The 243,415-nt window shown below is 55.6% G+C and overlaps 11 protein-coding genes across 20 annotated transcripts; 5 read left to right on the top strand and 6 right to left on the bottom strand.

The window, feature by feature from the left end:
* Positions 1-1,215: 1,215 nt before the first annotated feature.
* Positions 1,216-5,845, bottom strand: CDT1 (chromatin licensing and DNA replication factor 1). Its single transcript, XM_042779643.1, has 10 exons — positions 5,486-5,845; positions 5,037-5,192; positions 4,733-4,950; positions 4,344-4,610; positions 4,079-4,224; positions 3,737-3,840; positions 3,361-3,549; positions 2,805-2,939; positions 2,509-2,710; positions 1,216-1,972 (listed from the first exon to the last, which is right to left on the bottom strand). The coding sequence occupies exons 1-10, from the start codon at positions 5,843-5,845 to the stop codon at positions 1,809-1,811; spliced, it is 1,941 nt and encodes a 646-aa protein (XP_042635577.1). The 3' UTR covers positions 1,216-1,808.
* A 7,504-nt stretch (positions 5,846-13,349) lies between these two features.
* PIEZO1 (piezo type mechanosensitive ion channel component 1) lies at positions 13,350-32,385 on the top strand. Its single transcript, XM_033069980.2, has 51 exons — positions 13,350-13,434; positions 15,229-15,324; positions 16,158-16,280; positions 16,528-16,570; positions 16,659-16,809; positions 17,547-17,685; positions 18,173-18,386; positions 18,539-18,707; positions 18,874-18,966; positions 19,045-19,117; positions 19,565-19,692; positions 19,780-20,031; positions 20,697-20,808; positions 20,912-21,090; positions 21,165-21,313; positions 21,445-21,624; positions 21,699-21,787; positions 22,298-22,455; positions 22,524-22,700; positions 22,801-22,926; positions 23,000-23,200; positions 23,283-23,487; positions 23,574-23,678; positions 24,127-24,280; positions 24,906-25,149; positions 25,238-25,334; positions 25,412-25,580; positions 25,656-25,745; positions 25,862-25,950; positions 26,127-26,198; positions 26,578-26,675; positions 26,757-26,853; positions 27,094-27,168; positions 27,255-27,427; positions 27,497-27,574; positions 27,711-27,835; positions 27,921-28,179; positions 28,257-28,445; positions 28,615-28,906; positions 29,034-29,139; positions 29,232-29,379; positions 29,468-29,682; positions 29,766-29,924; positions 30,002-30,149; positions 30,253-30,441; positions 30,528-30,620; positions 30,715-30,887; positions 30,964-31,086; positions 31,167-31,246; positions 31,481-31,667; positions 31,753-32,385. Exons 1-51 carry the CDS (start codon positions 13,350-13,352, stop codon positions 32,000-32,002), a joined length of 7,419 nt encoding a protein of 2,472 aa, XP_032925871.1. The 3' UTR covers positions 32,003-32,385.
* Positions 32,386-32,515: 130 nt separating this feature from the next.
* On the bottom strand, positions 32,516-37,485 carry CTU2 (cytosolic thiouridylase subunit 2). The gene is made up of 15 exons (XM_033070100.2): positions 37,235-37,485; positions 37,030-37,104; positions 36,333-36,411; positions 36,202-36,261; positions 36,036-36,096; positions 34,492-34,601; positions 34,131-34,414; positions 33,915-34,050; positions 33,682-33,813; positions 33,493-33,584; positions 33,325-33,416; positions 33,192-33,243; positions 33,042-33,108; positions 32,909-32,967; positions 32,516-32,828 (listed from the first exon to the last, which is right to left on the bottom strand). Exons 1-15 carry the CDS (start codon positions 37,312-37,314, stop codon positions 32,780-32,782), a joined length of 1,428 nt encoding a protein of 475 aa, XP_032925991.1. The 5' UTR covers positions 37,315-37,485; the 3' UTR covers positions 32,516-32,779.
* An 84-nt stretch (positions 37,486-37,569) lies between these two features.
* On the top strand, positions 37,570-43,544 carry RNF166 (ring finger protein 166). 3 transcript variants are annotated; one of them, XR_004419090.1, is made up of 7 exons: positions 37,570-37,747; positions 38,893-39,049; positions 39,478-39,590; positions 39,873-39,987; positions 40,692-40,799; positions 41,507-41,678; positions 41,970-43,544. XR_004419090.1 is itself a non-coding variant. In XM_033070123.1 (6 exons), exons 1-6 carry the CDS (start codon positions 37,575-37,577, stop codon positions 41,570-41,572), a joined length of 732 nt encoding a protein of 243 aa, XP_032926014.1. In that variant the 5' UTR covers positions 37,570-37,574; the 3' UTR covers positions 41,573-43,544. The 3 variants fall into 3 exon arrangements, 1 of the variants encoding a protein (XP_032926014.1); XR_004419089.1 differs by having other exon boundaries at positions 41,840-43,544; XM_033070123.1 differs by having other exon boundaries at positions 41,507-43,544.
* A 581-nt stretch (positions 43,545-44,125) lies between these two features.
* MVD (mevalonate diphosphate decarboxylase) lies at positions 44,126-47,512 on the top strand. Its single transcript, XM_033070106.1, has 10 exons — positions 44,126-44,232; positions 44,637-44,707; positions 44,789-44,903; positions 44,972-45,115; positions 45,412-45,611; positions 45,696-45,770; positions 46,352-46,570; positions 46,651-46,766; positions 46,844-46,952; positions 47,264-47,512. Exons 1-10 carry the CDS (start codon positions 44,163-44,165, stop codon positions 47,342-47,344), a joined length of 1,200 nt encoding a protein of 399 aa, XP_032925997.1. The 5' UTR covers positions 44,126-44,162; the 3' UTR covers positions 47,345-47,512.
* A 95-nt stretch (positions 47,513-47,607) lies between these two features.
* Positions 47,608-51,726, top strand: LOC117001653 (cytochrome b-245 light chain). Of its 2 annotated transcripts, XM_033070119.1 has the most exons (6): positions 47,608-48,239; positions 49,903-49,972; positions 50,152-50,226; positions 50,391-50,474; positions 50,549-50,630; positions 50,856-51,726. In XM_033070119.1, the coding sequence occupies exons 1-6, from the start codon at positions 47,873-47,875 to the stop codon at positions 51,033-51,035; spliced, it is 858 nt and encodes a 285-aa protein (XP_032926010.1). In that variant the 5' UTR covers positions 47,608-47,872; the 3' UTR covers positions 51,036-51,726. The 2 variants fall into 2 exon arrangements, with proteins under 2 accessions (XP_032926010.1, XP_032926009.1); XM_033070118.2 differs by lacking the exon at positions 47,608-48,239 and having other exon boundaries at positions 49,122-49,972.
* Positions 51,727-52,447: 721 nt separating this feature from the next.
* Positions 52,448-58,209, bottom strand: IL17C (interleukin 17C). The gene is made up of 3 exons (XM_033069979.1): positions 58,150-58,209; positions 53,135-53,454; positions 52,448-53,025 (listed from the first exon to the last, which is right to left on the bottom strand). Exons 1-3 carry the CDS (start codon positions 58,207-58,209, stop codon positions 52,776-52,778), a joined length of 630 nt encoding a protein of 209 aa, XP_032925870.1. The 3' UTR covers positions 52,448-52,775.
* A 2,102-nt stretch (positions 58,210-60,311) lies between these two features.
* Positions 60,312-102,808, bottom strand: ZC3H18 (zinc finger CCCH-type containing 18). Of its 4 annotated transcripts, none has more exons than XM_033070060.2 (19): positions 102,560-102,808; positions 96,396-96,985; positions 93,841-93,925; positions 92,948-93,096; positions 92,515-92,607; positions 91,844-92,001; positions 90,401-90,433; positions 88,956-89,073; positions 87,047-87,345; positions 75,588-75,788; positions 73,869-73,994; positions 72,424-72,525; positions 70,348-70,491; positions 69,043-69,195; positions 66,920-67,074; positions 66,267-66,463; positions 64,272-64,368; positions 62,139-62,235; positions 60,312-60,937 (listed from the first exon to the last, which is right to left on the bottom strand). In XM_033070060.2, exons 1-19 carry the CDS (start codon positions 102,681-102,683, stop codon positions 60,739-60,741), a joined length of 3,120 nt encoding a protein of 1,039 aa, XP_032925951.1. In that variant the 5' UTR covers positions 102,684-102,808; the 3' UTR covers positions 60,312-60,738. The 4 variants fall into 4 exon arrangements, with proteins under 4 accessions (XP_032925951.1, XP_032925953.1, XP_032925954.1 ...); XM_033070062.1 differs by lacking the exon at positions 102,560-102,808 and adding an exon at positions 101,989-102,009; XM_033070063.1 differs by lacking the exon at positions 102,560-102,808 and having other exon boundaries at positions 96,396-96,642; positions 96,897-96,982.
* Positions 102,809-103,269: 461 nt separating this feature from the next.
* On the top strand, positions 103,270-106,361 carry CIDEC (cell death inducing DFFA like effector c). 3 transcript variants are annotated; one of them, XM_033069753.2, is made up of 7 exons: positions 103,309-103,329; positions 103,518-103,814; positions 104,480-104,551; positions 104,660-104,801; positions 104,900-105,049; positions 105,143-105,327; positions 105,961-106,361. In XM_033069753.2, exons 2-7 carry the CDS (start codon positions 103,696-103,698, stop codon positions 106,151-106,153), a joined length of 861 nt encoding a protein of 286 aa, XP_032925644.1. In that variant the 5' UTR covers positions 103,309-103,329; positions 103,518-103,695; the 3' UTR covers positions 106,154-106,361. The 3 variants fall into 3 exon arrangements, with proteins under 3 accessions (XP_032925645.1, XP_032925644.1, XP_032925646.1); XM_033069754.1 differs by lacking the exon at positions 103,518-103,814 and having other exon boundaries at positions 103,270-103,329; XM_033069755.1 differs by lacking the exons at positions 103,309-103,329; positions 103,518-103,814 and adding an exon at positions 103,408-103,492.
* Positions 106,362-107,328: 967 nt separating this feature from the next.
* Positions 107,329-141,824, bottom strand: ZFPM1 (zinc finger protein, FOG family member 1). 2 transcript variants are annotated; one of them, XM_033070154.1, is made up of 10 exons: positions 141,728-141,824; positions 126,839-126,970; positions 124,278-124,367; positions 115,115-115,248; positions 112,520-112,622; positions 111,568-111,777; positions 111,156-111,386; positions 110,724-110,819; positions 110,492-110,641; positions 107,329-110,023 (listed from the first exon to the last, which is right to left on the bottom strand). In XM_033070154.1, the coding sequence occupies exons 1-10, from the start codon at positions 141,765-141,767 to the stop codon at positions 107,793-107,795; spliced, it is 3,417 nt and encodes a 1,138-aa protein (XP_032926045.1). In that variant the 5' UTR covers positions 141,768-141,824; the 3' UTR covers positions 107,329-107,792. The 2 variants fall into 2 exon arrangements, with proteins under 2 accessions (XP_032926045.1, XP_032926046.1); XM_033070155.1 differs by lacking the exon at positions 141,728-141,824 and adding an exon at positions 140,067-140,436.
* A 7,734-nt stretch (positions 141,825-149,558) lies between these two features.
* Positions 149,559-163,078, bottom strand: ZNF469 (zinc finger protein 469). Its single transcript, XM_033069918.1, has one exon. It carries the CDS (start codon positions 163,015-163,017, stop codon positions 150,589-150,591), a length of 12,429 nt encoding a protein of 4,142 aa, XP_032925809.1. The 5' UTR covers positions 163,018-163,078; the 3' UTR covers positions 149,559-150,588.
* Between the last annotated feature and the right edge of the window lie 80,337 nt (positions 163,079-243,415).

Here is a 243,415-nt window from a genome sequence, read left to right as displayed (position 1 = left end):
GCAGCTCACAGGCTTGGCACCAGGAGAGGGTCCCTGCTGTGGGGGAGAAGGGAAAATCAATTCCACCCCAAAGAGCCATGGAAAGCAGCTGCGAGCTGGGGAAGCAGCGTCAGCCCTGCCAGTGCCAGCAGGTGACATCAGGGAACGTGGGGACGGTGCCTGGGCCTGGCTGGGCTGCCAGCAGCCCCTGATGTCATTTGCTTGGAGAGAGCAGGCTGGGCAGGGGCAGCTTCCAGGTGGGAGAAGGGTTTTATCCTGAGGAGCAGAACGGGAGCTCGCTGGGAGCTCTCCTGGGATGTGAGCGTGGCTGCCAGGCTGCTGATTCCAATCCTGCTCCACTCCAGCCACTCAAATCCAGCTCCTTTCCAATCCTGCTCCACTCCAGCCACTCAAATCCAGCTCCTTTCCAATCCTGCTCCACTCCAGCCACTCAAATCCAGCTCCTTTCCAATCCTGCTCCACTCCAGCCACTCAAATCCAGCTCCTTTCCAATCCTGCTCCACTCCAGCCACTCAAATCCAGCTCCTTTCCACCCCTGTGAGATCCCTGAGCCTGGTGAGAGCCCAGCCTGCCCCAGGAGCCCCCAGCCTCACACCAGGAATCCCCCCAGCCTCACACCCACCCCCTGGCTTGGGTTTAATCCCTTCTCCTCCTCCCTGGAAACTGGGGCACACTCCTGCCAGCAGTGCTGGGCTGCACAGGCAAGCACAGGCCTGGAGGAGGAGGAAGAGGAGGATGAGGAAGGTCTGTTGCTCCCTCAGGAAGTGCTGTGAGATCTCAGATGCTGCCAGACTCCAGCCCAGCACTTAAATGGGGGAACCAGCATGGGATGAAAGGATGAGGGAGGCACCTGTCCCTGCAGGTCCCTGCTGTCCTCCCCAGCCCAGCCAGCCCAGGGGAGCAGTGGGAGGTGTGGGAGGTGAGTGTGACGTGGCCCTGGGCAGCTCCCACCCCTCCCCTAACCCGGGCATGGTGCCAGCCCAGCACCTCTGCAGCCATCCTCACCCTCTCCGTCCCTCTTCCCACACCACTTCAGCTGAGTGGCCTGGGATTTCCCCTGGGGAAAAAATAAAAAAAAAAACCCAAAACAACCCTCGACCCCTGTTCCCTGCAGGAGCTGCTCCCCTGGCCCCATTTACAAAAGCTGCATTCAGCTCCCTGCAAACCCAGGCTCACTTTTTCCAGTGAGTCCTTCTCCAGGAGCTGGATGAGGAGCCAGCCCTTCCCAGCGCCAATTGCCATGGAGAACCACGAGACAGGCAGCGAGGAAGAGCACTGGGTTAACACAAGTCAGCTATATTTAAAACATTTAATACAAATGTGTTTTGACAAGTCCTGCAGTTGTTTCCAGCGAGGACTGGAAGATGCATTTTCCCTCCCTTAAAAACAGAACGAGGCCCAAAGCTCCAGGAACATCAAACTGTGACTTTTTCTCTCACTCCTTCCTGTTTGTCACCCTCAGCCTGCCCTGTTCTGCCTTCACCCCACCAGGACCCAGTTAATGGAAGAAACCTCTGAAATTGGACCTTGAGGAGACCCCTCATGCACTGAACCTTCAAAACACAGGAGGGAAAGGTTCCTCAGGCTAGGGCTGCGTTCACCATCACCCACAGGATTGCTCAGGGACTAGGGGAGCTACAATCCTCAGGGACCCCACTACAGGAATTAATTAAATTAAGGCATTTTGCCCTTCCCCAGCCACTGCTGAGGACGAGCCTCCCTCCAGCCCACCCCAGAACTCAGAGAGCTGTTGGGATCTGCTACATTTCCAGGAGATTGCACAGAAAAAAACTCAACCCTTGAGGGGTTTAGAGAGCTCCAGCCTCCTTGGCCAGCTTGTTGAGCCTCTCAGTGACGAGGCCCAGGTCCTTCTCCTTGTCCAGCTTCACGTAGGTGTCCGTCCTGAGGGTGTGAACACCCACCCAGTCGGGCAGCACCTCCGCCAGGAGCCGCACGTGTTTCTCCATCTCACCTGCAGCGAGGAGCACGGGGTCAGATCTCACCTCCTCACCTCCATCCCCACATCCTCCTGCAGGGATTCCCCTCTGGAATTCCTACTGGGCACCATCCATGGTCAGATCTCACCTCCATCCCCACATCCTCCTGCAGGGATTCCCTCCTGAATTCCTACTGGGCACTATCCAGAGTCCTATCTCACCTCCATCCCCACATCCTCCTGCAGGGATTCCCCCATGGAATTCCTACTGGGCACCATCCAGAGTCCAATCTCACCACCATCCCCACATTCTCCCACAAGGATTCCCCTCTTGGAATTCCTACTGGACACTATGCAGGATCCAATCTCACCTCCATCCCCACATCCTCCTCCCACAAGGATTCCCCTCTGGAATTCCTACTGGGCATCATCCATGGTCAGATCTCACCTCCATCCCCACATCTTCCTTAAGGGATTCCCCCCTGGAATTCCTACTGGGCACCATCCAGGATCCAATCTCACCTCCATCCCCACATCCTCCTCCCACAAGGATTCCCCCCTGGAATTCCTACCAGGTGCCACCAGCTCGGGGCAGCTGTCAGCCAGGCGGGCACAGAGCAGCTCCATGCTGAGTGCAGGTTTCTTCTCAGCCACGAAGAGGCCGCGCAGGACCCGCGCCATGGCCGGCAGCCGCGCCAGCCGCGCCGCCCGCTCCTCCTGCCGCGCGTCCCGGGTCAGCAGCGCCTGCAGCCGCCGCGCCTCCTTCGCCCGCACCTGCGTGACACCAGCGCTGGGTGAGCCCCCCAGGGGTGCCTGGGCACAGGGAGCGCCCCCAGCCCCGAGGTTTGGCCAGGACAGGGTGACTCACGCGGTCCAGCAGCTCCTGGGACACCCCTTTGAGCGCGCTGGAGGTGCTGGCAGGGGTTGGGGTTTTGGGAAGCGTCGGTTCCCCCGCATCGGCTCCGGCCGTTCGTAGGGCCAGGTTGGCAAGAGCTTTTTCCATCTGCTCATGAGGATGGAAGAAGGAGGAGGAGTTGGGTTACAGTTCAGGCTGGAGGAAGGAGAAGTTTCCCCTCTGCCGCCCCCGCTGTCACCCGGCAGCGCAGTGATCCCAGCACAGTGATCCTGATCCATCCTGCCTGCACCAAGGAGCTTCATGGAATCATGGAATGATCTGGCTGGGAAGGGACCTGAAAGCTCTTCTCATTCCCACCCCTGCTACGGGCAGGGACACCTCCCACTAGCTCAGGCTGTTCCCAGCCCTGTCCAATCTGCTCTCGGACACTTCCAGTGATCCAGGGGCAGCCACAGCTGCTCTGGCACCCTGTGCCAGGGCCTGCCCACTCTCCCAGGAAGGAATTCCTTCCCAATATCCCTCAGGTAGTGGGAAGCCACTCACACCTTCCTAGAGACAGAAGCCTCACCTTGGGGCTCAGCATCCCCCTGGCTGTGTTCAGCACCTCCTGGGCTGTGCTCAGCCTGTCCTCCTGCGGCGGCCGCGGCAGCTCCGCGGGGCTCACGTCCGGCACCTCATCCACGTTGAAGCGGGGATGCCACCGGGTCAGCTTCTCCTCTGGCACCACCATGGGAGGGCTGAGGGCAGCCAGGAATGCCTGGGAGGGGTGAGAGCTGTGTCATGGCGCCGGGAATGGAGAGGCAGCCGCTGCCCTGCGCTCCCAGCACAGCTTGGTGACAGTGAGCTCAGAGCCCATCTCCAAGAGGAACCTCCATGTCCTTCAGCCTGGATGGCACCAGTGACAAGCCCAGAGCCCAGGGCAGGGGGTGCCAGGTGCCCCTCACCTTGTGGTGCTCCCTGACGATGTTCACCAGGTTGCGGTGGAATTCCCTCCGGCGCTCCAGCAGCCGTGACGCCGACAGGTGCGGGCGCCCATCCACCTTCTCCTCTGCAAGGAGGGACATGAGGGTCACCCACAGCACCCCGAGGGGCACAAACCACGGGAAGGACAGGATCAGTGCCCTGCCATGGAGCTGGGTCCCTGCCTGGGCATTCTCCCTCTTGTCCCCACTTCCAACGCTCAGGAGCTCCATTTAACAAACCAAGCAGAGAGCACCCCAATGGATTCAGGGATGAGCCAGGACTGAGCATCCCCCAGCTCTTGGGCACCCCAAAACTGTCCATACCTTCCCCCAGCACTGGCTCCAGCGTGAGCTGATACTCAGACTTCTTCCCACTGCTGCCGAAGGTGGGGACGTTCTTCTCCTGGCGCAGCCGGTACGAGCTGGGATACACGGCCTTGATCTGCCCCAGGTGCCGCTCCTCGAACTGCCTGTGACAGCACCACGGAGGTTGGGGACATCCAGAGCCACCAGCCCTGAGAGCTTCGGCTGGGAGCCCAAAATGGGCCGCTGGGAGCCCAAAAGGGGCCACCCACCGCTGCCAACTGACCTGCGCATCATGTCCTGCACGCCCTGCTTGACCTTGGCGAAGGTGACAGTCTCGGAGCGGTTGAAGAGCATCCCGGTGATGGTGTCCACGCTGCGGAACATCTCTGCCAGCACCCGGAACTTGTAGGGCAGCGTCAGCCCCGGGGGCAGCTCCTGGGCTAGAGTGTGGAACCGCTGGTAGGCCGGGGGCTTCTTGCTGCAGGGAAGGACAGGACAGGGGTCAGGGTCCTGCTGCTGACACAGTGCCACCTCCCACCCTGTCCCATCCCTCAGTAGGGGTCACGTCACCTGGGAACATTGGTGACACAATGCTCAGACCCCCAGAAAACCACTCCAGGGCTGTGGCAGCTCCTGGGACTCCCTCAAATCCCTCCTGGAGCTGCTCCTCACCTGCTGTCTCCCTCAGAAGCTGCTGTCCCGGTGTCCTTGGTGTCCCTGGTATCCCTGGTGTCCCCAGTCCCCGCTCTCCTCTGCCGGACGCGCAGCTCCAGCTGCCGCACCCGCTCCAGGCGGCTCCGCAGGTCACTGCTGGTCCCGCTGGGGACAGAGGGCACCTGGCCCATCACCTTCATCCTCTGCAGGCGGCCCTGCAGCTCGGCCACGTCCTCCTGGGCACGGAGGGGACACAGGGTCAGAGCGGGACACCCAGCACCAAACCCACCCACAGCGGAGCAGAACCGGGACCGTCCCGTACCCGCTGCAGGCGCCGGGCTGGCCCCGGGGGGGCTGGGCCGGGCTCTGTCCCCGTGTCCTGCCCATGGCCGGTGGTGGTGGCCGAGGGGGACACGGCCAGGTCCGGTGAGAGGGGTGTGGGGGGTCGAGGAGTGGCCAGAGGCGAGGAGCTGGTGGCCTGCAAGAGAGAGGAGAGTTAGGGAATGGCCGGGGAATCCACCCGCCCGGATCCCTTCCCCTGTGCCCCACAAAAGTCTTCACTGGGAGGGGGAGCCCGTCTGAAGGAGGGGCAGGGGGCAAGCCCGGGGGGCTCAAGGGGGCGAGTTTTGGGGGTCGTGCACTGGGAAAAGGGCTCGAACACTGGCGGGGCTGTTGTTCGATGGCTCCACACGCACCCACCCACTGCCCCACGCCCCCCATCCCATTTCAGCGCCGCATCCCAGGGCATCCCCGGCCCCACCATCTCCCTACCGCTCCCGGAGACCCCGGCTCCGCATCCCGGGGCAGCTCCAGCCTCTTCCGCGCTGACTTCCCGCTGGGCTCCCCGAGACGGGCCCCGATCGGTGACCCCGCTTCCATCTCCCGGCGGCTCCGCTTCCTGCCCGCCAGGCCCCGCAGGGCCGGGGAGCCCCCGCGGGCCGGGGTGCGCGGAGAGCCGGGCAGCGGCAGCGAGCGGGCGCTGAGCCCCGCCGGGGCACCATCCTCATCGTCCCGGTGCGCCGGGGAACCGCCGAGGGCGGCCTTGAGCCGGGGGCCGCCGCTGCGCTTGGCCGGGGCTCCGGTGGGCGCTTTTGTCTGCCCGAAGAAGTCGGTGAGGCGGAGCTGGGCCATGGCCGCGGTCTCGATGCCGGTTCCGATCCCAGTCCTGGTCCCGATCCCGGTCCCGGTTCCGACCCCGATCCCGGTCCCAGGAACACGTGGGGTCGGTCCCGCGCGCTTCTCTCTTGGCGGGAGCCCGCGCGCCGAGGCCCCGCCCACCGGAGGGCGGGGAAAAGTCACGTGAGAGTGGTTTGGCGCCACTGGGCTCTTAAAGGGGCCGCGTCCCCCGGGGCGCTGCTGCACGTGGGGGTCCGGGGGGGCCGGGACAGCTCCGGGGGGCAGGGACAGATCCGGGGGAGGGGGGGCTCCGGCACTGCTGGGTCACGGACCGACTGATGCCCCATGGGCAGGGGTGGAGGTTGCCCACTCCAGCTGGGGCTAGAGGGGCAGAAAGCCGGGAATTTCCATCTGGAGTGGCACTGGTGGTCACCCCCTCATCTGCTCTTCCCAGTGGGGCCAAGCCCTGAGCGGTGACACAGAGACCCTCCAGGGTGGGCACGAGGGGCTGGGGGGCACCTGCAGCACCCCCTGCCCACGCCTTGGCCCGGTGCTGGGGGCAGTGCCCGCAGCTGGGAGAAGCCTCTGCCCCATCACTGCAGGCCGGGCACTCAGGCCGTGCCCGCAGCGCTTCCCGGAGCCTCACGGATCTCCCACATCCCTCGTAAAACCTGAGCGAGGCCAGCAAAGTGCAGCGGGGCCGGATTCAGCCGCGCAGGGCAGGGCTCTGGGGTGCCATTCCCGGTGCCCATTTGTTTCCACAGCCTCCAATCCTGCGGTGCTGGGGGCTGGGATGGCACTGAGAGGCTGGTGTGGGTGCCTGCACCACCCTTTCCTGGATCCCTGCTGGCCAGGGGTGCAGTGGGGTGTTGGCAGAGCTGATTCCCATATCGTGGTGTTGATGCTGAACTCCACATCTTTGTGATGATGAGTGTTTAATTTACTGGATCCCCGTGATGAGGGTGGGTGCAGCTCAGTCCCCGTGATACGGATGCTCCCACGAGGGGCTGTGCTTGCCAAACCCGTGGATTCACACATTTGGGAGCCATCAGGCCCAGCCTGGTTTGGGGGTTATGGTGTGGGCAGGGGTGCCTGGCTGCCTGGGCTTGGACATATTTGGAGTGGGGAGAAAAGGCCCTGGAATTGTGGAGGGAGCCCAGAAGAGAGTGGGGAGCAGTGTGCCTGCTGGATGCCAGTTTATTAACCGTGTTGGGAAAACAAGCCCAGGGGAGCCAAGGAATGTGGAGAATTTCATGGGCCGATGGTTCCTGTTAGAGGCTGGTGGTTACAGCTCTGCCAGGTGTCACCAGCCAGGCTGCCCGTGCCACCAGCTGTGCCTGCTGCCCTCCCACCGGGATTTGGGACTGAGCATAGCCCAGCTCCAGATGTGACCCCAGCTCCCCACACCTGGGCTCCAGTTCCATGGGAGGGTGGGTCTGCAGCTGGCTCTGCAGTGGGCACCCAGCTCTGGGAATGGGGGACTGTGGATCCAGCTCCAAGAGATCATGGACCCAGCTCCAGGAACTCGGGATGAATCCCCAGTGCCAGGGACACAGCCCCCAGCTCCAGGAACTCGGCATGATTCCCCAGTGCCAGGGACACAGCACCGAGCTCCAGGAACTCGGGATAATTCCCCAGTTCCCCAGTGCCAGGGACACAGCCCCCAGCTGCAGGAACACGGGATGAATCCCTGGTGTCAGGGACACAGCACCCAGCTCCAGGAACATGGGATAATTCCTCGGTGCCAGGGACACAGCACCCAGCTCCAGGAACATGGGATAATTCCCTGGTGCCAGGGACACAGCCCCCAGCTCCAGAAACTCGGGATAATTCCCTAATTCTCCAGTGCCAGGGACACAGCACCCAGCTCCAGGAACTCGGGATGATTCCCCAGTTCCCCAGTGCCAGGGACACAGTCCCCAGCTCCAGGAACTCGGGATGATTCCCCAATTCCCCAGTGCCAGGGACACAGCACCCAGCTCCAGGAACACGGGATGAATCCCTGGTGTCAGGGACACAGCACCCAGCTCCAGGAACATGGGATAATTCCTCGGTGCCAGGGACACAGCACCCAGCTCCAGGAACATGGGATAATTCCCTGGTGCCAGGGACACAGCCCCCAGCTCCAGAAACTCGGGATGATTCCCCAATACCCCAGTGCCAGGGACACAGCACCAAGCTCCAGGAATTCGGGATGATTCCCCAATTCCCAGTGCCAGGGACACAGCACCCAGCTCCAGGAACATGGGATAATTCCCTAATTCCCCAGTGCCAGGGACACAGCGCCCAGCTCCAGGAATTCGGGATGATTCCCCAATTCCCAGTGCCAGGGACACAGCACCCAGCTCCAGGAACATGGGATAATTCCCTAATTCCCCAGTGCCAGGGACACAGCCCCCAGCTCCAGGAACTCGGGATGATTCCCCAATTCCCCAGTGCCAGGGACACAGCCCCAGCTCCAGGAACTCGGGATGATTCCCCAATTCCCCAGTGCCAGGGACACAGCACCCAGCTCCAGGAACTCGGGATGATTCCCCAATTCCCCAGTGCCAGAGACACAGCCCCCAGCTCCAGGAACTCGGGATGATTCCCCAATTCCCCAGTGCCAGGGACACAGCACTCAGCTCCAGGAACTCAGGATAATTCCCTAATTCCTCAGTGCCAGGGGCACAGCATCCAGTTCCGGGGCAGCACTCCCGAGCTCCCCACTCCATGCACCAGCCGTCAGCCCTGCTATCAACAACAAACATTCACCAAACATCCCACCTCTTTATTCCATTTTCAAACGAAATAAACACGAAACACTCCTTATGTTTCTTTCATTTTCAATACGTATTTTACCCCGGACCGCAGAAAGCGGAACCCGGGGATCTGGGGGGGTAGGGCCCGTGCTGAGCCCGGACAACTCGTGTCAGAGTCAGCAGGAGCAGCAGGAACGGGCGCGGTGCCGGCGGGAGGCGCTGGGGCCGCGCCGGCCCCGCCGGGGGGGGCGGGCGGTGCCGCTTTATAAAGCGGCGGGCGCGGGGCGGGGGCAGCGCCTCGGAGCGCCGCGGGACCGGGCAGCGGCACCGGCACCGGGCCCAGCCCAGCCCCGGCGGGGTGGAACGGCTCGGAACGGCTCGGGCCGGGCCCCCCCCCGCCGCGGCGGCCGGGCGGGATGAACCGGAGGGGGCTCTGCGCGGGGCTCTACTGGCTGCTGCTGCCGCTCGCCCTGCTCGCCGGTGAGTGCGGGGCGCGGGTGGGGCGGGGATCGCCTAAATGTCACCCGGGGATCCCCTAAATGTCACCCGAGTGTGTCCCCCAGCCGTGGCCGGGTGGCTCGGGGCACCCCCGGGGCTGTCCCGGCTCGGGGCGCGGGGGCTCCCCCAGCACGTGGAGCGAGGGGCGCGGGAAGAGCGGATCCCTGCGGATCCCTGCGCCCAGGAACCGGGGCTGGCATCTCCGGGAGGGGTCGGTACCGGCTCGGTACCGCTGCTGCGGTTCCCCCCGTGGGGATCACCCTAAATCGCGCTGTGTCCGCCCGTGGCCGAGCCCACTGTCCGGGACAGGAGGGTCTGTGTGTGTGTCCCTCTGTCCCCCACTGTTTGGGCTGCAGGTGACCCAGTTCGGTGGCAGCCGTGTCACCCCCTGGCTCTGCTGCGGTGGCCAGGCGGGGGTCCGAGGTTGCCCAGGGTGGGCGATGCCCGGGGAGGGGCTGGTACCCCTCCTGTCCCCATGCCCGGCTGGATCCCGGCAGGCACAGTGCCCACCCCAGCCCCCGTGGCTCTGCGGTCCCCAAGCTGCCACCAGCACTGTCGGCCTTTGATGGCAGATGTGCCACCCACCGAGGCAACCGGCTGGCCACCGGCCTGGAAAATCCCCGTGTCCCGGGACGCGCAGGACAAGAATCGGCTCTTTGAAGCCCGGCTGCTCCGGAGCCTCTTCGGGGCTGCGTTTGCGTAGACGCAAAGGAAAAAACCTCTTTATAAACAGGATTGTTCAAGGGGCTCCTTGTGCCGGGCACGGGCTGCGTCTGTGCTGGGGGGCCTGAACCCCGGAAACTCCGGCACGGCTTTTGGGGTGGCCCTAGAATGGCTTTTGGGATAATGTCACCTGGAGAGAGACACAGAGAGGGGGAGAGAGGGACATGGGAGGCGCATCCAGCCCCATTCCCGGCTGTGTTTTTTGGGGCCGGCTTTTCGGGGTGCTGTCTCCAGGCAGAGCCTCGCTGGGGGAGGAAATGGGTGACTCCGGATAGAGCTGCTTTCGCTCGGTTCGCCGGGGCAGTGAGTCAGAGCATCGCGCAGGATGTGAGGAGGGTGATGGTGATTCCAGCCCAGCCCTGGAGCAGAGGGGGCTGCGCTGCCGGGTGCCTCCCATGGGTGCCCGGGGCGACACGTGGCCTCCGGGCCATCCTCCCGCGGGGCCCGCAGCCCCAAACCCGGCTGATTTCACCCCAAATCCTGCCAGGCGTGCCTGGCTCCTCACCCTGCTGTCTTTGGTGGCTTTGCTGTCCCCGCTGTCGGTGGTTTGGGTTAAATTTGGGGCCCTGCTTGGGCGGGGACTCGGTCCTGCTCCGGCTGTTTGGCCAAGGGGGGGTGACTCAGCACCAGGGGTCCCGGGGGAAACTGAGGCACGGCTGGGGTTGTGGCTCCGTGTCCCACCGCACCTGGCTGGGAGGGTTTGCCCCGGAGCACGGCCCGCCTGCAGCCCTTCCTTCCCGGGCAGTTTGGCTCTCCCCGACGTCCGCAGGATGTTTGCTGCAGGCTCCCGGCCAGCCCGGGGCGAGTGCAGGCACAGGGCTCGTGGCCCCACGGCTTGGCTGTCCTGGCTTCCCCCGGCACTGCCCCTCTGTGGGGTCCCACCGTGCTCATCCTTCCCTTGGCTCCGTCCTTCTCTGCCATTCTAGGGGGGCACAGCACATCCCACACCCCTGGGCACCCCCAGTGCCGGCCGTGCTGATCCGTGGGGCAGCAGTGGTGGGTGAGGGTGGCACCCTGTCACCCTGTGTGTGCCCCCCAAACCCCCCGGTGTGGGGACACAGCCCCCCTGCCCTGCTGGGGGTGTCTGGGGGTCCCGGGTGCTGCAGGGCTGGAGCCCAGCTGGGTGCCAGCGTGGGCTGCAGCAGCTGCCTGCTGCGGTCAGGTGCTTTTTATAAAACCGAGGGAAATAAAATAGAGGAGGGAAAAAAAAAACTATATTGCAAAAAAATAAAAAAAAGCCAAGCCACCGCTGTCTCCAAGAGCAATAACTGCTGCTTCCTCCCGGGCTCAGGGGGAGGGGATGGGATGAGAGGATTGCAGGGTGCCCTGGACTGAGCCCCCACAGCCCCACTGAGGTGGGGGACACCATGGGGGGCTCCCCAGGGGTGCAGTGTGTCCCCTTTGGGTGAGGACAGCAGGGCTTGGACACTGCCATGTGGCAGCCACGGTCACAGCCCCACTGGGAATGTTGGTGGATCTGGGAATGTGCGTCCTCGTGTGTCCCAGCGCTGAGCCTGCAGCTCTGGCAGCCCTGTGGCAGGGCTGTGCCATCCTGGCCTGTGCCAGGCAAGGGGGTGTCCCCTGGCACCTGTCCCCTGAGCTGCTGCATTCCCTGTCCCATGGCACGGGCTCCTGGCTGCTGCTGGGGTTTGTCAGGCTGGCACCCGGCCCCAGCACTCCTGGGGCATCTCCTGCGGCATTCCCTGCAGCAGGGTCGGGAGCTGGCGGCGCTGCAATGAACTTTCCACAAAAACAGGATATGGTGGGTGAACCGGTGGGGCTGTTCTTTCCTGGAAAGAGGGATGAGCCTGGGGCTGGGAATGTGCTGGTGACCAGCTCTGCTTGCCCGAGGGCTCATTGCTTTGGGGCTGGTGGCATTTTGGGATAGGGAGAGCCACACTGCTGGGATTTTGGGACAGGGAGAGCCCCACTGCTGGGATTTTGGGATAGGGAGAGCCCCACTGCTGGGATTTTGGGATAGGGAGAGCCACACTGATGGGATTTTGGGATAGGGAGAGCCACACTGCTGGGATTTTGGGATGAGGCCTCTGGATTCCTCACCCTGCCTGTGGTTTGCAGCCAGCGGGTGCAGAGTCGAGTCCTGGGAGCACAGTGACACCTTGGGGACCCTGTCAGTGTCCCCAGCTGAGGCTGGTGAGCTGGGAGGCAGCTTGGCAGAGCTACCTGGCTGCAGCAGCAGCAGGTAACGGGCCCGTGTGAGTGAGCAGGGAATTAAAGAGCTCTGTTAATTAATCCTGAGCGGCCGCAGGTCCCCGCGGAGCAGCGCTGCGCCGGTGCCAACGCGGTGAGGATGCAGAGCGATGGTGCAGGAATGCTCGGGGGTCTGGGGAGCCCCCTTAGCCCTTCCAGCTGGGAATGGATCCGTCCTGGAAGCTGCCTGGGTGTGGGATGGTTTGTGCCAGACCCCAACCCTCTCCCAAATCCCCTGTTCCCAGCCCAGTGCCCTGGGGACGGCGCTGATGCCATCTCCTCCTGGCTGTCCCCACTGTGCCACTGGTGCCCCCAATCCCCTCCCACGGGGAAATTCAATCAAGGCTGGCATGAGGGAACCCCGGCACAGCTCCCCAGTGCTGCAGTTTATCCTCCTGGCTCATTAATGTTAATATTTCACATGCTGGCCGTGGTGGTGATGAACTCCCAGCAGCCTGGGGGCTGATCCTGGGGCTGGGTGAGCAGGAATTGGGGTTCCAGTGCAGGATACCTGACTTGGGGGCCAAGGTGAGAGCTCAGAGAGGGACACCCCGGGGTGTCGTGGGCGTTGTGGGTGCTGCCCCCACCCAGCTGGCTGCTCGGAGGGCGGGTTTGCTCTCCCCACACGCCAAACTGGTTTTTCTCCCTGTGCCTGCGCTTTCCCCGCTGTCAGCACTGCGGGGAACCGGTTGTGTGGTGCAGGATGTGTGCAGCACCCACGCAGCGGGCACGGCACGCCCCGCTGTCACCAGGTGCCAGGATGGGTCCCCAGAACCGGGCTGTGTCCCCAGAACCGGGCTGTGTCCCCAGAACCAGGCTGTCACCCCAAAACTAGGCTGGGTCCCCAGAACCGGGCTGGGTCCCCAAAACCAGGCTGGGTCCCCAGAACCAGGCTGTCACCCCAAAACTAGGCTGGGTCCCCAGAACCGGGCTGGGTCCCCAAAACCAGGCTGTCACCTCCTGCCCTCCCATCCTGGGATCACTTTGGGAGATTCCCTGGTGATGCCCGAGGGGTGCAGGGTCAGCTGCCAGCCCGAGGAGCCCAGGGGTGCTGGTGGCACCAAAGGATGGGGTCACAGCATGTGGGTGCCCCCCAATCCGTGCTCTCACCGGGACTCCCAGCCATGCCACCGTGTCCCCTCGGTGCCACCAGCGCCCAGGACGTGTCCGTGGCAGGGCTGGGGGCTCAGGGTGGAGCTGGGTCACCCCAGGGTGGGCACTGGGGTGGGTGGCCACTGCCAGGGCGATGCCAAGGGGCCCTGCCTGGCTCCCACGGAAGCCGCAGCAGCGTCTCGCCCCCGTGCCGGGAAGGCTCCTCTCGGCTGGAATATTTGCTCCATGAGATCATGGTTTGCCGAAACAGCCAGGAGCCCTCGGCAGCGGCTGCGGGAGGTGACGCGTCCCGGGGTCACCGCGGGGAGGTGGCTGCTGGTGACGGTGGTGCCGGTGTCCCCCAGCCCTGCTCGGGGCCAGGCTGTGCTCTGCGGGTCTGGGGACACCTGGGGACCCCGCTGTGGGGCTGCAGTTGGTGTTAGCCCCAGCATGGGACGTGTCCTGGGCTGTCTGTCCTTCGGAGGATGCCCTGCTGTCCCCAGGGGTTGTGCTGTGTCCCCTCCTGGCTGTGCTGTCCCTCTCCCCAGGATGTGCTGTCCCATTGGAACCATAAACACAGGAAGGGCCGTGCCGGGCTGTGGTGCTGAGCATGTCCCTGGCACCCAGCCGGGTCCCCTGCGCCCCCAGTCCCACCCTGAAACCCCCCTGCTCACCCCCTTCCCCTGGGGTGCAAGGGGAGCAGCTCCTGCCCTGGGTGTGCCCAGCTCCCTGTCCTGGCTGTGCCCAGCTCCCTGCCCTGGTTGTGCCCGTTTCCCTGCCCTGGCTGTGCCCAGCATCAGCTCCCTGCCCTGCCTGTGCCCAGCTCCTGCCCTGCCTGTGCCCAGCTCCAGCTCCCTACCCTGGCTGTGCCCAGCTCCATTTCCCTGCCCTGGCTGTGCCCATTTCCCTGCCCTGGCTGTGCCCAGCTCCAGCTCCCTGTCCTGGCTGTGCCCAGCTCCAGCTCCCTGTCCTGGCTGTGCCCAGCTCCAGCTCCCTGTCCTGGCTGTGCCCAGCTCCAGCTCCCTGCCCTGGCTGTGCCCAGCTCCAGCTCCCTGCCCTGGCTGTGCCCAGCTCCAGCTCCCTGTCCTGGCTGTGCCCAGCTCCAGCTCCCTGTCCTGGCTGTGCCCAGCACCAGCTCCCTGCCCTGACTGTGCCCAGCTCCATTTCCCTGCCCTGGCTGTGCCCAGCACCAGCTCCAGCTCCCTGTCCTGGCTGTGCCCAGCTCCAGCTCCTGCCCTGGCTGTGCCCAGCTCCATTTCCCTGCCCTGGCTGTGCCCAGCTCCCTGCCCTGGCTGTGCCCAGCTCCAGCTCCCTGCCCTGGCTGTGCCCAGCTCCAGCTCCCTGCCCTGGCTGTGCCCAGCTCCCTATCCTGCCCAGCTCCAGCTCCTGGGGCTGTCCCAGAGGGATCCCCATGGCTGGGGACTGTCCTGGAGCAGGGCAGGGTGACAAAGCTCACTGCCCACTGCTGCTGGGGGTGTCCTGGTGCTGCTACCCATCCTTGGGGCTGCCCTGTGGGTGCTCCCAGCTCCTGCCAGTGCATCTGCTGCTGTCTGTCACTCTCAGTGTGGTGACAGGAACGTGACAACAGCACTGCATCCCCAGCTGCCCTGTCCCCATCCCTGTCCCCATTCCTGTCCCCTGTCTGTCACAGCAGGGTGCTGGCTCAGCCCAGCTCCTCCGGTAGTTTCGTGCCTCCAAACAAGCTGTAATTTAGATCTAAAAATAAGTGAGGGGGAAGGTGCTGAGCTGGTGGCACGCCCAGAGCAGGGCTGTGCTGGGGACAGGTGCTGTGCCAGCCCTGCTGGGCTCCCAGCCTGGCCCTGGGGGTCCCTGCAGTGCTCAGCCTGGTTTTGTGGGAATGATGTGGGAATGCAGCAGATTTTTGTCCTGGCTCTTCTTCCCCTGGTGTCCCCTTGTCCCCTTGTGGGTCACCAGGAGTGGCACAGCCTGAGGTCCTGCCTGTGTCCCTCTTTCTGACAGCACTTTTTTGGGGGCTTGACCCTCTTGTCCTACCTGGCATCGCCCCAGGACCACCTGGCATTTTGGGGTGCCTCTTTTGGGGATCCCCGTGGTGCAGGGGGTACAGCTCCTTGTGCCACAGCCCTGTCACTAACCCTGTCCCTCTGTCCCCAGCCTGCCTTTTCCGCTACAATGTCCTGTCCCTGGTGTACCTGCTCTTCCTGCTGCTCCTGCCCTGGTTCCCAGGGCCCTCCCCACGCTTCACCACAGGTAAGGGGCTCACCTGGGGCTGCAGGGGTGGGACAGGTGGGGACAGGGCAGCTGCCACCCCCCTCCTGCAGGCACCTTGCCTGTGGTTTCACCCTGGCTGGGCAGTGTGGCTCCTGTGGAGCCTCTCTCTGTTAATTATAACCCAGCAGGGCTATGAATAGCCCTCCTGCTCCACTTTGGAGCCTTATTAACCAAAAACCTCAGGGCTGGGCTGTGTGGGCACACCACGAGCAGCCCCTCCACCCTGCCCAGGGCAGGTGCTTGTACCCCCCTGTGCCAGGCTTGGATCCCACCCCCACAGCTAAAAGCTAAAAGCTTTACCCTCTGAATATTTCATGGGCTCGCATGGCCCCAGCACTGCCCAGCTTGGTGTGGATTTACAGGAAAAAACAAGAGGAGGGAAAGCTGCTGGCCCGGGGCCGCCCCCAGGCCGGCTCACAGCTGTGGTGGGCTCGCTGCCCACCCCACCCCCTGGCCAGAAAAACGGGCACAGGGCCCAGGAACCGGGTGGGATGGGGGCACAGCTGCAGCTGCTGGAAGGGCTGGGGGGGTTTGGGCTGGGGGGGATCCCTGGAGCTCTCCATGGGGTGTTCCAGCAGGGATTGGGGTGCTGGCTGCACCCCAGTGTGGTCCAGGAGGTGCTGCAGGGTTTGGCTCTCAGGTGCCCTGGGGCTGTGCTGGGTGAGCAGGGAGAGCAAAGCCCTGCTGGGATGCTGGCCCTGGGATCTCTGGGCACAGTGCCCCCTTCCCAGCTCCTCCTGAGGGCGCAGGGTCCCTGCTGGGGTTGCTGGTGTGCCTGGGGGGTGGGTGACAGCTTTGCCTGTGTCACACAGGTCACACCACCCGCATCCTCAAGGCTCTGCTGGGGACCAGCATCATCTTCCTCCTCGCCCACCTGGTTTTCCAGATATGCCTGTACACCCTGCCCGTCCTGGACCAGCTGCTGGGGCCCAGCTGTGAGTAGGGGGTGCCTGTGCCCACCCCCACCCACCCACCCACCCACAGCCCTGCCTGGGGCTGCACCCTCAGGCTGGTGACATGTGGGACCCATCCTGCTGCTGCTGCTGAGGCTCTGCAGGGTGCCAGCCACGTGCCAGCTCTGGGGACATGCTGTGCCATCTCAGGGTGTGTGCTGGGTGCCCAGGCTGGGAACCTTCTCCCCACCTGGGTCTGCCCCACTCAGTGCCCCCCTCCTTCCCACAGGCAGCACCTGGGAGGTCCTTGCTCGGCACATTGGGGTCACCAGGTAAGGGCACCCTGATTTGTGGGGCTGGGGGCTGGCAGTGGCTGGGGGGTCACCCCTGAACCCTCCCCTGCCCCACTGTCCCCCCCAGGCTGGATTTGAGTGACATTCCCAACTCGGTGCGGCTGGTGGCACCCGATGTTGGCATCCTGCTGGTCTCATCTCTGTCCCTGTGCGTGTGTGGCCGCCTCAGCCCTGCCACCTCCAGAAGGAATCTCGAGTCCCTGGAGTCCTCTGAGTGGGTGAGAGCCACCCCCACTGCCATGGGGACATCCCACCATGGGGACACCCCACCAGGGTGTCCCTGTCCCTTCCCTGGGCACAGCCTGGGGCTTGGCATGGGGACACCCCCAGTGTCAGGGACCCAGTTTGGGGCGGTTTTGGCCAGCTTGGAGGGCTTGGCCATTGTCACACAGCTTAGGGTGACTCAGCCATGGAGGAGTGCCTGTGTTTGCTCTGGCATTGCCGCAGGGATGGTGGCAAACAGGCGGGTCAGTGGGGTGGGCAGTTATGGGGTGCTGGATCCCAGCTCGAGCTCTGTGGGTGCTGTGCCATGCTGTGCCGTGCTGTGCCGTGCTGTGCCGTGCCAGTCCCACCTGGCAGTGCCAGCAGCTCACGGGGACACTGTGCTTGTGGCAGACACCCCCAGCCCCTCTCTGGGGGCTGCCCCCCAGCCCAGGCTGCCGTGCTGGGCTGTAACCGGAGCAGTGGCCAGCCTGGATGCCTTTGCCGTGAGCCCGGGGCTGGAGGCAGCCTGGAAAAAAGCTCAGTGCTGGGAACCCGGGTCCCTGAGCCAAGGAAAACAGCCGCCCTTCGGAGGCGCTTCCCGGTGCTGAGGAGATAAACACGGCCAGGTGCCGGGCACTGCGCCCACCTGGCCGGCCACCCCTGCCCTCCCCAGAGCAGGGAAACTGAGGCACGGCCGGGAGCTGCCCAGGATCAGCTCGTGGAGCTCACAGCAGCCTGGTTTTCCCGGCAGAGGGAAGGGAAGGATGCAGGGCGGCAGCGGCGTGCGGCCGGCAGGGACTCGCGGCTCAGGAAGCGGCTGAGGGACAAGGCTCACTCGCTGCTCTGGGAGGCTGGCAAGGCCCTGGCCATCCTGCTGCTGGCCTTGGCAGGTGGGCTCGGGATGTGGGGGGCACGGGAGGGTGCTTGGTCTGAAGTGGGGGTGCTCAATCTGGGGTGGTTTGGTTTGAGGGGATGCTTGGTCCATGGGGGAGAATTTTCCATCCAAGGGGGAAAGGTCAGTGCATGGAGGGAGGGGTGCTTGGTCCAGAGGGGAAAACAGGCTGAGGAGAAGGTTTAAGGTGGGAGAGTGTTCAATCCAAGGGAGAAATCTCACTCCAAGGGTCAAATGCTTGATGTATGGAGGAAGGGATGCTTGGTCTGGGAGGAAGGGGATGCTCATTCCAAGCAGGAGCAGTGCGTGGTCTGAGGATGCATTTAGAGTCCAGGAGGAAGGAGATGCTTGGTCCAAGATGGAAAACTCAGTCCAAGGGGAAGGGATGCTTGCTCTGAGGAGGGATGCTGGCTGCAGTGTGATGCTGCTCAGTCCAGGGGGCTGCTGGGCTGTGCACTGACCTCTCCCGGGGCTCTGCTCCCCAGGGATCACCCTGCCCTCCGCCTCCTCCTCCGTCTACTTCCTGCTCTTCGTGGGGCTGTGCACGTGGTGGGCCTGTCACCTCCCTGGTGGCCACCGGGCCTTCAATGTCCTCTGCGTGCTCGTGGGCATCTACAGCGCCTGCCACCTGCTGTGCCTCTATGCCTACCAGACCCCCTTCGTCCAGGGGCTCTTCCCACCCCCCACCCTCTGGGCACGGTGAGTCTGGAGGGTGGGAGCTGTGCTTGGTGCCCCTGGGGTGTGGGGTGAGCTGTCCTGTTGGGAAGGGCAGCCTGAGCATCCCTGTGGTGCCAGCACAGGGCTGCTGCTCCTGGCTGGGGGGGTTAATGCCACCCCGTCTGTCCCCACAGGATGTTTGGCTTCAATGACATCATCCTGTACTACAACTGCTCGCAGCCCAACACCCTGGTCCTCAACACCAGCATCTACTGGCCTGTGTATGCCAACCCTGGCATCCTGCTGCTGCTCTACTACGCCATGGCCACGCTGGTGAAGCTGCGGCTGCGGATGGATGTCAAGGTGAGGGCTGCAGGACAGAGCCACACCCATGGTGACAGTGGTGACAACCGTGTGTGCTGGCCCAGCCCTGCTGCAGGGGGAGGTGGGGAGGTGTGGTGCCCACCTTGGCAGGGTCTAGGGCACAGTCCTGCAGTGGGTGCCCTGAGCTGACTCCTGCCCCTCGCAGAGACCCGTGACACCGGCACAGCCGTCCCCAACGGACCTGGTGGAGCTGGAGAGTTGGCCCAGGGACACTGAGCAGGTGACTGAGGACACCAAGGTGGGTTTGGGGGGCTGTGCAGGGAATGGGTGTGGGATGGGGGTGCCAGGGTGGGCTCTGAGCCCTCTCTGCCCTCAGCCCATGCTGTCCTCCAACGCCGGGATGTCGAGCAGCAGTGGCGAGAACTGCACCGTGCACATCCTGAACCCATGTGAGCCTGACCCCAGCCCCTGCCCAAACCCTGCCTGCATCCCTGGGGTGTCTCACCTCCCTCTCCCCAAACCCTGCCTGCATCCCTGGGGTGTCTCAGCTCCTACTCCCCAAACCCTGCCTGCATCCCCGGGGTGTCTCACTTCCCTCTCCCCAAACCCTGCCTGCATCCTGGGGGTGTCTCACCTCCCTCTCCCCAAACTGCATCCCTGGGGGTGTCTCACCTCCCTCTCCCCAAACCCTGCCTGCATCCCCGGGGTGTCTCACCTCCCTCTCCCCAAACCCTGCCTGCATCCTTGGGGTGTCTCACCTCCCTCTCCCCAAACTCTGCACCCTGGGGTGTCTCACCTCCCTCTCCCCAAACCCTGCATCCCTGGGTGTCTCACCTCCCTCTCCCCAAACCCTCCATCCCTGGGGTGTCTCACCTCCCTCTCCCCACACCCTGCAGCCCGGAGCCGCCTGACAGTGCCCCTGCCCATGCCAGGCAGGAGGCACCCGGCAGCCTGGCTGCCCCTGCACACCCTGGGCCACGTCCTCATGAAGCAGAGCTACGTGGTCGCCCTCGTTGCCATGATGGTGAGGAGCTGGGAGGGGACACAGACACTGGTGGGGGGACACAGACATGTTGGGGACACCTCCTGGGCTCACCCTCTGTGCCCCCAGGTGTGGAGCATCATCTACCACAGCTGGCTGACCTTCGTGCTGCTGGTGTGGGCGTGCCTGATCTGGACGGTGCGGAGCCGGCGGCACTGTGCCATGCTCTGCTCGCCCCTGCTGGTGCTCTATGGCATCAGCCTGTGCGTCCTGCAGTACGTGTGGGCCATGGAGGTGTCTGCAGAGCTGCCCAGCCCTCCAGGCCTGCAGCCCCTGGGGCTGGTGCACCCCATGTACCCCTGCATAACCCTGGGCTCCAAGGTAAGCGTGGCACTGTGATGTGTTTCATTTATTTTTTTTTTTCAGAGTTGGGATAAAAAGCTAGAGAACCTTTTTTTCTTGTTTGGATTCAGATGTTTATTAATTTTTATTTATGTTATGTTTTTACAGACAGTGAGTTTTACAGTATTTTTAGCTAATAAGTTAAAAATGGAGATGTGTTTTGGGGTTTTTTTAAAGGCCTTTCAATGGCTAACTTTAATTAAGAAAAGCTACTTAAATTATTTTTACTTTAAACCTAATAACTAACTACTAGTTATGTAGGTTAACTGTCTGCAATACAGGTTTTTTATTTAATTACAAAAGATCACTTAGACTCATGAAGAAGAAGGTGAAGAAGGACTAAACTTCTGCTCTAAAACTTTCATTTTGTTATAGATATATTACTCCATCTTAAATCTTTAAATTCTGAGTTTTTTGCTGTGTGGTACTACACACTTCTATTCAAACTACACATCACAATCTTAATTACACACTTCTAGTCAAACTACACATCACAATCTCAGTTCTATAATTTAATTTTGGAAGCCTTCTCCGTGGCCTCAGTGTTTTCCTAGGGGGTCAGTGCCTGTCTGCACAGAAATTCTCATTTTCCAGGGTTTGTCCCAGCCCTGTCCCCTGTCCCTGCTCACTGCCTGTCCCCACAGCTGCTGTTCACCCTCACCTTCTGGATGCTGCTGCGCCAGTTCGTTAGCGAGAAGGTGCTGACCAGGAGCTCCCCGGCCACGCCGCTCACCGAGGTGTCCGTGGTGGACACAGGTGAGCTGCTGCCACCCCAGTGCCCCACACCCAGCACCCCACAGCTGTGGGGGCACACCCCAGTGCCCCTGCCCGGCTCCTGCAGCCCCTCCGTGCCCCACAGACACCGGGCAGATGCGGGATGTGCTGCAGAGCCTGGGGGAGGTGGTGAAGAATTTCTTCGCCAAGTTCTGGATCCTGGTGTGCGCCGCCAAGTTCATCGTGGTGACCTTCACCGGCCGCCTCGTCGTCTTCAAGATTGTCTACATGCTCCTGTTCCTGCTCTGCCTCATCCTGTTCCAGGTGGGGAGACTGGGGGGCTCCTGGGGGCCTGTGCCACCCCCAGGGTGGCCCTGCTGATGTCCCTGTCCCCGCAGGTGTACTACAGCCTGTGGCGCAAGGTGCTCAAGGGCTTCTGGTGGCTGGTGGTGGCCTACACCATGCTGGTGCTCATCATGAACTACACCTACCAGTTTGATGACTTCCCCATGTACTGGAAGAACCTGACGGGGCTCAATGATAGCCAGTGAGTGTCCCCTGCCTGCCATGGGGTCCCTGCTGGCACCAGGGCATGGCCAGGGCTGGGGGATTGAGCCTCGGTGCCTGGATGGGGTGGGATGGATGAGACCCTGTGCTGACCCTCCTCTCTCCATGCAGGCTGAGTGACTTGGGCCTGGAGCAGTTCACCATGTCCAGGCTCCTCACCAGCATCCTCACGACGGGTTTCTTCCTCCTGGCCTGCACCCTGCAGCTCCACTGCTTCCACGAGCCCTTCATGCACATCACTGACCTGGCGCAAGTCCACACCCCCCCTCCGGCCCCCTGCCACATCCCCAGGTGGGAGCCAGTGCTGGGTGACCCCCCCTGCACCCCGAGCCTGCCATCCCTGCTCTGAGCCCCCCTTCCCACAGGTCTGAGGAGCTGCAGGGGAGCCGCCTGCTGCGGGATGCGGCCGCTGCCGAGACCGCCCAGTCCAGAGACTCTGACACCGAGTCCCTGGGTACGGGACAGGGGTGGGGACAGGCTGGGACAGGGTGTCCTCCAAGCCAGGAGGGACTGGGAGGGTAGGGAGTGGGATTTGGGTTGGTATCCAAGAGTGGGAGGGTATGGAGAGATGGATTGGGGCATCCTCAGAGCCTGAAAGAGACTTTCAGGGTGTGAGTGGAGTGTCCTTCAAATCTGGGAGGGAATGGGGATGGACTGGGGTGGCCTCTGAGCCCTCTGAGAGGGAATGGGGATGGACTGGGGTGGCCTCTGAGAGGGAATGGGGATGGATTGGGGTGTCCTGAAAGCCAGGATGGGACCATGGTGGTGCAGGGATTTGTTGGGATGGATCAGGATGCCCTGTGATCCAGGAGAGGCTGGAGGTTGTGGGAAGGATTGGGATGTTCTCCAGGTATGGGGGGTTGTGAAAAAGGATTTTCTGAGCAAGGAAGGACACTGGGGATGAGGTGGGGTGTCCTCAGAGCCAGCCAAGCTGCAGGGTGTCCATGAGGTCCATGTCCCACAGAGTCCAACAAGTGGGGGCTGGTGCTGGAGCGCCTGGTCGTGCTGGGCCAGTCCTTCTCGGCCATGGTGACCCGCTGGGAGGTGTTCATGAGGCGCGTGCTGGAGCTCCACGTCGTCAAGATGGTGGCTCTCTACACGGTCTGGGTGGCCCTGGAGGAGGTACCTGGGGTGCAGGATTGGGGGGCTCAGCTGGGCCCCCCCAGGTGCTGACACAACCCCCACCTCAGGTCTCGGTGATGAACTTCTTGCTGGTGCTGCTGTGGGCCTTGGCCATGCCCTACTGCCGCTTCCGCCACATGGCCTCGTGCCTCTCCACCATCTGGACCTGCATCATCATCGTCTGCAAGATGCTCTACCAGCTCAAGGTCGTGGACCCCGAGGAGTACTCCAGCAACTGCACCCAGGTGTGCCCAGCAGCACCGGTTCTTGGGGGGCTCCCTGGCTGGAGGGGGGGTCTGGGGGGCCCAGGGGCACTGAGCCATCCCCTGGTGCTCCCCTTGGCAGCCCCTAGCCAACAGCACCAACCTGACCCCAGAGGAGCTGGCCAACTCCACGCTGTACCGTGACCTGGTGGACCCTGCCAACTGGTTCGGCGTCCGGAAGCACTACCCCACCTGGGACTACGTCAAGGTGGGCACGGGGCTGCTGTGGGCACTGCCTGGGGGGGGATCCTGAATCCTGACATGCCCTGTTGTCCCTGCAGAACCACCTGCAGGTGCTGCTGCTGCTGGTGTTCGAGGCCGTGGTGTACCGGCGCCAGCAGTACTACCGCAAGCAGCAGCAGCTGGTGGCCCCCGCCACCGAGACCATCTTCGAGGACATCTCCCGCGAGCACCTGGACCTGGGCCTCGTCAGCTGCGCCAAATACTTCATCAACTACTTCTACTACAAGTTTGGCTTGGAGGTGGGGGCGTGGATGCTGTGGGGAGGGGCTGTGTGCTCACAGCATGCCGGTGGCTGAGCCCCGCGCCCCGCTGCTCCCCCAGATCTGCTTCCTGATGATCGTGAACGTGATCGGGCAGAGGATGAACTTCCTGGTGATCCTGCACGGCTGCTGGCTCGTGGTGATGCTGACGCGGCGGCGGCGCGCGGCCATCGCCCGCCTCTGGCCCAAGTACTGCCTCTTCCTCGTCATCTTCTTCCTCTACCAGTACCTGCTGTGCCTGGGCATGCCCCCTGCTCTCTGCCTGGGTAAGGGGCACTCTCAGCCTTTCTGTGGGGCCTGGGAAGGGGCAGGGGGAGAGGCCTGGCGCTGATTGTGCCCCCTGCCCACCCAGACTATCCGTGGCGCTGGAGCAGCGCCATCCCCGTCAACTCAGCACTCGTCAAGTGGCTCTACCTGCCCGACTTCTTCCAGGTTCCCAAATCCACCAACCTCATCAGTGAGTAGCCCTGTCCCCCTGCTCCAGCCCATGGCAGCCCCCTGCTCCCCCTGCTCCTCCTCTGTGCCCATGGGGTCACCCTGTTCCTGCCCCTGTCCCCCCAAAACCTCTGATCCTTCCTGGCCATCCTGTCTCCAGGAGGGGGAAGGAAGGGCGGGTAGGAGGGTTGGAGAGGAGGTAGAGCTTAAATCACACACACCCCACTGGAGAGGGAATCCTGGCAAACCCCACCCCTTTTTGGGGGCACTGAATTATTTTCCCAACCCCTTTTGGGGGCCTGGAGAGATGCACACTTGGTTAAAGAGGAAAGCCACACCTGGAGGAGGGAATTCATGAGCTCCCCATGCTGGACAGGAGTGACCTGGGCTGCCCCACACCCTGGGGAAGGGTTTGGGGGTGCCAGGGCTTTGGGGCAGGCTGTGGCCCGGGCTGAGCCGTGTTCCCTCAGATGATTTCATGCTGCTGCTGTGCGCGGCCCAGCAGTGGCGCGTGTTCGAGGCCGAGCGCTCCGAGCCGTGGCTGCAGGCGGCCGGGGACAACTCCGAGCGGCTGGACCGGGAGCAGGACCACCACAACCCCACCCCAAACTTCGTGTACTGCAAGTGGGTGCCCCCAGAATAGCACCTCAGTTTGGGATGGGGTTGTGGGGTGGGATTCCCTGTGGGCAGTGAGTGGGGTGCTCCTCTGGGGTGGGGGAATGGACAGGGTGGGGTGAGACCCCTTGGGGTATGGACACAAAGGAATCCCACCCTTGGAATTCTAACCTTGGCATGCCAAAATTTGGGGTGTGGACAAGATGGGTTCCCCCCCTGGGATGGGAGCCTTTGGGATAGGGACAAGAGGAGATCCCACCCTTGGAATTCTAACCTTGGCATGCCAAACTTTGGGGTGTGGACAAGATGGGTTCCCCCCTGGGATGGGAGTATTTGGGATAGGGACAAGAGGAGATCCCACCCTTGGATGGGTGTGGGTAGGATGGGACCTGCTGGGCTGGGATCCCTAGAGTGGGCTTGGAACCCCTTTGGACATGACCCCGCTGATGGCTGGAGCAGGAGCACCCTGAGACCCTTCTGGAAGGAGATGAGGTGGTCCAGGACACCCCTGGTGATGGTGCAGGACCCTCAGGCTTTGTGCCATAAACTGGGACAGAGCCCTTTGAGAGAACTGGTGGGGGAGCTGGCACCGTGCTGGGAAGGGACAAGACAAGACTCCTGCTCTGATCTGCAGGTCCTACCTGGACATGGCGAAGGTGGTGGTGTTCTACTACTTCTTCTGGGTGGTCCTCGTGGTGGTTTTCATCACTGGTGCCAACCGCATCAGCCTCTTTGGCCTGGGCTACGTGCTGGCCTGCTTCTACCTGCTGCTCTCGGGCACTGCCATCCTGCGCAAGCCCACCCGCGCCCGCCTGGCGCTCTGGGACTGCCTCATCCTCTACAACATCACCATCATCATCTCCAAAAACATGCTGTCGGTGTGTGGTGATTCGTGTGCCTCTGCTCAGGTCGCTCTGGGCGTGCCTGGGCTGGTGACAAAGCCGTGTGTGCCCTCTCTGCCCGCAGCTCCTGTCCTGCGTCTTCGTGCAGCAGATGCAGAACAATTTCTGCTGGGTGATCCAGCTCTTCAGCCTCGTCTGCACCGTCAAGGGCTACTACAACCGTGAGTTGCTGCTCTGGGGGGGCTCAGGGCTGCAGGTTTGGGCTGCTGCCTGACCTGTCTGCTCCTCTGCCTGCCAGCCAAGACGACGCACAAGGACCACGACTGCACGCTGCCCGTGGAGGAGGCTGGCATCATATGGGACAGCATCTGCTTCTTCTTCCTGCTGCTCCAGCGCCGCATCTTCCTCAGCTCCTACTACTTGCACGTCATGTGGAACCTCCAGGCCTCTTCCCTGCAGGCTTCCAGGTGGGATTGGGGTCCTGGGGGATCCCCATGGGTGCAGGGGGTGCCCCTGACCCTCCCCTGTCCCCTGTCCCCTAGGGGTGTGGCACTGTTCAAGGCCAGCATCATGAAGAGCCTGAACTCGCACCGGCGAGCTGAGAAGAAGTCTCTGGACCAGCTGAAGCGGCAGTGAGTGGGTTTTGGGGGGCACTGGGACCTCTCTCCCTGAATTTTGGGGCACCCCTGTGTTTGGGGTACCCCTGGGAGTGTGGGGGAGCGGGCTCTGCAGCACCCTGTGCCTCCAGGATGGAGCGGATCCGAGCCAAGCAGCAGAAGTACCGCCAGGAGCGGCAGCCCCGCAGCACCGGCCCGGGGCAGGAAGGGGCCAGATCAGGTGAGAGCAGGGGGGTCCCTGCCCTGTCCCCAACCCTTTTCTGGACACATGGGTGGCACTGTGACCCATCACTGCCACCCACTGTGGTGGCTCCTCCTGCCCTGAGTGCCCCCAGTAGGGTGGGTGCCCTGAGTGTGGCCATCCTCAGCCCTGTTTGCCATTTTGCCATCCCACAGAGCCCGGTGACCCCACGGACCCGTCCCGGCAGAGGGAGCGCTGGTGGCAGCCATGGTCAGACCATGCTGCAGGTACAGCCCTGGCACGGGGCCGTGATGGGGCACAGCCCCTCAGAGGGGTCCCCCCCACCGGGGTGCTGGTGGCACTGCTTGGCCAAGGTGACACCCTGCATGTCCCCTGTCCCACAGAGCACTAACCATGGCTTCTCTGCTCCCCAGCACTAATGGGGTGTTGGACTGGGGGTGCCAGGCTGGGTTTGGGGTCACTGATGTTGGTCACCTCTGAGTGACGCCGCTTTGGGGACGTGGCAGTTTAGTCGTTGGTTTTGATGTCCCCACGGGTGTCCTTGGTGCTGGGCAGAGCTCTGGGAGGTGGCAGCGGGGCCAGCCTGGGGTGTGACACCTCTGCCATGGCCCTGGTTGTGCTGTGACACCCTGTGCCCCCTGGCAGTGCTGCGTTCTGGGGAATATTTCCTCTTCGAGTCGGACAGTGAGGAGGAGGAGGAGGTGCAGGAGGAGCCAAAGCCAAAGAGGCCGAGCGCCTTCCAGGTGAGCAGGGCTGGGGGTCTGCACAGCAGCCACAGGGCTGGCAGTGTCCCCAGGGTGCTGATGGCCCCTGTCCCCCTCCAGCTCGCCTACCAGGCCTGGGTGACCAACACCAGGACGGTGCTGCGGCAGCAGGGGCAGCCTGAGCTGTCACGGCCATCCAGCATTGAGAGCGCTGCAGGTGAGTGTGACACCCCAAAATTGGGCTGGGGGGACAGGAGGGGACACAGCCCTGCCTGGTGCTCACTGTGTGCCCTGGCAGGGCACTCCCAGTGTGTGGGGGACTCTCTGGTGGGGCTGGGGACAAGCTGTGCAGCTGCTTTGGTGCCCACCCTGGTTTTTAAGGTGGATGTGGGGGGACAGGTGGATGGGAGAGCCCCAGACATGATGTCCATCCTTTTCTGGGGTCTGACCCTTGCAGAGGATGGCGCAAGGAGAGAGGTGGAGGCTGCTCAGGAGGCTGAACGCCGGGAGGTGGAGAGCATGGAAACTGCTGGTAGGTGGGCAGGACTGCAGCTCGGGGGGTGCTGGGGAGGTCTGAGTGGGCACAGTCACCCTCCACCCCTCTTTCTGCCCTGGCAGAGCGGAGCAACGTCCTGCATCGGGCACTGAACACGCTGAGGTTCCTGTGGCTGCTGTGCCAGGCCCTGGTGGACGGGCTGACCAAGTGGCTGGACACCTGCACCAAGGAGCACACGGACATGTCCCGAGTGCTGCGCCTCGAGAGATTCGTCATGGCGCAGCGCCTGGCCAACGTGAGCTGGGGGACACCGGGGCGTGGGGGGTGGCACCCCACGGTGGCACTGACATCCTGCCTGCCACAGGGAGAGCAGATCAACGAGGGGTTCCTGCATGAGCTCTACCTGCTGCCTGAAGAGCTCCCAGAGGAGCTGAGCCCGTCCGCCTCCTTGATTGCAGATTCCCAAAGCAGCGCTTCCAGGCAGGTGCATAGAAACCCCTGAGGGGGACGTTGGCAGTGCCACAGGTGGGGCAGGGGGCTCAGCCCCATCCCTGTGTCATCCCCAGCCAGTGCCTAAGAACTGCCCCCCTTCTTCCAGCAGCCAGGAGCAGGTGGCAAGCCCGGAGGACATGGCTGATGGTCACCATTTCCTGGCCCTGCCCCAGCAGCGCAGGCGGACTGCCAGTGAGCTCCTCAAGAGCAGGTGGACGTGGGGACAGTGGGTTTGGGGACAGCAGGATGGGGATGGGGGCAGCCAGGGGGGCTCACCCCAGCCCTGCACCCCACAGGAAGTTGTGTGTCTCTGATCTGGACGAGGCAGAGCGGTTCTACGAATCCCACAACCGGTTCCTGAAGCTGCTGCTGGCCGGGTACCGCTGTGTGACCGCCCACTCCGAGCTGCTCTGTTACTTTGTCATCATCCTCAACAACATGGTCACTGCCTCCATCATCTCCGTCTTCCTGCCCATGCTCGTCTTCCTCTGGGCCATGCTTTCCATCCCCCGGCCCACCAAGCGCTTCTGGATGACGGCCATCATCTTCACCGAGGTGGGCAGGGGGTGGCCAGTGAAGGGACGATGTCACCCGGCCCTCGCTGCCACCCACTGACCCCAGTGTCCCCACAGGTGACGGTGGTGGTGAAATACCTCTTCCAGTTTGGGTTCTTCCCCTGGAACGGCTACATCACCGTGCTGCGCCACGAGGGCAAGCCCTTCTTCCCACCGCGCATCGTGGGCTTGGAGAAGTCCACCCACTACATCAAGTATGACCTCGTGCAGCTCCTGGCCCTCTTCTTCCATCGCTCCCTGCTGCTGGTGAGCTCTGGGTGGGAATTTGGGGGGAGCTGGAGCTGCTCTGGGGGCTCCAGGCTGGACCCAGTGGGTGCTGGGTGGCTCTGCTGTGGTGGGAGTTGATGCTGCAGGATGGGGAGTGAAGTGTGTGGGGCTGGGGGGCAGCAGGACCCCTGACCATGTCCCTCCGCAGTCCTTTGGGCTGTGGGACCAGGAGAAGACGGCGGAGGAGAAGCGGGAGGACAAGGAAGGGGAGAAGGCGGAGGAAGCCGTGTCCGCTCCGCTGCGGTGGCTGAGGAAGGGCTGGAGACGGGAGGCTCCAGCACAGCCAGGAGCCCAGGCAGCAGCCACAGGGCCAGAGCTGGAGCTGGGGCCAGAGGGGGAGTCCATGGAGCAGGAAGAGGGTGACAGGGCCACAGAGCTCCGCTTCAGGAGGAGGAGGAGGCAGCAGGAGAGGAAGACCTTGGAGATGGTTCCAGCAGAAGGTGAGCGCCAGTTCCCAACCCTCATGCCACGGTGAGGAGCAAGGCTGGCACACCCAGGGTGCTGGGGTCGGGCAGGATGTGGCCCTGCAGGACCCTGGCAGTCACCCACACTGTGCCTCACTTCAAGGGGGCGAGGAGGAGGATGAGGAGGAGGAGGAAGTGTCAGAAGAGAGCCACGCTCACAGGAAGCTGAGGGAGTTTGGCCTGCGCGTCAAGGGCTTCTTCCTCACCATGTGAGTCGTGGTGGAGCTGGTTGGGGTGGGGGCTGTGGGGTGCAGTCCCAGTCACCTGTCCCCTGTGTCCCCTGTGTCCCCTGTCCCTGCAGGGCACGGAACATGTACCAGCCAGTGCGCAGGTTCTTCCAGGACATCCTGGACACGCAGAACCACGCGGCCACCGACGTCTACGCCTACATGTTCCTGGCTGACGTGGTCGACTTCATCATCATCGTCTTCGGCTTCTGGGCCTTTGGGGTGAGCAGGGAGTCCCACAGGGCCCTGGCTGTGCTGCCTCCACCACGGGGTGAGGCTGGGCCACATCCTGACCTCTCCTGCACCCCAGAGATACTCGGCGGCCGCCGACATCACCTCCTCGCTGTCGCAAAACCAAGTGCCGGAGGCGTTCCTGTTCATGCTGCTCTTCCAGTTCACCACCATGGTCATCGACCGCGCGCTCTACCTCCGCAAGACCGTGCTGGGCAAGCTCATCTTCCAGGTCACCCTGGTCTTTGGCATCCACTTCTGGATGTTCTTCATCCTGCCTGCTGTCACCGAAAGGTACATCCCAAAGGATGGCACGGCACGCTCCTTGTGTGGGACCGTGGTGGCCCAGGTTGAAGAGTGGCACGTCCTTCCTGCAGGTTGTTCCGCCAAAACACGGTGGCCCAGCTGTGGTACTTTGTGAAGTGCATCTACTTTGGACTGTCGGCCTACCAGATCCGCTGTGGCTACCCCACCCGCATCCTGGGCAACTTCCTCACCAAGAAATACAACCACCTCAACCTCTTCCTCTTCCAGGGGTAGGGCACGGGGCCACGGGAGCCCTGGGCACACTGAGGGTGCTGCTGTACCACTGCCCTGTCCCGTGTGCCCCCAGGTTCCGCCTCGTGCCCTTCCTGGTGGAGCTGCGCGCCGTCATGGACTGGGTGTGGACGGACACCACGCTGTCCCTCTCCAACTGGATGTGTGTGGAGGACATCTACTCCAACATCTTCATCATCAAGTGCAGCCGGGAGACTGAGAAGGTACAGCCCCTGTGCAGGAAGGGTTCCTCACTAAACCCCTTTTGGGGGTTTGTTGGGGTTTTTTGAGCACACTCTACACACTGTGCTGTCTTCCCCCATCCAGAAATACCCCCAGCCCAAGGGGCAGAAGAAGAAGAAGGTGGTGAAGTACGGCATGGGCGGCCTCATCATCCTCTTCCTCGTGGGCATCATCTGGTTCCCGCTGCTCTTCATGTCCCTGGTGCGCTCCGTGGTGGGCGTCATCAACCACCCCATCGATGTCACCGTCACCCTCAAGGTGGGGGGGTACGAGGTGAGTGTCTGGGGGTGGCTGTTGGGGTGCCCAGGTGGGGGACACCAGCGTGCCCTGCCTGGCTGATGTCCCCCTGTCCTCCCCAGCCTCTGTTCAGCACCAGCTCCCAACAACAATACATCCAGCCCTTCACCTCCGAGGACTACGAGGAGCTGACCGCAGAGTTTGAGAGCGAGCCGGTAAATCCTCCCTCCCCACCTCAAAAAATCCCTGGGGTAGGGGTTGGCAGAGCCCCCAGGGCAGGGGCTGACCATGTCCCTCCCCTGGTGGCAGCTGGCCATGCAGTTCATCACCCTCTACGGCCACGAGGACATCGTGACGGCGCGCGTCGAGGGCAGCTCGGGCTCGGTGTGGGGCATCAGCCCCCCCAGCCGCGAGCAGATGCGGCTGGAGCTGCAGAACGGCTCCTCTGCCATCACCGTGCACATCTCCTGGAGCTTCCAGAGGTACCTCGGGCACGGCCAGGGAGGAGCCAGCCCTGCCTGTGCCCCCCTGCCCGCACTGAGCCTCTCCTGCCCGCAGGGACCTGGGCAAAGGGGGCACGGTGGAGAACGCCTACGGCAAGCACGATACAGAGCTGGAGGCCGGCTCACCCAGCCGCCTGCAGCTGGCCCAGATGCTAGAAGGCACCAGGCATGACCCAGTGTGAGTGTCCTCTGAGGGGTGACTGGACCCCTGTGCTCAGTGGGGTGGTGTAACCCCCCCATCACTCCACTTTCTTGCAGGTTATTGCCCAAACTCTTCCCTAAATACATCCGGGCACCCACCGGTCTCGAAGCTGAACCTGTCAAGCAGCTGCTGCCAGGTAGGTCCCACCATGTCTCCCACAAGGAAACCAGCACTGGGTGCCACCTCTCTGACAACAGGGAGGAGGGCATCAATCCCAGTGTGTCCCTCCCTAAAAAATCAGCACTGGGAGCACACCACCAGCCCTTGGGGACAGTGAGGACGTGAGTCCCACCTTGTCTCCTCCCAAAACAATCATCCTGAAGAGCACAGCACCCACTGTGCTGTGCCCTGACGGTGTCACCCTCTCCAGATGATGTGGAGAGCTACCTGGACGTGGAGGTGCAGCTGAAACAGGAGCGCAGGGGCTCTGGCCACTTTGTGGAGTGGTGGGTGCTGAGGCTGAAGGACGCTCCATCCCACGAGGGCAACGTCCTCCCCATGATCATCTTCAACGACAAAGTCAGCCCCCCCAGCCTGGGCTTCCTGGCTGGCTACGGGTACGTGGAGGGTGCCAGGGTGAGGGGGGATCCAGAGGGAATTGCTGGGATCTCCAGGCATTTAGGATGTGCCCCCACCTTGCAGGATCATGGGGCTCTACGTGTCCATCGTGCTGGTGATCGGCAAGTTCGTGCGGGGCTTCTTCAGCGAGATCTCCCACTCCATCATGTTCGAGGAGCTGCCCTGCGTGGATGGCATCCTGAAGCTGTGCCAGGACATCTTCCTGGTGCGGGAGACGGGCGAGCTGGAGCTGGAGGAGGAGCTCTACGCCAAGCTCATCTTCCTCTACCGCTCGCCCGAGACCATGATCAAGTGGACACGGGAGAAGGATTAAGGGGAAGGGGCTCCAGCCCCCCCTGACAGGGACATCACCGCCAGTGCCTTAAGCAGCATCCCCAGCTGGGGCCGCATCCCGGCCCGGGAGCAGGGGGATGTGGGGTTCTGGGCGCTCCCTTGGAGGGAGGATGTTTTTCTGGATGTTTTTCTCTGCGTTGCTTTGAAGCCGTCTGACCTGCACAGACCATGTTGTGCCTTCCCGGGGAGGGGGACAGGAGGTGGCCCCTCCACCCACTGGGCACCCCTGGCTGCCAGGTGGGGATGGGGGGCCAAGAGCCAGCCTGTGCCCCCCGTCCCTGCCGGCCCCATCCCTGCTCCAGAACCAGGTTGAATTCAAGCAATAGTCCCCCCACCCCAGCTCCAGGATGGGGGTCCTGGGTTGTGGCCCCCCCATGTTTGAGGGGGTCTGGCAGCCCCCAGTTGGACTTTAGACAACTTGTGACTTCGGGTTTGTTTTTTTGTTTTTTGGTTTTTTTTTTTAATTAATTCAAATGGTTTATTTATACAGATACCGAATAAAACAAACTTGAGGCCTCCCTGGCTGACAGGCAGCTGGGGCAGGGAGGTGGGGGAGAGCAGGGACCTGCACCCCAGCACCCAATAAACAGGGCCTGGGGGTGCTCCCTGCCCTTTGCTGGGACAGAAATGGGGTATAAAAGCAGCTGCCTGGGTGTCAGGAATCCTCAGCAACCTCTGGGCTATCCCTGAGGAGTGGCACCTGCCCCAGCAGTGCCACAGTGGGATGGGAGTGTGTCCCCAGCTGTCCCCAACCCCTTCAGCCCTTGTTGGACTCCTGGTTCTCCTGGTCCTTCTCCATCTCAGCTCTGCAAGGGATGGACCCTGGATGGACACGGCCTCGGGGCTGAGCAGGTGGGAGGTGCCCCCCTCTCCCCACCCCCGGTACCTGCGGATCCTGCGCTGGCCCTCGGCGCGCACGTAGGGTGGCAGCGTGTCGAGGGGACCCTGCATGAGAGGGGCTGTGAGTCTGGGGACCCCCATCACCCCCAGAACCACCCCCCTGCTCCCCAAAACCTCACCAGCTCCTTGAAGGTGAGGCGGCAGCTGTAGCACAGCAGGGGGATGTAGGCAGCTTTGCTCTCAACCCTGTGGGACAGGGACACTCAGGGACAGGGACACTCAGCAGTGCCACTGTGGAATCCTGGAATGCCCCCAGCCCATGTGCTCACCCTGCTGCTGGCTCCTCCAAGATCAGCGTGGGCTCCAGAGCCAGCTCCTCCTCTGTAAGAGCCAGGGGGTCACTGAGGGGTGCACAGCTGCTCCCCAAATCCCCCTGAGCCCCCCAGTGCCCTCCCCACTCACCCCCAATGGTGTCCAGGCCGCAGAGGCAGAGGAGGCAGCGCTGGGACTCACTGCTGGCCTTGGCTGGCTCTGGGCTCAGCTTCTCCCCGGTCCTGCAGCCAACACAGGGTGAGGGGGTGCACCCCAATCCCTCCACACCCCCAGTTCCCCCAGGAGGACCCCCCATACCTGTACACGGTGCTGATGGTGGAGGGGAACTCCTCCTGCAGCCCCAGCAGGAAGCGCTCGACCAGCTGGTGGATGCTGGGCTTCTCCCGGCGCTGTGGGAGCCAACAGGGAGGGCAGGGCAGGACTGGGGGGTCCTGTCCCCACTGTGAGGACACAGAGTGTGGGCTCCCCACCACGGGACCCCCCTACCTTGGTGAAGAGGGGTGGCACAATGACAGTGGGGACGCTGAAGAAGCGGTTGTAGAAGGCGATCTCCTTGGCCGTGTAGTCCCGCATGGGTCTCACCACCATCACATCACCATGGCGCTGGTCTGTAAAGCCCTGTGGGTGCAGGGCTGCCAGGGGACTGTGCCACCACCCATTCACGCCCCCGTGGTGGCATCATGTCCCCCCTTGGGTGTGGGTGCCTGTCCCCAGCTCACCGTGTCCACGGCGAGGAAGGCGCCGCGCCCCAGGGAGAGGTTGGTCAGGAGCTTGATGGCCACGCGTGTGAGGCTCTCGCCCGTCATCACCTTGGTGTAGCCCCTGTCCCGGGCTGTCTGCATGATCAGGTGGGTCCTGGGGACGAGGTGACAGCAGATCAGAGCCACCCTGCCTGCCTGGCATGGAGCTGGCACCAGGCAGGGTCATTCCCTCACCGCAGCATCTCCAGCAGCTCCTCCCGCGCCGTCGCCGTCCCCGCGGCCTCGAAGCTGCGGAGCAGCTCCTGGGTTTGGGCAGCGTCCGGCAGCCGGGGGGTGGCCGAGGGTCCTGCTGCCGTGTCCTGGCTGCTGTGACCAGGCAGAGAGGTGCCAGTGTCCCCATCCTGCCGCTGCTGCTGGATGAAGCTGTCCACAGCCTCCTTGTAGGAAGGGCCGGATGGGCCGGGCGTGCTGGTGCGCTCCGGTCCCGGCTGTAGGATGGATGGGGGCAGCTCCAGCGCCTGCAGGGCAGAGAGAGATACAGGAGAAGTTGTCCAGGTGTGTCCCCTCAGCTCAGCACCCCATGTCACCCCAGTACCTCCTCCAGGTGGATCAGGTAGTAGGGGAAGCCAGTGGCCTTCAGCAGGGTCTCCATCTGAGCCAGGCTCTGCTCCCGCTGCTCCGGGCTCTGCCTGCGCACGGCTCCCTCTGCAAGGCACAGGGACAGTGCCAGGGCTGCTGCCACATCCCCAGCCCCGTCCCTGGGCTGGCACAGAGCAGGGGACACTGTGCTGGGGGTCGGTGATGGGGCAGGGAGCAGGGAGTGGGGCTGGGAATGGGGCAGGGAACAGGTATGGGGGCCAGGAATGGGACAGGCAACAAGGCTAGAAAGGGGAGTGAGGCAGGGAACAGGGAATGGATTGGGATGGGCAGTTGGACAGAGAGTAGGGAATGGATTGGGAATGGGCAGCTGGACACAGAGCAGGGAATGGATTGGGAATGGCAGTTGGACACAGAGTAGGGAATGGATTGGGAATGGGCAGTTGGAGCAGGGAATGGATTGGGAATGGCAGTTGGACACAGAGAAGGGAATGGATTGGGAATGGGCAGCTGGACACAGCAGGGAATGGATTGGGAATGGGCAGTTGGAGCAGGGAATGGATTGGGAATGGCAGTTGGACACAGAGAAGGGAATGGATTGGGAATGGGCAGTTGGACAGAGAGTAGGGAATGGATTGGGAATGGGCAGTCAGAGCAGGGAATGGATTGGGAATGGGCAGCTGGACACAGAGCAGGGAATGGATTGGGAATGGGCAGTTGGACACAGCACGGAATGGGCTGGGAATGGGCAGTTGGAGCAGGGAATGGATTGGGAATGGCAGTTGGACACAGCAGGAAATGGGCAGTTGGACACAGAGCAGGGAATGGATTGGGAATGGCAGTTGGACACAGAGAAGGGAATGGATTGGGAATGGGCAGTTGGACACAGCAGGAAATGGATTGGGAAGGGGTAGTTGGAGCAGGGAATGGGCTGGGAATGGGCAGCTGGACACAGAGCAGGGAAGGGATTGGGAATGGGCAGCTGGACATGGAGCAGGGAATGGATTGGGAATGGCAGTTGGACACAGGAGGGAATGGATTGGGAATGGGCAGTTGGACACAGCAGGGAATGGATTGGGCATGGGCAGTTGGACACAGCACGGAATGGGCTGGGAATGGGCAGTTGGAGCAGGGAATGGATTGGGAATGGCAGTTGGACACAGCAGGAAATGGGCAGTTAGACACAGAGAAGGGAATGGATTGGGAATGGGCATTGGAGCAGGGAATGGATTGGGAATGGCAGTTGAGTCACAGAGAAGGGAATGGATTGGGAATGGGCATTGGAGCAGGGAATGGATTGGGAATGGCAGTTGGGTCACAGAGAAGGGAATGGATTGGGAATGGGCATTGGAGCAGGGAATGGATTGGGAATGGGCATTGGAGCAGGGAATGGATTGGGAATGGGCAGTTGGACAGAGAGTAGGGAATGGATTGGGAATGGGCAGTTGGAGCAGGGAATGGATTGGGAATGGGCAGTTGGACACAGCAGGGAATGGATTGGGAATGGGCAGCTGGACACGGAGCAGCAGCAGGATCCCTCACCCTCCACGTAGACCAGTCCAGGGACGAAGCGGAGCCTCTTGGCCGCCTCCCGGCTGAGCCCCTGCCAGAGGAGGGGGGTGAGGTGAGGGGTGAGGTGAGGGGTGAGGTGTGGGGTGAGGGGGAACGAGCCGTGCGCCCCCCGAGCCCCCCCAAACCCCACTCTCACCTCCTGCACCTGCCGCACCATGGCACTGGAGGCCGGGCCCCCCGACACTGCCAGCAGCACCTGTGGGGACAGCGGGGACAGTCACAGCCCTGGGGCCACCCCCGGTCCCTCCCCGGGTCCCCTCCCGGTACCTTCTCTCCCGGGAAGATGACGCGGTTCTTGCCCAGCATGGCACGGAACTTGTGCACAAAGTACTCGCGGAAGCAGCTCCTGGGGACACGGGGACTCCCGAGCTGCCACCCCCAGACCCCACAGCCCAAAGTCCCCTCCATGTCCCCGAGACCAACATCCCAGAGATCCAACGATCCCCACGAACCACGTCCCCAAACCTTACTGTCCCCCGTTCCCTGCTCTCAAAACTCGATGTCCCCAAGCCCTGATGTCCCAAACCTTGAAGTCCCCAATGTCCCCAGCCCCAACATCCCAATGCTCCAGACACAACATCCCTGAGAACAACTATTCCAGACCCTGATGTCCCCAAGCCCCAGAGCTCCCAAGCCTCCATCTTCTGGAGACTCAGAGACCCCAAATTCTGATGTCCCCGATTCCTGATGTCCCCAATTCCTGGTGTCCCCAGTTTCTGCTATCCCCAAATTCTGATGTCCCCAATTCCTGCTGTCCCCAATTCCTGATGTCCCCAAATTCTGATACCCCCAAATTCCTGCTGTCCCCAACTTCTGATGTCCCCAATTCCTGCTGTCCCCAATTCCTGCTGTCCCCAAATTCTGATGTCCCCAAATTCTGCTGTCCCAAATTCCTGCTGTCCCCAAATTCTGCTGTCCCCAATTCCTGCTGTCCCCACCCCCTGTCCCCATCCCCGTCCCTTACCGGCAGAACGGGTCCCCGACGCGGATGACGAGCGCGGCCGTGCCCTGCCCGCACTTCATGCACGTTCGGGGGTGGCTGTGGGGACACGGCCGGTCACCGGCGACACCGGGACCCGCCCCTCCGGTCCCCGGACAGCACCAGGAGGTACCCGGGATGTCACCGGGGGGTACCGGGGGTGCATGCCGAGGCCGGACCGGACTCACACCTGTCTGCCGGTGCGCGGCGGCGCCGCGGCGGTTCCGTGTCCGCCCCGCAGCCACCACCGTCACCCGCCGCGTCGCACATGGCGGGGCCACTCGGCTCCGGTGGGTCCCGGTGGGTTCCGTTTGGTCCCGGTGAGTCCCGGTGGGTCCCGGTGAGTCCCCGGGGGTCCTGCTCGGCTCGGGCCCCGCTCGGCTCGCACTCGGCTCTGCTCGGCCTCGTTCGGTTCCGCTCGGCTCCGCTCGGTGCCGGCGTGTCCCGGTGCGCTCCCGTCGCGCGGTGATGACGTCGCGGCGCAGCTCGATGACGTCGCACCCAGCCCGCCGGTGGCCGCCGCCGCCGCCATGTTCCGGAGCCTGCTGGTGGCGGCGGCGCAGCGACCGCAGGGCCCGGCCGGGCCCCCCCGCGCCGCCCCCGGGCCCGGGGCCGCGGCCGAGGCGCTGGAGGCGCAGTTCAGCTGCCCCATCTGCCTCGAGGTTTTCCACCGCGCCGTCGGCATCGCGGGCTGCGGGCACACGTGAGACGGGGCCCGGGCGGGGGCGGCGGGGACCCCCGGGCTGAGCCGGCCCCGGGGACGGGCGCGACGCGGGGCTGGCCGCTGTCTCTGCGGGCTCTCTGCCCGGTGACCCCAGCCCACACCGGGATCCCCAGCCCACACCGGCGATGGTTCAGTACCGGGACCCCCCTCCCACCCACAGTCAAATACCGGGACCCTGATCCCGCCTCACCGGGATCCCCATCCCTTCCACTGCTCTGCTCCCAGACCTGGCTCCTGTCCCCAGGATCCCCAAACCCTTGTTCGGGGACACCTCGATCCCTTTTCTCATCTGATTTTAGGGACGTTTCCAAGGGGCTGTGGTTTTGTTTGGGGCTCCAGCAGCGCCTCACTCCTTGTTCGGGGCTGGGGGCGATCCCTGACCCCTCCTGATCCCCCCTGCTCATCCCTGCTGGGATTCCTCAGCCCTTGGATCCCTTTGTTCCTGGGGATGTAAGGACGTTGGAATGAGGTGATCCAGGCTCCTGCTTGGCCTGGATACTCAGCACTGGCTTTGGCTGCTTTCAGATGCAGCCTTGGAGCAGTGGAATAGTCTGTGCCTGCAGGGAGCTCCCTGGGGGCTCACCTGCTCCCAGTGCTCCCAGTTCTCCCAGCAGAGCCCTGTGATGCCTTGAGAAGCTGACCTGGAATAGAGGCTAGACAGTGTTAAAGGAATAAATAGAGATTTAATGAAATCCTTCAAAGGATGCACCTTGGGCAGTACAAGAGCTCTGCCCTAGATGGACCCCAAGCCAGCAATTTTCACACTTTTATCAGTTTGGGTCCATTTCCATCTTGGGGTTCATTGTCCAATTCCAGGTCTCGGTTCTGCAGTCCCACCCTCCCAGATTCTCTCCTCAATTCCCTGTTTGCACTTTTTGGGGCTGAAGCTGCAGCTTGTCCTTGCTTCTGGGGCTGGAAAAGGATTATTCTGTGTGACTGAGCTGTGAGGAGAACTTGGAATACCTTGTACATTCAGAGTCACACGCCAAGGCAGTGCAGAATCTGAGAAACATAAAAGCTAAAACTTCAGGCATCACCTGGTTCTTGGGGCACTGGGAGTCCTGGGGAGCAGGGTGCTGAGCTCCTGCTGTCCCCGGGGTGCTCAGGGCTGCTGTGTCCCCCAGGTTTTGTGGGGAATGCCTGCAGCCCTGCCTGCAGGTGCCCTCCCCGCTGTGCCCGCTCTGCCGCGTGCCCTTCGATCCCAAAAAGGTGGAGAAGGCTTCCAGCGTGGAGAAGCAGCTCTCATCCTACAAGGCTCCCTGCAGGGGCTGCAGCAAGAAGGTAAAGCTGCCTGTCCACCTTGTCCATATTGTCCACATTGTCCATATTGTTCACATTGTCCACATTGTTCACATTGTCCCCATTGTTCCCATCCTACTCTGAAATGTGTCCAGAGCTGGGAAAGGCTTAGCCTGGAGAAAAGGAGGCTCAGGGGGACCTTATGGCTCTGCACAACTCCCTGACAGGAGGGGACAGCCAGGGGGTCAGGCTCTGCTCCAGGGAACAGGGACAGAACTTCTGGAGATCCCTGCAGCCCCAAATCTCCATCCTGCAAGGAGGGATGGGTGGGTGCAGCATTCCTGCTGCTCTGGGTCATCCCCCATGGGCCAGAAGTCACTCCCACCTCAGCTGAGCAAAGCCAGCTCCTGTCTTGGCTCCTGGCAGGTGTTCCTGCCCCTCCAGGAATGTTTCTTGTCCTCCTTCTGCAGGTGACCCTGGCCAAAATGCGCTCTCACGTCTCGTCCTGTGCCAAGGTGCAGGAGCAGATGGCCAACTGCCCCAAGTTTGTTCCAGTTGTCCCCACATCCCAGCCTATTCCCAGGTATTCCTGTGCCTTGGGTAGGGAAACGTGTCCCTCCTTGCATGCCCTAAAATCCAGGTGTGTGTTGTGCCTTTCCCTGGGAGGAAGAGCAGCACCTTTTCCTTCCTGGCGCTGCTGCTCCGGGTTTCGGAGCGTGGGGTGGGATGAAGGATCCACCAAAGCAAGGAGGTGGGATGGGAAGGGGCTGGGCTGGCTTCTGCTGTCACAGGCCTGTGCTGTGTTAGTTTGGAAGGAGTCAATCCAGCCTCCCCTCAGATCTGAGCTCATCCTTGCTCTCTTCAGCAACATTCCCAACCGCTCCACGTTTGTATGTCCGTACTGTGGGGCCCGGAACCTGGACCAGCAGGAGCTGGTGAAGCACTGCATGGAAAACCACAGGAATGACCCCAACAAAGTGGTGAGTGGTGCTGGGATGTGTGACAGCTCTGGAAATCCAGCCATCCCCCAGCTGGTGCAGCATCCCAGGCCAGCAGCACAGATGTTTGTGGAAGCACAGCTGGTTTAAATCCCTTTGGGAGGTGGGGATCTGTCACTGCTTTGTTAGAGGCTCCCTGGAATGAGCTGCCTCCATCCTTCTGTTCCTGCAAACCAGCTGGTGCTGGATTTCCTCTCCTTGTTCCCTCTGGGTTGACCAAGGTGGGGAACTTGAGATCTTCAGCACAGGAAGGACCTGGAGCTGTTGGAGTGACTCCAGAGGAGATCACCAAGTTGATGAGAGGGATGGAGCAGCTCTGCCATGAGGAAATGCTGAGAAAATTGGGATTGTTCAGGCTTGGGGGAAAAAAAAAAAGGCTTCAGGGAGACCTAATTGTGGCCTTCCAGGACCTTCAGGAAAGGTGTAGAGAGGCTATTGATAAGGGCCTGGAGTGACAGGACAAGGGGGAGTGGATCCAAACTGCAGAGAGTTGGTTTGGGTTGGATACTGGGAGCAGTCCTGCTCTGTGAAGGTAGGGAGGCCCTGGCACAGGTTCCCAGAGAAGCTGTGGCTGTCCCTGCATCCCTGGAAGTGTCCAAGGCCAGGCTGGATGCAGCTTGGAGGGGGGACACCCCTCACCTCTCTGGGAGCCTCTGTGCAGGTGCCACCATTCCATGTCCCCACAGGTGTGCCCAGTGTGCTCTGCCATGCCCTGGGGGGACCCCAGCTACAAAAGTGCCAACTTCCTGCAGCACCTGCTCCACAGGCACAAGTTTTCCTACGACACCTTCGTGGTGAGTGTGACCCTGAGCCAAAAAAGGGGACCCCCTTCCCCATGTTCTGTGGCAGGAGGTGAAACCAGCCCTTCCCATCCTGCTGGACACACGTGTCCCACCCTTGACACCCCCACACTCACACACCACACACACCAGCAGGAGAGAGAATTGTTCCTGTGCTCCACAAAATGGGTTTTTCCATTAAGCTCTGCCCCTGAGGAATTCTAACACAAAACCCCTTTTCTTGGTGGTTTTGGGAGGAGGGGGTGGGACCAGCCCTGCCCCAGGGTTTGGGGGGGTCTGGTTGTTGCACGTGGGGGGTCCCTGACCCCTCTTGTGTGGGGGGCAGTTGTGAGGCTCAGCCTTGGCCTCAGGGGAGGCTCTGTTCCCATCCTGCTTTTATTGGATAGATGTCAGGGAAAAGAATCTCCAGGCATTTACAGAGGAATATCCCAACCTGGAGCTCTGCAAAAACCCCTGGCCTTGCTAGAAAGCTTCACCCTTTGGCCTCAGCTTGTGTGAGCATGTTCCATCCCTCCTGCCAGGTGGGAGATTCCAGGCAGGAGAGGGATGTGGGCACAAAGGACACCCCAGAAAGCACGGCTGCCATTCCTGGGATCTGTGTGCCAGAGGAATGGAGGCACAACCAGGAGCAGGCAGGGCTCCATGGGCACAGCATGCCCTGGCTGTGCCAGCTCTCCTGAGCTCCCCTGTTTGATTTTCAGGATTACAACATCGACGAGGAGGCGGCGTTGCAGGCAGCCCTGGCTCTGTCCCTCTCTGAGAACTGAGGCTGATCCCTCTCCCTGCCCCACTCTGGGATCCCTCCCACTGCTGCTCTGTTCCCGCTGCAAATCCCACCTCGTTGGAGAAGGTGGAGCCTCTTCAGTTGTCACAGTGAGTGAGCAGAGACCTCTGGAGAGAGAGCTGGCGCCGCAGGGCTGGGATCAATCCTTGGATAGGCGTTTAATATCCGTGTTGAGAGCATATCCCTGTGTCCAGATCTATGTGTTATTAGCTGCTTTTGGCACACTCATCCCTGCTCTCTGTTCCAACAGAATAGGTACCTGAAACTGATAGATTGGATGCCAAAAACACCCTAATTTGGGACTGGAATCAGCCACATCCTTTTAAAAAGGAGGAAGGTGGCACGGAGCATCTTTTTTTAAACAAGGATTTTTTTTCTAGAGATGTCAGGCTGTCCTGACCCCCATGCTGGAGGCTGGAGCTGCCTCCATCACCTGAATCCCAGGATGAGACTGAACAGTGGTTCAGAGGAGCCCTCGAGGATGGCATCCAGCATCCAGGGAAACCCTCCCCTTCCTCGTTTTGTACCGGCTCTTGGGATACCAAATCCTTGCCTTTTTCTACACGAAGCGGCGCGAGGCCTTTTCCACGTTTTCTAGAGCGGGGTCAGAAGCTGTTCCCCTTCACACTGCAATATCTGCCACCATGGACAGGAGTATTTTTATGGAACATTGTTAAGAAAGTTTTATTTTTTACACAAATAACCCAAGCAAACTTACACGTGGATTGGGAGTAGGGCAGGAGGCAGGAGCTGGATCCCGGAGCGGCGCGTCGGACTCTGAGGTGAGAGGAAGTGCTGGGATCTTTCTGGGACATCCCTGGATATTTCTGGGCCTTTCCTGGATATTTCTGGACCTTTCCCTTCCCTCACCAGAATTCCTCTGCCTGTGAGGGAGCAGGCAGGATGGTTGTGCCACGCTGGCACTGGGCAGGAGCAGCTGGGTTGGATCTGTCCATGGAATGAGTGTCCATGCAGAATCCCAGCCCCAGCACCGAGCTCCTTATCTCCCCAGAAATAAGGGATTGCTTCTCCCTGGCCTAATCCCTCCCTGGGAATGGGGCACTGTTGATCCAAGGTGCTCCACAGCATCTGATGACCCATTCCCCCTGCCTGTTCCCCTCAGCCCTGCCTGCTGCTGCTGGAGTTGGCTCTGGAGCACTGGGAGAGGCTGGGAGGGAGATGGGAGATGAGGCCAAGGCGATTCCTGAGAGCCTTCCTGCAGGATGTGCAGGGAAAGAGGGGTGGGAGAGGCTCCCTCTGCATCTCCCTGCTTGGGTAATTTCCCAGCTTTATCCAAAACCTGGCTCCAGCTGTGCTCTAGCAATACTGGCTTGGGTTTTATTTTGATTTTCGTAGTACTGGATGATTTTGGGATCTGCAGCCCTGCGAGGAGCATGCAGGGAGCCCTCAGCTCCCCAGGCAGGGCAGGGAAAGGGCTGGAGCTGCTCTGCTCCCCTTTCTGGGGCCAGGCCAGTGAGGAGGGATGGGATCTTCTCATACCTGCCCAGCATTGCTGGCACCTGGAGGGTGTTCCTGGTGGGATGGAGAGCCCCTGGCATCTTCCAGGAGGGACCCAGGAGCGTTTCCCTGTGCTGTGCTCAGCTGGGACCCTCAGCTCCTGGAGCAGCCTCTGAGAGCTCCCTGCTGTGAGGCCAGCACTGTTAACCTCGGGCTCCTTCCCTCTCCTCCTTCTCCTTCTTTTTGCCCCACAGAGACAGAGCAGGGGCAGCAAGAGCTGCTTTTGTAAAGCACTTTAAGGCCCTGGGTGTGAGGGGCCATGCCAGGCCGTGCCAGGGATTTCTCCGTGATCCCGCCGGCCATGCCTGCCAGTGCGTCACCCACCACTTTTTTGCATAATTAGAACTTTTAACGAGCCGTCCTGTTTTTTGAAGAAGAATTAATTCAATGACGTATTTGTAGCAAACCATTTTTCTCAATAAAGGCAGTTTCATCCACGCCTGGCCTGCTCTGGGGGAAGCACTGAAGGGGTGCTGGGAGCACTGGGATCATTTGGAGCACTGGGATCAGGAGCGCTGGGGGCACTGGGAGCACTGGGATCAGGAGCACTGGGATCATTTGGAGCACTGGGATCATTTGGAGCACTGGGAGCACTGGGATCAGGAGTACTGGGGTCATTTGGAGCACTGGGGTGTGGAGATTACAGCAAGTTTGGGAGGTGTCCTGGGGATACTGGGGTGGTGCTGGGGGGACTGGGGACACCTAAGAACACTGGGGCAATGGGGTGCTGGGGACTGAGCGGTGCGGGGAGAACGGGGAGCGACACCGGGAGTTGTACCGGGAACACCGGGAGCGGTACCGGGAGCACAGGGAAGGGACAGGGAGCACCGGCACAATCTCGCATGCGCAAGGATTGCCCAATTTAAAAATGGCGCCCCACAGGCCCTGCCCACAGCGCTCAGGGGCGGGGCCTCCCGTGGTCCGATCGCTGCCATTGGCTGTTGGGAGCCGGCTGCTGCCCTCTCGACCAATGGCGAGGCGGGACCCGGCGCGCGCCACAGTCACGTGCGTGGCGCGGGGGCGGGCCCTGAGGGCGGCCAGCGGCGGCGGCAGCGATGGCGGCGGAGCGCGGACTGGCCGTGGCCACCTGTACGGCCCCCGTGAACATCGCCGTCATCAAATACTGTGAGTGCCGGGCCACACGGGCTGGGGCGGGCTTGGCACCTGCGCGGGGGGCACGGATCCCGAGCTGTGCCGGGTGTGCCTCGTCCGCCTGTGCCGTGCCAGGTGACACTGTGCCGGGCCAGGTGACACAGGCCGTGCTGCGCTGTGTCCCTGCTTGCCGTGCAATTCCTGGCTGTGCCGTGCCATTCCAAGCTGTGCCATGCCGTGCCATGCCATGCTCTGTCATGCTATGCTTTGCTGTGTCCATCCATGCCATCAAACTCTTTCATGCCATTCCAAGCTGTGCCACACCATTCCATGCCACACTACACCACTCGCTATCGTGCTGTGCTTTGCTGCGTCCTTCCGTACCATCAAGCCATTCCATGCCATTCCAAGCCGTGCCATGCCGTGCTCTCTTGCAGGGGGCAAGCGTGACACCGACCTCATCCTGCCCATCAACTCCTCCCTGAGCGTGACGCTGCACCAGGACCAGGTGGGTCAGCACCAGGGTCAGGTTTAGGATCAGCCCCTCAGCCATTTGGGGGTGCTGAGCCCCCTCCCTGTGTCCCCACAGCTCAAGACCACCACGACGGCGGCGGCCAGCCGGGATTTCACCGAGGACCGGCTGTGGCTCAACGGGAAGGAGGCGGATGTGGGGCACCCGCGGGTCCAGGCGTGTCTGCGCGAGGGTGAGCATCCCTTTCCCGCAGGTGTCCCTGGTGTCCCCAGTGTCCCCTGACCCTGCTGTCCCCCCCAGTGCGGCGCCTGGCCCGGAAGCGCCGCGGGGGCGGGGAGGACACGGCCGCGCTCAGCCTTTCCTACAAAATCCACATCGCCTCCGAGAACAACTTCCCCACGGCCGCCGGGCTCGCCTCGTCTGCTGCTGGCTACGCCTGCCTGGGTGCGTGCTGTGGGACTGGGCATGGGGCTGGGGGTGTCCTCTCCTGGGTGGGGAGGGGTAAGAGGGCTGTCCCCTTGGTGTCACATGTCCTCTGCCTGTGACAGTGTGGCATGGAGGGCGCTGGGAGGGACTGATGGGTTCTGCTGCTTGTGCTCTGGCTGGCCCAGCTCTGTGGTGGCAGCAGGAGGGGTGACAGGGGTGTCCCCTCTGCGTGTCCCCACAGTGTCAGTGCTGGCCCAGCTCTGTGGTGGCACTGAGAAGGGTGACAGGGGTGTCCCCTCTGCCTTCCCCCGCAGTGTCAGCGCTGGCCCGGCTCTATGGGCTGGAGGAGGAGCTGTCCGAGGTGGCCCGGCGGGGCTCGGGCAGTGCCTGTCGCAGCATGTTCGGGGGCTTTGTGCAGTGGCAGCGCGGGGAGCGCCCCGATGGCACCGACAGCCTGGCTCTCCAGGTGGCCCCCGAGACGCACTGGCCTGAGCTCCGTGTCCTCGTCCTGGTGGTGAGGGGCTGGCAGGGGATTTGAGTGGGATTTGGGATTTGGGGGGCTCAGGAGGAGCTGTGTCCCACTGTCTGTGTCCCCTAGGTCAGTGGGGAGAAGAAGCCGGTGGGCAGCACGGTGGGGATGCAGACCAGTGTGGAGACCAGTCCCCTGCTGAAGGTAGGGGGACATGGGACTCGTCCTGTCTGGGCAGGGACAGGATCCCCTTGCCCTTGGAATGGGCTGGAGAGGTGTGCAGTGACACCCAAAGGGTCATGGTGCTGTGGGTGTCACCAAACTGGGGGGACAGTGACCTTCCTGCTGTGGGTATCACCAAATTCAGGGTGACATGTTGTGGATGTCACTGAACTGGGGTAATTGGAGTGACCCTCCTGCCATAGATGTCACTAAACTGGGGTGGCCACAACCTGCCTGCTGTGGGTGTCACTGAGCTGGGGTGACCAGGACTGCCCTGCTGTGGGTGTCACTGAGCTGGGGTGACCAGGACCCCCCTGCTGTGGGTGTCACTGAGCTGGGGTGACCAGGACCGCCCTGCTGTGGGTGTCACTGAGCTAGGGTGACCAGGACCCCTCTGCTGTGGGTGTCACTGAGCTGGGCTGATGTCACCCCCCTGCTGTGGGTGTCACTGAGCTGGGGTGACCAGGACCGCCCTGCTGTGGGTGTCACTGAGCTGGGCTGATGTCACCCCCCCGCTGTGGGTGTCACTGAGCTGGGCTGATGTCACCCCCCTGCTGTGGCAGCACCGGGCAGAGGCGGTGGTCCCCGAGCGCCTGGCCCAGATGATGAGGCACATCCAGGAGAGGGACTTTGAGGGCTTTGGCCAGCTGGCCATGAGGGACAGCAACCAGTTCCACGCCACCTGCCTCGACACCTTCCCGCCCATCTTCTACCTCACGGACCTGTCGCGCCAAATCATCGCGCTGGCGCATCGCTACAACACCCACCACGGCCACACCAAGGTACCAGCGGGGCCCTGGGGGTGTCACAGCCCCGTGGTGGCCCTTCCCCAGGTCCCCACGTCCCCACAATGCCACCACAGGTCGCCTACACCTTCGATGCTGGCCCCAACGCCGTCATCTTCGCGCTGGCCGACACCGTGGCCGAGTTTGTGGAGGTGGTGAGGCGCAGCTTCCCCCCTGCCACCAACGGGGACCAGTAAGGGACCCTCACTTCTTACTGGGGAGGATGGGGGTGGTGGGGACACGGGGAGTGACACATTTGCTGTGCCACAGGTTTGTCCGGGGGCTGCCCGTGGGCTCGGCTGTGCTGTCACAGGAGCTGGTGGCCGCCGTGGTCACCGAGCCGGTGCCAGGGGCTGTCCAGTACATCCTGCACACCAAGGTGAGGGGCTGGGGGGACACGGCCTCTGTGAGGGGGGTCTGACCCCATTCCTGTCCCCAGGGGAGTGGTGGGACCCTGCTGCTGTCCCCAGGGGTGTCCAGAACCCTGTCCCAGTTCCTAGGGGAGTTTGTAGGGCTCTGTCCCCATCCCTGTCCCTGTCCTCATGGGGGTGTGCAGGGCCCCATTTCTGGATTTATTCCCTCTGGCACCACCCATGGGGTGACCTTTTGGGGTCTGTGGGGCCCAGAGCAGGGGCAGCCCTGCAGGCAGTGGGGTTCCCTGGTGTCCCTGACCTGTGTCCTGCCCCACAGCCTGGCCCTGGTCCCCAGCTCGTGGATGACCCCAGCCAGCATCTCTTGGGAGCGGATGGGCTGCCCCGGAGCCGTGCCTGACCCCGGTGACACTTTGGGACACGCTGAAAGGACTCTGCTGGTGCCACCAGCAGGCCTCAGGACCCTGAGCCAGGCCTGCTGCAAAGCTGTCCCCAGCCCTGGGGCAGGATGTGACCCTGGGGCTGGCTTTTTAATCTTTTGTAAAGAAATAGAGGGTTCCTGGTTCCAGTGCTGTTTTAGGGTTCTGTGTGTGGTGCTGGGTGGGACAGGAGGTGGGGACAGTCCCTGGGGCTGGTCCTGCTCCTCCATGCAGCCCTGTCACCCCACATGACCCCATAAGGGACATCTCCTGTCCCGTATGCCCCCAAATTGTCACTGGTCCTTCAACATGCCCCATCTCTTGCCCATCCAGTGTCCCTGTCCCTTGCTGGGAGTGATGTCCCTGGTGCTGGATGGATCCTGTCCCTTGCCCATCCCGTGTCCGTGTCCCTGTCCCTTGCTGGGACTGATGTCCCTGCTGCTGGGACAGATCCTGTCCCTTGCTCATCCCACGTCCCCTGTCCTCTCCCTGTCCCCTGTCAGGGACGGATGCTGTCCCCCCGCATGGCCCTGATGTCCCTGGGGCTCATCCCATCCCCCCGAACCGGGCTGACCCAGTCCCTCCGCGCCATCCCTGTCCCCCCATGTCCCCGGCGTGGCCCGGGCTCGGTGTCGTGTCCCCGCGGGGGCGTGGCCAGCGGAGAAAGGGGCGTGGTTAACGCGAAGGGGGCGTGGCCTTCGGTGGTACCGCCGCAGCCGCCTTCCGGGTCGGGACCGCCGAGCGGAGCCGAACCCGCTCGGGCCGAGCCGAGCGGAGCCGGGAGCAGCCGAAGGCGCTCGGGCCGGTTCGGCTGCGCCATGGGGCAGATCGAGTGGGCCATGTGGGCGAACGAGCAGGCGCTCGCCGCCGGGCTCAGTGAGTGCGGGGGGCTCGGGGGGCCGGGCTGGGCGAGTGGAGGGGACTCGGGCACATCAGAGAGTCCCCGGACGCTGCAGGGACTGAGGGGGATTTGGGGAGGGGGGTCCCGCTCCCACCGGGCTGGGGGATGCGGGGGAAGCGCCGGGGACGGCCGGGAAGTCCCGGCCCAGCGGGGCAGGAGCCTTCGCTTCCTCCTTTTCTCTTCCTCCTCTGTCCTCTCTTCCTCGGTTCCGTCTTCTCTTCTTCCTCTGGCCACGAGGCTAAAACTTCCCCGCAAGGCACTGGAGTTCCCGGAATCCGGAGGGTCCCGCAGCAGCATCTCCCCGGCTTCCCGAATTTCGGAATCCTTGGGGCCGTGGAGCCCCCAGTTCTGTTCCCTGAAATCCGGGGGGTCCCGTGTGTCACAATTCCCGGGGCCACAATCCCCGCTTGGGGCTTTGGGGGGCTGTATCCTGAGTTCGGGAAGTATCCGAGGTTTTGGGAGCTGCATCCCAGGCCGAGCGGTTGTGTCCCGGTTTGGGGGTTTTGTCCCGGTTTGGGAGTTTTATCCCGGTTTAGGGGTTGTGTCCCGGTTTAGGGGTTGTGTCCCGGTTTGGGGATTGTGTCCCGGTTTAGGGGTTGTGTCCCGGTTTGGGGATTGTGTCCCAGTTTGGGGGTTGTGTCCGGGTTTAGGGGTTGTATCCCGGTTTAGGGGTTGTGTCCCGGTTTGGGGGCTGTGTCCCGGTTTGGGGGTTGTGTCCCGGTTTGGGGGTTGTGTCCCGGTTTGGGGGTTGTGTCCCGGTTTGGGGGTTCTCTCTCGGTTTGGGGGTTGTGTCCCGGTTCGGGGGTTGTGTCCCGGTTCGGGGGTTGTGTCCCGGTTTGGGGGTTGTGTCCCGGTTTGGGGTTGTGTCCCGGTTTGGGGGTTGTGTCCCTGTTTGGGGGTTGTGTCCCGGTTTGGGGGTTGTGTCCCGGTTCGGGGGTTGTGTCCCAGTTTAGGGGTTTTATCCCGCTTTGGGGGTTATGTCCCGGTTTGGGGCTGTGTCCCAGTTTGGGGGCTGTGTCCCGGTTTGGGGGTTGTGTCCCGGTTTAGGGTTTGTATCCCTGTTGGGGATTGTGTCCCGCTTTGGGGGTTCTGTCCCGGTTTGGGGATTGTGTCCCGGTTTAGGGGTTGTGTCCCGGTTTGGGGGTTGTGTCCCGGTTCGGGGGTTCTGTCCCGGTTTGGGGGTTGTGTCCCGGTTCGGGGGTTCTGTCCCGGTTTGGGGATTGTGTCCCGGTTCGGGGGTTGTGTCCCGGTTCGGGGGCTGTGTCCCGGTTCGGGGGTTGTGTCCCGGTTTGGGGTTTTATCCCGCTTTGGGGGTTATGTCCCGGTTTGGGGGCTGTGTCCCTGTTTGGGGGTTGTGTCCCGGTTTGGAAGTTATGTCCCGGTTTAGGGGTTATGTCCCGGTTTGGGGGTTATGTCCCGGTTTGGGGGTTATGTCCCGGTTCGGGGTTGTGTCCCGGTTCAGGGGCTGTGTCCCGGTTTGGGGGCTGTGTCCCGGTTCAGGGGCTGTGTCCTGCCCCGGGCTGTGTCCCAGTTCGGGGGTTATGTCCCGGTTTGGGGTTGTGTCCTGCCCCGGGCCGTGTCCCGGTGTGACCCCTCCCTCCCGGTGTGACCCCTCCCTCCCTCCCGCTGTCCCCGCAGTCCTGCTGACGGGCGGGATCGTGGCCGTGGCGGGGCAGTTCAAGGGCTGGTACTTCGCGGCGTACTCCATGTATCCTTCCCGACAGCATTCCCGGGGCTGGGCTGCGGGAAAACCCCATCGGGGTGGGAGGCGTGAACCGTGGTGGGGTCACATCCTTGTCCCCCCACCCCGATCCCAGCTGTGCATTCCCTTCTTGGGATGTTCCTTGGGGCTGTTCCCGTCCCGTCCTTTCCTTGACACCCCGGCAGCGCCGCAGGTGTCCTGGTCTGCCTGCTCGAGTATCCCAGGAGCAAGCGGAAAAAGGGCTCCACCATGGAGAGGTGGTGAGTGCTGTGTGCCCTGCGATCCCGGGAATTGGGGTCCTGGGACCCCCCAAACAGGGAGTGGGAGCAGAGCTGGATCCCACAGGGTGATCCTTGTGGAGATGGGGGTCCCTGGAGGCTGGGTGTCCCCTCACCCCCTGTGACACCCTGCTGTCACCCTGCAGTGGTCAGAAGTACCTGACGGCCGTGGTGAAGCTGTTTGGGCCCCTCACCAGGAATTATTACATCCGAGCCATCCTCCACGCTGCGTGAGTGGGGTGCAGGGTGGGCACTGCGGGCTGGGCTCCCCCAGCTCCCCCTGAACCCCAAATCTCTGTCACAGCCTGGCTGTCCCTGCTGGTTTCCTGCTCTCCACCATCCTGGGCACCGTCTGCCTGGGCATCGCCAGCGGCATCTACCTGCTGGTGAGTGCACAGGGGGTTTGGGGGGCTGGGAGGAGATGGACACCCCTAAACCCACGGACAGTGTTAATTCCAGGAGCATTCCCAAACTGGGCTGCAGGAAAACCCTGTCCCGACTGGGGTGGGCAGGGAGGTCACATCCCTTTCCCTGTGCTCTGGTCCCAGCTGCCCCTCACAGCCCCTTTTTGGGGTGGAGGTTGTTCCTTGGCGCTTTTCCCCATCCCACAGGCTGCAGTTCGAGGGGAGGAGTGGAGACCCATCGAGCAGAAGCCCCGGGAGCGGCCACAAGTGGGGGGCACCATCAAGCAGCCCCCCAGCAACCCCCCGCCCCGGCCCCCGCCCGACGCCCGCAAGAAGCAGCCGGAGGTGGGGGGGCAGGTGAACCCCATCCCTGTGGAGGTGGAATAACGGGGGCTCCTCCTGCCCTGCTGCCTGCTGCTGCTTCCCAGCTGCTCCTGGATCCACTGCAGGGATCCCCAAAACCCTGGGGATCCTCAGAACTCAGCACTGGGGGGTGCTGAGCTCCTCGGTGTGGGTCCCTAGCTCCTGGTGCTGCTCAGATCTCTGGGATCATCATTTCCCCCTGCTCCCCTAGAGGATCCCCAAATTCCTGAGCAGTGCTCAGCTCCTTGTAGCATCTCCATCTCCCTGTAGGCTCTCTATCTCCTAGGGATCCCTAAATCCCCTAGGATGCTCAGTTCCCAAATTTCTAGCAATGTGATGTTCCCTGTGGTGTTTCCAGTCCCCAGGGGCTTCCCAGCTTCTGGAGATTCCCAAATCCCTGGGGCTGCTCAGCTCCCTATGGGGATCCAGCTCCTGGATCTCTCCAAATCCCCAGGGATGTTCAGCTTCTTGTGGGGTCTGCAGCCCCCAGGGCTTCCCAGCTTCTGAGGATCCTCCAAATCTTAGGAATTCTCAACTCCCTGAGCCCTCAGGGGCTCCTCAGCTCCCTGAGGGTCCCAACTCTGCAAAAATCCCTGTGGAACTCCAGCTCAAATGGAATCCCCAGCAGCTGGGGGGATCAGGCAGCTCTGCTCTGGCTCTCCCTGGATTTTTGTCATTTCTGCAGTTGCTGTTGCAATAAAAAGTGGGAAAGGCACTGGCTGCCCCTGCCTCCTGCTCCAGGGGGAATCCTCCCATTCCTGCCCTGCTCTGGGGCAGCTGGGACAGGACTGGGGAGGTGTTTTGAGGAAAAACAGCACAATTTTGGGCAAATCCAGGATGTGGATGAGCAGAGTACGGCCATGGCAGGGTCCCCTCCCAAAATCCTTATGGAGTGGGGTGGAACTGGGAGGGCCCAGCCCTGGAGCTGCACGGTGAGACCCAAAGGAGCTCCCAAACCTGGGATGACCCCCAGCAGGGAATGGGGAGAGCATTTCCCTTCCCAGTCCCACCCGTGGGTGCTGTGGGTGCCAAATCCCTGATCCCACTGGGATCAGCAGCTGCTCCAGGCCCCCTGTGCCCCCTCCCCACACCGACCCTGGCCCCTCAGGGGGTGCAGGTGGCCCAGGGCCCCCCAGGAGCTGCCAGCACAGGTGGAGTGGCCCTGGCAGTGGCAGCAGCTCCGTGGGATGTGGTGCCCAGGGGCAGAGCCATGGGAAAGGTGTGGGTGTTGGGGTGCCAGGGCTGGGTCCCCCCGAGGCTGGGGGTGTGGGGCACCCCCCTGCCCTCCCCATCACCTCCCAGTTCAGCTCTCCCTGCTGCACTGGGAACTCTGGTGCTCTGCCCAGCGTGCCCCACAGCTGGGCACTGCCCATGGATGTGCCTCTGCCCCAATTCCCAACATCCCGATGGCCTGGCTGGGAACAGAGCAAGGACTGTTAAAGGCTTGTTAGCTTTTATTTGCAGCATTAGATGGCACCAGGGAGGAGACAATAAATAGCATTTTGAGGGAATAAATAACCAGTGAGAGCCCGGGCAGCACTCACAGGGTCTGGCCGTGGGGCGATGCTGGCCCTGGAGTCACAGCCTGGGGGGGCCAGCAATAAATAGGGGCTACAAAAGCCCCCCCGGCAGCAAGGCTTATAAATAACTCATAAATAACCAGGGCCGGGGACACCCTGGCGGGGTCGGGTGCTCTAAAACAAGCACGGGCGGGGGCCGGGCGGTGACACGGTCACGCATGGGGGCGGTGCGGGCGCGGGGCGCTCAGCGCACGGTGCGGGGCAGGACACAGGTGCAGCCCACGGGCACCTGGATATATTCCATCTCCAGCCTGAAGCGGCCCTGCCCCGCCGACCGCGGGCACGGCTTGCGCCGCAGCACCAGCATCTCCTGCTGGATCGCCACCGAGTTGAGCGACGTGGTCTCCCGGCCGGTTTTGACATCCACGCAGCCGCTGCACAGGCACTCTGCGAACGCCAGCCGCCGCGGGTAGCGGTTCTCGTCCTCGTCGATGCTGCGGGGACACGGCGACACCTTCAGCTGTGCGCCAGCAGCTCCTTCCCAGCCGGGATCAGCCGGCGGGAGGGGCAGCGAGGGCACGGCCGGGGGGTCGGGGCACTCACCGGTATCGCCACGGGGAGATGGAGCGCTCCTGGAGCTGGCTGTGGAGCTCGGAGCGCAGCGCCAGAGCGGGGCAGGAGCGCGGGCGGTGCCGCCGCAGCCGCCGGGCCGCGCTGGCCTCCAGCTGTTCCAGATGTGGCACCAGCTGCACGGCCACGTGGCGATCCCAGCGCAGGCTGCGCCCCAGGAGCTGCGCTGGAGCCCCGGACTCCAGCTCGGCCGCGCTGAAGCACTGCAGGGACAGCGCAGAGACAGCGCCGGGACGGCGCGACCCCCGACACTGCCCCGGCACCGCCAGCAGCGCCGCGACACAGAGCCAGCACTGCGGGGACACGGGAGTGAGGGACACAGGGACACACAGACAGCACTGCGGGGACACGGGACACACAGAGCCAGCACTGCGGGACAGGGACACACAGACAGCACTGCGGGGACACGGGAGTGAGGGACACAGGGACACACAGGGACACAGAGCCAGCACTGCGGAGACACGGGAGTGAGGGACACAGGGACACACAGACAGCACTGCGGGGACACGGGACACACAGACAGCACTGCGGGGACACGGGACACACAGACAGCACTGCGGGCACACGGGAGTGAGGGACAGCGGGGACAGGGACACACAGACAGCACTGCGGGGACACGGGGGTGAGGGACAGCAGGGACAGGGACACACAGGGACACACAGCACAGTCAGGGACACCCCACTGTAACACACACACAGATATACACCTGTATACACGCAGAATATATACAGTATATGTATATGTATATATATATATGTATTTAAACACACACCAAAAAAAATATATAGACACAGAAAAAATATATAGAGACAGAGGGATGTGTGTACACAGGGACTGCCTGCACACACAGGATGTGGATAGATAGACAGCTATAGATAGATATATGTAGGTATCTATATATCTATCTATATATAGCTAGATATAGATAACTAGATATAGATCGATGGATATAGATAAATACAGAAAAAAAATATATACAGAGAGCTGTACGTAGTGACTGCCCACACACAAACAGTACACACACAATATATATATACATATATAAATAGATAGATATAGCGATCTATATAGATATATATCTATCTCTATATCTGTGTAATATAATATATAATATATAATATATAATATATAATATATAATATATAATATATAATATATAATATATAATATATAATATATAATATATAATATATAATATATAATATATAATATATATGCAAACACAGAGAAAAAACACATATCCAGAGAGCTGTACAGACACAGGGACTGCCCGCACACACACAGAATATTGAATATACATTTATATATTTATACATTGGGTATATACAGGCCATGGGCTGGCACACACCTATAGACCCCCACCCTAGTGTATACTATATAGTATATAGTATATACTATCTTATATATATTGTATAATATATAATATAAAATATAGAAATATATTATATACAAATATATAATATAAAATATATTACAATTATATATTGTAATATATAGCATAATATATCAAATAATACATTACAACATATAAATATATAATGTATATAGTGTACTGTCTACATTATATATATAGCATAATGATATATTAAGTATAAAATACACAACGTATCTCATTAAATCTACATAGTGTATGGATAATACATAACACACACAATGTTATATATATAATTTAATATATGTGATTATATGATACATATTATATGTATTTTATATATTTATATATTTAATTTTATAGTTATATATTTATATACTTATATAATTTAAGTATATAATATATAATTGTAAATATTAAATATATCTATTTAATATATAACATAGTATAGTCTAGCATATGCATGTATCCATATATAAATATACTTAATATATACTATATACTATATAATACATAGTATATTTTACATCTTACATTTTATATATATATGACTGTAAAGCACAGCATACATATATACATATTATGTGTGTGTACAGTTTATTTATTTATTTTAAAATAGATATATTTTTATATGTACATATTGCACAATATACATATAAAAATAAAATATTTTAAAAAATAAATATTTATATATTTTTATATAAATATATTTCTAGATGTATATATTTATATTCACATCTTCAGCACAGTGTGCAGTCCCTACCCTGCAGGAGTGGGAAATATCTGTGCACTCACAGCTGCAGCTGCTCCTGTGCAGAAACCCCCTCTGTGTGTGTGAATGAAATATTAAATAAAGGATAAACAACTCCTGGAATGAAAATAAATAATGGAAAGAAAGAATAGAAGGAAATAATGCCAATAAAGAAAATAGAAAGATGTATAATACAAGTAAATAATAAATAAATTAAAAGGAAGTTAAAGAAATAAAATTAATTAGAAACAAATACAAATATATAAATTTATATACTTAAATATTTTTTTAAAATTCAGTATATAAAGTAAGCATAACTATAAATAAATAAATAAATAAATAAGGAATAGATAATGTAAAGAAAAGGATAATGAATTGAAAATAAATAAAATAAAAAAGGAATCGATAATGTAATGAAAAGGATAATGAATGATAAAGAATTAGGGAGTATAAATATACATAGAAAATGAAAATAAAATAGAAAACGAAAATAAAATAGAAAACGAAAATAACAAATAAAAACACCATAAAATGGAATAAAAATAACTATTAAATGTCCCTGCAGTTGTAAATAAAATTGGTGTGTGCAGGGCTGCACAGGATGGGGGCTCTGCTCCCACACATCCCAGCCATGGACAGAAATACACAGAAATCATAAAAATGGACAGAAATAGAAAGAAATAGAAATACATAGAAATCCATAGAAATAATAAAAATCCATAGAAATCCATATAGACACATGTAAATAAATGCAGATAAACACAGACAGACTCAGCACAGACCAGCAGTGCACACACACTGCACTGCCATGGATATAAATCTATATAAACACATAAAAATACTTATAGACACATATAAATACATATCAACATATACAAATATGTATTTATATGAGAGACACAGAGCCCTGCATGGTGTGTAACTAAAATAAACACAGAAAATAAAAATACAGAGCTCTGCACGTGGTGTGTGACATAAACACAGAAAATAAAAACACAGAGCTCTGGACATGGTGTGCAACACAAAAACACACAAAATAAAAACATACAGAGCCCTGCACACGGTGTGTAATATAAAATAAACACACAAAATAAAAATATACAGAACTCTGCATGGTGTGTAACATAAACACACAAAAAATAAAAACACACAGAGCTTTGCACATGGCGTGCAACATAAAATAAACACACAATATAAAAATATACAGAGCTCTGCATGGTGTGTAACATAAAATAAACACACAAAATAAAAATATACAGAACTCTGCATGGTGTGTAACATAAAATAAACACACAAAAAATAAAAACACACAGAGTTCTGGACATGGTGTGTAACACACACACTCATAATAAAATGAAAATACACACAGAGCTGTGCACATGTAACACACATAAATCACTCAGAGAACCCCACACATGACAAATAACACACACAGAGATCTGTGCACAGTGTGTGTAACTCTGTGCAATTTTTATGTGTGCCACACACACAAAAAACATGCACAGAGAACCCTGAACATGACAGGTAACACACACATAAAACACTCAGAGAACTCTACACATGGCATGTAACACAGAGACAGATTTTACATGTAACACACATAAATGACATAACACACATAAATGACATAACACACATAAATGACATAACACACAGTGCACATGGTGTTTAACACACAGAAAACATGCACAGAGAACCTTACACATAATATATAACATACACAGAGCTGTGCATGTGCTGTGTAAAGCATATATAAACATATATATATACATATAAAAAATATATATGTATATAAATCCGTCAGAGAACCCTACACATGATATACAACACACACACAGAGATGTGAACATGCAACACACACACAAATTACACAGAGAACCCTACATGTAATATATAACACACACAGAGCTGTGCACATGGTGTGTAAAACATATAAACATATATATATACATATACATGTATAAAAATATCTAAATTCCTCAGAGAACCCTACACATGACATACAACACACAGGGCTGTGCACATGTAACTCACACATAAAACACTCAGAGAACCCTACAGGTAATATATAACACACACACACACAGACAGAGCTGTGCACATGTAACTCACACATAAATTACTCAGAGTACCCTGCACATGTAACTCACACATAAATTACTCAGAGTACCCTGCACATATAACTGACACATAAATTACTCAGAGTACCCTGCACATGTAACACACATAACTTACTCAGAGTACCTTACACATGTAACTCACATGAATTACTCAGAGTACCTTACACATATAACTCACACATAAATCACTCAGAGTACCCTGCACATAACACACATAAATTACTCAGAGTACCCTGTACATGACATGTAACACACACATAAGTTACTCAGAGTACCCTGCACATGTAACACACATAAATTACTCAGAGTACCCTGCACATAACACACATAAGTTACTCAGAGTACCCTGCACATGTAGCACACATAAATTACTCAGAGTACCCTGCACATGACATGTAGCACACATAAGTTACTCAGAGTACCCTGCACATGTAGCACACATAAATTACTCAGAGTGCCCTGCACATGTAACACACATGAGTTACTCAGAGTACCCTGCACATTACATGTAACTCACACATAAATTACTCAGAGTACCCTACACATGTAACACACATAAATTACTCAGAGTACCCTGCACATAACACACATAAGTTACTCAGAGTACCCTGCACATATAACACACATAAGTTACTCAGAGTACCCTGCACATAACACACATAAATTACTCAGAGTACCCTACACACCGCACACCGCCCCTCCCTCCCCAGCCCGAATTTCTCCCCCAGCCCAATCCCCACGTTACCATCAGCCAGGTGTTGGAGGCACCACGCCAAGCTGCGGGGGTGGGGCTGGCGGGGAACATGCCCGGCTTTGGGGGGAAGGGAGGGAACACCCAAAATGTTTGTTTATTTTTGGGGGGGATCCCTTGGGAAGCGCAGCCCCAGGGATGCAGCGGCCGAGTGGCAGCGCCGCAGCCGCCGCCTCCTTTTTATAGGGCCGGGCAGGTGATGTGCACACACCTGGAAACTCCAGCTCCCGGCTCCTTCCTCCTCCCGCGGGGCCGGCACTTCCTTCTCGCTACCTGCACGTGTGCCAGCCGGGAGCGGAGCTCACACCTCCGGGACTGGGTGGGAAGGGGTGTCCGGGCTGTCCTGCCGACACCTGGGCATCCCCCAGGCCGTGCCCTGTTGCGCCACCCGCGCCTGAGATCACCATCGCATTCCCGGGCACAAATCCCCGGTTGGGCAACTCTGGGAAGGGCTCAAGGGCTGCCACCATCCCTCCAGGATGGCCCAGTGAACTCCAGCGCTGGGATGATGGTTTCGTACTGGGAGCAGGGAGCAGGAGGATGGGGAATTCCAGGGGATGGAAAATCCCAGGGACCCCAGAAATCATTCTCTGGATGAGGAGTCTGGCAGCAGTATCCTCCCAATAACACCAGCAGGATACTGGTTTCAAACTAGGAATATGGAGCAGGAGGATGGGAAATCCCAGGGGATGGAAAATCCCAGGGACCCCAGAAATCATTCTCTGAATGAGAGGAGTCTGGTAGAGGTATCCCCCAGTAATACCAGTAGGATACTGGTTTCATACTGGGAATAAGGAGCAGGGCTGGAAGATGGAGAATCCCAGGGGATGGGACCCCAAAAATCATTCTCTGAATGAGAGGAGTCTGGCAGCAGTATTCTCCCAGTAATACCAGTAGGATACTGGTTTCATACTGGGAATAAGAAGCAGGGCTGGAAGATGGGGAATCCCAGGGACCCCAAAAATCATTCTCTGAATGAGAGGGGTCTGGCAGAGGTATCCCCCAGTAACACCAGTAGGATACTGGTTCCATACTGGGAATAAGGAGTAGGGCTGGAAGATGGGGAATCCCAGGGCATGGAAAATCCCATGGACCCCAAAAAATCATTCTCTAAATGAGAGGGGTCTGGCAGAGGGACCCCAGATGATGCCCTCCCAGTAACACCTCACACCAGTAGGATACCGGTTCCATACTGGGAATAAAGAGCAGAACTGGAAGATGGAGAATCCCAGGGACCCCAAAAATCATTCTCTGAATGAGAGGGGTCTGGCAGAGGCACCTCAGATGATGTCCCCCAGTAACACCTCACACCAGTAGGATACTGGTTTCATACTGGGAATAAGGAGCAAGGCTGGAAGATGGAGAATCCCAGGGACTCCAAAAAATCGTTCTCTAAATGAGAGGGGTCTGGCAGAGGTACCCCAGATGATGTCCCCCAATAACACCAGTAGCATACTGGTTTCATACTGGGAATAAAGAGCAGAACTGGAAGATGGGGAATCCCAGAGATCCCAAAAATCATTCTCTGAATGAGAGGGGTCTGGCAGAGGTATCCCAGATGATGCCCTCCCAGTAACACCTCACACCAGTAAGATTCTGGTTCCATACCGGGAACAAAGAGCCTGGGAAATCCCCCAAATATTGCTCCCTAAATTGGGGGGATTTATCAGAGGAACCCCCCCAATGATGCCAGAGGCTGCAGAGCCCCCCAGTCACACACCAGTGGGATACTGGTTTCACACTGGGTGCTCTCCCAGCAGACAGAGCAGCTTTTCCAGCTCCATGGAGCTGCTCATGCCCCAAAAAACCCCAAAAACCCCCAAAGTGAGTGGTACAGACCCCCCACCCCAAGGCAAGGGAGATGCAGAGAACAGCAGGAAAAGGTAAAATTGGTTATCAAAATATTTTATTTCAGGGAGATCCCTCCAAAAAAAAAAAAAAAAAAAAAAAAAAAAGAAAAAAAAAGAAACAAAACAAGAAAAAAAAAAAAAAAAGGAAAAACCAAAGGAAGAAGGACCCTCCTGGCAGACAGACATGCCCACAACACCTGCAGGGCTCCTGGGAAATCAAGTGAACCAATCCCCTGCTCCAAAGAAACGCCAGGGCATTCCTGAGGGGGACTGAGGCAGGAATATATATAGAATTTGTGTTTTCCTGGGGAGGAGGAGAGGTGCTGCCAGCAGTTCACAGCAGTTTCGGCTCTCTCGGCACACGGGACTAGAACTGCATTGCTGAAGACACTCAACACACAGCAGGGCTAACTAGGAGAATACAACTCGAGGCTAGCAAAGAGGAGAGGGGACACAGGAGGATGGGGCTGGAGTCCTCTGTGCACAATTTACACGGCCCTGGGGCCCTCCCCGGAGCCATTTTGTCGCGGGGTTGGACAAAAAATTTCCTTAATTTTTTTCCGTGGGTTTTTTAAAAAGAACCGCGGCCACCAAAAAAAAAAAAAAAAAAAAAAAAAAAGAGAAGACGAGGAACTGCAAAATCCCAAAGCAGCCGCTTCTGTTGGTTTGTTGGTTTGTTTTCCTTTCTCCACTATTTATAAAAACATCAACAGTCACTCTAGGGCACGGCCCACTATACTTTTCCCGGGATTTTGGCCCTTTTGCGGGCGATGGCGTCTTCCACCGCCTTGAGCTGCTTGAGGAGCTCCTCCCGCCGGGACAGGGTGCTGGACTTGCTGCCCTTGGCAGCTGCAGGGCCCTGCTCAGAGCCCTTGCCCGGCACGCTGGTGACCTTGCTGGAGCTCTTGGACTGAGGGGACAGCTGGCGTTTCCTGCAGGGACAGACAGGGGTGGGCAGTGAGAGGAGCTGGGGACACCCCAAAGGCTCTGCAGGAATCCACACTGAGCCACACTGGGATTGTGGAATTTGGGTGGGAAGGAGGTTAAAAATCATCTCTTTCCATCCTTTCCATCTCTCACCAGCCCATGCTGTTCCAACCTGGTATTTGCAGGGATCCAGCTTCTCTGGGTACCCTGTGTCAGGGCTCCCCATCCTCACAGAGAAGGATCTTTCCCAAATTTCTGAGCTGAACTAAAATATCAGGAAGTGCCACATCTAACCCATGGCTCCAGGAGCAGGTGGGAGAAAAGAGGTTGGAGACAGGAGGAGGCCTTGGGATGAAAACTGGTTCAAACAGTAAAAATCAGCTATTCCATGGGGATTCCCAGCAATAAACTCAGCTCATGGCTGTAGAGAGCAGCTCCCTGTGACACCCAGAGGGGAGAGCAGCCCCTCAATCCCAAATCAGCCCCTCAATCCCAAATCAGCCCCTCAATCCCAAATCAGCCCCTCAATCCCAAATCAGCCCCTCAATCCCAAACCAGGCCCTCAATCCCAAATCAGCCCCTCAATCCCAAACCAGCCCCTCAATCCCAAACCAGCCCCTTCCCTGTGATGTTTGCTCCCAGAGATCCTTGGAGAGGATCCACATCCTGCACTGGGCTGTTGCCAGGGCTGCAGCAGACAGCAGGAATTTGGCTGAGCTGGTCACCTGGCACCTGCATGGGAAGGTGCCAAGCCAGGGCAGGCACTGCTCTGTCCCATGCAGGGAACACATCAGAGTTTGTCACAGCTGCAAGGGCAGCAGCTGAGGGGTGCCAGGCTGGGAAAAGGGGGATCAGGCACTTTGCAGCCAGGAGGAGCTGAGGGGAGAAGGGGCTGCACTCTGTTGCTCATTAACTCCATGCTAACGAGCTGCAGAGCCTCTGGCTGAGCTCACTGCTGACCCCCTTGGCTCCTGCTCCTCTCCCAGCTGCCATGGCCCAGCCAGAGGCTCTGCACCAAGCCCTGGCACCCCTGGCAGCTCCGCGTCCTTCCTCGTGCTGTGCTCCATGGCACCTGCAGCTGCTGCCTGGGAGAGCCTGGAGAGCCTGGAGAGCCTGGGAGAGCCTGGGAGAGCCTGGGAGAGCCTGGAGGAGCAGGGCTGGAGGCCCTGGACAGGTGGGAGGCCCAGCAGAAGCAGCAGCACTCACCTGTCTGCCTGTGCAGGGGAAGGTTTTGGGTTCTGGCCCCGCTGCCGCTCCTGTTTGGGGGACGAGAGTCTCCCGGTCGCCTTCCTATCACGAGAGCCTGGTGGGAGAGAGCAGAAGCACATTCCCTCATTTTCCTGCTTGTCACCAAGGCACAGGTCATCCCCTGCCTGCAGTGATTGTGCCAAAAAAATAAAAAAAGCCAAGTCCAGCAGCAGCTGGAAAAAACTCAGAGTGTGCACCTCAGGGGGAGCAGAGAAGCCAGGCAGGGCTGTGCCCCACAATCAGCTGCACACAGCACCTTCCACTGCTTCCTCACCCTCCAGCTGCTGGAATAAGGCTCCTCCATGGCACTGTGTGCCTGCAGAGCTGCTGGCTCTGCCCTGGCAGGTCACAGGGTGTATTGGCTCCAGCAGTGACAGGTGAGGGCAGCTCTGCTGCTTTCGGAGCCAGCGGGGCCTCCCCCGAGGCAGCAGCACCCCCGTGTTTGTGCAGCACCCCCGTGTTTGTGCAGCACCCCCGTGTTTGTGCAGCACTCAGCTGCCAGGCCCTGCCCCAGCACAGCTGCCCTGGGCACCCAGGGATGCTGGGGAGCAGCTGGGTTATCCCAGGAACTGAGAGGGAATTCCACCTGGAAAGCAGCCTGTGGAGCTGCCACCCTGCACTGACCCCAGCTGGAGCAGCAAAGGTGCCCAGTCCCTCGTGGCAGCAGCCCCTGGGTGTGCCAGGGCATCCCTCTGCTCCTGAGCATGGACACTGGCACAGCCCCAGCCCACAGGGCAGGTTACACAGCAGGTGACACCCCTGGGCCACCAGCAGTGAGCAGTCTGGTGCTGGGATGCTGAGGGGCTCAGTCCCAGGGCACCTCTGCCATTGGATTTGGGGCTCCACAGCCTGGACTCCCCATCCCTGCAAGTGTTCAAGGCCAGGCTGGATGGGGCTTGGAGCCAGCTGGGGTAGTGCAAGGTGTCCCTGGTGTTTGTCCCTTCCAGCCCAAACCAATCAGCGTTTCTGTGATTTGTTTTGAGCCAGAAGCAGAGGTGACATCGATGTCCCTGCAGAAACCGCGCTGGCCTGGCCCTGCCACCTGTGTGTGAACCAGCCCCCAGTGAACTTCAACCTGGGACAGTCCCTTGCAGGCTGCCCTTGCAGGAGGTGAACATTGCAGGTTATTAGCACAGACCTTCTGCTGGCTGACACCCAGAATCAACAAGATCCACCTACAGCTGAGCCACCAGGGAAAACAACATCACGTGGCAGCTCCAACGTCACCAGCAGCCACCTCTGGCTGCCAACTGCCCCCACACCCCCTGTGCCCCTTGGCAGCCACAGCAAGGGCTGCAGGGTGGCACTGAGGTCCCTGGCTGGGGCTGCCAGCTCGGTTTTCTGAGCTGTTCCTGCTGCTGGGGGAGGATTGAGGCCCAGGAGAGCACTTGGAAAGCCCAGCTCTTTCTAAACATGCAGGGCAGAGCGGGTTGTGTCACCAGGGGTGGGGCAATGGGCTCATCTCCCAGGCTGGCTGATGCAGGCAGGGGTTGATTGCATCCCTCCAGCCCAGCCTTTCGAAGCAGGGACAGCTGCCCCGGGACACGGGGCTGGGAAAACTCCGGGATGCACCAAAGGAAACTCCTGTGACTCGGAATCCTGGAATTCTCAGGTTGGAGGAGATCTTCAGGATCATCCAATCCAACCTTTAGCCCAGCACCACCACAGTCACCACCAACCACAGTCATCCCCAGGTGTCACATCCATGGTTTTTGAACACTTCCAGGGATGGGGACTCCCCCCTTGACAGAATTTGTTCCAATTCTTTCTGGGAAAAAAAAATATTCCCTAAACCTGAACTGCACAGCCACATCCAAGGCCAGCAGCAGTGAGCAGAATGTTGTGGGGTGGATGTGGAGGTGAGAACTCCATGTCTTCAAAGCCAAGGGATTATTTTTTTGGAGAAGACTCCCAGGGACACAGTGGAGTGACACAATGTGGGCCAGTGTGGCAAGGCTGGCGCTGGGCCTCTGCTGTGGTTTGGTAGCAGGATGGAAAATCCCCCCCTAAATCTGGTGGGAATCCCACTCTGAGGTTTTGGGGTGACTGCAGAGGGTCTGTGGGATCAGGAGCCTGGGCTGGATGCCTCACCTCTGTCAGGGGACAGGTTGGCCCGTTTGGCTGGAGGGGAGGTTGGCCTCTCCTTGTCTGCTGGCTCGTATCTCTTCCTGCTTCCTTTGTCAGCTGCCTGCAATGGAATTAAAACAAGGAGCTGAGCAGCCACTTCACTTCCCTCTGCACAGGGAAACAGGCACAGCTGGGATTCCTGGCATTCCCTGGGATGTGCTGCCTGGCTCCTGCAAAGTTCCCAACAAACTCTGCACACACCAGTCCCAACCATCCCCAAATCCACCTAATTCCCAACCACCAGAAGCCAACAGCAACACCCCTTGTGCTGGGGTTAATCTCAGAACAGGAACAGGAAATCAGCAGCTTTTTGGGATTTTTTTTTTTACTTTTCCAGCAGCACCAAGGATAGCAGATGTGAAGGAGGCATGTGGAGCCGTGCCTTTTCCAGGCTGTCATGTGTCACTGCACACTCCTCCCTCCAGAGCAGCTTCCTGCCTCTGATAAAGCCTCCTCACGTCAGAGCACAGGGAAGTAGAGAAATCTGCAGCCCCAGACTGCGCTGGGGAATTTGGGCTGGCAGGGCAAAATATCAAAAACAGGAACCCGCCCACGTGATGGGGCCAACACCCTGGCCCAGCACCAAACCCCACGGGGCCCAACTCCCCCACAGCTGCTGGGGCTGGGCTCTGCAAACCGGGGCAGAGGGAGCAGAGGGGAGGCAAGAGCCAGGTAGGCACCCCAGGGAGCCCAGGCACCCATCCCTTGTCCCTCTGGGCTCTGTGCCTGGCTGCTCCCAGCCTGCCCTGGCACAGGAAGTGCTCCCAGAGCATCTCCCAGGGGGAAAGGCTGCAGAACACGCAGGACCTTCGAGCAAGCAGCGGGGAAGAGCCTGGAAGCTGCAGCAGGAATGTGCCCCAGGGGAGCCGCCAACACAGCCCCAAAGTGAAGCCACCACAGGGTGTGTGCTGCCATACTGGTTCTGTTCTCCAAGCCAGCCCCAGACCTTCCTGGCTGAGCTCATCCCAACAGTGCTGAGCCTGGAGCTCCCCTCCCGCTGGGATCCATTCCCTTCTCCTGCTGGGATCCATCCCCCTTCCCACCAGGATCCATCCCCTTCTCCCGCTGGGATCCATTCCTTCTCCTGCTGGGATCCATCCCCCTTCTCCTGCTGGGATCCATCCCTTTCCCACCAGGATCCATCCCCTTCCCCTGCTGGGATCCATCCCCCTTCTCCTGCTGGGATCCATCCCCTTCTCCTGCTGGGATCCATCCCCTTCTCCTGCTGGGATCCATCCCCTTCTCCTGCTGGGATCCATCCCCTTCTCCTGCTGGGATCCATCCCCTTCTCCTGCTGGGATCCATCCCCTTCTCCTGCTGGGATCCATCCCCTTCTTCTGCTGGGATCCATCCCCTTCTCCTGCTGGGATCCATCCCCTTCTCCTGCTGGGATCCATCCCCTTCTCCTGCTGGGATCCATCCCCTTCTCCTGCTGGGATCCATCCCCTTCTCCTGCTGGGATCAATCCCTTTGTCCTGCTGGGATCCATCCCCTCTCCTGCTGGGATCCATCTCCTCTCCTGCTGGGATCCATCCCCTTCTCCTGCTGGGATCCATCCCTTTCCCACCAGGATCCATCCCCTTCTCCTGCTGGGATCCATTCCCCTCTCCTGCTGGGATCCATCCCCTTCTCCTGCTGGGATCCATCTCTTCTCCCGCTGGGATCCATCCCCTTCTCCCGCTGGGATCCATCCCTTTCCCACCACGATCCATCCCCCTTCTCCTGCTGGGATCCATCCCCTTCTCCTGCCAGGATCCATCCCCTTCTCCTGCTGGGATCTATTCCCTTCTCCTGCTGGGATCCATCCCCTTCTCCTGCTGGGATATCCATCCCCTTCTCCTGCTGGGATCCATCCCTTTCCCACCAGGATCCATCCCCCCTCCACTGCTCAGGCCCCAGGAGCAGAGAATGCCCAGGGAATGCCCAGGGAGTGCCCAGGGAATGCCCAGGGACTCCCACCTTGTTCAGGAGAGTCAGTTTGATCTCCTTGTGCCCGCTGAAGCCGCCCTGCTGTGCCTGGGGGGCCGAGGGCTGCTGGCCCTGGGGGGGTTGCTGGGATTTGCTTCCCGGGGTGGGCTTGGCTGATTTCAGGAGCTGGGCGGGCACATCCCGTTTCCTCTTCTCCTCTTTAGCACTGTCTTCTTTTTTTGACTTTCCTGTTGAAAGCAGAGAGCACAAGGGGTGACTTGGGAATGACTCCTGTTGCCTGCTCTCCCTTTGGGCAAGAGGGTGCTGCTCCAGGGATGGAAAAGCTCTCAGTAATTAACTCAGCTCAGGAGCCTGAGGTTAAGGGATTCAGGATTCAGCAACTCCAGAGAGAGGAACAGAAAAGACAAAGGTCAAAAGGCTTTTTCCACAGACTCTGCTATGGAATGAGGAGATAAAGAGCAATGTGATACTGGAGTTGTCCAGATTTGTGTCACCTTCCAAGGGTGAAGGAGAATGGGGTGAGGGATCAGATAAGCAGGGATGGAAGGACATGGATTCAACTGCACCTCTGTACTCCTGTGTCCCCTCTGCTCAACAAGCCCAAAACACTCCCAGGGAAGGATCTCTGCTCCTCCCAAACACTCCTTAGAGGGATAAAACCCCACCAAAGCAGGTGGCTGTACCTTTCTTCTGCTGGGCCGGGGTGGGGGAGCGGGAGCTGGCCGAGGACACGGGGCTGGCCAGGTCTGCGTACATGTCCTCGGAGTCGGCGCTGCGCACGGAGCTGCTGCTGGACGAGGCACTGGACACGGAGGAGACGCTGCTCACGCTCAGGGACCTGCCAACAACAACAGCTCAGCACTCCCAGCAAGGCCAGCAGGCCTCTGTGCACTTCCCTGCATGGTTGGAAGGGCAGTGACACACAGAGTTCGTGTGTCCTGGGGTGCTGCTGCTGTGAAAAATCTCAAAGCTGTTGGGTGCAGGCCTAGAAAGTAATGATTATTTATAGCCAGGATTAAGGAAATGTGTAAACAGGTCACTGTTTGTCCAGGAAAACGAGGAGTGAAAGCAGGGAGTGCACTGGCACATCCAGGTCAGTGTTACAGCTCAGGGCAAGGGTTCCCTGGCAGGGTTTCTGCTGCTGGCACACATTCACTGTCACGACTGATAACCACAGGGAGATGCCTCCAAGGTGGAAATCTCCTACCAGGGCCTGTCCTGGGAAGTATTCTGGACAGCACTGGAACAACCTGATCCAGTGGAAGATGGCAGAGAGTTGGACTGGATGAGCTTCAAGCTCCCTTCCAAGCCAAACCATCCCCCTCCATGAATATTCAGGCAGCCTCTCCAGCCTGTTCCACGGGCCACCCCGACCTGCTCTGCCAGCAAGGCCCAGGCTCCCTGCCTGGGAGCTGCATGGGGATGACTGAAGGGGCTGCAGCCTCTTCCCCCTGGCAGCAGGAGCTGAGCTCTGAGAGCTCTCCTGGATTGTTGCAGTGATGAGCCAGAACTCCTCCAGGCCAGCGGGCTGGCCCAGCAAAGCTGCTGTGGGCACACAGAGCATGTCCCACAGGAGCAGCACAGGCAGCCCCAGTGTGCCCACATTTCCCATATCCATGGCCTGGTGCTCTCTGAAGCTCTTGCATCACCCCTGGCTGAGCTGATGAATGTGACAAGCAGGGAGTAAACAAGCTGGGATTTCTGTAAAATAACGCGGATGTTGAACCTTGGAGCTCACAGAGTTCACAGATGGGAGTTTGCAGCTGCTCAGAGTCAAATCCTGCTCCTTCCACTGGTGTTACACCAGGGAAGTGGTGTGTTTTACACCAGGGAAGTGGTGTGTTTTACACCAGGGAAGTGGTGTGTTTTACACCAGGGAAGTTGAGTGTTTTACACCAGGGAAGTGGTGTGTTTCAAGGCTCTGCCTGAGAGGATTCAGGGAATCCTCTGTGTGAAGAGGTAAAAAGAACTTCAAGGAATGACTGGAGAGTGGCTTGTTTCTCTTTGCTGGAAGGAGTTTGCTGTTTACACTTCCCACAGACTTGGAACTATTCACTTGGGGCTAAACACAAAGGAACTGGACCTGCAACTTTGCCAGCAAAGGAAAAATATCATTAGCTGGGCCTTGTAGGGATTTTCTGACCTACCTCTCCTGACAGACCAAGATCTCCCCTAAGGACACACAGGAACCAGAGGCAGGAGAGGCTCAGGAGAGCCAAACTCCACAGCCTGAAACTCTTCATCTGCAGTTTAATTAGGATGTGGGATCACCCTGGCCAGAAAGAGCTGTTCTGGTCACCATTTAGGTTAAGTAGGTACTTGGACACACATGACAGGATTATTTCCTTGAATAAACCACATGGGAAATATCAGGGAATCATTGGAATGGTTTGGGCTGGAAGGGACCTTAAAGATCATGGAGCTGCATCCCCAACACCTCCCAACAGCCCAGGCTGCTCCAAGTCCTGTCCAGACTGGCCTTGGACACTTCCAGGGATGGGGCAGCCACAGCTTCTCTGGGCACCCTGTGCCAGGGCCTGCCCACCCTCACAGGGAAGCATTTTCCCCAAATATCCTATTTAAATATCCCCTCTATCAGTTTAAGGCCATTACACCTTGTTCCATCACTCCATGCCCTCTCCAACACTGTATTCCCATCCCAGTTCAGGACTTGGGATCTGGAACACAAACCCAACCTTGTCCCACCTTGTGCTGCTGGAGAATTTCCACTACAAAAAACCAAACCAGTGAGCAACAGCCACAAGCTCTGCTGTAAAATAAAGATGACAAAGGCTCAGGGCTGTACCTGGATTTCCTTGAGCCGGAGGGAGAGTGGGAGACTGAGGCAGAGGATGATCTGGAATGAGATCTGGAGAGGGAGCGGGACAAGGACCTCGACCGCGAGCTGGAGCCGCTGTAGCTGCTGGCACTGCCACTGATGCTGCCACTGATGGTCCTCCTGCAAGGCAGCAAACCCCCCTCCCAGAATGAAAATTGGGATGGCAATGAGAGAGGGGGGGAAAAACTCAGAGAGAGAACCAGAGATTTGCTCTGACTGACACCCAGTCCTCCCTGAGGGGTGATCACCCCTTCCACCTCTTGTCCCGGTTTATGGGCTGGGAATGAAGTTCTGTGGTGGGGAATATTCCTGGGAATGAAGTTCTGTGTGGGGAATATCCATTCTGTGGTGGGAAATATCCATTCTGTGGGGGGGAATATCCATTCTGTGGGGGAAATATCCATTCTGTGGGGGAAATATCCATTCTGTGCTGGGAATATCCATTGTGTGGTGGGAATAAAGTTCTGTGGTAGGAATATCCCTGGGAATGAAGTTCTGTGGTGGGGACATCCATTCGGTGGGGGGAAATATCCATTCTGTGGTGAGAAATATCCCTGGGAATGATGTTCTGTGTGGGGAATATCCATTCTGTGGGGGAAATATCCATTCTGTGGTGGGAAATATCCATTCTGTGGTGGGAATAAAGTTCTGTGGTGGGAATATCTCTGGGAATGATGTTCTATGGTGAGGAATATTCCTTGGAATGATGCTCTGTGGTGGGGAATATCTCTGGGAATGAAGTTCTGTGGTGGGAATATTCCTGGGATTGATGTTCTGTGATGGGGAATATTCCAGGGAATGATGATCTGTAGTGAGGAATATTCCTGGGAATGATGGGTGGGAATATCCATTCTCTGATGGGGGGAATATCCCTGGGAATGATTATCTGTGATGGGACCAAGCAGATCCCACCCATTCCTTTCTCCTCACTGCACCACCTCCACAAGCAGCAGCTCCCCAAAATGCCTTTTTTTTCCTCCACTCCCACCCTGACTTTGCCACATTTCCTTTATTCCACCCACTCCCTCCTCCCCCCAGCCCCCACAGGCAGGAGCCACTCATGGCACATCAGGAACATTCCAGCCCAGCTCTCTTCCCCTTTTCTCCCTGCCCCAGGAGATGAATTTCCTCCTTGAAACTGGGAGTTGGGATGTGCTGGATCTTCCAGGAGACAGAAACCTGGGATGTGCTGGATCTTCCAGGAGACAGAAACCTGGGATGTGCTGGATGTCCCTGGAGATGAAACCTTGCTCCTCCCCCCACCTCTCTCACCTCCTGGGTGGAGTCCTTGTCTGACGTTCCTTCCTCCTGGCTTCCCGATTATCCCCTGCCTTGGCTGCCTCCGGGGCTGCTGTTGTAATTTTTGTGAGTGGCTGAGGGACTGGGAGGGCAGTGAGTTTCTTCACAGATTTGTCCCTGGAAAAAAAAAAAAAGACAATTTTCAGGTGTGTGATCCCAGGGGATGAGCACAGAGCAGGGACATCCCCAGAAATGATGTGCTTGGGTTTGTTGTTTAATATTCTAGAGATGATGGAATTCTGGAATGGTTTGGGCTGGAAGGGACCTTAAAAATCATCCCAGTCCCCTCCATTCCATGGGACACCTTCCTCTATCCCAGGTGACTCCAAACCCCATCCAACCTGGCCCTGATGTGGCTCCTGTAGCTGCAAACACTTGGCTGTTCCACCAAAACACAAACACCACAGACAGATTTCCCTAAAGGGATTTGCTCTCCATATTCTCAATCAATTCATCTTTTCAGAGACAAATTACTGTACAACAGCCAATTTTGGAGATATTTCACTTGCAAATTAACTCCTGAAGCTGACAGGGTGGAAATGTTTCTTATCCATTTAATTCCATCACTTTTATCCCAGACACTTACACCTGCTTAAAATCTGCCAGTCAGGCTGCAGAATGAAATGCTCACAGTTAATGCAAGAATTCTCTTTTTAACTCCAGCACTCAGAGCAGGAGGGTGCAGAAGAGCCTTGGATCTGTCCCTTGGCTTGTGTGGCCCTGGTTCCTCAGGGCTCAGAGCACCCCAAGCTCTGCTCTGACAGCTGGGCACTGCTCCCAGCGTGATCCTGGAATGGTTTGGGTTAGAAACACCTTGAAGGTGGAAACACCTTCCACTAGCCCAGGGTGCTCCAAACCCCATCCAGCCTGGCCTTGGACACTCCCAGAGACCTGGGCACCCTGTGCCAGGAAGGATTTATCCCAAATATCCCATCTAACCCTTCCCTCTGGCAGTGAAAAGCCATTCCCTGTGTCCTGTCCCTCCATCCCTTGTCCTGGAGGATCCCAGCCCTGATTTCACAGCCATGCATGGGGAGGAGGTGCTGTCTGCACACACACACAGGTAATTCTGTCCTCCTGTGCTCAGCTATCCCTGCAGAACACAGAATGAGCCCATGGTACATTATCCAGTGACAATAATCCCTGTGCAGGGCCAGGCTGCCCTGGTGCCACCAAGCCAGGAGCAGTGGGAGGGAGCAGACACCTCTGCAGGGCCAAGAGGAGGGGAAAAACCCCAAAAGACAGGATAACAAGGGGCAAGAATTGTGGCAAAGGGGATTGTCCTAAATTCTGGAGAATTCAGGGGGATTCCCACGGTGGTTTTATTTGCAGGTCAGCTCACAAGAGGTGACATCACCATGGTGTTGTGTCACCCTCCAACGTCCCCATAATTTGCCACTGCAGGGTTTGTGAAATAGCAATTTCAGGAATTTAAAAGAGCAGCAGGGCTGTCAGAATGTGCCAAACCCAGCTGCAGAGAGCTGCAGTCCTGTTTCCATCTGTCTCCAGTGTGTAAAGTTGATGAGGCTGAACCATTTCTTTATTCTGAGGCTGTGGATCAACCAAAGCCACAGCAGAGGAAGGAATTCAAACTTTCTTAGAGCTCCTCTTAGGTATATTTAGATTATTCAGATAGATCTGCACACACAGAATGCTGCAGCAGTAAATCATGGTTTAAACACTGTATACAGGTAATATTTAAGGATACTTGTACAGTTTAACTTGGATATAATAAGTAAAAGTGTCATTATTTAATTAAATTTGTCAAGCTAAAAACTCTTCACTTTGCATTTTCACTTCTTTCTTAAATTCAATCAGGTTTAGAATCCCACAATGAGGATTTGGATGGGAAGGGACCTCAAAGATCCTGTTCCACCCCCTGCCATGGGACACCTCCACTATCCCAGGCTGCTCCATCCCATCCAACCCTGGACACTTCCAGGGGTCCAGGACGCCTCTCAGGAACAATTCCTTCCCAATATCCCATCTCATCCTGCACTCCTGCAGCTTTGCAGGGTTTGTCTGGGCTCTCTCCAGAGGTATCCTTACCCTTTCCCAGGAGGTGCCAATAATTCCCCTTTAGCCTTTGCCAGTGGCTTGTGAGGAGAAGGTGTTGGAGAAGGAGAGGGAGAAGATGAGAAGGACCTTGACCTGGAAAGGAAGGAGACATCACTCAGCTCAGCTCTGGCACTGCAGGAGCTTTTCCTGCCTCTCAGGGCATTCAGGCACCACTCCCCCTCCCCAGGAACCTGTCCTGAGCTTCTCCTGCTTTTTTATTTGGACTCCATGCAACAAAAGTTAACTTCTGTCATCAGACAGTGGGAAAAGTAGGAAGCAGAATTAAAAATGAGAAGCACTCCAGGTATTCCACAGCAACACCTGAGGCTGTCTCCATCCTCTCTATTCCCTCCTTAGAGAGAATACACAGGAAAATAAGCAGGATCTTGAGTTTTATCTTCATCACTTTATATCCTGTAACTCCTAAAGCAGTTCATCCTTTAAACAGCAACAAAACTAAAGGAAAAATCAAAAAGAAAAGAAAACCAAAGGAAAAACCAAAGGAAAAATCAAAAAGAAAAGAAAACCAAAGGGAAAAACCCAAGGGAAATGGGGAGAAAGACAAAAAGTACACCTAAACCCAGCACAGATCTGTAATTCCTGGCACACAAGGAGCAGCATTAAGTGGTGCATCCCAAAGGTGACAGTCAAGGGCAGGAGCAGTTTCCTGAGCCCTGAGCTCAGCACGTGCTGCTCTTGGGGTGATTCACTGGAAGTGCCCCAGCCTGACCCCTGGGTGACACTGGGGACAGCTCCTCACTGTGCCACCTCAGGGACAGGCAGCCAAGGGTGTCACCCACACTGCTGCTGTCCTGTAGGGAGCAGGGATGGATGGATGGGGGAGCTCACTCTGCTTCCCAGAAGGAATCAGCTCCCAGCTGAGCTCCTAGGAGGAAGCAGTGCCAGAAGTGACAGTGTGTGCTCTGCCATCACCTCTGGGATCTGTGTGGCTTCAGCTCCTATCTAAGGAGCCAGTTCTCCTACTATGGGCATTCCAGGCTTGGGAAACTGTCTGCAGAGGCAAGGAAGTTGCAGAGGAATAAATCTTAATCAGCATGGGACACTGGATTGCTACTTTGAAGTGTCAGGACTATCACAAGACACAACTGCTTTAATAAAGAAACGGGATTTGCCTCTTGAAATAGAAATTCCAGCGCCACAGAAAAGAGATGCTGCTGAACTTCTTCCAACCAGAAAATGCAAATGATGGGAATGTTGATCCACCACAGGCATGGGAAAGAGCCCAGCCACAACAGCACAGCACAGCAGCCGTGGGTGGGAGCACTGGGGAGAGGAGGGGGTGGCTGACAGATCTCCTTCACCCAACAACCACAGCCAAGAGCTCGCAATGGTTCATTTTAACAGGGCAAAAAGGAACTGTCAGGAAGAATTTGGAAAGCATCCCACCACTGGTTCCCAGTCCCAGCAGCCACTACCTGGACCTGCTGCCTGAGAAAGAGCTGTGCCTGGAGGAGCGACTGGAGTAGGAGCTGTAGGAGGAGGATCGGGAGCGCGAGCGCGAGGAGCCGGACCCAGAGTAGGTGGATGAACGAGAAGAGGACCTGCAAGAGAAATATTCAACTTCAGAGCTTCCTGGAAAGAAATATTCAACTTCAGAGCTTCCTGGAAAGAAATATTAAACTTCAGAGCTTCCTGGAAAAAAAATATTAAACTTCAGAGCTTCCTGGAAAGCCCCCAAGGTCTTGTTTCCAAAGATGTTCTTCCCAAGTTCTGCTCCAAACCCCACCAGCCTTCTCCTCAGGGAACTGTCAGGATTTACAGCCTCTCCTCAAATCCCTTTTTCTTTTAGGGAGGATTCTGTTGTTGCTGCTCTCTTTGCACTCTTACTAAGCCTTCCTTCCTTTAATTACTGGTTTTCCATCCTTTTGGGAACTTTGTGCCTTTTCCCTGGACAATCCCCTGACCGGGTGCAGTGATCCCAGCAGGAAAATCTGCTTCAGGAGGGCTCTGGCTTTCAGATATCTATCTCCAATTTAACGTGTTCCTCATTCCTCCTGGATACTCCCCCCTCTTTCAGGAGCTTCAAGTTCAAGCATTTAAAGGAAATGGATCCAGTCTGTGCCTTGAGGCTCCTGGATTCAGGGAGTTTCTTTTTGAAAAATGTTTTTTATCTTATTTTACACTGTTGGTTTCCAAGCCTCATTCAAGGCTGTGTCAAACCTCCACAATCCCAGTTCTCCCAGTAGCATCAACCTGCTCTTACTGGACTGAGCTCAACTCCTCCCCTCATCCATCCCAGAGTGACCAGGATCCAATTTTCACAGCTCCCAGTTCTTGCTGCTCCTACTGAGGTCATTTTTCATCTGCTGAGTTGCTATCATGCACCCAGCTCTAATTCCCTTGAAAAGTGGCTTTTCCAGGGATTTGCCTTTTCCTGATCTCCTACAAGCACAGCTCCCACAGCTCCCTGCCTGCTTTGGCTTCCATCTCACTACACATGCACAGGTGTTCCTGAGCAAAGCCTTGAACTGCTTTCCCAAATATAAAACCCTGGAATGGTTTGGTTTGGAAAGAACCTCAAGGACCTTCCCCTGTCCCTGGGCTGGAGACCCCAGAGCCTCTCTGACAGCCTGTTCCAAACAGCTCCATGCTGCAGAGTTCCTTGTTAATGCCAAGTTCTGTTATTCCCAAGTGAATGGTCTGGTCCAGGTTGTGCCCTCCCACCCACCTGGTCAGTCTGTCCTGAATTCCCTGTCAATCCTGCTTTGTGCCAACCCCCTGCTTGAAATTCCTCTTTGGAAATCTCCTAAATCTCCTAAAACTCGATGTCTCATTATTCCAGTTTCCTCCCACCTCTCTCACTGCACCCTGCCCTTCACCCCTCCTCAGAACTTCTCCAATTTGCTACGAATTTGTACCTTCCCCTTGAACCTCTCCCACATTTAAGTTGTTGCACCTTCACTCTTTTCTCTTTCTGAATTCCCCAAAGTAATAAATCCTTTTTATCCTGTACAAAGACCTCCCCTCCTCCTCCCAATGCTGACAGCCAAAAAGAAAACAGAGCAACAGCTCTGGCCACATCTCAGCCTCCTGCTCCCGGGGTGGAACTCACTCCAGGCTCTCCTTGTGTCACCTCCACACCTCTCCCTGCCCCCAAGGAGCCCCATGCCATTGCAGGTTCCCCCTTGGCTCACCTGGAGGAGCCAGAAGCAGAGGCTGAGGACGCCGAGGTTTTCCGGCGCCGGCGCGCGCGGCTGGGGGACACAGACACCCCCAGCTTCTTTTTGGGGGACTTGGATCGGCGCCAGGGATCCTTCCACTCATCTGCCCTCTTGGATGGAGCAGTGCCCAGAGCTGTGGCCTCCTTGTCCTTCTTTGGTGCCTCGGGCTGGCGGCTGCAAAAGGAGCAGGAGGTCAGCATGGGCTTTGGAAAGGCAGGTACAGCAGGGAAAAATACAGAAATTATAAATAGATTATCATAAAATGTATCAGTGAACATACAGGGCCATGGAGAAATCTGAATTCATCCTTCAGATTGATTCCTCACAGCTCCTGATCTCCCCTGTGGGATTCCAGCACCGTTTTGGGGTGATGAAGTGTTAGGAGAACTCTGAGTTTGTGAAGCAGTGACAAACCAGTGCTGCTCTGCAAACCAACACAGCCACCACTCTGTGAGCTCCTCTGTCCCACTGAGCTCTCTGTCACCTCCTGGCTGGTTCCAGGCTCAGCTCTTGCCCTCCAAGGACTGGACACAGCCCAGAGGGGAGGGAAAGGGAAACCTGCTCCTCCCTGGAGCAAGGGACAGGAGCCAGCACCAAGCCTGGATTACTCTGATGTCCCCATCACCAGGACACCCTGTGGGGCTGGCACAGTGACCTCCTTTCACCCTTCCCAAGGGGACACCTCCCTCCCCACCTGGCCATAAACCAGGCTGCTTTATCCTCTGGGTGCTCCATGGAGGGGCCCAGCCAGGCCTCACTCTCCGTCCATCTCCTCCCTTCCCATTTAAGGCTCCTTCTTTCATTTCCCCTTTTTTGGTTCCCCAGATTTCCTTTCTTCTCTCCAACCCTCTGAAAATAATTCAGGGTCAACTTTTCAGCACCTGCACCAGACACTTCCTTAAGTACTCCAGGATGAGTTTCTTGAGGCTGAGACTTTGCCTTTCTTATCTCTGGGTGATTTAAGCCGGAATTTTTCCTTGCCCTTGCTGCAACCTGTACTCAACTCCTCAATTACCTCCTTCTAACCTTCTCCCTGTGGTTTCAGGCAGAGTTTGTGAGGGATTAAAGCTTTCTGAAGTCTCTTGCACTCACCAAATTAGCAGGACAATGATGCATTTTTTCCTTTCCTCACAGCAATGAGTTTCCTGGGAATGTGGGGAAGGAAAGGCCCCTTCCCCGCTGGGCTCAGCCTGTACCACCCCATTACTCACAGCACTGCAGCAACCACTCCCCACACAACTTCCTCTACCTTTTGGAGATAAAAAAGCCACCTCCAAGTTTTCTAATAACTCCAGGAACACTTCAACAAACCCCAGGATAATGAAAGCTCTTGCTCAGGAGCCCGTGCTTTGAAGACTTCACACCTCACAGAAAACTCATCCCCTCCTTTTTGGCAGAATTTCCTCTTCCCCAATCCAGGACTGGGATGTGCTGACCTAAAAATCCATCATCTGACTCTTTGCTTATCTCTGCTGATGTAAAAGCAATTTTACTCTTTGTCCCACAACTCCCTTGGAATATTCAGAGGAAAACCCCTCCTTTCACATCCACCCCTCCCATAAATTCCAGCTCCAGCAGAGGAGAACTGGCTGCCTCCATCCCAAGGGAGTTCCAGGCTCAGCTTTATTCCCCAGCAGCCCCATCCCATCCTCCCCATCCCAGCACTGCTCCAACACACTCAGTTTAACTCAGCACAGGGTATCTGCAGTGGATTGCTCAAGTTTTCCAAGTTATAGCCACAATTCCATGAGTATTTCATCTTGGATAAACACACTTGGAATATGGGGTTGAGACACACTGCACCTATTCTTTATAACAATAAATAGTCCAAGCTGGGCTCAAGGGCTCCTTCCAGCAGATGTTTACAGATCCATTCGGAATTTAACCTCTGGAATATCCCTGAATCAACCAAGTGCAAAGAAAGAAGAAAAGGAAGACTGGGAAAAGCCTCCACACCTTGCACGAAGCAGTAGGATAAAGAGCAAGGAAAGGAGGAGAGAAAACCACATGAGAATGCTCATGGAAAATGCCCAATATCCTGATCCAGTGTCCCTTCCCTTGGGATCACAGTCTGGAATATTCTGCTGGCAGAGAAGCAGCTTCATCCAGGGTAAAACATCTGGAGAAGTTTCTCCTGCAGTGTCCAGAATGACAAATCTGGAAGCCAAGAGCTGTGTCAGGCAGGTTCAGGTTGGAGATCAGGAAAGGTTTTTTCCCCAGAGGGTGCTGGGCACTGCCCAGGCTCCCCAGAAAATGGGCACAGGGCTCCAGGAGGGTTTGGGCACTGCTCAGGATGGGATTTTGGGCTATCCTAGGCAGGACCAAGCACTGGGCTGATCTCATGTGTTCCAGCTCAGGGTATTCCCCAAGTCCATGAACTCATTAATGTCCTCACTCCTCTCCAGGCTCAACTCCCTCCTGAACCAGTCTGCAGCAAGAAAAGCATCCTACAGGATTCTTCTCCCTTAACATCAACTCAGATTCACATCCCACAGCACATGCTGGAACAACTCCAGCTGAACTCCAGAGCTTGGGCGCCAGCTGGGAGCAGGGATGACTCTGAAAGCAAATCTCATTTACTTGCACCTATTACCTGGTTTGATGCAATTCCCTGGGGATGAAGTCACTTTCTGGAGGAAAGGTTTTTCCCCAGGAAAACCACAACAGAAAGGCTCATTTTGGGGCGTGCTTGGCTTTTTGACTCAGCACTAAATGCTACAGAGCAGGAAGATGCTGCTCCTGTCAGGACAATTTCAAAGCCTTTTGTCAGAGCATCACCAAAGAAACTTGTTCCACCTAAAACTGGGACCTGCTGCTGCTGGATTCATTTTCTCCAGTGGAATTCAGGAGGCAGAATGGAAAGTGAGCTGGATTAGCTCCCCAGAGGAACATCCCAGTGGCTGGGAGATGAGGAGGGGAGGATTTCTCCTCACTTTCACTCTCACAGCTCATTTTGTGCTGCATCTGCTGCTTGCTCCCAGCTCCTTAATTCAATTCATTTAAAAAAACAAAGAATGGTTTGCTGCTGGCTCAGTGAGATCAACCTGCCCACAGCAGGGGCTTGAAAAGGAGGGAAGGAGGGAGGAATTCCAGGGCTGGTGAGCCATGGGATCAGCTCAGGAGTTCATCCTCACCCTCAGCACAGCTGTCCAGGCTGCTGGCAAACCCCAGCTCACCCCAATCTTCTTCACCAAATTTAGGAAAAAACTGAAATATTGCAGAATGAACTCCTAAGTTTCTTCCACAATGTTTTAAAAAATTAATTGGAGGGAAGAAGAGACAAGACAAGAGTGACCAAAAGCAAAATTTCCACTCAGATCCTCAAGAACCACTCGGGCAGCAGCTTCCAAAGGCAATTTTACCCTTAAAAGTTTTCTTTTCCAGAAGGAACAGGCTGATGCCCATTTGGCTGGAATGCCATGACAGCAATCAGGAGAAGTGAGGCTGAACGTGGCTTTGGCAGGGAGAGGAGGAGCAGAGGCAGCTCCAGCTGGCAGCACCCCCAGCGTGGCTCAGCCAGCTCCCAAAAAAAAACCTGATCCCAAAAAAACCCACTCAGCACATCACTGAGTCCAACAAAACTTTGGAGGGGGGAGAAAAAAAAAACAAACCAGAGCTGCCCAGCTCAAGTTCTCCTCATGCATTATGCAAATGTTACATCAGAAATGAAGCATTTCTGATCTTGGAGGGGAAAATGAGCATCCAGGGGAAAGCACTTCCTGCCCTTCCTTCCCCATCCCGTGGGACAGGGAAGCAAAGCTGCTCTCCCTGGGCAGCAGTGACGTGAGCCTGGCTCCAGGGCTGCTCCTCCAGCTCACTTTTCTCCAGGAGGAAAGTCCAGGGATGATTTAACAGCCCCTGTGTTCCTGCAGGAAAGCTGCGATTGCGTCAGCAGCGCCGGCGCCGCTTTTCCTTCAGCAGCAAAGTGGAATTTTCCAGAGGAAGTGGACTCGAGGAATGACTGCAGCCATGTGCCAAGGCAGCTGTGAAGGGAGCTGTAATTGCTGCAAAATAAATTCCAGCAGAGTGCAAGCACGCAGGACTTTTTCCTGTGGTGGAGTAATGGAGAGGGACAGGAGCTCTGGAAAGCCACCTACGTGTGTCCAGGGCAGGAACCTGCCCAATATTGGTGAAATATCAGCAAGGAAAATGCTTCACTCAAGCTGTTTCCATTATCAGTCACTTAAAAAAAAAAAAAAAAAAAAAAAGGGAAAAAAAAAAAAAAAAAAGGAAGGATTTCTTCAAAGCTCGATAGGGAGAGGCTTGGAAATTAAAGAGTGGAGATACAATCTGAACCTCCAGGATGAAATCATCCCAGCAGGGAGATAAAGCTATCTGAGATGGCATCTCCCCTAAGGGCTGAGCATTTGACACCTGGAGAGCCTCCTCTCCATGAGCAGGAGGCAGCAATCCTGCCCCCAGAATGTGCCAGTGATCCTGCCCTGGAATTACCTTGTTCCACTAAAATCCAGGCTGGGGGATCTCCCAGGAACTCCAGCTCTGAAATCAAAGAAAATCCCATTCCTTGAGATCCACATCTGAGCCACTCACTGCCCTTCATCTCGATTCAGGGTTGTGAAACTCTTCTGCTGCTGGGGAAGTGGAGGCGGCAGCAGCTCAAGAACCATAAGGACCAACAGAAATTCCACTCAGCAGGAATTCTTTTATGGAGAACTTGGAAAGCTTGGTTTGATTCACAGACTTCATCAGTATGGAATCACAGAATGGCTTGGGTGGGAAGGGACATTAAAACTCATCCAGACACCTTCCACTGCTCCAAGTCCCATCCAACCTGGCCTGGGGCACTTCCAGGGATGAGGCAGCCACAGCTCCAACCTCCATCCTCAAAGGGAACAATTCCTCTCCAATATCCCATCTAATCCAGCAGTGAAGCCATTCCCTGTGTCCTGTCCCTCCACCCCTTGTCACCAGTCCCTCTCCAGCTCTCCTGGAGCCCCTTCAGGCCCTGGAGCCTTCCCTTCTCCAAGCTGAACACTCCCAGGCTGGCTCCAGAGCAGAGCTGTTCTTATCACCAACTTCCCCCAAGTCCTGGGAGCAGAAATGAAAGCAGAGCTGTCTAAGCAGGTTCCATGGCCCTGGCTGGCAGCTGCACCACAAAAACAGGGATGTAAACAAGTTGTTATCGTGTTCATCACAGCAGAGCTTCCATGGATTGAGACCCCAAAGAACCCTGGAGCAGCACTGGATGTGTTCTGTGTGTGGAGAGAAGGGAATTCCTGCTCTGAGCAGCCCTGGATGTGTTCTGTGTGTGGAGAGAAGGGAATTCCTGCTCTGAGCAGCCCTGGATGTGTTCTGTGTGTGGAGAGAAGGGAATTCCTGCTCTGAGGAGCACTGGATGTGTTCTGTGTGTGGAGAGAAGGGAATTCCTGCTCTGAGCAGCACTGGATGTGTTCTGTGTGTGGAGAGAAGGGAACTCCTGCTCTGAGCAGCCCTGGAACACCTGCAGTGTGCAGGAACAGAGGTCCAGCTCCAGCTGGAGCAGATAAAACCCATCTCAGCCTGGGAAACCCAACAGCCCCAAGCAGCCACCCAGGGGGGTGCAGAACCTGCAGAACAAATCCATGCCCTGGATGGAGGCTGCTTTTCCCCCTTCACTCAATTTTCATGGATACAAGGCTAAATCAGGGCATTCCAGGGCTTTACCAACTCCAAAATGAGGAAGAGCACACAGTTGTCTGCCCTGCCTGCTCTTCTTCCTGGGGCAGGACAAACAGGACAAATGAAGGATTTCTTTTAGGAAATAACTGAGATTTCCAAGAGAAACTAAGAGGATCCCAAAGCCACCATCCTCCCACCTTTAGGATGAGATGCCAGCACTAAGTACCCCAAAACTATTTTCATTCAGAGCCTCTACACCCAAAAAATGGAGAACAAATCCAGCTACCAGAAGCTCTCAGGAAAGACAAGAGTGACCCAGGAACACTCAGAATTCGAATTCTTCCCAAAAATCCGAGCTCAGTTGCTTTGTGGTGCACACACCACCATGAATCACTCCATTTGCATTCCCTTCTTTTTGCCACTCCTTTATCTAATCAAGCTCATTCCAACACTTTCTGACTTGCAGGTCCTGGATAACCTACATTGATTCCAGAGCCTGGGTTATCCTGCTCATTAACAGCTCAGAGATTAACAAAGTCAACTTGAACCAGCCTGAGAAAACAACACAAGGGTGAGCACGGCCAGGGGATCACGTCACCTTAACCTGCAGCACCTCACACTGCAGGGGACACCTCAGCAGCAGCTGGGAAGAAGCTCAGGGTTCCTTGTTGGAAAGGTTTTACAAGGATTTGTGATTTGCCCTTCCTGACTTTGCTGCCAGTTGTCTGAGTCCTCGCTCACAGGGTTATTCTGGTTTTTAGTGGCTGCCTGAGTGCTCTCCATTAATGGTTTTAGTCCTGATGGAGGGAACTTCCTTCCAAAAAAAGTGTGTGTGTGATGATGACAGGATGGTCTGTCAGACACTGCTCCTTCCTGGCACCTTCAGAGCTGGTGTCACCTCCTGGGAACATCCCTGAGGACAACAACCCCCTCCTTCTCCTCATCCTACCTGGTTCTGGTGCTCCATGGAATTTGGGAATCCCAGGACCACTGAGGCTGGAAAAGAGCTCCAAGGTCATCGAGGCCAAGCTGTGACTGATCCCCACCCTGTGCCATGTCCAGTCTTCCTTGGACACCCCCAGGGATGGGGACTCCACCATCTCCCTGGCCAGCCCATTTCAGAGCCCAGCCACTTTTTCCATAAAGAAATTCCTCCTGATGTCCAACCTGAGCCTCCCCAGGCCCAGCCTGAAGCTGGTCTGGTCTCTGTGGGGGACAAATCCCAAGACTAGAGATGACAATGTCTCACTCCAAGGTTCATTTTGCTGCTCCCCAGCATTCCTTGGAGTGGAAATCCAGGTGAGGAAGAAAGCAATGTCCATCTCATGGACTTTCCTCCTCCTTGGCCTACAACCCCGAGCCCCAACCCAGCTGAGGGGGCAGCAAAATGGAGATTCCTTCTCTCTCAGAGAAGGCACAGACACCCCAACAATCCCACCCTGGGCATCCCTGGGAGGGGTTTCCAAACCCTCCTGGAGCTCTGTGCCCATTCCCTGGGGAGCCTGGGCAGTGCCCAGCACCCTCTGGAGGAAGAACTTTTCCCTAAAATCCAACCTAAACCAACTCCAGCCATTCCCTGGCTCTTGTCCCTGGCCAGGGACATCAGTGTCCCTTGGGAATGATCTCCTGAATCTCCCTCAGTGCTTTGGGAACACAAGCAGGCCCCACAACACCAGGTTGCTTCATGAGCTCCTGGAACAAAGAGATTCCCTCAGATGCTGTTTGGATAAAGGTCTATGGTAACAACAGAAAGGATTAAAATTATTTCAGTGTGTAGAGCCTTCACCCCCAGCTAAGGGTCAGAACATCTTGCACTGCTCTGAGTTTCTTCAGAGGACATATTTCATGTCACTCCTTTATCCCTGAAAGGCTTTGCACAACAGGGAGCTCCACTGGCAAGCTGGAGAGAAAAAAAAAGGAATTCTGCACTCAGCAAAAATCAGGCCCAGCCTGGGGCACCAGAACTCGTTCTGGAGATGGGAGCAGGAGGACAGACAGACAAGTTATCCCTCTAATTGATCACAAAGTGTCCTGGCTTGTTTGAGTGTTCAGTGCCTGAGGAGGGAGGAGGAGGAGGGGGAGGAACAGTTTTACCAGCAGTGCAATCTCAGATTTTAAACTTCTTGGAGTGCTCATCTTAATCTTGGGAAAAAAAAAAAATCCAAGCCAATGCTTAAAACAGCAACTGCACATTGACAGGATCATGGAATGGTTTGGATTGGAATGGATCTTAAAACTCATCTCATTTCACTCCCTGCCAGGGCAGGGACCCCTTCCAAGCTCCAGGTTGCTCCAGCCTGGCCTTGGACACTTCCAGGGTGGCCACAGCTCCTCTGGGCACCTTGTGCCAGGGCCTGCCCACCCTCACAGGGAGGAATTTCTGGGATTACTGACACTGACCTGGGATTCTGACAGTGCCCTGGGATTACTGACACTGACCTGGGATTACCCACACTGACCTGGGATTCTAACACTGACCTGGGATTCTGACACTGATTTGGGATTCTGACACTGAGCTGGGATTACCAACATGGACCTGGGATTGGATTACCTACACTGACCTGGGATTACCAACATCCTCAGCTCTGCTTTGGCAAAGCTCAGTGCTGCTTGCACAACCTCTGTGGAGTAGCTCTCTGAGCTCTGTGGAGGAGCTCTCTAGGCTCTGTGGACAAGCTCTCCAGGCTCTGTGTGCAGGAGCCCTCCAGGCCCTATGGACAAGCTCTCCAAGCTCTGTGTGCAGGAATTCTCCAAGCTCTCTGTGCAGGAATTCTCCAAGCTCTCTGTGCAGGAATTCTCTGAGCTGTGTGGAGGAATTCTCTGAGCTCTGTGTGGAGGAGCTCTCCAAGCTCTGTGGATAAATTCTCCAAGCTCTGTGTGCAGGAATTCTCCAAACTCTGTGGAGGAATTCTCCAAGCTCTGTGTGGAGGAACTCTCCAAGCTCTGTGTGGAGGAATTCTCCACACTCTGTGGATAAATTCTCCAAGCTCTGTGGATAATTCTCCACACTCTGTGGATAAATTCTCCAGGCTCTGTGCATAAATTCTCCAAGCTCTGTGGACAAATTCTCCACAATGTGCAGGAATTCTCCAGGCTCTGTGGATAAATTCTCCAGGCTCTGTGGATAAATTCCCAGGCTCCCCAGCGAGCAGGGCCCTGGAAGCAGCAGGAATTCCAGCAGGCAGCCGTGCTGTGAGCCAGCCCCCAGCGCCGCCTGGAGAGGCTGGCCCTGCCAAAAGCTGGGATCCAGCAATTAGGGAAAGCCCAGAGTCTATAAATAGAGACCCAGGTGTGTGCTGTGACACTGCTGTGCCTCCTGCTTCCCTGGAAGTGCAGAGCAATCCCAGCTTGGACACGTTACACAAGCTCAGGAGTGCCCAGTCCCAGATGCCAAAGCTGCCCCTCTGGAGCCTGGCACGGAGGCTTCTGGAGAAAAGGTGAGACGGTTCGAGCCACTGCACTGCCACGAGGAAGTTGGGAGCTGGTCACCAAGTGACGTGGGACAGCTCACAGCTCACAGCACGAGCGTGACAGGGGCTGGGGAAATGCCAGGGGACAGGATCAGGGATGTGCCCTCCAAGGGAGAAACTGCAATCATACTTTCACTTGGTGAAAAGCTTTTGCAAAGCTTCTTTCTGCAGGTTTGTTTTCTGCACAGACATCCACACACCTGCAGAGCTGTGGGATGGGGCCATGTTGACATGGATGTGCACCATGGGAACTGAAATCCCATGGGATGGGATGGGCTTAGGGTCCCTTCCAACATGGGCCAGGCCCTCACGTCCTCACAGGGAAGAATTCTGTCCCAATATCCCATCTAACCCTGCATTCCCTTGAATTTAAGAACATTCCCTCTTGCACTATCATGCCATGCCCTTTGAAAAGTCCCTCTCCACAGCACTTAAAACAAAAAAAGCAAAGAGGTGCATCAGAAACCATTTTTGAAGACTCATCTAAAGGATGACAGTTTTGGAGACACAAGAGGCATCCCCAGCTCCCTTGTGCCAGAGGGAATGTGCATCCCCTGAATGCTGCCAATCCCATCTCCGTGGTTTCATGGCATGAGGTGGATCCAAGATTGCTGAGCATGGCCCCTGCTCCCAGCCAGCACCCTTTGGGCAACCCAAACTCTCCCAAGAGAGCCCTGCCCAGCACTCCAGGAGTGCCAAGGGAAGGAGCAGCCAAGACTCAGCCTTGGGTCACAGTGACTGTCACTGACTCATGACCCTGAGCTGCCAAGCAGGTGACATCACTTTCATTGACATCATCTCCATCACATGAGTCTGGACAAGATCTGTCCCATCACCAAGCCAAGGAGAGCACAAACCAGCAGGCAATGTGGTAATTAAGGTGCACAAATCGTGGTTGTTAAGTGAAGATTATAATTAAACGGAACATGTAATTATGGTATCCCTATAACTGCTCTGGAGCTGCTGCTGCTCCACCAGACCGTTCTGAAACTGCCACTTCCTCTTGGGAAAGAGGGTCAAGAATCAGTTATTCTTTCAGCAATGCAGATAAAAATTCTGGGTGGGATTCAGGACTAAGACCTGCTCCCACCTGATCTCAGGTGAGGCCTCATTCCTGCCATTCTTAACCCTGCTCTTTATTGATCCAACTCTTCCTCATGCCCATGGTGTTTCACACCTTCCCCCAGTGCAGGGGAACAACACAGACACCAGGCAGCAGGAAAAGCTCCAGTGAACCTTGGGAAACAACTTCCCTGCCCTTCTCTGTGCCCCACACACGCCTGAGTGTCCCCATGGTGCCCCACAGGCTGTGTGAGTCTCTGCCACCCTTCCCAAGAAACTGCTGAGCACTTTTCCTGCAGATCCCAAAATCCTGGGATGGGCTGGGCTGAGGAGGACATGGAAGTTCATCTCATGGCCATGGGAGGGACCTTCCACTAAACCAGGCTGCTCCAAGATATCCCTCTGCAAAAATGTGGCACTTGGCCATGACTGAGGTTGTGACTTCCATTCCACTGGGATATTTTACAAATGTGCCTCAGACAGGGGAGGCTGGGAAGGCCAGGCTCACAAATCATTGACAGGAACAAAACAGGAATCACATTCCTGCACTTTCAGTCTGTCTGGTTCCATTTTCTCTTTCACTAAGGTCACAACCAGGATTTCCACTAACAATGGGCAGTCAGAGGAAACAAAACTGACCTCATGCTGCAATTCCACTGAGCAGAGACTCATTCCAAGGACAACTCCTTTACCTTTTCCAGCTGAAATCTCCAGGTACTTTTGCTATCCACAAACCCTGAGAGCAGCTCTGGTTCTTGTCACAGACATTTCTCTTTAAAGGGAATCACCACAGTCACTCCCAGGGAACCAACCTGTAAGATTCCCTCGTCCTTTTCCAGTTGTACTGAATCTCCAAATACTTTTGCTATCCACAAACTCAGAGTAGCTCTGGTTCTTGTGACAGACATTTCTCAAGCCCCCAAAAAGAATCACCACAGGACTACTAAGGAACCAACCTGCAGGATTCCCTCATCCTCTTCCAGCTGTACTGAAATCTCCAGATACTTTTGCTATCCACAAACTCAGAGCAGCTCTGGTTCTTGTGTCTCAAGCCCTCAAAGGGAGTCACACAGGACTCCCACGCAGGATTCCCCCACCCTCCATCCCGCAGGAAGAGGGACAGTCCCATCCCATGCCATGCCATGCCATCCCAAAGGACACTGTTGTTTCCAGGGTCGGGTTACACACTCTGGTTGTCACTGATGTTTTAGCTCCCCTCAGTGGCCAGCAGGCTCAGCACCCAGCTCTTGGCCCAGCCCAGGCTCCTCTGGCCTCACTTACCCGGGCAGCAGCGGCGAGCGCGGCTTTGCCTTGTCCTTGTCCTTGTCGCGCTCGCGGTCCCTGTCGCGCTCGCGGTCCCTGTCGCGGTCCCTGTGCTGCCTGTCCTTCTCGTCCCTTTTCACTCTCTCCCGCTCCCGTTCCCACTCCTCTTTCCGCCGCTGCCGCTCCTTGTCGCGCTCCCGTTCCCGCTCCCGTTCCCGCTCGCGCTGCCGCCGCTCCCGCTCCCGTTCTCGCTCCCGCTCCCGTTCCCGCTCCCGTTGTCTGGTCTCTCGTTCCCTTTCCCGTTCTCGCTCTCTTTCCTTGAAGGAAAAAAACAAACAAACAAAAAAAAACAACAGAAAAACCACGGTGATGCTGTGGGAATGTCAGGAATTACACCCGCCCTCCCTCAGTGAAAAATTGAGATCAATAATCTGCAAATTAATCAATAATTAATCAATAATCTGACACGGAGATCAAGCAATAATCTGGATCCTGCTGAGCAGAACCTGGACACAAACACAGCAGCATACCCCACAAACCATTGTTTTCAAAGGCAACACTTGGATTAATTTGGTTTATTAAGCTTACTAAATTAATGTGTTGATGCTTACAAGTCATTCCTCTCGTTGCTGATCATTTCTATAACCAGTTAATTAACTCTGCAAATGAGCATCAGGAAAATAATTGGTCATGTGTGGCCAAGGCTCCTGTCTGGGCACTGCTTCTGCACCAAACAAGGATTCAGAGCAGAGGAAAAGCTACTTTTGAAAGGATTTGATGGAAAGCACTGAAAAGCTCCCCCTGCTTGGTTTGGCCACTGCTCCAGAGGCACAAAGTTTGCATGAGGGGAAAAGGAAGAGCAGGGAGAGGGTTCAGAGCCTTGTTTTCATGCAGATGCTGGTGCAGCACCACCCAGCTGGGATTTCAGCACCTGGCTGCTGCTCTCCTGTGCCTCCATCCAGCAGCAGTGCACAGCCAGGCCTCTGCTGCACACAGAGCCAAAAATCAAACCCTCTCCTTGCCACCAATTAACCTCTAAAAACCTTTCCTTTGAGGAAATCAACCTCTCCTCAACCAGGTTCTTTCCTGGACACTCCCTCCCTCTCCAAGATGTCCAAGGATGCTCAACTGCTACACAGAGGAGCAGCCAAGGAGCAGAGGAGGAGCCACCTTCCCACCTCAGACAGGGGATTGATAAGGTTGGAAAAGACCCTGAGATCATCAAGTGCAGCCCTCAGCCCAGCACCACCACCAGGGTCACCACTGACCCCTCCCCAAGTGCCACATCCATCCATGGGTTTTTTAACACTTCCAGGGCAGGGGACTCCACCACTTTCCTGGGCAGTTTTTTACACCCTTTCCCTAAAATCCTTTCCTGGTACAATTGAGACTGCTCCCTCTGCTCCTGTCCCTGTTCCTGGGAGCAGAGCCTGTCCCCTCCTGTCAGGGAGTTGTGCAGAGCCAGGAATTCCCTCTGAGCCTCCTTTTCTCCAGGCTGAGCTCCCTCAGCATTCTCCAGCTCCATTCCCTTTCCTGGACACGCTCCAGCCCCAAACCTGACCAGAATTCCTGCCATGGCCTCAGCAGTGCCCAGCACAGGGGACAATCCCTGCTCTGGGGCTGTGGCCATGCCAGGACAGTGCCAGCCAGGTGCCAGTGGCCTTCTCAGCCCCTGTCCACCAGCACTCCAAGTCCTTTTCCATCAGGCAGCTCCCAGCCTCATTCCCAAGCCTGGAGCACTTCTGCACTCAGGGTGCTGGAACAGAACAACCTCCCCTCACCTCCAGTGTGCTCTGTGCTGGAATTAAGCCAAGATTTAACTATTTGAAAACTCCTGTTTCAAGCACTGCTCTGTGCCAAAAGCCCAGAAGAACCTGGAAGAAAGTGAGGAAGGAAAAAGGGGGGAGAGGGGAATCTCCTTACTTACTCTGTAGTTCCGGTAGGGATCGGGGTCTGTGTACTGAACCCTGAAATTCTCATACTGCCCACCACGCCAGAAACGCTCTATTTCATAGTCATAATAGGGATCTGCATAGGGATCAAGCCTACAATGAAAAACAGGGAATGTTAGAGAGGGAAATGGCACCTTGGTAGCACACAAACTGTGTGTTCTAGGTCAGCTCAGTCCCTGTGACAAGGAAAGTGCAGGGCTGCACTGAGATGTTTGTTTTCTGCACAGTGTTTTTAAAGTGAGGCTTATCAGAGAAAAGCACAAACCTTTCTTGATAAACACCCAAAAAAATCCAGCTTTCAAACCAATGTGGTGCAAACACAGAAAGTGCTTTTGAGGACATGCTCTGCTCATGGATTGAGAGCTGGGATTTCTGCCCTCGCACCCACAGCTCATCCCAAACACCCTGAGGATGGAAGGGATGGAGATCCCCCAGTTCCCATCCCAGTGCCACCAGGACAGGACAGGAGCTGGTGCTGAGCTTTCCACAGGGACAGGTGGAGCTTTGGGGGCAGGTCAGCAGCACTCTGCACCTGGAATTATCCCCTGGAATGAAAGCTGGAATTATCCCCTGGAATGAAGGCACCACTGGCACACACACAACTGCACAACTAAGGATTCTTGGGGAGGAAAAGGATTGAAACTCCACCCTTCTTAAAGCTGTTTCCTCCATTTCCTGCTTTCTACTGACACTGTTTGATGGTTTTAATTCCCCAACTCAACAACATCAAAACCTGGAGGGCAAACATCAGATCCACTGTGAGGATGGGGAGGTGGGTACAGGGAATAAGAAACTTCCAGGGCCACAGAGGAGTCAGTGCAGAGCTAAGATTATACAGCAAGTGCTCCCAAATTCCAGATTATCCATAATGAGCCTCTGATTTACTAAAAAAAAAATGAATAAAGGGCCACTTTTTGCATTTTAAAAGTGGCAAGTAACCTAAACCAGGTTAAGATGTAGGTGCTGCACTGACTCAAGTGTATTTCTTTCAGTGCTCTTAAATAATTTAAATAATTCTCTTTTGGAGTGATGCAGTAAGACAAGGGAAGGAGAACCAGGATTTGGATTCAACTCCTGATGCCAAGTCCAAACCAGCCTGGATTCAGAGACATCAGGTGCTCAAAGAGACACAAAAACATCTCAAGCCAGGCCAGAAAGGAAACTCCAGCCCAGATTTCCCTTTTCTGTAATATTGCTGGAGTGGCTTTTTTATTTCAAAAAGGATCACTGCTGTATTTGGGTAATTCAGTGCTGAAATAATTAGAAAATAATTGGTGTCACCCCAAAATAATCCAATAAATCCACTGAGGGGACACTGCTCTGTCTGTGGCCTCAGAAGGTGGAGGAAGTGCAATGGAAAAAAAGGCAAAGGAAAATTTTCTTACAGTTGTAACAGTACTGGAATCAAAGACCTGCTTACCCATAGTTAATGTTTTCTTTGATGTCCACCTCCCTATAGTTATTCAAAAAAGAAAAAGGGATTCATGAACTACTGAGACAAGTCCACATGTCACAAGACAGTGCTGAAAGCATTTTCCACATCCCAGCTGCACTTGCAGTGCTCAGTTGGCTGCAAGGTGCCCACCTGGGCAATAAATTGTGTGAGGGGAGGAGAAAAATCAGTATTTTCTACAGTTTACAGCAGCAGATTTAACTTTTCCCTTCACACACAATGAAGATATTTTAATGCCTCAGCCTTGAATTTTCAGGAATTCCAGTTGTTGCATGACTTTTGTTTAACACTCTTATGTACAATATTTTTTTTTTTTCTGGATTATAAGAAAACCAGGCCTGCTCTTAACAATTCTTACATCCTAAAATGCTGCTGGTGCATTTTACAGGATAGTCATAAAATAAAGGTAATGCATGAACAACCCCCAGAACTTTGGGGATAAACCCCAGATGCCTCTGAGAGGAACACAAGGCCAAGATCCAGAGCTAATTACACTCAGGAAAATATTAATATTTTAGAAATTTCTTTTCTTTTTGCACTGAGGTGAGGTTTTTTGGGGTTTTGTTTTGTTTTGTTGGTTTTTTTTTAATTAGGGAAAGGAATTGCACTCCAGAGCAAATCAAAGAATATTGAACAAAAGCTTAATCTACTCCTTTTCAGAGATTTTTTTTTTTTCCTCTGAGAGTGGAAATATTTCCATAATCTGTCCATGTAGGAAGAAGGAGGATACACAAGCAAGGAGACACAAATCCACCTGTATTCCTGCAGAATCCAAGCCTCTTTCCCAAAAATTCTCTTCCCATTCCTTTTCTTGGCTCAGGAACTACCGAACAATTTCCCAGAGCTGGGTTTGATGTCTCCAACACTTCCAATTTTACCTTAAACCCCCAAGGACCTGAACACTTAAACTCAGGGTGCTTGCTGTGGCCAGGTAGCAGCTTTGCTTCTGCCCAGTGCCCAGCTGAACTGGGACCAGTTCAGGTGTTTGTTAAACCAGTCCTGCCAAGGCAGGCCCAGCTGGGGCTCAGCTCCTGCACCCTGAACTCGCTCCAACTTCACAGCCTCAGCTCGAGTATTTTTAAATTCTCGTGGTTGGGATAAGGAGAAAAAGAGGGAAACAAAGCTGGAAGAATGCACTGGTGTGAGGGAGGCAATGCAGAGCTGGAGAGAGCCCAGGAGGGAGCAGAATTCCAAGGAGACTGGAGGGTTACAGGAGACTGGGAAGGGAGGTGGGGTTGAACCGGAGCGAGCGGAGGCAGCTCAGTTTGTAACTTCCTGCTCCATGGAGGCTGTTGCCACATCCTGGAGGTGACATTCCCTCATTTTGGAAAGAGGAGTGAAGGCCAGGCAGCCTCAGTGCCCTGCAGTCCCTCCCAGCCATCCCTGAGCAAAGGCAGCAGGGTCCCTTACGCGGGGTCCCGGACGTCGCGGGTGATGCGGTAATTCCAGTCCCGGAAAAACTCGTTCTCCTTGTCAAACTCCCTCTCGTCCTCCCCAATGGTCACAGTGAATCTCTTCTCCTCAAAGTCAGGCTCCTGCTCTTTCCTCATAGTTGCTTTTTTTAATACCTGTCAGAGCACAGAAACCAGAGTGAGAAGGGAGAAATGGTAATATTAAAAATCCGCCTCTCCTGCAGCAGGGAGAAATTGTTGATATTAAAAATCCTGTCCTTGGGAGATTTCCTGCAGCTAGAGCACCTTATTCCCTCAGAATGTGCAGGGTACTGGACTTTTCCTGATTAGTTCCCTATTCCAGTAGCTCAGAACAGCAGGAAACAGAAGTTCCCCCCCTGCAATGATCACAAACTGGAGAAACAGGCACTGAAGGGAGGGAAACTGGATTAACTTAAAGCCTTGTGGAGGGCTGGACTTGAGGGCCACAAATTCTCATTCTTTTTAAAATATAACCCCCCAAAACCTGGATTTGAGCTCCTCTTGGCTGTCTGACAATTGTGATGTACAACAAAACATAATTAATAAGTTAAAAGGAAAAAAGAATAGAGAAAGAGCAAGACACAGAGCTCCAAAAAGCTTTTGCAGGATTCTGGAGGCAGGCAGCAATTCCCTGAGGAAGGAATTCACCTCTTTAGCGTGCCGGAGTCCCCTCTCCCAGGCACTTTCTGTTGGAGGGTCTGGAGGAGGTGGAGGTAAGATTTCATCAACCACTGGGCCTCCCTGTTGGAAGGTGAGAGCAGGAGAAGACACCTGAGTTAGTTTTAAACAGCAAAGCCGAGCTTTGTAAAGCTACCTCAGCTACTCCAGAGATACAAACCATGGAAAATTACCCCCCTCTACTGGCAACTCCAAGATCACCATTTAAAAATCACACATCCAACTGTGGGTTGAATTTTGCTGAAGTATTAGCTCATTTAAAAAAGGGAATTTTTTTTTTTTCCCCACCAGAATTATGGAATGGTTTGAGCAGAAGGGACCGTTTTCCACTAGAGCAGGTTCCCCAAAGCCCCACTTTGAACACCCCCAGGGTGGTGCAGGAGCCACAGCAGAGATTCCATACCCAGGGGTTGGCTGGCATCAGCGGGTGAGGGCCCATGGGAGGGGCACCATTGGGGGAGAAGGGCTCAGGTTTGGAGATCAAGGAGTAATTTCCTTTGTCGTTCACTCCGGGGTGGATAAAGCGACAGTTCATGCCCCAGGTGCAGTGTCCTGTGGGAACACACAGCTGTTAGATCCTGCTCAGCAAGCAGCACTTCAGCCCCACAGCCACAAAATCCCCACCAGGCATTTCAAATCCTTTCAGGTGTAATGTTTGGGGGGTCTGACTTTGCTCCTCTCCACAGCTAAATCACCCAAGGTAATTTAAATTTACCCACAGGTCCAGACACAGATGGATCAATGTGCAAGAACCTTATTTCAGTGGGGAGAAGGGAGGGAGGGACACACACTGTTAATTAAATGTAGGAATAAGGCTATGAGATCTTCATTTGTTAATGGCAAACATTTCTAATTAGGAGCTCTAAGAGCAAAACAGCAGAGTGCATCCCAAACAAACAGTGGTGAGGCAGGAGCAGAACCATGGGCTGGAAGGGCCCTAAAGCTCATCCAGCTCCAATCCCAACACCTTCCACTATCCCAGGCTGCTCCAAGCCCTGCCCAGTCTGGCCTTGGATCCTTCCAGGGATGGGGCAGCCACAGCTTCTCTGCTTGATTCCAGAAAGTTTCTCTTTATTCACCTCCTCCATGCTCACCACGCTGAGGGTAAAGCCCTTTTTTTGTGTAGTTGCTCCATGAAAATTCAGCTTTGGCCACCAAAAAACAGAAAGGTGACACTGAGGATGCCTGGGGCAGAATTTTTAATGGAAGAGCAACTTAATGGAGGAAAAAAACAAAGTCCCCAGACAGGAGCAGTGGCAGCAGCTTTGTCCCCTGGCACCCCCAGAGCGTGGTTACCTTTCATGAAGAAGCGGCAGGTGGGGCGGGGCCTCACTTTCCTGTCGTTGGGGTCTTTAACTTCCCCTTCTTCCAAGTCATCATCCTGGAACAGATAAAGCTGACATTTCATGTGGGGCACCCCCTGCAGGACCTGACATTTCCCAATCTGCTCAAACATCAGTCACTGAGAGCCACCCTGGGGCAAAACCACGGGATAAAAACAAGGTCAGGTCACAAGGAATGCCCCAGAGCACCTGCACAGGGTGAGCACAGAACATTCCAGGAGGCTGTAAAAGCTCCTTCCACCATCCCACACTGCTCCAAGCCCCTTCCAACCTGGCCTTGGACACTTCCAGGGATCCAGGGGCTTCTCTGGTCACCTGTGCTAGAGCCTCCCACCCTCACAGGGAGGAATTTTTTCCAATATTCCCCCTAATCCTACCAGTTCCACCTCGTTCTGTCCCTCCATACCCCTGTCCAAAGTCCCCCTCCAGGGACAATCTCACAAATGAACTTTTCAGGATAAGTCCAACAGATTTTTTTCCAGCTTCCCTTCTCCTCCTCAGCTCCACAATGGAGTTGGGAACCAGCTCAAAGAGAACTCTGCCTCATGCCCAGGGATGCAACCCCAGGAATAATTTCTGGTAGCTGGAGGTTGCTCCAAGATTAAGAAATAGCAGCCATGAAACACCTCCAGAAGAAAAGCTGTTAGAACTTTCAAGTATCAGCATTTTCTTCTGTTCTCCAAGGAAAAAAGAGAGGTGCCACAGGTATCTGTCTAGGAAATCAGGATTTTATCCTAAAGGACATCCTGGTTTCCCCTCTCTCTGCCTTCATTTCCCTATTTTCAGCACGTGAAGAGGGAGCACCTGGATGGGCCTTCCCTCTGCCTGCCAACAGCCTTTTCTGGTGGAAAAGATGAGGAAAATTCTCTCCTTTGATGCACTGAGCAGCTGGAAAGGAGGAAAAAGCCATCCCTTGGCTGTAGACAAACACAGGAGGGTGAAGAGCCTCTCCTGCTGCATCCCTGAGCCAGGGACAGAGCTCTCCTCAACAGCCATGAATTTAAAAGCCTGCACTTATATTCCAACTAAAATTTGCATTAATATTCCCCTCCCTCCACGCCAGGAGGATGAAAGCAGAGGAAAATGCAGAGCTTGAAGTTTTCCCCAAAGCTGGGGCTGGCTTTCAGTGCTGCATGAATGGCAGAACCAGCTCCACTCTGCTGCTTTCAAAAGAGCTGTGTGAAGTCTGGAACAAAAGGGGAAGTATTTATTTCTGGGAGGTCTCCTTGGAATCAGGCAGCTGAGAATGCTGTTATGAGTTAATGTATGAAAACCAGGGTACAGATTCATCTCCTGCTTTGTGAGGAGAGCTCCCAAGAATGCCTCAGCCTCCAAAGGAGAGCATTCATATTTTAATCAAGGAGCAGGCACGGAGTCAGGACTCCAAGAATTTTTTTTCTGCCCATAACATGCTGGAATTCCTTCTAGCTGATTCAGGAATACACAAAACCTTTGGAAAACACGTGTTGAACAAAATCACCTGCCAGGATGGGCACGAGGAAGGAAAATGATGGCATTTTGGAAAGCAATTAAACTTGTCAATGAAGTATGCAGAGTAAAAATCACACCAAAGATGATCCTTCAAAGAAAAGGGAGGAGGCTCCAGGAGCTTCCCAGGGTCCTGTGGCCAGGTCAGACCCACAGGAATGGGACCTGGAAGGACAGAGCACCTCCCCTGCTCAGCTGAGCCCCAGCAGTGACCCCAGCACACTCCAGTTCCACACCCCAGCCCAGCTGGAATTCAGGAATGGGGAGCCAGCCCAGGGGCTCTGCACCAGCAATTTCTCCTTCCACTCCCACCACGGGGATGCAATTCCAGAGCAGGAGCCCCCAGGAGGGTTTTTACTGGAATTACTTTGCCCTGTTTTCCTCATGGAAAAGGAGGGAAGGGCTGTGAAGCTGAATGAAACAGCTGCTGCTCTGCAGAGCTCCCTGCTGAACACACCCATGGCTAAAGGTGATATTTTCCCAACTAAACCCCACTTTGGATTTTTCTGACTATGTTGGTTTGTTCAGGGCTGTGAAACACTGCACATCCCTGACCCCATCCCCAAACCATGCCTTGGGTATTTTCCAGAAATCCCAGCACCTTCCACTCCCCTTCCATGCATCCAGATGCTGCTGGAGCAGCTCAGGATCAGGGTTTCCCACATACCTGATGGCTGCAGCACCAGAGCCACCCTGCAGCCCCAGGGCCTCACTCAGAACAGCTCCTGGACCCCCAATCCATGGCATTTGCTGCCAGCATCATTCCCAAGTCCTCCTGGAGCTGAGGCAGGGCAGCTCCTTGAAGCACTGGAGCCTCCCCACACTGAGAGGGAACAAAGCTCACTCTGATGGCTCTGGCACCAAGTTTTGGTTCAACCCCTGAGAGCAGGGCCTGCTCCATGCTCTGGTTTTAGCTCCAGGGAAAAGGATTCCCTGCACACATGGATATTCCCAGCAGGAGGAGGAAGGAATTGCAGTGGGAGAGGCAACCATCTCTGAACCCCCCCATCTCCTACTTACATCAATTTCTCCATCATCAATTTCCCCATCATCCTCTTCCTTCTTCTTCTCCTTGAGGGGATCCTGCCCATCCTTCTCATCATCACTTTTGCTGCCGGATTTCTTCTCATCCTCAGGGGCATCATCTCCTTTCTCCTCTTCCTCATCATCCTCCCCAGCAGCTTTTTCCCCGTCCTCCTCTGCAGCAGCAGCACTGGGTTCCTCAGGAACCTCCTCATCATAGTCCAGCTCGTGCTCATCCAGCTCCCTGGTGACAGAGGACACTTCCAGGTCATTTGTCCTGTCTTCCTCCTCTCCCTTTCGGGGCTGGGGGCTCTTCAGCTCCACGCTCTGCTCGTTGGATTCCTGCGACTTGGCCTCGCTCAGCCGATCCTCCTCATCCGAGTGGTTCTCCTCTTCCCCCCGGCTCAGAGCCCTGCCTGCATCCTCCTCCTCGCCCAGGAGGCTCCCCTGGCCACCCTCCCCATCGAGTTCCCGCTCTGAGCCGCTCTCCTTCAGGACCTCCTCATCAGACAGCTGCTGGTCCTCTTCCTCGGGAGAGCAGGGGTTTCGCTCCGGGCTGTCGGAAACGTCCATCAGTCCCCGAGAGTCTGCAGGGCAGAGAACACCTCTGGTTATGGGGAGCAAGCTGGCAACCAGGCAAGCCTCACCCTCAAGGAACTCCTCCTTCTGCTGTGCTTTGCTTCCTCAAGAAAGGTTCTTGGAATTCCTGGAAAGCCAGGTTGGATGGGGCCCTGAGGAACCCAACCCAGCGAGCCCATGGCAGAGGTTTGGAATGAGAGGAGCTTTGAGGTGCCCTCCCAGCCAAACCATTCTGGGATTCCAGAAATTCAGGAATATGGTTTCTCACAGATCCTTCAAGAGGCAAATTCAGAGTCTAAACTGCACAAAGAACTGATTCCAATATTGTCCCAGACTGGATGTGCTGCCCTTCATGGACCATGACAGAGCTTGAGGCTGGAATTTCACAGAATCCCAGACTGAACTGGGTTGGGAGGGATCATGAAGATCCCCTTCCACCCCTGCCATGGCAGGAACACCTTCCACTATTCCAGGGTGCTCCAGGCCCTGTCCAGCCTGGCCTTGGGCACTGCCAGGGATCCAGGGGCAGCCAGAGCTGCTCTGGGCACCTGTGCCAGGGCCTGCCCACCCTCACAGGGAACAATTCCTGCCCAAATCCCATCCAGCCCTGCATTCCTTCAGCCTGAGGGCATCCCCTGTGTCCTGTCCCTCTATTCCCTGTGTCCTGTCCCTGTGTCCTGTCCCTCCATCCCCTGTGTCCTGTCCCTGTGTCCTGTGCCTCCATCCCCTGTGTCCTGTCCCTGTGTCCTGTCCCTCCATCCCCTGTGTCCTGTGCCTCCATCCCCTGTGTCCTGTCCCTAAACAAGTGTTTGGGACACATTAAAAATCTCATGTCTGCCAAGAATAAATACAATAAATACACCAGGAAAGGGCAGGGTGCAGAGCAGGGATAAAACCTGGGCCATACATTGATTTCTTTTACTCCAGAAACAAAAACCCCATAAATTACAGAAGTGCCTGACTGGAACTGGCTGAGCTGACTGGGTCACATCCACACTAAAGCTGCAAACACCCTAAAGAAAAGTCACAGAATTATAAACCATCTTTATTTTAATGTGCTCTATGTTTTACTCCAGCTGCTCTCTGCAAGTTCATTTAGAGCTGCCACAAAACCATAAATTATAAATTATCAGAGTTTCACCTGTTATTTTTAAAACCCTTGGAGCAGAAATGTCAGAGAGTGTTGCTCACTGAAACACATTCAGCTATCCACAGTTTATCAACCTGTTATTAAGCTTTTATTTCACCTTTTCCTGACACTTTTCCCTGTTTGTCCAACTGGTTTTGCACAGGAAAAGTGATTTCCCACACAGACATACCAAACACTGCCCCAAGAAAAGCAAATTGAGCCTTCCCAGCACCTGAACCCCCAAAATCTTTTGGCAATGAACAGAATTTGCTGCAAACTCCCAAGATCAAAGTCCCACCCCAGAAAATGCTGCTCCTTATACTGTGGGGGGTCTGCAGAGGAGTTAAAACCAGAAAATAAACTCAAAGCATCCCCAGAAGCACCTTAAGCTGCATTTTAGGACTGACTTTGCTCTCCCCAAGCCTCCTGGTAGCAGTTAATTGATAAACACGAGGTGATCTCAACATCAGCAGGGCCCAGAGCAGCAGAAAATTCACATTTTGAGCCCCTTCCCTCTTGTTTCTCTGCACACTGGAGCTGGGTCTTGCTCACCAGCAAAGTTTTGATTTCCCTGACAAGGTCAAACCCAAATGAACAGACAGAATTTGCCTCAACAGCTCCAAGCAGCTCCCCAGGATGGATTTGAAGCAAATTATCTCCTTTATTGATGCTGAGCTCATAAATTGCTGCACAAATTATTATTGGTTTTAAGAGGCAGTTCAGAGCAGGGATTTTAATTGCCCAAGTGCCTGGGAAGTGAATTTGTGTGAACACAAAGGTCAGCCTGGAGAGGCCACCAGAAATATCAAAGCTGCCAGGGCCACGTGGATTCAGGAAATTTGTTTTCTGTTTTCTTGCAAATAAGCAGCACCAAAAAAATAGTAAAAAAAAAAAAAAAAGGTATTTAAGTGAAGCAAATGGCTTTTTGTGTTTGACATGGAGACCTTTAGAGGGATGGGAGGAAACAAGTTCTGATGGTGAGGAATATAAACCACTGACCTCCACAGCAGCTTTTATAAAATCCACAGCATCCAGCAGTTGGAATAATTTCCTATTAATTTCCATCAGCAGAAATGATAAGAAACACAATAAATGATGACCCAAATGAGAAGAATTCAAAAAAATCCAGGCAGGGAGGGTTTTTTGGGATGTATTTCCTTGACTCTGAGATTGGGCTGCTGCTCCAAGATTCCCTAAAAGCAACCCAGCAGATTTTGGCAGCAATCTTACCCTGCATGGAAATGCCCCAAAACAAAGCCCAGATGCCCACAGGTAAAATCAGCAGCAGGAAAAACATTTGGGAGGTGGAAATTAAAAGGAAAACTGTCTAATGATGGATCAGGACAGCAAGTTTAATTCCAGCTTTAAGTGTTAAAATAATCTGCAAATCAATGTATTACAAATCTTTGGACTTCTGTAGGGGTTTTTTTTTTTTCAGATGGTTTTTAAACTACAAATCACAATTTATCCCAAACCTCTGGAATTGTGAGAGGTTTTTCTGAGGAGGATTTTTAATCTTCAAATCACAATTTATTCCAAATCCCTGAAATCCTGAAAGTTGGTTTTTTGGGTTTTTTTTTTTTTTTGGAAGTGATTTTTAGGGGTTGTTTGGGTTTTTCTAATATTTGAGGTATTGCTTTCTGCTGTCCTTCATGGAAACATAAAGACAAATATCACAAAAACCTGAGCAAAATTAACTCCATGGAATTATTTTAAATCAAGCAGCAGTGACAGAAGTGGCAGAGCAGAAACCCTCAGGTTTCATCCCTCCACCACCATAAACTTGGCATTTTTTTATGCTTTAAAACTGAGCCAGTTTCTTCCTGATTCAAAACCAGTTATAAAAGCAAAAAATTAACTCCTAAGCCTCAGATAAGCTTGTTTGACTTGCAGCTCAGGCAAGAGGTAGGGATGTATTAATGCCTCTCACCAGCAGCCTTTTATCTTCCAAAAATCTTGAAAATTCAGGCAAAGCTGCCTTTGGTCCCAGCTGCACGATTATTTCTGTTCCAAAAGTGGCTCCATTTGCTCAAAGTGTGTCAAATATTCCTCTCCTGTGTGTCTGGGGCAGCCTGGAGCAGCACAGGGCACTGGGAATTGCAGCCAGGCTCACAAACCTCTCCTGCTCCTAGGCCAGCATTTCCATGGGGAGGTTTGGGAGTAAATGTAAGAAATAAGGGGTATTTTCAGGTAAAAAAAAAAAATTTAAAAAGTATTTCCCTGTTTTTGGGCATGCCTCAGTGTGCTGAAAGCCTCTTCAAAGCAGGTCACAGGTTCTCAGGGAAGAAACTGAGGAGCTGGCAGCAGAATTTCCCAGGAATGAGGAGCTTTTAGTTCCACAGCACATCAGGGACTCAGAAGCTTCACAGCCTGAGCTCTGGAATATTTCAAATCAGGGAATGAAGCATGAGCTGCTCCTGAATCTATCAGAGTTCCATGGCTTGCACAAGGTGGGACAGAACCCTCCTCCTGCCTGGCCATCCCCACTGAGCCTGAATGCAGCAGGAAGGAGCCAATTCCTTCCCACTAAAGCCTCCCAGCCTTCTTAGAAACATTTAAAATTACACATTTCCCCCTCAAACAGGGGAGGAGAGATTTGTGGAGATGCTACAGAAATTGAAATCCACCTGCTTCACTTCCTTTACAAGGTATTTTTATCAAAGCTTAACAATATCCAAGGTTTTTTAACTTAGAGCACTGGGATTGAGCTGCCTTGGCCCAGCACTAAAGGCAGGGACAGAAAGGCCTTTTGCTGTTTAAGTTGCTTTTAAAACCCCACTTCCACCTCACCAGGGAATCATTTTAAATAATATCCTGAACCCCACACTTCTGTCAGGTAGTTTTTACAAGGCCAGAGGAGTCAGAGCAGGAATTTTTACGTTTTGCAAAAATCAGCCCAAATTTCTTCCCTTTTGTTGATTAAACAGCACTAAAAGGTGCAAAATTAAGAAGGAAGAAATTCCAGCCAGGAACTGAGTTCCTACAAAACCCTGGAGCTGGGCAGAGCCATCAACATCAGCTTTAAAACACCACAAATTTCCATGGATATGAGAAACCATTCCCAATTTCTGTTCCCCTTGCAGCCCTAGGGGAGGTCACAGGACAGAGGGGAAGGAAAGGAGAGATGAGGCTCTTTCCTTCAGGCTGAAATCTTTGGGCTAAAAGGATTAAATCCACTTCCTAAAAGGCAAACAGCTCCTGTGAAATCAGCTCCATGAAAGGCAGGGGTTAAAGCAGAGCAGAAAAGCTCTGGAGCAGGGTCTAAGTGCAGGCAGGAACAATCAGGGGGCTGAGGAGAGTGAATGGGAACAGTGCTGACAGCACAGGTGAGGAGAGAAAGGCAGCACAAAAAGATTTAGGGAACAAAGAACTGCAAAAAACAGAGGCAAAGCAGAATCCAAGGGCAGGAACCAGCACAGGGAAAAGCATGGAAGAGCAGCAGGAGCAGGAAATCAAACTCCTCAGGATCCAGGAAAGGGGAAACAGGGGACACTGAAAGGATGAATTTGTGTGCAGCCCTGCCCTGACTGGAATCCCAGTTGCTAACAGGGTTAATTAACCAAAATCCTCATTTCTCTGCCATCCTCAGGGAGCTCTGAGGTGGAGGATGCCCAGGGAACTCAGCAGCTCTCAGGGCACCCTTGCATGCCCCAAACTCAGCAGCCCTGTGGGGTCAGTTTGGTGGTGAGGGGCATTTCCAGGAGCTGGGCTTGAAGAGCTCAGAGAGCTCCCATGGGGAATGTTCCTCATGGATTTGTATTTGGGGTCCTGAAGGGAAAAGCAGCTGCAGTTGTTTTTTTTTCCTACATCTCCTTCCTACAGCTCTCCCCCATCAAATGCTGAGTTTGAGTTCTCAGCAAGAGACAACCAACAGGGTTGTACCTGGATCTGGCAGGATTTGGGATAATCCCACTCTGAAGACAGATTTTGGATCAGCAGTTTGGTAAATATCTGTCCTGATAAACTGGGACCCTTTCCTGGATCCAGGCAAACCTTAGGGAGAAAGAATTCACAGCCTGGAGATGCTGGTCCTGCTACAGCTCTGAGGAGATTCACCTGGGAACTGACCCCATGGGGTGATGGACCCCAAAAATCAGCCCAGAACTGACCCTGCAGGTGATGGACCCCAAAAATCAGCCCAGAACTGACCCCATGGGGTGATGGACCCCAAAAATCAGCCCAGAACTGACCCCATGGGTGATGGACCCCAAACTCAGCCCAGAACTGACCCCATGGGTGATGGACCCCAAAAATCAGCCCAGAACTGACCCTGCAGGTGCCAAACCCTAAGTCCATTCAGAACTGACCCCATAAGTGATGGACCCCAAACCCATTCAGAACCGACCCTGCAGGTGCCAAACCCCAAACCCACGTCAGGACAGTCCCTCACGCCGCTGGTGCTGCTGTGGGGTGCCCAGTTTGTGTCCCCCCGGTCCCCCCATGCCCCCCTCACCTCGGAGGGTCTCCTGCCAGGCTGGGCTCCTCCTGCTGTGCCCCCGGGCCGCGGCTGCTGGCGCTGTCCCTGTCCCCAGTGCCTGAGGAGAGGGGACAGTCAGAGCCACCTGCACCCCTGGCATCTGTCCCGGCTGAGCCTCGACACCCACCCGGACCTACAGCTCCCCCCAAAGCCGTGCGCGCCCCTTCCCATTCATTATCCCAAACAAATTCATTGATTCCCCCACTCTGCCATCCCCAAACGTCCTCCAGCCTCCCCGCGTCCCCCTCTGACCCCCTCTGAAAACCGCGCCGGGCCCTCCCCTGCTCTCCCCGCCGCCCTCCCCGGGCCGTTCCCGGGGGTGTCCCCTGTCCCCCCTCCCCGGGGCCGCCCCCGCCCCGCGCTTCCCCCTCCCCCTCCCCGCGCCGGGCCCGGGCCCGCCCCCCCTCCCCGGCGCTAGGCCGCGGCGGCGCGGGCGGCGCCTCACCGCTGTCGGGGGGCTGCGGGGGCCCGGCGCGGTGCGGGGCGCGGCGGGGGCGGGCCGGGGGAGCGGCGGGAGCCGGCGGGGCCGGCGGGGCGGCGGCGGCAGAGCGGGACGGGGCGGCGGAGCGGCCTCTACTCGCGGCGGCGCAGGGCGGCCATGGCGTGACGTCATCCGCGCGCGACGGGGCCCGGCGGCGCGAGGCGTGGGGAGGGGAGGGGAGCGGGGAGCGCGCGCTCTGCCCCCCCCCCCCCGCCCGCCTTAAAGGGGCCGCGCACAGGGACGGAGCGCAGGTGTGCGCGCACAGGTGAGCGCGCGGAGGTGCGCGGGCGGGGGGGGCGCGTGCACGCGCGCACGTGCAGGGAGGGGCGGGGCTCCACGCCGGACAGATGTTGGCGCGCGGCTCCAGATGTGCGCAGGTGGAAGCCGCGGGATCGGGGAATATTTGGGAACAGGTGACACAGGGACAGGTGTGTTTGCGATGTCGCCGCACAGGGAGAGCCCGCGCGCTCCCTGCGCTGCCACCCTCCGTGCACAGAAGTTGTTCCTCGTGTTGGGAGGAACTTCTCGTGGTTTGTTTCATGGCCATCGCTCCTCTCCCTGTCTCTGGCACCGTGCTGTGACACCCCATGGAGATATTTGATGGGATCCCCTCTCCGCATTCCCTTCTGCCATGCCCGGCTGGATCCCGCGTGGATCACCAGGAAAAGCCGCGGATCCCCCGGCTGGGACTGGCTGGGCAGGAGGGGGTGCGGCCAGGGGGAGGAGGAGTCTCTGTGCCAGGTACATAAGGTGAGGTGAGGGCAGCGTCCCCAGGAGAAGGGTTGGTGTGTGCTGGAGGTGAGGGAATGGGGAATGGGGAATGGGGAATGGGGAATGGGGAATGGGGAATGGGGAATGGGGAATGGGGAATGGGGAATGGGGAATGGGGAATGGGGAATGGGGAATGGGGAATGGGGAATGGGGAATGGGGAAGCCCAGCCGCACTCCTCCTGAGGCTCTTGGCTGGAGACACCCCTGGAGCCCCTCAGCAGGCTCCTGGCTGGAGATGCCCGTGGATCAGCAGGGTGGGGGTGCTCCCATGGGTGTCTCTGACTCCCTGGTTGCCCTCTCAGAGGGCTCGGAGCCCGGCACAGCCCAGGCTGGTGTCTCACCTTTGCTCCAGCGCTGACTCAGGCTCCCACGTGTCCCTTTACGCAAGAGCGGTGCTGGCAGGGGACTCTGGCCAGGCAGCCACCGCTGGCCTGGCCCCGGCCAAAGGGCAGGACCAGCCCCTGTAAAGGCAGCGGTGACAGAGCTCAGGCTCAGTTCTGTCACCGGAATTACCAGTGGGGACATCTGGAACAGGCAGGAGCTGAGAGGAGCAGAAGATCCCCTGGAGCGGAGTTGAACGCGCTGATGGGAACAGATCTTGGGCAAACAGCAGCTGACAGGGACCACTGTCCTTCCTCCCACAGGCTGCTCCCTGCTCCTTGGATGATGGATTATGCCAAATCCCTGAGCCAGCGCCTGGCTGCCCCTGTGTCCAAGTAAGTGCCATGGACCCCCTGTCCCCAGGATGGGGGACATCCCACTGGAGCCCCCCCAGGGGGGCTATGCTGCCTGTCACAACACCCCAACCGTGTGTCCCTTCCCAGATGTGTCTCAGCCAGTGCCTCCATGACCCAGCAGCTGCTGGCGGGCCCGGCCCCACCGCCCCGGCCCTACCGCGTGTGCAACTGGGACCGCAGCGTGCGCAAGGGCGTCATGGCCCCGAGCCTGGCCGAGCTGCTGCGCCAGGTCTGTCTGTCTGTGTGGGCTCTGTCTGTCTGTCCAGCCTCTGTCTGTCTGTCCAGCCTCTGTCCCCCCAGCCCTGCTCACCCCCAGCCCCTCTGCAGGCTCAGAGCGCCCTGGCCCTGCCCGCGCCCATCGTGCTGGTGCTGGATGAGGACGGCACCGCCGTGGAGACCGAGTCCTTCTTCCGCACGCTGGAGGAGAACACGGCGCTGATGGCCCTGAGCAAGGAGCAAACCTGGACTGCCCCCAAGGTGAGGGAACCCCTGAGAGGGCCAGGAGGTTGGTTTGTGTCCTGCCTGTCCCACATTGGGAGGGTGGGTGACCGTGGTCCTGCTGTTCCCTAGTCCCGTGGCTACCAGGTGGGCCTGTCCCGCAAGCCCCCGCGCAGGATCGACGTCGCCTGTGTCACCTTCGACCTGTACAAGACCCACCCGAAGGACCTGGGCTGCCTCAACGTCAAAGCCACCCTGTATGGCTCCTACACCATGTCCTACGACCTGCGCTGCTACGGGGCCCGGCGCCTGATGAAGTGAGTGTGGGGGGCTGGGGACACCTGGGGGGGCAGGGGGACACTGCCCAGCCCTGGGGACACTTAGGGGAGCAGGGGAACACTGCCCAGCCCTGGGGACACTGCCCAGCCCTGGGGACACTTGGGGGAGCAGGGGGACCCTGCCCAGCCCTGGGGACACTGTCCAGCCCTGGGGACACTTAGGGGAGCAGGGGAACACTGCCAAACCCTGGGGACACTTGGGGGAGCAGGGGGACACTGCCCAGCCCTGGGGGACCCTGCCCAGCCCTGGGGACACTTGGGGGAGCAGGGGGACCCTGCCCAGCCCTGGGGACACCTGGGGGGCACGGGGACACTTCCCAGCCCTGGGGACACTTGGAGGGGCAGGGGGACACTGCCCAGCCCTGGGGACACTTGGAGGGGCAGGGGGACACTGCCCAGCCCTGGGGACACTTGGGGGGGCACGGGGACACTGCCCAGTCCTGGGGACACTTGGAGGGGCAGGGGGACACTGCCCAGCCCTGGGGACACTTGGATGGGCAGGGGGGCACTGCCCAGCCCTGGGGACACTTGGGGGAGCAGGGGGACACTGCCCAGCCCTGGGGACCCTGCCCAGCCCTCCCCTGGCACGCTGACCCCGTTTCTCCCTCCCAGGGAAGCCCTGCGCTGGGGGCTGTTCACCATGCAGGCCACTGGCCACGTCCTGCTGGGCACCTCGTGCTACATGCAGCAGCTCCTGGATGCCACCGAGGAGGAGCAGAAGGAAGAGGAGAAGAACCCGCTGCCCCTGCAGAGCCTCCTGCCCTGCAGCCTCCCTGCCCTGCCCTACAAGAAGATGTTGCAGTGAGGGCTGGCTGGCCTGGCCTGTCCCCTCCTGTCCCCCCACCCTTTGGGGGTCTCAGCACCCTGCTAGGTCAATGCCTGGGCAGAGGCTGCCACAGTGCCTGGCACAGCCTCTCCTTGCACTCTGCTGGCTGAGTGTGGCCAAATCTGCTCTGGAATAGCTGCTGCTCTGTAAATATATTTATTTAAGTAAAGTTCTCCTTAATTCAGCTGCTTTTTGTGTCATCTTTTTGTGGGGGGGGGCACCCAGGACGTGCAGCCCTTGCACTAGTTGGCACTTACAGCTGGTGCTGTAAGAGGTGTGAGCAGGGGACCTGTCGCAAGCACTTCCCCTGGGGAGCTGCAGCCTTCATCCTCCTCCTCCCTGGCACCAGAGCCTGGCTCCCACCCCTGGCACAGAGCTCAGACTCCCCTGGCACTGCAGCCACCCACAACACCGTGATGGGGCAAACCCCAAAGCCCTGTGGGGCAGCTGGTGCCAGCTGGCACGGTGTCTGTCCCTTCCCTGCTCCTTGTGCCCCTGGCACAGAGGGACAGCCCAGGGGGTGCTCCTGTCCCTGGGGTCCCTGCTGGCAGTCACTGTGCCCACCCCAGCCTTGCCCAATGTCCATGGGCATCCCAGGAGCTCCAGGGAGACCAGCTGGGAAACAAACAGAGCTGGGGGCACTGGGCTGCAGTGACCTGGCCCTTGGGGACTGTCCCTGAGTGTGCAGAAAGGTCCTGAAGGAGCAACCCTGCCAGAGAGGGTGGGAGGGAGGGGAAGAACCCCCTGCCTCCCTCTGCTGAACTGGGAATACTGGGATGAGCTGTGGGCTGGTGAGAAGCCATGCCCCTGTCACACTGTGCGTGACACCTGAGCATACTCACCTGGGCACCCAGTGCAGGGTCTGGAGCTGCAGAGCAGGAACTGCTCATGTGGCAGAGAGCTGAGCCCCACCCGGGCTTAATTAGCTTGATAATTAATGAGCCATCAGCATCAGCTGAGCTCCATCTGGCAGCAGCTTTGCCCCATGGCACAGATGGGTGACGTCCCCTGGGCTGATGAAGGTGCCACCCAGGGGCACTGGGGACAGCGTGGGGACATCATGCCCTGCCCCAACACAGCTGCTGTCACCCGTGGGGGTCCCCACCCGATGTCCCCACTCCCCTGGCCCCTCGCAGTGTCCCCCACCCTACACAGATGTTTAGCAGACATATTTATTTCTGTACACACTTATACACACAGTTCCCAGGGCAGCTCCATCCTCGCTGGCTCCATGCAGGGTCAGCTCTGTGCTGAGGGCACCCCCAGATTTCCTGAGGTGTTGAGGCCAAAGCTGTGCCCCCCACACCCACCCCAGCCCCGTAGTGTCTACGTGGGGGAAAAGCCCCCTGCAGCCCCCAGGGCAGGGCTGTGCACCGTCCCCTGCCTCAGTTTCCCCCTGGGGCACAGCTGGGGGCTGACCCCCATCACCAGGGTCCTCACCCCCCAACCAGGGGGGCGAAATTTGGAGCTCCAGATGCTGAAGCTGCCCCGGTGGAGCCTCCTGGGGAGGGGGAATCCTCCATCACCCCAACCCCTGCATGGGTTGGGGGTGTCAGGCACCGGTTCCATCCCCCAGCCCCTGCAGCCCCCCGAGCGGTGGTGGGGGGCTCTGGGGGGGTTACTTGACGTGCTCTGCAGCGTGCGAGGAGCAGTAATACTTCTTGTGGGCGATGAAGGTGGACAAGCTGCTGAACTTGATGTTGCAGAGGCGACAGTACCTGTGGTTGCCGTTGGGCACCGGGCCGGGCACAGCCTTGGCCGGGGGGGTCTGCACGCCCCTGTCCGTGTAGGCGGGGGGCGTGGGGGGCTTGCGGGCTCCTTCCCGCAGCGCCTCGGGGGCTCCGGGCGAGGCGGGGGCCCGGGGGGAGCCGGGGGGCCGGGGGCTGTCCCTGCCCTCCTTGGCGGTGCTCAGGCTGTCCCGGCGGAGGCGGGGGCCGGCCGGGCGAGGAGGGGACGCCGTGGGCAGGGGGGGCTCGGGCGTCCTGCCGGGACCAGCACCGGGGGCCAGCGCGTCCGGGAGCCCCTGGCCGGCCCCCGCCGGCGGCTTGGCCACAAAGAGCCCGTGGGCGTTTCGGAAGTGCTCGAGGAGGTCTCCCTTGATGGCTCCGTTGAGGGGACAGTAGGGACAGGCGGCGAGGGGACCCTTGGCACCCGCCGGTGGCAGGGGACCTTTGGGGTGGCGCTGCAGCGAGTCCGCCCCGGGGTAGGGGATGCCGGGGCTCCCCGCCGGGGCCGCCCTCACCCGCACCCCTCCTTCGGGGTCCCCCTCACCGGGGCTGCCGGGGCTGTGCCGGCCCTTGAGGGGGGTGCCCATGGCCCCCTTCATCTTCTGCAGGTGTTCCAGGGTGCGGGGCTGCAGCGGCGTGGCGGGGCACTGGTACTTCTTGTGCGCCAGGTACGCGTCCAGGCTGTTGAAGCTGATGCGGCAGGCGGTGCACTCGTGGTAATCAGCCAGGGGCAGCAGCGGGCTCGGTGCCGGTGCCGGTATCGGCTCGCTCTGCCACCGCGGCTTCTTGCTCAGGTCGATGGGACCCTCAGCATCGGGGCTGGCGTGGGGCTCAGGGGTGACCACGGGCGGCTCTGCCGGCGGCGGCGGCTCCGGGGCCGGCGGGGGCTCGGCGGGGCGGCGGGCGGTGCCGTGGATCTCGTAGAGCTTGCGGCGCTTGCGGGTGCGCAGCGGCTGCGGCAGGAAGGGCACTTTGGGGGCGCTGGGGCGGCGCAGGGGGGGATCGTGCCGGGACGCGCAGTAGAAGCGCTTGTGCACCACGTAGGTCTCGTGGCGGCTGAAGCGGATGTTGCACGCCTCGCACAGAGTCTTGCTGGGGTCCTCGTCCCCCTCGTCCCCCGCCGAGCTGGCGGGGCTCTGGCTGTCCTCGCTGCACCGCCCTGACCCCCCCTCCGCCTCGGGGGACCCCGCTTTGGTGCCCCCCTCCTCAGCCTTGCCCTCCGGCGCGGTGACCGGCGGGGTGGCATCGCGCCCAGCGTCCCCGTCGCCCGGTGCCAGGCTCTGCCCGTTGCCCGCCGGAGGGGACAGCAGCGTCCCCGGGGCGGGGGGACCCTTGGGGACCCCGGGGGGGGCTTTGAGCTTGCGCTGCTGCCCGGGGGGGCTGTCCTCGGCCAGGTGCCGGCTGGAGCAGTACAGGCGCTTGTGCACGTAGTAGTTGTTGATGTTGTTGAAGGTGATCTCGCACTCGAAGCAGGTGGCCCCCTTGGGCACCGGCGTGCCCGGGTAGATGGCGGGTGGCACCGCGCCACCCCCGTGGCCCTGCTTCAGCCGGCTGTGCACCAGCTCTGACATCTTGGCCAGGATCTCCGACGCCTGCGGCACCACGGCGGCCTCGTGGCCGAACACGTACTGGGGCAGGAACACGGTGCCACCAGCCGTGCCTGTCCCCGGCTCGCTGGGCACGGGGCTGGAGCCCGGCGTGGGGCTGGCCAGCTCCGACTTGACCTTGGCCGAGGACAGGCTGCGGGGGGACGAGGTCCGGGAGCCAGGCTCGGGGCTGCCGACCCCCTCCCCGCTCTTGGGCGCCTCTGCCTCGCTGGCCGGGCTGCAGCCCGGCTCCTCCTTGATGCGCACGGGCTCGCCGGACGTGGAGGACGAGGAGGATGCCGATGAAGGCCCTTCCCCATTCTGCGGCTGGGCTGGGGGTGAGAGTTTGCCGGCCCTGGGGTCGGGGGGTGAGGAGGGCGGTGCTGGTGCCGGTACCGGTGCCGGTACCGGGGCGGTGTCGGGGCCGGGAGCGGGGCCGGGCAGCACCACGTGCTGCGGCAGGGCGGGCAGTGCCTCGGGCAGGAACGCGCTCAGGCTGCACTTCCGCAGGGACGCGTTGTTCGGCTGGCTCAGCCCTGCAGGGGGACAGAGGCCACAGTGTCACCGAGAGCCCCGGCACAGTGATGGTCAGCACTGGTGTCACTGAGAGCCCTGGCATAGGGATGATCAGCACTGGTGTCACCGAGAGCCCTGGCACAGGGATGATGAGCACTGGTGTCACTGAGAGCCATGGCACAGGGATGATCAGCACTGGTGTCACTCAGAACCCCGACACAGGGATGCTGTCCTGTCCTGTCCCCGTTAGTGACACTCCCAGGGCAGGGATCCTCACCCCGTTCCCCGTTCCCATCCTGGCAGAGGGATGCTTGCCATGTCCTGTTCCCATCACCTCTGGCACACGGATCCTGCTCTGCTCCCCATTCCCAACATCCTGGCACAGGGACACTGTACCATCCCCAGCTCCCTTCCCACCACCAGACACAGCTGGGGACAAGCCCTTGGTGACAATGCCATGCCGTGTCCCCCACAGCCCCAGGACTCACCGGGAGCGAGGGGTTTGGCAGCAGGAAGGGCTGACCCAGGTGAGAACACCTCTCCCTTGGAGCCAGGCTGGCAGATCATGTGGTTGGTGACCAGGTGGCTGTACAGGATGTCCCTCGTGGTGGAGATGAAGCCACAGCTGTGGCAGACACCTGAGGGGACATGGCACTGGGCTGAGCAGGTAGGGCAGGAGGGACAGTGCCCATGGCAGGGCTGTCCCCAAGGGTCACTCACCGTTCAGGGTGTCCGTGTGCACCTTCAGGTGCCGCTCACAGTTGGCTTTGGTGGTGAAGGCGGACAGGCAGATCAGGCAGACAAACGGCCGCTCTCCTGCCGGACAGACGGACACTCAGCGCTCAGGGGAGGGGCACAGGGACTGTGGGGACACCCACAGGGCCATCCCCTCTGTCTCTGAGATGGGGGAGTACAAGTGAGCTGTGCCAAAGCAGTGACCCAGCTGGGGAGAACCTCATCCCACTGCTCAAGGTGCTCCATCCAGCCCTGCGCCCTCCCTGCCCCTCCAGCAGCTCAGCCTCCTCTAACTGGTCACCACATGGTCACCATGGTCACCATGGTGCCACCCCAGAGCCTCCAGAGGAGGGGTGCCATGCCACACCACACCATGCCACACCACACCATGCCATGCCGTGCCGTGCCGTGCCATACCGCTATGGCTCCGCATGTGGATCTCCAGGGAGCTGGCACTGGGACAGCTCTTCTTGCACTGAGGGAAGGGGCACACCCTCTCGTTGGGATAGCTCTCCTTGGGTTTCTCATCCAGGGCCGGGGAGCCGGCGCCGGCGCTCTGCCGGCTGGCACAGTAATACATCAGGTGGGCCTGCAGGTTCCGCTCGCTCCGGTACCAGATCCCGCAGTCCTTGCAGGGGAACACATCCTCTGTGGAGAGCAAGGACAGGGACATGGCTTGTGTGACAGTCTGGGGAGCCCTGGCAGGGCTGTGGTGCTGTGTGTCCCTTTCCGTGTGTCCTTCTCCACATGTCCATATCCATGTGTCCCTCCCTGTGTGACCCTCCCTGTGTGTCCCTCATGGTGTCCCTCATGGTGTCCCTGGACTCACTGTTGACCACAGCAGTGGCCAGGATGGCGGCCATGCCAGCCTGCTGTGGCAGCAGCTGGATGTCCGAGTGCAGCGCTGCCGGGTACGGGGACTCTCCAGGCTCCGCTTTCACGCCGTGGTTGGGGACAGCTGGTGGCTCTGCCACCACGAAGGCGCTCAGGGGCTCGTCCTCCCGCAGCGCCCGCGTCGTGCGGCACCACAGGGCTTCGTCTGCAAAGGGGGACAGCGGTGAGTGAGCAGGGAGCGCTGGATCCCGTCCTGCCGCCTGCCTGGCCCGGCCCCGCTGTCCCCGCCTTGTCCCCGCGGTCCCGGCAGCGGCCGCTGCTTTGTCCCGGCCATGGCCTGGAGATGGCGGTGTCTGCCCGTGCTGAGCCGGGCTGAGCCCGCCCGGCTCGGCTTGTGCCCGTCTCTGCACACAGCCCAGTGCCCAGCCCTGCGACATCCCTGCGACATCCCTGTGACATCCCTGCGACATCCCTGTGTGCATCTCTGCATCCATCACTGTGATATCCCTGCATCCATTCCTGCATCCACCCCTGCACCCATCCCTGTGCCCATCCCTGCACCCATTCCTGAGCTCATCTCTTCATCCATCCCTGTGCCCATCCTCATGTCCATCCCTGCATCCATCTCTTCATCCATCCCTGTCCCCATTCCTGCATCCACCCCTGCATCCATCCCTGTGCCCATTCCTGAGCTCATCTCTTCATCCCTGTGCCCATCCTCATGTCCATCCCTGCATCCATCCATCCTCACACCCCCCTCTGCACTCACCCCTGTGCCCATCCCTGAACCTCTGAGCCCATCTTTGCAGCCCATCCCTGTGTCCGTCCTTGCTCCCATCCCTGTGCCCATCCCTGCAGCAGCCAGCCAGGGAAGCTGGGACAGGGACAAGCCCAGGGACACGGATGGGGACCCCTCCCCTCCCACCCCCAGTCCCCCCAGTACCGACCCTTCCTGTAGATGACAGCGTTGGCATCGGGCTCTCCGGGCACGAGGGGCAGGTGGGACAGCCAGCAGCTCTCGTCCCCCAGCACCAGCGTCACAGGGGGGCTCTGTGGGGCAGGGACAGGGGTCAGCACGGGGGTCACACTGAGGGGCTGCCAGGGGGGTCACAGTGATCCCAAAACGGGCTGGGGTCACACTGAGGGGCTGCCAGGGGGGTCACAGTGATCCCCAAAACCATCTGAGGTCACACTGAGGGGCTGCCAGGGGGTCACAGTGATCCCAACACCAGCTGGGGTCACACTGAGGGGCTGCCAGGGGGTCACAGTGATCCCAAAACGGGCTGGGGTCACACTGAGGGGCTGCCAGGGGGTCACAGTGATCCCAAAATGGGCTGGGGTCACACTGAGGGGCTGCCAGGGGGGTCACAGTGATCCCAAAATGGGCTGGGGTCACACTGAGGGGCTGCCAGGGGGTCACAGTGATCCCAGAACTGGTTGGGGTCACACTGAGGGGCCGCCAGGGGGTCACAGTGATCCCAAAACCATCTGGGGTCACACTGAGGGGCTGCCAGGGGGTCACAGTGTTCCCAAAATGGGCTGGGGTCACACTGAGGGGCTGCCAGGGGGGGGTCACAGCTCTCCCTGCTCAGCCCATGCCCAGCTCAGCCTCCCCGCATTCTAATGAATATTAATGAGCACAAGGGTGGGGGGGGAAATTAATCTCCCTGATCCTCCGATGGCTGCTGCAGTAACGATATGAAATCTAATTATCCATCCCAATATTTCCAACCCCTCCAACTCAGCCTGACAGTCACAGCCAGTTGGGGCCTTATCACTGCCAGGAGCCGAGTGCTGGCAGCGTGATAAAGCCCCCAACACATGTGTGAGGCACTGGCACAGGGCTGTGACACCCTGGCACATGTGTGACACCCTGGGATGGGGCTGTGACACCCTGGCACATGTGTGACACCCTGCCACATGTGTGTGACACACGCACAGGTGTGTGCACCTCCCACAGTGGACACATGAAATGGGGCTGGGGGCTTTGGGACCCCCTGCATGGCACACAGGGATGGGCACTGCTGGTGCCACACGGGCAGAGCACCCTTAGGGAGAGGAGAATCCCTTTGGAATTTTGCCTCCCCCTGGTGCAGGGGGTGCCTGCGCTGCCCTGGACCCTGCAGCAGCACCCCGGGGTGCCCACCCCAGCTCCCTGCAGCGGCCCCAGCCCCAGCCTGAAGCCCTTCCTTGTTCTCCCTGGAACAAAGAGGTCGCTGTCTCGGCTCCACACTGCTGATAACCATCGGAAACCCTATCTGAAACCCTATCTGCTCCGCATCCGCCGGGAGGGCGCATCCGCACTGCCCTGCCCTCCCTGAGCCCGCCCTGGGGGCACACGGGGCATGGATGGAGCCCCCAGAGGGGCTTCACCTCCCCTTGGCACCCCTGAGCTGGCTGCCACAGGGTTTGCACACCCTCCCAAGCAAGGATTTTTTGGGGGAACGCTGTGGGATCAGGTAGGGGTGGGTAGGCATCCTCCTCCTCCTCCTCTATCAGCAGGGGACACTTGGTGCTCCTCACCACGGAATATTAAAGCCACCCACTAAAACCCCAGGCTGGGATCATCTCCCACGTGGAGATGAAGAGCAGAGCCAGGCAGGATTTGGGGGACACCCCCTGCACACCCCCCCACGCCGCCAGCAACAAAGAGGAAGGGACCTGAGGGTGACAGCCCCTATCAGGGATGGGGCTGCAATTCCTTCCTCCCTTCCCTGAGCAGAGATAGGGAGGGAGGAGAGTGGCAGAGGAGAGCAGGGCTGGGAATCATCAGCCCGGCTCGATAAGGGAGCTGCTGAAATGGGAGCAAAAATATTTAGACAATAAATGAAGTATCAGAAAAAAGCTGCGCATATCTTCGGGAAATCAATCATCCTGTACTGGGTGTCTGGACACACGGCGCCAAGCAGGAGATAGGGAGCCAAACTGGGCAGATAAGGGTTAATCAAGGATTTAATTCAGCAAAGATAAACGGGCCTGAGCTTAAAAAAAAGAGAAAAGAAGAAAAAAAATAAAGAGCAAAGGAGAGAGGAGGAGGAGGAGGAGGAAGAGGTGGGGATGGAGCCAGGGCTTGAGGATCCTGGGCTGGAGCTGCCTGTGTGCAGCTCGGGGGGGATGTGGAGGGAAGGATGTGGCTGGGATGGAGGATCCAGAGCCGAAAAACAGCCGGAGTGACTCTCATGGACACCTCCCTGCCCTGCTGCTCGCCCCACTGATGGCACCAACAGCCACCAACCCCTCAGGGCTCCTCTCCTGTCCCTTCCCCACCGCTGCTGGTGCTTTCCAGGCACAACCAGAGTCCCCAGGGAGCAAACCTGGGCTGGAAAAGCCAGATGCCATCTCCTCAGTGAGGAGACAAGTGCCACCAGGCAGCCTGGCAGAGGGGATGGCACCATTGGGAATGCTCTCAGCACCAGGGAAACCCTGGGCCACTCAAACCAGGAGATTCCCAGCGCTGAGGAGCTCAAGCAGGGACTTCTCTTCCCAAAGAATTCATTTCAGGACTTGCCCCACGCCCACCGTGCCCTCGGGGTGCTCCTCACCGTGTCACCGTGCCCTGGCGATGCCGGCTCGCTGTGGATGCTGCCCTGGAAGGGACCCCAGGAGAAACCCTCGGGGAGGCTCCTGCGGGTCCGCAGCCGTCTCTGCCCATCCTGCACCTCCAGAGCCAGCTCATCTGCGGGGAGACACGCACAGCATCAGCGGGATGTGCCCCAGACCCCCCTGAACCGCAGCACCCCAAATCCTGGTGTCCAAGGAGGATCCATCCCCTTTCCAAGGTTCCGAGGGGGATCCATCCCCTCTCCGGGGGTCCCAGGGGGATCCATCCCCTTGCTGGATGTCCGAGGGGGATCCATCCCCTCTCCGGGGGTCCCAGGGGGATCCATCCCCTCTCCGGGGGTCCCAGGGGGATCCATCCCTTGCCGGGGGTCCCAGGGGGATCCATCCCCTCTCCGGGGGTCCCAGGGGGATCCATCCCCTGCCGGGGGTCCCGCACGGCGCAGGAGGAAGGAGCGCTTCCCATCCCCGCACCCAAAGTCGCAGCAGCTTCAGGGCTTAATGGCTTTGATTATCTGATAAGGCTCTGGTTTAATGGGTTAGATAACATGTGAATACGCTATGAAGGCTGCTCGAAAATGTTTTAACTGTGCCTTTGTCTTTGGGAGCGCTGATAAGATGGCAGGTAACCAATACCCAGATGGATGTGCTGCCTGCACCTCGCTGGCTGCTGCCCCCCAAAAACCGAGCTGGGCACAGCGAGCCAAAGCCAGCCCGAGCCCTGCGGGGTCATTCCCCACCCCAGAACTCCAGGACAAGGAGCCCCCGAGGGGTGCAGCCGGTCCCGGGTGCCCTGGGCACGGAGGAGGCTGCGCTGGCTGAAGGTAAAATTGCCTTTGGAGCCGGGAGCGCGGGGAGGAAAAGGCGATCCCATGGCTGCGGAGATTGAAATCTGATGTGTTTATTAGCAGGGCTGACATCTGGATCCTCCCGGCGCTGGGGTGAGCTGAGGTGAGCGACTGGGAGCGCTGGGTGGTGTCACCTGCCATCACCCGGGTGCCACTGGGTCCCCTCCGTCCACCCCGGGCCACCGGGGACTGCTTGGAGCTCATCCCAGGGGAGCAGCCAGCGCCAGCTCAGCAAAGCCTCTGCCCACCGGCAGCTCTGGGGTGGTGTCCGGGCTGCCCGAGGTGTTTGGGGTCACCAGGCTGGTCCCTGCCACCCTCCATCCCTGTGCCACAGCCCCCACCGTGCTGCTGGCTCTGCCTCAGCTCCCCTGTCCTGCCTTCCCTTCCCCACAGCCTGGGAGCCTCAGTGATCCCATGGAGATCCCAGCTCTGTTTCTAGCTGAGGGGTTTGGGGAGTGAGCACGGCACAGGCTGTGCCTGCCCTGCATCCCTGGCATCCTCCCACCCCAATCCCCCACATTCCTGGCATCCTCCTGCCCTGCATCCCCCGGGCTGTTTCCTCATCAGCTCCACCTCAGCACAGGCAGGAGGAGGAGGAGGAGGAGGGATGAGGCTGTGAGGAGCTGTTGGGATTCATTCCCTGGCACAAACCAAGGCCAGCAGCAGGGAGCAGAGTGACCACCAGAGTGGCAGTCACACCCTCACATTGTCCCACCTGATTCCCAAAGTGCTGGACTCCCTCCAGCCTCAGCATCCCCGAGCTGCCTCCAGCCCCAAAGCCCCAGGAGAGCCCCAGCTCCCCTCTGCCACCCCCAATATCCTGGCTGCTTTTGGGGAGCCCAACGGCCACGTCCCCCCCCGGGTGCCCCCCCTTCCCCGTCTCACTGGTAATCAGCAGCGTTTGGGTCAGGAGACCATGTCTCTGAGATAAGAGCATTCGCCTGACACTTCCCATGTCAGAGCACTTCATCTTGTGTGTATCAATCCCCAGCAGAGAAAACACGCAGGCGCTGATAAAGAGAAAACCGTTCCAGACAGGGGGACAAAAATAGTGCTGCTGGAGCCTGCCCTGTTCCTGCCAGCACCCCACAGCCTCCTCCCACCCAAAAATGGGGTGCTGGAACCCCACCAACGGTGCTGAACCCCTCTCTGTGGTGCTGAGAGGGATGAGTGTCCCTGTGCCAGGCAGGGATGCTGCCAGAGCCCCTGTGCTGCACCCACGTTAACACAGCCAGGGAAAAAAAGGAGGGAAAAGATGTTTTGGTATTTTTTTTTCCCAGCTAAACACACAGCACTGCTGAGTGGGAACAGGGAGAATGATGGGGAGGTCTGGGAGATGCTGTGGGTTCCACACTGGGAACAAAACCCAAAGCCAGCAAGCTGTGTGCCCATATGGGGAGTGACCCCACCATGGATCCATCCCTGAAAGGTTGGGAAGAGCTGCTGCCAGCCCCTGGGGTGTCCTGGAGCAAAGTCTGTGAGCTGCAGCTCCCTGTGAGGATCCCCTGGCAGGTGAACACCCCCCAGGTATCTCACCTGGCCATCGGTCCCCTGTTATCAGGGAGCAGGGCTTATCTCCCAGCTCATTAACCAAATTGGGCAGGGACTGGCCTGTTTGCTCTGGGGCGCAGAGAAAAGCAGCAGGAAGGAAGGAAAGAAGGAAAAAAGGAAGGGAGGAAGGAGGGAAAAGCCCCTGGAGAGCCAGGTGCACCTGCCTGGTGTGGCACAAACCCCAGGACATGCAGGGCTGCTCCCGCTTATCTTCCCATCGGGAGATTCCAAAGGAATCGGCTGAGCTGAGCTGGGAGCAAAGATCAGTCCTGTCACCACCCCCTGGCACGGCAGGCACCCACATTCCTGCCCATCCCGAGGTGCAGGGTGGGCACAGGGGAGGGAGGGAGCCCGTGGGGATGCACAATTCCAGGGAGGCATCACTGAGCCTTCCTCCAGCACGAGGTGAGATGGAGATGAACGCGCAGAGCCCACGGGCACAGCATGGGCAGGGACAGGAATGGCACTGCTGGGAGCAGCACAGAGCTGGGCCAGCTCCTCCTGGAACCTCTGGAGATGCAGCCACATCCAGGCACCCATGGGAACAAAGAGGAGAGAAGGGCAGAGGCCCCCAGACAAACCCACCCATCCCACTCCAAGCTGTTCCCACATCCCTTTGCCTCAACTGCCTCCAGAGGATTTGAACCACATCCAAACCAGCTGCTCTGCCCCTCAGTGGGCACCCAGGCTCGGAGATCCCTGCAGTGTTTGCAGCTGCCTGGATACTATCAGGATAAATATTGCTATCAGTGTGTCATGGGATCACATCCCAGCATCAGCCACCGGGTTCTGATTAAACTCAGAGCCCTGTGCCAGCCTGGGGGCCACGAGCCAGATCTGGCACCAGCCCTGGGCATGGAGAGATGGGAAATGGGGATGGAGGGATGAGGGATGGACAGATGGATGGAGGGATGGATGGATAGATAGATGGATGGAGGGAGAGATGGATGGATGAATGGATGGGAGGATGGATGGGAGGATGGATGGATGGATGGATGGATGGATGGATGGACCTCCAAGCTCAGATCCCTGCCAAGGGGCTGAACAGTTTGTTGGGATGTGGCTCAAGTCTGTGGATGCACTTGAAGCAAAAGGATGCAGGATCAGCTTGGAATGGGATGGGTGAGTTTGTCTGGGGCTTCTCTGCCCTTTCCTCCTGCAAGGAAAGCAAATGGGGGTGCCTGGATGTGCCTGCACCTCGGAACATCCAGGAGCAAATGTGGGAGGCTGTGGGAGCTGGCCTGGAGTGGGATGGATGGATGGATAGGGATGGATAGGGATGGATGGATGGATGGATGGATGGATGGATAGGGATGGATGGATGGATGGATGGATAGGGATGGATGGATGGATAGGGATGGATCCATCAATGGGCACCCAACCTCCCATGGCTCTCCTACTCCTGCCTGGGGAAATCCGAGCTGGAGAAGCCCCAGTTCCCCCCAGTTCCCCCCAGTTCCCCCTGGCAGCCCCGTCCCGGCCCCAGCTGCTGTTTTTAGAAGCGGCGAGCGCGCGGCGGAAGGAATAAATCCTGACAACTCAACTACTGCAATGATGTGATGGCACCGCTCCGATAAGATGGAGGGAGCCGATTGGGAAGAGTCTTAAGCTGTGAACACGCAGCATCTCCACTCTTCACCTCCGCTCACAAAGGGAAATCTCTCCAAAGGGGCTAAGGAGATTATCCCGGCTTTGCCGTCCCGGGTGCTCGAGTAATCAGGGCAGCCTTGGGGACGACAAAGGAGTGAGGAGGGTTTCAATCGAGCCTTGCTGGGCTGCGCCTGCTTGGGCTCAGCCTGCAGATGGAGAGGGGATGGCTGTGGCAGAGCTGCCCTCCGGTTTGGGTGGGAGCCCAGGGGGGATTTCTGCCTTTATCTCTCCTGCCCATCGCTTGCCACTTATTGATTGTTTGCTGCCCGAGTCCAAAAGCGACTCGTTATCAGGCTGAACCCTGCCCCCGGATAATGGAGCAGCTGAGCCCTGCCCCAGCCCGCAGCAGGCACCACCCTGCCCGGGGGGGCTGCACAGGGGCAATGGACACACGGGAGGGGCTGCACCCCAACGGGGGCTGCTCCCCGCTCGCCAGCTGTGCTGCACAGCTGGCAGCTGCTGCCCTGCCACGTGTTCCCCGGGATTGCCCCACCGAGGCTGCCCTGCCCCGGCAGGATGGGCTGATAAGCGTTCCCGGGATTTGCCTTTGGGGTGTTGCTGTTGCTGGGATGGGGCTGGGAGGGGGTTCCCATCCCCAGGGGTGCCATCCCAGGAAATAAGTGGGACCTGTGCCTGCAGGGATGTGGATAAAAACACTGGGGATAAAGGCTCAGGGAGGATGGGAAGCAGGAAAACTCCCTGTTTTCCCCAGGGCTGCCAGGACCTCTGTCCCTGCTGTCCCCACTCATGGACCCCATCCCAAGGGTGCTGCTGTCCCTGTTCCCAGGGGACAACCAGGAAACACACAGGACCTGTGACCACAGGGCTGGGGACAGGAATAAACACCGGGAAAAGCACCAGAAATCCCTCAGGAAGGATGGGAAGGAGGAAAACATCCTGGTTTCTCCAGGGTGGTGGGACCCCTGTGCCAGGGACACCCTGCCCTGTCCTGTCCCCTCTCCTGGGGCTGCTGGGACCCCTGGCTGTGGCCAGGCAGTGGGAAGAGGGCACTGGGGGGGGCAGGAAGCCAGAGAGGGGGAGCAGGGGGAGCTCAGGGGCCCCCGGAGCCGATGCAGAGGGAAGATATCCCGTCCGGAAAGGGGAGGGGACAGCAGGGGGGACCCTGCCACAGCCCCAGGAGGGGGCACCCAGATGGGACAGGGGGGTCCAAGCCCCAAATCCTCACCAGGTCTCAGATCCAGCCAGGGTAGAGCAGTGAGGTGAGTGATTGGCAGCTGTCAATCAGCACCAGCCTGGCAGCATCGCCCTCAGGGCTCTCAGCACGAGTGCAGAACACTGAGAACACTGCTCTCCTTGCCAGGGGAAATGGGAACAGATCCCTGACATCCCTCCCTGCCACTGTCCCCAAAACCCCTGAGCATCCCTTCCTGCCACTGTCCCCAAAATCCGTGAGCATCCCTCCTCACTGTCCCCAAAATCCCTGAGCATCCCTTCCTGCCACTGTCCCCAAAATCCCTGAGCATCCCTCCACTGTCACTGTCCCCAAAATCCCAGAGCATCCCTCCACACTGTCACTGTCCCCAAAATCCCTGAGCATCCCTCCTCACTGTCCCCAAAATCCCTGAGCACCCCTCCACACTTTCACTGTCCCCAAAATCCCTGAGCATGCCTCCCTGCCACTGTCCCCAAAACCCCTGAGCATCCCTCCCTGCCACTGTCCCCAAAATCCCTGAGCATCCCTCCTCACTGACCCCAAAATCCCTGAGCATCCCTCCACTGTCACACCCTGAGCATCCCTCCACTGCCACTGCCCCTAAAAATCCTGAGAATCCCTCTACACTGTCACTGTCCCCAAAATCCCCGAGCAACCCTCCACACTGTCACTGTCCCCAAAACCCCTGATCATCCCTCCACCCAGCTGTGTCCCCAAACCAGTCTGATCATTCTTCCACTCAGCAACATCCCCAGACCAGTAAGAACATCCCTTCACCATATCAGTGTCCCCAGACTGTCCCCTCCACCCTGTAGTGACCCCAGACACGGGGTGACCCTTGGGACATCCCCCAGCAGGGACAGGAGCTCGTCCATGTCCCAAATCCAGGACAGGGGTTGTCCCTTTGGCAGGAGGATTTGCTGGACACCCAGCAGGGCAGGGGGAGGATTTCAGGGTGCTGGGCACCCCCTGATTGGGGACAGTGGGGGTGACAATTCCCTGAATCCCAGCTCCCCCATCCCCCAGCAATCTCCCCCAAGTACAACTCTGTGCTGCTCCTCTCCCAGTGATAAAACAGAATAGCTGGAATAATTTTTCCCACCCACACATGCCAGGGTGGAGGGGGAGGGATGGGGCAGATGTGGCAGGGGCTGTGTCCCCCACCCCCCCCGGACGAGCTGTCCCCCCCATTGTGCCCTGCTCACCCCGATAATAAACCTTGAGGTTTCCAGACAAACCCTGGGCAGCCAGAGATTATTGAAGTGGGAGATAAACACAACTGAAGGGGAGCAGGAGCTGGGAGGAAAAGGGAGGGAAAAAAAAGAACTGGGGAGTTTTAATTAGATGTACCAAAAAAAAAAAAAGAGGAGTTGCTGTGTGCCATCCTGATATGGAGGATGGGTTTGGGGGATCAGGAGAGGAGCCTGAGCTCTGTGATCAACCCAGAGGAAATATTAAATTAATATTTAGTAATTAGGAATTGATTATTAAATAAAACCCAAACAGACAGCAGCAGGAGTTCAGCAAGGTGGAGCTGCAAACAGCAAAGCTGATGTAGGGAGAGGGTGAAGAATTCCCTGGGAATTCCCAGGGCTGGGTGGGATATCCCAAAAACCACCCTGGGTTTGGTCACAGCTCCTCCAATCCTGTCCTGTGATGCTCCCACAAGGACAAAAGAAAAAAGTTTCATCCCACCTGGTGGAAAGGCAGGAATCCAGGATTCCCAGGGCTGCAGCTCCCAGTGGGAATTCTGTGCTGGCTCATCACGAGCTTGAGCAGCCTGTCCCTAGCAGGGCTCTCCTCTGCTGCATTCCTGCCCCAGCTCCATGTGAAATCTGCCGGTTTTTCATCTTATCCCTCTGGGAATATCTGGAGCTGGCCAGGCAGGGATGGGGAGGGATGGGACAGCTCTGGGATGGGGGCTGGAGGCTGTGGGTGCTCCTGAAATTCTCTGCTACCCTCCCTTCTCCAGAGCAAAGCAAAACAAGTGGGGAAGATGGAAACCTGAGCCGTGGATGCCTGCGGGGAAGGGTTTGGGGGAATTTGGGGGAATCTGGGAAGGATGAACATCCTGTCTGCAGCCCTGCCAGAGGATGGACGGAGCACAAAGCATGGCCATGCTCCATCCCACTGGGAAGCAGAACAGAACCAGGGTGTCCCAGCACCCAGAACGAAGGGGTGGCACATCCCTAAAGGCTCCCAAGTTCAGGATTTCAACCTCCAGCTCCCGGGAACCCGAGCAGCTGCAGCCCCTCCAGGGAACGCGGTCATTTCAAACATTATCCAAAATCCTCCTGCTCCCTCCTGCCTCGTGGGGAGGTCCTGGCAGGCCACAGAACAGCAGGATGACCTTTGGGAACACCAACCCAGAGCGGGGGTGACCCAGTGACCCCCAAACCTCCCTCAGGGTGCGCACAGAGCCTCCCCCAACCCCAACCCCACCCCGGCGCATCCATCGCTGACACCCGGCGGATCCTGCCAGATAAAGCAGAAAATTCAGGCTGTTCCAGCTTCCCTTTTCGGCAGCTCCATCCCTGATAAGGGGGGAGCTGCAGAGCCCCTGATAGCCGGGGCTATCGCGGCGGTTGGGGCCAGAGGAACACCCTATCGGCGCGGCATCGCCGGACCGCCAGCAGCTCCCAGCCACGCCGAAATTAATACCACTCCAATTACCAGAGCAGAGAGGGGCTGCCAGAGCCGATAATAAAATCTCTTTTACATAAAGAATGCAAATAACCTGCTCCCCGAGAGGGGAGGGGGAAGGGGAGGCATGGTCTCAGTCAGGCTGCCTGGTTCCTTTTTGGGGTTTGGGATGAGGGGTGTGCTGATCTGGGGGATCTGTGGGGTTGGAGGGGCAGCCCCTCCTGCCCTGCCCCAGGGGCAAAGGGCTGGGAGCAGATAAGGAGGAGCCGGGGGTGGCCTCGCAGCTCCTTCCTGCCGGGAAGGGCTGGGATATCAGCGGGGTCGGCAGGAGCTTCCCCTGGGCAGGGCTGGGAGGGGGAGCGGGGTTCCCGTGGGGATTTGGGCAGCTGCAGCACAGCAGCACGTGTGCTGGCAGCCACCGCTTCCCAGGGCTCCTGGTGGCCTTGGGGACACAGCAGGACCTGCCTGGGGGGATCCTGTAGTGGTGTCACCACTTCCCAAATCTCCCCTGGGAGGAGCAGGGTGTGAAATGTGGCACACTCACCTCTGGGGGTCTCAGCTCCCCCTGGTCCCACCCCCACCCACCTGCCAGGAGCTGTTCCCAGTGGAACAACCCCCAGCTCCAACCAAGAAGTGATGGCCACGAACCAAACCCAACCCATCGAGGGTGCAGAGCCCTGGCACAGCTGCCCAGGGAGTTTGTGGGGTCTCCCTGTCTGGAGACACCCCAATGCCACCTGGATGTGTCCCTGTGTCACCTGCCCCAGGTGTCCCTGCCCCAGAGCTCCCTTCCCAGCCCAGCCATGCCCTGGCTCTGTCAATCCGTGTGGCACACGTGGCTTTGGAGATGTGGCTGATAGGGCAGGGGGTGCCCACAGGGCCAGCCTGGCCTCGCTGCTGCCCTGGTGCCCGCGGTGTGGAGATACCAGGGGGAGATAGAGGCTCAATTTGCTCCTTGGGGTTTTGATAACCATCACCAAACCACCCCAGCGTCGCTCTTGTGGTTGCCAGCACGTTGGTGAAGCGCCCTGGTGCGACACAGGATGGGCACAAACCCTGCCAGTGCCAGGGGTGTGATGCCAGCTGTGGGGATGGCATCCCTGCTGCTCCCAAATTCCGAGTTTTAGGATCCCAGCAGCATCCTGGAGATGTCAGGGATGACAGCCACCATCTCACACCTCCCCTCCAGCAGGTCTGGGGTTTGCAGCCTGCCCAGTGCTCCCCACACTGGTGTTTGCTCCAGCCAGGATGGAGAGGGATGGCCCCACAGCAGGGACTCACCTGGCCCATTCCAGGTGTCTGCCTCCTGGGGGTTTTCTCCAGGATCCAGCTTCTCCAGCTCCTTGGGGCTCTCCAGAGCATCTCTGGACTCTGCAGCAGGAGGGGGAAGGCAGCAGGTCATGAACAGGGAATTCCACAGGGGACCAGCAACACCTGGGGCCACGATGGGCACAGGGAGGGGATCCAAAGCCCCAACCCCCCTGGGAACACCCCCCCAAATCCAGCCAAGCCCACCCCAAACCCCGGCACACCCCATGCCAGCCCCGCTCCCCTCACGGCTCCGTTTGTGACGCACTCCTAGCAACTTGATAACAATTATTTTCTCCATTAACTGCTGCTGGAGATGGGCTGATAAGGGCAATCTGCATATGACAGTGTGGCAGATTAGTGCCCAAAGTACATGTTTGCCTTGGCGTCCCGGGCGGATCGAGAGCGGAGCCCAATCGATCGGCGCCACCGCGGCCGCCCAGGGGTGACGTCACCGCAGAGCACATTATTAATACAGGTGATAAGCACCATGATTAACATCAAATAAATCAATCACCGGGTATAAAAGTCCTATTATTTTTGGCTATAAATCAAAGTGCCTGGCATATCGATTTTTATCCATCGCGCTGAAAGCTTTAGTGGCCGTTATTGCTGCTGGGCCTTATCTCTGCTATCACCTCTTTATCGAGGCAGGCCAGTGCCAGGTGCAGCTCCGCGCCCCGGCTCCGGCTCCTCGCCCCCAGCCCGCCTGCCCCATCAGATAAGGGCCCTCACTTCTCTCCACCACAGAGCAAAGTTTGCCTGGGAGACCTCCCAGACTCAGATAGTGGGGTCCCTTCCCTGCTCCACTTATCAGGTTCCCTCCCTGTTTCAATTATCAGGCTCCCTTCCCTGCTCTGCTGTAGGATCCCTGCCTTGCCCTGGCTGTTTCCCTAAAATCAGGGTCCACTCCCTGCCCCAGTTTGGGTTCCTGGCCTGCCCCAAATACTGGGGTCCTTTCCTTGCCCTCGTTATCTGGGTCCCTGCTCTGATGCTGTTGGGATCTCTCCCTGCCTTGTCCATTGGGGCTATCAGGGTCCCTTCCCTGCCCTGGCTATTGGGATCTCTCCCTGCCTCATCCATTTGGGATATCAGGGTCCCTTCCCTGCCCTGGTTATTGGGATCTCTCCCTGCCTCATCTCTTTGGGATATCAGGGTCCCTGCTCTGCCCTGGATATTGGGATCTCTCCCTGCCTCATCCATTGGGGCTATCAGGGTCCCTGCTCTGCCCTGGTTATTGGGATCTCTCCCTGCCTCATCCATTGGGGCTATCAGGGTCCCTGCTCTGATGCTGTTGGAATCTCTCCCTGCCTTGTCCATTGGGGCTATCAGGGTCCCTTCCCTTCCCTGCCCTGGCTATTGGGATCTCTCCCTGCCTTGTCCATTGGGGATATCAGGGTCCCTGCCCTGCCCTGGTTATTGGGATCTCTCCCTGCCTCATCCATTTGGGCCATCAGGGTCCTTTCCCTGCCCCAAAAGTTGGGCTCTGACTGTCCCAGCTATTTCTGTCCCTTCCCTATCTCATCTCTCAGGATCCCTTCCCTCTCTCGACTCTCAGGACCCCTTCCCCAGCTCTTCCCTGCCCCAGCTGAGGTCCCTGGAGCACTGTGACCTGCCTGCCCTGCTTTTGGGGACGCTTTTCCCCCAGCAGCAGCGCCGGGGTTTGCCGGGAGCCGCGGCTGCAGCGCGGTGAGCCTTGCCCCGGCGCGGTTATCTCAAAGGGCACTGCAAACATTAACTGATTGGGATTTGCCCCCACCTCCACAGGAAGGAACTTGAAGGATATCTGGGACTGTTTCAGCCCGGCCCTGAGCCGCAGCCACCTTTGGGGCGCGGCACGGCTCGGCACGGCTCGGCACGGCGGCAGCCTGGCGGCGGCGTGGGCAGCACGGTGCCACCGACAGCCCCGAGCCCCCAGCCCACCCATGGCTCAGCCAGGGCCACCCCCTGGGCCACCAGGGCTGCCTGGCACCCTGGGTGCACCAAAGGGACGCGACTTTGTCCCCCTGCGTGGGGGAACTTTGCACCCCGAGGGACGCGACTTTGATCTTGGGCAGGGAGAGGAACTTTGTATTGCAAAGGATGTGACTTTGTACCCCGAGAGGTCACTCTGCATCCCTGCATGGGACACTTGGCACCCTAAGGGAGTGACACTTTGCACCCCAAGGTAGGGGGAAGGCTCATTTTGCACCTAGGGGGTCACTTTTGCACTCAAAGGGGTCACTTTATATCCCAAAGGGTCACTTTATATCCCAAAGGGTCACTTTAAACCCCAGTTATGTCATCTACACCCCAAGGGGGTCACTTCACACCCCAAGGGACATAACTTTGCTGTCCCCAGAGTGTCCTGCCACCTGCCCAGAGGGATGGAACCCCCCAGAGACACGGGGGTGTCACTAGCCCAGCATCCCCAAGGGGTGGCCAGGCTGCTTCCTTAGCTAATTAACACAGCAGAGACAATGCCCAGCAGGTTGCTGTGGTGGCAGAGCCTGTCCCCGCGGGGAGGGGACAGCAGGGACAGCCCCAGGGCTCACCTTCACTGCCGGGGGGGCTGCAGGTGTCGCGCTCGGCCGAGCCCTCGCAGTCCGAGGTGGCCCCGTCCCTCTCCGAGGGGCTCCTGTCCCCCACTGGGGCATCCTCACCTTCCTCCATCGCTGCCAGGGAACCTGTGGGGGCACAGACAGGGCGGTCAGGAGGGCACAGCCCGGGGGGAAATGATGCCAGGGGGTTTTCCCAGCTGGGAAATCAGGATGCTGGAGGAAATCCCAGACAGGGAAGGAAGGGAAAGTCCTGCCCAGCCCCAGCACCCCTTACCCGACAGGGGACATGGAGATGACACTGCAGAGGGGACACAGGGGACAAACAGGGCACACACAGGGGACACCCCTCATCCCTGCCATCCCTCTTGGCCATTTCCATGGCAGCACAGCATCCCCATCCAGGCAAGCCAGGCCCAGCAGTGGTGGTGGCACACATGGCTGGCACCGCACGACGCCGCGGTGCCACCGGGGCTGCCCCGGCCCCAGCCAGGCACAGGATGGGGGGCTCAGGGGGGGACCAGAGCAGGGCCAGCCCCTCTGCAGACCTCAGCTGCTCACTGTGACTCCAGGCATGTATATTTACAGCAGCAGAACAAAGAGCCCATAATCTATACAAAGCACACAACAATGAGCGTGAATAAAGAGGCTGCCGGAGAAGGGAAGGCAATTTATTCTAATTCTGCTAATTTCAGTTCCAGCACAATTAAAAAGGCTCTGATAATATTCAGAAACAATCGCCAGCTAACAAATCGTTTCTCCCGCTGTAAATGAAACATTGTTAGGCTAATTTCTTCCTTCACGCCTTCACGGCTCTTGGGCTTCTGATAAAGTTAACCCGACGCTCGCCTGCGCCGGGGTTTGGCACCTCCAGCCTGCCCAGGGAGGGCTGCACGGGGCTGGGAAGGGATGGGTGGGACCAGGAGGGCACCTGGCACCCACCCAAGGGTGCTGAGACCACCCACACCCTGCTGGGAGCAGTGGGATGAGGATGGGGATGGCTCTGGGTACCACAGCGTTGTGGCTGCAGGGTTGACGGGCAGCCAACAGAATCCCATCCATGATCCTTGGGGCATCCCATATCCCACCCCAAAAGAGCCTCCCCAGCCAGGAGGGAAATGGGGATACCCCACCTGAATCCAACAAAATGCTCCATGTAAACCCAGCTGGATGCCCCATATAAATCCAAATAAATACCCCATATATTCCAACAAAATGGTCCATATAAATCCAGTTGCATGCCCTATATAAATCCAACTGGATACCCCATATAATCCAACAAAATGCTCCATGTAAATCCAGCTGCATGCCCCATATAATCCAACAAAATGCTCCATATAAATCCAGCTCGATGCCCCATATAAATTCAAATAAATGCCCCATATAATCCAACTGGATGTTCCATAAAAAAACAACTGGATGCCCCATATAATCCAACTGGCTGCCCCATATAAATGCAGCTGCATGCCCCATACAATCCAACTAAATGCCCCATATAATCCAGCTGGAAGCTCCATATAAATCCAGCTCAGTGCCCCATATAAATCCAGCTGGATGCTCCATAAAAATGCAGCTGCATGCCCCATATAATCCAAATAAATGCCCCATATAATCCAGATGAATGCCCCATATAAATCCAACTGGCTGCCCCATTTATTCCAGCTGGATGCCCCACATAAATCCAGCTGGGGTTTGAGTCCTGTGGTGTCTCTGAGTTTCCTACAGGGATGAACCCCACAGCACTGGGGTCCCTGGGTGCATCATGCCACCCTGAAACATCCACCCCCAAGCAGGGAGGAGATGGGGATGCTCCCTCTAAACCCAGCTGGGGTTTGGCTGCCGTGGTGTCACCCCAGCTGGGATGATGGGGAATCAGCAATCCCAGAATCTTGTCACTGGGTGCATCCTGGGACCACCCACGTGCCACCCCAAAACACAGGAGGAAGATGAGGATGCTCCACACAAATCCAACCGTGTCAAACCTGGCGTGGGGATGATTGGTGGCCAAGAGCATCCTGCAATCATCTCACAGTCCCACCCCAAACACTGCCAAGGGAGATGGGGATGCTCCAGATAAACCCAGTCATGTAAAACCAGGGGTTTGGGTGGCCACCTGCACCCTAAAATTGTGTCTTGGGATGCAGCACCCCACTCCCCAGGGATGCGCTCACTGCCGCGCGGGTTAAACGAACCACCAGGAAAAAAAAATCTAAAAAATCAAAAAAAGGGGAAAAAAAGGAGGAAAAAAAAAGGCAAGAGAGGGAGAGGGAGCGCAGAGCAGGAGCAGAGCATCACTTGGCCAGGATTGCTGGGAGCCCTGCACAGTTATCACCGCACACAGCCTCCCTCGGCTGGCCTGATCTGTCTATTCTTCATTAAGCAAATATGCTGAAATGGAAATGAAAACATAATAGCTATTTGATTCTCGGCGAGATATTTTGCATATTGGTTCAGTGCTGATAGTGGAATTTCATCAACTCCCTTTTTTCATGCTTTAAAACTGAATTACTGAGGCTGGTTTTACAGAGAGGGGAAGAGCCAAAAAACGCTCCCTTCCAAGATACTCCGCTTCGACGATTAACTCTTCTCCCTCCCTCCTTTTTTTTTTATTGATAACGAGCAAGGATTTCTTTTTTTTCTTTTTTTCTTCTTCTTTTTTCCCCTTAAAAAAAAAAAAAAAAAAAAGATAGTGACTCTAAAAACTTGCAGGAAGCTGAGGCAATGTGCCCGTGCCACCAGGGCTGGGCCAGGGGTCGGCATTCCCAGGGAAACCCGGAGTTATCCAGGTAATGATTTGATCACTGCTCTCCAATTAAGGTTCAGGAACAATAAAGCTTCTCTGGATTCTTTGTGCTTAGCTGGTAAATTAAATAAAAGGCAAAAGAATATAGGGAATCAAGGAGGAGGGGGGGAGTTTTCCAGGCTGCCAAGAGCGAGACCCTGGGCGCTCGGAGAGCCGGCACGGAGACAAGAGCAAAGTGATAAGAGCCTTGATAACAGATAGAAAATAGCAACAGCCACAGACTTTCCCACCAGCTCTGGAGCACGGAGGAGGAGGAGGAGGAAGAGGAGGAGGAGGAGTTCCCATGGTGGAAAGCAGGTCCTGGATTGGGAACACGTGCAGGCTGGTGGCAACGTGCCTTCGCCGGCTGGCGCTCGGCACCGCCGGCAGGTCCAAGTGTTTATTTTTAAATACGAATTTAAATAAAAATTTCCCATCTGACTCCTTCCAATTCCCATCTCTGGAAGCGTTCAAGGCCAGGTTGGATGGGGCTGGGAGCAACCTGGGCTAAATGGAATGTGTCCCTGCCTGTGGAGGGGGAGGAAGGAGATGAGCTTTAAGGTCCTTCCAACCCAAACCCTTCTGGGAATCCACCATCCTTATTTCTAAAAATAAAAATTCCTCCAAGTCCCATTGGGCAGGGGATGAGTCCAAGGAAGGCTCCAGAAGCCAGGGAATGAGGGACAGAGCACGGGGCTGGGCGGCCTCACATCCCAAACCTTCCCTCCAGGCACCTCAAAGCTCTGGGTGTCACTGAGGGGGACAGTGGGGACACCCCAGCAGTGCCAGGGCATCCTGGGGGCTATTCCAGCTCCAGCAGGCTGGAAACAGAAGGGAGGATCCCTTCTCCATCCTTCCAGCTCCTCCTCATCCCTGTGCTGACACCATCTTCTTCCAATTGAAAAAACACAATTAATAACAATAATAAAAATTAATAATAGTAAAAATAATTAATAATAATAATAATAATGATGATGATGATTAAAACCAATCCAAAAGCAGATAGGCAAGGTTGCAAACCAGGTTTTGGGATGCACAAAACATCACCAGGGTGTTCCTCCATCACCTCATGCTGGGAATTCCACCCAGACATCATTTCCTCTCTGCCCCTAACTCACCTCTTTTCCCCCCAAATTGTGGAGCCAAGAGGAGCAGGCTGGTATTCCTCAGGGAAAGATGCTCCTGGAGGCAGCCCCAGCTGCTCCTGCAGCAAAGGCAGCCCCGGTGGTTTGGTGGGATCTGGAGCATCCCGGGATTCCCCAGGGTCTGGCTGCTCTGTGCCAGAAACACCCGGAGAACAACCCGGGCTGCAAACCCCGGTATCTGATGGGCCACCCGCCCGCTCTTCTCACCCAATTCCTCCCTGGGCCCTACCAATGTTTGTTTTACCAACGACCTCGGCTGCTCCCCAGCCCTTTTCCTGCCGATGGGGAATGCCAAGCCGGGAAAAACGAGCTTTGGTGTTGGATACTGATGGTACAGGACAGCTCCCCTCGGAGATGCTGCTCTAAATTCCAACAGTCTGGGATTGGCTGGGAGGAAAAGGGGATTTTTCTGAGCACACATCAGTGCTCTGCCCTATCTGCAGCATCCCAGGCTGGGCTCTTCCCATGGGTATCTCCCCGTGAAAGATCAGCCCTGTGCATGGAGCAGATAGCAGCTGGGGCCAGCCCCAGGGGCTTTATCTCAAATTTGGGGCCCTTCTCCATCACCTCCAGATAAAACTCACCCTGACCCTGCCTGTGGTGCCCTGAGAGAAAAGGGCAAGGAAAAGGAAGAATGGTTGGAGAACTGGAAGGTCCAACAGGGGGATTTATAATGTGCAGATCATGATTTGGGATTAAATTATTGCTGGAGGTAATTATTTATCCAGGAGGTGGTAGGGATGCTGGGATTACTGATGGGGGACATTTATAATAATTTATAAATTTATAGATTCATTACATTTTTGTATTTAGGCCTATTTTATCCAGGAGGGGAATAGGGGATAGAGGTGCTGGGTGATGCTGTAATTCTTGATGGGGAGATGCCCCAGCTGCTCATGAGGGGTTTTATAATGATTAATATTATCACATTTATAATCTATTAGGACTAATTCATACCAGCAGGGAAATAAAGGGGAAAAAAAGGGGAATAGAGATGGTGGGGCATGAGCTGCCATTATTCATAGGATGGTATTCACGATAATTGTTAAATTTACAATAATGATTAAATTTATAATATACTTAAGCATAATTTTTGCAGGAGGAGAAGGATGGACAGAGGAGGGAATGGAGGTGTTGGGAAGGTGGAGATGGGAATGGGGAGGTGGGAAATGAGGGGAAAATAGGAATGGGAAACGGGGATGGAAATAGGAATGGAAATGGAGGGAAATGGGAAACAGGGGATGGAAATGGGAAATAAGGATAGAAATGGGGGGAAATCGGAAACAGGGGATGGAAATGGGAAATAAGGATAGAAATGGGAAATGGGAATGGGAAATTGGGATGGAAATAGGAATGGAAATGGGAAACAGGGATGGAAATAGGAATGGAAATGGGAAACAGGGATGGAAATTGGGGGAATGGGAAACGGGGATGGAAATGGGGACAGAAATAGGAATGGAAATGGGAAATGGGGATGGAAATAGGAATGGAAATGGGGAGCTGCTCTGTCCCCACCACCACAGCCTGGTCTGGTGGAAGGTCCTTGCCCTGGACCAGGATGAACTTTAAGTTCCATCCCACCCCAAACCACTCCAGGTTGCAATCCAAGGAGCCCCTGGAGCATCCCTGGGTGCTGTGCTGCCCCAGGGGAGCCCCCCAGGGACGAGCAGAGCGGGGAGAGGCCGAGCCTGAGAAAAAGCAGCGCTGCTGATAGGAGAGGGATTGGTTTCAGCCGGAGCTGCTGGCGCTGCCAAGCCCAGGCGGGATCGCGGCGGGTGCAGTTACTGAACATTCATCACTGCCTGAACTCTGTAACTTTATCAGCAGCGAGCGGCGCCAGCGCCGGCCCCGCCAGCCCCGGCTCCGATGGGGGCCGATAAAGCTCCGAGAGATTCCGGGAGATTGGGGCGCTCCGGGGGCCGCCGGTCCCTGTAGGAACGGCCGGCGGATCAACCGCGCAGGGAGGGGAAAGAGCCAGGGAGGAAATCCAGGGACAATGACAATGGAGTGACTTTAGGTTTCAGATGGGGTCGATAAGGCCCTGATAGATTTGGAGGGAGCGGAATGGAGCCGTCCCTGGCGCAGCAGATGGATGGGGATGCTCCGGGAGAAGGGATGCGCTGAACGTGGGCCTGGCTGGAGAGCACACGGAGCCTGCTCGGAGCACAGAGGGAAACTGAGGCAGCTGGGAGGCTGGGAGGGGAGGACTGGTCCTTACTGGGATGGAGACTGGAGCTGTCTCCATCCAAACCCCATCCAAGAGCAGCTTGAGGTGTTTATCCCCACGGTGATCCAGGGTGTGAGCACCGATACGCACCAATGTGGGAAATTCCAAAATTCCATCGGTGAGGATCAGTCTCCAGGTAGCCACCCCTGCTCCCTGCCAAAGGACAGAACTGAGAACCCCTCAACTGGGATCCTTCTCTCCCACCTGGAACAGACATTCCAGCATGGCTGGGGGTGGGGATGCACTCACAGCACATCAATACCAGGTGGCAGCGGGGACAGAGGTCAAGCTCTGGGCTAATCCAGCGACAAATTACCCTGCAGAACTGAGCTGGAGCCATCCCCTTCCTGTGGGAAGCTGCTCCAGGTCCATCCTGCTCCCAGAAGTGATGAAAAAGGAACAGGGATGGTTTTCAGTGTCCATCCCAAGCCCTCCAGTCTGTGACAGCTCTGGGTGACAAGGCTGGAGAGATGGGGACGAGGATGGGGACAGCAGCAAAGCTGCTCTGGCTGGGACATCCCTGCTGCTCCCAGTCCCTCAGGATGCCCAATCCCAGCTCCCAGGGCCATCCTGGAGCACTCCAGGGGTGGGAAGGACCCTCAGAGGGCACAGCCAGGCCCATCTGAGAGCAGCTGGCACCAGGGAGATCCCTGGGACAGTGCTGCTCCCAAATCCTTCCCACCCCTCCAAGTCCAAGCCCTTCTCCTGCCCAGCTCCGTGGACACAGAGTTCTCTCCGTGTAAACGTGCCTGTGCTGCCTCTCTCTTTCTTTTTTTCTAATTTTTTTTTTCCTGTTCTTGGCATTTTGGTGGAGCGAGATAAGAGCGAAAAACAACAGAGCTGCTCGGAGAGTGAAAAAGGGAGATAGATAACACAGATACAGACTCCTACACAAAACAGTCCTGGCTTTATCTCTGCTTTTTATCACAGTTCCCCTAAAAAAAAATAAAGAGAGCAGCCCAACTGGAATGGGGCAGCACATTAAAAAATGAACTTTATACTGTTTGCTCTTTAGTTTTATATTTAGATGAAACAAACTCAGAGGCTCGTGGTCGATACCTTTTCCAAACCAAAAAGTCTGGAAGCTCTGCTTGCTCCAGGGGGGATGAGGAGTGAGGAAAGTCAGGGAGCTGAGGATGGATGGGGCAGTGGGATGAGTATCCAGGGCAGCATCCTGCACAGATGGAGAAATGGAGATGCTTCCTGAGCATCTCTGGGTGCTGCCAGCCTGGGGACAGACCCCACCTGAGATGTCCCAGCCACCAGCAGGACCCTGGCCAGCTGGCACAGCCCAAATCCCTGTCTGTGATGGGAGCAGGTCCCTGGATGCAGGAACAGCATCTCCATCCCAGCACAGGGATCTGACACCCCCACACCCCACCCACGGGGCTCCCAAAAATCCTGTCCCCCCTTCCTGAGGGCACCTCACAGGGCTCTGCCTTCCTGCTGGGAAGGGCATTTTGGAGCAGCAAAAACCCAACTCCCAGGGCACGGCCAGAAAGAGGGAAGGAAAGGAAAAAAAAAAAAATAATAAAAATGGACTGGAGGTTTTTCCCTCCCCTCGCACTCCCTTCCCTACCTTCTTTTTGAAAAACATAATTTATCTGTGTATTATCAAGAAATCCAGACACTTTAATCAGTGAGCTATGAAGTCAGTATTTCCATTCTTATCTAGCGGAGGAGTGGAAATGGAGAGCAGATAGGCAGCTCCGAGCCCGGCCGTGGTGGGGAATGTTAATGGGAGGAGCGGCTGAGCCATTGGCTACCGAGCTGCCGCTATCGCTGCCATTATCGGGCTCTTATCGTGGCAACCATCGCAGCGCAGTAATGGGGCCAGTTCAACTTTCCGCATTATCATAGGAGCTGCGAGGAGCATGAGAGGCCTCGGCTGGGAGATGGAGAAGAGAGAGCGGCCAAACTTCCCGGCGGAGCAAGGGAAGGGAGGGAGAAGCGGCTTCTCCAGAGCTGGGGATGCTCGCCCTGCTGCTCCCGGGGTGCTGTCCTGGAGGAACCCTCCATGGGGACTGAGCATCCCAAAAGATCTGGGTATTGACCCTAAGGCACATCCCAAATCCCCAGGCACCAATCTTGCCAAGCATCCCAAAACCCTGGGTACCACCCCCAGGTGCGTTCCTACCTGCTGAGCATCCCCCAAGCTTCAGGCACACCCTCGAGGTGAATCCCCAAACTCCTTCAAGCATCCATAAATTCCTAGGCACTGGTCCCAAGGCCCATCCTTAAAGCCCCAGGCACTGAATCTGTTGGGTATCTCCAAATTCCAGGGTGCCAAACATTCCCAAAATCCTGGGCACCATCCCTAAAGCAAGGGGTACCCACCCCATCAAACATCCCCAAAACCCTGGGTTTGCATTCCCAAAACTGCAGGCACCATTCCTAAACATTCCCAAAGCTCCAGGCACTGACCCCATTGAGCATCCCAAAAAATCTCCAGGCACTGACCCTATTGAACATCCCAAAAAATCTCCAGGCACTGACCCCACCAAACATCCCCAAAAACGCAGGCACCAATCCCAAACACTGCCCAAGCTCCAGGCACCGACCCGATGGAACATCCCAAAACCCCAAAATCTCCAGGCCATGACCCCACTGAGCATCCCCAAGCCCTGGGCACATCCCCAAATCCCGGGGTCACGCTCCCGGGCGGCCAAGGCCGAGGGAAAACAATGGATCTACATTTCATCAGATGAACAAATTAGAGGAGCACATTTCCTCCACGCGCTATCGAATGGGAGATGTCAAGAAAATATGTTGATGTGAGAAAGAGGAGATAAAGAATTATTTTGGAGGAAAAAAGCCGTGGAAGGCTCTTATCTGGAGTGACTCATAGGCACACACTCCTTAACCCCACTGCAGCCCAAGGTCAGCAGTTGCATTCCTTTCGCCATTTCAGCCCTTCCAAAAAAACATGTTGCTGCAGGAACAATGTGGAGCCTTTGCTGGGCAGCCATCGGAAGAGGGAACTGTATTACCCCGAAACACTTGAACTTTCCTGATAAAAGGAGCAGCAGGACACAGCCTGGCCAAGGCAGAGCGGCCAAAAGCCCTGAGTCAGGCAGCGAAAGGAGTCATGGGATGTGGCGCAGAAAAAAAGGAGATATTGGCCTGCTGCTCCCATTCCTGCACTTCCCCAAAGTGGGGGGAGCCAATTTCTTGGCCCCAGAGGAAGGAAAATCCATGCTGAGGACATGGAGTGAGGTGCAGGGCTGGCACAGAGGCCTTTCCCAATTTATCTTTTTAAATGTTGAATTCCGAGGAGCTGCAGGTTCCTGCCCCGGCTGCTCAGGTCCCTCTGTCCGGGCAGCATCAGCTCTCAGCCCTGGCTGTGCCTCTGTGCAGGGTCTGGGCTGCTTTCCCCTCCACAGCAACGCCCCATCCAGTGTTTTCCAAGGCGGGTCATGTTGTTTTTTTTGCAGCAGGATGGACAGCACGCATGGAAAACATCCTGACAACATCCTCTTCCTTCGGCCAGCACGGCTGTGCTTGACCCCAAATCCACCAACACCAGCAGCTCCATCCCCAGCCCTGCTCCCAGTCTGGGCAGCATTATCCTTCCCTTTCCCAGGGATGTGGTGTCCCCTCAGGGCTGAGAATATCCCAGGGCACGGAGATCCCTGTGCCAGGATGGATGTGGACACAGGGATGATTTCAGGGTGCTGCCCCTCTCCAGGAACCTCGGCTCACCCGCACCGTGGCACTGCCTCCTTGCACAACTCCTGCAACACCCGTGGGGAAAGCATTGCTTTCTTCCCAAGCCCTGATTGCCGAGCTGGCCGCATCACAACTTGGCCAAAGGCGAAGCTGCAGCTTGCTAGGTGGCCTCGTGATTCACCATGGAAAATAAGACCTTGCCCAACCTCGCCACTTCGGATCCCGAGGGGGAAATCCCGGCTGGAGGTGACTTCCCCGGGATGCCAGGGACACTCCATGGCCAGGGCTCCGTGCCTGCCCGCTGTGCCCAGCCTGGGGATGGTGTGGGGGCGTCCCCCGGGGGTTCAGGAGGTGGAAAAGCAGCAGCAGGCACCAAACCAACCCAGCCCCGGCGCCCACGGGCCCTGGAAGGAGCCGCCTGGCCGAGCTCCAGCAGGGCCGTGCCGGGCTCTCGGCAGAACTGGTTCAGCCGTGGCCAGCCTGGCTCCAGACCTCACTCCTGGAGCATCCTCCTCATCCTCCCTGCCCGCTGCAGAGGTGGGAACAGCCAGGAAGAGCCATCCTGGGATATGCCCCCAGCACAGCCCCATCATCCCTGGCACCGAGGGATGATGCATCCCGAGGCTGGCAGGGCACAGGGCTGGTGGCCACCAGCGTCATTTCTCCATTATCCATGGTGAATGATTTCCTGCTCCGAGCTGTCCCCTCGGCCACCAGCTGCCAGCCCTGCTTCTGGAGCTGGGGCCTGCAGGGATGCTCATACCTGGAGCTGTGGAAGAGGAGGGAAAATTCATCCAGCATCACCTGAGGCGGGTGCAGACCCTCCAGTGGGCAGGAGTGTGGAAACACCTGGGGATGGCGGGGACAGCACCCCACCAGAATCCCACCAGAATCCCACCCCACCCATGGGGACCCAGCCCTGGGAGCCCCCCGTGTCACCCACAGCACGTCCCAAGAGGTTGGTGAGAGCCAGGATGGGCAGAGCCACTGCGGGGGCAGCGGTGGCACAGGGCTCTGCCACCCCAGCCCTGTCAGCTCCGGGGAGCCGCCGGTGCCAGTCGGATGCCACCGCGCCAGGGCTGGCAAACGCCTCGGGGTGTTTGCACAAGAGGGGAGGGGTTGGCAGGCAGGCAGCGCCCGTGGGTGTAGCAGACATGTGGGACACGGGGATGCCACCCTCGGGATGCCAGGAGTGGGGTATGGGGGGTGGGAGGCTGAAGGAGCCATGGGATGTGCAGAAAATTCCGGTTTTGGGAGGCCCTGCCGGTACCCGGCTCATCCCAGGACCAAACCCTCCCCACCCCACGGAGCAAAACTCCCTCCCCAAACACCCCCCGCCCACCCCGGCCCCGAGGCGCGATGGGGAAACTGAGGCACGGAGGTGGCGGGGATGGAAATGCGGCTGCATCAGAGCGCAGGGGGGGAAAAAACAGGCAGGAAAAAAAAAATAAAACAAACAAAAAACCCCAAACAAATAACAACAACAAAAAAGCAGCAAGCAGAGGAGGCTGAGCCAGAGTCACCTGAAGGGAAGGAGCGACTGAGGGAAGGGAAGGCAGCGGGAAGGAGCGGGCAGGAGGCGTGCCGGGAGCATCCCACGCCACCGGCTCACCACGCCGCCGCTAAAAATAGATGCTGGGTTGGCCACTGTCATCTTGAGAAGAAACGCAATTTTCCAAGCTCCCGGGAAGGATGGATCCCACGGGCACCCCCTGCCCGGCTCCACCGTCCCCTTCCCGGCATCGCCGCCGAGCCCACGCGGGACGGGCGGGCGCGCAGGAGGAAAGGAAAAAAAAAAATAAAAATAAAACCAGCCAGCCCAACACACCCCCTGAAGAGACGGCGGCTTTAACAGCGCAGATCGCACTCGTTATCTGACACCATCTAATAGCAATTAAAGAAAATCCACATGCAAAAATAGGACGGTGTTTTTCACCTCCCCCCACCCCCCGCACCCCCCCCCAGCCCCGTGCGTTCGCTCGGCGGAGCAGAATGGGAGATAATCATCAAAAAAAGTCAAAGCTCTCATCAAACTAATGCAACATCTGCAGCCGATAACAGGCGCTGGGAGAGCTCGGCTCCTCAGCCCCGCTGGTTTCACCGAGCACGTGGAGGGGGCAGAACCTCCCCACCACCTTGAGAAATAAAAACACACATGCAGCTGCCCCCCATCAGATAATTAAAGCGCCTGCATTAATCACATTTGCAGTGGAACAAATTGTTGGAGCCCTTTTGCCCCTCTTTGCCGTGTTTGTTGTTGTAGCGAATCCTGCTCCGGTCTGGTGGGGAGAGATAAGTGGTCCTTATCAAGCCTGGCAATCTCTATCAGGATGGAGATCGGGGCTTGGCGCTTATCAGGAGCTCAGATCTACTGCAGCTGAGCGCAGAATAAAAAGGGAAAAGGAAAGGAAAAAAACCCTCACTGTAAAAAAAAGAATAATAACCACAAACAGGCCCCTGCAACTATGACAAAACAGCTCGCTTAGGAACAAAAAAAAAAAAAAAAAAAAAAAAAAAAAAAAAATCTGTATTAAAAGAACAAGGGAGGGGGAGGCACATCAGCGCGATGAGATCAATCTCGCTTATCAGGCTCCCCCATCGCAGGACCCGGCGCTGCGAAAGCACCGGCAGCTGCCAGAGCCTCGCTCATCAGCTGGGCGCCCGCGCTCCCATGTTTGAAGTTAATAAATATAACAGGCTATCTGGGTTGGAGATCAGCTCCTGCTCCCTATCAGCCCCTCACATCTATCTACCAGCAGAACAAAAGACAGACACACACAAAAAAAAAAAAAGGAGAGAAAAAAAAAATAAACCACCCCATAAAGCAGCAGCAGCTGCAGGGAGGTTGGTGGTACAGGCAGGGATGGAAAGGAACTGTCCTCTGCGGGCAGGAACCCCCAGAAATGAAAGGGAGAGATGCTCGGGGTGTTCTCTGCGCTATCTAAAGCCACCATCGCGATGCAATCGGCTTTCAAAGCCTCCCCACCGTGAGCCACCGCGGGGGCTCGGAGCGAGGGAGCGGCACCCCCGGCCCCTCCATCCCCAGCCCGGAAAGGCACGAAGAAAAGGAAGGTTAAAGCAGCTGGTTAAATATAGTCCGGTGTCTGATCTTTGTCTTATCTCTGCTGGCGATCGCCCGCTCTCCCGGCGATCTCCCCGCGAGCCTTAATCTGCGCCTCGCATCGGGCTTCAAAAAAAAACAACAAAACCCCAACCCCACAAGAGAAGGCGAAGCCCAGAGCGAGAACATCGCGTCACCCAGGAAAATAAAATCAGCAGATACCAATCTGGAGGAGGTTTTTAATGCTCCAGCCGAGATGATAAGGAGGATAGACTTTGTGGAAACAGGTCCGGTCTGTACATGAGAGGAGTCTGGTTACCGGAGCCCTGATTCATGCATACCTTCCCTGATGGAGCAGCGGCAGCGCTCTCGCCGCGCTCGCCGCCTCTAATGACTGTTTTCATGTTGACACATACAGGAAGGCTTCCAAGCTCTCAGCTCTTTAATCAGTTTTGGCCATCGCCGGCGGCCTGAGATCAGCCTCCCACTTTATCATTTCTTCACATCTCTGCAGAAAAGCAGCAGAGGAAGGAGATACGAGGAGCCGCCGCCGCCCGGCCGAGCTGCCACGGCCTCGTCCTGCCCCAGTTTGCCCCATAAAGTCCAGGCTGGGACCAGGCATCCATCCCGCAGCTCCCGCAGGGAGGGAGCGGTGTCATTCCAGCGCTACCGCTCCGCTCCGAGCGCTCCCGCTTGGACGAGCTGGAGTTACCCAGGCAGGGCTTTTTGCCGAAATAAAGCCGCGGAAGTTGGATAAAGCCAGAGGAGAAAAGTATCCCGAAAAAAAAAAAAAAAAAAAGAGGCAGCTGGGACTATTTTTAACTCTCCCCGGGTAAAAGTCTAGCTGAGCGTTATCACCACAGCAATCACCCCAGGCAGGGAAACAGGTAGGTGCAACTCAGCCTTGCAATTATTTCAGGAGAAAGATAAAGGTAGATTATCACATGGTGGCCAGCCTTCCCTATCCTCCCATCTCCCTCTTATCACCAGCTTCCATCGACTCGAGGGGGAAAGAAAAAAAAAACACACACACAGACACACCGGAGAGGAAGGAGACAAGCCAAGCTGAGCCCGGCACCGAAAAACTTCCAGCACTTTGCAGGATTTCTCTGCCTTGCTGGTACATCCTCGCTGGAGCAAAAACCAAGAGCCCGGATCGTGGGCAGCGCGACCCTCTGGAATGACCATTCCAGCAGGGAGGGACAGGGATGTGGCCAAAGTCCCGCGGGACCCTGCGGCCGCTCCTTGTGGCCACGTGCCACCCGGGCCGGGATGCAAAGCGGGATTTGGGGAGGGGGACACCGGGCAGGGGGGGTCAAGAACAGCGTGGCCGGTGGGGAGGGTGGCACATGGGGACTGTGGCACATGGGGACTGTGGCACGGCGGGTCCAGCAAACGCGGGTCCCCATGCGGGAAGGGGAGCCCCTGGCAGGGTCGGGGCGCTGTCCCCGCTGTGAGAGCCCCTGGCAGGGCTGGGCTGGCCCGGGATGGATGGGGAGCCCCTGGCACGGTGAGGAGCCCTCGGCAGGGCGGGGGTGGCCTGGCGGCGATGGGGAGCCCCGGAGGGGGTTCGGGGAGCCCCTGGCCCCGGCTGCCGGCGCTGGATGGGAGGCAGGCGGGGGAGATAAGATCACAATTTCAGGCCGTCCCGACAGAGCGATGTTATCAGGACGGGACTTGCAGAACGGAATATTTTAAAGCCTTATCGGGGCCCCCATCGGGAGCCGGTACCGGAGCCACCGCGCTGGCGGGGGGGAGGCGGCGCGGGAGGGGCGAGCGGCGGGCACACACAGCGAGGCGGGCGAGCGGCCGGCAGCGGGAACGGCACCACGGCGGCTGTCCCGGGTGGGTCCCGGGCGTGTCCCGGGTGTGTCCCGGGGGGACCGAGGGAGGAGGCGCGGCAGCGCTGCCGCCGAAGGGGTGGTGCAAAAAAAATACGGTTGAGGGAGGCCGGTACGGCCAGCACAGAACAAGGGAGGGGGCACCGGTAGCGGCGACTCACGTTTGATCTGCCGGGGGTTGCTCTGTTTCCTCCTGGACATCGCTCGGCGAGGGGCGAGCCCTGCGCCCCGGCTGGCGGCTGGGCGGGCGGCAGGTGGGTGGCGGCGGGCGGGCCCCCGGCTGCTCGCATGCCCGGCCGCCCGCCCGCGGGGCCGGGCCGGGGCCGGGGCCGGGGCCGGGCCGGGCCGTGCTCGGCGGAGCGAAGCCGCCGCCGCCGCCGCCGCGGGATTTTCTCAATGGGCGCCGCGCCGGATCAAACCCGCGGAGCGCTCCGGGGGGCGGGGCCCGCGCCGCCGCCGCGGCCGCCCATAGGCCCCCGCCCCCCGCCGGCCACGCCCACCGGATGGCGCGCGCAGGGGGGGCGGGGCTAACGGGAAAGGGGCGTGGCCTCGCGGCCCCGCGCTGCCCCCCCCCATTCCCACGCGGGGTCCCCAAAATCGTCCCGCGTGTCCCCAAAATCGTCCCGCGTGTTCCCAGCCCCGCTGTGGGTGTCCCATAAGGCTCCGCTCTCGGCTCTGGGTGTCTGACCGCGCCCCGTTGGTTCGGGCACCGCTTTTGGGTTTCACAGCCCATCCTCAGCATCCCAGACTCTGCCTTTGGGGTGTTCAGTCCTTTTTGGGTTCCACAAATTTCGCTTTGGGATCATTTGTGGTGTCTCTGGAAGCTCCTGCGCTGACAGCAATCCCTCTGCTGGGGCCTCAGTGCCCTCACTGGGTCCCAATTCACCTTTCAAGGCCTCTTGTGGGGCTCCCCCAAACCTTTCTGTCCCGGGGGGTCTCTTTTGGATCCCTTAGAACTCGTCTCATTTCCCGACAAATGGCCCAAAACCTCCCACTTGTGACTACCGTGGCCACCGTGACCCTGGCTCGGACTTGGGGACACCCCTGGGGATGGTGTAGGGGTCCAGGGGTCCCCCCTTGGCATCATCCCAGCCAGGCGACCTGTGAGCATGAAGAAATTTTGGGGTGAAATGTGGGTTAAACAGGAGCCAGTTCCATTTTGGATCCACCATGGGAATATTTTCCTGTGAAAAATAATTTCTCCAAAACTGGACTGATCTTGGACGATGGGGATTTGCCGGTGGTGATGGCTGCTGGTCCCCAAAAAATGATGGAGTTTTTGGATCAAAGGAGGGAGCTGGTGGGCTGTGGGGACGTGGCACAGCTTGGTCATATCCCTTCTCCATCTAGCCCCGGACATGGGATGTGATTTTTTTCCCCCCTTTTCTTTTTCTTTCATTTTAAAGGGTTTTTAATTAACTTCCTGTTTCAATGGTGGGATAATGAGTTTTAAGCAGCACATGATTCCAGTAAAGAGGTCAAACCGGCAATGAGGATGTCAAAAGAAATTAAGTTAGGAATTAAGAAGAGATCCAGGGGAGAAAAAAAAACCCTATAGAAGGAGGGAGATGCTGCTGAGGACAAGGCTCTGCTGGCCCCCCCTTGGCTGACCACCCCCCAAAACGAACCTGGCGGCGCCTGTCACCTCGAGTGGCCTCGAATCGCCGCCTTCCTGGAGTCCAAACCCCCCCGGGGAGCAGCTCTGCTTCCAGAGCTTCTCCCTCCCTTCCCAGCCCGGCTTTGCTGGGTCGGGCCCAAGGAGATGCAGTGGGCTCTGCTCTGTGTCACTCGTGATGGTCCTGACTCCATCAGGGGCTGCTGATGCCGAGCCCAAACTCACCCTGCTCCTTTTGGGGGTCTGCAGCCTCCCCCTGCTCTTCTCCAGGGATTTTGGATCACAGCTCCAGCCGGATCCTTGGGCACATCCATGGATGTGCCAGCTCCCATGGCACCCACCTGGCGTCTTTGTTTAATTAGACCACCATTTAATTAAACACAGCATCATTAATTGCACGATTTGAGGGGCTGAGGGTGCCCAAATTTCCTCTGCCTGGGAGGCAGCAGGGGGATGGGGGCTGTCCCTGGCTCTTTGTGCTGGAAGAAGCAGTGGCAGCATCTCGAGGGGGTGAGAGGACTGGGAGCTGCATGTCCCCCAAAAAAATGCCCAAAAAGCCTTGCTGGAGCCTGTGGGTGCTGCCCTTCCCCTGGCACATTCCTTGCCAACCTCCCTTTAATTCCCTCTTTGGGAATTAAATTCCAAAATTCCCTTTTTGGCACCATCCCAGAGCCACTCAGACCCTCCCAGGCCTGACAATCCACACCCAAGGGCTGGATCCTAGCGCGGGCACATCCCCAAATCCCCAATCCCACTGCCCCATCCCCTGGAGGCACCCATGGGTGCCCCTGCACGGGGACAGCGACCCAGCAGCGGTGACAGCAGCAGGGCTGGGTGTCTCCCTGCTCCCCTCCCTGCCGTGGTGTTTGCAGAGAGATTGTTCCAGGGGAGCCGAATAAACAGCGTGTGTTCCCGAGGAGTGAATTACACGCCTGCAGAGCAGAGATAATGCGGGAGCAGCCGTTCCCCCCATTGTGAGCGAGGTGACATCTTTTTATGGAGCTGTGTACATTTGTATTAGTGCCAATTAATCTGGCCTGATATTATTAGAGAGGAGGTGGCGGCGCGGGAATGTCAATGGGAAGAGCTGAGGCGCTGCCTCCGCTGGATTTCAGGGCTCAGGGGTGGCTGGGGGGGATTTTGGGGGGCTGTGCTGAGCCCCCAGTGCCACTGCACACTGGCACACAAGGCCCCCAAACCAGCTTTTTATCCAGCTCAAAGTATCCTATTTGTCTTGGGTTGCAAAGCAGGATGTACCCAAAATTATGTATTCTGTTGGAACCAGGTGGGGCAGTGATCCTGATCTCCTGGGGATGTTTTCTGTTAATGGGCCATGAATCCCACTGCATGGCTGATAAAATTCCATCATCCCATTGGGAGATGCTCCAGCCAGGAGCCAAACATTCCTACCCGGATAAAATCTGAGATTTGGAACATCAGAGCAGCCTTTATGCACTGGATTCCCAGAGGGGGTGGATTCAGGAATTTCCATTGGATTCCCAGAAGAGTGGATTCAGGAATTTCCATTGGATTCCCAGAGGGGATGGATTCAGGAATTTCCACTGGATTCCCTGAAGACCAGGCCCATCTTCATCATCACTGGATCTTCAGAGGAAAACTGCACCTTGTACAGGAGCCCTGCTCCAACTGAGCCACATCTGTCACTGCAGGACTGCAGCCACCATGGGATGGGACTGCTCCCAACACCCTGACTGATTTGGTATCAGTTTTTTTTTAAATTTATTTTATTTTTATTTTTTTATTCCTGTATTTTCATTTTAATTTCCCTAGAAAATAACTGTTATTCCTATTCCCATATCTTTACCTAAGAACTCCTTAATTTCAAAATTATAATTCAGGGGATGTGTTTTACATTTTCCATTTCAAGAGAAACTCCTGCCTTCCTTAGCAGACACCTGGCTTTCAAACCAAGGGGTTTTTTTGTCCCAAGAGGGAGGACTGGCACCACGGTGCCCCACCTGCAGAAGGGCCCTGCCACCTGCTGGCAGCAGAACCTGGCCCTGGGTGCCACTTGTCACCTGCCTGTGGCACAGCCTCGGGTGGCTGCAAACAGCCCAGGGTCCTGTGTGGCTGGGGCATGGATGTGACAGCTTGGACAAGGCAGGAACAAAGTCTAGGCACGGCTTGGGCACGGTTTGGGCATGGCTTGGGCATGGTTTGGGCACGGTTTGGGCACGGTTTGGGCATGTCCCTCCATGACTTGGGCATGTCCCGTGCAGAGAGGCTGCTGTGGAATTTCCAGGCTCCTGGGAGCTGCAGTGGCAGCGTGGAAGGGTTTGGGATTAAAGCAAATCACAACCGTGGAATTATTTAGGTTTGAAAAGCTGCCAAGATCATCGAGCCCCAGCACTGCTGAGGCCACCACTGAACCATGTCCCCAAGTGTCACATCCACGTGGCTTTTAAATCCCTCCAGGGATGGGGACTCTGCCAATGCCTTGAGAGCTGTGCCAGGGCTGGAGAAACCTCTGATGTCCCACCTAAACCTGGTGGAACCTGGTGGGAATGTGTGGATGAGCAGCCCCCACATCCCAAATCCTGGGATGTCTCAGTGCTTATTTCCCCTTCCCTCTTACTGATCTCCATCTGTAGGAATGATGTTCTAACTCCCAAAAGGAGCAATCCAACCAATTCCTGGGCTGGCAGGATGGCATCCCTGGGGGCTGCAAGGCTCCTGTGCTGCTGTTCCCACCCTTCACAGCCCCCAGAGCTCCAGGTTTTCCTGCATGAATTCAGCATCAGGGGTGCAGGATCCTGCTGCTCCGTGTGGTCCCTGCCACACACCCCAGGGAGGAAGGTGAAAGCTGGGCTTTAAATTCCTGCTGTGCAAGGAACAGCCAGATTTGACTCAAAAGCAAGGAAAAAAAAATTCTAAATCTTCAGCCCCTGCTTGCAGTGTGACAACCATGGTGGATCCCGTTATCCTCCAGGCTTTATGGAGAGGCTTAAAGCACCTCTGGCTCAGAAACTTGGATGTGGGGCTGAGAAAAGAAAGGCTGGCTGGATTTAGTGGGGGGGGGGAATGAAGAGCAAACAGCTTGAGGAAAATTTAGAAATTTAGGGTGGTGGCAAGAAGCCAAGAAATCCCCCCTGAGGGGCTCCAACGCCACCAGGCACCTCCCATGAGACCCTCCCTGCAAGCCCAGGGCTGGCTGTGGAGCTGTCCCATCCCTCAGGATGTGGATCTGGGATGAGGACTGGCCCCAAATCCCGGGGAGTGCAAGGTTGGGACCCCCAGATGTGCTGAGTCCCACAGGAGCCCCCCTGTGCCCCCCCAAGCAGGGAGTTAATCCCCAGCAGGGAGAAGCTGCCTGGCTTTGCATCCTCACTGGAATTACGGTGACAGGGGCCTGCAATCTTCCAAGTGACAAACGCTGCTGGATAATGCAGGACTCAGCAAACCCGGGGGCTTTAGGGAGCTCAGAGGAGCTGATGGGTGGGGGAGACTGAGGGGGTGGGATGTGGGTGAGAATGGGGGGAAAAAACGACTCACATTTAGAGGGGAAAGGATTAATGGAATAACTCAGCCCCCAGAGATGTGGGGACGATGCCAACATCATCCCAGAGGGAGCAGAGCCTGAGGTGGGCGTCACTCGTGTCCTGGGCTTCCTTAAAATGGGTGCAGCTTTGGGAAGGGGTCCCTGCACCAATCCCAGGGCCCTCCAGCATTCCCCTGGCTCCCAGGAGACTCATTTCCAGGTGAATCTGGAGGTGTGGGAGAGCTCTGGCAACAACCAGGCATGAAATTCTCCTCCTCCGCCCCGCAGGTTTGCTGCCCTGGTGAAATATAGCACAGGGAAAACATAAAAGTCCCATTTCCAGCTCCATAATATTTCCTGCCAAAACAAAGTAAAATGTGCCGCCTTAAATTTTCTGCAAAATTCTTTTGAGGTTATTTTTTTCCCTAAATTAAGCCATACTAATTATTTTCAGCCACTTTATCTCCACTCTGCAACACACCAGGAGGGTGCAGGCGGCAAGCATTTTAAGCCTCCATAAACAAAAGAGTAGTTTGGAAAATAATTCTATCAATTAATCAAATTAATCCTGCAGTTTTAGTTACAAGCCCCGAGTGGCGAGGATCCCAGCCGGCGGTGCCGAGCTATCTCTCACTGACAGCGGCTCCGCGCTGTGATTGCGGCAGTAATTAAAGGATGGAACACACCGCCCTCGTGGCGGCTCCTGGCCCAGCCCAGCGGGGCTGCAGAGGTCAGCCCGAGGACAGAGTGGGGACGGGAGAGCTGGGCCTTCGTCAGCACCGTCATCATCTTCGGCATCCATCACCATCATTGTCATCAGCAGGGCAGGATTGTCGCCAACACGGCCATCGCCAACACTGGCATCGTCACCATCGTCGTCAAATGGGGATGAGCAAAAGGGCCCTCACCATCATCATCATCATCATCATCACCATCATCGCCATCAAATGGGGATGAGCAAAAGGGCCCTCACCATCATCATCATCACCATGATCATCACCACCAGCATCATCATCATCGTCATCATCATCATCATCACCATCATCGTCAAATGGGGGTGAGCAAAAGGGCCCTCACCATCATCATCATCATCATCATCATCATCATCATCATCATCATCATCACCAGCATCATCATCATCATCATTATCATCACCATCATCAGCATCACCATCACCAGCATCATCATCATCATCATCATCATCATCAAATGGGGATGAGCAAAAGGGCCCTCACCATCATCATCATCATCACCAGCATCATCATCATCATCATCATCAAATCAGATGAACAAAAGGACCCTCACCAGCATCATCATCATCACCAGCACCATCGGCAGCAGCAGCATCATCATCCTCATCATCATCCTCATCATCATCATCATCCTCATCATCAAATGGAGATGAACAAAAGGACTCTCACCAGCACCATCGTCGTCATCATCATCATCATCATCATCATCATCATCATTGCCAAAACTCATCTTTGTCATAGTCACCATCACAAGTGGGGATGATTAAAGTGGGATGTTATCGGGACCATCATCATCATCTTCACCATCACCATCATAAATTTGGGACGAGCAAACTGGGCTGTCACCACCACCACCACCATCATCATCACCACCACCATCACCACCACCACCACCATCATCATCACCACCACCATCACCATCACTGTCACCATCACTGTCACCACCTGCACCACAAACTGATCACCAAACTGGGCCATCAACACTTGGTCATGACTGAACTCGGTAACCCCATCACCAGCTGATGACCAAACCGTGCCACCACCATCACCAGCTGCTGACCAGATCAGGCTGCTGCCATCACCACTCGGTAATGACCAGTTGGCCATGACAGTTCCCAATTCATGATGACCCAACTGTGCCGTCACCATCACCAGCTGATGGCCACCAAACCAGGCCACCACCATCATCATCATCACCTTGAGTTTTCTCCTTAGCCACAAGACTCCCGAGGAAGAGGAGCTCACTGTCAAGAAGCTCCAACCCATTGAGGTGACAGCAGTGGCACCAAGGTCCCCCTCTTTAGCCCCTTTACAGAGGACACCACAAACACCCCACAAACATCACGCAGACAGGGAATTTCTGTGAAAATATTGGAATATATTTGAAAAGATTAATCATGGATGACTTTACAGTACCACCCCATATTTTTTATCTCATACTTTATTTCACAATATTAAAGAGGCACTTTAAAAGCACACGGACAACATCATAAAACGGCGTTTCCTGCTCTCTCTCTGCTTCTCTGGACAAAATATCAAAATAAAAACTTTTGACAGAACACATTGCACCCAAGGTAAATTACCTACAATAGTTTTTTATACAATACAAAGAATTGTAAAGATACATATTAACAGAATAAAGCCTCTTTTTTTTTTCCTTTTAACTCTAAAACAAAACAAAAAAATCATTGCAGGACAGACGCAAAGTACTCTGACTGTTCATATCACATCAGTGCATTACTTCACCTCCTTGACTTGGGAGTATTTCAATAAAATCTTTCCATGTCCTCATTTGCACCTGAGATTTCTTTCTGGATCCAAAAGTTTGGTTGTAGAACGTGCTCGTTTAATGTGACGTAACCTTTTCGACACTATGGAGTACCAGCATTGAGGAGTTTTTTCCCTAAAGTTGTATTTTTTTTCCCTAAAATTATTTTTTAAAATTAAAGCTGTATTTTTCCCCTAAGTTGTATTTTCCCCCCAAGTTGGATTTCTTCCCTAAAGTGAATTTTTCTCCCTAAAGCTGAATGCTTTTCCCCTCGAGTTGGCTTTTTTTTTTTTAAATTCTCTTTTCCTGCTCCGTTTTTTTGGACAGGTAATGGCTTCTTCCTACCAATTCAATTTTGTTTTTAATCAAGGAAGTCTGTATTCACATTACAAATGAAGAATAGCACCAGTAACTGCATAGTACAAGCGGATACCTATAGAGCCACTACGTCAGTACAGTAAGAGAGTTTAGAAGTGAAACCGTTGAGGGCACTTGGTCAGTACCGGTTTTTGCTGCGGTAAATTGGCACAGTTTTCTCGTTGCACAACAAAAAACCAAACCCACAAACAAAAAGAAAAAAAACCACACACGCACACGCACACATACAAAAAAAAAACCCCACCCCCAAAAAAACCCTAAAAAATCAGAGTTTGTCACAAGTGTCAAGGTGCAGTTTGCTCGCGGGGACGCTTCTCCTCCAGTCCCATCGTCTACAGTGGTCAAAGAGTGGCAGCATCCTCTGGAGGGCTCCGACAGCCCCAGAACCCCAGAGCTGGGTCGTTCTTCTCTTGACGATGTAGAAACAGAATTCTTAGGGATGGCTGTCAAAATATAGGACACTTGGGTCTTAATTTAATTTTTTAATTGTATCATCGCTTAGGCCAGCTCCCAATTAAATGAATTGTACGGGATTATTTGTGCAAAATCTTCCAAAAAAAAAAAATTTTTTTTTTTTTTTTTGCTTTCTACAGTGTACTGCACCTTATGAACAAGACGTCTATGGAATGAAGTTCATCTCTTCAAGTACTTTGTACAAAGATAACACAGACACAGACTCAAAAGGGTCTGAGATTTGCAAGTATCCTTATAACCTCAGCACTTCTGCAATAAAGCAATTGCTCTCGACGATTCAGTCTGCCCAAAGCGATTACAATTTCAGTTCATGAAAATCATCAGCAACATCAAAGTTCTAGCATTTGCATGATAAATCAGGTGAATTAAAGTAGATTAGTAGACACAAAGCAAACTATTTCACAGAGGCTGCAGTGCAAGTTCATTTAAGCTAGACAGAGAAATCATGCTACACAAACGAATTTAATGCTTTGATAATTTTTCCCTTGCAAACCCCATGAAAGCAGCTGAGGATCACCATAAGTCACTTCCATAAATTATTCTGAAGTATCTCTTCTTAGAGGAATTTTAAAGCTGGTTAATTTTTGCCCAAAGAGTTGGCTGAGCAGGTTGTTCTGGGACTCGGCGCTGCGGTAGCTGGCCGGGCCGGCCGCCTTGGCCCCGCGGGGGCCGTGCCAGGAGCCGCGCGGGGCTGGCGCTGGCCCCTTGGCCAACACTTGGTGCAGGCTCTTGCCCAGAATGGCCTTCCTGCGCTTCACGTCCCCGTTGGCGTGGCGGAGCTCCCCTTTCTTCTGGTTGTAAGGGTCCAGCACCATCTTCTTCAGCTTGGGTTTGGGCGCCAGCTTGCTGCAGTGCGTGTCCCTCCTGCCCGGGGACAGCGCGGGAGCCTCGGCGCTGCTCCAGCCGCCACGTTTGAGCTCAGCCGCGCTCTCGCTCCTCGCCGCGCACGGTGCCCGGGCTTTCTTCTTCTTCCCGTCTCCTTCCATGTTCTCCCGGGAGCCGGAGCTGCTCCGGTGGCTCGAGGATTTGTGTTCTTTCCTCCTCTTGGGGTGAAGCTTGCTGGCGGCTCTGCCTGGCTCAGCGTGGCCGTGCCTCGTGGTGTTGCTGGCCACCTCAGCTCTGGGCTGGTGGCTGCTGGATCTGCCTTGGTCCTTGGAGTTAGTGCTACTGTCCTTAGCCTCAGGCATGGATTTCTCCTTCCCTGAGATGGGCTGACCCTCCTCGGTGCTGCCCGCACCGGGAGCAGCCTCACCACCCACACTTTTCTTTGGTGGTGCTGAATCTTTGGGAGCTCTGTTGGGTGTGGGTGATGCTCTCCTGTCCTTTGGGGGCTGGGGGGCACCTTCTGGAGACGCGGGCTTAGCTGCACCTTCCCAGGCAGAGGCATCACTGGCACTGGGGTTGCCCCATTTGTGGGTCTCTGTGGCTTGTGGAGACTCTGTTTTAGGGGAAGGAAGCTCTGAGACCTTCTTGGCAAGTTGGAGGAAAGGGATCTCATCCACGGCGTTGGTGTCTGCGCCGGGATTTTCCAGGATGCAGCCCCTGTATTCGTCCTTGTTGCCTGTGCTTGTTTTTTTATGGGCATCGGTGCAGCCATGTTTGTGGGTCAGGAGGGGAGGGGACAGTTTTTGGTTGGTGGCCTGGTGACAAGCCAAACCAGCGAGGTCCATGGGAAACTCAGGCGAGTCCAGGAAAGGCAGTGGTTTCCCATCAAAGGCTCCTTTCTCCAGCTCCTCCATGGACAGGCCAGCGATGTGGCCGAGCTCGGGGCTGCCCTCAGCAGCCGGAGGCAGAGATGGGGACAGGCAGGGCGGTGGTGGCAGGGGGTCAAATGGGGACTTGTCCATCTCTGCCAGGAGCTCTGAGAAGTCACCCACCAGGACTTTCACGGAGGGCTGGGGCTCTCCCAGGTCACCGGGCGCTGTTGGGAAGGAGTCAGTGGGAACCTGCAGGCTGGGGCTCCCAGCTTCCACCAGCTGAAGGTCACTGGTGGGGTCCAGGCGGACGGGTGAGCTGCGTGGGACTGAGCTGCCATGGTGAGCCACCTTCCTCTTCTTGCTGGGTGGCATTCCCTCCCGCAGAGATCCGTCCTCCTTCACCTTCTCCCTGCCCTCCCTGCAGGCAGCTCCAGGCCTCATGACCCCTCGGAATTTGAAAGTCTTGCTGCTGCCCGCCAGGTGCTTCTCCATGTGCCGGTCGTACTGCTCCTTCTTGGAGAAGGTGTAGTTGCACATGCTGCAGATGAAGGACTTCTTGATGACGTGCATGACGTCGGCGCAGAGCTCGCAGGCGTACAGGGTGGTGTGCTTGATCTCCTGCTCCTCCACCACGCCGTGCTCCTGGCTCAGGTGGCTCCGCAGCTCTTTGGTCTCCTGGTAGAACATGGGGCACTTGTGGCACAAGTAAATCTTCTGCAAGCTGTGCACGACCAAGTGCCGCTGGAGCTTGAAGGGTTTGGGGAACTGCTTGCCACAGTGGTGGCAGTCCCGGGAAGGATCCTTGCAGTCTGGGTGCATGGGGACAGATTTTGGGGCGTTATCACTTCTCGCCGTGTGCTCTGGAGAGGGGCTGGAGGATGCTTTGGACGAGCTGGGTGCTGGTGGCTTCACTTTGGTGTTGCTTTCCACGGGGTCTTTCATCACCTTCTCCTGCTCAGGGGACGCCTCCTTGGGGCTCCTGCTCTCCCTGCTGACCCCGTGGCGGGAGGACCTGCTGGGTTTGCGACACATGATGGTGTTGAGGAAGTGGGTGACGGCGGCGTTGTCCTCGCCGAAGCAGCCGGGCAGCCCCATCACCGACTTCTGCGCCTGCCCCTTGCGCGCGAACTGGGTGGCGTGCTCGCGCAGGTGCTCGTTGTACATCCACACGTCCGAGATCTCCTTCAGGCACATCCCGCACGCCCACAGCCCCGCCTTGTTCCTGGCGTGCTTCTCCTTCAGGTGGTCCCGCAGCTGCTCCCGCGAGCTGAACTTGCGCTGCACGCACATGTAGCAGGTGGGAGGAGGGGAAGGGTTGTGGGAGAGCTTGTGGAAGTCCAGCTCCCCCAGCGTCAGGAACCACTGGAAGCACACTTTGCATTTGTACTGCTTGTCTTTGGTTTTTATTGTTATCTCCCCGCGGTTTTTCCCCAGTTTCCCATCTTCCAGCTTGCTCCTGTGCTTGCCCGACTTTGGCTTCAGACTCCCAGCGCTGTCCTCGCCGCGGCCAGGAAGGTCCTCGCAAGGGCTGAAGAAGCACACGTCTCTCATTTTCAGCTTTGCATTCAGCATCTCAATGTCGATGGTGTGAAATTCGGGCGAGTCTGAATCCCCGTTATCCTTGGCATTGTAGGGCTCCTCTGCCAGGTCGGGGGGCTCGGAGTTCACTTCCTGGAGCGAGTGCTCATCCTCAAGGTCCATCAGAGGCTCAAACATGTCCTCGGCAGAGAGGCTGTCCCCCTCCTTCTCCAGACTGCCCCAGATGTTCAGGCTGGGGACGCCGTCTGCGTGGCTGTTTTGGCACAAGAAGGTCAGCATGTTGTCCTCCAGGTCAATGTCCTCCTTCCCTTGGTCGGTCACCTCCTGGTCCAACCTCAGCTCGATGCTTTCGGATCCCTTTGGAGCAGCATCTCCGCTCTTTGCCTTGCTGCCGTGACACATGTCCAGCATCAGGGCGTCGTCAACCGAGATGGTCTCGTACTCGCACGGCTCCTCCCTGGTGGCGCAGAAGGAGCTGCTGTCGCTGAGGTCAGAAGCCAGGCGGATGGTGAAGAGGTCGACAGCTCCTGCTGGCTGCAGGCTGAGCTCGGGGACGGGTTTGGGTTTCTTGCTGCGCTTGCCGTACACCCGCGTGCACTTCCTCCGGACACACTGCTCATCCCCGGGGAACAGCTGGGAGAACGTGGAATCGTCATCAAAAAAGCTCTGGAGCTCCGAGGTGGCCGTGCTGTCCCCGCAGTGCTCCCTGCCTGGTGGCACATCTGCCTTCACCCACTGCTGGGGCTCTGCAGGGGGAGGGCTGCTCCCCGGCGGGGTCTGCAGAGCACCGTGCCCAGAAACATTCTGGGTGGTTCCCAAATTGTGGTTCTCCAGCAGCAAAGCCCCTTCAGCAGGAGCTGTGGGACCCTGCAGGTCACTGCTCCAGTTCCTGGGGTCACTGCCTGCTGCAGGACTGTCCCCTGTGCCAGCATTCATGTCCTCTGTGCCACCAGCACCACGCTGCTGCTCTGTGCCCACCTGGCCCCATCCCTTTGCCACTTGCTTCACAAACCCACCAATCCATTTTTTGCAAGCCTGCATGTCTTTCACTGCATCTGGATCTTCCACCTCCCCAGCACAGGTGACCGAGCCCGTGGCTGTCTCCTCGCTGACCATCTCCTTTAGAGACCCCATCCTGCTGTCCAGGTCTTCTGCACGAGAGGACTCTTTGGCTTTTTGGGAGTGCTGTGCTGTGCTGGTCCCGTTTTGCTGCTCTGTGGAGACGCAGCCATCTGGCTCGTGCAAACCCTCCGTGATCCCGCGCAGGCTGGAGCTGAGGGCAGCAGGACCTGTGTTCTTCTCCAGCTCACAGGGCTCATTCCTCCTGGGAAACACCTTTGCTTTCCTTCGCCTCACCTTCCTGCTGAGCTGCTTCTCAGAGCTGCTGTTCTCCTCTCCAAGGCCTTTGCTTTGGCTCCTCCTGCCCTTTTCTCCTTTCCTGACCGAGTCCAGCTTCCCTGACGCTGCCTCTCCGGATCCCCTCACCTCGGGGCGCGCTCCCTTTGCCCTCCCCTCCCTCTGCAGGACCCGTGTGCGGTGCAGCTCCTGCGACATCTCCAAGGAGATCACGCTCAGGTCGCTGAGCACTCTGCTCACCACCTCCTGCATCTGCGAGCTGGGCTCCTTCTCCAGCTCTGGGAGCGTTTTCCTGGGAATGTGCTCAAGGGTGGAGGTCGGCACCTGTGAGCCGCAGGTTTTGTCTTTGACTGACGCCTTCAGGCTCCTCCTGGGCACCTTTTGGGCTGCTTTTGCTGTCTCGTGTGCAGGAACCAGAGGGGACCTGGGGGTCTTGCTGGGCTGGGGCAAACCACCGTTCTTCACCTGGTGCTTAACAGCTTTGTGCCTGGTCAGGCCGGGCTTGGACCGGAAAGTGGCTGAACAAATGTCACAGGTCACCGGGAGCCCACTGGGCTTTTTTGCTTTGTGGAGTTCATTTTGGGGTGGGTCTGGAGTGCTGCTGGCTGTGTAGTCCTGTCCTTGGCCCACGCTGTTTAACACACAAGTCCCAGCTTCTGCAGTCCCATGGCTTTTGGATTCCTCTCCTTTTAAACTCTTTTCTTCACTCTCCGTGGTTTTGGAGACACCAAGTCTCACCTCTGGTGCCCCTGAAAACTCGTGGCCATTTAATTCAGCAGGACCAAGATCTCCAACCCTTGTAAGACCTCTGCTGATGACAGCTGACATGTCCTGAACAGCAAAACCATTGGACAAAGTCTCTGGTTCACTCTGGTGCTTAATCCTGACATGGGAGCAGTTTTCAGGCTTGTTCTCTCGGTTCAGGCTGATCTCCCTTTCCTCCATGGGCAGAGGCTCTGCTGTGGGCTGGCTTGGATAATCCTGGGTTTCTGGAGGGGTGGAGTTAAAGACTGTGTCTGTGGTGGCACATCCTTGGTTTTCTTTGAAATTTGGCAGCACAGCAGCGCTGTTTTCGGGCACCTCTTTCCCAACAGCCTTCTGGTGGAAAGGTGGTGAGCAGGGAAGAGAACAGTCCTTCCCAGGAGCGTCCTGGGGACCACCCCTCTCCAAGGCAGAGCCCACCAGCCCATCACCATGCAGCAGAGTGCAGGGTCTCGCTGTCCCCTCTCGTCCAGGTGATTCATAGTTACCCAAAACCCCATCAGGGAGGTGATGAGGATGCTCCTCAGCTGCCTCCACCGGCACAGCCCCGCAGTGATGCAGCGAGGGAGGGAAGGTGGGAGCCCTTTCCCACGTCCCCTGCTCTGCTGGGCTCATGGTTTGATGGATGTGGTGGCTGCTGGCCTCAGGAGAAGTCTTTGTGACAGCTGAGCTTGGTGCTGCAGGCAGGGAGGAGCCGTGTTTCCTCTCACCAAAGCTGGGCACCTCTCCCCTCTCGGCCCCACTGCTCTGCAAGCATTTGAGGTCGGAATATTTGGCTGGCAAGAGCAGGCTGGCTGGAGACTCGCCCGTGTAGTGACAGCCATTGAGGGACAGCTTGCCATTCCCTTCTCTGGGAACACCTGCACTGACTGTGCTGGGTTTTATCTCCATCCCCATCTTGTGATGCTGGTGGAGATCCCCCTCAGAGGGACCAAGGGGGCTGACAGGACTGGTGGGAGCACTGCCAGGGTGCTGTGCCTCCTTCCCCACCCCACTCCTTTCCAGCCTCTCTCCCTCTTCTCTGCCCAGCATCTCTTCCTCAAGCAAACCACGGCTGGGGTGGGATTGCTCATGTTTCCTAAATGCCAAGGTCGTTGTGTCGTTATCTCCCTGCTGCTCCTCCCTGAGCTGATCAGCTTTCCCTGCCTGCCCTGGCAGCGAGGTCAGCGCGGTGCTGCTGGGTGGTGAGAGGTCATTACGCTCCTGGGAAACACCATCTGCAGGGATATTAATGTCCCTCGGCTCCGGGCCTTCATTTGCTAAGTGCTGCAGCTCTGTTACATTATTTTGCAGCTCTGGCTTTGCCGTGGATTGTTTTGCAGGGTAAGAACCTTCTGCATCCAACAGCTCCGACTGCTCGCATCCACGGGGAGAAAGCCCCTCTTTCCCTGGAGCAGAGATATTTCCAGGGCTGCATCCAACAGGGGCATCCCCTTCCCCTTGGGTCTGATCTTCCCCTTCCAAGGCACCGCTGCTCTGCTCCTTGAGCTCCACCTGGACGTGGCTGGTGGCAGAGGGGTGGCCGGGAGCCAGCAGCCCGGGGAAGCACGGCATCAGCAGCTCCTCCTCGTTGTTCTTCACCGTGCGGGCCACAAAGAGCTGGAGCTGCTGCAGAGGGTTGGCAGAGGTCTCCTGGGACGCCACCATCATCTCCTGGGAAGGGTGGGCGCTCTCCTTGGGCACACTCAGCATCTCCAACAGCAGCACTTTGGGCTTGCTGGCTTTGTCACCCAGTCCAGGGCTTTCATAGCTGTTGGGACTCTTCCTCTCCTCCACCAGCACAGGCCCACCACCACCCCCTTGGAGATCCACAGCACTTTTCACTCTTTTGGGGGGCTCAGTCCTGCTTAAGGGTTTTTCTTCTGTGTCTGGGACCTCTTTGATGGGAGGTGAAAAGGCGAGATCCAAGGCTGGGGCGGGACCCTGCTGAAAACCGAATTGAGGCTTAGGGTTTGGAAGATGGGCATCAAACTCTTCCAGCTGTGCAGGATCCGTGTCTGCTTTCCCTGGCACAGGGAAGTCCTTGGCACCACCCTGGTGTGGCAGGGGTGGCAGGGGGTCTTTGGTTACTTCTGCTGCATCCACGGTCTCGGGGAACACGGACTCGGTGACAACAGGAGGGCTTTTTGTCACAGGGTCGGTGTAGATGGGAGCCTCTGTTTGCTCAGTTGTGTTTGAGCCAGGCAGACTTTTGGAGGAAGATCCATTTTCCATCTTCCTGAGGTCTCTTTCCTCCGTGGCTGCGGTTCCCTGGAGGTGCTCACTGCTGTCTTTGGAGCAGAAATGGTTTGTGGCCAGCGGGCCAGCTGGGACGCACATCCCGCTTTCCAGCGAGCCCAGCTCCAGCCAGGGCTCCCTGGCTCTCTCAAAGTCCTCACGGGTGGTCACCACGTCCGGCTTGTCCCCTGCCAGCCTGTCCCCAGCGCAGAGGCTCGATCTGCCCAGCTCTCCTGCCACAAACAGCGCTTTCTCCTGGCCTGCCTCCTGGAACCGCTCGGCTCCCTGCGCTCGCAGGTGCACAGCCACGTTTGGCTCGGGTTTCTGGAGGGTGGCGGCCACCTCAGAGTCCAGCTTGCTGCTTTGCAGTTGGCTCTCCAGCTCCGTGACCAAGCGCTTGATCTCCAGCTCGTCGTCCGAAATGTTGCTGATGAACGCCACGCCGTAATCCGCGATCCGCTCCGGCAGGGACAGCTGGCTGCTGGGGACAGCTCCTTCCTCGGGGAACTTCTTGGCTGGCGGCTTCTCCACGGAGAGGCTGTGGAACTGAGTCATGTCTTCTGGCAGCATGGGGGCCACCTCCTCCATGAGGGACCAGTCTTTGTCCGGCAGGAAGGGCGGGTAGGGCTGCTCGAAGGGCAGCGGCTTGCGGGAGGCGCTGGGGGCACACGGGAACGCTGCCACGTACCCGTCCTTGCTCTCGTAGGGATCGAACTCGGACACGGGCAGCTCTGCGAATATCGACGAGGAGTCAAAGCTGAGAGGCGAGGACACTTTGCCCTGCGGCATTTCTGTGGCAAAAGGGGAGATGCTGGGGTGTTTCTGCTCGAAGGAGCCGGCGCCGATGTCGTCCCGGCACAGGTACATGTCGTCCATGTGCGAGGAGCCCAGGGTTGGCGGCTTTGGGAAGAGGTTGTGCTCATCATAGGGACCAGGAAGGCCTTTGGGATCGAAAAATGTGCTGTCACTGCTGACATACGGATCGGGGGCCTTGGCAGTGAGCATCATTCCCACTGCATCCCCCTCGTAGGTGGGAGCTGGGGTGGGAAAATCCTTCTGGCTGTCACAGAGCCCCTGTCCCTTGGTGTACTTGGTCCCTGCTTCTGAGCAGGCAGCACTCCCACGGCCAGGACTCGATTTGTTACTGCTGTGGGCTGCAGTAATCGCCTCCTCTGTGTGGTATTTCAGCCCTTCGCTTGGGAAAGGGGCAAACTGGGGCCTCTGGTGGTGCATGGTGAGCTCAGGAGAGCCCTGAGCCTGCTGGGTGGGTTCTCCTGCCTCATCTGGGAGCTTTGCTGCTCCTCTGGGCTCTTCCACCCCCTCCTTAGAGGAGAAGTTGGCAGGGCTCCTGCCTGGGGTGTCTGTGCCGGGCATTTGCCTTTCCTGGGGCTGCGGTGACGGCTCCTCCTTGGCACAGTCCATGGCAGCAACATCTGGTTCTGTGCTTGGCCGTGTCCTGGAGCCTGCCAGCAAAGCTTTGGCTGAGCCAAACCTCCTGCTCCCCCTGGGAATGTCCTCCTTGCTCTCCTGGCTCACCTTGGGGCTGCTGTCCTGGGGAGGGCTGAGGGCAGTCCTTGGCACACGGGCTGGGCTGCCCGAGCGCCTCCTCCTCTGAGTGCCACCCTTGTCACCAGCGCCACCAGCGCAGGCTGGGCTCGTGCCCATCTCTTTGGGCACGCTGTGGCTGCTGCCAGCAGATGAGTGGCTGCTCCGCCTTCGGGCTCTGGCAGCACAATCCTCTTTCTCAGCATCCTCCTGACTCGGGACATCCCCGTCCTCCTGTGCCTCCCTCTTCTGGCTGTAGCTCCAGGCTGGGTCTTTCTCCCTGGCTCTCTCACTCCTGCCCAGGCGTTTCTTGCTGAAGCTGTACTTGCTCCTCCCCATGAATCCCGTGCCACGCTTCCTCCTGCCCCGGGGCTTGCTGCACTCTGCCCCCTCCTCATCCGAGTCGGACACGTACTCGTATTCCCGCAGCCCGCCCTCCTTGGTGGCTGCCAGCGGCCTCTCGGTGGCCTGGGGGAGCTGGGCCTGCTTGCTGCTCTTCACCTGCAGTTTGTGGAGCTTGTTCTTCTGCTGCACGATCTTGTGGATGAGCTCCTTGCTCCACGTCCCGCTGCGGGGCTTCCGCTTCTTCACGTCCTTCATGGAGAACCGCGGTGGCTTGGAGCTCCTGGTGGCACTGCCTGGCCCCACCTCGCTCTTCACTGCGGGGTCTTGGCTGAGTTTCCTGGGATGCTTTTGGCTGGGGGTGGTGGCTGGTGGGACGCTGTTCTTCCTGCCTGCCCTCAGCCTGGCTGTCCTCTCTGCTGCGGGATCCGGCTCCTGCAGTGCCACCCTCCGTGCCACCCTCCCTTTGTGCAGGTGCTGCTTCCCTGCCCCTCTCTTCACCTGCTCCCCATCTTCACAGAGGCAGCCAGCCTTGGCCTCTCCTGCTGCCTTCTCCTCCGCTGCCTGCTTGGATTTGCTGTCTGAAGCCTTGTGTGCCATCCCCCCGCCCGCCGCCCTGGCTCCGGGCAGCTCCTCGTCAGCGAACACGTCGATGAAGCTGCTGTCGATCTCTGGGTTGTCTGACTGGTACCCCAGGCCGTTGAGGGCCTCGGTGATCAGGCTGTCCAGCTTGGCATCGTCGATGTCCAGGTCGGAGGCGCTGAGCGGGAGGGAGCTGCTGGCCAGGCCGTGGAAGAGGCCGCCCTTCAGAGCATCCTCCTTGCCCTCGCTTTTGCTCTCCCCGTCCAGCAAGAAATCATCGCTCTTGTTTAACGCCAGCAGATGTCCCTGGGGGTCTGCAGAGAGCTCCGGGCTGGGGGGTTTGGCAGGCTCTGGGGGCAGCGCTTTGCGCCCCTCGGCTGCCCGGGGAACGTCCCTGGGCTCTGCCGGGGCAGCGGGGTGCGAGGCGCAGAACTGCCGGTGCTGCAGGAAGGACGACAGGTTGCTGTAGTTCTGGTCACACTGCCTGCAGGTCAGCAGCACGTCCAGCTGGTCCAGGCTGGCACTGCTCAGGGAAGTGGCCAGCAGGTGATGGGAGGAGTAGGGCGGCGGGGGCTGCTCCCCGTCCAGCCCGTCCGAGCAGCCTTTGGCCGCCTCCCCGGCGGGTTTGTGGAACGGGCTGCCCGGGGCACATTTCAGGAGGCTGTCGTCTTTCAGAGCATCCGCAGGGAAGCTGAAGGGCTTGGCAGAGTCTGGGGGGTGGTAATGAAGCGAGCTGGGACTCAGAACCTCGGAGGGGTGGAAGCCTTTGTTGGCATCCTTGGCGTGGCAGGGGTGCTGGAAGAAGGGCGAGGGGGTCAGCGCTCCGGACACCTGGCTGTCCTCGAAGCCGGGGTTGAGGGGGCTGCTGGACATGGGGGACAGCGACGAGCAGGTGCTGCCACACGTGGGGTTGGGGACAGGGGACGGCAGAGGGGACTCGCAAGGGGAGGCAGCCACCAAAGCTGATGGTGGCAGGACCAGCCCTGAGCCTGACGAGCTCCTTGAGGGAGGAGGAGGAGGAGGAGCTGCTTGAGCCATACTGTAGAACAGGGCTTTGCTTCTCGAGTCGCAGGCAGGAGACCCTGGTTCCTTCCCGCTGTCAAAGGAGAAAGCTCCCGTCACGCTGGGATCTCCCCTCTGGAGGCTCTCTCCCGATAACAGCTTTTTGCTGTGGTACCCTGGAGAATTGCTTATGGGGGGCCCTTTCTGGGCTTTCCCGCTGCCCTGCCAGTCCGACGTGCCCGGGGGGAAGGGGAGCTTCTGGCTGCTGATGTGTCTCGACAACTCCAGCCTGTTGGCACCGGGCACTGCAGAAGGGAGGTGCATCTGCTGCCAAGGCAGCCTGGCATTTTTCTGCCTGTGCTGCCTCTGCTCGGGGCCAGACTGGCACTCGAATGAGAACTGGTTTCCAACAGGGTTTGAATAAGGTGCTGAATTCTGGTCCATGGGAGAAAACGCCTTCGTGGCACCTTCCCAAGCTTGCACAAGCCTGGGGTGGGTGGGTGCCGTAGTGGGAACGCTCGTCTCGAAGGGCACGGCTCCCGCGGGGGAGCTGCAATAGGCCTTGCTCTGAAAGTGCACTTGGGACAGGGAGTTTGGTGGCACGCTCCTTCTCAGGGGGCTGCTGGGCACCAGCAGCCGCCCGCTGGGGACGCCGTCCTTGGCCGAGCCCTGCCTGCTCCCCGCCGGCTTCGGCACGGTGGGCGAGTGTAAACTAGACGGAAAAACAGCTTGGTTTTCTTGGAAAGTGCTTGGGGTTTGGTCGATAGCACCAGACGACGGGAGAGCACCAGTGGGGTCGGCGGGATGCTCGGCCCTGCCCTTGAAGCCGGCCAAGGGGCCGTGGTGCAGGGCTGGCGGTGCCGGGTGCAGGAAGGGCGCTGCAGGCGGGGGCACGGCCATTCCGTACAGCCTCCCCTCGGGGGACACGCTCTCGTACGGGCCCAGCGGCTCCTCTGGCCACTCTCTGGGCGACGAGTGGAAGGAGAAGGCAGCGGGAGCCAGCGGGGCGCTGGTGGCGATTCCCACGTCCAGGAACTCCTGGCCGCCCGCTCCGCTGCGGAACGGCTCCTTGCCCGCCTCGTGCAGCAGCTGGAAGGGCAGCTGGCACGGCAGAGCCCCCAGGCCGTGCACAGCAGCTTTGCCACCCTCGGAGAAAGAGCTGGGCTTCTGCACCGAGATCCCGTAGGTAGCACCTGCGAAGCTCTTCTCCGGGGACGGCCAGGACTCGGCCCGGTTTGCCTGGAACTCCAAATAATGTAGCTGCCCATGGGAGCCGGGGCTCTTGAGGGGGATGCCGGCGGCGGGGGGCTGCCCCTTGGGGCCGAGGGGAGCCCCGGGCTGTGAGGTAAAACTGGAGGTGTGGCTGCCCACAGCGTCGGGGAAGCAGCGGCCGAAGCCGAGTTCTTGCGGCCGGAGCTCGGCGTCGCGCTGGGGGATGCCAGGCACGTGGAAGCGGTAGCTGCTCGCCGCGGGGGCCACCTCGGGCTTCTTCGGGGGTGCCACCTTCTGCTGGGGGTAGGCGATGCCGATGGTGGGGCCGGGCCGGGTGCCGGCGATGCTGAGCCGGTAGAGCTGCTGCTGGCCCCGCTCGCCCTTCCCCGAGCGCCGGCTGCGCTCCCGGGCTCGCCCCTTCCCCGGCGGGGACAGGGCGCTGCCCGTGACCTCTCCCCAGGCGCTGTCATTGCCGAACTTGGGCTTGCACTGCAGCGATTTGAAGTCGATCTTCCCCGCCTGCTGCGGCCGGATCACGGCTTCCCGCTGGCTGTGCGGCTCCTTGTCCTTAGGGAAGGGGGGAGTCCCCTCCCCGCCCAGCGCCCTCCCATCCTTATCCCCGCATCCTTCACGGCCAAAATCCTTGTCGGGCTCTTTGGGGCCGGCCTCAGTGTCGCCGATGGTGTAAACATGCTGGGTCTCTCCAGTCATGATAGCGAGGAGGGGACACGGCTACAGAGCCCTGCTGTCCCGTCCCGCTGCCAGCTGCCGTGCCCCGCTCACGGGCATGGTCCCCCTCCCACGGGCACCGGGGCGGCCACGGCGGCTGCAGCCCCCCGGGGCCGGGCTGCGGGCGGGTCCCGAGGGCCGGCGGGGCTCTGCCGCATCCTCTCAGACCTGCAGGAGACAGGAGACAAGAGGGGAAAGGATGGGTGTCAGTCCGGGAACGGGACAAGAGGGGAAAGGATGGGTGTCAGTCAGGGAAAGGGAAAGGCTGGGGTCAGTCCGGGATGGGGACACAAGAGAGGAAAGGCTGGATGTCAATCAGGGAAGGGGAAAGGATGGATGTCAGTCCGGGAACAGGAGACAAGAAGGGAAAGGCTGAATGTCAGTCAGGGAAGGGGACAAGAAGGGAAAGGCTGGATGTCAGTCTGGGAACAGGACACAAGAGAGGAAAGGTTGGATGTCAGTCGGGGAAGGAGAAAGGATAGATGTCAGTCGGGGAAGGGGACAAGAGGGGAAAGGCTGGGTGTCAGTCGGAAAAGGGGAAAGGCTGCATGTCAGTCTGGGATGGGGAAAAGCTGGATGTCAGTCTGGGAACAGAAGGCAAGAGGGGAAAGGCTGGGTGTCAGTCAGGGAAGGGGAAAAGATGGATATCAGTCCGGGAAGGGGCCAGGGCAGGCACAGAAGATATTTTGCCCCCTTTTCTTGCACTGATGTTGGAAGGGGCATCGCAAACCCCGCCCGGGGTGAGGCCCTGCAGCTTCGGGCTCTTCAAAGGATGCTCAGAGCAGTTCACCTCTGGCGAAAGCTGCTGAGGAAGCGCTTTTTTCCCTCCCCGGGAAAGCTATTTCTGGGTTACTTCTTAGCAACATAAGCAGAAAAAGATGACAGAAGAGCTCCACCTACGGATTAGTGGGAAGGGCTGTCGGGATGGGCTGGGAGAGGCATCTGGGAAGGGCTCTGTGTCCCCATGTCCCCGTGTCCTCAGTCCCCGTGTCCCCATGTCCCCGTGTCCTCAGTCCCCGTGTCCCCATGTCCCCGTGTCCTCAGTTCCCGTGTCCCCATGTCCCCGTGTCCTCAGTTCCCGTGTCCCCAGGTCCCCGCAGCTGGAGGGAAGCTGAAGGGAAAGGTTTTTGCTCCCCCTGGAGCTGCCCCTGGTGGCTCTGAAATCCTTGGAGAAAGGACTTTACTGCCCTGCCTGCGAAATGCCCTGGAAATTTTAGATGTTGTTAAGGAGGCAAAAACAGGAAAGCTGAGTCCCAAATTTCCCAGCTGATTTTACAACCCAGACCTCGGGGCGTTGGACACAAGTTGAGTGCAGCCTTTTAAAAGGCGCCACCAGCATTTTATATGAAGAAGGTTTTAATAAAAAGAAGGGTAGAGTTTTGCTTTAAAGAGTCCCTTTTTTAAAGAGAAGTCTGCTGGAAACAGTGAGGTTTTTTTCTCCTCCCTCACTGGAAATGTTTCTTTACCGTCTGCTGCAGTGGGTCAAGGCACGGCCCTGCCGGGAGGGGGTGAGGAGCGGGAAATTCAGTTTATTCCTCTCCTTCTGGGTGTAATTCCCACAGATCCCAACCCCACTGGCTTCACCCATCCTGCCCAGCACAGAAGATTTTCCAAGAAAAAGAGGAGCACCCATCCAGCACTCATCTCCCCATCCCCACCTGCAATCTGTCGGGATGTGCTGCATTAATAACATTAATTAATTAATATTTGGGATGGCGAGGGGCAGATCCATCCCGGGCATCCCCTCTGTGCTTCCAGCTCCCAGGGCTGAATTCCTCCCCAATTTCACACCCTGCCGAGTGAAAGGGATCGGGCCGGTGGGGTCGGACCGAGCGTGCCAGAGCTCACACGCGGCCCTTTGGCACAAAGGGCTCTGCTGGGAAAACAATGCCCCACTTATGCCTCAGCAGCCACAACTCCAGAGCCCGCTCGCTGCTGTTTAAATTTGCAAAGGCTCCTTGCCAAGATAAAATACCCAAGGCCAGCGCTCGCTACATTATCACAGTCGGGCTTTTCAGCCACATAAAGGAGCCTTTTTTTTTTTTTTTTTTTTTTTTTTTTTTTTTTTTTTTTTTTTTTGCGAGGGAAAGGCTCGTCGGTGCGGCTGGAAAGCTGCAGGATTTGCATGTTCCCGAGTGCCAGGAGACACAAACATCCTGCTCCCCGTGCTGGCAGAGGGATGGGGACAGCAGGGCTGTGCCACTGCTGATGGCAGAGCCCGGCTAGGAAACGGGTGCGAATTTACCCCATGCAAATGCACGGATGTAAGGTGTAAATTCGGGTTTTTTTTCGGTGAAATCCCCCTGACACAGCTCGGGGGTCTCCTGTCCCTGCCTGGGGGTCCCTCCTGCTGGCTGTGGCCACGGGGCTCGGCTCTGGGGTGGCCCAGCAGCCCTGCGAGCAGGCTCCGATGGGCTGATCGATAAGGAGGGCTGGGCGTGTTGATTTAACGTGATATTCCTTCCCCAGGCAGCTCCTGCATCCATCCCCCCAGGGGTTATGGATCTGGCACCAGCACAGCTCACCCCCCCGTGCGATGGGAAACCAGGAAAAAATGAAAACTGGGAATGTTCCTTTAGGTTTTACAGCCCCAGCCTGCCCTCAGCACTGGGGTTAGCACTGGCATCACTCCTTGGATTTTTGGGACTGTTCCTTTTGGTTTTACAGCCCCAGCCTGCCCTCAGCACTGGGGTTAGCACTGGCATCACTCCTTGGATTTCTGGGACTGTTCCTTTTGGTTTTACAGCCCCAGCCTGCCCTCAGCACTGGGGTTAAGCACCGGCATCACTCCTTGGATTTTGCCATTCCAGCTCCTGGCAGAGGAGGTGGAAAGGGATGGAACAGAGGCAAGGGGAGTTCAGCTTTTTGAAACCCACTTTGAGTGCTGCTGCAGGGAGAGCCATCCCCACCTGTGTGCCCTGCTCGGAGCAGGGAGGAGCCCTGCAGCCTCCTGCAGCCCCTGTGCAGCTCGGGGCCGGGCAGCAGAGGTGGCACAGCCGGGCTGGCGAGGCACAGCCCTGCAGGTCCCGTCCTGCCAGCACCCAACGTGCCAGGCAGGCTGTGATTCACCAGCCCTGGCACCGCAGCCAAAGCAGCTCCCGGTGCCTCCCGAGCCTGCTGTGCCCTGGGCAGGGCTGAGCTGAGGGTCCCTGAGCTCCTCCGAGCATGCCAATCCTGCAGGGAGCAAATCCCGGGGGAGCACAGCACCCCCAGTGCGGCACAAAAACTGGGGGGACACCAGCAGCTCTTGTGGGACACCCCAGAGGGGACACCAGGGTGGGGAGGGGACACCAGGGTGGGGAAGGGACCACCAGGAGACACCACCATCAAGGGCAGCATCCCCCAGGGTGAATCCCCGCTCTGGTGGAACCAGCACACCAAAAAAAAAATAAAAACCAAATATTCCCCTAAGGATGGCAGCCCCTGCTCGGGCAGAGGGAATTTCTCCTTGCCATGGTGAGGGTGGCCTGGGCAGGGCCTGGCAAAGCCGGGCTCAGCGCTGGGCTCAGCCTCTCCCCTGCCTGACCTTGGCGAGCCGGTTACTCGGTGACTCAGCTGCATCTGGAAATGAGCCCGATAACGCTGCCCCCGCCTGTCGCTGCCGGGTCCCGGGCAGGGACTGAGCCTGCCGAGCCTCCGGACAGCGCCCAGGGCAGCCGGGACAGCAGGGCTGGGCTCCGGTTCGGCTTTGGGACAGGGGAACCCGGGGGCTGCTCCTGCAAGGGGAATGAACCAGCCTGGGATGGGCACCTGTGCCAGGGACAGCACCTGGGGAGCTGTGCCATGGCATTTCAGGGAAAGGTTCTTCCCCCTGAGCTCCAGCAGAGTTTGGAAAACCCTCCCGGGGATGCTCAGGGGTTGCTGGGGTGTCTGTGCAGGGCTGGGGTTGGATCAGTGGGTCCCTCCCAGCTCGGGATATTCCGATTCCATGGAGCAGCTCAGCTCAGGGATCAGGGACAGGCGTGGGAGGGGGTTGGAAAAAACTCGGGATGCCAACGGGGTGGCAACTGCCAGGGAAATGCCCTTCGCTGTGCTGGTGGGAGGGAGATGGGTGGGGACAGCGTTCCAGGGCCTCCAGGAGAGCTGGACAGCGCTGGGGACAAGGGAGGGAGGGACAGCACACAGGGAATGGCTCCACTGCCCCTAGATGGGATATTGGGCAGGAATTCCTCACTGTGAGGGGGGCAGACCCTGGCACAGGTGCCCAGAGAAGCTGTGGCTGCCCCTGGATCCCTGGGAGTGTCCAAGGCCAGGCTGGACAGGGCTTGGAGCCACCTGGAATAGTGGAAAGTGTTTTAAGGTCCCTCCCAACACAAACAACTCTGGGATTCCATGGGAGGATCCCACACAGAACCTGTGGCTCCATGTGGCACGAGGGTGACTCTGAACACACTCTGTCCCCAAACAGAGCCTTTAACCCCTGCCTGAAGCACTGAAATCCCACCCAGACAGACAGACCCGACCCAGCATGGCTTTGTCTGGAAAATCCCTTCCCTTGTGAACCGGCCCCTTCTCCAGCCCCTTTAAACTGCCCCCTCCTGCCCTGAGCAGCTGCAGGGCCAGAGAAGGTCCCTGAGCATCCCTGCAGCCAGAGGCGTTCCCAGAGCCCACCTGGGATGGGGAGGGAGAGTCTGGCTCCCAAAAATAGCATCTGAGCCCCTGCTGTCAGCTGGCCCCTACCTTGGCACCTCCGTGCTCAGCTACTGCCGGGACTCACTTTCACCTCCCATGAAAAATGAATTTCTTGGCTGCAAAGGGAAGAGAAAAATATGTCAGGAATGTGTGTTTGGCTCGGCTGTGGTGCTGTGGCGTGTGGGGAGCTCTCAGTGCCAAAAAGGGGGGATTCCACCCCAAAATCCCCATCCTGGCCCCCCACAGGCAGGTGGCTCTGACTGGGTGCTGTGGGAATGAGGAGATTGAGGAGATGGGATCTCATCTCCCCCTCTGCTGCATCCCTGCATCCCACTGGGGTCCTGCAGAGCTGGGCTGGGCTCAGGACACGGCCCTGAGAGGCAGGACATGAGGAGCAGGGAAGGGGAACTGAGGGTGGCCAAACCCAAACCCCAAACCCAAACCCAAACCCCAAACCCCAAACCCAAACCCCAAACCCCAAACCCAGCCCTGGGCACACTCTGGGCACAGGGAGCTGCCAACCTCTCCCAGCTCCCCAACCCTCCCTGCCCCCCTGAGGGAGCTTTTTCCCAAGTTTGGGTAAAGATTGGGATTTTAAGGGCTGGCTGTTCCTCCCCTGCTCCAGCCTGGAGCTGACCCCCCCTGTTTGAAGGAGAAAACACGGATCACATCAAACCTCCTCTGTTAACCCCTTCCCCAGGCAGACTAAAGCAGGATCAGGGCTCTGCTCCCTGCCAGGACACGAGGCAGCAGTGGGAGCATCACATCCAGGGATGGGATGGGACACCCTCCCTGCCAGCCCTGGGCCCTGCTTGTCCCCATGGAGCGGGGACAGAAAAACTGGGGGAGATCCTTTGGGGACAAAGGAGCCAAATCCTGGTGCTGAGAGCTTGAAAAGGACCTTGGAATTGAGGCTGGGAGGATTTTGGGGATGCAGACACACAGAGGGACACACACAGGTACAGAGGGACACATGGACACAGTGTTGGATGTTCTGGTCTGGCTGTGTTGGATTTCCAGTGGATTTTTCTGGCCCAGGGAAGTTGGAAGGTCGTTCAGAAAGTTTCTTTCATGCTCACAATGATCCAAAACTGATCTGAGCAGCTCTGAATTTCCAGACTGGTGAGGATCCACATTTTGCAAAGAGCCCTAATCCTTCCTCAGCTTGTCATGGACAATCACAGAGCAGGAGGAGGAGGAGGAGGAGGAGGAGGAGGAGGAGGGGGAGAGGCTGAGCCTGGCAGCTCTGGGGACACCCCAGGGATGCAGGGCTGTCACCTGCTGCTGTCACAAGCCACTGTCTCGGCTCCATGCCCAGGGTCCCCTCCCAGCCCTGAGGCACTTCCAGAGCAGGTTGCACGTCTGGGATCCAGCAGGCGGAGGTGGCTGGGATGGGGGAGAGGAGGAGACACAGCCAGGGCTCAGCCCCAGCTGGAGGCCAGGGATGGACGGCTGGGGGTGAGGGGAGCTGGCAATTCCCTGCTCTTGGAGCTGGGTGTCAGCTCCAAACTCTCACTGCAGTCCCATCCCATTATCCCATCCCATCATCCCATCCCATTATCCCATTATCCCATCCCATTATCCCATCCCATTATCCCATCCCATGATCCCATCCCAACACCCCCAGATGTTTCCAAAGGAAATGGAATGGCTGGAACAGGGAGAGGGGAGGCTCTCCCAGGCTCAGCTCTGCTTTCCTCACCCATCACCGAGTGGGAAAAGCAGCTGGGATGTGCCAGGCAGGGCTGGGAGCTGCATCCCAGGGAAATCCAGGTTGGATCCACGCATCCTCCACGGGGGAGCAAGGAGCTGCTTCCTCCTGTGCTGCTTCCCCCTAAATCATAAGGGCTGCTGTGTTTCCATGCCCTTCAGAGCATCTCCATCCCCAAAATCCAGAGGCATTGGACACCTGAGAGCCGGGCAGCCCGAGGCTGTGCTGCCTTTAATCTCCCCGGGGATCAGCAGCAGGGCTGGGGCTGACAGCAGCATCTTTGTGGGGCTGGAATAAAGCCTGACTTCTTCTGCCATTTATTTAAGGAATATTAATCTTTCATTTTCCTTCTAAATGCTCCTGTTTGCTAAGGACCTATCTGTTACCTAAGTGCTCCGATAAATCTTCGAAGGTAAAATTACATGTTAGATGCTGCCAGAAGGGTACATTTAAGAATACTTCCTAAATTATCAACTGCATTAATCTTAATTACTTGGGTAAAAGTAGAGTCTGGCATTAGGGTGGACTAAATTGAGCGGGTGTTTGTTTGTCTTTATCATATCACATATTTGAGATCATTTAACAGAGCCCAGATAAAAGGGGCAGCCAGGGGCAGAGCAGCTGCCTCATGGAAATGATGGCTCTGGGTGACAAAGAGCAGCTGGGAGGGGACCCTGGGGTCCCTGAGATGGCAGAACCTGCCTGGAGCAGGTGGAAACATCCAAAAAATCCAAATGACCTCCTCAGACAGCAGGTTGGGTGAGGAAAGAGTTTTACATGGAGAGGCAGGATGGGGAATGGCTTTAAACTGAAAAAAACAAAAGGAGGTTTAAATGGGAAATTGGGAAGGAATTCTTGGCTGGGAGGGTGGGGAGGGATGGGATAGAATTCCCAGAGAAGCTGTGGCTGCTCCTGCATCCCTGGCAGTGCCCAAGGCTGGGATGGACAGGGCTGGGACAGTGGCAGACAAGGGCTGGAATGAGATGAGCTTTAAGATCTGTCCCAACCCAAACCCTTCCCGGATTCCCTGGCAGAGCTGGGATCCCTCAGGGTGCTGGGCTCTGCTGGGCACACACACAGCAGCAGGCACCACAGCCTCTGCTCAAGGATTTCCCCACATTTCCTGCTCATTTGGACAAGGGGGCCCTGGCTCTGAGATGAGCACATCCCTCAGTGCTTGGGGCTCAGAACTGGGATTTCCTGTCTCTGGTTCACTTTTGGTTTAAATGTGAGGAAAATCTGGAAGCCCCTGTGCTGGGGATGCTGAGGGGAGCTGCTGGCACGAGGGGAGAAATGATTCTGTGCTGCTGGAGATGGGGAGCAGGGATTTGGGAGAAGGGGAGCTCAGAGGCCACACCAGGACCATCCACACCCCCAGCTGGCCCCTGGGCGTCACCACTGTCCTGGGATCCCACTGTAATTCCCTCCCCACCATCCCAGCATCAGGCCCCACTCCACATTTCCCTCCCAGCCTCCCATGACCCCAAAAAAAGGGAGAAAAACGCCAAAAATCCCAGGCAATGACAGCACTCCCAGGCCAATCTCACATTTCCTTCCTCCCAGCAGAGCCTGGGTCTGCTCCAAGCTCCCAGCCCTGGTCAAACGGGGACAGGAAACCTGAGAGCCATGAGCACATCCCAGGATTTTCACCCAAGCCTCATTTAGCTCCTTGTCCTTTTGGCATCCCTGCTCCTCTCCTTGGGAGCTGCTCAGGGATGGGGGTGGTTCTGCCTCTGGGCACACACACACACACACGGATCACTGACAGAAATTAATTGGCTCCCTGCAATTAAACAGGCCAGGCTTCAGCTGGGGGCAGGGGATGGATGGGATGGCAAATCCAGAAATTCCTTTGGATGCTCTGAGCCCCTGGAGGGGCAGAGGGACAGAGGGAGCCACTTCCCTGCAGGTCTCAGAAATCCTGGTGATCCTTCCCAAAGTGCCCTGGCTGGAGAGATGCAGGGCCCAGAGACCCAGACACAGCTGGGACTGGGCTGATGGAGAGGCAGGATCTCACCTGGGGAGGGATGGACCACAGGGACCACAGGTGGCACAAAAACCATGGGAAGAACAAGGATTCTTGGTGGCACAAGGACCATGGATGGCACAAGGACCACGGGAAACACAAGAGCAATGGGAAGAACAAGATCCATGGGTGGCACAAGGACCACGAGAAGCACAAGCTCAGGAAGCACAAGGACCATGGGTGACACAAGGATTCTCGGTGTCACAAGGATCATGGATGGCACAAGGACCATGGGAAGAACAAGAACCACAGGAAGCACAAGGACCATGGGGAGCAAAAGATCCAAGGACCATGGATGGCACAAGGACCACGGGAAGCAGAAGAAAAATGGGAAGAACAGGATCCAAGGACAATGGATGGCACAAGGATCATGGATGGAACAAGGACCATGGAAAACACAAGGATTCTTGGTGGCACAAGGATCATGGATGGCACAAGACCACAGGAAGAAAAAGAACCACGGGAAGCACAAGGACCATGGGGAACAAAAGATCCAAGGACCATGGATGGCACAAGGACCATGGGAAGCACAAGAGCAATGAGAAGAACAAGATCCAAGGACCACGAGAAGGAGAAGGACTGTGGGAGGCACGAGCACAGGAAGCACAAGGACCATGGGTGTCACAAGAACCATGAAAAAAGCACAAGATCCATTAATGTCACAAGGACCACGGGAAGAACAAGGACCAAGGATGACACAGGGACCACGGGAAGAACAAGGATTCTTGGTGGCACAAGGACCATGGGTGGCACAAGGACCACGGGAAGCACAAGAACAATGGGAAGAACAAGATCCAAGGACAATGGATGGCACAAGGACCATGGATGGAACAAGGACCATGGAAAACACAAGGATTCTTGGTGGCATAAGGATCATGGATGGAACAAGGACCAGGGGAAGAGAAAGAACCACGGGAAGCACAAGGACCATGGGGAGCAAAAGATCCAAGGACCATGGGTGGCACAAGGACCACGGGAAGCACAAGAGCAAGGGGAAGAACAAGATCCAAGGACCATGAGGAGGAGAAGGACTGTGGGAAGCACGAGCACAGGAAGCACAAGGACCATGGGTGTCACAAGAACCATGAAAAAAGCACAAGATCCATTAATGTCACAAGGACCATGGGAAGAAAAAGGAGCAAGGGTGACACAGGGACCACGGGAAGCACAAGAAAAATGGGAAGAACAAGATCCAAGGACAATGGATGGCACAAGGATCATGGATGGAACAAGGACCATGGAAAACACGAGGATTCTTGGTGGTACAAGGATCATGAATGGCACAAGACCACAGGGAGCAGAAGGACCATGGGAAGCACAAGATCCAGAGGTGGCACAAGATTCAAGGACCACGGGTGGCACAAGGACGTTGGGTGTCACAAGGACCACGGGAAGAACAAGGATTCTTGGTGGCACAAGGACCATCCCAGCACGGACCAGCAGCCCCAGCACGGATGCTCTGAGCCCACCCAACTGCTCTGGATGCTCCTGTCAGCCCAGAATCCCGGGCTGAGCCACAGCCAGAGCCATCCCTGCGCACTCAGGTCCCTCATGTCCCATCCCAGGCACTCCCATCCATCCCAACGCTGTCCTGGCTGCTCCTGTCCAGCCTGAACCAGTTCCCACAGGATCTGATAGGAGGAGACTGCTGCCAGATTTGGGGCCTTTTAAGCTGTCAACTTTCCTATAATTATTAGCAATGTTTTCAATCAGTTCTCCTCTGAAATTTGCTTCGGAAAGACAAGATTAATGAGCATTTCCTTTGGGGATTTATTGCACTGTTAATTATTCTCTGCCAGAAATTTGGTGCAGAATATTATCAGCTTTTCTTTTTTTCCTTTTTTTTTTCTTTTCAATTAAAAGTGATTATAATTCGCTCTCTATAAAAGAAAAGTGGATTTCAAATAAAAATATAATATCCCCCTTTTCCTGATTAAGTATAATAGTCAAGTGATGGAGATAAAAGTAGCCGGTGGCTCTGGCAGGCCACGTTGTGCAGACATGAACTTGGGGCCCCCCTGGCAGCACTTCCACCCCTGCTGGGCCCGGTTTTTCGGGATAACGGGATTCAGAGAGGCCAACTTGTAATTGATGGAGTTTTCCTGCAGAGGGAAGCAAAGGTGTCTGAAAGGAGCCGCCCGCGCCTGCCAGCTTTGGGAGAGGGGCTCAGGGAGGAGCAGGAGGAGAGATGGGATGGGATAATGGGATGGGATAATGGGATGGGATGGGATACAGGGATGGGAAGGGATAATGGGATGGGAATGGGATAATGGGGATGGGATGGGATAATGGGGATGGGATAATGGGATGGGATAATGGGGATGGGATAATGGGATGGGATGGGATGGGATGGGATACAGGGATGGGATACAGGGATGGGATGGGATGGGATACAGGGATGGGATACAGGGATGGGATACAGGGATGGGATGGGATACAGGGATGGGATGGGATGGGATGGGATAATGGGGATGGGATAATGGGATGGGATAATGGGATGGGGATGAGGATGAGATACAGGGATGGGATGGGATGGGATACAGGGATACAGGGATACAGGGATACAGGGATGGGATAATGGGATGGGGATGGGATGGGATAATGGGATACAGGGATAGGATAGGATAGGATGGATAGGATAGGATAGGATAGGATAGGATAGGATAGGATAGGATAGGATAGGATAGGATAGGATAGGATAGGATAGGATAGGATAGGATAATGGGATGGGATGGGATGGAGTGGGGTGGGATGGGATGGGATATGATAGGATAATGGGATGGGATGGGATGGGGAGAGCTGCTCCTTCTCCCAAAGAACGCCTGGCTGCAGGCTCAGAGATGCTCTGGGGGTATCACTCCCACAGGGAAGGTGCTGGAAGAAGCCTCAGCTGCTCTTTCCAGCAGGGCCAGCCCTGGACAGGGGGCTCTGTCCCTCCTGTCCGCCCTCCCCTCACATTCCTCGGGTGTCTCCCGAATGTGAAACATCCCGAAAATGCTGCGAGGACAAACCCTCGCTTGGTGGGGGCCGGATCCGATTTCAGCAGAGCACACAGGGTGAGGGGAGCTTTGCTGGAAACCTGTGCCCTGCTGGGCTGCACTTAAAGCCAGGGTTTAAACCAGGCTTTAACCCCGGCCTGCCCCACTGCTCCCCTGGGCTCTGGGAGAAGCTGAGCTGAACCCAAATGTGGAAGATGCTCCGTGGGGATGGGCAGATTTGGGGGATCCCTGGTGGGACGCGGCTGGGGTGTCCCCCCGGGGGTAACAGGGTGCCCAGCTGAGCCTGTTCCCAATCCTCAGGCAGTGCTGAAGGGGATGCAGAGGGGTGGGAATCACATCCCACAGGGCAGCTTTGGAATTTTGGGGTTTTCCTCCAGGCTCCCTCTCCCAGGCGATGCTGCAGTGGTGCCACAGCCCAGGGGAGCTGCAGGGATGGAGAGGGGAGTGGAGCTGCCGGGGTCTGACCTGGTTTGCCTTCCTGCAGCTGGAGCTGCTGCCTGCTGCCAAATTTGCCATCACCTCCCACGGCGTCTGCCTGGAATCCACGGCTCTTGGAAGGCAGCAGGGATGTGCCACGCAGGGAAAAGTTCGGGAAAGGGATGGATGATCAAACCAGGACACTCCCTGTGCTCTGCCACATCTGAGCCACAAACCAAACCAGCGCCAGGGCAGAGCCACGGTGGGGGGGGGATAAAACTGAATTTTGGGAAGCAGAATCCCAAAAACCTGTCCTGCCGCAGCCCCCGCTGGCCGCTGAGCGATGCTCTCTGTTCTCCACGGGAGCAGCAGCTCCCGGGGCCAAGAAAAACGCCCGGAGCTATAAAAAGGCTGGGGAACAGAGGCACATTCATGGATAACTTCAAGGATGCCGCTGCAGCAGCCGGGCGGGATCCAGGGAGCAGCTCCAGCCCCGGGCAGTGCCAGCCCAGCCAGCCGGGCCTTGGAAAAGCTTGGAAAAGCCATGAAAAAGCCGTGGAAAAGCTTGGAAAAGCCATGAAAAAGCCATGGAAAAGCTTGGAAAAGCCATGAAAAAGCCATGGAAAAGCTTGGAAAAGCCATGGAAAAGCTTGGAAAAGCTTGGAAAAGCCATGGAAAAGCTTGGAAAAGCCATGCAAAAGCTTGGAAAAGCCATAGAAAAGCCATGAAAAAGCCATGGAAAAGCATGGAAAAGCCATGAAAAAGCCATGGAAAAGCTTGGAAAAGCCATGGAAAAGCTTGGAAAAGCTTGGAAAAGCCATGGAAAAGCTTGGAAAAGCCATGGAAAAGCGGGATGGGTTCACACAGCCTGGGTTTGGGGGTGGGGAAGAGCTGCTCAATCCCATCTCTTTTCCCATCTCTTTTCCCATCTCTTTTCCCATTCCCATCTCTTTTCCCATCGTTTTTCCCAGCCCCTCTCCAGCCCCGAGGCCGGCTCAGGTTTGCAGGTGCCGAGCACGAGCCCGGCACATGCCTGGGACTTCAAAGGGGCAGGAATGGAAACCATCCCGCCGGGGGATTTGCAGCCCTTCCTGCTGCTCCAGCTGCTGGGTGGCAGATGTGGGACACGGCCACATCCCCGTGCTCCATCCCTCTGCGCTGCTTTTCCTGCTTTTCCTGCTTTTCTGCTTCCCCACCCCTGCACGAGCCAGGCTGGATAATGCCAATATTCACAGCCCAGACAAATCCCGGCTCTGTTTGCTCCCAGGAATGTTTTCTCCAGAGACACTCCAAGCGACAAAATCCCCTTCCTCACTCTGCTGGATTTTTCTTTCATCAGACAAAAATAAAAACGAGCCGAGGGTTGGAGAATGGCATGCTGTCAATATTTTCCTTATGCTGGTGCTGAATGAGCTGGAAAAGCTCTTGGAGCCCAAGGGTGTTCCTGCTGTGTTGGTCCAGGTACTGCTCCAGGACAATGTTCCTCTTTAGGGATGCAAAGCAAGGATTGGGAATTTCCCTTCTGCTTTGGGATGGGGTTTTCAGGCAGGACAGGGAGATTTTAGTTGTCTCAGAGGTCTGATGGAGCTGCTCTTCCCACTGAATCCCAGAGGTGCTGGGAAGCTCAGAAATGAGGGAATCTGGGGATTTCCCCCAGCCTGGGGTGGGCAGCACCACCGGGGAGTGGGATCCATGTGAATCATCCCTTTCCTCATCTTCAGCCACTGGAGGAGGAATGAAACAACCCAACCCTCTGGGAGTCTGGAGAAAAAGGGATATTTTTATATCTTGGCTGGAAAACGGAATTCTTCCCAACAGCGACAATTAAAAAAAAATAAACATTAAAAAAAAAAAGGTGAAAACCACTCATTAATGGTTTCTCTCCAGCCTGCCAAAGTAGGGAGGAGAGGGAAGGGGGTCAGGACATCAGTCCCTGTCTGAAGGGCCACACTCACCCCAGGAATATTTTTGCTGTCCACAGAAAGAATCCCAGACAATACCTAATCCCATGGACACCGGAAAGGATTCCTTTCCCTCAGCCCTTCAGCAATGCCACCAAACCCCACATATTTTCCCAGTGAATTCACAGACCAAGAGCATTTTTTCCTTCACCTGGAGATTTAAAGCTCTGGGAAGAGATTTTTTGCAGGGAAAAGTCATGTGGGATCTTCATCCCAGCACGGGGATAAGGAATAACTTTGTGCATCTCTCATCTGTGCTGCTCCTTTTTCTCCTTTTTCCAGCCAAACGTTGCAAGTAATAATTTTCCCACATGGAGCAGGAGCTGCTGTGAAGGGGCTGCTTCTTCCATTAAAAGCCTGGCTGCTGCTGGATTTTGGGGAAGGGGGTGTTGGAGAAGGGGCTCCCCATGGGGTATCGCTTTTCCCGCTGCTTCCTGCCCAGGTGATCCCACACAAACCTGCCTGTGTGATGGAAAACGGGATCTGGGACACCAACAACACAGCCTGGCTTCAGCCTCCCTGCCCTGCTCCCAACACATCCTCCTTTTGCCACAGAAAGTGCCGTTTGTGCCGGGATTCCTCAAAGCCACGGGGTGAAAAAAACGGGGAAAAATCCAGTGTGGGTGTGGGTGGTGCCTGCCATGGGCACAAAATGACCCCAAAGCTGTTTGGGGATGATCCCAGATAAACCAGGCAGAGGGAAAAGGATTCAGCAGCGTGGGTGAAACCCCAGAAAGGGCTGAGCTGGGGACACACAGCAGGACAGACAGACAGACAGACAGACAGACAAATCCCTCCTGGCTGTCCCCTCCCAGCGTGCTGACACCCAGCCCCGCTTCCCAGGCACCCTTTAATCTTCCTGGCCGCTGCTTCCAAACTGAGACTTGCAAGGATTGACCAGGGCAGGACCTCCCCGGTTGTTGTTTTTGTTTTTTGGATTTTTTTGGTTTTTTTTTGTTTTGTTTTTTCAAAGCTACTTCGCCAAAAAAAAAAAAAATTAAAAATTAAAAAGAGGGAGAAGAGGAACAAGCGCCGTGCCGGGAGCCCAGGCAGATTCTGGGGTTGCTTTTCCCTTTCATCCCATGCCAGGCTTCAGCCCAGGGCTGAGACGGTCAAATCCAAGAATCCCTGGAAGGCAGGGCTGCAGCTGCTGCCTTTCCCTGCTGCTGTAATTACTGCCCCAAACTTAGAAAGCAGCGGAAGAGCCGCGTGTAGCGCTGCAATTAAGAGGCTCTTTAATTGCAGGGCATTGTTTTCCTCTGCCGAGGAGCGCTGAAATCCCGGGAATTGCAGCTCCAGGCATCCTCAGAGCTCGGGGACAGCAGGTTTGTCCCCCAAGGTGGCCCTTGGGTCAAGGGCAGAGCATCCAGAGCATCCAAATCTGCCAAAATCCATCTCTGCTCCATGCAGGGAGGTTTTTTTTTTTGAGGAACGAACGTTCCCTTCTCCCTGGGACTCCCCTTCTCCACTCTGGAATGATTGTCCCTGAGATTTCCATGGATCTGTGTGTGGGAATCCGTGGGAATTTCCATGGATCTCTGTGTGAGAGGACATGGAAGAGCTCATTGACATCCCCATGGATGCTCCCATCAATTCCTGCTTCCCAAGGCCAGGCAGGATCGGGAACAGCTCTGCTGGGCTCTGCTTCATCCCCTCCCTGCCTGTGGAGCAGGGATGGATGTCACAGCCTGGGGTCACAGCAGGGATGTCACCAGCGGGGACAGTGCCACCACCAAACCCAGGCTGTGGAGAAAACGAGGATCCAAGGGGAAGAATCCCAGTTGTTCCCAGCACACAGAGCCTCCTGCCACATCCTGGGGTTCAACAAACTCCCTGAGATTCCCAGCAGCTCTGCAAGAGGCTTCTGTGGATTTATCCAGAAAGGGGAGCACATTCCCACATTTCCCACATTCCTGGAACACATTCCCACATTTCCCATGTTCCTGGAGCACATTCCCACATTTCCCACATTCCCAGAGCACATTCCCACATTTCCCACATTCCCACCTTTCCCTGGTGAGTAGAAAGCTCAGACAGAATCTGGGATCTCCAGGATGGCAGCAGTGCTTAGAGCAGCGATGAGATCCCAAAATCTGTGGTTGAAAACGAGGGAACAGATTTGGGGAGAAAAATGAAAGGAGCTTCGTGTTCCCACCAGGACTTGGGTGCCCTGCAAGCCTCTCCCTTGAAAATGCAGGGATGCAGCGACTCAGCTCTCCCACTCCATCACTCCAATCCCAGAACTCGATATTTGGGAGCTGGCAACGAGGCTGGGCATCCTCCAGCAGCCAAAGCTGGGCTCCCCAGTGCTCCCAGTGCTCCCAGTGCTCCCAGTGCCCCCAGTGCTCCCAGTGCTGGACCCCTCAGCTCCTCCCTCCAGAGCTGGGGCTGTGCTGGAGGGGCTGCACACCTCCCTGGCCCGTGCAGGAGGGGCTGCTCTTGTTTTCACAGCTGACAGAGGGGCTGGAGAGGATTCCCGGAGCTCTGAGGAGGAGCAAGCGCAGCACAGGAACCCCCAAGGCTGCTGCACCTGGGCTGGGCTCAGCTCCCGCTGCCGGGGCACAGGGAGGGCACAGGAGCTTTCCAGAGCCCTGCAGAGCTCTGGCAGGAGCGGCAGCATCCTTGGGAGATGCTTGGAGAGCTCTCCAGAAGTTCCTGCAGGATGGGAGAGGAGCAGCCAGAGCCTGGCATTGTCCCCGTGGTGTCCCTCAGAGCTGGGATTGTCACAGGAGGTGGGGATGGAGAGAATGTGGCCAGGAATTCTTCCCAACAGTGACAATTTAAAAAAAATAAACATGAAAAAGAAAGGTGAAAACCACTCAGTAATGGTGAGTGGCCAAGGTGAGGGAAGGGGGTCAGGACATCACTCCCTGTCTGGAGGGCCACACTCATCCTGGTGGATATTTGGGAAAAATCCTGGCTCCAGAGACAGCTCTTCCCTTCCTCCAGTGATCTCAACAAAGCCCCCAAAGGAAATCCATATTTATATGTATTAATAGACATAATGGGATCACAGGAGGGAAGGCACCTCCAAGCTCATGTCACCACAGGCAGGGACACTCCCACTGTCCCAGGCTGCTCCAAGCCCTGTCCAGCCTGGCCTGGGACACTTCAGGGCTGTTGTGACTTTAACTCTCCCATATATATATATTAACCTCCCATAGTATGCAATAACTGGATGCATTTAATAATGAAATAATAATGGATGCTCAGATGCAAACAGAGCCTGGATCCCCTCATCCCACCCCAGCGAGCCGAGCCCTGTCCCACTGTCCCCGTGCCACTGGCACTGTCCCCCTGCACAAACAGAGCAGAAGAAAGAGCCCCTTTGTTCCTGGCTCCTCTATTGACACAGCTGGGAGTGCTGGAGCTGGGGGAGCTTCCTGCTTCCCTCCAGAGCTCGGCAAGAGGCAAAGCCCCCTCAGCCAGCCCAGCTGGGCACAGCCAGGGGACAGCGGGGACATGTCACCAGCTGCTGCTGCCCAGCCCCAGGGAGGATCTGGGGATGCCACTGAGGGGGATGAGCAGCCCCAAATCTGCTGGGGAACGAGCCCAGCTCCCCCTGCATCCATCCAGGCTCCCAAAGCTGGGATGCTCCTGTAAAATCCCGAGGGGTTTGCATCCTGTGCCGCTGGCTGTCACCTTCCCCTGGCCCACAGGAGCTTCCCAGCTCCTCTGGACACGGCACAGAGAGATCCAGAGGGATCCCAAGGGTTTCTCCTTGCCTGGAATGTGAGGGCACCAACCCCTGCTGGGCCCCCATTCCTGCTGGTTCCACGGCCATGCAATGCCATGGCTCTATTCCCTCCTTGGTTTGGGATTCGGGCCTGGATTTGGGATTTGGACTGGGAATCATACACAGATTTGGGATTCGGGCCTGGATTTGGGATTTGGACTGGGAATCATAGACAGATTTGGGATCTGGGCTGGGATTCGGGCCTGGATTTGGGATTTGAGCTGGGAATCATACACAGATTGGGACTTGGGCTGGGATTCGGGTCTGGATTTGGGATTTGGGCTGGGAATCATTCCCAGATTTGGGATGGGATTCGGGCCTGGATTTGGGATTTGGGCTGGGAATCATACACAGATTGGGATTTGGGCCTGGATTTGGGATTTGGGCTGGGATTCAGGCCTGGATTTGGGATCTGGGATGGGATTTGGGCTGGGAATCATACACAGATTTGGGATTTGGGCTGGGATTCACTCCCATATTTGGGATTCAGGCCTGGATTTGGGATTTAGGCTGGGATTCAGGCCTGGATTTGGGATTTGGACTGGGAATCATACACAGATTTGGGATTTGGGCTGGGAATCATACACAGATTTGGGATTTGGGCTGGGATTCAGGCCTGGATTTGGGATTTGGGCTGAGATTCACTCCCAGATTTGGGATTTGGGCCTGGATTTGGGATTTGGGTTGGGATTCACTCCCAGATTTTGGATTTGAGCTGGAATTCAGGCCTGGATTTGGTCTGCGAAGAGATTAATTAATGGGAAGAGATTAATTAATAAATCCTAGGGATTTGCTGTTTTTCCCCATAAATAAACCCTGAGGTGTTGCTGTATCTGCATCCCCAGCCAACATTTCATTTAAGCATCACTTCCAAGCACCCAGGATTTTCAAATCCATCCACCTGGTGATCCATGGGTTTGCTCCTCTTTGCCTCCAGCCTCTGAGCATTCCTTTATCCCCTGCCTCTCCCGACTGACAGGCAAAGCAAAGCAATAAAATGCCTTTTTTTTATAGAGCTGTAAATTTAATTTCCTTTAAAACCATTTGCTTCCACTTAGAAGTCCATGGAAATCCTGCCCTCCTGGCAAAGCTGCAGCATCCCAGCCCTGCCATCAATGTATGGAGTGTTTTGGATGAGCTTAAAAGTTCATGGAAGGGAAGATGGGGGAAGAGAGACGAATTCTTAGGGCATTAAGGGCCTATTTTCCATCTTCCTCGTGAGCCTTCCTGGAGGGAAGAGCTGGAGCTGCTTTATGGGGCACAATTAAATCCGGCTCTGTCTGCAGGGCAAAAGTTCAGCCCCAGACAGAGCTGAGGGTGCTGGGAGTGAGGGAAAAGTCAGGATTTTCTGGGCTGAAAAACCACCTGGAGCTTTAAATCCGGGACTGGAATCCAGAAGAAGCGGCGTGGGCTCATGGATAAGTCCTGAGGGAATTTTTCCAGGGAGCAAGGCAGAGGTGATGGGATCACCAACCCTGGGCATTGGAATCCAGGGAATCAAGGGTTTGGGATCCCCATCATGCAAACACCTTGGCAGGAGTTTGGGGGATCCCCTGGAGCAGATCCAAAACTCTCTGGGGCTGCTACAACAGATTCCTGATTTTTTAATGGAGTAATGAACAAAAAAGCTCCAAACAGCTCCATGGGGGCTCTCCTGTCCCTGCCACTGCCTGTCCCACATTCCATGGTGTGGGACTGGTTTGGGAACGGTCCCAAACCCCTCCACATTCCCATGATCCCAGTCCAGCATCCCAGTGATGAAAACTCGGGGCTGGTCCCATCACGGAGTCGTTTCTGCAGCTCCAAAAGATGAAGGTGCCTTTTTGGGGTGAATTTTAGGGCAGGCAGCCACAGCCCCAAAGCACAAAGGAGTTTTACAATGACCCAGACAGGCCCAGCCTTGAAAACCTCATCCCAAATCTGGGCAGTTCCTCTGGAATCAGGACATGACCCATTTCCAGTGCCCCAGGACACAGCAGCAAGGCCAGATGTTCCCAAGAGCAGCAGGACACCCAAATCCCACCCAGCCACATCTGGGCTCCTCCAGGCAATAAATCCTTAATCTTCCTCCCCAGATGGGGTGTGAGCAGTGCCCTGGACACCCCTTGGTGGCCACAACCCCTGGATAAGGAGTGACCCAACCCTGATGCCAAAGGTTGGAACCCCCCCGAGGTTCCAGCCCCACTTCAAAGAGCTGCAGCTTCCTCCTCGATAACATCGGGAGTGGGGATCAAAGGCGGCGTCCTCGGAAATCCAGCAAGGGAAGGGAAAATAAAATCACTTCCTCTGAGCATTCCTGGCTGCTGGGAATCAGCTGCTGCTGCTGCTGGGAAATCCAGAGTTTGTGCTAAAACCAGAGGGGATGCTCAGCTGTGCACCTCTGATGGATGTGTTGGATTGGGGGGTGCATTCCCCACACCCAGTTCCCACTGGGATTTCATCCCTCACATCCAGCACTCATTGGGATTTCATCCCTCACATCCAGTTCCCACTGGGATTTCATCCCTCACATCCAGCACCAATTGGCATTTCATCCCTCACACCCAGTTCCCACTGGGATTTCATCCCTCACATCCAGCACTCATTGGGATTTCATCCCCCACACCCAGTTCCCACTGGGATTTCACCCCTCACATCCAGCACTCATTGGCATTTCATCCCCCACACCCAGTTCCCACTGGGATTTCATCCCTCACACCCAGTTCCCACTGGGATTTCACCCCTCACATCCAGCACTCATTGTGATCTTCATCCCCAGTATCCATCCAGCTTTTACTGGGATTTCTTCCCTCATATCCAGCATTCTTTGGGATCTGCATGCCAAATATCCAGTTTCAATTGGGATTTCATCCCTCACATCCAGCTCCCATTGGGATTTCATCCCCTACATCCAGTTCCTATTGGGATTTCATCCCCCATATCCAGCTGCCATTGGGATTTCATCCCTAATATCCAGCTCCTACTGGGATTTCTTCCCCCACATCCAGCTCCCATTGGGATTTCATCCCCCATATCCAGCTCCCATTTGGATTTCATCCCCCACATCCAGCTCCCATTGGGATTTCATCCCTCACACCCAGCTCCCATTGGGATTTCATCCCCAACATCCAGTTGCCATTGGGATTTCATCCCTCACACCCAGCACTCCCTGGGATGTGGATCCAGCCTTTCCTGCCTCCAGGGTTTATCCAGCCCTATCCCAAAGCCATCCCAATGGGATTCAGGGCTCCATGGAGACATTCCCCACAAGCCAAGCCCTGCCAGGGTTGCTGCCACGCCCAGGGAAGCTCCTGCTGCCTCTGGATGTGCCAGAATTCCCTGGATGGCTCCAGTGCTGCCGGCAGTGACACCCTGGGAGCTGGGGGAGGGATCTTCCCCTGAAAAATCCCTGGGGATGCAGCCTGGATTGCAGCCCTGTGACCCTCCCAAGGACCTGGAGCTGAACTCTGAGTTGGGAAACTTTCCATGACCCACATTCCCAACCCACCCAGCCACATCCCCCAGCAAAGAATCCTCCTGCTGGAAAAGGAAATTTTCCAGAGGAACCTGCCCCTGCCTCCCACTGCTGTCAGAGCCCAGAACCATCCCAGGCAGGGAAGGGATTGCAGCAAGCAGCTGGCAGCAGGGATTGCCTGGGCTGGGGAGGTGCTTTGGGATGGACAGGATGGGATGAATTAAGATTCCTGCTCTTCCCTGCCAGCAGCCAGGCCGAGGGATCCTGGCCTCATCCCGGGAGCCTGCAGCTGGGTGGAAGCAGGGATTTGACACTGGTGGCCAGAGGCTGCTCCAGGCTCTCCACAGGACAGGGATTTCACCACAGATTTCGTAACCTCTTCCCAAATACCTCATCCCTGCTGCCCAAGCCCTCCCCACGTGCTCCACTTGGAGCTGGGGTCATGGGAATGATGTTTCCTCCAGGAATCTTTCCTCCTGCAGGGATCCTGAGCTGGAGGCTCCCAGTTCTTGCACTAAAACTGGATTTAAGCTCCAGCAGGATCCCTCCCAGCTCCCCTGGCAATGACAAGCCCCAGGCTCCCTGCTCTGGCTCAGGTGCCACCCGGGCACTTTTTCCTTGGATATTTTCCATGGATGTTCCTGGGATGCAGAGCAGCTGCAGGCATGCCCAGCACTGCCCGTACTGCTTCCAAAAATACTCTGGAGAGGGAAAAGCAGCGAGCTGGAGGAAGGGATCCCTCCAGGATTCTCCAGGGAACACCCACCTCACTCTCTGTTCCTTACTCGTAATTCCTTGCTTGTAGTTCCCTACTCACAGTTCCTTGCCCAAAATTCCTCACTTAGAATTCTTTGTCACAATTCCTTACTCACAATTCCTTGCAGGAAAATTCCTTGCTGAAAATTCCCTATTCACAATTCCTTACTTGTAATTCTCTAATCACAATTCATTGCTAGGAGTTCTTTGCTGGAAATTCCTCACTCAGAATTCCCTGCTCAGAATTCCTTGCTGGCAATTCCTTGCTCCCAGGTCCTGGCTGGTCCCTGCAGTGCAGCACAATGAATGTCCAGGAAACACTTCCCTGTCCCAGAGGGAGAAGAAGCCACTGACTCAGAAGGATTTTATCCATGGAATAAATATCCTGGGAATGCCATTGGGAAGCACCACTTGCTGCTCTGCTACAGCTGAGGGGACAATATTATGGAAAAAGGATTTATTACTCCCAAATGCTGGAGGAATTAATGGATTAATACCAACAGAGATGGACAAAAATCCCCAAATTTTCCCTATCAATGCTCCACCCTTAAATCCAGGATTTCTGGAATTCCCAGGAGGATGGCAGTGGGACGGATGAGGCAGAGGCAGCACACACAGACCCCACTTCCCACATCTCCCATATCCCACCCCCTTCCAGCAGTTCCAGCACCCAGGACGGGCTCAGCATCCCCAAGCTGGGCTCCTTCTCCAGGAAAATGTGGGAATCCTCTGCCACCTTCTCCCTCTGGGCTCTGGCCAAGGAAAACCCCGTTGTGCTGGGAGCAGCCAGAGCTGGAACAGCAGCTCTTTGTGTCCCTCAGGAGCAGCCCTGAGCCTTCCTGGGCATGCAGAGGAAATGGGAAACACGGCACAGGAGAGAAATGTCAGCAGGGAAAATCATCCCAGTGGGATGTGGGAATTGTCTGCTCCATCCAGCCCCTCCATCCACAGCCCTGGGATGCACAGGCAGGTTTAGGGATGCTCCAGCTCCTTCCAGCCCTTCTCCAAACTCCAGGGATGCATCCCCTGCCTGAATCCCTGGCTCTGAGGGAGGTCAGGAAGTGCTGAGGGTGCTCCAAGCCTGGGCACGGCAGGGATTTGTGTTTATCCCTGATAATCGCTGTGGGAATTGGGATCTCTGTGGAAATCCCGCTCTGGGTTTATTATTTGATCCATCACTAATGGATGAGGGAGGAATAAACTCTGGCAAAGCTCAGGAAAACACTCAGGGAAGCCAAATTCCCTGGTTTAGAGGAAAAAAAAATAGCTGAAAGCACAGCTGGCACAGCCACCAGTCTGAGGACACTTGGCCAAGACTGGGCTGAAGGGCCAGGAAGCCAAAAAGGGTCCCAGGAAAAGATGGAAAAGGGATGGGAGAACAGCTGGATCTGAACCAGTGCTGCCTCAGTTTCCCCCCAAGCTCTTCCCTGCCATGGATACTCCAGTTAGAACTCCCCACTGATCCATCCCTGCACCCCAGGCTCAGCTGGGCACTTTCACACACTCCCAAACCATTCTGTGATTCCATGATTCCCTGGAATTCCAGCAGGAATTCCCTACCAGGGAGGTGTTTTGGAGCAGGCCAGCCCTGGGTGCTGTTCCAGCCTGGTTGGATCCCAGGGATGGGGAGATGCTCATTAAACATCACAGCTTGACTGGAAAGGGCCTTAAATAATTGCTTAATTAATTCCTTAAGTAATAATTCCTTAAGTAATTCCTTAAATAATTCCTTAAATAATTTCTGCCATCCCATTTGTCCTGGCAGCTCCACACATCCACAGCAGAGGGAGGGGCAGGCAGCTCCCCTTAACGAAAAAGCAGCAGATTCAACCCAAAAAGAGGCTGGGTTTTGGAGGGAGCATCGGTGATGCCTTTTCCAGGAGCCTCTGGAGAAGATTCCCCTCGAGGAGCTGCTTTTGGCTGGGGACACATCCACAGCCAGCCCCGTGCTGGGCACACACACGGGACACAGGGCTGGAAAAGGCAGGAGCAGGGAAGGAGCAGGTGCCAGGTGGGGATGCAGGAAGGGCTGGCACGGGAGCAGCTGCAGGAGGCAGAGCCAACACCTGCCCGTGGTTCCCAATCCTGCCTGACCAGGAACCAGCGCTCACACCCAAAGAAAACAGATCCAAACCCAAAGGAAAACACAGGGGACAGCCCCTGCTGGATCCCATCCCTAAGGAGCAGCATCCTGGAGAAGGGGGATGAGCAGAGCTGGGTTTATCTGTGCATCCCACAGGGAATGGTGGGGAACAGCCCCAGTGCTCAGCACTGCCTGCACCCCAAAGCTCTGTGCTGGATATTCCCTCTGCAGCTGGGATCAACCTTGGATGTGAATGACCCCTCCTCTTCTGGGATACTTCAGGTTCTGTGTTTCAGCCTCTTCCACATGGATTCTCCATTCCAAACCCTCAGGAGATGCTCCAAAGGGAAACCCATCCCTGCTGTCCTGGGGAAATCCAGCCCAGGCAATCCTGTGATGATCCAAACCCTCTCCAGCCATTCTGCTGTCCATGCTTCCCACAATCCTGGCTCTGCACCTCCACACCTGGCCTTGGATGTTGCTTTTCCAGCTCCTCTGGGATGTGGATGGGGGCACACATTCCTGGTGTCACAGAATTCTGCTCAAGGACTCAGAGCTGTGGGTGTTGGGAAATCCCAAACAGCCCCTCCAGGCTGTTCCCTCTCCACAGGCACCAATCCCTGCTGTGTTTGGGATCACAGATGGGCTCACACTTCCCAGGAAGCCACATCCACACGAGCTGAGTGACAAGGAACAGCGCTGGCCATTCCTCATCCAGCTCCCCTTTCCATCTGCCCTTCCCATGCCTGAGTGGGAACCCCAGCTGGGGGCCCAAAGCAACTCCTGCCATCATTATTCCACATTTACCAGTGGTTGGGGTGTGGATCATGTGGATGTGGACAGCACAATCCCCAGCTCCCCTTCCCAGGCACGGGGATCATGGATACACCTTGACCTTCTGCACATCCCCAAAATTACTGAGCTTCTCCTTCAGGCATGGAGATCATGGATACCCCTTTCTGCTCATCTCCAAAATCCCTGAGTTTCCCTTTGCATGCACGAGGATCATGGATACCCCCTGATTTTCTGCACATCCCCAAATCCCTGAACTTCTCCTCCAGATATGAGGATCATGGATGCTCCCCAACCTTCTGCTCATTCCCAAAATCCCTGAGCTTCCCTTTGCATGCACGAGGATCATGGATACTCACTGACCTTCTGCACACTCCCCAAATTCCTGAACTTCCCTTTCCATGTACAGGAGTCATGGATACCCCCTGATTTTCTGCTCATCCCCAAATCCCTGAGCTTCCCTTTCCATGTATAAGGATCATGGACACTCCCTGACCTTCTGCACATCCCCAAATCTCTGAGCTTCCCTTTCCACATATAGGGATCATGGATAGCCCCCGATTTTCTGCTCATCCCCAAATCCCTGAACTCCTCTTCCATGCATGAGGATCATGGATACCCCTTGACTTTTTGCTTATCCCCAAAATCCCCAAACTTCCCTTTCCATGCACAAGGACCATGGGCACTCCCTGACCTTCTGCACATCCCCAAAATCCCCAAATTTCCCTTTCCATGTACAGGAGTCATGGATACCCCCTGATTTTCTGCACATCCCCAAATCCCTGAGCTTTCCTTTCCATGCACAGGGATCATGGATACCCTGTGACTCTCTGCACATCCCCAAATCCCTGAACTCCTCTTCCATGCATGAGGATCATGGATACCCCCTGACCTTCTGCACATCCCCAAAATCCCTGAATTTCCCTTTCCATGTACAGGAGTCATGGATACTCCCTGATTTTCTGCACATCCCCAAATCCCTGAGCTTCCCTTTCCATGCACGAGGATCATGGATACCCTGTGACCTTCTGCTCATTCTGAAATCCCTGAGCTTTCCTTTCCATGCACGAGGATCATGGACACTCCCTGACCTTCTGCACATCCCCAAATCCCTGAGCTTCCCTTTCCACACATAGGGATCATGGATACCCCTCGATTTTCTGCTCATCCCCAAATCCCTGAACTCCTCTTCCATGCATGAGGATCATGGATATCCCCTGACCTTCTGCACATCCCCAAATCCCTGAGTTTCCCTTTCCATGGGTACCCCCTGACCTCGTGCACACCCCAAAATCCCTCTGTGACCCCAACCCCAGGCATCCCCAGGCAATGACAGTGACAAACGGCTCAGCTCATCCCTGTCCCTGTCCCGCAGGGTGCAGGTGAATCCCCAGCCTCAGGAATCGCCTCTCCCGAGCTCTGCCCTGCCCAAGCCCTCCCTGCCCCGGAGCCACCAAATCCTCTCGGCTCCGAAGGAGTTAAGGGAGCCGAGGCGCTCGGATTCCTCCACCTACCCCTCCAAAGTCCCGCACAACCAGACTTGGCACTTGGAGAGAGCTCCACAAATCCAGAGGCTCAAACCTTCCTGCTGCCTTCCGTTGGTCGGGAGAAGGCAATTCCCAGCTAATTGAGGAACCAGAGCCTTCCCCAGCCCCTTCCAGCCCCATTATTTATTTAGGGGCTTCCCCGCCCCTCTGCCTCTTCCTCTTCTTTTTCCTCTAATTTTTTATTTTTTAATTTTTATTTTATTTTTTTCGCTCTTCCTCGCGCAAACATCAGGAAAAGAAAGTGCGAATTAATTTGGTGGGGAAGGGCTGCAGTTTATGATGCTCCCCAGCTGCTGAGGGCTGTTAACCCCTGGGTCCCCGGGGTGCTGCATCCTCCCAGCTCCCTGTGCTCCCCATTTCTCCTCTCCCCAGGCAGGGATTTGGGAACAACATAGGAAGCTAAAGGAAAACAGTAGCAGCTACCTTTTTTCTTCCCTAAATCTCCTTTATTTTCTTCCCTGAATCTCTTTCTTTCATCCCTAAATCCAACCCCCCACCCCACAAATCTCAGTTTGTCCCCTACTCATCATTTCCCTCCACAATCTCATTTCTATCTCTGTTTTTCCCCCCTCTGCCTCGAAGTTGCTGAAGGTTCCCCGAGTAATTTTTAACTCCCTCTGCCTCCTGCACACAATTCAGAGGAAATCTGGGAAACCGAATTCTCGGCTCTCCAACGCAGCAAATGGAAAGTCACTTACGGGGACACTTCTGCCTTAAAGCGGCAGCGGCGCTTTTCTCCAGCGGCGCAAAAACGGGGTTAAACCCCCCTGAAATCCCCCCCGAGGAAAAATCCCATCCCAACGATATCGACACGTCTGAACTCGGCACTCCCGGGCCACCACAGGTGACAACACCCCTCGATGTCCCCCCCAACCCCGCAGCGCTCCGGGGGGATGCGCATCTCGGGAATGGGGCGGCGATAAAAATAAAAATAAAATAAAAATAAAAATAAAATAAAAATAAAATAAAAATGAGATTCCAGCCCCTCCCGTGTCCCCCTGCCACGCACACGGAATTCCCGCAGCCCCAGGCAGGCACCGGCACAAGGGTTAAGGGGGGAAGGAGGGAAGGAAGGACCGACAGCAGGACCGACATCAAAGCGGCTCCTCTGCTCAGCAGATGAGCCGATCCATCCTCACTTCATATTTTTTGCAGCTGAAGTCGCGGGTGGAGGGAAAAGGGGGGGTTGGATTAACTCCTGCTCTGCCAGGGGTGGCTCTGTCGCGACACAGGCGACACTTTCCCGGCGGAGGTGGCACCGTGGCGAGCGGTGACAGCAGCGAGAGGAGCCGGGGGGGTTTGGGAGCAGGAACAGCCCGGAGAGGGGCCCGGGACAGACTCGGGAGGAACGGGAATGGCAACGATTCCCCCTCTGGAAGTTCTGGGATGACACAAATATCCCGAATAGTTCGAGCAAAGAGCATCATTTTTTAACTCTGACAAACCTCGTTGAGTCATTGAATGAGCCGGAGAGGGGGGAAAAGTTGTGTCTGCACAGCCGGGAATACCGAGGGGAACAAACCCTGGGAAACAGCACATTTCCTACCCCCCAGCAAAATAAAAATCCCAATTTTCTGACAGCAAAGCGGCGCTGGAAAAGCGAATTCACTCACCTCATGATGCGGGGGAAGGCGGCATTCTGCTGGAAAAAAGGGCTGGAAAAGGCCAAAGCCGGGAATCAGGAGCTGCCGGCTGGCCCTGAGCGGTGGCTCCGTGCTGTGGGGATGAAAAGAGCAGAAAGTCTTCATCACTGACCGCAGGCACGGAGCTGCGCACGCCCCTCGAGCGGCACCAGCCAGTAGCGCACGGAAATCGGGATACGGGAGAAGGAGCGGCGGGAGTGATCCCAACACACGGGGAGAGGGGAAGGGAGAGAGGGGAAAGGGAAAGGGAATGGAGAGGGGAAAAAGTGGGAAGGGGGGAAAGGAAAAGGAGAGGAAAAAAAAGTGGGAAAGGGGGGAAAGGAGAGGAAAAAAATGGGTGGGAAAGGGAAGGGGAAAGGGAAAGGAGAGAAAAAAAAAGTGGGAAAGGGGGAAAGGGAAAGGGAGAGAAAAAACGGGTGGGAAAGGGGGAAATGAGAGAAAAAAAAGAGTGGGAAAGGGGGAAAGGGAAGGGGAAAGGAGAGGGGAAAAAGTGGGAAAGGGAAGGGGAAAGGCGGAAAAGGGAAAGGAGAGGAAAAATGGGTGGGAAAGGGGGTAAAGGGAATGCAGAGAAAAAAAAAAAGAGTGGGAAAAGGGAAATGGGAAAAGGTAGGGAAGGGAAAGGAGAGGAAAAATGAGTGGGAAAGGGAAAGGGAAAAGAGAAAGGAGAGAAAAAATGGGTGGGAAAGGGAAGGGGAAAGGAGAGAAAAAAAAGTGGGGAAAGGAGAGAAAAAAAAGTGGGAAAGGGGGAAAAGGGAAAGAAGAGAAAGAGTGGGAAAGGGGGGAAAGGAAAAGAGAGAAAAAATAGGTGGGAAAGGGAAGGGGAAAGGGGGAAAAGGGAAAGAAGAAAAAAAAAGTGGGAAAGGGAAGGGGAAAGGGAAAGGAGAGAGAAAAAACGGGTGGGAAAGGGATGGGGAAAGGGGGAAAAGGGAAAGGAGAGGAAAAAAAGAGTGGGAAAGGGGGAAAGGGAAAAGGGAAAGGAGAGGAAAAAATGGGTGGGAAAGGGAAGGGGAAAGGGAAAGGTGAGAAAAAAAGAGTGGGAAAGGGAGAAGGGGAAAGAAGAGAAAGAGTGGGAAAGGGGGTAAAGGGAAAGGAGAGAAAAAAAAAGAGTGGGAAAGGGAAGGGGAAAGGGGGAAAAGGGAAAGGAAAGGAAAAAATGGGTGGGAAAGGGAAGGGGAAAGGAGAGAAAAAAAAGTGGGAAAGGGGGAAAAGTGAAAGAAGAGAAAGAGTGGGAAAGGAGGAAAGGGAAAGAAGAGAAAAAACGGGTGGGAAAGGGGGAAAAGTAGAGAAAAAATGGATGGGAAAGGGGGAAAAGGGAAAGGAGAAAAAAAAGTAGAAAAGGGAAAGGGGAAAAGGTAGGAAAGGGAAAGAAGAGAAAAAATGGGTGGGAAAAGGGAGAAAGGAGAGGGGGAAAAAGAATGGGAAAAGGGGAAAGGGAAAGAAGAGAAATAAAAAGAGTGGGAAAGGGAAGGGGAAAGGGAAAAGGGAAGGGAGAGAAAAAACGGGTGGGAAAAGGAAGGGGAAAGGGAAAAGGGAAAGGAGAGAAAAAACGGGTAGGAAAGGGGGAAAAGGGTAGAAGGGGAGGGGAAAGAGAAAGGGAGTGAAAAATTTGGGGAAAAAAGGGAAAAAAGGAAAAAGAAGAAAGGGTAGAAAGGGGAAAGGTAGAAAGGGGAGGAAAAGAGAAAGGGAAAGAAAAACAGGTGGAAAAGGGAATGGGTGGGAGGGGGTGAAGAAGGGAAGGGAGGGGGGGAGAAGGGAAAGAAGGGAAAGGGGGGAAAAAAAGGGATATAAGGGGAAAGGAATAACGAGGGCTAGAAAAGGGGAAATGGGATAGAAGGGGAGAAGAAAAAAGTGATGGAAAGGGAGTAAAAAGGATAGAGGGAAAGGGAGAGAGGAAGGGGAAAGGAAAGGATAGGAAGGGAGAAATGGGGACAGAAAAGGGGAAAAGCAAAGGAGGAAAGAGGGGAAAGGGAAATAAAAGTGACAGAAAGGGAGGGAAGTGGGATACAAAGGAGAAAAGGGAAACGAAAGAGAGGGGGAAAAGGAACAGAAATGGGGGAAATGGTACAGACAGGGGAGAAAGGAAAGGGGGGAAAAAGGGCAAAGAAAGGGGTGGGGGGCACAGAAAGGGGTAAAAACAGGGGACAGAAAGGTCTCATTCCAAACGTGCCACAGGAGGAAAAGCGAGCCCGGGGTGCCAGAGCCGGGACAGCCCCCCCTCCCCGGGCTGCCCTGGCCAGAGCCTTCACCAGCAGAGCTGTTCCCAGCTATCAGATCCGGGATTGCATTTCCAGCCCCTCCGGAGCCCCCAGAGCGCTGCCAGGGCAGCAGCAGCGCTGCCAGGGCTGGGCTCTGATGGCAGAGACATCCAGAACCATCCAGAACCATCCAGAACCATCCAGAACCATCCAGAACCATCCAGAAACATCCAGAGCCATCCAGAGCCATCCAGAGCCATCCAGAGCCACCTCGGGGGCAGATCCCACCCTGGGGCAGCTCTGGGAATCGCTCCCTCCCCGGATCTGGGAGCTTTGCCCCCCCAAATCTCGGGGTAAATTCATCAATTCACTCTGGAATAATGGAATGTTTGAGTCCAGGCTCAGTGCATTCCCCACAGCTCCTGGAACCTTCATCCTGGGGTTCAGTCCTGGGGTGTTCCTGGGATCCCCTGGGTGTTCCTGAAGCTCCCTGAGTGTTCCTCGGATCCCCTGGAGTGTTCCTGGGATTCCCTGGAATATTCCCAGAGCTCCCCTGAGTATTCCTGAAGCTCTCTGAGTATTCCAGGACTGCCCTGAGTATTCCCAAAGCTCCCCAGATTATTCCCAGAGCTCTCTGGAGCATTCCTGGAGTTCCCTGAGTGTTCCTGGAGCTCCCTGAGTGTTCCCAGAGCTTTCCAGATTATTCCCAGAGCTCCTCTGATGATTCTTGGGATTATCTGAGTACTCCCAGAGTTCCCCTGAGTATTCCCAGAGCTCCCTGGAATAATCCTGGAGCTCCCTGAGTATTCCCAGAGCTCTCTGGAATAATTCTGGAGCTCCCCTGAGTATTCCCAGAGCTCCCTGAATATTCCCAAAGCTCTCCTAAGTATTCATGGGATTCCTTGGAATACTTCTGGAGCTCCCTGGAGTATTCTTGGAGTTCCCCTGAGTATTCCTGGAGTTCCCCTGAGCATTCCCAAAGCTCTCTGAGCGTTCCTGGACTTTCCCAAGCGTGGAGATCTCTCCTTCCATCCCAGCAATGAGTGGAATTGCCATCAGATCCCCGGCCTGGAGCCCATCCCAGCCCTGGCAGAGCAGATCCCTGCTCACTGCAGAAATCCTTGGGAAAAGCAGTTTGTGATGGAGATAACCTGCATGCACCAACTCCTGCCTGGGGTTGAACTGCTCACATTAATTATTGGGTGCATTTAATTATTAACAACCTTCTTTCCTCCCATTTTTTGGCGTTTTTCCAGCCCCAGAAGTGAGCAAACATTTCCTGACATCTCTGGGAATGGCTGGGACAGGGAAAACTCCTGATCCCTGCGTTGGCTCTGCAGTGCCCTCGAGAAATATGGGGTGTGTGTAAATAAATACATTAAAAATATGAGATCTGGATAACAGATGATGTGTGGAGAGACAGAAAAACATGGTGAATATAATCTATGATGTGTATGGAAATAGATTCAAATAGAATATATATATATCAGATATATTATATGTAATATATGGGATTATCTATATGGTATATACAACACAAGGGGTATATATATATATATAAAAATATATATAAATAAAAATAAATCTATATATAAGAGCCACTCTTTCAGATCAAATTCCATTCAAGGCCTATTTTGGATAAAATATTGGGTTTTTTTCCCCATTTTGCCTCCCAACAATCCTGAGCTCCCCATGGGAAAAAACTCCTGGAATCTGCTGGTGCCATCCCAGTTCTCCCAGTCCCCTCCCAGTGCTGCACTGGTTTAGTTGCTTCTTTTCCTTGATTTTTCCTTGAGGGAAACACCCCAATCCACCCCCTGAACAGCCAAGCCAAACGCCCAGACCAGATATTGCAGGGAAAAGGGTGAAATCCTGGGCTGGATTTCAGCTTCCACATGGAAAATATCCCTGGGGATGGAGCAGCGATGGAGGAAGGAAAGATGCTCCTAAGGAACTCTGGAGCTGCCCTGGGTCTTCTGGATAATTTTGGAAGCCTCATTCCGAGGCCAAAAGGAAGCAATTTAAAATTCAGGCTGGATCCATGGATTTGGGTGATCCCTCAGGGAATTGTGCCACAGCAGCTTCTCTGTGCTCGATAAAACCCCTGGGCTGGGTCCCCCTTCCCAGCCCTGCAGGAATTCCCTCACCAATAAATATTCCCTGAAAGCTGCCCTCAGAATTCCCAGTTCCCAAGGAATTGTGATTTTCCCCACCAGCTTTGGGTGCAGGATGGAGGTCCCTGGTCTTTGGCACATGGAATTTCTTCCATGCTCCTCTAACTCACATGGGGATATTCCAGGAATCAGGTGGACTCAAAACCATCTCCATCTTACCCTTAAAAATGTTTTCCAAGTGTAGCTGGATGTAATTTTTAATTAATTTAATTATATATGGATTATGTGCCATTATTGCACAGCAGTGCAGGATCACATGGAACATTCCCCCCTGATTTGATCCCTTTTATCCAGAGGAATTTGCCACGAGATCAGGATTTGGCTTCCTGGTTTCTCTGCTCCTGCAGGATGTTCCCACCCCTGCAGTGACAATTCCAAGGAAGGAGCTGAGGATCCAATCCCAGGGGCTGATTATGATTTTTGGAATTCCAGGATGGTTTGGGCAGGAAGGGATGAAAAGCTCATCCCATCCCATGGGCAGGGACACCTTCCACAATCCCAGGTGCTCCAAACCCATCCAACCAGGGATGGGAATTCTGCATTCCCAATTCCCTGTTCTTCCAGGCTCCTCCAACCCCCAACCCAAGCTGGAAACCAAAGCCCAGGGCTGGGGGGATTATCCCAGTGCCACATGGAGCATCCCTTCCACGTGGGGATGTGGAGAGGGGAGCAGAGCTGTGGAGCAGAGCCCCGGGGTGTGGCCATGCACAGGGCAGGGATGAATGGAACCTTTCACTCTGCTCCCAGTTCCAAAGCAACACAATTCCCTTTAATTTGGGACAGGGAGAACCACTGAGGAGCTGCTGGGAAAGGGGGGAAAATAATCCCTGGATCAGCACTGGGGGCTGCTCTGCCAGCACTGAAAGCTGTCCTTATTTTTTCCTGAAATTCTGTCTCCCGAACATTTACATTTTTCCTCGGAGCTGCGGAGTTTATTCAGGGGGGAAAAAAGCTCAGCTCATAAATGGCTGCATTGATGCTCTCACACTTCCATACATCGAGCTCCATCCACCTCAGACAACCAGGCTATTTTTCCCTGCTCCACATTGTGCAGGAATTATTCCCGTCCTGCCGCCCGGCCACGCGCCCCACACACCCCCAGCCGAGCCATGAATGGCCACAGTGTCCACAGAGCCCTCGCAAAAGGGGGGAAAAAACCTCCAAAAAAACCCAAGGACGGGGTATAATGATCCCTTCACGCTCCCCAGCCAGGATTATTTCACCTCCACGCCCTCCTCCAGCTCCTTTTCCCGCTTGAAAAATAAATAAGTGAGGGAAAAAAGCTGAGGAAATGATTCCTTAGTGCTCCTGCACCAAAATCCCGTGGCTGTTGTGTTCCTCCTGCAGCCAGAACAAACTCCTCACTCCTTTCTCCTGCTCCTCACAGGGAGATTACTACAGGGAAATGTTTTCCCTCCCACACTGTCATCCTTGGAATTCTTTCTGTGGAGCTCAGCTGGAAGCTTCTCCCCATTCCCAGAAATTCTGGGCACCTCCAGGCCATGGGCAGAGCTTGGATCAGAGGCTGGGGAGGTCTCAGCCCTGCCCTCTGTGGATCCCAAATCCTGTTCCCAGGGATTTGTGGAGCAGAGCCCTTCCCTGCTCATCCCCCAGCTGACAGCACAGCCCTCATCCCCATTTTTACAACTTTTTTTCCTGGAACCAACACTTTGCTTGACCTTTCACCCCTCCTGCCCCACTGCCCCACATCCCCACAAGGCTCCCCCCTGTCCAAGGGGCAGCACTGGGATCACTCCCAGCACTGGGATCACTCCCAGCATCAGCTCAGCTCCAGAGGCAGCGAGCAGCCCTGTGTGCCCCATGGACACATAGGTGCCATTATGCTCAGCTGGCCCCAAAAGCTCGGGGATAATATTTTTTTTAGCACTGGACTAAATATTTTTAACATATGCAAACATCCATGACTGAGGCAGCCACAGAGCCCCGGGGCTGGGATGCTGCTGCTGCTTCCAGCATGGAACAATGTCACCTTTCTGCTCCCTGTCCAGAGGCACGGGGGAAAAGGGGGCAAAGCCAAAGGTGGCAGCTGGCCAGGGTGGATTCTGCGCTGGGGAAAGGGCTCTGGGTCCCTCCAGGGATGCACAGAGCAGAGGTTTGTGTCTGCAGCAAACATTCCCTGTGTGCTTGGACCGGGGGGAAATGTTCCCAGCTCTGGGGCTGGGTCAGGGAAATGGAGCAGAAAGTTCTGCTGGGGGGAAGGAGGTCAGGGCTGGATGGGGCAGGGATGTGCCAGCCTGGATGGGCAGGAGCCCAGCATTCCCAGTTTTTACACAGGGAAACTGAGGCACGAGGCCAGGGATGTGCCAGAGGCAGAATTCCCATTTTTGGAAGGGGAAACTGAGGCACGAGCTCAAGGATGTGCCAGCCAGGCTGGCTTTGGGCTCAGCATTCCCAGGTTTTGGAAGGGGGAACTGAGGCCAGGGATGTGCCAGAGCCAGAATTCTCACTTTTTGGAAGAGGAAACTGATGCACGAGGTCAGGGATCTGCCAGAGGCAGCATTCCCAATTTTTGGGAGGGGAAACTGAGGCAGGGATGTGCCAGAGCCAACATTCCCATTTTTTGGGAAGAGAAACTGAGGCACAAGGACAGGAATGTGCCAGAGGCAGAATTCCCATTTTTTGGGAGGGGAAACTGAGGCACAAGGACAGGAATGTGCCAGCCAGGCTGGCTTTGAACCCAGCATTCTCATTTTTTGGACAGGGGAAATTGAGGCACAAGGTCAAGGATGTGCCAGACCCAGAATTTTCACTTTCTGGATGGGGAAACTGAGGCCAGGGATGTGCCAGAGGCAGAATTCCCATTTTTTTTGGATGGAGAAAACTGAGGCACGAGGGCAGGGATGCAGCAGAGCAGCATTCCCAGTTTTTGGAAGGGCAGACTGAGGCTCCTGGGTGGGAGGCTGGGCTGTGATGCCCTGGGACTGGGGCCAGCTCTGGACAGATGGGTTTGGGTGGGTGCTGCAGTCTGAGATATCCCTGGTTATCCAAATCCTTGTGGATTTGTCCTTCAGGAATGTTTGTGGGAGCCCATCCCGGGGTTCCAGCAGCTTTGGGATGGCAGAGGGGGCTCAGAGCTGGGTTATCCCAGGGAGGACAGGGGCTCTGGGAGGGGTTTTGCCCCATGGAAGGATTTTGTCCCTGGCCCTGCTGGGCACTGTCTCCCATTCCATGAATTTCTGGCTCCCTCTCTCACAGCAGCCCAGATGTTTCCCCCTGCTCAACATCTGCAGCTCCTGTCTGCAAGATGTTTTCTGGGGCCAGATGTGGGCAGGCTGATGGCTTCCCATCCCCACATTCCCCTGGAAATGGGAACATCTGCGTGGAAAAAAAAAAGGGTTGGAGTGGTGAAAGATGGGAAGGCAAAAGGGGAACCCAAGGCTGCTCCCAAATTCCTCCTGGGCTGGGCACGGGACTGGGATCTGCTGCTGGATGAGACTGGGATTGGGATCTGCTCCTGAACACCCCAGGATTGGGATCTGGACACCCCAGGATTGGGATCTGGACACCCCAGATTGGGATCTGGACACCCAGGACTGGGATCTGGACACCTCAGGATTGGGATCTGCTCCTGGACACCCCAGGACTGGGATCTGGACACCCCAGATTGGGATCTGGACACCCAGGACTGGGATCTGGACACCCCAGGATTGGGATCTGCTCCTGGACACTCCAGGATTGGGATCTGGACACCCCAGGATTGGGATCTGGACACCCAGGACTGGGATCTGGACACCCCAGGACTGGGACCTGCTCCTGGACACCCCAGGATTGGGATCTGGACACCCCAGGATTGGGATTTAGGCACCCCAGGATTGGGATCTGGACACCCCAGCACTGGGATCTGCTCCTGGACACAGGACTGGGATCTGGACACCCCAGGACTGGGATCTGGACACCTCAGGATTGGGATCTGGACACCCCAGGACTGGGATCTGGACACCCCAGGACTGGGATCTGCTCCTGAACACCCCAGATTGGGATCTGGACACCCCAGGATTGGGATCTGGACACCCAGGACTGGGATCTGGACACCCAGGACTGGGATCTGGACACCCCAGATTGGGATCTGGACACCCCAGGATTGGGATCTGGACACCCCAGGACTGGGATCTGGACACCCAGGACTGGGATCTGGACACCCCAGGACTGGGATCTGGACACCTCAGGATTGGGATCTGGACACCATTTCCATCCCAGCTCCTTCCCACCACCAACTCCAGACCCTCTTTAAACTTTTATTGGAGCTGCAGTGGCTCAGCCTGATTTTTTTTTTTGGAGCGTGTGAATGAAAAGCAGCTTTTCAGAGGGTTTTGAGCTGCTGGAGGGTTAAAAAATCATACAAAGAGGAGGAGGAGGAGGAGGTTTCTGCCCTGGTCTGGGGCTTTGCTCTGCACAGACCTCACTCCCAGCCTGGGATCACTGCAGAATTCCAGAGCACTGCTTCTCCTCCAAAGCACGGCAGAAGAAATTCAGAATTTTTTAGGTCTTGCCCCAACAATTCCAACTCCCCACAAGCAGCTCCCAACAAACTCCCAGCCCCTCTGGGCTCTGCCTGTCCCCTGCTGTCCCCTGCAGTGTCCCCAGTGCCACCAGCTGCCCTGGGGGGCTCCAGGTGACAAAGTTCTGACAGGACAAAAGGATGAGGCCCCAAGCTGTGCCAGGTGGGACTTGAGGAGGAATTTCTGCCCAGGGAGGTTTGGAGCTCCCATCCCTCCCACCCCAAGGCCAGGGTGATGGCACTGGGACAGCCTGGGACAGGTTTGGGTCTGGATCAGCTTTAAGGTCCCTTCCAGCCCAACCCAACCCATTCCATGGTTTTCACTCAGGATGGGGACTGGGAAAAGAAGGAAGGGAGCCCCAGGGGTGAGAGGAAAGGCCTCTCATCTCAGTGGAGAGAAGGGATTTGGTGCTGCTGTGCCCAGAAATGCCCCATTCCCACTGGCACAGACCCAAATCCATGGATCCATCCACGTGGAGGTTGTTTCACCACACAAAACCCACTTGGGAATCTGGAGGTGGAGACTGAGCCACTTTTGGGCTCCACTGCCCCAAAAAGTCTCTCCATGGCCACAGCCCAGCCTGGCCTGTCCCCTGCCACCAGCCCCAAGTCCCAGATGCTTTTGGGATGGTTCTGAAGAGCTCCAGGAGGATCCAGCACATCCCCATCCCTCAGCAGCTGGATCCAGCCCTGGCACGGAGTGATTTGTGTTTGGATAAACACTGACACAACCTCAGAGCAAAAACAGCAAAAGGAAAAACAGGAGAGTTCCCCAATCAGGAGAAAATTCAGGTGAAGGACCCCAATCAACAAACCTGACCTTATTTCTGCTTCCTACAGCAAATGCCCGTGGTTCTTGGCTCCAGTTATTCCCAGTGCTCCCAGAAGAGGGAAGCCAGCCCTGTGTGAGCAGTTGGGGAGCAGCCCCAGCCCCAGGGCTGCTTTCCCAGCACTAAAATCCCACTTAGGGCCGTCTGTCCCGACCAAACAGTAGCAGATTTGTGCCATAAATCCCCACTAATGAACAATGTCCATTGGCTCATTCCCGTTTTCCAGAGGGGCAGTGGGCACACCCCCCCCTCCTGCAGCAGCAGCCAGAGCTTTCCATTCAAGGGCTGCCCATTAAATGTCCAAACTCATCCAAGGAATCCAAATATTTCAAATCCCAACAAATTGAAACACTCAGAGCTGTCATGGAGTGATTTTCCTGAAGGTTTCTTTCAAACAAAAGGCTGACACTTAATCCATGAGCACGTTATCCATGGGGATGGGGGGAGCAGGGGGTGTTTGGAACACCCTGCACGTGCTTTGAGCTCTGAGGGGAGGAGGATAAACCCAGTCTGGGGGAATCCTTGGTTTGGTACCACATATCCCAAAGATCCCAACGTTTTTAGCAGCAATAGGACACAGGGAATGGCTTGGATAGGTGGGATTTTGGGAAGGAATTGTTCCCTGTGAGGTGAGCACAGGCTGCCCAGAGCAGCTGGAATGTCCTGGAATGTCCCAGACAGGCTGGACAGGGCTGGGAGCACCTGGGACAGTGGAAGTGTCCCTGCCCTGGCAGAGCTTTAAGGTCCTTCCAGCCCAAATAATTCTGGGATTTTTATCTGGAGCCTCTAAGACTTGACATGAGGGTGACCCTGAACTTTGGGTTTTCATCCTGAGCTGTCCCATGGAATGCATCCTGCTGGGATATATCCCAGTGGGGTTCTGTCCTGGTGGGATTCATCTGATTTGGGGCTTTCCAATGGGCTGCATCCTGGTGGGAAAATTCCTGATGGGAAAAATCCTGATAGGATATATCATGGTGGGATAAATCCTGGTGGGATAAATCCTGATAGGATATATCATGGTGGGATAAATCCTGGTGGGATAAATCCTGATGGGATAAATCCTGATGGGATATATCATGGTGGGATATATCATGGTGGATAAATCCTGGTGGGATAAATCCTGATGGGATATATCATGGTGGGTTATATCCTGATGGGATATATTGTGGTGGGATAAATCCTGATAGGATAAATCCTGATAGGATATATCATGGTGGGATATATCATGGTGGATAAATCCTGGTGGAAAAATTCCTGACGGGATAAATCCTGGTGGGAAAAATCCTGATGGGATATATCATGGTGGGATAAATTATGATGGATTCAGCCTGGTGGGATAAATCCTGATAGGATATATCCTGATGGAATAAATCCTGCTGGGATATATTCTGGTGGGATAAATTCTGATGGATTCAGCCTCCTGGGATATATCCTGATAGGATATATCCTGCTGGGATAAATCCTGCTGGGATAAATCATGGTGGGATATATCCTGATGGGATATATCCTGGTGGGATAAATCCTGCTGGGATATATCCTGATGGAATAAATTCTGCTGGGATAAATCCTGATGGGATAAATCCTGCTGGGACATATCCTGCTGGGATATATCCTGCTGGGATATATCCTGCTGGGATAAATCCTGCTGGGATAAATCCTGCTAGGATTGTTGCTCCATGGGGTGCATCCAGAGGGAGCTGCATCCCAAAGGAATCTATCCCGATGTTTGCATCCTGCTAACCCCCCTGACCGGGGGCTGCCAGAGGGATTTTTCCCGGTGGGAACCATCCCCGTGGAGCGCATCCCGCCGGTCCCTCCAGCCTCAGCCGGGATTTTTCGCTGTAGGTTCGTGAGTGGCAAACAGGTGGCGATGTTGGACTCGGGATTTCAGCTCCTGCCCCAAATCCCGGCTGCTGTCCGAAACCTGCCGGAGCTTCCCCGGATCCTGCTCCCGGGAACGCTCCGGGAACCAGGGAGGGCACTGCCGCCGTGATCCCAGGCTTTGTCCTGCACTTTAATGGGATAAACTCGAGCTAAACCTCGCCTTTGATCAGATCATGGGATAGAACTCCATCTCTGGAAGGTGCATTTTCCCCTGAGACTGGATCCATGAGGGAAGTCAGGAAGTGAGGATGCTTTGGGAAAGGTCCCAGGGATGCAGACACAGGAATTGTGTTTAGGATGCAAAGATGGGACACACCAGGGTGTCAAGCAGAGGGAAAAAATTCCCGCAGGGAAGCAGAGATCCATCCTGTAAGATGATCCCATCCTGCACTTCCCAGGCTGGAATTCTGCAGGACCTGGAATTCTGCAGGACCTGGAATTCTGCAGGACCTGGAATTTTGCAGGATCTGGAATTCTGCATTTTCCAGGCTGGAATTTTGCAGGATCTGGAATTTTGCACTTCCCAGGCTGGAATTCTGCAGGATCTGGAATTCTGCTGGATCTGAAATTTTGCAGGATCTGGAATTTTGCAGGATCTGGAATTCTGCATTTTCCAGACTGGACTCTCGCAAGATCTGGAATTTTGCATTTTGCAGGCTGGAATTCTGCAGGATCTGGAATTCTGCATTCTGCAGTATCTGGAATTCTGAATTCTGCAGGATCTGGAATTTTGCTCTTCCCAGGCTGGAATTCTGCAGGATCTGGAATTTTGCACTTCCCAAGCTGGAATTCTGCAGGATCTGGAATTCTGCAGGATCTGGAATTCTGCACAATGTGGAATTCTGCACTTCCCAGGCTGGAATTCCCTGGATCTGTGTGCACCAAGGCTCTGGAGCAGCAGGAATGTAACCAGGATGGGGGGATCTCCTGTGTGGCATCAGGAAATTCCTCACCTCAGAGGGAATGAAGCTCCTGTGATGTGCTGGGCACTCCCAGGGATTGCTCCACTGTGATCCCAAGGGATGCAGACAGGGACTCTGCCCCCACATTCCCTGCCACCCCAAATTCCCACAAAACCAAAAACTTCCAAGGGCTTTGCATCCCCTCACCCTGACTTCCCAGAGGAGCGAATCTGAAGGTGCTGGGGTCCCCTCTGCACCAAACCCCTGTGCTGGATGTGGCTCCTGCTCCCCATCCTTCCAAGGAGAGCTGGAAGCTCTGGAACAGGCTCCTGCCAGGAGCCCAGGACACGGGGCAGTGCCAGGTCCTGCAGGGATGTCACCTCTCAGCCGGGTCCCCGTGGCTGTCACTGCCACTGGGTGATGCCAGAGGATGGAGAGCAAAGGGACAACGCTCCAGAGCCATGGATGAAGATCTCCATCCTTGTCACAAGTGTGAAAAGTGGTTTTGTTTTGGTTTTTTTTTTTGCCACAAATTTCAGGGGATGCTCAGCAGCTCTTGGGGTGAGAGAGGCTGGGAAGGAGAGGGAGCATCCAGAGGAAAGGTGAAGAGTGGCAGGATGAGAAAGGATGGGAATGCAGCAGAGGTGAAAGCAGGGACGGGCTCTGTGCTGGGATGTGCTGGGAAAAGCAGCTGCATTCCCTGCTCACTGGGATTTCTGATTTTCTGCCTCTTCTCCGTGCCTCTCCTGCAGGAACCAGGTTCTGATCACGCTGCACAGCCCAAAATTTCCATCTTGGAGAGGGCACAGGGGGTCATGGAAGGTCACAACCAAACCACTTCAGGAGCCAGGTCCTTTCCACCAACACAAATCCCACAATTTTTCCACAGCTGGGATCACTGGGAAACCCGCAACATGGGATGAAGCAGCCCTGGCATGGACACTTTTCTTTGCTGTCCCAAATCCTGGGAGATTCTGGGAGCACAACACGCCAGGAGATCCAGGGAACAACTCTGCAAATGGGTTGGGACAGATGGACAAATGTCCATGGATGTTTTTTACATGGAGCTGAGGAATGGCTGCTCAGAGCTGAAATAAATTCATGTGCATGTGGAAAATGCAGCTTTCCCAGGAAAAGCTCCTGCTGCTGCTGGAAGGGCTGGAAGGCACTGGATGAAATCCCTGATTTTTAGAGGTTTTCAATAAATTTCAGTTTTATGTTCACTTGGTATTCCCTGGAATGGGAATCAGCAGCAGGATGGGCACCTCCAGAAGTGATTCCTGGTTTCTCATCTTTGCATTGGCCCAGGCATTTCCCTGGGAATACTCAGGGATATTCCCTGGGAATATCTGAGATAAATTCCCTGTGGGGGAGGAAACTGTGGAACAGAATCATGGAATGGTTTGGGTGGGAAGGGACCTTAAACCCATCCCATCCCTGCCATGGGCAGGGACATCTTCCACTGTCCCAGGTTGCTCCAGTCTGGCCTGGGACACTTTCAGGGATGGAGCAGCCACAACTTCTCTGGAAACCTTGTGCCCAAAATGATCCCAGAGGGATCCAGTCCTTGGGAATTGTGTCAAGCACCGCTGGGATAAAACCCTTCCTTCCACACCTGGATCTCCCTCCCAGCTGGTGCCAGCTCAAGGCTCCACGACCTTCAGGGAGCCCAAAATTCCCAGGAAAAGAGCTCATGGCATTGGGAACATCCCACAACAGCCCTAAAACCCCAGCCCAGAGCACGGGAACGTGCAGATCCCCGCTCCTCACTCCCGCCAGCCAGAGAAACGCTCGTGATGTGAAAGCACCATAAATATGCCAGGATCTGCAGCCTCCAAGGGCTGGATGTGTGGATGCTGTCATCGAGGAAGGAGCAGGGAGCAGCAGCCACCCGCTCCTGACTCACCCAGGGAAGAGGCTGCTGCTCCCTGTTTCCATCATCTCCTGCATTTTATTTGCCTAAGGTTGTTGGTAACTGTTGCTTAGTAGTGGCCACGCGCCCTTTAACACCTTTCTGCTCCAAGCACCGCCAGCCAAAAGGGATGGGGGACATTCCAGGAGGGTTTGAAGCTGATTTTTTGGGGGTTCAGAGTCCTGCAAACCCCCTGGAACCCGCAGGGAAAATCCCAGCAGCACAAGGAGTGACCGGGGTGTTTGCATGGGATGCACAAGCAGAAGGTTCTGGAGCAGCTCCAGCTGAAATGGGGCTTGGGAGATGGACAGGATCCATGTGCTGCTTGGGAAGAGCAGCATTCCAGCATTCCAGGTTCTGAAACGTGCTCCCACCTCCCTCCCAAGGCAGCCAGAGCTGACCCAGTGGTCAGGCTGTGCCACCCACAGCTGGCCACATCTGGACCCGCTGCTGAGCGTGGAGATCAGATCCTACCCACATGAAAAAAAGCAGGAGTTGGGAATTTTAGCTCATTCCTTGGGCAGCCACAAGCCAGGACCAGGCAGGACATACCAGGGGAATCTCAGGTTTGGGGAATGCCAGGATCACCATGAGAGCTGGGCTGGGAAGGTGACACAGAGATGGCACACATGGGGGTCAGGGAATTCCAGAATCCCAGAGCGGGACTGGAGGGGACACTGAACATTATCCAGTCCCACCATGGACCCCTTCCTCTATTCCAGGCTGCTCCCTGGGGCCTTGGACACTTCCAGGGATCCAGGAACAGCCACAGCTGCTCTGGAAAAACTGTGCCAGAGCCTGCCCACCCTCCCAAGGAAAAATCTCTTCCCCAAATCCGATCACCTGGGCTGCAGAGATGTCACCCTAATTTGTAAAGCACTTGGACAAGGTGCCTTTCCTCGAGGGGAAATCAAGGATCCTAAAAAAGCACAAACGTCCCAGGAAGGTGAACCCACAGGCACGGCAGGGGAACATGGAGATGTTTTCCAGGGATGGGGTTTGCTCTGGGACAGAGATGTTGCTTTCAGAGTAGCTCTCACTTTTTGGGATATGAGGAAACGATGCTTCTACAGAGGATTAAAAATGTATTGCTGTCACCAGTGCTGCTCTGGGTCCCTAGGCCCAAAAATCCAGTAAATGCTGGTATTGCATTAATCCCATATGGATAAAATCAGGAGATTTTGTTTTTTACAGACGCGTTTTTGCAGCGAGGAGCGGGGTGTTCCAGGAGATCTCCAAAACCCAGGAGCTGCATGGGCGCCTGCCTCGAGATCCTCGCAGTGCCACAAGCTGGGACACTTCTCCAAAAGGAAAAGTTCAAATTCCATGAGGCAGAAAACACAAAATTTGGGAACAGCCAGACTGGGGATCTGCACAGCGCTAAAGCCGAGGCAGCCACTGAGTCACCCGCTCGTTTCTAACCGCTGGAAAGTGATCTGTGCTCAGCTCAGCCCAGGAATAATCCTGGAATCATCATCCTCAACGGGTTAACCTCGGCTGTTTAGGAGCAAAACCTCGTCTGCATATTTTTCTTGCATTTCCCATAAACAAAACTGCAATGTTTTCATGGGGGGACTTCATAAATTAAACAGCCCCGGCGACTCATCAGCTCCACCGTGGATTTGGCCACGCTGGAGTTACCGGGTTGAGCCCTCAGGCTTGACTAAACCTTCGCTCTGTCCTAAATTTCTGAATTATTCCCAGAACTCCAATTTTTACAGCAAAGGTGGGACCTGTGATCCCAGGAGAAAGGATCCAACCTTTGCACGGTTTCTTTGCAGAGTCCCACAAGAGGAGAAGGATTTTTTTTTTTTTTTTAATGCTGCAGAAGCTGCCCACGGGTTTTTCCAAGCGGGATTTAGGCAGCTCTGTACCTGGACACCACCGGGACATCTCCATCCCCCAGACCCCACTTTCCCAACCTTTCCCAAACTTTCCAGCCAGCTCCGTTTGCTTCCCCCTTTTCCCCACCCCCAGCCCAAGCGCCGGAGACAGAGAATGGAGAGAAACCCAAGGGATTTTCCAGGAGAAGGAAGGATTTTCCAAGGGAATGCCCTCACCTTTCCCGCAGAGCCGGGAGCTGCCTTTGCCTCCTTCCCAAGCCTCTCTCCGCACTATCTCCAGTCTTCCCGCAGCTCCCGCCGAGCTGGAAATATCATTAAGCTCCAGTGAGGCGAAAAAAAAAAAATTAAAAAAATAAAAAAAATCCCAGGGAAAGCGTGGCAATATCCAAAGGGAGGGGAGCGAAGGTGCGGGCACGGCCGAGCCGCGGGTCCCGCTCCACCTGCGCCGGGCTGCGGGAATCCTCCGGCGTGGAGCAGGCATGGATACTCCTCTGGTGTGTGCGGATGACTTCACTTCATTAGCATGCTCCTGAGAGTTCTCCCCGACTGTCTTTTTTACTGACTTTAAGGCTCTGCTAATCAAAATCCTGGAGTGGTTAACTATTTCCTGGCGCCGGGGTTTGGGGAGGATGGGAATGTTCGGGACACAGCTGGAGCGGGAGGCAGGGCTGACCCTCGGCAATCCCTGCTCCCAAAAACCGCAGGACAGGGCTCCGGGCACGTCCCACGTTTATCTCCTGAACCTCCGAGCTCTGCCGGGACCTTCCAGGGAGAGCAGGGATGGGATTCCCAGGGATTCCCAGCCCGCCGCTGTTGTGTTTTGGAGAGGGTGAAGCGGTTCGTCCTGTGGCACCGCACCAGATGTCCCTTGCTCATGGTGTGATTGCAGGGAGTGATTCCAGGCTGGATGAGGTTTGGAGCAACCTGGGACAGTGGGATGTGTCCCTGCCCATGGTTCAGGGATGAGCTTAGAGCCCCCTCCAGCCCAAGCCATTCCATGGTTTTGTGAGCCAGCGGGTGCCAGGGGATGCCACCCTCCAGAAATGCCTCTGCTGCCTTCATCCTCTTCCTCATTTCTGGTTTAGGAGGGAAACCCAGTCCTGGGAGAGGAAAGGGGGAAGCAAAGCAGGGAAAACCAGAGCAACTCCTCTGTGAGCACAGCAGGAGCTGGGACAGGGACAGGGACACTCCCAGGGCTCCCAGCTCCAGCCTCCTGCCTGTCCCTCGGGATTCTGCCTGCTCCCAAATCCACGGCAGGTTGTTCTTTGACAAGGAAAAACGGGAGTGGATTGTGCAACAGCGGGATGGGGGAAAAATGGATTTAAAAGAGGGACTTGCATGTGTGTACAGGACACATGTGTCCATCAGTGTGTCTATGGACATGAGTGACCATCAGTGTGACCATCAGTGTGACCATCAGTGTGTCCATCCATGTGTACAGGACATGTGTGTCCATTAGTGTGTCCATCCATGTATGCAGGACACGTGTGTCCATCTATCTGACCATCAGTGTGTCCCTCAATGTGTCCATGGACACGAGTGACCATCAGTGTGACCATCAGTGTGTCCATCCAGGTATGCAGGACACATGTGTCCATCCATGTGACCATCAGTGTCCCCCTCAGTGTGTCCATGGACACGAGTGACCATCAGTGTGACCATCAGTGTGACCATCAGTGTGTCCATCCATGTATGCAGGACATGTGTGTCCATCCATGTGACCATCAGTGTCCCCCTCAGTGTGTCCATGGACACGAGTGACCATCAGTGTGTCCATCCATGTGACCATCAGTGTCCCCCTCAGTGTGCCCATGGACACAAGTGACTATCAGACACGTGTCTGTGGTCACCCTGCCCCAGCACATGCAGATGTCACACAAAGCACACACGTGTGCACGTCCATGGGTTGGGAATTCCGGGTTTAACCTCTCGGATCCCAGCGCTGCATCCCCAGGGAGCAGCCCCCAGTGAACCCCAGCCCCACCATCCATCCCAGGGGTTTGGGAGCCGTTCCTGAAGCCTCTGGAGCAGGATCAGGAGCAGCTCTGGGGCGTGCTGGGCTGAGCCCTGGTTCCTCCCCGGCACAGCGAGGTCGGGAGCAGCCGAGTCTCGGAGCGTTCCTGCTCCTCCGTTCAGGAGCTGACCCACATTTTTTCCTCCTGATTCACGGCTCAGCTGCACTCAGGACTATGTTTAGCCCCAGAGAGAGACGAGGAGAGGGCCCCTCTGCAATCCCAGCCTCCAAGGGCAGGGTTTTTTCTGGGATATAAATATGTGTACACACCTTCCCTGCTTCCTACGGCGTCTCCCGGAGCAGAGCGGTGCAAACTCCCGGCGTGGAGGAGAATCCCAGAATCATCCCAGCCGGGAAAGACCTCCAAGATCACCCAGCTCTACTATTAACCAGCACAAAACCCCACATGGAGCCCAGAGGCCTCCTCAGGATCGCCTCCAACCCAGTCAGAGCTGATTGAGACACATTTTGGGACCCTCTGGGAACAGTGCTGGCTGTGGAGGATCGGGATGTTGGCACAGGGAATTTCCCAAACCCACCTTGCTGATGGAGCCACCAGCACCCACCCCTGAGATGGGACCCCCCAGAAGATGGGGGGCTGTTTATAAGGGCAAACAAATCCCTTCCCTGCTCCAGCTGCCCCCAGCCAAACTCCCGGGCTGGGGAGGAACCTCTTGCACAAACGATAACTCTGCAGCTCTGTTTATCCCTGTCCTCCAGGGCGGCTTTTTGGGATTTAAGCTGTTTCAGAGCCCTAAAGCCCGTGTTTACTTTCCTGATGAGTAAAGCCCCAGCGCTGGTGTGGGGGAGCCTCCAGAGCTGGTGTGAGGTTAAGGATGTGCTTAAAGGGCTAAAAATGGATTTTCTTTCTTTCTCCTTTCTCTCTTTTTTCCCCTTTTTCACTTTTTTTTTTTTTTTTTTTTTTTTTATTTTAAGAAAAGCCACAAAGCAGCACAAAACCCATCCCTGGGATTGCTATATGAGGGCAACTCTGCAACCACCACCACCCCCTCCTTGGGCAGAGCCCTGGAGACAAAATTGGACTTTGGACCTCAATTTTGGATTTTTTTTCAGCACTAAACAGCCCTGATCCAGACCTGAAACCTTTCAGTTGAAGATGTTATTTGGTTTCAAGAGCCAGCACCCAAGTTTGTGCCTTTTAGGCCAGACACTGTCACAAATCTGTCTCCAACCTCCTCAGAGACCAAGGGGTCTCCAGGAGAACTGAGTCAGGAACTGGACAGGGTTTGCTGGACCCTCACCAGGAACCTGAACAGGATTTTGTGGGCCCTCAAAATCAGGACAAGTCATGCTTAGAGGAGATCAGGAATCCATGAACTCCACCAGGAAGCTGGGTTAGGTGTGAGCTTTAGGTGAGAACGCTTCCTGTGACCAAAGTTTATGTCTTCATTTCCTTTGTAAAATTGGAAAAAAACTCCTAGGAGCTAGGGCAGATCTCCCTGCATCCTGAGATCCACCTCCACTGCCAAGCCACTGGTGAGCCCTCAGTTCATCCTGCTGGGATGGATGGAGGGGGCTTGTCCACTGGATTTTCCCATCCCATCAGGAACCAGGCTGGCAATCTGCCTTACAGTCCCAAATATCTTAAAAATCTCCTGTTTCCAGCAGCTCTGCTGAGGTCAGGATATCAGATCCTCACCATGACCTTGATTCCTCCCCTGGGTTTGGGTGATCTCCCTTGGAATTGTGTATCCCAAGAGTTCCTTTTCCTAGAGTCAAGAATCAGCAATTTAAAAGCCATAAATCCCATCCATCATCCATCCATCATCCATCCATCATCCATCCATCCCTCCATCCATCCATCCATCATCCATCCATCCATCCATCCATCCATCCATCCATCCATCCATCCATCCATCCATCCATCCACCATCCATCCATCCATCCATCCATCCATCATCCATCCATCCATCCATCCATCCATCATCCATCCATCATCCATCCATCATCCATCCATCCATCATCCATCATCCATCCATCATCCATCATCCATCATCCATCCATCCATCATCCATCATCCATCCATCATCCATCCATCATCCATCCATCCCTCCATCCATCCATCCATCCATCCATCATCCATCATCCATCCATCATCCATCTATCCATCATCCATCTATCCACCATCTATCCATCATCCATCCATCATCCATCATCCATCCATCCATCCATCCATCATCCATCCATCCATCATCCATCCATCCATCCATCCATCCATCCATCCATCCATCATCCATCATCCATCATCCATCCATCCATCCATCATCCATCCATCATCCATCCATCCATCCATCCATCCATCCATCCATCCATCATCCATCCATCATCCATCCATCCATCATCCATCCATCCATCATCCATCCATCATCCATCCATCCATCCATCCATCCATCCATCCATCCATCCATCCATCCATCATCCATCCATCATCCATCCATCCATCCATCCATCCATCCATCATCCATCCATCCATCATCCATCCATCATCCATCCATCCATCCATCCATCCATCCATCATCCATCCATCCATCATCCATCCATCATCCATCCATCCATCCATCCATCCATCCATCCATCATCCATCCATCATCCATCCATCCATCATCCATCCATCCATCATCCATCCATCATCCATCCATCCATCCATCCATCCATCCATCCATCCATCCATCCATCATCCATCCCATCCATCATCCATCCATCCATCCATCCATCATCCATCCATCCATCATCCATCCATCCATCATCCATCCTCATTTCCCTCTCTCTCCCTCCCAGTTATCCCACAGAATGTGACTCAACCCTTCCTTAACAAACACTGTTTGGGGAAAACCGAGGGAAACAAAAACAAAAAAACCCAACCCAGGCGGCGGCAGCAGCGCAGGCTTTCTTCAATAATAAACATCTAAAAATGTTAATTAAATCATGCTTTTCGTGGAAAACGATGGGAAAATACTTTCACACAATGCTCAAGTCAACACAGCTTTTTTTTCCCTCAGTCTCCTGGCAGCCAAAGGGATGCAAAGACCGAGTGGGATGAGGGGTGGGATCCCAGGGAGCCACTTTGTGCTGCAGGGAAGCATCTCCAGAGGACACCAGATGACTTCACGTGCCACGAATGTGGCTCCCAACCAGCCTGTGGTAAACAGAGAGATCAGACCCAGATGTTTGATACTGGCTGCTCCTTTTGGGCGGCCACGGCCTCCCAGTGGCGCTGGAAAACCGCAGAGAAGTTTGGAGGCTTCATCCCTCCAAAGAGGGCATGGGAGAAACCCCAGCCTTGGAATTTGGGGTGGATTACTCCAAAAAAAGCGCAAGGTGCACCTGGGAGGGTGAAGGGCTTCTGCAGTTTGGGGCTGGTCCCTCCAGATGTGCGAGCTCAGGGCAGCAGGGGCTGAAATCCCTTCACCAATAGCAAGGTCTTGGAGCACATCCATCCTTTTCCCTAAAATCCATCCTCAGGGATGTTTTAGGGACAACTTCCAGGGTGTCCCAACCAGGTGAGCACACCTTGCAGAGGAGTTTTGGTCTCGTTGCTGCCCCTGCATCTCCCCCAGAGCTCTGCAGTGGTGCCAGCACTTCAGAAAGGGCTCCTTCCACGTGGGAATTTATGGAATAAATAAATATGGCCCAGTCATTCCTGCAGGAATTCCTTCTGTGGCCTCTCCTGGTGACAAGGTGGGGATGGGTCCCAGGCTGGATCCTGGGATCTTGGAGCTCTTTTCTAACCTTGATCAGCCTGTGATCCTGTGGATCCTCTGCAAAGTCACATGGGGATGTTTGGGACTCCCAATCCTCCCATCCCAAGCCCATTCCCGGTTTTAAAGCTGGTTGGGAAGGCTGGGATGGCTTTGGGTGGCTCCTTGGTGGCTCCTCCAGCAGTTCTGCCCTTCCCAAAGCGCCTCTGGAGGCCGAGTTGCAGGAATTCCTATGGAGTGTGGCTGGGCTGGGTGATGGGAGTGGACTCAGCTCCTCACCAGCTGCTGCCATTCTGGAATTGCTATTTAAAGCCCTGAGAATTCCTGGAAAAACCAACCCAGAGCGAGTGGAATGGTGAAGGAGAGGGAGCACAAAGGGCACGTCTGGCACTGTTAATGGGCTGTGGTGCTTCCAGCAGCCACATTTTCCCGATTTTCTGGGATTCTCCAAGTGTCTCCTTGAGAACAGTTCTCTCTGAGCCACCCCCAAAAGGCAACCAGACAAAAGCTGGTTAGGAGCAGCCAAACAATAGCCCAGCAGATCCCATGGATGGGCTCCAAGGTCCCATGGATGGGCTCCAAGATCCCATGGATGGGCTCCAGCCTGCCCCAAAAACAAAAGGGTGAGGAAAAGCCGACAGAAAAGGCACAGGGGAGCAGGAGGCTTCCTCAAAACCCAGCAGCCACTGTGCTCCTGGCTGGGAGGAGGCTGGGAGACACTTTGGGGTGGGATTGGAGTGGCCTGAGTCAGACAAAAGCATCCTGACAATAACGCTCCGGGGCCAGGAATTCAATGGGAACCGAGCGCTGGAAGTCGCCCAGCAGGATAATTCGGAGTGTGTGGAGCTGGCTGCTCCCAGCTGCTTGGGGAAAGCCAAATCCCTGCCACCGTCCCCTGGGTGCTCCCTCCACCCTCTTGGAGAGAGCTCATTCCAGTTCTCATCCTCTCAATCCCACAACCGATGCCGTCATTCCAGAGCGGAGAGAGCCCGGATCCGCTGCCTCCGCCCCTCGCTGGTTCTCCTCATCCTCGGATGGATGGGAGGATCCTCCTGGGAATGCCGTGCTGGAGCTGCCTTCCAGAGCAGCCCTAAGGAGCTGATGGAACCTTGGACATGGACACCACTGAGGGGCTGAGCTTTGCTTCTCCAAGGAAATCCCTGAGGGAATGTTCCAACATCATCCACGCAAACGGAGAGGAACAGGTGGGAGCATCACATGGAGCGTTCCCACAGAATCCAGGAGCATTTCCATGTAATCCAGGAGTATTTCCATGTAATCCAGGAGCATTCCTACATAATCCAGGAGCATTTCCACATAATTCAGGAGCATTTCCATGTAATCCAGGAGCATTGCCACATAATCCAGGAACATTTCCACATAATTCAGGAGCATTTCCATGTGATCCAGGAGCATTTCCATGTAATCCAGGAGCATTCCTACAGAATCCAGGAGCATTTCCATGTAATCCAGGAGCATTTCCATGTAATCCAGGAGCATTCCCACATAATCCAGGAGCTCCACCCCAAAGCAGGGATTTGACCTCAAAGCACAGTGCTCTCACTCACCCTCGTTCTCTCCATCTCAGAATTTTTTTTGGATCTCCATCACCCTTTGGAAGCTGGAAATGCCCCTTTTCCCCCTCTCTTTCTCCGTGCCAGGGTTTGCTTTCTCCCATCACCTGAGATGCAGGGATGCTGCTGGAGTTTGGCTGGGATTTCATCAGTCTGGAATGGGAAATCCTTGGAAAACTTGTTGGTTTTGTTTTGTATAGTTCTATATTTGCTTTGGCTATTTTATTCTGTTTTATTTTATTTTATTTTTTAAAAATTTATTTTATTTATGCCTAAATGAAGAAAATATAATCTCCAAGCTCTGGGAGCCAGCACAACCCCCAGGAGCAGCCCTGGAGATGCCAATCCCTGGCCAAACCCAGCACAGACCAATAAACCACCGAAGATTTGCTGTTCCCAACAATTCCTGCTTAGAAGCCCAATCCCCATGGAAAAAGGGGACTTTTCCAGAACAAAAATCACCACTCAGCACTTTGCTAATCCAAACTCCCAGTAAAACATCCCAGTCTCAGGTGCAGGGCTGGAAAAACAGATTTTTTTGGTTCACTGCACATTCCAGTGAACTTGGAGGGGGGATTGCTCTGAGGGCAGCTCCGAGAAAAAACTGGGTGAGCTGAAAAGCCGTGGGAAAAACCTGTTTGGGGAACACAGAGCCTCACCCAGACCAAATCCATCTCAATTATTGGGGCATTTTGACCTTTTCAAAGGAAACTGAGGGTGCTCCCATTCCCCAGTGGAATTTTGGGATGTTCCAGGTACTTTAGGATGTTTTTCACTCCAGTGCTCCAAGGAAGTGGCACAGGATCTGTGTCCTCCTTTTTCCCTTCAACAAAACTGTTCTGAGCAGAATCTCCCTTCCATCCACGCTGCCTCGCTGTGGGACAGCCTGGATTTCTCAGGACTCTCATCTTTCCCTTTGTTTTGTTTCCCAGGGATTTCTCCTTCCCCTGTCTTAACTCCTGGAGTTGGGGCACGATAATTTCCTGCAGGCAGCCGGAGCCGCGCGACCTTTACAGAACAACCCAGGGATCACCTCCACTCCCAAGCCTGCCCTCCAAAACCCATTTTCCTGGAAGCAGAAGGGATCCTGGTGCCAGCCAGCCCCAGTTTTGCAGAGTCACAGCACTGAATGGGTGCAGAATTCCTACTGGAGTCACCGGAGCCGGCGGCGGGATCGGAGCACAGCGGCGACGCTTTGGGAAAAGCCAATTTTTGTGATTGCTCCATCCCTGCACGGCTTTAACAACTCATCCCAACCACAATATCCAAGGAAAAACTGGGAAAAGCCACTGTGCAGGGCAGCTCCATCCAAGGCTTCGTTGCTGAGAGATTCTGGGTGGCAAAAAACGACCCCAAAAATGACCACAAAAAATGACCCCAAAAACGACCCAAAAAAACGACCCAAAAAAAGACCCCAAAAAGCAACCCCAAAAAAGGACCCCAAAATCAATCTCAAAAAACGACCCCAAAAACGACCCCAAAAACGACCCAAAAAAATGACCCAAAAAAAGACCCCAAAAAGCAACCCCAAAAACAACCCAAAAAAATGACCCAAAAAAAGACCCCAAAAAGCAACCCCAAAAAACGACCCAAAAAAATGACTCCAAAAAAGGACCCCAAAAACGACCCAAAAAAACGACCCTGGAGCATTTCCAACCCCCACCAGCCTCTCTCAGCCTCCTGTTCCTCTTTTCCCATCAGGTTTCCCAATGACTCCCATGGAAAATCGAGGGAATTGCATTACAGAGGAGCTGGGAGGGCTCAGTGGAGCTGCCACGGACCTGCCAGAGCGTGAATCACGCTCACGTTCTCGGCCAGCGGGACAGAATTCCAGGATCCAGCCGGGAGCAGCTCGAGGCTGCGGGGTTGTTTGGACAGGGCTTGGCACGATCTGCTCGGCTCCTCTCCTGCTGCTGGTATCATTTCATTTCAAAGCCTCGTGGAGGAACAGAAATCAAGGAAAAAGAGGGAATAAAAAAAAGGATTTTCTGGGGCTGGCCCAAGCTGGAGAATTGAAATCTTTCAGCACCAAATGTGTTTTTTCAAGATATTTGCTTTGCTTCCCGTGGAGGGAAAGGGGTTTATTTCTGGGGTTATTATCCACCAAAGCAGGAGGAATTTGAGAATTCCTTCAGTGGCATCTCGGCCTGTTGGCTTTAGGAGCCTCCAGATTCAGCTGGATCCATGGAAAAGTCACTTTTCCCTCCACACACCACCCCAAAAAGCCAAACCTCCAAATCCACCCAAACTTTCCAGGGCTTCTCCTTGCTCCAGCGCTCGCCCACATCCACCCTGCTCCAGCAGATCTTCCCTGCCAGCTTGGAGCAAGTTCACGGGAGCAATCCAGCCAAAACAAGCCATTGCTGGGATATTTCTGAAAGGTTTGCCTTGGAATTTTCGCTGCCCTTGGACGGATGGAGCAGCAGCTGTGCCGAGGGAGAACTCGCCGCTCCGAGCTGGGATGAACAGTTGATTCCCAATAAAAATGTGGTGATTTCCCAGTTTTACAAAATGAAAATGCAAAGGTTGGTCAGAGGGGGTTTTCACTTATAAATCCTGCCTAACCTGGGTTTTGTGGAGTTTTGGGAGAAGAGGACATTTCCCACACAGAGAGTCTAAAAAAGGTTTTGATGGATTCTGGGAATCTGGGCCAATTTTGCTTCCTCTGCTGCCTGGTTATTTTATTCCTGATAAAAATCTCCCTCTCCCAAACCCCCTTCCCTTACAAGAAGCCACCTGCCACAGGGACCTAAACCAACTCCTGGATTTAACAGCCAAATTGCACTGCCCCAATTTCTTTTCCTTTTTCCAGACCTAAAGATTATTTGAGCCACACAAACCTGAGATTTTCATCCTCCCCTGGTGTCATCCCATTGGGATTGACACGGGCATGGACCACAGGAAAATCCCATTCTCCACTTCCCCATGGGCAAACCAGCCCCAGCCCCAGCAGGGAATATTTGGGATGAAGATTTGTCACATGGATATTTTCTTCCTTGTCAGGGTGGGGAGACTCTGAGAGGAATTTTCTGGAGAAGCTGTGGCTGCTCCTGGATCCCTGGAAGTGATTCCCAAGGCCAGGCTGGACAGGGTTTGCAGAATCTGGGATAGTGGAAGGTGTCCCACGGAAATTGGAATGGGATGAGCTTTAAGATCCCTTCCAATCCCAAACCATTCCGTGATTCTGTGGCTGCCCCACCTATGGATTTCTCAGGAGGAGAAGAGAGGAAGAGCCAGCTCTTCATCCACACAAGGATGAGGAATTCCAAAGGCAGAGCCTAAAGGACAGGTACATCCCAGGAGTGTCTGTCAATCCCTCCTCCTCCTCCTCCCGCTGGATTTTCCGCATTTCCACATTTCCACCTCCCGCCTCCACCATTGTTCCCGGCCCCACCTGCTCCCGATCCCCCCGTGCCCCCAGGCTTTGGGAGCCAGCCCCAGCACGCTGATGTTGTTTTTAGCAGCCTGACAGATGCCAAACCCCAGCGCTGCGCCTGATAAACCCAAGGTCAGGAAGGAATTTTAACTCCACTTAATTGCTGGGAGGCACCTGGGATCCCAAACACACCCAGGCAGGCTGTGGAAGGCAGGGAGGGAAAAGCTGCAGAGAAAATGAAGGGATTAACTCGGTTTCTTGTTTGGGTTGGGTTTTTTTAAATGGAAACCCTGCTTTCTGCCAAGTTTTCTTGGAGCAAACGTTTCTGTCCCGTTGCCAGCCCTGCCAGCCTCGAGGAGGCAAAATTCCTGAGTCAGATTTCGCCAAGCAAAGGGATGCTGCCTTCGAAAAAATTCCACTGGGGAACGAAAGAAGGGTGGATTTTCTATTCTCACTCTGTCAACGCTTCCTTGGGCTTCCAGTTCCATCAGTTTTAATCCAAATGAACCTGGGAATATCCAGGAATCTCCGGCACTTGGGGATTTGAGGGAGTCAGGGAGCATCACGGGATTTGGGGTGCTGCTGTCCCAGGATCTGGGGTGCTGCTGTCCCAGGATCTGGGGTGACACTGTCCCAGGATTTAGGGTGCCACTGTCCCAGATTTGGGGTGTCACTGTCCCAGGATTTGGGCTGTCACTATCCCAGGGTTTGGAGTGCCAACGGTCTAGGATTTAGGGTGCTGTTGTCCCAGGTTTTGGGGCACCACCAATCTAGGATTTGGGATACCAGTGCTCCAGGATTTGGGGTGCTGCACTGTCCCAGATGTGGGGTGCCACTGTCCCAGCTGGGGACCTGAATTCCTGCTGGGGCTGCTTCCCACTGCTCCATCCCTCTCCTCATGCTGGTGTGGATCAGAGAGGGGAATCCCTGGAGCTTTCCAGGCAGCACCCACCAGAGCTGTGGCCCCTAACCCAAATTCCAGTCGGGATAAATCCCTTTCCCTGCTGTCCTTTCTCTGATGTCCCTTTCCCTCCTGTCCCTTTCCCGGTTGTCCCTTTCCTTGTTGTCCCTTTCCCTCCTGTCCCTTTCCCTCCTGTCCCTTTTACTCCTGTCCCTTTCCTGCTGTCCCTTTCCCTGCTGTCCTTTCCCTGCTGTCCTTTCCCTGCTGTCCCTTTTCCTGCTGTCCTTTCCCTGCTGTCCCTTTTCCTGCTGTCCCTTTTCCTGCTGTCCTTTCCCTGCTGTCCTTTCCCTGTTGTCCTTTCCCTGCTGTCCCTTTCCTTGTCCCTTTTCCTCCTGTCCTTCCCCTGCTGTCCCTTTCCCTGCTGTCCCTTTCCTGCTGTCCCTTTCCTGCTGTCCTTTCCCTGCTGTCCCTTTCCCTGCTGTCCTTTCCCTGCTGTCCCTTTCCCTGCTGTCCCTTTCCTTGTCCCTTTTCCTCCTGTCCTTTTCCTCCTGTCCCTTTCCTGCTGTCCCTGCAATCCGGGCAGATCCGAGCCCGCCGCTCCTCTCTCGCTGCCCTCCCTTCCAAGAAAAATGGAAAGAGGAGACAAAGGAACTTTCCTACGCTGCATCCAGGCCTGCCTGCTGCCAGACGAGCCTCAGGAGGTGTCTGAACGTGCAGATCCCCATTGCTCCCAAGGAAAAGCAGCGACAGCCAGAGCTGGAGCACAGGGCAGCAGCTCCAGCTCAGCTGGGAAGGCGAAGAGCAGAGCTGGGATTGTGTCACCCCAAGGGGATGAAATGGGATTTATTCCCCCCAGAAAGGTTTTTAGCAGCCCAGAATTCCCTCTCCTGCCTCTCCTCGTGCTGAGGTTTGCCTGGAGGGGCTCCTGGAGCTGTTGGGATGTGTTGGGACAAATGTTAGAGCTCATCAGGGAGCTCTCCCAGAAGGGAGAGGATTCCTGTGCTGGAATTCCCAAAGAAAGTGTGGAGTGTCCAAGGCCAGGCTGGACAGGGCTTGGAGCACCCTGGGAGAGTGGAAGGTGTGGGACTGGATGAGCTTTGGGGTCCCTCCCAACCTAAATCATTCCATGTGGGATGGGATTTTTGGATTTGGTTTGGAGGATCAGGAGCAAGCTGGATCAAACTGAATTAATTTTCCTGTCGAAGACATGATGGTCTCCAAATGGAGAATCCAGACAAGATTCCAGCAATCCTCCTCAGGAATGTTTGGGATGAGGAATTGTTGCCTATCCCATCCCCACACCGGTGTTTCCATTTTCCAGCACGTCCCCACTGAACCCAAGGATCCAGCCCTGGAAAATCTATTCCTAAATCCAATTATTTACAGCCCCAAGCTGGAGCCCCATCCCAACCTCCCCACGGTGGATCTGAGCAAAGCTTTATCTCCAATGAAAGAGCAATTAATGAATTGCAGGAAATTAAAAATGCATGGGATTTGTGGGATTTGTCACCACTTCTACCCCACAACTTCCACTTTTTGCTCAGCAGAACCAGGGACCATCCCTTGATCAATCTTTTGAATTTTTGACCTTCTTGGGAGGAAATCCACTAAAATCTGACCTTTCCTCAAACACCCATAAACATCTTCATTTTATTTTTTCATTTTGCTGTAAGATTCTCTGTTTTTATTGGGCCCTGAATGCCGAGTTATTCCTCATTTTTATTTTCCTGCCCTTTTTCCCCCTCCCCTTTTCTCGCCACCGGGAGCATCCCAGAGGAGGGGGAATTTTCCACCCTTTCTGGTAGCAAATTCCTTAGGTTGCATTTGAGCCTTTTGTGGCTTCAAAGGAACAGCTTGAGCTCCACAAGGCTCGGGATTGGCCAAGGAAACCTGAAACATCCCAAGATTCCTAAGAGGAGAAGAATTTTTAAAAGGTTACATCGTGGAAAAAGAAAATCTGGAGAGCTTGCAGGAGCCAGGATGCTCCGGCAGAAAAAGGGCAAAGGAGGGGGAGGGAATGTCAAAATTCCCCCCTGGAAGCAAATTCCACCCGACAGAAGGAAAAGCATTTGATGTCCTGCAAAGCCAAAGTGGTGAAGAGTTTTCCTGACCCTCCTTCCCCAGATCCTTGTGGATAATTTTTCCCTCTATTTTTTATAATTTTCTATATTTTTTTGAAAATATCTCTAATTTTCCCTCTGGCTCAGCATTCTCCAAAGCTGTCCCTGAAGCTGCCTGGGGACTTCCAAACCCTGTTTTTGTGGGAATATTTCCATTTCCCTTTCACTTTCCCTGAATTCTCACAGGGATTTCTCACAAATCGCTGAACTTTGGGATTAAACCTTCGGAGGGAATATCCCAAATTCCCTCTGCTGGGGTTTGGAAGCTTTGAGGCAAATCCTGAGTGTGAGGTTTTGGGTTGGGAGGAAAATCCAGTGATCCATGTCCTCAAACGTGGATTAATTCTGGGAACAAACATTTTATGGCTGAAGGAAGGTGAGGGATCCAGAGGAGCTGGAACCTGGGGAATTTCTGGGGAAGGTTCTTGGGATGGAATTCCCAGAGCAGCTGTGGCTGCTCCTGGATCCCTGGGAGTGTCCAAGGCCAGGCAGGAATGGACTTGGAATAATTTGGGATAAGGGAAAGTGGAATGAGAGGAGCTCTGAGCTCCCTTCACTCCAAAAACTGCTGGAACCTGAAGTTTTAAAGTTGGAACCCAAAAGTTTTAAAAAGGGAAGGGAAGGGAAGGGAAGGGAAGGGAAGGGAAGGGAAGGGAAGGGAAGGGAAGGGAAGGGAAGGGAAGGGAAGGGAAGGGAAGGGAAGGGAAGGGAAGGGAAGGGAAGGGAAGGGAAGGGAAGGGAAGGGAAGGGAAGGGAAGGGAAGGGAAGGGAAGGGAAGGGAAGGGAAGGGAAGGGAAGGGAAGGGAAGGGAAGGGAAGGGAAGGGAAGGGAAGGGAAGGGAAGGGAAGATTTCCCAGCCCTTGTTTAGGCTGTGGAGGGAAGATTTCCCAGCCCTTGTTTTTGGGAATGGAGCCAAGGCGGCTCCTGGAGGGAGCTGAGGTGCATTGGAGCAGAGGATGGGGGATGTGGAATTGTTTAGAGGGCTTGGAGTTGTGTTCAAAGACCTTTCATGATGCATTAAAGGAAAAGAAGCAGGAAAATGAGTTTGGACATTTATTATTTTGTCTAAATCTGTGTCTTGGCTTAGCTGGAATGGAGCTCTAAGCTCTGCTCTTTGGGATTTTGGGATCTGGGTTTTTTGGGATTGTTGGTGTCCCCCAAGGCAGAGCTGGCACTGGGACAGTCCATGGGATCATCCTGCCTGGATTCCCTGCTCACTGCAGAGCGCCTGAGTGGATCCCTTCGCCCATCCCTGTGCACAAAGCCAGGCTTTCCAAGGATCAGGCTCTGCTGACAAAGCTCAGCTTAGTCCTACAAAGAGCAGAGCTCGGGGGGGACAAGAATATGGGACACAGGGATGAAGGACAAGGGACATGCCACAGAATCTGGGATCACCATCACACCTGGCACAACACAAGCAACCAAACTCTGGTTTAAATCTCTGATTAAATTCATTATTAACTCTGATTAATTTTAACTCTGCTTTTTCTGGCAGTCGAGCCACAAGCACGAGGTTTTTTGGCAGTGTGGAGCACTGAACTGGTTTAACTGGGAATGACTGGGAGACAGGATGCACTGGGAGACAGAGCAGGAGGTAAGAGATAAGGACCAGGATCCTCACACAATAAAGAGCTTTATTCCACTCCTCCCGGGACTGGTGTGCACTAATTTAACCCAATTAACGGGCTATTGCAGCTGATTGAATTAACGACTCCACCGAGGGCGAGGCAGATCTTATCCAGGGATTGGGAAACCTCATCTGCTGCAAAAAAACCGCAGGGGATTGGGAATAACCTGCAGAGGGAGTGGCAGAGCCAAGGAGAAGCCCTGGCTTGGTCCAGGTTTGTGTCCCTGCAGATTCCAGCGGGATGGACAGCACCAGCTGGGATATCCACGGGTTTGGCTCTTTTTGGGGGAAATCTCATTTTATTCCAGCTCCAGGAGAAGATTTCCAGCTGGAAACAAAACTCTGAGGGAGCTGTCCTGGTGTCCCCTGTCCCCACAGGAATTGTCACCCAGAGCTCCTGCCCTGCTGGGCTCTGCTCTTTTCCACCCACTGCAGTTCCCAGCCTGGAATGTTCTGGGTTTTCCCTGGAAATGTTCAACCTGCTCTAGATAAAGGTGTCCCTGCTCTGTGCAGGACCAGATCAGCTTTAAAGTCCCCAATTTTCCATGATTCCATGACCTGACAACGCTGGAAATTTGGGTAATTCCCTGGAATTACTGGACACAACCAAACCCAGAGAATTCTGTGCCTGATGGCCACGTTTGTGCCGTGCCAAAGCAGGGATGGATGTGTCTGAGGAACAAAAAGAGGAATGAAATTTGGATTCCTTGCACCTCCTGCATGTCCCCCAGCCAGCCCAGCCCCTCAGGGTCAGAGGTTCCTCTCCCTGCCCCATCCCAGCCTTTCCCATGGTCCTGGAGTCACGTCCCAGAGCGGGAATCACTGCAGAGCTTGGAGAGCATGGCCAGATGCCAAAGGCAGAGATGGGAAAAACTCCCAATTCCAAGTGCCAGAGGAGACAATGAGACATAACAAAGCTTTGTTTGGGAGGGGATTTCTTCAGGGAAGAGGGGAGAAGTCTGCACAGGGAGTGGGGGGAATCCAATCCAGCACTCCAATAATTCACTGGAAGCCAAACATTTTTTTTCCTATCCAACCACCACATTTTGGTGCAGGAAACCCGTCCAGACAAAATCCTGGAGTGCTGGGAGCTTGACTGGGGTGGTGCTGGAGCAGCAAAATGTCCTGAGCCAGGGAAATCTTCCTGCCTCATCCAGAGGGGTTTCCCTTGGGAATTCCACAGCTCCCAGTGAATTCCTGAGTCCCTGCACCCGGTCCTGTCCCTGCCCTGGGGACCCAGAGGCTGCTCAGACACATCCAGGAGAGCCTGGAATTTGCATCCTGTCGTGCCCTGTGTCCTGATGCTCACACAGACCCCACAGCCACCTTTTTGGGATATTCCAGGTGTTTCAGGACATTCCAGGTGCTTTTCTGTGGTTATTCCAGGAGGATCAGCTCAGGTTTGGTGTCTGCCTGAGGTGGGGCAGGTGAATCCACCTTCACCTGCCAAGGAGTTTCCACTGGGAGCAAAGAGGCTGAGCCAGAGAATTCCCCACTGTGACAGCAACAAAAACCCACAAACCCCTCTGGAGAGCACTGACCTGGCTGTGAACTTTTACAGGCAGAGAAAAAAACCTTCCAGGAGCTGGCAGGTGCTGCTCCCTCAGCCCTACCTGTGTGGTGGGGCTGGCAGATCTCACCTGGCAGCAGCCACAGCCCCAGCACAGCCAAAACCCAGCGGGGGTTCGGAGGGAGCAGCTCCCAGAGCTCTGGGATGGGAGGATGGAGCTGCCAGGGACAGGAGGGCACAGCCAGAAAGCAGCAGGAATTCTGCAGGTGCATTTTAAATTCATTTTTGGCAACAAAATCCCAGTGATTTTACTAGCAAACACTGCTGTGTTGGAGAGAATTCCCAATCCAAGGGAGAGAATTCCCAATCCAGCAGGAGAGAATTCCCAATTGATCAGGAGAGAATTCCCAATCCAAGGGAGAGAATTCCCAATCTAAGGGAGAGAATTCCCAATTGATCAGAAGAGAATTCCCAATCCAAGGGAGAGAATTCTCAGTCCAGCAGGAGAGAAATCCCAATCCAAGGGAGAGAATTCCCAATCTAAGGGAGAGAATTCCTAATCAAATTGAGAGAATTCCCAATCCAAGGGAGAGAATTCCCAATCCAAGGGAGAGAATTCCCAATCCAAGGGAGAGAATTCTCAGTCCAGCAGGAGAGAATTCCCAATCCAAGGGAGAGAATTCCCAATCTAAGGGAGAGAATTCCCAATCCAAGGGAGAGAATTCCCAATTGATCAGGAGAGAATTCCCAATTGATCAGGAGAGAATTCCCAGTCCAGCAGGATTTCATGGAGCTGAAGAACAAGTTCACTTTTTTTCTTTGTATTTTTTTAAAAATATAAATAGAAATCTCTCTCCCTGTTGCTGCTCTCTCTCTAATTCCTAATTGGACAAGGCAGGCTCTTTCCTATTTCCAACAGGGCTGTGCAAAATGATCCATTAAATTTCCAAGGGAAAAAAAAAGCCTCCAAGCTTTCCCTGCTGATTTCCAAACCCTCCCTTGGAGCACACGTGCTCTGGGCAGGGTAATTAATTTTGTTTGGGGTAATTCACTTGTGCTAATTTCCTGGAAGTCTTGCAGGATACATGACTCCATTTTTGGGTGTTTTTCCACATAAATTCAGGATTAATTTGGAGCAATATTTAAGTGTAAAATATCTCCAGAGAGAGCAGAGGGTCTTTTTGTTTTGTTCTGTTTTTTGTTTGTTTGTTTTGAGGCTTTTTTGGTTTTCTTTTTGGAGATTGCAGGAACAACGTGGCCTAGTGGAAGGTGAAATTGGAATAAATCACTTTAAACCAAATTCCAGCCCAAACCATTCCATGGTTCTGTGGATCCAGTCCCAGGCTCATTCATTGCTGTGGTTTGGGAGCTATTATCCCAAAAATCCCCTCAAACAACAGCCCCAACTTCCCCCAAAGTCCTGAGCACTTGGAATTGTAATTCCAGTTAATCTGGGAGACTTCATTCCCATAAATTGCTCTGAACTGAAAAATGAGGAGTCTATAAATCTTATATTTTATTTATATCTTTATTCTATACATCTTAATTCTATAATTCAAATTATAGAATTCTTAATTCTGTTCTTAAATCTTAATTCTATGAATCACCCATGAGCTGTGAGAAGGCTGAAGGGTGAATATCAGATATTCAGGATGGGTTCTTTGGGGATATTTGGGATAAATGCTCCAAATGGGGAAGGTTTGAGGAGGCAGCTCTGGACTGCCCAGGAAGGAACAGCCCAGACAGAGCTGCAGAGCAGGGGCACAAAAATTCAAACCCAAATTAAATTTCTCCTGGGAAGGGAGATCCCTAATTCCAATCAGGAGAGATCCTAATTCCAACCAAGGGAAATATTTAATTCTAGTCAAGGGAAATCTTTAATTCCAGCCAGGGGAGAGCCTTAATTCCAGTCAGGGGAAATTTTTAATTCCAGCCAGGAGAGATCCCTAATCCCAATCAGGGGATTTCCCTAATCCCAATCAGGGGATTAATTTCAGCCAGAGGAAATCCTTAATCCCAGCCAGAGGAAATCCTTAAATCCAGCCAGAACAGATTCCTAATTCCAATCAAGAGAGATACTTAATTCCAATCAGGAGAAATCTTTAATTCCATCCAGGTCAGATCCCCAATCCCTCCACATCCCTCTGCTTTTCCCCATGGATTCTCTCCCCCAGAATAACCCCAGCAGGGAAATCTTTGCCCTTTGGGATTTTTGGGATAAGATGCAGCCCTACAGATCCCAGCTGACCCTGAACCCTGCTGGAATTTGCTTCCAGCTCCAGGTGGAGCAGGGCTGCTGTGGCAGGGCTCAGTCTTGCTGTCCCTCCCCAAATTCAGCCTCCACTGGATCCCCCAGCGGGAAAATCCCATCTCTGGATCCCAAATATCCCCATGGACAGATGGACAGAGGCCAAGAACCTTGGTGCCACCAGGATCCTGGGAGGTTCTGCAAGGGACTGGATTTTGGGAGATCCCAATGCCATGGAGGGATGCAGGTCTGGAGCATCTTTCCCACGGCAGCAGGAAAATTTTGGGATTTCCTGGAGAAATCCTCTCATTCCAGGGTGGATTTTCACGCTCTGAGAGGCAGAATTTGGAAGCCAGGAAGGGAAAAGTGCAGTCCAGGAGGAGCAGGGAGGAAAAGCTGGATGCAAAGCCACCCTCCTCACTTACAGGAAGGACTGGGAGGACGCAGAGTGGAAATGAACTTCCCAAAACACCGGGAATTTAACGCTAAGGAAAACACCCGCCGCAGACGGACTTAATCACTGCAAAGTGAGGGAAGGCCATTACATAAACAGCACCTTCCCAAGTGTTGATTCTGGGGATGTATCCAGCTATCAGCTCTTCAGGAGAGCAAATAAACCTCGGGAATTGCTCGGCACAGAGGTCCCCAGAGCGCTGAGACAAAGGGAAAATCCCAAACTGAGCCTCTGCTGGCACAGCAGGTCCATAAAGGCTCTTTCACAGGGCTGGGAAGGGAATGGGGATTTCCACGGCACTTTATGGGCATTTTTCTTCCCTGATTCCTTATTTTTCTGCACCATAGTCCCAATTCCACCATAAAAAATGTTCATGTGGATTGTGGTTGGTGAAGTATCTCTGGCCAAGAGCAGCTCCTGGGCTGCTGCTTCTCCAAAACTGTGATTCCCAGTGACCTCCTCAACCTTTTCCAGCACTGTGGTAAAAATCTGGATATAACTTTATCCTCCTCCTCCTGTTTTCCTTCCTATCCTTTGTTTTCGGAACAGATGATCCAGGGATCAGGGCTCACTGAGGAGTTTCCCGTTCCTTTCTGCCAGCACAAGGAAATCTGTGCAAAAAGGGCACAGAAAGTTCAGCAAATTCAGCTTTTCCACCAGCCCAGGATCCTGAGAGTCTCCAGTTGGCATGGTGGGATCCTTACATGGGCTTGATGGGAGTTCTGGGCATGGAAATCGTCCTTGAAATTTGTGGGACCATAAAATGGGAATTCACCCAGTGTTTTCCTCCCCAGACTCCTGGGTGGAGAGTTTCACAGTTTTACAGGAATAAAGCTGGGTAAAACCTTTGGAATGATCTTTTCTGTCACAGCTAGGTTTTGCAAAGCAGGAGAGGGATTTTCCTGAGCAAGCAAAGATCCCTGACAGGGATTTAGGAGTGGGAACGATGCAGAGTGGCTGTGGAGCCTCTGGAGAGAGGATTTTCACGGAACAACCACTTGGACTAAATCACCCTCTTGGAATCACAGCCCTCCACCACAGAGATGCCCAGATGCCAAACACAGCACAAGTAAAGAAATCCAAACCAGAGCTAAAAATCCCGGCAAAAATCCCCCCAAGAACGGACGGGGACGTGAATCCTCCTCTGGAGCCGCTCTTGGAAGGATTCCCTGGAGCTCCCCAAGCCAGCAAAGCTCTGCTGGGCCCTCCTGATTTCCCTGAGTCATCAGACGGTCAAACAAACAGCAGGCACCGGGTTTGTGTCCAGCAGGTCCCGATAAAGGCGCTTGCTGCACAGGAACCAGCCCCGATGATTAGCGGTGATTAATGGGGCTGCCAGAGCCTCATTCATCACCAGTAACTCACAACATCTTTTTCCACACGAGTTCCAACTCCCCAGGAGCTGCAAAGGGAAGGGATTCTTTCTCATGGTTTTTGCTGCCTGTTCCCAAACACATCCTGGGTTTGGGGTTTTATTTTAGGGTTGCCCAGGTTCAAAACCTCTGCACAGGATCCCCCATTAAGTGCCATCTCTGTCCCATATTTTCTTAAAATCATGGAATCATTTAAATTGGAATAGCTCTCTAGGACTGAGTCCAACCACCACTGACCATGTCTAACCACGGCAGATCCCTGATTTCAGCCAAGAGGTTCCTACAGAGGAATTGTTTTGGAAGGTTCAGGAATATTGGGGCTCACCCTACAAAAAGCATCACATCCTAAGGACACCCAACCCAGCAGATCCATCAGGAAAGGAAGGCTCAATCCTCATGGATGTGGGAATCAGGGAGCAGCCAGGATGAGCTGACAGCAACCAGAACACACACGAGACCAAAGCATGAAAACACATTTTTCACTTTGTCATTGATTTACCAATCCAGGAAAACACAAGGAGTTGTTTCCTTACCTTCCTTGGCTGGATCCAGGACCCAGTGGGAATCAGAACTGTCTGGGATGGCCTCAGTGTTCATCCAGGCTCCAGCCCCTCATCTGCCCCTGGACACCTTTGGGATTAATAAAAAAACCCATTAAGGTTTTTTTTTGGGTTTTTTTTGGTTGGTTGGTTGGTTGGTTTTTGGTTTTTTTCTCTTTGTTTTCTTTTGGTTTGGTTGTTTTTATTTTTTACTTAAAGCAAACAGGTAGATCTGTGTTGCTGCTCCTCTATTTTCCCACTTTTCCCTTTTGCTCCTCTGTTTTCCCACTTTTCCCTTTATCCAGGGATATCAGCAGTGGGACAGCAACAAGGCCAAGCACCTGAGGAATGTGAGGAGGAGAAGCTGCAAGGCAGAGCAAAAATCCCTTGGGACAGTGGAACTGACCCCTGCTCTCCAGGAATGGGGCTGGGAAGGGTTTCCCTGGAGGTTTCACATCTGGGATGATGCTGTGGATGGAATTAGGGCTCCTCAGAGCCCCCCAAATTCCGGTTCTTTCCCCCAGCACTTCCCACTGTTCTAGTCCCCAGGGATGACCCAAGGGGTGCAGACCCAAATTGTCCCATCCAAACCAATCCTCTGGGCATTTCCCAGAGACCAGGCAAGGCTGAGCCTGAGGAAAGGCAGGAATTCCATCAATTCCTGCTCCCCTCTCCCAACCCAAGGGTCTGAGCACAGGCTGGGTGTCCCCTGTCCCCATGGCAGGGGGCAGAGCTGCCCCCAGTCCCTTGGATCAGCTTCCCAGACAGCCCCAGGGAGCTGCCACCCCCCTTCCCAGCCCGCTGCACTCGCCTCCTGTCACTGCAGATACCAAAACATCTCCACTCATCCACAGGTGGATTCCACAGGGCCCTCCAGGTAATTCCTCACGCTGGAGACAGCCCTGCAGAGCCATCCCTCCCTCCTTAATCCCCTACAAACATCTGTGGGCATGGCAAGCTGGCTTCCTCCACTCTGCCCCTTGCCCTGGAGCCTCCCTGCTCGGGGCTGGGCAGGCTGCAATCCCAATTTCCCCAGAGTTTGCTTCCAGGTCAATGAGCCCCTGAAGAATAGCTGGGTGGAAGGATGGCACATGCCATTGCCATGATGGGATGTGGCCAGAAGGGCTTTTCCAGCTGCTGCTGTCCTTGGGCCCTGTTATTCCTGCCCCATCCCAACTCTGGAAATGAATCCAGCTGGTGCCTCTTCCCTCCTTTTCCCAGTTTTTTTTTTTTTCCCCAATTTTAATTTCCCCAATCCACATTTATGTGTGAACAGCAGTGATTGTGCAACCTGGGATGGTGGAAATTGTCCCTTCCCATGGCAGGGGTGGGATGGGATGTGATTTAAGGTCCCTTCCAGCCCAAAACCATTCCAGGATTCTCCAATAATTCATTTATGAAGTTTCTAAATACATTCTGTGGGTTTATATTTGTATTTTACATGAGGTATCAGCTAGGGAGGGAGAAGTGATGAAACCACCAAAAGGATTATGGAATTATAATTCCTAGAGTTAGGATCATCACAGTGGAGAAATTTTTGCACACAGAGGCTGGGAACTGAACTGTAAAAGGGTTTTTGAATTCCCCTTTCTATGGGAAGGAAGCACCTCCTAAAAAATGGGTACAGCAGTGGGTTTAGGGGTTATTGCTGAAAACAAAGATCACAGGATACAAGGAAAGGGAAACTGGGCACCAACCCCCTCAGGAATCTCCTCAGCTCTCAAAAGAGTCTCTGGAACAAGTGCCAGTGTCCCTGGAAGTGTCCCTTTCCCCATCAGTGTCCCCAGAGGAGGATCAAGGGTTAATGGATTCAGATTCCTCCTCCCAAAGCCACTTTAACTGTGCATGGCTCCTGCTTTTCCTCCATCCCTTAAGGATTTTCCTCTTTGTTCCCATTAATGCACCTTCCTCCAGGCCTGGGTCCACACAAAGGATCCTGCCCAAGCCACCCAATCCCAGGGGAAAAAGCAGATCCTACAAAAATGAAGAACAAGCACGACTCCAGCAGTTTTCATGGCACTCAGCCAGGCTGGAAACACTGATGGCAATAATTGCCTGGAACCTCCCAAAAAACGCTGGCCACGGATTTTCCAGATGCTGAAAAACCTATATTTGTGAGTAACCACCAGACTCCATCAGCTCCTCCTGACCAAATCCTCCACAGTGACATCACTGCACGCTGGCATCATCCTGAGAGAAAAACCACAGCATTCCTGGAGCCCCAGCAGAAACTGCTGGAATGCCTAATCCTGCAGTGGACTTCATCCCTGCTTTCCTCTGACTCATTTTCCATCCCAGTGTCTGTCCAAAAATGCTGTTGTGTTGTTTATTTATTAAAGGTTCTCTCAATGGCTTTGTTGATGAGCGAAGAAAGGAGGGGAGGAGGATTGGGCATCCCAGGGATCTGCCCCTGAGCCTGGCCTAACTAAACCCATCTGCCTGGGGCCAGATCTGCTGCCAAAATCTGGGATGTTGGAGTGGCAGGATGCAGACCAAGCTTTGTGTTCTGAACCAAAGTCATGTCACAAATAATAACAAAAAAAGAAGAGACATTCCTTAATTTTCCAGCGTGGAGGGATGGGGTTGTTTTGGTTGACTGTCAGAGCTCCATTTTTTGGCACAAAAGGAAAGGCCCCCCCAGGCCTGTCTGGAAGAACCAACTGGAACCAGAAGAAAACCATGAACCAACTAAAAAAAAGTGAAACTGGCTGCTCCAAACCCATAACCCAAAGAAAATGCTGGATCCAGGCTTTGCCTGTGCAAGAGTCTGTGCAGAGCACGGCATCACCCTCAGGGTGCAAGGCAAAGGGAGGGCAAAGCAGCCAATTATTTAATAAAAGCCATTTATGGTGTGATTTGATCAATCTCCATCATCTCAGCAGCTCAGGCCATGAACCCCAGGAGCCCTGGCAGATCCCAGAGGTGACCATGCCATGAAGGAACATCCTGGCATGGGGTGGGACCGCATTAACACCAAAACCCATGGATCTAAAACTACTCCAAAGACAGGCTCTGTCCTCCCCAGCCTCAGCCAAGCACCAGGACTGGGCTGCAGGCCCTGCCTTTCCACCCCCAGCCCCACAAATCCATGGGGAGCCAAGCCAGCTCCCGACCCCTCCGTGCCGACAGGAGCTCCCCAGAGCAAATGTTCCACGTTTGTCTTCAGTTTGTTCTCAGGCTAAAGGAGCAAAGGGCAAACCTGAGCTCCCCAGGAGGGCCCATTTGCTGTGCAGATGTCAGCAGTGTGAGGGGCTTTTCTGGGAGCACAGCAGGCAAACAGATGCTGTGCAGCCCCAGTGCCCTTCCCAAGGCTGGGATGGGTTCTGTCCCCTGGGCTCGAGCATCAGGGCAGGGGGTTGGGAGCAGCAGGGCAGAGTGCAGGGAGGTTCTGAACTCACACAGAACCTGGTCTGCATTGTCATGGAATCATGGAAAGAGTTATGGAATTATGGAATGAATCGTGGATACATGGAATGAAACCTGGTCTGCATTGTCACGGAATCATGGAATGAAATCTGGCCCTGCATTGTCATGGAATCATGGAATGAGTCATCAAATCATGGAATGAAACCTGGTCTGCATTGAGTTATGGAATGATGGAAAGAGTTATGGAATTATGGAATGAAACCTGGTGTGCATTCTCATGGAATCATGAAAGAGTCATGGAATCATGGGAAGAGTCATAGAATTATGGAATGAAACCTGGTCTGCATTGAGTTATGGAATCATGGAAAGAATCATGGAATCATGGAATGAAACCTGGTCTGCATTGAGTTATGGAATCATGAAAGAGTCATGGAATCATGGGAAGAGTCATAGAATTATGGAATGAAACCTGGTCTGCATTGAGTTATGGAATCATGGAAAGAGTCATGGAATCATGGAATGAAACCTGGTCTGCATTGTCATGGAATCATGGAATGAAACCTGGTCTGCATTGAGTTATGGAATCATGGAAAGAGTAATGGAATTATGGAATGAAACCTGGTCTGCATTGAGTTATGGAATCATGAAAAGAGTCATGAAATCATGGAATGAAACCTGGTCTGCATTGTCATGGAATCATGAAAGAGTCATGGAATCATGGAATGAAACCTGGTCTGCACTGAGTTATGGAATCATGAAAGAATCATGGAATCATGGAAAGAGTTATGGAATCATGGAATGAAACCTGGTCTGCATTGAGTCATGGAATCATGGAATGGTTTGGGCTGGAAAAGATCTCAAAGATCATCGTGTTCCCACTCTGATCCATGGGCAGGGACACTTTCCACCATCCCAGGGTGCTCCAAGCCCTGTCCAGCCAGGCCTTGGACACTTCCAGGGATCCAGGGGCAGCCACAGCTGCTCTGGGCACCTGTGCCAGGGCCTGCCCAGCCTCACAGGGAAGGAATCCTTCCAAATATTCCATTTAAAACTCCCCCAGCACCAAGCACTGGGCAGAACCCCAAACTGGGGAGAAAAACCCCAAGCAGATCCCACACACCCCACCTTCCTCAAACCCAGGCTGTTTGGAGCTTCCACACCAGGTAAGAACAAAGATCTCGCCTCAGCTGGAGAGATTTTTTTTCTTTAATTCCACTCCCAACGCTGAAATTATTGTGATGTGAAAATTGCTCCCCCAGCACAGGGGAAGTGAATTCCCCAGGACAGTCTGAGACATGAAAATGAATCTGTGATCTTTGCCATTTGCAGCACAGTGGAAAATTGCTAAGAAAAGTTCCCATTGTGTCGGGGATGCCACTCCAACCTCCTGGAATTTCTCTCTCCCTCCCTTCCCCCTGGCAGCTAAAAATGGCTTCAAACTGCCCAAAATGCTGGAGGTTGAGGCTGGATCTCCCTGAGGAAAGGGCTGAGGGTGTTTGAAGGGATCTCTGCCCCCTCCCAGGCTCAGGAAATGCAGTGCTGCCAATCCTGCCCCAAGACTGAGGGATGCTCCAAGGATGGAGATCCCCTGGAATCCCCTCCAGATAATTCACCCCAAGATCTCAGCATCAATCCATGGGATAGGAGACATCCCCCACCCCTGACATCTCCAATCCTTCCCACCACCATGGCAGGGGCTAAAGACCTTTCCCATCCCCATGATTTGAAGGCACCTCCTTTGGAGGTTCTCCCTCCTCCTTCCTCTAATGGGAAAACACACACATCCAGCATCCCAGCCCCAGGAACAACTGGGACAATATTCCCACAGCTGGATGCCCAGAGTGGGACTCCTGGACCCATCTTTTGGACAAGTGACCTGATTTCTTTACAACCCACGAGAGCTCCCAGCAGTGTCCTCCTTAAAAGGGGTCACAGCTCCTGGAATACCACAGGAGAGATGGAAAACCCAACTCCAGGCTCCCTGCTTCGAGGGCTGTGAGTTCTCCTGACATTTTCCTGCCTTAATTCCTCCTTCCTGAGGTTTTTGGGCTCCAGGGATGAAGCAGCAGGACAGGGGGTAGACAGGAGAAGAGGAAAGTGCAGCTTTTCTTGTCTCTCCCATTTTTTCCAACCACATCTCTCCTCCTGTCCACTCCTTGAGCCTCATCCCTGTTTGCCTCAGGCAAATCCAAGCCTTTCCTCAGGAGAAAAGTGCAGGATTCAAGTGAGGTTCAAAACCCAACCTTGGACGTTACAGGAAAAATGCTCATCCCATGGCAAATGGGAGATTTCAGCTGGAACCGCTGGATTCTGTTTCCCCAAATTTCTGTGTATTTCTGTTATTTTAATTTCTGTGTATTCGTTAATTATCTCATTATTTCCAGGACCATGTGCTCACTATTCTGATAGCAAAGGGCCATCTGAGCTTGGTTAAACTCTTTGTAACGGGGCCATCTCCAGCTTTTTGGAATTTCCTGGTTGGCACCTCCTCAAATCAACACATTTTCCACGTAAAACAAGAGTCCCCCCCAAGGAGCTGCCCTAAATAATTCTCTCTCTCAGCAATTTTGGATGCACTGGCTTTAGAGACTTTGCAAATTGTAAGGAAAAAGTCCCAAAACCGAAAAACAACAACAAAACCTGAAACCTCTTTGACCCCTGCAGTTATCTGATGAGTGCAGGCAACAAAAATAGTTTGGAGACTGGGGAGATTTCCAATGAAGAGGAATTTTTTGGGTTTTCCCTTCAGCTTGTGGCTGACAGGAGCCATGGAGGAAGCAGCATCCCTTCCTGGCTGCTGGTTTGGGAAGCAGCACTCTGAAATCTCTCATCACATCTGCAGCAGAGCCAATGTTGGGATAATTCCCAGGTACCTGCTGAGATGCCAGTGTGGATCACACCCTCCTTCCAGCCCTGAGAGCAGCTAAAAATTAGGAAAAATGATCCTGGACCAGCCTTTCCTTCTCAGAAAACACCTTCACCATCACAGGCTGTGTCCTGAGCCCCAGGATGGGTTTGGGAAGGACCACACTGGATCATCTGTGTGCTGGGTTGTGTCCAGACGGCTCTGGAATATCCTCAGAGACGGAGACTCCACCACAAACCCAGCTGGAGCATCACAAGGGCAGTTTGTGACCCCTCTGTGGCTCTGGGTCCCTCTGGAAGAGCAGGACACGGAGCTTTCCTGGCATTTTGGATTTCCCCAAGGTTCAGGGGTGGGCCAGAACCTGACACAACACTGGGCTCTTAGCAAAGCCCAGGGATTTGGGCTGGAGTTCCTGGCTGGAAGTGCTGGATGTGACTTTTCTCAGAGCTGAGCTGGCAGATCAGCACCCCTGGGGAAAAGCTGGAGGGGAAGGGAAGGAAACCCAAGCATTTCCCAAGTCACCTGTTTTCCTTATTCCTAGGGAAAACCCGGCCTGCAGATTGAACTGGTGCTAAATGGGATTCCTCTCCACTCCTCCCTTCATTCCCACACTCCTCTGCACCCCTGGAGCTGCCATTCCTGAAAATTTCACACCTAATTATTCATCATCCCTAACGAGCCCTCACCAGGCATGCACTGCTGTCTGGAGCGGGTTTGAATAGGGCAGGGTTGTGAAATCTCTGGCACCAGCCCTGCTCCATCTCTGTCTGAATCCCAAAAAATGAGTCTGCAGGACTTTCTCTGGCCTGTCCACCCAGCCAGGGCACAGGGAGGGAGGGATTTGTCTGGGATAATGTTCCAGGCTGAGGTTTGATCAGCACGGTGGCCTCAGAGAATCCATCAATCCATCCTCCAGTGCTGGAATTCCTCGTGGCTGAACAGGCACAGCACAAACCAAGGAGGGGTTTGGTGGGAAGGAAAAGCCCAGCTCTGCAGCTTTCCACCCCAAAGGTCCCAACAATTCTGCTGGGATGGAGATAATCAGCTTTTCCCTGATTCCCAGTGCACTGGTCCCCACTGGGATCCACCCAGTCTGTGGCAATCTATTCATCCCAAATAAAATCAGCACCTGACTGAGGGGTTGGAAATCTGTCCCAGATTCCCTTCAGGACTTAGACCCATTTCCCAGCTTGTTTTCCAGCTCCTCTGTCACTGAGGAGCAGCAGCCTCCTTCCCAACCCCAGTGCACTCATTTTCCCACTTATCCCAGCAGCCCAGAATTCCTCCTTGCAGGGTTTTCCCTGCGGGGTATCTTGTAGAGAATATCTGGACATGAGAATTCCCATCCCAAATGCTGAGTGTGGTTTGCAGCTCTGCCTGGAGCAGGCAGCAGTGACCGGAATCTTCTGGAAGATTTCCAGCAAGCTGCACCTCCATCTCCCGCAGGATTTCGGGACCTCAGTCATTCCAGAGCCTTTTAAATGTCATCATTCCAGGAGCAGCCAGTGGGGCTGGAGCCAGGAGCGGTGACGGGGAGCTGAGATCAAAGCTGTGAACTCTGGGCAGCTCTGGGAGGCTGAGGGAAGCCAGAGCAGGAGGTGACATCAGCCCTGCTCCAGGATTCTCCCCGAGCCGCAGGGATCCGGGAACTGGGATGCTGAAGGGCTGAGTCACCAGGGCTGCAGGCTCTCCTGGGAGGAAGGAGCAGAATTCCAGCACACCATTCCCTCACACCATTCCCTCACACCATTCCCTCACACCATCCCCTCACACCATTCCCTCACACCATCCCCTCACACCATTCCCTCACACCATTCCCTCACACCATCCCCTCAACATTCCCTCACACCATCCCTCACACCATTCCCTCACACCATCCCCTCACCATCCCCTCACACCATTCCCTCACACCATTCCCACACACCATTCCCTCACACCATTCCCTCAACATTCCCTCCCTCACACCATTCCCTCAACATTCCCTCACACCATCCTCTCACACCATTCCCTCACACCATTCCCTCACACCATTCCCTCCCTCACACCATCCCCTCACACCATCCCTCACACCATCCCTCACACCATTCCCTCAACATTCCCTCACACCATTCCCTCACACCATCCCTCACACCATTCCCTCACACCATCCCCTCACACCATCCCCTCACACCATTCCCTCACACCATTCCCTCAACATTCCCTCACACCATTCCCTCACACCATCCCTCACACCATTCCCTCACACCATCCCCTCACACCATTCCCTCACACCATTCCCTCAACATTCCCTCACACCATCCCTCACACCATTCCCTCACACCATTCCCTCACACAATTCCCTCACACCATTCCCTCACACCATCCCCTCACCATTCCCTCACACAATTCCCTCACACATTCCCTCACACCATTCCCTCACACCATCCCCTCACACCATCCCCTCACACCATCCCCTCACAGCATTCCCTCACCACTCCCTCACACCATTCCCTCACCATCCCCTCACACCATTCCCTCACACCATTCCCTCCCTCACACCATTCCCTCACACCATTCCCTCACACCATTCCCTCACCATTCCCTCACACCATTCCCTCACACCATTCCCTCACACCATTCCCTCACCATTCCCTCACACCATTCCCTCACACCATTCCCTCACACCATTCCCTCACACCATTCCCTCACAACGAGGAGCATTTTTTCCACTGTAAATCTCCTCAGGCTGAAAGGTCACTGGGGCTTGGCGCTGCTTTGGCTTGGGGAGCCCAATGGCTGCGGTGGGAATGGAGGATGCGGCCTGCTCCCCATGCTCTGTCCTCCCAGGCCTCACCCAGCCTCTCTGGGTCACTTGGAGCAGTTTTCCCCATGCCCTGTCCTCCCAGGCTTTACCCCAGCCTCTCTGGGTCCCTTTGAGCAGTTTTCCCCATGCCCTGTCCTCCCAGGCTTTACCCCAGCCTCTCTGGGTCACTTGGAGCAGTTTTCCCCATGCCCTGCCTGATCCCAGTTCCAACAGCCTTTAGCAGGGCTGGTCCGACCTAAGGAAATGGGAGTTTTGTGGCTTTCACAACAAAGAAAGGATTTTGAACTTTTGAAATTTGTATTTTGAGAGGGGTCTCTGGTGAGGAGTGAAGTAGATCTGCAGGTATTTCAAGGGTTTAAATCCAGAGTTTTTTAATCTGCAGGGAACTCAAATCCCACCAGTGCCTTGCCCTCACTCAGTGGGGTCCCTGATAGGAGTCAGCTCCTTCCACGCAGAATTATTCACTGAATTCCCTTTCCTTGCTCTTGGGAGGGGATCAGCAACATGAAAGGTCACCCAGATAGGAAACCCTTCCTCTGGAAATGTGGGGAAGATTTCTGTGCTCCAGCGGAGCTGACCCTGCTCTGGTGTCCAAGCACAAAGAAATTCCACCCTCAGGAGAGCCAGGTGGGAGATCAAACCCACAAAAGGCAGCCAAGACTGACCTCTGGAGAAAGGCTGCAGCAACCACAGCTGCAGGAAAAGCCAGGGAGCAGAAAGGTGGCGAGAAAAGCAGGGTGGGGATGATGACAACAAAACCCTCTCTGTGCAGCCATCCCTCAACACCTCCAGCATTAATTACAGACAGCAGCACCCTGCCCACACCACGGGTGATAATGACTTCCCAAGCTCCAGCCAGCTCAGATTTTTGTCCCTGGAAGTGGCCAAAGGCAGATTTTAAGAAAACCATAAACACAGTGCAATTTTTTTGCTCCCCCAACCTAAAAAAAATTCAGCAGTGAGGGATTTCCTGAGCTGAAGGAGGAGTTGTCTTTGCATTAAACAGGGCTCGGGGGATTTTCCTCCTACAAACCTCTCCATTGTCCCTCAGTTCATAAGGAAAGAAGAGAAAGAAACATTACAACTTTTATTGATGATGAGGTGTCAGCTGAAAATGCAGGGCAAGAAATTAAATTTCTTCACCTGCACCTCAAGTGGGTTTGGAGAAAGCCCCAATTCTCCCTCTGACAACAAAGTCTGGGTTCATTAACAAAAACTGTGCTGTAAAATCTCTCCCCTGACTTAATGGGACGGCTCCAAGGTCCTTGGAAGGATTATTTCAACCCCACAGGCTCAATCAGTTGGTTCATTAAGCAGCAAAGGTTGGGAAAATCCACCAGGGATTCCTTCCTCCAACGTTATTATTCCTGCTACAAAATGTCCCTGTTGATTTTTCAAGCAGCTGTGAGTGAGTTTTGGCTTTTAAAGCAAATGAGTGGGGACCCATCAGCACCCAAACACATCTGGGTGGAAGTGTTAAAGGGTCTTTTGGGGTGAACCCCAGCACTGGGGAATAAATGGAATTTAGATGGTATTTAATGGTGTTTAAATGCTATTTAAATGCTATTTAAATGGTATTTTAAGGCATTTGCATGCCCCTCCTCCTCACACATCTGGAAGGGGCTCCAGCTGCACGTTTTACCCCTCCACAACCCCACTTTTAAAAGGAATTTGTTGTGTTGTTCCCACTGACACAACCTGGGCAAACACTGCACGTCCCTCCTGGATGGCATCCCAGGAATGCCCTGGAGCTCCGGGAGAAATCCTGGGTGTGTCCAGCAGGACAAACCTGGGCCTAGACCCTGCCTTAGCCCAATTCCTGAATCAGGAATTCCTGCCTGGCACCTCCACGTCCCACAACGACACCACTGGGCACAAACCCCATTCTTTTTTTGGATGAAAAATGTGACCTGTCTCCATTTCCACCCAAATCCTTTAAAACCCAGGGCTGCAGCAGCACAACACGGTGTAAGTGGAAGAGAACTCATCCAAAAGGAGAGGTGGGAAGGGGATTTTGGAACAAAAAGAGGAGAGCAGCAATGAACCAACACGGGTGAAGAGAAGGGAAAGAAGCTTTTCCTCACACAAATCCTCCAAATTCCTCATTTCCATGGCAAATACCAATTCACCTCCACACCTTGGCTTTGTGACCCATGGGCACAGCACTGGGCTGGCTAATTCCCACAAAAATCATTAGCAGGGCTCGAAGGAGAGGCAGGAATTCCAATCCCATGGCACAGAGCTCCCTGCTGAGGTTTGGGAGCTGGAGCTGGCCCTGGAGAGCAGGATGAGGGATGTCCCCAGATGTCCCCACCCAGCTCATCCCCAAAACCCTACAGATGGAGATGGAGACAGCACCCCCAGCTCTGCATTCCCTCCCCACATCCCAAAATCCAGGTGATTACAAACTGGCTGTGCTCCAGTTCTGCCCCATGACTCTGCCCAATGTCCCTGCTGTCACCTGGGGTGGGACCAAACTCAATCTGACCTGAGCTCACAGCACCCTCACCACCAACAACCAGGCCCATTCCCAGTCCCAAACCCATCCCCAGTCCCAAACCCATCCCCAGTCCCAAATCCAATCCCAAATCCATTCCCAATCTCAAATCCAGTCTCAGTCCCATTCCCAGTCCCAAATCCATCCCCAGTCCCAAATCCAATCCCAAATCCATTCCCATTCCCATTCCCAGTCCCATTCCCATTCCCAATCCCATTCCCATTCCCACTCCCATTCCCAGTCCCGTTCCCAGTCCCCATTCCCAGTTCTGCTCCCATTCCCAGTCCCATTCCCATTCCCACACCCCATTCCCAACCTCACATCCATTCCCATTGTCAGTCCCATTCCCACACCCATTCCCAGTCCCCATTCCAGTTCTGCTCCCATTCCCAGTCCCATTCCCATTCCCACATCCCCATTCCCAATCCCATTCCCATTCCCCATTTCCATTCCCAGTTCCACTCCCATTCCCAGTCCCATTCCCAGTCCCACACCCCCACGTTTCCCCATTCCACAGCAGGATTTGTGTTTCACTGCTCATGGCAGAACAATTGTGCTGGGATTCCAGAAACGCCTCGTACTAAACACAAAAAGCACCAGAAAATTAAAGCTTGGACTGAGTCACATCTCCAGCTTTTGGGACTGGAAATTCCCCCTGGGAATGCAGGACCAAGACAAGAGCTACTATTTGTTGACAACCTCTTGAAATCGTCCTCTCAAAAACGCTGAGTGACTGGAAATCATTGCCCTCCAAATTTTCAGCTCGTTAAAAAGTGTCACAAATTCATCTCGGATTGCTTTGCACCACTGGGTCCTTCCACACGCATTTCTGAGCGGGGTTCAGGAGAATTTCCAGGGAAGAAGTAGCTCTAACCATCCCAAGAATTCCTCCCTTCCAAACCCCCAAACCTTAACCTCTTAGGAATGGGACAGAAATAAAAAGGAGAGGAACAAACCCAGCGTGTGCGATGAGCTCCCCGCACATCCCTGGCTTCTGCAGGGCATGAAAAGAACATTTAACACAAACCACGTGGGAGCAGCTCCTCTCTGCTCCCCTCAGCAGGGACAGTTGTTTGTTTGGTTTTGTAAGTCCCAGCTTAATGCAAAGCAGGAGCCAGCAAGGAGCGGCGCTTGCCAGAGGCAGAGCATCCCTTTCCTGCCTTTCCCCGTGGTTCCCGTCGCAGATTTGGATCCCGCCAGTGTTTGGGTTGGGTTTAAATCATTCCTGACAGGCCCAGTTGGTGACTCTGACACCAGCCCGTGGAGGGAATTGTGGAAAATGGTCTCAGGCTCAGGCTTAGCTCAGTTAGGATGGATTCCCCCACAAATGGTGCCTCATTCCCGATGGATTTTCCCTCCTCTGTTCCCAAAGGATGTGTTTTACAGGGTGAACAGACCCCAAAATCCTCATGGTACAGAAATAATCAATCCTAGCCCAGCCTTTTTCCCCCTCTGTTCCCACAAAACCCATCCTGGTGCTCCAGAGGCTGCTCCCAGCAGGAATTCCCAGCACATCCCTCATCCCTGCCCAGCACCGTGCCTTTGCCAGGGGGGTTGTGCAACAGCTCGAGGACAAAAAGTGGAAAAAACGCTTCCAAGTGGGAGGTAATGAGACGCAATCCTGTCTGCACAGGACAATAAATCACCTCTCTGGGCTTTTCCAGCCTTAAAAAATGCAGAGCAGAGGGCAGGGATGTGGCTGGCGAGGGAAAGAGCAGAAGGAAAAGATCACAGTTGAGCAAAGATGCAACAGCAAACTCCAGAGGAGAGGAAGAAATCTGTCCCACATCCCTGTGCATCATCACCAGCACAGTCTAAGCGAGCAATCAGCTCCACAGGCAATGTCACATTCCTGAAAGTTTCACTGAATGCATGTTTGGGACAGCAACAAATGAAATCCGAGGAAAATTGATTAATTTTCCCATTATCCAGGGCCAGCACAGCTCCTAAAGCTCCCCAGCACCTTAGGGGCTTTTTAGCTGTGATTGGTTTTATGGAATCATGGAATGGTTTGGGTTGGAAGGGCCTTAAAAATCACCCAGCTCCAACCCTGGCACCTCCCAGTGTCCCAGGCTGCTCCCAGCCCTGCCCAGCCTGGCCCTGGGCACTGCCAGGGGTAGCCACAGGAAGAATTCTGTCCACAGAGTTATTCTGTCCAGGGAAATTCTTCTGAAATAAGAATTTTATCCCTTAGCTGGAGGTAATTTGGAATTCTTCACAGCCCAAACGAGACAACCCAATAGTGCAGGAGAGGAGACAACCCCAAATACACTTGGGTGGAAATTCAGGGGGGGTTAAGGAGGGAGAAGTGAGGGGTCTGTGCTGGGACAGGGACATCAGGAATCCCCCCAGGGCTGTGGATCAGGGGACAGCTCCTGCTCCATCCCCTTCCTGGAACGAGGGCACCTCCACAGTGAACCCCACACCAACATTCTCAAGCAGGAGAGAGGCCTGAGACACATTTTGGGAACCCCAGCAGGAGTTCCCAGGAGTGGAATTGGTCCAGAGGGACAAGAAGTTGGTCTGGGATTTGGAATCCCACCTCCCTTAACTTGCTAAACAAGACATTGTATTTTTTTTTCCTTTCTTTGGGACATCTCTGTCCTTAAAGTGGCAGCCTGGGAAAAGCAGCAGGAAGGAAATATATAAATAAATGAATAAATGAATAAATGCATGAATAAATAAATGAATAAATGGATGAATAAATGGTTGAATAAATGGATGAATAAATGGATGAATAAATGGATGAATAAATGTATTAATAAATTAATGAATAAATAAATAAGAGACTGAAGTGCCTGGATCAATTATCCAGGGTCTGGATACTCGAGGAGTGAAGGATTTAGGACAAGTAGCACTCCACACACTTGATATTTTTATCCCCCCTCATTTCCAGTCCCTTCTAATGGCTCCAAAGCAACTGGCCCAGGATGTTTGCCATCCTTCCTCTGAACAGAAATGCAGAAACATTCCAGAAATATCCACTGGTCCCACATGTTCCTGAGTACAGCTGTGCTCCTCCTGGGATCACTGCAATCACAACCCTGCCCTCAGACCAAACAAAAACAGTTTTAATTTGAGAGAATTAATAACAATGTCCAGCACTAATCAGCCCTTCCATAACATCTCCCAAGCTCTATGCAAATCCACAGCTCCCACAAGCAACAGGAATTTCGGATGATCCAGAAGGATCCTGGGCAATCCTGGAGGAATAAATTTGCAAATTTATTTTGCAGAGCTCTGTCTGCCTCACTCTCCCCTGGAGAACGTGGTAGCCCAGCAGAGAGAAGATTCCAAACTCTGGGCACCAAAGGGAATTATCCAAAAGGACACACCAGACACATGGACACATCCTTCATGCCAGGAGGGAATT

Source organism: Catharus ustulatus, chromosome 11 (genome assembly GCF_009819885.2).
Source record: "Catharus ustulatus isolate bCatUst1 chromosome 11, bCatUst1.pri.v2, whole genome shotgun sequence".
Classification (NCBI taxonomy): domain Eukaryota; kingdom Metazoa; phylum Chordata; class Aves; order Passeriformes; family Turdidae; genus Catharus; species Catharus ustulatus.
The sequence above is the reverse complement of the archived record's forward strand: the minus strand, read 5'-3'. Positions and strand labels throughout refer to the sequence as shown.

Bases quoted from the DNA above. Each gene is read 5' to 3' on its own strand.
- CDT1 (XM_042779643.1), bottom strand. From the start codon at position 5,845: ATGGCCCAGCTCCGCCTCACCGACTTCTTCGGGCAGACAAAAGCGCCC. The intron at 4,611-4,732 runs GTGAGGAGCAGC...ACCCCTACTGAG, and splicing joins GCTTCTGAGGGAGACAGCAG to GGATGGGACAGGGTGGGAGG. The intron at 2,940-3,360 runs GTGAGGCTTCTG...CCTCATGAGCAG, and splicing joins GGGGGATGCTGAGCCCCAAG to ATGGAAAAAGCTCTTGCCAA.
- PIEZO1 (XM_033069980.2), top strand. From the start codon at position 13,350: ATGGTTTGCCGAAACAGCCAGGAGCCCTCGGCAGCGGCTGCGGGAGGT. The intron at 23,201-23,282 runs GTGGGGGCGTGG...CTGCTCCCCCAG, and splicing joins ACTACAAGTTTGGCTTGGAG to ATCTGCTTCCTGATGATCGT. The intron at 28,180-28,256 runs GTGGGCAGGGGG...GTGTCCCCACAG, and splicing joins CGGCCATCATCTTCACCGAG to GTGACGGTGGTGGTGAAATA.
- CTU2 (XM_033070100.2), bottom strand. From the start codon at position 37,314: ATGTGCGACGCGGCGGGTGACGGTGGTGGCTGCGGGGCGGACACGGAA. The intron at 36,412-37,029 runs GTAAGGGACGGG...CCGTGTCCCCAG, and splicing joins GTCGGGGACCCGTTCTGCCG to GAGCTGCTTCCGCGAGTACT. The intron at 33,814-33,914 runs GTGAGCTGGGGA...CTGCACCCACAG, and splicing joins CCTTCCTCGCCGTGGACACG to GGCTTTACAGACCAGCGCCA.
- RNF166 (XM_033070123.1), top strand. From the start codon at position 37,575: ATGTTCCGGAGCCTGCTGGTGGCGGCGGCGCAGCGACCGCAGGGCCCG. The intron at 39,050-39,477 runs GTAAAGCTGCCT...CTCCTTCTGCAG, and splicing joins GCAGGGGCTGCAGCAAGAAG to GTGACCCTGGCCAAAATGCG. The intron at 39,591-39,872 runs GTATTCCTGTGC...TGCTCTCTTCAG, and splicing joins ACATCCCAGCCTATTCCCAG to CAACATTCCCAACCGCTCCA.
- MVD (XM_033070106.1), top strand. From the start codon at position 44,163: ATGGCGGCGGAGCGCGGACTGGCCGTGGCCACCTGTACGGCCCCCGTG. The intron at 44,904-44,971 runs GTGAGCATCCCT...TGTCCCCCCCAG, and splicing joins CCAGGCGTGTCTGCGCGAGG to TGCGGCGCCTGGCCCGGAAG. The intron at 46,953-47,263 runs GTGAGGGGCTGG...CCTGCCCCACAG, and splicing joins AGTACATCCTGCACACCAAG to CCTGGCCCTGGTCCCCAGCT.
- LOC117001653 (XM_033070118.2), top strand. From the start codon at position 49,242: ATGTCCCGGTTTGGGGCTGTGTCCCAGTTTGGGGGCTGTGTCCCGGTT. The intron at 50,227-50,390 runs GTGAGTGCTGTG...GTCACCCTGCAG, and splicing joins GGCTCCACCATGGAGAGGTG to TGGTCAGAAGTACCTGACGG. The intron at 50,475-50,548 runs GTGAGTGGGGTG...TCTCTGTCACAG, and splicing joins CGAGCCATCCTCCACGCTGC to CCTGGCTGTCCCTGCTGGTT.
- IL17C (XM_033069979.1), bottom strand. From the start codon at position 58,209: ATGTTCCCCGCCAGCCCCACCCCCGCAGCTTGGCGTGGTGCCTCCAAC. The intron at 53,455-58,149 runs GTAACGTGGGGA...GTGTCCCCGCAG, and splicing joins CCTCCAACACCTGGCTGATG to TGCTGGCTCTGTGTCGCGGC. The intron at 53,026-53,134 runs GTGAGTGCCCCG...GTGTCCCCGCAG, and splicing joins ATCTCCCCGTGGCGATACCG to CATCGACGAGGACGAGAACC.
- ZC3H18 (XM_033070060.2), bottom strand. From the start codon at position 102,683: ATGCCAGGGGTGCAGGTGGCTCTGACTGTCCCCTCTCCTCAGGCACTG. The intron at 96,986-102,559 runs GTGAGGGGGGCA...TCTGCCCTGCAG, and splicing joins CTGGCAGGAGACCCTCCGAG to ACTCTCGGGGACTGATGGAC. The intron at 64,369-66,266 runs GTGGGAGTCCCT...ATTCCATTGCAG, and splicing joins AACTGACTCTCCTGAACAAG to GCAGCTGACAAAGGAAGCAG.
- CIDEC (XM_033069753.2), top strand. From the start codon at position 103,696: ATGCCCGGCTGGATCCCGCGTGGATCACCAGGAAAAGCCGCGGATCCC. The intron at 104,552-104,659 runs GTAAGTGCCATG...GTCCCTTCCCAG, and splicing joins CTGGCTGCCCCTGTGTCCAA to ATGTGTCTCAGCCAGTGCCT. The intron at 104,802-104,899 runs GTCTGTCTGTCT...GCCCCTCTGCAG, and splicing joins TGGCCGAGCTGCTGCGCCAG to GCTCAGAGCGCCCTGGCCCT.
- ZFPM1 (XM_033070154.1), bottom strand. From the start codon at position 141,767: ATGTCCAGGAGGAAACAGAGCAACCCCCGGCAGATCAAAC. The intron at 112,623-115,114 runs GTGAGGAGCACC...CCTGCCCCACAG, and splicing joins CGCCAGGGCACGGTGACACG to AGCCCCCCTGTGACGCTGGT. The intron at 111,778-112,519 runs GTCGGTACTGGG...CCCCCTTTGCAG, and splicing joins CGCTGTCATCTACAGGAAGG to ACGAAGCCCTGTGGTGCCGC.
- ZNF469 (XM_033069918.1), bottom strand. From the start codon at position 163,017: ATGACTGGAGAGACCCAGCATGTTTACACCATCGGCGACACTGAGGCC.